This window comes from Micromesistius poutassou (assembly GCF_964030765.1).
Source record: "Micromesistius poutassou genome assembly, chromosome: 23".
NCBI classification, from domain to species: Eukaryota; Metazoa; Chordata; class Actinopteri; order Gadiformes; family Gadidae; genus Micromesistius; species Micromesistius poutassou.
The window spans coordinates 9,311,221-9,526,220 of NC_140293.1; the positions used below are offsets into that span (position 1 = coordinate 9,311,221).

A 215,000-nucleotide genomic window follows, 5' to 3' on the forward strand; every position below is an offset into this window, starting at 1 on the left:
CCACCGTGTCTGAATCCACCGTCTCTCTCTCTCTCTCTCTCTCTCTCTCTCTCTCTCTCTCTCTCTCTCTCTCTCTCTCTCTCTCTCTCTCTCTCTCTCTCTCTCTCTCTCTCTCTCTCTCTCTCTCTCTCTCTCTCTCTCTCTCTCTCTCTCTCAGTATCTCATGGACTTGTCCCCTGGCTCGGACGCCCCGCGGCTGCTCACCCCTGACTCGGAGTCTGAGCTGACCTGTGATAGGCTCAGCGTCTGTCCCCAGGTGGTTCCTCTGGAGGTCCACCTGCCTGCGCTGGCCACAGCGCCCCCTTCAGGCCTGGAGCCAGACCCACGGTCAGTTTGTATATATTGATCTGCTGTGTCGTCAGTGAAATGGATTCACGGGGGAATAGTTAACATGTAGTGGTCAGCAAGGGCGTTGATACACAGACCTCCAGCCCTCCTACTGAGTACAGAGGAGGGCCGGACACCATGTGGGGGTAGACCCCATGTCTGCAGCCTCAGGCTCCATGTTGATATTGGCCCTCGGCGTCGATAGCGAGTGTAGATCAATGTCTAAAGGCTGTGTATAACCTAGTGTGACCCGACGCGGTGCTTGGGTCACCTATCTCCAGGCTGTTTCCGTGGGAACGGGTGCAGCCAGCCATTGGTCCACTGAGCTGCCCGTCCACACCAGAGCTAACGAGCTAACGAGCCATTTGACGCTCTTAGTGAGGGCGTTCTCTGTGGGAGTGAAACCCCCCCCCCCCTGGCTCTGACTCAGATTGTTCTAGTTGAGCAGACGTTAAACATGTGTACATACGTCATACAACATGAAGCAAAGTATGATGTCACCCCTTTAATGTGATGATGTTGCACATCTGGAAACAGACACAATCGGCAGGACAGCGGTGGCAGCGGAGACTCTGGGGTCTACTCCACGGAGGGGGGCTCGGGCCCCCCGCACCACTGCATCCACGGCCCCCCCTCGCTGGGCACCCAGGGGCCCTGGGGGGGGGCGTCCACTGCTCTCCTGGAGCGGGTCGGCCTGGAGCGGGTCGGCCTGGAGCAGGTCGGCCTGGAGCACATGGGCCTGAAGGCGGGCGTGGCGGCGGCGGCGGCCCACTGGGGCGTGAGGGACGAGGGCATCATGGACATGGGCGTCTGAGAAGGACAGACAGAGGACATGGAGCAGACGTCAGTGATGCAGAGAAGATGTCCTTCCAGCGTTGAAACACTGAATGGGAGTTAAAGAGGAAGCGAGGGGAAATGGGTCCCTTTGGCCCCCTGCTGACAGACAGCAGGCCCTGTCCGCTGTGTTTTAGGTCCTTTTGAACCATCTACCCGTTTCATGAAATTTGGCAAAGTACTTTCTGTGAATGGTGCGATTACCATCACAGCGTCCAGAGCAGAGAAACTCAAACTGCGATGAGCCGAAGTGACCGTTAAAAGATTGAAGCACCATCATGAGCAGCACATAGATGGGTTGATGTTAATTCTGCCTTCTCTGTTGAGCTCTAAACTTAACCCAAAAGCACTTAATTCAGGGGAACAAAGTTCCTTATTACTGTGTTAAGGGAAAAAAATGGAGAAAGTAGTTAAGTTGTGGAAATTCTCTTTAAAATATAATAAGTGTTACTCTGGGCTAAGAGTTATTTTCTAGAGTGGTCGTTTCCTGTGGACTGCTCAGCCCTCACCGCCGCTGTCATGGAATCCCATCCGGCCCTTTTCTAAAACCTTGACAACTGTCGTTGGAGGCCCTGCTGAAAGCTCCATTTAAGTTCCCATTTAAATCTGAATCTCCATGAAATGTTCCTGCCAGGGTTTTTCTAATTTATGTGACATTACCACATCATTAAGTATCTCATTTGTCAAAAGAAAAAAAGATAGTGTCAAATTTGTAGTGACAGAAAACGAAAGGGACTGAAACGACTATCTTGTCTTGTAGTAGTGAAATCGCTGTCCCCCAAACAATGTCATCAAATCTACGCCACATGCACATCCCCTACCCCCTCCTGCCCAAAAGACAACAATTGTGTATGAGCGCATCATTCGATTAGCTCAATAGGAAACATGGAGGTGCAGAATGGATGATGGCTGTTGACTTGACCATTATTTATTAAGTATGTGAATTAATTGATTAAAGAGAACAACCGCTGGCCGCAGCCCAGTCATGTGGGAGAGAGGCTGAGGCAGAAGACCCTTCTTCTTACTTCATAACTAAATGTGTCAATTGTTTTAGTTTGAATCGGAAATGTCAAACTTTGAGTTGATGTTGAATGTACATTGTGTGTTTATACACAACTGTGTTTGAAGAGAGAACGTTAAACTGATTGTGAATACATTTCTACTCCTTGTCGATTCTTATAGAATCTTAAATATATATAAACGTATGTTTATCGTTTCCCATCTTGGACGTTTTTTTCACCTTAGATTTGTCTTGATTTTGTCTTTACTTTACTCATCAAAATGAAATAACATTCAGATATGAAGATAGATTTTGTTCTGAAACCTAGAAGCCATCCATTGTTTTTGTCATCCTATCATTTGTATTTATTACAATAACATTCTCTTAACCTGCTTAACGATGAATTATCATATTGGGTATGCAACTTTTGTAAATCTATTTTCTAGAGGTAAATTCTCAAATGTTCACGGTATGCATCGATTACGAACAGGGATTCGAACGGGGCATTTCAGTGGAAACCAAATTATGTCTTTGAGACTTTAGTCAAACAATTGAAGCAGGAACATGCAGAACTTAAACCTTAATAATAATACAATATATCCATATGTCTTGCTCCAGTTCATCTTAAATAACCGAAGGGCATTGTGTTGTTCAACAACCTGCAGCCTGTGAAGAGCTCTCTGTGTGCCCAGCCAGTGAAACATTTGTATTGCGAAGCTGTTGTGAAGTGTGTACAGAGAAGCCTGCTGCTAAAATGTGAATTGTACGTGGTGGTAGTGCTGTGGGCTGCTGCCAGGCTCTCTGCGGTGAGGGACATATTAAAGACCTTTAGACATTCTGATTGGCCCGTCTTGTCTTTGCCTGGACAGCCTTGGACTCCGTGGGGACGAAGAGAAACCTGAAGACCGACTCGTGGTTTGGTTTAGCTACAGGTTTAATAATACCTGGATTTGTATACGGTTATTGATGGTTAACTGTAGGTAGCCCCGCCTTGGTTAGAGATGGTTAGTTTAGGTATTAGGTTAGAGATGGTTAGTTTAGGTATTAGGTTAGAGATGGTTAGTTCAGGTATTAGTTAGAGATTGTTAGTTCAGGTATTAGTTAGAGATTGTTAGTTTAGGTATTGGGTTAGAGATGGTTAGTTCAGGTATTAGGTTAGAGATGGTTAGTTCAGGTATTGGGTTAGAGATGGTTAGTTCAGGTATTAGGTTAGAGATGGTTAGTTTAGGTATTGGGTTAGAGATGGTTAGTTTAGGTATTAGGTTAGAGATGGTTAGTTCAGGTATTGGGTTAGAGATGGTTAGTTTAGGTATTGGGTTAGAGATGGTTAGTTTAGGTATTGGGTTAGAGATGGTTAGTTTAGGTATTAGGTTAGAGATGGTTAGTTTAGGTATTGGGTTAGTTGTGGTTATGTATCGGTTATAGTTAGTTAAGAAGACATTATTCTTGGATGGTCTGATGGGAGATGTCACAAGACATCAAAACAATCACAAGAGCAGAACGACGTGGTTCAACTCCTAATGGAGGCTCCACTTTGAGAGCTCAAAACAGCCCCTTGTTCTGCGGTAGATCTGCGCGTATATACGAGGCATTACGGTATGAGCGTGTATGAATTGATTTATTTAAGTATCGCCTGCTAACTGTTTCAGAAAAAAATGGCTTTGAAAATCAAGGCTTTGTATTTTCAATTGTGAAAATAATTAGTCAAACACAATTATAGAGTATACATCTCCAGTCATTGAGAAACTTCCTGTTTCCACACAACAGTTTAACTTCCGGATAATGTTTTAACCTCACAGTATCAGCAGAGCTATTCAGAGACACAGCTCACTATTCAGAGACACACAGCTCACTATTCAGAGACACAGCTCACTATTCAGAGACACATAGCTCACTATTCAGAGACACACAGCTCACTATTCAGAGACACAGCTCACTATTCAGAGAGACACAGCTCACTATTCAGAGACACAGCTCACTATTCAGAGAGACACAGCTCACTATTCAGAGAGACACAGCTCACTATTCAGAGAGACACAGCTCACTATTCAGAGACACAGCTCACTATTCAGAGAGACACAGCTCACTATTCAGAGAGACACAGCTCACTATTCAGAGAGACACAGCTCACTATTCAGAGACACAGTTCACTATTCAGAGACACAGCTCACTATTCAGAGACACAGCTCACTATTGAGAGAGACACAGCTCACTATTCAGAGAGATACATAGCTCACTATTAGAGTGACACACAGCTCACTATTTGAGTGACACACAGCTCACTATTCAGTGACACATAGAGGGCCACTCTGAGGGCCACTCTGAGGGCCACTCTGAGGGCCACTCTGAGGGCCACTCTGAGGGCCACTCTGAGGGCCACTGAGGGTCACTGAGGGCCACTCTGAGGGCCACTGAGGGCCACTCTGAGGGCCACTCTGAGGGACCTTCTGGAGGTCTTTCATTGAGCGTCTCGACATCAGAAGGCCCTGGTGCTGTTTGAGGGACATGCTGACATGTTCTCCATCACTCTTAAGGGACATTGGTTTGTGGAAACGGGGATTTTCTCAATGACACTCGTCTTCATGTAGGTGGACTAGTTAGTCACACAATTGAAAAGACAAATCTTTGATTTATCTTTGATGAACCTAAGTATTGTAATGACCCCGCGTGACATAGGAAGGTCCAGTCATAAGTACTGTACGGACATTTATTAGTGCAAGCCTGGTCACTGTAGCGCCATAACGAACGCCAAAAGACACACACAACAACTGATTCACCGGCACACACACACACACACACACACACACACACACACACACACACACACACACACACACACTGCAGAGAACGCAGACCCCTTCAACGCGCCTGCCCCCACCCTCCTGTTCTCCCAAGCCCCTCCCCCAGCTGACCTGGCGATTGGCCCCCCACACTGATTGACAGGTAGAACACTCCAACGCATGCACATGGAACAACACCGGACAACGAAATACATTAAGAGAGTCCCAGGGTCGCTACAGTATAGTATAGTAAGTATTTTTCTTTGAAATAATGTTTGCATCGGTAATTATTTTATATTATTCATGTATTTTTTTTTTATCAGTTTGAATTTACTTTATTGGCAGAATGATTTATTGAATTAATGTGAAAGGACGTTCACGATCACGTCCACCGGAAAGTGGCTTTTATTTTGAAATCAGTTCTTATGCGCTCTTAAGCCTGGTATGGCGGAAGGGCGCACGCGCACACACACACACACACACACACACACACACACACACACACACACACACACACACACACAGCGGCGGCAGCGGTTCCTCTTGGTCCCGCGGATGGCCGGGTGTTAGTGGTCGTTGGTCAGTGGTGGGGCGGGAGACATGCCCATAAAGCTCTTGGGATTGCTGGGATTGATCGTGTTATCAGGTAAGGCGCAAAGTATTTCTGTGCTCGACAAACTGAGTCAAGCGTTTGGTTGTGATATGCGAGCTGCTGCATGTCGGAGTATTATTAAGTATTAATAGAAGTATTAAGTATTAGTGTAGTCATATCATTGACGTCATTTATTTCTGGACAACGTTCTTTGTCCTTCCTCTTAATTCTTGGACCAGAGGTAGGACTAACAACATAACAGCCTCACAACACGCATACGGTAGGTCTCGTCATCACCATGTCTGCGGGTTAAGGGGCTTATTGGTCCGTAGAGAGACGGATATTGGGATATATTTTTATATATATGTGTATATATACGAAATTGATACAAAAACAACGGCTGGACCAAACCATCTGGTGAGCTGGACAGACGCTGCACAGGAATGAACAGCTGAGAGGAGAACAGGGCAAAGAGAAGACTCTGGACAAAGTGGAGTCTGACTTCAGACAGGAACCCCACGGAGAGCCCCCCGCAGTGAGCGGAGACGCCCTCTGTCTGCTTTTGAACGACTTCTATGAGCGACTTGATGCGGAGCGCACCCTCAGGAAGCACGCACACACGGGGGCGCGCACGCCCACGGGTTTCGACCGCGTGTCAACCGGGGTCTTTCCAAGTGGGTGCCGCGGAATGGTCCAAGGCTTGATAATTTAATGACATAATTTTTTTTTGTTGTTTTTTTGTTTTCTATAACTGCTAGCCGAAGAATCATACAATATACTGTCAAACTCTTAACATGAAAAATTCAGGGCTCTCAAGTCTCACGTATTCGGCGTGAGACACATGCAATTCAACCCATTCACACGCTCACACGCCACACTTATTTCTCACGCAGAGAAATTACCAGGATAGCGCCCACCAATTTGCGCCGCTATTTAACAGTGGAACAGGCAGGAATCAAATCCCGTCCGCCCGCGATGTAAGCATTATAAGATTCTACAGAGCCTCACTCCGGCCAAAAAACAAAAGTTGGCAACCCTGCAAAATCTCACTCCTCAGTTCAAAACTTGAGAGCACTGAAAATTATATTAAAAATTCACAGACAACATATGTTGACATTCATGGCACAATTCAAACGGGACCAGGAAATAATTATTTTCTCACATTCACTTACATTAACGATTTTTCAACCTAGGAATAAACTGAGGCAAAGGCTGTCAGTTGAACAGGACCTCCGTGTTGCACTGTCCACAATCCCTCCTCGCATTAACAAACTGCAGTCAGAGACAGGCACATGTGTCCCATTAAATTGATAAATTGTCTGTGGAGACAACGAGTATAACTATATTTTTGTGAACTTTATGTTGAAGGTTTGTTTCTGATATTTTTTGTTACTGCCAGCCAATTGCTCAATTATTACCATTGTGGGAGGCCTAAATACGTATTTTGGCTGTGATACACTTGTGAGAGGGACAGATGTTTTATGCACTTTAGTTGAAGGCCTATTCCTGATGTTTCTGTTCATATTCTGTTCACTATTTTCTCAAAAGTTTTATTAAATTAGTTGAATTAAAGAGAGTGGTTCATTTGAATAAAACAAAAATGAGATAAACCTCACCTTCTCATAGTAGTGCCTATAATAAAAGCAGTTATGGCCTGTCCATCATATCACAAAGGTTAAATTAAATGGCATGAAGTACAAATATGGCACAAAGGAGGTTGAGAGTAAAAATAAAAAAAATAGGGGTGCCGTGGATGGAGAGAAATATGTTTGGGGGTGCCGTGAGCCAGAAAGGTTTGGGAACCACCGACCTAGGGGACTTCTATTGGGCTCCTCCAGAGCAAGGACGCGGGTGGTGCTGCGGCCCCAGATGTTGGGCTGCTGCAAACTTCTTATTGTCTACTCACAGTCCAAGCAGCAGGCAAAGTAAGCATTTCACGGCTAGTAGAAGTTGAACTATAGGGCATAATACGAGCTTCACATTCTGAGGAGATGCAGGGGGAAACGCTCTTCACTTCAGTTTTCTGTTGCGGTGACTTCCTGCTCTGTCAGGACCGATACTGCTCCTGTGGTTCAGATTCAAGATTCACCGGGCGCACCGAGCCACGCATGATAGAATGAACAGACAGACAGACAGGCAGGCAGGCAGGCAGGCCAACTGAGAGACAGACAGGCCAACTGAGAGACAGACCGACAGGCAGGCAGACAGACAGGCAGATGGAGCCACAGACAGATAAAGAGGTGGTTGAACGATGACGTGATGTCTCTTAGCGCCAGCGGCCGCTGATCTGCCCGAGCCGGAGGAGCTGAGGATGAAGGCGGTCAACACCCGCTACGTCCTCCGGTGGCGCTACGGCTCCATGGCCAACTTCACAGCTCAGGCGGCTTTGTAAGTACTGCACGTTCTTATCGTAGTTCTATTATCCTTATCGTAGTTGTTTTTTTTGTTTTTTTACTGTTTTTCTCCATCTCTTTCTGTCTCTGTCTGTGTCTCTCTCTCTCTCTCTCTCTCTCTCTCTCTCTCTCTCAGCTCTAACTCCCACTCCCACAGAGACATCTGTTTGGGTGTGGAGACGTACTGCGATTACTCGGCCCACCTGGACTACAGCGGGGAGTACGTCCTGAGGGTCAGAGCGGAGGCCAGGGGTCAGAGGTCAGCCTGGGCCATGTTGAAGTTCTGTCCGGATGCTGATGGTGAGACGGGAGGGGGGACAGACAGACAGACAGACAGACAGACAGACAGACAGACAGACCTCTGGTATAGGATTGGTCTCAACAAAGTAGAATCACAATAGAAAAGTGGAGTGGAAATCAGTTTACATTGAGGGGATTCTGCTGACGCTTTTATCCAAAGCGATGTACACCCATTCATCACACATTCACACACCGACAGCGGAGTTGACCCCTCAGGGCGACAGCCAGCGGGTCAGGAGCAGTCAGGGTGAGGGCGTCTCGCTCAGGGACACCTCCACACTCCGCTAGGAGGAGCCGGGGATCGATCCAGCAACCTTCAGGTTACCAGCCGACCCGCTCTACCTCCTGAGCCACTGCTGCCCTGTGTGTCTAATATCACGTTAGGAGGAACCATGGAGAGATTATCACGGCTCAGTTTGCTCTTCCCCACCTGATGACCTCGGTGTGAGCATCGAATGAAAAATCGATTTATTAGAAACTTTTTGGAAGGATGTAGTTGATCGTATCAGACATCCCATGATAGCTACAATGTATGTTACCTCCGGTTACAGCGGACCTCGGGGCTCCGTCTGAGTTGGTTGTGGAGGCGGGCGACGCCATGGTAACCGTGAGCTTCAAGGAGCCGATGGCGGAGAGCGGCGAGCCAATGAGCTCGCTGCTCAGCCAGAACAGCCTGGAGGCGGCCATGTTCTTCAGACTCCGCTTCTGGACGGAGGACGCACCCAGTCAGGTGTGTGTGTGTGTGTGTGTGTGTGTGTGTGTGTGTGTGTGTGTGTGTGTGTGTGTGTGTGTGTGTGTGTGTGTGTGTGTGTGTGTGTTAAACGGTGTGTTTCCTGTCTGCAGCGCCAGGAGAAGACGCTCAACACCACACTCCACACGCTGTCTCTGCCCGCACACACGCGCTACTGCCTGCAGGTCCAGGCCTTCAGCGACGCCTTCGGGAAGCACAGCCCCTACACCCCCCCCCGCTGCACCACCACCCTGGGTAACTGTGTGTGTGTGTGTGTGTCAAATCCAACATGTGTATATTGGGTTTGGTTCTACATGTAGGACATTCAGCAGACGCTTTTATCCAAAGCGACGCACAATAAGTAACTAATAAGTACATTAGTCAGAAGAAAGAGAAGCAACCATTTATCGCTGTCGGTACGGTAAGGACCACACCGTACTGTACCACACCGTACCACACCGTACCGTACTGTACCACACCGTACCGTACCACACCGTACCACACCGTACAGTACTGTACCACACCGTACCGTACCACACCGTACCGTACCACACCGTACCGTACCACCGTACAGTACTGTACCACACCGTACCGTACCACACCGTACAGTACTGTACCACACCGTACCGTACCACACCGTACCGTACCACACCGTACAGTACTGTACCACACCGTACCGTACCACACCGTACCGTACCACACCGTACCACACCGTACAGTACTGTACCACACCGTACCGTACCACACCGTACCGTACTGTACCACACCGTACTGTACCACACCGTACCGTACCACACCGTACCGTACTGTACCACACCGTACCGTACCACACCGTACCACACCGTACCGTACTGTACCACACCGTACCGTACCACACCGTACCACACCGTACCGTACTGTACCACACCGTACCGTACCACACCGTACCACACCGTACCGTACTGTACCACACCGTACTGTACCACACCGTACCGTACCACACCGTACTGTACCACACCGTACCGTACCACACCGTACTGTACCACACCGTACCGTACTGTACCACACCGTACCGTACCACACCGTACCACACTGTACCGTACCACACCGTACCGTACCGTACCCCACCGTACCGACCGTACTGTACCACACGTACCGTACTGTACCACACCGTACCGTACCACACCGTACCACACCGTACAGTACTGTACCACACCGTACCGTACCACACCGTACCGTACCACACCGTACCGTACCACCGTACAGTACTGTACCACACCGTACCGTACCACACCGTACAGTACTGTACCACACCGTACCGTACCACACCGTACCGTACCACACCGTACAGTACTGTACCACACCGTACCGTACCACACCGTACCACACCGTACCGTACCACACCGTACCACACCGTACAGTACTGTACCACACCGTACCGTACCACACCGTACCGTACTGTACCACACCGTACTGTACCACACCGTACCGTACCACACCGTACCGTACTGTACCACACCGTACCGTACCACACCGTACCACACCGTACCGTACTGTACCACACCGTACCGTACCACACCGTACCACACCGTACCGTACTGTACCACACCGTACTGTACCACACCGTACCGTACCACACCGTACCGTACTGTACCACACCGTACCGTACCACACCGTACCACACCGTACCGTACTGTACCACACCGTACCGTACCACACCGTACCACACCGTACCGTACTGTACCACACCGTACTGTACCACACCGTACCGTACCACACCGTACCGTACTGTACCACACCGTACCGTACCACACCGTACCACACCGTACCGTACCACACCGTACCGTACTGTACCACACCGTACCGTACCACACCGTACCACACCGTACCGTACTGTACCACACCGTACCGTACCACACCGTACCACACCGTACCGTACTGTACCACACCGTACCGTACCACACCGTACCGTACCACACCGTACTGTACCACACCGTACCGTACTGTACCACACCGTACCGTACCACACCGTACCACACTGTACCGTACCACACCGTACCGTACCGTACCACACCGTACCGTACCGTACCACACCGTACCGACCGTACTGTACCACACCGTACCGTACTGTACCACACCGTACCGTACCGTACCACACCGTACCACACCGTACCGTACTGTACCACACCGTACCGTACCACACCGTACCGTACCACACCGTACCGTACCGTACCGTACTGTACCGTACCACACCGTACCGTACCACACCGTACCGTACCGTACCATACCGTACTGTACCGTACCACACCGTACCGTACCACACCGTACCGTACCGTACCACACCGTACTGTACCGTACCATACCGTACTGTACCGTACCACACCGTACCGTACCACACCGTACCGTACCGTACCGTACCGTACTGTACCGTACCACACCGTACCGTACCACACCGTACCGTACCGTACTGTACCACACCGTACCGTACCACACCGTACCGTACCGTACCGCTGGGTGGAAACGCGCCATAACAATCGCTAGGTTAACCCATTCCCTGTATACAACAAAGATAGCTAGGATAAGACGCTACACAATGCTAAGTACTGTTTGTATGTGCCAGTGTGATGACACCTCCCCCTGTGTCTCTCCAGGCCCCACTCTGCTCTGGCATATTCTGCTGCCCCTGGTGGTTCTGTTGGTGGTTCTGGGGGTCCTGGGCTTCTTGTGGACCAGGAGGCGTTGGAGGATGTTGCAGCCCTACGCGCTGCCCAGCAGCATGGTGGTGAGGTTCCCCATGCTGGCCTGTATCAGGGTCTCTGTGCAGCTCCCCGGTTAGAAGCAGAAACAGAGAGGGTCCAGTGGGGGAAGAGGAAGACTAATGTTAAATAGCATTAAACTACATTTTAATGAATTATCATTATTAGAAGTTGATAACACTAAATACCACGTTGTTGGCATTAAAGGTGAGGTGAGGAGACTTTAGTGCCCTCTAGTGGACATGTCAGAAATGGAATAGTGTATAGTCAGAAATGCACCACGCACCGTGGCGTTGTACTCCAAGTGTGCTACTTAGAAGCTTCACCCTCTCTCTGACGTCCACATCAACCACAGGCCAGACAGAGCATCAAAGACATCGTGGCCTTCTGCTGTAAGGTCACAAGCAGCTTAGCCTCTCTGCCTCATAAAGCCTAGTGCAGACCAGCCTCCTATGGCCTAGTGCAGACCAGCCTCCTATGGCCTAGTGCAGACCAGTCTCCTATGGCCTAGTGCAGACCAGTCTCCTATGGCCTAGTGCAGATGAGCCTCCTATGGCCTAGTGCAGACCAGTCTCCTATGGCCTAGTGCAGACCAGTCTCCTATGGCCTAGTGCAGACCAGTCTCCTATGGCCTAGTGGAGACGAGCCTCCTATGGCCTAGTGCAGACCAGTCTCCTATGGCCTAGTGCAGATGAGCCTCCTATGGCCTAGTGCAGACCAGTCTCCTATGGCCTAGGAGACGAGCACGCTCCTTCCTCAAAGATCCAGTATTAAGAACATGCGTTTAACAGATTTTTTAAGTGTAAAAGACCGTAGTGAGTGGCAGTTTGCGGATGAGGGGGATTGGGATAATTGGGAGTGCATTCTTTAATATATCCATGTTTTGGAGGCGTTTTTCCTGGTCAATAACTCAAAGTAGACTTTTCTTATCACTCTTTTGGGGAAATTTGGTATCCAAAAATGTAAAACTGAACACCTCTAGGTTATCAAAAGCAACCAGTGCGGTACCTATTCAAGTACCTATTCAGGTACCTATTCAGGTACCTATTCAAGTTGTTACGAACTTAACACCTCAGGGTAGTTCTAACCTTGAGTCTTACATAAGAGAGGTAAGAGAGCCACAGGAGAGAGTACAGGAGCCTGAACTATGGGCTCTGGGTTCCACAGTGAGCTGTATTCTCATGGGGGGGGGGTTCTCTTACCCATGGGCCGTTGTAGAACTCCTGGGGCCAGCGCGGTCTGTCTCCGTGAGCGGTGTATCCTCTCAGAGTTGGTTAGTTCAGGTTTTGATTAAGGTCATCCCATTAACAGAAAGAGGTAATGACTGGGTTGGGGTGTAGCGGGTTTCTAGGGTTATCTAGTTACAGGAGGTGTCAAACGGGGTCCGTCGCGTCGACAGTCGCTCTCTCGTGACGACATGCGCCCCCCGGGGTCCATGGCATCCCATAATCCTTTTAGAGCCACAGACCACTCATACGGCAGCATATACATGCACACACCCTCCAGTAACCCTCCCATATACTCACATGGAACCCAGACCCAAACATAATATAACTAAAGTAAGGGGAATTAGACAGAAAGCTATACATTTCTTCCATAACCTAACAAAGTACCTATTCAGGTACCTATTCAGGTATCTATTCAGGTACCTATTCAGGTACCGCAGTGCAGGTAAACATCGGCTTGTGGCGCCTGCTGCTATCAAGATCAATGATCAATACATAACGATAATTAAAGGTCTATAAATGTGTTTTACTACTACGGATGCAATTAGAGGACAGTGTGTTGAGAAACGTAACTGGCCTGTTACCTCCGCCCTGTCCTACAAAGAAACCGGCTGAAGCCACCAGACATTGACCGTGGCACCATTACAGTTGATGTCACTTTGGTAAAACGAATATCCCCATGACTCGACATGACAGTTCGCAACTCGATACACTTCCTTTTGGAAGCACCTTACACAATACAGGCCAGTACAGGCCACCGCAGTCGTAGTGGCCATACACTCCCGTGACCTCCACCCCCATGAAGACGACCTCCTCTCTCCCTCTGTGCTCACAGCTGGGCTCCAAGGCCCATCAGCCCCTGCTGGTTGCCAGGGAGACCACCTGCGCCGTCACCGCCGTGGTCGCCGTGCCTACAGCAGAGCAGGCTGTCTCGGACGGGCCCGCATCGGCCCCCGCCGCGGGGCCGGGGACCGGCGGCGGTCACCGCCCCTCACACACCCTCGGCTAGGAGGTCAGAGGTCAGAGAGGGGAGGGGTCAGAGGTCAGAGAGGAGAGGGGAGGGGTCAGAGAGGGGAGGGGCCAGAGGTCAGAGAGGAGGGGTCAGAGGTCAGAGAGGAGAGGGGAGGGGTCAGAGAGGGGAGGGGCCAGAGGTCAGCGAGGGGAGGGGCCAGAGAGAGGAGGGGCCAGAGGTCAGCGAGGGGAGGGGTCAGAGAGGCGTCAGTACTGTAGTGGTATGGAGAGCCGGGGTAGGGGAGGATGCTGCCCCCCAGACCCCCAGAGGTCCAGGCCACGGTGTGAACACCTGCATGTCATCAACACAGGTTTATAGTCACTGTCAGTAGGGGTAGGGGCTCAGCTCTACTGACTCACTGTCAGTAGGGCTGAGCAGCTATCACAGGTTACACCACTCATCACAGTGACTGTAGCCATCGAGGGTTCAATGCCTGAGGGGTTAAGCCCCTCGCTGAAGGACAATGAGCTTTGAACCCAACAGGTTCCAGCTGAAACAGCGGGGCCCCCAGGGGCCCCGGGCGGCCGGACATGGCTGAGTTCCTGAGGAGAACAATGCAGTGCGTCTGCCCAGAGGAGTCCGACCACTAGACACATCCTTCCACCAGAAGCAGGGTTCTATAGCATTATGAAGTTCCATCACCCCCAATCTTTTTTAAATAAACTATATTTTGTTAAACTTGAGTGGTATTGTTTTTTCTGAGACATTGATGGATATTGTTAAAAGGTTTTTTGTAAATTAAAGTAATGTTGCAATAAATACAATGAATTACATTACACTGTAATGTATTGCGATATATAAATGGATGTATCAATGGATATCAATTGCATTGCATTTAATTGATCAAAGTGACCTTGTGGGATGTGAACATGACTAAATCACTTTAAATTGGCAATAATCAAACTGGTTGCAATTTTACTTCAAATGCGAGTGTCTCCGATGTGGAGACTACTCCACATGTCCAGGTGGACATTAAGGACCTGCAATAAACAATGAACCCTGGCCAGGGAGACTGGACTCCTACCGGACTCCTACTGGACCTCCAGGTGGACCTGTTCACCTCCAGGAGGACTACCTGTTCACCTCCAGGAGGACCACCTGTTCACCTCCAGGTGGAGGACCACCTGTTCACCTCCAGGTGGAAGACCACCTGTTCACCTCCAGGTGGAAGACCTGTTCACCTCCAGGAGGAGGACCACCTGTTCAACACAATGTGCGACAGCTGGTTGCAACACTGAAGACGAAGAGCTACAAGTCAAGATGGGTTTATTTTATAACAATAAGACGGTTTCGCAAAGCAGTTTATTTAAACAAGAATATTGAAAGAGTCTCGTCTAACCCAGGAACTTCTCATTGAAGGGGGTGGGGGGGTCGGACCGAATGGGGTTCCTAGAATGTGGACCCGCCCACAACCGGGATCACAAACCACCTGTTTTGAAGCTATATCAGAGACACAATAGAAGGCTATATGGCCCTTGAATAGTATCGGTCAAAACATGATCTCAACGGATTTTGATTCAATTAAAAAAGAATAGAGGAATTATTAATAGGCCTACAAGAAGAATTATTATTGCATATACAAACACACACACATGCAGAATCCCATTTACAAATACGTACAGCAAGTTGAAACAATACTGTGCCACACTTTTCTTGTTGAAGTTATTTATTTAGTTTAAGTGATCATTTATGCTTTTTCTTCTTTTTTTTATTTACAGACATTGCACCTAGTGTAGGCCTACCCCTGAAATCTCCAATAAAGACGTTATAATACCGTTTCAAATGATGCTCCCCATATTTTTTTACAGGGGGTGAGTAGTGGTGTCAAATAACATGATTCTATAGAGGGGTTATCGTGGTTTGATAGAGGCAATTGGTCTACATATCAAAACCAAACACATAAGCATGTGTTCATTGTGTTGATAGGGTAGCGGATCGATAGACTGCTATCGATCCGTACTACGGTAGAAACATCTGACCAGGGAGCATATGTCGCTTTTCCACCGACAGTATCAGCTCGACTCTCGACTCGCCTCGCTCTAAAAAAGGCTTGGTTGGCACAACAGCGGGCAGGGGCGCTGCACGTCCGATCGGTCCGTGACGGTCCTCCTTTAAAAGGCGTTCCAGGAAGACACACAGCTTCCTGGAGCAGGGGAGCAGGGCGACACAGACTCTTCACAGCGAACCTTTAACACTATAGTGTGACGATCCAGACGACATGGACAACTATATTGGAAATAAAGAGATGTGACATGGCGGCCAGCTGTCGTTCCGCGGCCGTCCTGCGGCCCCCCGCGTGGCCCCCCGTGTGGCCCCCCGTGTGGTCCCTTCTGCTGCTGCTCCCGCTCCTCAGGCCCGGTAAGTTACTTTCGTTTTGTTTCTCTGTGTACTCTTACGGTATTCATGTAACATTGCCGCATACACATATATAAAATCAACTAGACCTATGGTATATAGTGTTGGGAAAAACAGTCTGCCTAGTTACTTGACCAGATAAAATGAGACGGAGAGGTAATAAAGTCTATCAGCACGAGGGCCTCGGATTTATTGAGTAAAGTAGCAAAGGTAATACAGATTCATAAAGCGTGAGAGATCGAATATTCTACGTCCCCTAACAGCGCTGAGGTCGTCCGGAGCTTCGCCTCCGAAGAGGTTCTGCCTCAGAAGAGCTCCCGTGATTTGGTGCATGAGAAACTTATAGTATCTTTCATGGCCAGGTGTGTGTGCTAGCCTTTGTGTGGGTTATCGAGGGTTCTCTTGTCCCTGAGCCTCCGGGTTGTGTTGTCTTTCTGTGTGATATGTGTGTCCTCGCCGTCCGGCTGTGGCAGAGTGTTCTCCGCAGACTGATAGGGGGGCTCGAGGGTCATCTTCACCCTCTTGAATGTGTGGTATGTTGTGTTTATTAGATTTGGGCCCAGAGTTGACTATATTCATAATGTAATGTCCATTTAGGTTATTTTTCCCCATCATATCCCCCTCAAGTCGTCGTCAGACGACTTTCACTTAAAAATAACGACAAACTCAACCATACAAAATAAAAAATAAAAAATAAAAACAGCTGTCCCCCTCAACCCGTCGCTAGACGGCTTCACTTACTAGGGACACGAGGGGTTGGACCTCAGCGCTTGACGTATCATTGTAGCATCATCAATAACATCAGAAAGACGACAAACTTGACCATAAAAATAAGCAACCATGAGCATGGGATCCTAATATCTCGCTTGGCCGGGTGTATGGGGAACCACGTGGGAGAAACGCTACTCATGCTTCGGACATGAGTATGCCATACACACCCCTCCTAGGGGGTGGCATCCACCCCGGCCTTACATTGCAGTATCCCTTTGCACAATGACACGGAAGGCAAGGTAAAAACAGAACATGTGATTAAGCAAGAAATTGAGATTATGGAATTAAACCAAAACAATTAAGGAAATCAAAATACAAATCTTTTTTTTTTTTTTTTTTTTTTTAAGTCTAAAGTTAAAGTTATTAAAAAGATAAATCGAGTCAAAGTCACTAAAATCGAAAGATAAATCAAATCAATCCCTCCTAGCGGCCCGGTGGGGCACACAAACAAACCAACAGCAGAATACGAGGCTATATATCATCACGTATTCTCCTTTCAGCACCTTCAGCTATAGAAAAATAAGATAAAAGCAAGCGGGAACATCCTTCATTAGCCCCTGCCAGGGATGCACATGGGAGTATGGGCGGTAGCACCCCCATACTAATTAAAAAGACCCGTTTATTCAATGGCCCTGGCAGGGCGTTATCCTGGTGAGCATGAGCAATACAGCGGGGAATATTATTGCAAAAAATGGCATTCTACCTTAACCGGGTTATAGGCTATACAGCAATTGAAGCAAATACAGCCAGGGGTGCCCTCAAGCCCTAAAGGAACGGGCCGCAGCCCCTGGTACCGGAACGCAGATCCCTGGTCCGAGTGGCGTGGCTGCATCAGGTGGGAGGAGGGGGCGGTACTGTAGCCGGGGACGGGAAGTGGGGCCACCCTCCTGGAGAGGTTACTAGCACTTCACAGGTAGGGGGAGGGGGTGGGGCGGGGACTGGGAATGGGGAATGCCCACCTGGAGAGGTTACTAGCACTTCACAGGTAGGGGGAGGGGCGGGGACGTGAAGCTGTGGGTAGGGGAGGTCGTACCCATAGCCAAGGGTCGCGGTTCCCAGGTGTCCTTCTTGACCAACCTGGTCAAACTGGTCAGGGAAATCCATCAGGGGCATGAGGGGCACCGCTTCGGAGTAGGGAGGGGGTCGGTGTCTCTCCTTCTCGAGGGCCTGTAACCCTGCCAGTGCTCTGGACACCGACCAATCTGGAGTTTGGTTTCATCCTTGCTCTGGATTCATCCTTGGGCCAGTGGGATCTGCCAAAACATTCTCAAATTCTCGTGCATACATTTTATCTAGTACATTTCTTTAACCTTCAACTTCTCTACTTGTCTCTGCTCCTTCAAACAACTTTTCCTAATAACTTTCAAACCTTTCAGATATACTTTACGAAACTTCCACACAATCTATACACAGTCCTAGTTACACATTAGATCTCAACTCTTGTGATATGCATGGATTCTGTGTCTAGTGTGATATTTTCCGTAGACTGCTCTTCTCTCTATCCGGGGCTGTGTTATCTGCCAAAACCCATAGAGGGTCAGGAGGAGGCTCGCCAGCTTCAGCATTATTATGTGGCTGTTGCTCTTGTTGGGGACCACAATGGAAATAAGACTGGGACTTTTGTGTTCCAATCCTCAATTGTATTCTTTTGTCTTTTCATGGGTGTCTGTAAGTGTGTGTCAATACAACAAAACAAATCAAATCAAAATCAAATCCTAGCTCGGCTGGTCGGCTCCGGGCGTCTCTGCATGTGGCTCCTCCTCACGCTCTGGAACTTGTGTTTCTATTGTTGGAATATAAACTCATGTACAGCAGTTAGTGGTCAAACATATTTTCTCAATTATATTTCTTATTGCTCTAATGGAGGTCCCTTATGGGGCCTTGAATAATAGGTGAAGGCATGGGTCGACCCGTAAGCATTTCATGCGGGGTTAGATGCATCATTCTATTAGCATGCATGTGATACCTCATTAGTGCTAGTGCATCTACACAAGTCAATTAAGTCAAAAGTTTGATTACAGTATCCACACTTTTCTCTAATTTCTCACAAATTCCCTCCTTGCTTATTCAATGATAAGCAAACCCAAAAATGTCATCAACTTTGAAGTCCCTAACCTTAACAACCTTTAAATGAAACCAATCTAGTGGGAAGGGAAATCAAAGCCAGTATATCCAAAACCAAAGGCCAATATTAGTGGGGTTTACCATCAGCCGCCCGAAACCAAACTGTTCCCGAAATTAACAAAGTTATGCACTAAACCGAAAACGTAACTTGAGTTAGTATATACCATTTTATAAACGAAAACGCAACATGTCTCATTCTAAGTCCACCACTTCCGCTGCCTGAGCCAACATATCTGACTCCTGTTCCTCCTCCACCCTTCACCCCACCCGGCTCTTCCTATGATGGTTGCAGCTCGTCACTTCCCGATCGAATGAGTCAATGCTCACAGTGACTCTGCCAAGTAATCGTGACTGTGCCTGCCTTAGGTTGTCCCTGGTTTCAAGGTGGGATCTTACCCGTCGTTGGCTAACCAGCCTTCCATACTGGCTTACTGCAGGATGCCGTGCCTGGGATACAATAAATTTCCACCCATTAGGTGGAATAGATTGCGAAGTGGAGGGATGGAGACAGAGTCCTCAGCCCCAGCTACTCATGCAGCCAAGTGTGTGTATAATGGAGACACATCAGGGCGGTTACCCTGTGTGTGTAAGTGGGCGGATGATGGAGCCAATCAGAAAGTAACTTTCTGTTGGAGTAAGAAGTAAAATGTTATCAAATGTTAACATGTTATGAAAGCGTAACAGCAGTAGTAGTGGCATTTGAAAGGTAAACCCATTACTTCCGAATGTAAATTGAGAACCTAGCTTGTACATTAGATCCCTTCCCAGCAGATGTAGTGCTAATCCGTCCAATCCATAATCCATCTAATTGTCCTACTTGTACAGGTTTTTAAGATTAAGTTTTATTTTATGTATTTTTATTCATTCTTATCCTTATAATATCCATATTTTTTCAATTATCCTTTCCAGTGTAAATAATAACATTAACTTTCAAGTTGCATGACACCTATTGTTTATCCGTATTATTTTAGGTTAAATCACTTGGTTAATAACAACACTCTTAACTTCAATTGCAGTAACATTATTATTTTGTATGACTGATATGTATTCCCCTTTAGCCATAATGTGAATATCAGAACATCTTTTACAATTTAGTTGACACAAATGTAATTGTGATTAGTTATAGTAAAGACCATTTCCTTCTTAACTCTATTGTTTCATCTGAAATATGCTTTCAGAACCACCTTGTGTGTTCCAACCCTCTGCGCAGGGGAGTAACCTCCCTTATCTCAGTGGCCCTGATGAGGCCTACTACCCGGCCTTTCTCTGTCTAGATTATGATCAATTTTAATATAATGTCTATTATTACCGTAATCCCTCAGGAATTTTAAATTTTTCTATTTGTGCTGTCTTTTTTGTACTTAAACCTTGTCAGGTCTGTTGAACTGTGCATTGACTCCGCCGTCCCCGAGTCCTTTTAGGGCGGGTCCTTCTGCTCAGATTGGTGAGAGAGGATTTTCCCTGAACTCTTAAAAAGAGTCCCCAGCGCTGGTTGACCCCTGGACTTCTGTGGACACGCGGTGTGCATGCTATGGACAACTTTAAATGCTAATTGTTCATGTTATGGAGTATAGATGATAACCTCTGAATCTCTCTGTCTGTGTCCCTGTGACTCCCTCACAGGCTGCATTCCCCTCTTATCTCTACTGTCTCGCTACCTTCTACAAATGGGGGACTACAAATATGGCGGACGGGGAAACTACAAATATGGCGGACGGGGAAAGACGGGGGGAGGGGGGGGGGGGGACTACAAATATGGCGGACGGGGAATGACGGGGGGAGGGAGGGGGGGGGGGGGAGACTACAAATATGGCGGACGGGGAACTACAAATATGGCGGACGGGGGATGACGGGGGAGGGAGGGGGGGGGGGAGACTACAAATATGGCGGACGGGGAATGACGGGGGAGGGAGGAGGGGGGGGGGGGAGACTACAAATATGGCGGACGGGGAAACTACAAATATGGCGGACGGGGAAAGACGGGGGGGGGGCGTAAGCGAGCAAGCGTTGCGCACAGAGCAGGGGGTTATTCGCACAAGAAATTTTCCTTTGCAAACCAGGCCGCACAATATGATTAACAGTTTTGACACGTAGGACTCAAAGCAACGTCTTATCCCGACCAATAGTATCTTTTCTGGTAGTGCCCTTTCTTATGCACCACCCAGACGCTATCACCTACGTTCTTGATCATACCCACAGTTCCCAACTGTGTCTCGGGTCCCTGTCCCCCAGTCCAACACACCCACACAGGCCCTCCATGGCCCTCACACACAGTCACACACACCTCATACCACACACACACGCTCATACCACACACACACACACACACTCATACCACACACACACACTCATACCACACACACACACACTCATACCACACACACACACACACTCATACCACACACACACACACACACACACACCACACACACACTCGCACGCACGCACACACACACACGCTCGCTCTCAGTCTCTCCTGTGCACGCTCCCATATTCTCACGCCTCTCGCCTCTCGCTCTCTCGCCTCCTTCTCTAGCGCACACGTGGACACTGTCGGCGGCCATTCCTATTTACCATGCGGCGAGCCTTATCTAATAGATCTCATCTTGGCCATCGAGAGTATTGTATCACCATGCTCGATTATTACAGGCCCTACTGAGTCATCTCCTCCGGGTCCCTTATAATGCCCGGGTATTTCCTCTAGGTCTCCCCGAGCCTAGGCATCTTTTCCTCTGGGTCTCTCTCATAGCCCAGGTATTTCCTCCGGGTCCCTTATAATGCCCGGGTATTTCCTCTAGGTCTCCCCGAGCCTAGGCATCTTTTCCTCTGGGTCTCTCCCAGAGCCCAGGCATCCTTATCTTCTCATCTTGGCCATCGAGAGTATTGTATCACCATGCTCGATTACTATAGACCCTAATCCGACCATCGAGAGTATTGTATCACTATGCTCGATCATTATAGGTCCTAGGCCTCGAGGGTATTATTTCACCATGCAGCGAGCCAGTATTCGTGCGTCACGCGTCTAGGGTCAATCGGGTTTTTACAGGTTAACTCTACGTTGCACTCAGCCTTATCCCCGCGGGATGCCCCCCGTAGAAAACCGTCCCGTCAGTCTCATCTCCTAATGTGGTTCCTATATAACTATGCAGAATTCAGATTTTATCAACGGGTTCTGCCTACCTTTTGCTTGGGCGCCCGAGGTGAGACTGCTGGAATCGGTGGTGCTCCGGGGTCCCGGGGCGTGCCCCTCTCCGTCCTCAGTCGTTTTCCCAGTAGTAGTAAAATCACGTCGGGGTCACCAATTTGTTGGGAAAAACAGTCTGCCTAGTTACTTGACCAGATAAAATGAGACGGAGAGGTAATAAAGTCTATCAGCACGAGGGCCTCGGATTTATTGAGTAAAGTAGCAAAGGTAATACAGATTCATAAAGCGTGAGAGATCGAATATTCTACGTCCCCTAACAGCGCTGAGGTCGTCCGGAGCTTCGCCTCCGAAGAGGTTCTGCCTCAGAAGAGCTCCCGTGATTTGGTGCATGAGAAACTTATAGTATCTTTCATGGCCAGGTGTGTGTGCTAGCCTTTGTGTGGGTTATCGAGGGTTCTCTTGTCCCTGAGCCTCCGGGTTGTGTTGTCTTTCTGTGTGATATGTGTGTCCTCGCCGTCCGGCTGTGGCAGAGTGTTCTCCGCAGACTGATAGGGGGGCTCGAGGGTCATCTTCACCCTCTTGAATGTGTGGTATGTTGTGTTTATTAGATTTGGGCCCAGAGTTGACTATATTCATAATGTAATGTCCATTTAGGTTATTTTTCCCCATCAATAGGCTAAGTATAAATATTTTTTGAGCCGTGTATTATTTCCAACAAGGTTCAAGCCAGAGATACTTACTGGGAAACGCGAAAAACAGTGATCCATTAGAGCCCTAATTTATCGATCTGATATTTCAATATCGATCGCACTACGATGTGATGGTGTTCCCCCCACACACACACTTTACTGGGACAGATCCTTCTTTATTTAGGTTTGTGTATCCATCGGACTGAACGACAGTTCAGGCTTTACAGTCTGTTAAGTCAGTTAACCTGTATTATATACAGTCTATGTTAGTCAGTTAACCTGTGTTATATACAGTCTGTTAGGTCAGTTAACCTGTATTATATACAGTCTATGTTAGGTCAGTTAACCTGTATTATATACAGTCTATGTTAGGTCAGTTAACCTGTATTATAGACAGTCTGTTAGGTCAGTTAACCTGTATTATAGTCTATGTTAGGTCAGTTAACCTGTATTATATACAGTCTATGACATATTATACCTATAACACGAATGTTGAATATTCAGTGACAGCTAAACCTCTCAGCCACCAGTGACGCTCTGTTGTCTGTCTTCTTCTGTGTTGTCAGCGTGGTCAGAGCATCTCCCCCCGCCCGGTCTGGTCCAGGCGGACCCCCTCCTCCGGTGGGCCGCCCCGCCCGCCCACGCCAACCTGTCCTACACCGTTCAGGTCCTACGGTGAGCGCTCTGAAACCACCGCCGGCCACACAGCAGCACTCCTGCCCATAGGCTACGGGAAACATATCCCGCAGTATGAGAAATCATATTGATGTAAACGGGGCTTTGGTTTTGGAGAAAAGCAGTGAAAATAAGGAAAGATGTTCCGAGTTCTGTTCCTCTATAGATTTATTACATTATGCATGTGAAATGAGCACTTGAATGTTGGTCTGGTGTTAACCAGGACGTCAATGCTAGGTCATCCATCTGTGCTCTTATTATCAAGTATCTTTATATCAGCTAAATTAAACGTGTGTGTGTGTGTGTGTGTGTGTGTGTGTGTGTGTGTGTGTGTGTGTGTGTGTGTGTGTGTGTGTGTGTGTGTGTGTGTGTGTGTGTGTGTGTGTGTGTGTGTGTGTGTGTGTGTGTGTGTGTGTGTGTGTGTGTGTGTCCACAGCTACGAGGCTGACCATTGGAACAACTTCCTGCCTTGCGTCCGGTCCCAGAAGACTTCCTGTAATGTCACGGCCAACATGAAGGAGGAGATGCTTGGCTGTGTCCGTCTTCGTGTTGTTGCACGTGGACACAACTTGGCCTCTGACCCTAAGGAGGCCTGCAGCCCAGGAGGTAGAGAGAGACGATAGGATTGGCTTAGGTTCATAGGAAACCTCTTGGTTAGGTTTGAGTTAGGTCTGGGCGATATGGCTAAAAGACATATCACGATATAACTTGATCATATTGATCGATATCAATAACTATTGATAGTTTTAATGACCTAAAAAGACTAGGAATTACCATGCTGGATTTAAACACTTCTGTTAAACACTTAATATGACCTTCCACTGTTCTTCATTGATAAATGCTCCAATGTCGACACAACAATGAAAAACACTCAAATATAATAATAAGAAGTATGGAACCGTGTTTGTGTAACAAACCCAGCTGCTAGATTCGGTGGTGCAGTCTCTTATCGATACATATTGAACATGTTTTATATTGCTATTGATCAAAAGTCTATCACGATACGATAATTTATTGTTTTATTGCCCAGGCCTAGTTTGAGTGTCATTAAAGTAAAGCGTATCCTGGCCTCTATTGGCGTTTTACCACTGTACGGCCCGGCTGGGTTTATTCATATATTATTATAGATTATATATTATTAATACATCGGGGCTTCCCGCTTGAAGGTGTGTCTTTAACTGATGACGCGCTCGTCTTGAGTGATGACACAACATTCACACTTTTATTGACTATCTAGTTTTATATCATAGCCTACCATAAAACCAGATTGATTTGTTCAAGAGAAGTTTAATATTTGGGTTGTTTCAGACGGACACACACGATGATGAATTCAGTTTGACGTTCAATATTCCACATTTTCTGCTTCCTCATCTCAACAGCTCATTTGGAGATGATTTATTTCATACTAGTCCTGTTTATTCATTGCACAATGTTTCACACATTTCCCAGAGGGCCACACGATGTCCTATTAGGGCGAAAACGGGTTGAATATCGATTTTCAGCGATCAAATAGTGTGAAATATTGTAGTAGTAAGTAAGTAATCGGTCCTATTTTACTGAGCTATTTTGTTTTGGAAGAGAATATAATCAAATTATCACCACCACGGTACGCTTCGATTAAACCTTTATTACCTTTTAATGAGGCTTATATAGTTTTAGGAAGGAACGAATAATGAAGAATCCCGGCCATACTCCTGGTGCGTGGGGATACGTCTCATACAACGATACAGGAACGCACAGATTAGTGTGTTTTTATAGGTCTACAACCTCTCGCTCCGAACAGCCACCAGGGCCGAGGTACGGCCGCCCGCTGGCAGGCGCTACGGCTTGGCACGCGTCAACTAGTGGTGGAAACGCTAATCAGCACGACCGCTACGGTCAAGGGAAAAGGCCAAAAAGGCCATATCAATTGCGTCATTTCAACCGTTTCTATTTGCTGAGGTATGCTGCATGGTTATCCGACTCTATTCAGGGTTAGGGTTAGGGTTAGGGTTAGGGTTAGGGTTAACCCTAACCCTAACCCTAACCCTAACCCTGGTTATTGATTGATTGATTGACACTGTGTAGACTCCATATGGTTTGGAAGCGTTCAGAGACGGCTATCAGCTCTGAGCTCAATGGGCTGAGATAGAAGTGATGCAAAACATGAGCAGCCTCTAGACACGCCCCTTAAGCTCCTCCACACACAGTCTAACCATATATGGTCACACATTGGATGGGAAGGACCCACTCTGGTGCGGCCTTGGTCCAGGACCTGACGTCTGCCCCCCCCCCCCCCCCCCCCCCCTCCAGGTGACGCCTGCAGCCCTGAGGTCCAGCTGAGCTCCCAGCCCGGCGTGCTGACGGTGAACCTCCGCGGGGACCACCCGCTGGTCTACCAGTACGGAACCAGCGTACAACACCTCGTCTACCTGGGCCGCGAGGGGGGGCCCCTGGAGGTGAGGAGGGGCAGGGGTCACCATCAGGGAGGGGTCAGGGGTCACCATCAGGGAGGGGTCAGGGGTCACCATCAGGAGGGGGGGAGGGGTCAGGGGTCATCATCAGGAGGGGGGGAGGGGTCACCATCAGGAGGGAGGGAGGGGTTACCATCAGGAGGTGGGGAGGGGTCACCATCAGGGGGGAGGGGTCAGGGGTCACCATCAGGAGGGGGGGAGGGGTCAGTGGCGGTTCTACATTGAATTACACCCCGGGGGGGAACAGCCATGTTTTATCATAACAATATGAGTGAAAGATAAACTTATATTTCTCAATTGCAAGACATTCGAGCAAAAGGTCTTCCTTTTGCTCTCAACGAAGGCGGTCACATTTTCTGTCCCTCTCCTCCCCCTGACCTTCCCGGCTTTGCTCTTGTCTCTCTCTCTCGTCTCGTCTCGTCTACTGTCTATACTTTGAGAGACTCTCTCCGCACTGCTATCCAAACTACAAATCATGGAATTGATCACAAAAAAAATCTGGATGTATCAATCCGTTGCGTAAGCACGATTTCACGCAGATTCTCTTTGTACATCCCAATTAACGTGAAATTGAGCGCACATGCACGAGCCCGTCTCTCCACCCAGTCTCCTCCCTCATTTAATATGCTAATTTGTATAAATAGGCCTGCAGTAGTGCGCTCGTTAGGAGAAAGGAGAAAATGGAGAAAGGAAGAAAAAATAACTTTAGTGAATGCGAGGTGGAGGTGCTGATTTCGGAGGTAGAGGCCAGAAATAAGATCTTGTTTGGCTCTCTTTCCTCTGGAATCAGCACCAAAACCAAAAAACTGGTGTGGGAAAACGTTGCCAAGTCGGTCAATGAGGTTGGGGCGGAAAGCCGAACTGTGGCTGACATTAAAAAAAAGTGGTCGGACATCAAGGTAGATGTAAAAAGAAAGGTCTCTGCCCACCGGAGAAGCAGGGTCAGACGGGCAGCGGGGCGGAGTCGGGGAGCCCGCCCTATTTGAGCAAAGGGTGGCAGCTGTGATTTGGGATCGGCTCCTTTTCGGCCAAAAAATCATGATAGTCGCGGAACACCCGTTCATTTCAAATGCGACCATCTTCTAAGAAGGCCAACACTGCCATTGTCAACCTATCGATTATTGCCACATTTTGCGCATGCTTTTATATTCTCATTTATTTGGATGCATGCTGACGATAGGTTGTTCCCATACACCCAAGGTGTAAATAATATGTACATGATTCGAAATCGACCGACTGGTTCATTGATGGATTGATTTTAAGTAACAATGGCTTGTTCTTACTCCATGCAACATCAAATAATAATATTGCAGTCAAGAATCTGACGACAAATGCGTGAAGAGAGATCCATTAGCCCAGATGTCATGTGTGGTCCTGAAATATGTAATGTTTAATAAACAAGTCATCACTGAAAATAATATTGCTGGGGCTTCCTTTTAATTTCTAACTCCAATAGTGACAATATATTTTTATGGGTCCATTTATGTTTAGCTTAATATCAACAACAGTGTCACATTATGCGTCTCGACAACAATAACGCATGATTGAAGTGCATTTAAGATCACGCATCCTGACGTTCAAATCCACTTTGAACTCGCCTCATATTGCAATATTAGTTCATGACTCGTGATCGCGTAGGCCTAATGTTGTTGCGCTGCATTGCCTCTATGTGCCACCAACTGACAACATGCAGAAATGTGCGTAAGCCAGGCATTTAGTTTGCGTGGAGAACCGCACTTTCTCACGTCAAGGCAGTCTTTGTACATCCGAACGTTTGCGTGAGAAGTGGCTCACGCAGCTTTTTTGTGCGTAAGCCAGCTTTGTACATGAGGCCCCAGGTCTGTCAACGCAACTGACACCATCTCCCCGACGAGACGCTCGGGTTCAGGGGAACCAGCCTGTCCTGCCGGAACGCGTGGGAGAGGAGGTGGGTCGTGTGCCCGGCGGCTCTTTCTGTGGAGGACGTGGAAGACATCGACATATTCAGAATCGTGTTCGTTTTGTGCCGATTGGAGTAGGCATGGTCCTGGTTCGTCGGGAAATGAAGGATACGAGGTCAGCTGTTCAAAGCCCCACAGGGCTGCCCGTCCTGATTGAAGCGGTGGGCAGAGGAATAGGAATAGGTCTCTATTTGTCATTGTCACATGTACAACGAAATTCAAAGTGCTCTCTAGTCAGTGCAACATTTAAGAGTCTATAAAAATATATATAATTTAAAATACTAGTGTTACTAGTTTAAATAAACATATAGCAGCATACATAAACACACCCAGTTATACATACCCAGTCACACATAAGAAAACAGTATGAACACACAGTCAGAACAAACAACAGTCTGCACATGTCTCAGGTGTATTGGTGTATATTATCGGGTTTTTTCAGTATTGAGGGTGGTCATTGCAGTTGGATAAGAGCTGTCAGCACTCAAAACTGCAAAGGGGCAAGTGGATCGTTCTGGAGACCGGAATGGACACGGAGAGTAGTCGTGTAAATTGGAATGCGGCTACTCGGCCCAAAACCAAACAGTCCCATTCTTATCTGCTTTCCTCCGCCCAATCAGCACCGGCCTCGGCCAAGGCCACTGCTGGAACAACAACCCCCCCGGTAGAGCGCTGCGGTGAGACGCTCTCTCTGCATTCCTTCCCCCATGCCCCCATGCTGATTGTTGTCTGGGACCTGATCAAGGTTGTCTCCATGGAAACTTGCTGTGTTATCGCGATGACGTCCTGCGGCTGAGACACCGCGGTTGTGACGCCAGGCGAAGCGACTCTCCAGGCCGACGCATACACAAACTCTTACACAGATACAGATACGCATCCACCGCCCCCCCCATACCCCCATCCCACGCCTTCGCCGCTTTGTACCCCCCCCCCAGTCTGACCAGACGGTCTGTGTCCAGCGCCTACAGTGGCTACGGGACCGGTTGGCTGCTTGCCTGCACTGGGTTACCCCCTCCCCTGTTGCAGGTGGTGTGTGTTCATGTTCTAAGTGTGCTGTCTATGTGCTTATGTGCTGAGGTGTTGTTTCTCCTGTCCCACACTGTAACTCCCCTCAGGAGCACAGTCTGGGCGTTGTCTCATTCCTCCTCACGTCGTGTTCTGTGTTCTCCGTCCATGGCTGCTCTAGCGCTCCTCTGTGTTGTGGTTTGACTTCTTGTTTGCTGAAACACACTCACTGGTAACGCTGAGACAAATGCCTACTATGTTCATCATCATCAATCATTGCTCCAAGTCTATTTTTAATAATGTGATTGTCACATTAAGTATCTATAGTTTCTGAAGGCTTTCTGACTATTTTTGGTCTGTTGACATCACATTTTGATGATTTCGTTTTTTCGTGTGTGCTCGTGCCGCCCCCCCCCGTGTGTCATGAAATAATGGCGCCCCGGGCTGCCCGCTTCGCCCGTGCCTAAAACCACCACTGGTCAGGGGTCCCCATCAGGGGGAGGGGGTCTAAAGGGTCTGGTCTAAAGCGGAGGTAGAGGCCCAGCTGGGGGTTGTTTGTAGACCAGCGTTACAGCAGCGGCCTGTTCCTCATGGGGGGGGGCTGGGGGTTGTTTGTAGACCAGCGTTACAGCAGCGGCCTGTTCCTCATGGGGGGGGGCTGGGGGTTGTTTGTAGACCAGCGTTACAGCAGCGGCCTGTTCCTCATGGGGGGGGGGGGCTGGGGGTTGTTTGCAGCGGTCTGTTCCTCATGGGGGGGGCTGTGTTTCCATGTTGAAGTTTGACATCTTGTAAAGTGTGACCTTTGACCTTTCCCTCCAGGAGTACGGCCAGTCTCCGTCCTCAATGGTGATCAAGCAGCTGGAGGAGGGGGCCCGGTACTGCGTCAGCGTGGTCCTTGTCTTGTACGGGGTCCCAGTGGGGCCCCCCAGCTGTGTCAAGTGTCTAGACATCGCCCAATCGGGTAGGCTCTGCTCCTGCAGCTTTCTGCCTCAATAACGAGGGATTTATAGAAACACTAATCGCATGAATTACGATAAACATAATATATTATGTTTATCGTATAATATATGTTACATAATACCATAATACATAATAGTATGTTTATCGTAATTCATGCTATTACCATTTTTGAATAAAACCATAAAATAATGTGGTGTGTGTGTGTGTGTGTGTGTGTGTGTGTGTGTGTGTGTGTGTGTGTGTGTGTGTGTGTGTGTGTGTGTGTGTGTGTGTGTGTGTGTGTGTGTGTGTGTGTGTGTGTGTGTGTGTGTGTGTGTGTGTGTCAGGGGAGCGGGCCCGGCGGCTGGCGGTCGCCCTGGCCGTGGGGTCCTTCGTGGCGGCGGCGGCGGCGGTCCTGGCGCTGCTCTACGTCCTTCTCTTCCAGAGGCAGCGGATCAAGGAGTGGATGAGGCCGCCCTATGTGGAGCCAAACGTATGAGCACACACACACTATCACACACTATCACACACTATCACACAGCTAGACACACTATCACACACTATCACACAGCCACACACACACTATCACACACTATCACACAGCCAGACACACACTATCACACACTATCACACAGCCACACACACACTATCACACACTATCACACACAGCTACAGACACACACTATCACACACACACACACACTATTACACAGCCAGACACACACTATCACACAGCCAGACACACACTATCACACAGCCAGACACACACTATCACACAGCCAGACACACACTATCACACAGCCAGACACACACTATCACACACTATCACACACTATTACACAGCCAGATCACACACTATCACACACTATCACACAGCCAGACACACACTATCACACAGCCAGACACACACTATCACACAGCCAGACACACACTATCACACACTATCACACAGCCAGACACACACTATCACACACAGCCACACACTATCACACTCACACTATCACACACAGCCACACACTATCACACTCACACTATCACACACAGCCACAGACACACACTATCACACACTATCACACTCAGCCAGACACACACTATCACACACAGCCAGACACACACTATCACACTCACACTATCACACACACACTATCACACTCAGCCAGACACACACTATCACACTCAGCCAGACACACACTATCACACACACACACACACACACACACACTATCACACACACACACTATCACACAGCCAGACACACACTATCACACACACACACACACACACTATCACACAGCCAGACACACACTATCACACACACACACACTATCACACACTATCACACAGCCAGACACACACTATCACACACAGCCACACACTATCACACTCACACTATCACACACACACTATCACACACAGCTACAGACACACACTATCACACACAGCCAGACACACTATCACACACACTATCACACTCACACTATCTCACACACACACTAACACTATCACACACAGCCACAGACACACACTATCACACACAGCCACACACACACACACACACACACACACACACATTATCACAGACACATTATCACACACAGCCAGACACACACTATCACACACACACTATCACACACATGGCCATAAACCACATCATTCAAGTTTAGCCTATTCTGCGCGCATATTATTTTTTTTCACTCTACTGTTGTGACACTCACATGGTGTCCAGGTTTTACCGTTATAATTATAGCATAATAAGAAACTATTTAAAAACATGCACGATTTCCTATTTCAAGATAACTTCAGCAAAAAATAAATCCTGCCCACCAAAGCGAGGCACGCACAAAAAGAGGAGGCCAACATTTTGAACCACTCAGTACGTTTACATGCACAGCTTAATCCCATTAAAGCCATAGTTCAACTATGCTCCGCAATTGGACAACTGCAATTGTCCGGTTATAGGCTACATGGTGGTCGATTCATTGGCCGAAGCGCGTCATGCCCCGGTACGATAAGTGGCGCTGTACCCATTTCAACTAGTGGTAATAGAGCCACCGGCTGACCTCTTTACGTCACCAGCAACAACAAACTCGGCATTCGAGAAAGATGTCTTCAGCAGACAGCTGTCAGCTCACTTCGGGTCCATATCATTTCTCCGACGCTCCATTGTTCCGACCTCTCGGTCGTATGCCGACTCCTCCGGCTGCTCTGCCGGCGGAGGAGTCCGCATACGACCGAGAGGTCGGAACAATGGAGCTTCGCCCCGGACACCGCGCGAAGCGAAGGTGTCTTGCCCTGAAGGGGCTTGTTCTAGATCAGGGGTGTCAAACTCAAACTGTACAGTGGGCCAAAATTGAAGTCTTGGACCAAGTCGCGGGCCGGAGTTGTTCACCGGGGGGGGCGGGGGGGGTGGTACGGGCTTACGGAGTTCACGTGCCAGAGTTACCGCGCCGAGATGCGCGTTAACGCTGAAATGCGATATGCCGGCGGGCCAGTTGCATTACATTAATTGGGGACATTACATTATAACAGGGTCCGCGGGCGGAATTGTTGACGGGGGGGGGGGGGGAAGGCTACGGGATTACGGGGTTATTCTTACACGGCTACTTGCCAAAACGAAAAAATAACTTTTTACAATTCATTTGTTACCAGCATTCGTAGTGTTGATCAGCAGAGAAATAGTCCGCCATAGACGTTGACGTTGCTTAGCAACCAAATACGCTGGGGTTGATAAGATAAGATTGATAAGTTGATAAGACTACTTGCGGAGTGATACGAGAGACGTGAATCAGAGCCACTTTCCTTGACAGCGGTCATTATATGCAACGGTCAATTATCTAAAAATAATTCACCGCTGGAAGTCGGGAAGGACCATGCAAGGCCACAGCGCATTCCACAGCATTGAGAAGAGCCGTGTAATAATCCATAATAATTAAACTCAAGTTTTTTGTCTTTTTAAGTGGTGGGTACTAAATGAATCTTGACGAAACCTGGTGGGTACTCGTCCCCAGCGTAACTGACGCCTATGGGCACGACACCGGCTTCCTCCATCTTCTGCGCCAGCTTTTTAAATAAATCGCCGACCCGAAGTGAGTTGACACTCGGCTGTCTACCGGAGCAGCCCCTCCGCCGCCCGTCCGTATACATTCCCCGCCGCGGCGCAATGAATGATTTAAGATCATAAACACGTCGGGAGAAAAAAACATTTATTTTGACATATGTGCCCGAAGTTACTTTACAACCTCGTTGATGACCCACATTCAGAAAAACATGTACTTTTAATTCAGCCTTGGGTGAAATCGAAGCACCTTTAATGAATCCATGCCATGCGCGCTCCCGCGGCCGGGACACAATTCTCATAGGGGGTAACTACATTCACCGGCTTCCTCCATCTTCTGCGCCACCTTTTTAAATAAATCGCCATTTCTCGTTTTCCGACAGCGACAACAACAACACAACTATCGTCTCTGCACCATAACACGTAACCATGGGCACCTCTTTCCTCAAACGTTTGAACTCTGAATCAGGGGCTCCGCAGCTCTTCAGTGATTGGTTAGCAGAGGGGCGTCGTGCTGCTACTGTGTGTTGACATGTCACTCTGTTGTGATCAGTGCATCAGAGGGATTCTTCCCGTGGAGCCACAGCAAGCTCTCACCTACAACCCCAGCCAAGAGCTCTGTGACCACATCTCCCTCCTCCTCCCCCTGAGAGACCCCTCCACCTGAGCCCCCGGCCTGGGCCCCCAGTCGGGGCCCCCCAGCCTGGGCCCCCGGCCGTCCTGCCACAGCCGGCTGCTACAGAACACTAACGAGACGGAGCTTCTTGCAGTCATTTTTCTAGGATGATCATTATCAACTATGTTTTTATTTACTTTTTCTACACAACAACAGTCAAGTCATTGAATTGAATCCATGAGACATAACCGTGGCCACTAGGAGATGCAGTGACAGCACCAGCAGTGGTCATTTACTAGACTACATGTAGCCTAGTGCCGACCACTAGGTGGTGCTGTTGTAATTTATAAAATAAAACTTGTTGGTACTTAAAAACGGACTCCAGCATATTTTTTTTTTATTTGCAGTGGTTTAAAAGTATTCAACAGAAGTCATTTGGTTTGGATACAGAATGAGTTCATGACGTTAAGCAGCCAATGCGTCGTTGCGCTGGTCAAACCGGCCTGTGGCCGTCCCTTAATGTCCATACGGTATGTCTGTGGCCATCCCTTAATGTTCGCTGCACCTCTCTGAGCTTCTACACCCCTACGTACCCGCACGCTCTTTCAGGTCAGCTGCTCCTGAATGTGCCCAGAACTACACGAAAGCTCAGAGGGGATTGTGCTTTTGCGGTTTTATCTTAAACTTAATCTTTTCTTATTTTCTTGTATTTCACCTTACTAATTATGTTGTCCTCTTGAGCTGTTTTTATTGTCTTGTATTTGTGGTGCTTTCACTTATTTTCTGTAAAGCACTTTGGTCGACAGTGGTTGTTTTAAAGGGCTTAACAAATAAAGTTGGATTGGATTAATGATCAGATTGCAAATAAATACAAGAAACTTCAACTGGATTGATAATTGTTCAACACACCCTTGATACAAAAGGTCCAGGTTTAGAGGGTAGCAGGAGTGTGAACTCCAGAACCTCACCTCCACCTGGTTCAGCGTCTGGTGGGGACTACTACATGAATCCCTGTTGCTTATTTTCCCTTTTATCATACGTATTCTTCAGCACTGATAATAGATATTTGTAATTCCCATCACAAGCTGTGGGATGAATTCAAGGGAGCGGAGAACAGACATACCCCTACAGCCCCACCCCTACAGCCCCTACAGCCACACCCCTACAGCCCCTACAGACACACCTCCACACCCCCTACAGACATACCCCTCCATGCCCAGCTGCAGAGGACCGAGGCCTGATTTCCCCAGAGAGGAAGGGGGGGGGGGCGGGGGGGGGTACAGGTGATAGCCGTCATGGAAACAAGCGTGATTGGAAGTGCAGAGCGGGACAGTGAAAGACTACATCCAGTTTGGCAGCGGATCCGGGAAAAAAATAAGTGTTAAAATGGTGGAGACGGGTTTAAAAGAAGCTAGGATAGACCCTCGCCCTGTACGGACCCCACTGGGATCCTCAGACAGGACGTCTACTGGAGAGGACTCCATGTCCTACATGGCAACTGTCTTCCTCTGGCCAATCAGGACGATTTGTGATGGCACCGTCCCTGATGGTTTTAGCATTTCACAGAATCGCTCTTTCAGGTCAAAAAAAACCTTTTCATCACCGCCTTGCACTGAACCAGTGGCAATCTGCTGAACCCTACATCTAATGACACATTAATAGATGAGTTCACCATTAACAACTCCATTAAAGGAACCTCTTGCACAAAATAATCTACACACTTGGTCCAAGATTAATACAGCGTTTGATGACCCTCGCAGTGGGCTTGACTCAAAGTAGATAAAACACAATTGATCCCTGAATAAATAACCCCTACATGTGATAAGCTTGTGGACTAAATACAGATCTAGGAAATACGATTACCGTACAAAGGAGCCTAACCAAGATGGACCACGCCGCTCCTCTCAATGTAAGAAGCAAACAGCTCCGTTTGACGCAGCGACGTCACCCTAAAGGCTCAGTTATGGTTCCACGCCGACGCAACGACCACGCAGACGCTTCCACGCAGTCCTGACCCGTTTTGGTTCTGCGTCGGGTTTTAGTGAACGGTCCAATCACAGACCTTGCTGCTGCGTCGCCTCGATGCAAGGTTACAATTTTTAGGAGCAGCACGTCAGGCCCTCGCGGTGGACGTGAGGGTCCCTGGACCCCCTTGCGTTGCGTCAACGCCGAATCATAACTAAGCCTTAAGCGTCGCCAGGCCATAGCAAAAATGAGTTCATTGTTCAGATAAATGCTTATTAGTGCATTAACTAAGACGACTCAATGGTTCCTGATTGTACCCTTGATGTTGTTGGACCCTGAAGGTGAAGGATGACATCAGGATGTGGTATGTGTTCAACACTGTACAGCTCACACTGATAGACTAAATGTAATCTACTAAGACTAAATGTAAAAAAATTACTAAGACTAAATGTAAAAACATATTTAAAACGCTTATGAAACAATATGTATTGTATACTTTTTCCATACCAAAAATAACAAATTACCCAAATTAGCTTTTTCTGAAAAAATACATTTGAAATTAAAGTTTGAAACAAACAAAAAATGTAGATGTAGACGGGGGGCGGGGGGCTAACCCCACAGATCTTCAGTCCGGCCAAACTTGAAGGTGAGAGTGCTGTAGGGAGAGAGAGACAGTTAGTCATACACACACAGTGGCCTCACCACAGGCCTCTACTGTCTAATGGTTCTAGAGGGAGGACACCTTTATGTCCTCCCCTAGTCTGGACCAGGTGAGAGGCTCCTCCCCTAGTCTGGACCAGGTGAGAGGCTCCTCCCCTAGGGGGACCAGGTGAGAGGCTCCTCCCCTAGTCTGGACCAGGTGAGAGGCTCCTCCCCTAGTCTGGACCAGGTGAGAGGCTCCTCCCCTAGTCTGGACCAGGTGAGAGGCTCCTCCCCTAGGGGGACCAGGTGAGAGGCTCCTCCCCTAGGGGGACCAGGTGAGAGGCTCCTCCCCTAGTCTGGACCAGGTGAGAGGCTCCTCCCCTAGTCTGGACCAGGTGAGAGGCTCCTCCCCTAGGGGGACCAGGTGAGAGGCTCCTCCCCTAGTCTGGACCAGGTGAGAGGCTCCTCCCCTAGGGAGACCAGGTGAGAGGCTCCTCCCCTAGGGAGACCAGGTGAGAGGCTCCTCCCCTAGGGGGACCAGGTGAGAGGCTCCTCCCCTAGGGGGACCAGGTGAGAGGCTCCTCCCCTAGGGGGACCAGGTGAGAGGCTCCTCCTCCTCCAAAAAATATGCTTTAAAACACACAAAGATGTTTTCAATGTTTTAAAAAGATGTTTGTAACGTGTAAAAGAATAAAAAGATCTTTAAAAACGCACAAAGATGTTTAAAAAAGATGTTAAAATGTGTAAAAGAACCGGGAGATCTTTAAAAACACAGAGGTGTTTGAAATGTTTCAAAAAGATGTGTAAAAGAATTTAAAGATCTTTCAAAACACACAAAGGTTTTGAAAGTGTTTGGATTTGCTGTATATTGGTTATCTGAGGGGGGCTCACTCTCTCTCTGACTATGATGGTGTGTACACTATAGAGTCACACTAGACCACCTGTGGATATAATGTTTCTAGAGACTCTAGAACCAGGCTATTTAATCTGTGGACAGGCCCTTGGGCCAAACTTGGCAAACTCCTCCTTTAATATATGACAGTACATGATATCATAGTATAATATTATGTTACATGATACATGCGGTGTTACATATAGATCTCTGATATGAACTAAAGCCAGGAGCGCTCCGATTCCTGACCTGAAGAAGATGAAAGCATTCTGGAAGAACACCGCCAGGCCCGGAGCCACTTCCTTCCCTACAAAATAAAAGCGCAATATAAACATCACTTACATCCTTGTGTTGATGAAGAACAAAGAGGAAACGTGTAAAACGTGAAAAAAGCAAATACAAAAAAAACTTTAAAAAATGTTTAAATATATAATACTAAAACTATTGATAAGCTGGTTCATTTGGTTGAGGTAGTCTCACATGTTTCTGGTTGAAGGAAGGACCAAAAACATTCACAGCCATCGTCAGGTTTAAGGACGGGGATACTTTCAAGTAGTAAAAATGACTCCTGAAGACAACTCGATAGAGGTCATTTGAACAAGAATCGTTACGAGTTGAAATCCCTTCATTGAATGGGAGATAGTGATGCCATTGTTCCTTTCAGGCACTTCTTGAAGGCAAAGTATTCAGTTTCAAGGAGCATTTAGGACACACTGGCAGCCTTTACCAAGCATCTTCCAGGAACAACCACTGTTCATATATATAGTTTCATTGTAGGAACACATCAAACGATGCAAAGAAACAAAGACCAAAAGTGTGAGCGAGGAAGGGAGCGACCTCAAGGAGAATTTACACAAAGCGTATTTCATTAACTAGCAACAGCTATTCATTTGTGATATTATTGTTAGGATAGACTTCCTGTTCAAAACCTCCTGGAAGACGACAACGGACAAAACTAAATCATGATCACATGGTATCCTGGACATGCACTGAAACCAGACCTACTAAAGTCAGCTCTGCCAGAAACATAATGTTCAATAGAGAGGAGCCAAGTCACCCTGAACTCAATAACAGGGAGAGACCGGGAGGCAGAGGCTGAAGGGCGAGAGACAAGAGAGGCAAGAGAGGCAAGAGATCAGAGAGACAAGAGAGACAAGAGATCAGAGAGACAAGAGAGACAAGAGATCAGAGAGACAAGAGATCAGAGAGACAAGAGATCAGAGAGACAAGAGAGACAAGAGATCAGAGAGACAAGAGAGACAAGAGATCAGAGAGACAAGAGAGACAAGAGATCAGAGAGACAAGAGAGACAAGAGATCAGAGAGACAAGAGAGGCAAGAGATCAGAGAGACAAGAGATCAGAGAACGATAGACATAGAGACCGAGTGGCAAAGACAGAGGGACCTAGAGACCGAGTGGCAAAGGGCCGAGACCAAGAGTTCCCTACAGACACCTACACTAACCAGCTCCCTAAAGACACCTACACTAACCAGCTCCCTAAAGACACCTACACTAACCAGCTCCCTAAAGACACCTACACTAACCAGCTTCCTAAAGACACCTACACTAACCAGCTTCCTAAAGACACCTACACTAACCAGCTCCCTAAAGACACCTACACTAACCAGCTCCCTACAGACACTAACCAGCTCCCTACAGACACTAACCAGCTCCCTACAGACATCTACACTAACCAGCTCCCTAAAGACACCTACACTAACCAGCTTCCTAAAGACACCTACACTAACCAGCTCCCTAAAGACACCTACACTAACCAGCTCCCTACAGACACTAACCAGCTCCCTAAAGACACCTACACTAACCAGCTTCCTAAAGACACCTACACTAACCAGCTCCCTAAAGACACCTACACTAACCAGCTCCCTACAGACACTAACCAGCTCCCTACAGACACTAACCAGCTCCCTAAAGACACCTACACTAACCAGCTCCCTACAGACACTAACCAGCTCCCTAAAGACACTAACCAGCTCCCTAAAGACACCTACACTAACCAGCTCCCTAAAGACACCTACACTAACCAGCTCCCTAAAGACACCTACACTAACCAGCTCCCTTAAGACACCTACACTAACCAGCTCCCTAAAGACACCTACACTAACCAGCTCCCTACAGACACTAACCAGCTCCCTAAAGACACCTACACTAACCAGCTCCCTACAGACACTAACCAGCTCCCTAAAGACACTAACCAGCTCCCTAAAGACACCTACACTAACCTAAACCTAAAGACACCTACACTAACCAGCTCCCTACAGACACCTACACTAACCAGCTCCCTACAGACACCTACACTAACCAGCTCCCTACAGACACCTACACTAACCAGCTCCCTAAAGACACCTACACTAACCAGCTCCCTACAGACACCTACACTAACCAGCTCCCTAAAGACACCTACACTAACCAGCTCCCTAAAGACACCTACACTAACCAGCTCCCTAAAGACACCTACACTAACCAGCTCCCTACAGACACTAACCAGCTCCCTAAAGACACCTACACTAACCAGCTCCCTAAAGACACTAACCAGCTCCCTAAAGACACCTACACTAACCAGCTCCCTAAAGACACTAACCAGCTCCCTAAAGACACCTACACTAACCAGCTCCCTAAAGACACCTACACTAACCAGCTCCCTAAAGACACCTACACTAACCAGCTCCCTACAGACACCTACACTAACCAGCTCCCTAAAGACACTAACCAGCTCCCTACAGACACTAACCAGCTCCCTACAGACACCTACACTAACCAGCTCCCTAAAGACACCTACACTAACCAGCTCCCTAAAGACACCTACACTAACCAGCTCCCTACAGACACCTACACTAACCAGCTCCCTAAAGACACCTACACTAACCAGCTCCCTAAAGACACCTACACTAACCAGCTCCCTAAAGACACCTACACTAACCAGCTCCCTTAAGACACCTACACTAACCAGCTCCCTACAGACACTAACCAGCTCCCTACAGACACTAACCAGCTTCCTAAAGACACCTACACTAACCAGCTCCCTAAAGACACCTACACTAACCAGCTCCCTACAGACACTAACCAGCTCCCTAAAGACACCTACACTAACCAGCTCCCTAAAGACACCTACACTAACCAGCTCCCTAAAGACACCTACACTAACCAGCTCCCTAAAGACACCTACACTAACCAGCTCCCTAAAGACACCTACACTAACCAGCTCCCTACAGACACCTACACTAACCAGCTCCCTAAAGACACCTACACTAACCAGCTCCCTTAAGACACCTACACTAACCAGCTCCCTACAGACACTAACCAGCTCCCTAAAGACACCTACACTAACCAGCTCCCTACAGACACTAACCAGCTCCCTACAGACACCTACACTAACCAGCTCCCTAAAGACACCTACACTAACCAGCTCCCTAAAGACACCTACACTAACCAGCTCCCTACAGACACTAACCAGCTCCCTACAGACACTAACCAGCTTCCTAAAGACACCTACACTAACCAGCTCCCTAAAGACACCTACACTAACCAGCTCCCTAAAGACACCTACACTAACCAGCTCCCTACAGACACTAACCAGCTCCCTAAAGACACTAACCAGCTCCCTACAGACACTAACCAGCTCCCTAAAGACACCTACACTAACCAGCTCCCTAAAGACACCTACACTAACCAGCTCCCTAAAGACACCTACACTAACCAGCTCCCTAAAGACACCTACACTAACCAGCTCCCTAAAGACACCTACACTAACCAGCTCCCTAAAGACACCTACACTAACCAGCTCCCTACAGACACTAACCAGCTCCCTAAAGACACCTACACTAACCTAAACCTAAAGACACCTACACTAACCAGCTCCCTACAGACACTAACCAGCTCCCTACAGACACCTACACTAACCAGCTCCCTAAAGACACTAACCAGCTCCCTAAAGACACCTACACTAACCTAAACCTAAAGACACCTACACTAACCAGCTCCCTACAGACACCTACACTAACCAGCTCCCTAAAGACACCTACACTAACCAGCTCCCTAAAGACACCTACACTAACCAGCTCCCTAAAGACACCTACACTAACCAGCTCCCTAAAGACACCTACACTAACCAGCTCCCTACAGACACTAACCAGCTTCCTAAAGACATCTACACTAACCAGCTCCCTAAAGACACCTACACTAACCAGCTCCCTAAAGACACCTACACTAACCAGCTCCCTACAGACACTAACCAGCTTCCTAAAGACACCTACACTAACCAGCTCCCTAAAGACACCTACACTAACCAGCTTCCTAAAGACACCTACACTAACCAGCTCCCTACAGACACTAACCAGCTTCCTAAAGACACCTACACTAACCAGCTCCCTAAAGACACCTACACTAACCAGCTCCCTACAGACACTAACCAGCTCCCTACAGACACTAACCAGCTCCCTAAAGACACCTTCACTAACCAGCTTCCTAAAGACACCTACACTAACCAGCTCCCTACAGACACTAACCAGCTCCCTACAGACACTAACCAGCTCCCTAAAGACACCTACACTAACCAGCTCCCTACAGACACCTACACTAACCAGCTCCCTAAAGACATCTACACTAACCAGCTCCCTAAAGACACCTACACTAACCAGCTCCCTAAAGACACCTACACTAACCAGCTCCCTAAAGACACCTACACTAACCAGCTCCCTAAAGACATCTACACTAACCAGCTCCCTAAAGACACCTACACTAACCAGCTCCCTACAGACACTAACCAGCTTCCTAAAGACACCTACACTAACCAGCTCCCTAAAGACACCTACACTAACCAGCTCCCTAAAGACACCTACACTAACCAGCTCCCTACAGACACTAACCAGCTCCCTAAAGACACCTACACTAACCAGCTCCCTAAAGACACCTACACTAACCAGCTCCCTAAAGACACCTACACTAACCAGCTCCCTACAGACACTAACCAGCTCCCTAAAGACACCTACACTAACCAGCTCCCTAAAGACACCTACACTAACCAGCTCCCTAAAGACATCTACACTAACCAGCTCCCTAAAGACACCTACACTAACCAGCTCCCTACAGACACTAACCAGCTCCCTACAGACACCTACACTAACCAGCTCCCTACAGACACCTACACTAACCAGCTCCCTAAAGACACCTACACTAACCAGCTCCCTAAAGACACCTACACTAACCAGCTCCCTAAAGACACCTACACTAACCAGCTCCCTAAAGACACCTACACTAACCAGCTCCCTACAGACACTAACCAGCTCCCTACAGACACTAACCAGCTCCCTACAGACACCTACACTAACCAGCTCCCTAAAGACACCTACACTAACCAGCTCCCTAAAGACACCTACACTAACCAGCTCCCTACAGACACTAACCAGCTCCCTAAAGACACCTACACTAACCAGCTCCCTAAAGACACTAACCAGCTCCCTAAAGACACCTACACTAACCAGCTCCCTACAGACACCTACACTAACCAGCTCCCTACAGACACTAACCAGCTCCCTAAAGACACCTACACTAACCAGCTCCCTAAAGACACCTACACTAACCAGCTCCCTAAAGACACCTACACTAACCAGCTCCCTACAGACACTAACCAGCTCCCTACAGACACTAACCAGCTCCCTAAAGACACCTACACTAACCAGCTCCCTAAAGACACCTACACTAACCAGCTCCCTACAGACACTAACCAGCTTCCTAAAGACACCTACACTAACCAGCTCCCTAAAGACACCTACACTAACCAGCTCCCTAAAGACACTAACCAGCTCCCTACAGACACTAACCAGCTCCCTAAAGACACCTACACTAACCAGCTCCCTACAGACACTAACCAGCTTCCTAAAGACACCTACACTAACCAGCTCCCTAAAGACACCTACACTAACCAGCTCCCTAAAGACACTAACCAGCTCCCTACAGACACTAACCAGCTCCCTAAAGACACCTACACTAACCAGCTCCCTAAAGACACCTACACTAACCAGCTCCCTACAGACACTAACCAGCTCCCTAAAGACACCTACACTAACCAGCTCCCTAAAGACACCTACACTAACCAGCTCCCTAAAGACACTAACCAGCTCCCTAAAGACACCTACACTAACCAGCTCCCTAAAGACACCTACACTAACCAGCTCCCTAAAGACACCTACACTAACCAGCTCCCTAAAGACACCTACACTAACCAGCTCCCTACAGACACTAACCAGCTCCCTAAAGACACCTACACTAACCAGCTCCCTACAGACACCTACACTAACCAGCTCCCTAAAGACACCTACACTAACCAGCTCCCTAAAGACACCTACACTAACCAGCTCCCTACAGACACTAACCAGCTCCCTAAAGACACCTACACTAACCAGCTCCCTAAAGACACCTACACTAACCAGCTCCCTAAAGACACTAACCAGCTCCCTAAAGACACCTACACTAACCAGCTCCCTAAAGACACCTACACTAACCAGCTCCCTAAAGACACCTACACTAACCAGCTCCCTAAAGACACCTACACTAACCAGCTCCCTAAAGACACCTACACTAACCAGCTCCCTAAAGACACCTACACTAACCAGCTCCCTACAGACACTAACCAGCTCCCTAAAGACACCTACACTAACCAGCTCCCTAAAGACATCTACACTAACCAGCTCCCTAAAGACATCTACACTAACCAGCTCCCTAAAGACACTAACCAGCTTCCTAAAGACACCTACACTAACCAGCTTCCTAAAGACACCTACACTAACCAGCTCCCTAAAGACACCTACACTAACCAGCTCCCTAAAGACACCTACACTAACCAGCTCCCTAAAGACACCTACACTAACCAGCTCCCTAAAGACACTAACCAGCTCCCTACAGACACTAACCAGCTTCCTAAAGACATCTACACTAACCAGCTCCCTAAAGACATCTACACTAACCAGCTCCCTAAATACATCCATTTACACATTCACAGCTTTGGATAAAAGCATGTGGGAAATGAAATAGCCTAATGAGAGTTAAATTACATAACTGCACAACAGACCTCAAAATCACTATTCTTGCACATCTTAAAATAGCAGATTGGTTTTTGAGAGTGTCCATAATCCTCTCCACCACCAACATTCAAATAAAAAAAATCCTTCTCCAAGGATGAGGAACAATGGATTTTAATTAACCAATCATGTTCACATTTCCATAACATACACTTGGTTTGCAATGCTTTCACAAACACGCACGTGTGCGTGTGTGTGTGTGTGATATAGAACATTGAAAATGATAGCGTTATGGCTTGTTATTAGGGGTGTGAACCTTATCATGATTACATTTGTAATTATGTAATTACTATATTTGAAAAAGTTATGTTAAATTATTGCAATAATGTAAACACACAGCCATTTAATTGTAATAATATTTTTAGTCGATGTTTGGAAGTTGGGAATCGATTCAGAATAATAGAAGAATGGAAATGATTATGTTTACTATTACCCCCCACCACTACCTGGTACTTCAAAGTAGTGTGGCTTTGTGCCTTCCATCATGGTTCCTATTGTACTGTTTTCCATCAATTCTTGTTTGCTAAATGACCGCCTGGGACCAGAAGCAGCTTGCCAGCGTTTCCACTCCACAGTGTTTCCACTCCAGTGGCCTTCTCCCACTGGGAACTGCCTGAAGGGGGCGCTGCCACTCTGCTCGACCACTGCAGTGTTTATTTCAGTCTGTACATTCTCCCCCATTGGCATAAGGTGGTCGGAACAAAGGTCTTGATGACATCTGCGTGGTACGGCTACAGTCAAAGCTGGGGACCAGCGCTCTAAACTGATTCATTATATATATATATATATATATATATATATATATATATATATATATATATATATATATATATATATATATATATAGATAAGAGAGAGAGAGAGAGAGAGAGAGAGAGAGAGAGAGAGAGAGAGAGAGAGAGAGATTGACTCACCCTGTGACACGTACGCTCCGAACAGGATCCAAATGGCCCCGATGAGGGAGCCGAACATCATCATGAAGCCCGTGAAGAGCCAGAGACGGGCGCCTGCGGAGACAGGAGCACGCTCATTACCCCGCCATTAGCACGCCTCCCGGAGCACTCATCCCTGTGCGCACACGACCGCACGGAGACTCTGACGTACCGATCCTCCCGAAGCAGCCCTCTCCGTAGGTGTCGCCCCTCACCTGGCCGTTGGACACAGCGTTGATCCTGGGGATTCAGATACGCCACTTAGCAATCTACATTTTTCATTCAGGGCATTTAGCAGACGCCTTCATCCAAAGCCAATTACACTTAGAAGACGCTTTCATTCAAGGCCACTTACAATTAGTACATTTGTCAGAAGAAAGAGAAAGTCGGTTCAGTAAAGCAAGGGCGTCATCAGGTTTTTGAGAGTGGGGGGGGACATATTTCGAGGGGGGGTCTGGGGGTCCTCCCCCAGAAAAAAATTGAAAGAAGTAGATGCAATTTCCCGCATTCTGGTGCATTTTACCATGTTTTTAGATTTAAAATGATCTCCCTCTTTCATTGATTTTCCTTGGAGCTGGCATGGTCTGCAATTACTGACTACTACTATGTTATATATATATATTTTTTTTATTTTTTTATTTTTTTTATTTTAACAGCCATTGAAAACGTTTACATGTCTTGATGATATATAGGCTAGGTTTTTTATACAACAAAGTAGGCTATTAGGCACGAATATTTGATCTTTGTGATTTTGAATATTGCTAATGCCAGAGAATGTCTCATAAGGGTACTAACATTCTTATCAGAAAAGCTGGCTGTGTTTGGCCATGGAAGAACGCAATTTAGCTGTTTGGCCACTCAATGGAAAACTTGGGCAACTACTTTACTTTCCTCTTCTTCTAAAAAAAAAAGTCCTTGTCCATCTTGTGACGCTGTCGTTGATCCGACTCTCAACATAGGCTTGCTTCGGTCGGCTTCGGTGCGTGTTTTGAATGCGTGCGTGATGCTGTTTTGTGTGTTGAAAAAAACAGGAAAACGCAGAGTGGATTTCTATTTATATGGGTATTCACCCTACTGACAAAGTGGAACGGATTTGAATGTGAAGCGATGGAAAGAACACTGGACTAGTAGACCAGTCATGCACTAATATCTTTGATGGCAAATGTGGGGGGGTCGAAATGACTTTTTTTCAAGGGTGGGGGGGACGTGTCCCCCCCCAATTATATTATGGTGACGCCCACGCAGTAAAGATATTCATAGAAACTAGTGCCAGGCACTTACAATCGCTAGGTTAACCCGTTCCCCGGATACAATAAAGATATCTAGGATAAGACGCTACACAATGCCAAGTACTATTTTTAAGTGCCAAGACGTACACATATACAATAAGTGCGTACATTAAGTGCCAGGATGAACACATGCAATTAGTGCGTAAGAGGGGTGATTAGACGGCATGGCGGTTCCAGGGGCGGGACTCGGGTCGAGGGGTTGCTGACACAGGGACATCAACAGGATGTCTAACTGGAGAGACGTTGTACTTCTAACTGGAGAGACGTTGTACTTCTAACTGGAGAGACGTTGTACTTCTAACTGGAGAGACGTTGTACTTCTAACTGGAGAGACGTTGTACTTCTAACTGGAGAGATGTTCTACTTCTAACTGGAGAGATGTTCTACTTCTAACTGGAGAGACGTTGTACTTCTAACTGGAGAGACGTTGTACTTCTAACTGGAGAGACGTTGTACTTCTAACTGGAGAGACGTTGTACTTCTAACTGGAGAGACGTTGTACTTCTAACTGGTCTACTTAGCCCCGCCTACTCCAGTGAACCAAGAAGCCGGCTCCTCGACGCAGGCGCAATATAGCCCTCGGTTTCACACAGGCAAGACAGTCAAATTGCGGGGTGTGTCAAGCTGCGACCATACCGGGTTGGCAGTGTAAAAATGCCTTCTGATTATCATCATACTGTAGTATGATGATACTGTTGTATGATTATCATCATACTGCAGTATGATGATACTGTAGTATGATACCAGCCACTAGCTGAGCCACAGAGAGGATGGAGATAAATGCACACTGGTATCATACTACAGTATGATGATCATCATACTGTAGTATGATGATCATCATACTGTAGTATGATACCAGTGTGCATCTGTATGATATATGATGTATGATGATAATCATACTACAGTATCATCATACTACATCATACTACAGTATGATGATCATCATACTACAGTATGATGATACTGTAGTATGATTATCATCGTACTGTAGTATGATACCAGTGTGCATCTATCTCCATCCTCTCTGTGGCTCAGCTTGTGTGCTCACCACCACAACGAACCCTAGAGACCGGGTTCAGTGGTCTGCTGGGAATAATGTAAAGCTTTTGATTTGGTAGACTTGATTTTAAAGCTTTTATTTTGTACCTACCTGTATATGTGAATAACCTTTCTCTATTATTCGAATGCAATGTGCAGGCTATTACAGAACTGAATATAGTCCAGCGCTAACTGCTGCCAAATTTGCACGGCTTGTTTTCCACCCAACAAGAACATTGACGTCAGACAGAGAAAGAGAGAGACCAGTACTGGATCAGCGACGGGACGAGAGCAGCAGGGGGACACACCCCATTGGCTGCTGCCGCTGGCGCCTTGCTGACATTTTAAAGGTGCAAATGGTTGAAATAAACCTCTGACAACAAGAGTGACCTTTTGGACGCAATGACGACGTTGAATCAGAAAGCTTTTGTTACACGATGACTTAAGCTTAGCGTGGATGGATGAAGGGAAGTCTAGCAGGCTCACATGAAGAAAGCGATGGTGGAGAAGACGCCACACGTGTGGAAGGCGTGGTTCATCTGCTCCTGAGTTGTGTAGATGGTCGCCGCGTCAATCATCACCCACCAACCGGTGAAGAACTGGGAACAGACAGACAGACAGACAGACAGGGCTCATATTGACACTCATAGGGACTTCACGCTGACCATCACGGTGCTCTTTTTATGAGGGGGACATCTTTTGCTGAGAAAGAGCGAGCTAGTTAGATAGAGAGCAGGAGAGAGAGGGATGTAGAGACAGACGGACAGGGCTCATATTGACACTCATTGATAGGGACTTCCAACTGACGGTCCTGTCAGTTGAGACAGCTTTCGCTGAGAAAGAGAAATATGAACACAGAGACAGACAGGGTTTATATTTACACTCCTATAAATAGTGCAAATAATCCATGATAATGGCTTGAGCAACGTTCAAAATAAAAAATATTCTCATAATAATGAAGAGTGAAGCTGCAAGGCATCTCTTCGCGTTCCAAAGCAAACCAAAGAATCATGGCGCTGTACGCCAGCTACATATCACAGTATCAACAGTGGACGGACATCGGCAGGTACAACAAAGGAGGGAAACGTGCCAACATGTCAAAAGTAAAATGGATTTAGTGCAGTACATTCAATCATTTAATAATCAACCTTCTTTATGCTGTATAAACTCATTCAGATATTATATGCAAATCAATTGAATAATCAATAGATTTTTCAAAAATCACTTATTTTCCTATACGGCTCCAACAGCTGAGTAAAGTGACCACAGCGCAGCAATCTGACTCCAGAACAACATAAAAACGCAGCTAACCTAAGCATACCAATAATACAAAGGCAACAGAATGTATTTATTTAAGGGGCGGCATGTAGCTCAGGTAGGGGTAGAACGGGTTGGCTGGTAACCGGAGGGTTGCTGGTTCGATCCCCGGCTCCTCCTAGCTGAGTGTGGAGGTGTCCCTGAGCGAGACGCCCTCACCCTGACTGCTCCGGACCCGCTGGCTGTCGCCCTGCAGGGCTGACTCCGCCATCGGTGTGTGAATGTGTGAATGAATGGGTGAATGTTAGGTAATATTGTAAAGCGCTTTTGGTGGCCTCTGGTTACAAAAAAGTGCTCTATAAATGCAGACCATTTATTTTCTTTGTTGAACTTGAACTTGATATTCTTCAAGCCATCGAGAATTTAGAAGACGTCAAACATTTTATTTGTGCAAGTTTATCATAAATGTTACTCTTTGTATTTTATGTTTGCGTTGTGCATTTACAATATTGCAAACAACTTCATCAACATCAACGGTTTTAGAAAACAAGGCCACATTTTTGATAAGCTGGGGGAATGGCATAATGCGGTTGCATGTTTCAAAATACCACAAATAGGCATCTCTGTAGGATAAGCATCTTAATACGCATCTTTGCCCAAGACCCAAATACTGACATGTACCGCCCAATGCTGGCGTGGAGCCGTGACGAACTGGTTTAGATAGTACCACGTTGCCTGGGCCCGCCACGCCGGCCCCCTGAGGGAGAGTCAGTAATTGGAGATAATGCAGTTTCAACCTTTAGTAAAACACTTTTTGACAGGTTTAGACAACAAGGCATCTTGTATTTTTTAAAGCAATTAATTTAGACGCAGAGGCTTTGGATCATCGTTCACGGACGAGAGCACATTGTGGGAAACGCTCTTCCTTGTTTTAAATGAAGTCATGCAGTGATGCCAACTTTATTTCTTTACGAGGTGATTTGACTCACAAGCCTCTAATGTAAATGAGCATATGGGCTTTACATCGGGCAGTCATTAGGAACGGCGGAACGGGCCGCATTTTTCTGTCCGAGCCCGGCCCGCGTCCGACGGAGAAGTAACGGAGCCCGACCCGAACCCGACAGGCATCGAGATATATATATGTCCGAGCCCGACCCGAGCCGACACACTTAGGGTCTATTTTTTCTCATACTAATGACACATTTACGTTTGTGTGTATGAAAGCAACAAGTGCGCGTTAACAGCGAGCACAAGACTACTCGCTGTTAACGCGCGCTTGTTGCGCAGAATCAGAACCAATTTAAATTCAAATCGGCCCACAGAAAAGGCCACGATAACGATCAATTACACAAAATGACACAAGAGGTTCTGAGGTTCTGTAGGACAGGTAGCCTATGAATTCAAATTAACGTGTCCCCATTAAAGTGTCCCCAGCAAAGATAAATGAACGTTAACACAAAAGCATCGCCCACACCCACTCCTTATCGCGCAGATGTGACGAGCCCGGCCTGAACCCGAGCATCATTTCTAAATATTTGTCGGAACCCGACCAGCCCTCTAATGAGCAAGACAAGCATGTAGCTGTGAGGTCACCGCGGTCCGGACCTCATTCTCCTACAGATAAAAATACAATTATTAAATACAACTATTTACAAAATCAGTGGTTGAGAACTTCTCAGAGATGAGAAATGCTTAATAAGAAATGCTGAAGACAAGGAATACTTTGTGAGGATAAATGAAAGGAGGAGGATGACATAGAACATGAGTATGAGTCAATAAAAGGATTTACATTTACACTTTATATTTTTTTTTTTACCCTGCCATGTCGTCTCCTCCTCCCTCCTGGGAGAGCTCACGTGGGCCGTCCCTCTGCTGAGGTTCCACCTGTGGAGCCGTGACCTGGCTGGACAGGGGCATTGAAGCTCTGTGCGCTGCCTTTGTTTAACCTTTATCCTCATTTCACGCAGAGGAACTCGTGAGACGCACATTATTTGACAATCAAACATGAAGAGGACCACTGTGTGTGTGTCTGTCAGACCGTTTTTGTGTTGATAAAACCCAAAAGCAGACGATGAGGAGGTTAAAAAGCGTGCCACAAAAGAGCAGGGGAGGTGGAGCGTATGCATGCTTCTTCTAACGCTCTTCCAATTATTTAGGTAGCACCTAAATAACCCATTTCCTCTTCATATCAAAAAGTCTTGCGAAAGGCCTTTGATCTACTGACCATCCCGCCATCTGACAGCCTATTGAAACCAAACAAATGGACACACACCATCAGCGTCTTAAACTGGGCATGCATGAAAGCAGCAGGAGCCAATGGATTCTCCTGGTCTCGATGGTCACTCTCCAGTCAGCTGTAGAGTGATTCCTTTCTGGATGACCACACACAGACATTCAGGCACTGCACTGCCAAATGGTTTGAAAAGCGACTATTAAATGGCATTGGACTGTCTGTAAGGCTCAGCCTCTCAGCCTCGACCTGAGAGCGTCAGAGGTCGTGAAGACAACGGGACTGGGGAGCAGCGGACCAGGATTCCACAATAGAAAATAGATTGAAAGCTTGATGGCAGCAGTGATGATAGTGCTGCTGCCATCATCACCTCTGCCTTTAATGGGAAATGGAAGTGGCAACAGTTCTTTTACAAAGCCTGTCTGCTTGTTCTGCTGTTAAGAACTATCTTCTATTTTAGCAAAGCGGTAGTAACTTCCTTTTTAGTATCGGTCACACCGGCCCAATTTTGTCAATATTAAGCAACAAATCGATCAATCCCCCCCCCCCCCCCCCCACACACACACACACACTTTTGACAAGTATAAATTACGGATGTTTAACATTTTGTTTTCCGTCTGAGCTTGCTGATAATATAGTTACCTTAAAGGGGTAGTTCAGGATTTTGGACATCGGGTCTCATTTCCAAGTGAGCCAGTGTGTTATTTATCATTGGAGAACGTTTTCAACTACCCACTCCAAAGTACACCCGATGCAAACCAATTATAATGCCCGACTATCGATGTAAATGTCTGTGTTGATAGAATAATATTAGAAATAAAACTATCCTTGTATCGCAATGATCACATTACATTTTGGGGGACTACTTTCTCAGCAGCAGTGGAATTTCACTTTGCTCCGGTGTAGCAACCAATTCACTACAGCAGAAGGTAAACAGAGAAGCGCACTCCAGGTAATATCAGTCCGCCGCTGCCGTAGCCTGCTTCCAACTACAGGGATTATGAACTAAATGCAATGCGATGCAAGGGTAAGTTTATTTCTAACACTATTCTATCAACACAGACATTTATATCGATAGTCGGGCATTATAATTGCTTTGCCTCGGGAGTGGGTAAAATAGTTTTTATTGGCAGGCTAGCAGTTCCCCTCGAGTTGCGCTAGCCTAGCACCAGCGATTTCTGCAACTAGAAGGACTGAATGAAAAGTGTTGAAAACGCTCTCCAATGATATATAACACACTGGCTCACTTGGAAATGAGACCCGATGTCCAAAATCCTGAACTACCCCTTTAAGTTAAACAATCTGTCCTTTCCCCAAAAATCTAATAATTGATCTAAGGGTGGTCCGATCAGGAGATTTCCTCTGCCCAGGGGCCTCTACGGATTCTCTTTTTTGCATTGGAAATTTCCTTTCCTAACGAGATGACCCGGAAGTACTTGGAGGAAAGGTGGTTTGAATTCTGAAAATGCTTAGGAAAGGAGCCTTGATGCATCCTTTAACCCTCTTTTAGCATAGGTTACTCCACGGTAACGGAGATATTGGTATCCCATAAACCTTTACGGCGGCAATATTTAAAGAAACAGTTTACCGACTCTACGCGAAGACGCATGAGAGACGCGGTAAAGCAAAAGAAGAGAAGAGAAGAAAAGGGTTTGTTGGTTCTCGTAGCCTAGAGACTTCAGGGGATAAACCCTCCCTCCAGGCTGCTCCACAGCCAAGACTTCTTATTGGTTCATAGCGCAGCGAGGGCTCCTGCTTATTGGTTCATAGCGCAGCGAAGACTCCTGCTTATTGGTTCATAGTGCAGCCAGGGATCCAGCCTATTCGTGAATAGACGTTGACGCGATTCAGATCCCTTAGCTAGTCCCACCCACTCAGAGGAGGACTTTCCTCCTCTCTCCCATTGACCCCCATGTAACTCACTGGCCGCCAGTAGTTCCCGAGAAATGAATGGGAGTCAATGGAGGCTGAGGGAGAAACGTCCTCCCCGAAGTAATATTCAATAGGCGATAGGGGGTGCTAATGTCCCTTTACCCATGAAACAAACATTACACGTACAAAGGCATTAAAGTAGTCATATTTAAGGGCATTAATTCATTACAGTAGTCTGGGCAATCTACATTTTTTATCCTCAACAATGTTAAGGAGGATCTTCCTCCCTCTCCTCACTGGAGAAGCCTCCACTGCATCATATACACCATAAGAAAATAAAATACCAACTTCACATTTAAAAAAAGGCTACTGGGGGCAGTTATTTCAACATCAACATAAGTTGAGCCTCTTTTCCACATGTGAATTGGGATTCAAGTGGCCTCAAATATTCCTGTTGGCCAAGTCCGACCTAAGTGATTCTCACTGTTGGCAACAACATGATTAAATCAATACGACAAGAACCCATGGATCAAAGAGCGCTTGTTGTAGTCCATCCTCGGAAAATTGTAGTTTCACGCTAGAGACGCTAGAGATGGCTAGAGATATGGACGCAGAGCCACTTTGGTGTCATACCGCCGGCTCCGATGCAGTTGGTATACGTACTACAAGCCGGCCCCCGTAGTAACGGCCCCAGCGTTAGTCCATCAGGAGCGTCTCAGGCTCCATGGTTCCATCAGTAGAGGGTTGCAGGAGTTAAGAAAAAGGGCTTTTTCAAAATTGTCAAAGGTTGTAAAGCTATGGGCTGGACAGTATGAAACGCTAGGGAGCCATTCTCTCAAAGATAACCGCAGGAATTGACAATTGTCCAGCATATATATCAATATATATATATATATATATATATATATATATATATATATATATATATATATATATATATATATTTATTTATTTATATATATAGATAGATAGATATATCCCAGCTACTCTACTAGATCCACTTTTTAAGAGCTTGCAAAAACAATCTTTTTCTTCTACTACTACGGACATGTGGTCAAGTTGCACATGTTTACATATTACATGTTTATTACAACCGACCGAGTTATCTAAATATCTTTAGAGTGGTATAGTCACGGATTTGTTCTTTTTTATATTTCTGCACTTTGGTTTGTGGCCTGGCCTGCAGGAAAGAGCAGTTTATATGTTGACTGCTTCAATGTTGTGTTGGTCATACTATAAAAAGATTAATTTCTTGGGTTTAGTGAGTACTAGTACAGAAGATAAGGAACTATAAAAAGTGCCAAATGCTTCAGCCCTAGTGAGCAAGATGCAGAGCTCACTTCTCCCTGACAACGTGTACAGATACTGTTACTTAAACAAAATATATGAAGGCTCAAATCTGAGTTCAGAAATGTCAGGTGAGTGAGGTAAGCCAAGAGCCTAGTATAAAACGCACCTGTGTTCAATCTGTTAGTAGTATAGGACAATTTAGTATTTGTTACTGATTGTGTCCAATTTTAAATGGTTTTCCTTTGCATTCATTCATTCATTGACCTAAGAAAATGTTTTAAGTTGTCCATGTTGACGCTACCTCTTGGTAGGTGAATATGTTTATAGTCGCTGACATTTCTCTGTGTTTCATTTCGCTGTATATTTATTCATTTGTTTCTTTATAGAGTTAAGCTAAGTTTTCATTCAAAGTAGAGGTCTCAGTTTGCTGTTTATTAATACCATTTTTATGTATTTCTTTTTATTTGTACATTTATAAAAACAGCATTTCTTTATTTAACATTTAGTTTTCTAAAGTTATTGTGTTAGTTTTGATTCAAATCAATCAACAAGGTGTTGAGTCTCCTTGTGAGATGACACATTCGGAATCATTACACTTCTGCAGAGGTCATTGCAGAGGTCCTTGCAGAGGTCGTTGGCAGCCCGCTTGGTGCATGCACTCATAAAACATTTTTAAAAGGCTCATTATTACATTATTTCTCTAACGTAGCACAGTGTCTACAATGTTACTAACAACTTTCTTTCTCAGCCACCTTTGACACCGCTTCTTTCAAAATCACAGTATTATTTTAGTAACAGTGACAAAATGGCAAATACTACCATGTTCAAGATCATAGACCTACTAACACGATTAAGGTAGGAAGCCCTGATGTTGAAAATGTTTGTTCAAAAGATATGTTAGTGATTCTGTGGATAGCCAACATTATATGGCATGCAGAACACATCCCAGCCTCCTTTAGTGGTTAAGCACCAGCTGTGCTGTGGCCTCATGGAGCTACTATTTGTCTGGAATCACCTGCAGACCGGACCTGAGGGGCATGCTTTGCACACACACACGCACACGCACACGCACACACACACACACACACACACACACACACACACTTACCAGAACTCCTGCGACCACGGAGGCCACGGTGTTGCGCCTCTCCCCCCAGTCGATGCACTCGCACTCCGGCCAGCGGAAGTTATCGAGGAACCCAGCCATGCCCCCTGTTCTCTCCTCTCTCCTCTCTCCTCTCTCCTCCGACGTCCGGGCTGGTTTGTAGCCTGCCTTGTCACACGGAGAATGCTTCTCTCCTTGTGATCTTGTAAAACACAAAGCAACTATAGTGCTGTAAAACCATTGGTTGACGGCAGATTCCAAAACGGCCTGACAGAAGTCATATCTCCCTCGATGGCCAATGTGACTCTTCTAAAGCGTCCTTCCTCCAATACCTAAGGTTACATCCTCATACCTAACACACCCTGACACTACAGGACTAAACACTGGATTTGAGATGGGCAGATAGATAGTGTGGGTCGGCTGATAACACGTTTTTATTTACAGCTGTGTTCTCTGACTAACCAAAGTGTATATCTGAATTAAAAATGCCCTCAAAAACGCTTTTATTTATTATTACATTTGACAGAAAAACAAATCTTGCTTCCTTGATGAATATTTGCCCTATACAGTGATGTTGCCACGTGTATTTGTCTTAAATTATTCCTATTTTCCTCATTTAAACAAAGCAAACAGTGTAGATGTGAGCCAGGTGGTGGACTGAAGCAGCCAGCTAGCAGCTAGCTGTCAGCTCGTGTGTCTACAGCCTCAGCTCGAGCTGTGCGCCTCGCCTTCACCTTATCCGCGCTGGGACTGTTCAGTCGGCGTACATGACGTGTTATATTATAGGTATATCATATGAAGTTATTGGGTCAAAGCACCGCACATACCTTGAGTTGTTAGCAGGTAATCAAAGACAGCTTCCAGGATCCATACGAAGCTCTGTGTGTGTTTCGCTTTGACTTGTTGTGATGACGATGGGGCGTGAGGACCAATCACAACACCCCGATCTCTGTGAGGACCAATCCCAACACCCCGATCTCTGTGAGGACCAATCCCAACACGACCACAACCTCCTATAGACCTCTGAAGAAGTCCCGCCTCCGGTGTCTCCGGTGTAGTTAGTAGGTGAACGAACTAACTACTGGTGAACGAATGATTCAAACTGGTGTCCCCCTATTACTTTGGCTAGGAAAGAGGAAACATGTTTATATTCTCAATAGTTATTATTAATGATCTGAAGTATGTGTAAAATAAAGCACTTGATGGTAGGACAGAGCGTGCTCATTTTAAGTTGGGGATACATATTTGGCAGGTTGAAAGTATGCAGCCTGACAAAATGTGTGTGTCCCTATAACATAATCTAGGAAAGAAGAATCATGTATATTCTTCCTTCAGTGTGCATTATAGAGAAGGGATACTTATTTCTGCTATTTTTCGTATTTATTTGTGTAGGGTGTAGGGAAGTGCACTATAATTGTGATACCATGATCAATGTTATAGTTATTATTTATCCACAGATTTTGCAACTTATATGTGGATTAGCCTATAGGAATAAGATACGATCAGCTGGTTCCAGTAGACAGCTGTCAGTTCGGCCGCGGTGCAATGAATGAATAACAGATCGTAAACACGTAGGAAGAATAAAAACATTAATTTTGACAGCTGTGCTATAAATGACTTCTTTACAACCTTGTTGATAACAAACAGCTAACAATAATAAAATAACAAACTGGGTTTTTGGATTGTCGGTGCTGTTAAAGTAGTAAATGAGTAAAACACGCCTACATATCCCGCCCACAGGAACATGATTGGTCGAAACTAATTGAAAGCAAAATAATCTGAAGCACCCTTGGGTGTACTACGAACCTCGATTAGTGGGTTATAATCTGAAGCACCCTTGGGTGTACTACGAACCTCGATTAGTGGGTTATAATCTGAAGCACCCTTGGGTGTACTACGAACCTCGATTAGTGGGTTAGCGAGGTATGTTGCACTCAAAACCTGGGTTAGCTGGGACACGAAAGTCGCTCTCTTTTAGCGTCGCTGTATCACCATGGTGACTTATGCTGTCAACCAAACCTGGTCGGGAGGAGGTTATCAGCTAAGACTTTCGGGTTAGATCGGCTACCTGAAGCTTCCTCGCCGCTCCTTTGACAATGTCGTCACCATTTGTGGGTGTTCCCGTGGACCTCGGAGCCCGTATCGTACAGGGGTCAGAGGAGACAGAGGGTCTTTCGGGACAGATCCGATCCCTTGGCATTGCCTGAGAATATTCTTTATGAGAGATACTGGTTCTCATCAGAGGGTATTCACTATTTGATCGTCCTCGTTGGACCTTATGTAGGCAATGCTACACAAAGAAGCCGTGCACTTACTGTTGCGCAGTGTGTCTGCATACCTACCTCTCTCATCTTACGCACAGAAAACACACAGGAAAATACTCCTTCAAAGGTTATGCAAGTAAGAGAGGACGAGAGAATTAAGTCTTATGTTGTGTGTCTGATTCATGGCTGTTTCATTTAAGCTAAAAACAGCTCCCTTTCTGCCGGTCCAGTATCAGGCACCATCATGTTTGTTGTTGCATTTCCTTCTGTATCAGTTAAATGAGTGCAATAAACATAGTTGTTAAAAACAAATCTTGAGAGAATCCTGATCATAAGCAAAGTAAATGTAAATCGTTTCTTCTATGCCTTGTTCCATCAGGTGGCAGGGGGAAATTATATTTGACCACTTTCCTTGTAATGATTGCTACCCTTTGGCATTGCTGGTGCCAAATGATATTACCTGGAATCTGATCGAAACCAAACGAAACCCCCACCCCTGCTAGTGGATTTTCTTAAACTCCTCAACAAATGGTTTTCAAGTCATCCGCATAGTCTGTCAAATATTGCATTCAAATTGTCAAATAATGAAGGTTTACAAAGGCAAAGGAGGGCACACACACACACACACACACACACACACACACACACACACACACACACACACACACACACACACACACACACACACGTGTAAACACAAATACGCAGTTCACACCCACACAAAATATATATATTTTTTATTTTATTACATGCATCCCATGCTGTGGAACTCCCAAATGTATACACTGTTATAATGGCCTCTATGTAACAGAGCTGAGAATAAAAAGGACATAATGAATGGAGAACATTGGTTCAGAGCATGGTAAATAACATTGCGGCCATTATACATTACAGCTTGTACGGAAAACCATCGCCATCTTTAGGTATCTGTAGGCTTACAGGGTTAGGATTAGCCAAACAGGATAACAGGTAGCAGGTTAGCCAGGCCCCTCCTGACTACCCTCAGGTGACCAGAGGTCACCAGGCCCCCAGCTGACTACCCTCAGGTGACCAGAGGTCACCAGGCCCCAGCTGACTACCCTCAGGTGACCAGAGGTCACCAGGCCCCCAGCTGACTACCCTCAGGTGACCAGAGGTCACCAGGCCCCAGCTGACTACCCTCAGGTGACCAGAGGTCGCCGGCTGGAGCTGTCCCCGGTAATGTCCCCATTTTTCAAAAAGGATAAAAAAAAGGAAAATACATTTTTAAATGGCAAAGGTTCTAGCTTGCTCATGTACAGTATGGTAATTAGGCAGTTGGTAATTAGCCTGGAGTCTATCTGATGTGACGGGACCTCGCTAAACGGGGGGGCTATCTTTCCACCTTATAGCATAAGAAGGCATGGCCGATTGTAAACAATAGACTATCAATACAATCTAGGACAATTCCCTGTTCGAGCAGCTACTTTGTATAGTTTTTGGATGGTTTACCAAAGCTTAAAATACATCAAAGTGAATTCATTGGGCATGGTGCTCATTTATACACCGCTATTATCCAAAGCTCTTCACAGTGTTGACTGACATTCGCCGATTCATGCACACATTCACACACCAAATTCGACAGCCAGCTCGTCAGGAGCAATTCGAGTGAGGCGTCTTGCTCAGGGACACCTCCACACTCAGTTAGGAGAAGCCGGGGATCGAACCAGCAACCTGGTTCTAATTATCTAATCTAATTATTTTTCGCTTTTAGCAAGATAAATGCCAAGTACCAAATGATTCATTGAGCTGAGCTGTACAAGTATTACATAATCACTGCTTGACTGCGGCTACTTGACAGTGATTCTGTTTACAATGCACAGCAGGCTTGTGAACCATGGGAGGTGTGTGGACGAAGTATGATAAGAAGGGGAATATGTCTCCCAGGGCCAAGGCATTATTAGGTCCCACCCCCTGCTCTCTCCTTCCCCGTACAAGGGCTGTGCCAGAGGTTTGGGGAGGAGCTGTGTGTGTTATTGAGGAAGAGAGGCAGCTGAAGTTGACAGTCGAGTGTGACAGAAGAAACACTTACACTCTTGCTTTCTACGCTCCTGTAACTTTAAAAGGGTTTGACCCGTGCTGAAGACCCACCAGGAGGTTTGGAATGGTGTGACTTATCATCAATGGTGAGTTTGTTTGTTGATTTATTTGTATGGTATGTCTGGTATAGTTTAATCCTGTGATTTGTTACTCTGATACATGACCAGTTCAACTCTGAAGCTGGGTGTGTTCTAACTGATTCTATCGCAGTACAGCTCATGGAAAAGATTAAATGATATTGAGTAACACTAATGATTTGTCCCCACTATCTTGATAGCCCTGTGGCAGTAATACATATGAATGATTAGCCCATATCGTTTCATGTTTTAGAAGTAGAAACCTGGGAAGTACGATGAAATGCCGCCTTTTTAGGAATTACCAGTTCACAGTTGAAGCACAACTTGTTATAATAATATAAAACCAACATAATCAGTTTACCAACCAAAAGATAACAAAGTATACCCAAGGATGACTCAGCATTTTGGACCCACTCAAATCAAAGGTCCTGCATGACAATCCCCAAGGTGTGATTCTTTTGTATTTCTGCTTTTTTTTTTTGTTTGTCTTCAAAGTTGTAATCTCAAACATTTCCGTCTCTGGCTGAATGAGGTCCCTCAATGCAGATCGAGCCTGAGCCCTTGCAGTTGCCAAAGAGAAAGATACGGAAATCTCTTAACAATATTGGAGGAGAAATATCAAGACAAGTGTCTTTCAAAATGTGTAGCAGGGCAGAAGAACATCTATTTCATAAACTCCTCCTGCTACTACTGCTGTTCTTGTAGATGATGTATACCTACCGTCCAATGGTAAGAGTGTATCCATAAAGCAGCACCTTGCCCCCCCCCCCCCCCCAGCCTGCAGGTACGCCCTGAAGAAGATCCGGGCTGCCGTCCGCAGGGAGGAGCAGCCCGAGGACTCCGGCGGCGCAGGATGTAGCGAGGTCAAAGGTGAGCCTGGAGCCGCCAGACCAACGCTCCCACAAACACCGACACCGGAACACACAACGTTGTGTTGACGTGGAGCTCTGGTCAAGGCAGCCTCAGTGCACCGGGTGTCCTGGGGAGCCTTCAGTGGTGCAGTGGAGTTTGAATGAGCCCCGCTGTGTCGTGTGGTTCATGAAAGGTCGGACACCGAACCACTTTGACAAATTAGAACAGATAGCAACACGTTACACTGAACACAGTGGTAGTGTTCTTCTAGGTTGGCTCAATAATAATAAATAAAGAACACAGAGCCATGTAAGCGGATCACGTGTTGCCCAAGATCACGCCGGTAATGGGCAGTGCAACAATAGTTATTCTGTGACAACAACCACCCATACGGCCGCGGCTCCTTACGGGTAGCTTCTCCTATGGCGTTGGACCGGGAGGGGTGTGGAGAGGCGGGTTGGAGGGGATTCAGTTGGTTGCAATCTGCAACCTCACCACTAGATGCCACTAAATCATTCACCCTGCACCTTTTGAAATAAAAACGTTAAGGGCTTGCTACTGCCGATCCATACGGGCATCCAACAGAAAGTATCATACAGGCAAGAAATCAAATCACTCGGTCATAACATGACCACTGCTACAACGCTGACTCACGCTGAACAACAGCTGGGCTTGGAAAGTGGAAAAGAAAGCTGCATAAGTTGCTTTGCATATACGCACAATGTGATCAGGGTTTAGAGCCATGCTATACACCCACTTTAAACGTGTGCGTGTGTGTGTGTGGGTATGTGGGTGAGTCATTGGGAGTGTGTGTGCCTTTTGATTGGGTCTGTGTGCTTTGGGTGTGTTGGTGATGTGTTCAGGAGGGGGTGTTTTGACTGTGTGTGTGTGTGTGTGTGTGTGTGTGTGTGTGTGTTTGTGTGTGTTTAGGTGTGTGTGTGTGTGTTTAGGTGTGTGTGTGTGTGTGTGTGTGTGTGTGTGTGTGTTTAGGTGTGTGTGTGTGTGTGTGTGTTTAGGTGTGTGTGTGTGTGTGTGTGTGTTCTTAAAGTTAAGGGCTCATTTGTTTATATGGCTGAAGCTAGAATGTGTTTCCAGTAGATTCGTCCATGGTGGTGTTCAGATAATCAATAAGCACATCATTGTGATGCAAACCATGGAGGACCCCTCTAGCTCAATTATGATAATTAGCTGCAATCAATCTCCATCCACTCAATACCAATTAGAACTAATTTCCTGAGTAATTCATCATTTACATTCTATGTAAAAGTCAAAATATAGGACCACTTATAATTCAGACCATTAACAATGCATAAATGTCATCATTGTATCCTAGGTAACAGTACGGTATGTGGTTCACATAAAGGTGACATTGAGACACACACACACACACACACACACACACACACACACACACACACACACACACACACACACACACACACACACACACACACACACACACACACACACACACCCCAACAACAAGAACAAACAAGTCTAACTTCAACAATCCAAAGCCCGCCTCCCCCCCCCCGGCCTTTATGTCCTCCTGTCTGTCTTCATGTCTGTTCTGTCTGTCTGTCTCCAGGGAGGAAGGGGGGCGGGGCCGACGGGGGAGAGGGGCGGGGCTTCACGCCGCTGCCGTCAGTAGAGGTGGCGGAGCGGGACCAGACGATGCAGTGCGGCTCCTGAGGTTAAAGGTTGGGGAGGCCAATCAGTGAGAAGACACACACACACACACACACACACACACACACACACACACACACACACACACACACACACACACACACTCAAATCAAAGGAACACACTGATACATTAAGTCTTCCATTTTAAGCCATCTGATGCTCTCGGCCTCTTCGGAGACGGACTGCACTCCCCCACCACCACCAGCTCCTCCCCCACCACCACCAGCTCCTCCCCCACCACCACCAGCTCCTCCGCCACCACCACCAGCTCCTCCCCCACCACCACCAGCTCCTCCCCCACCACCACCAGCTCCTCCCCCACCACCAGCTCCTCCCCCACCACCACCAGCTCCTCCCCCACCACCAGCTCCTCCCCCACCACCAGCTCCTCCCCCACCACCATCCACCTTGAGCCAGCAGTGACAGAATTCATGAAAGCCCGATTGCAAAGCCCGCACAGCGGGGGGGGTCGGGCTGGATGGCAGCGTCTGCCACAGGGCTCACCCCGTGGTCTTATCCACCAGGAGGACCCATGGGAGTCAATTATTAATGGATGGATATACACCCATGTATACGTATTTAATGAAATTAATGAATAAAAGGGAAAATCTTTGATTCATGTTTTTCCGTCATTGTCAATGAACATATACACTTCTGTACTTGATGCATCCATTTAAAAGAGTCAACGATAAACAATTACATTGTTGAACATTGTGTTTTTTTTATTTTCTGTTATGTTGTAAAGACGTCGGTGAAACGACCCCATGTGCCATCATGGTACCCTCTCTATTTTTACCACACGGCTCTTCTCAATGCTGTGGAACGCTCCGTTCACTTGCATGGGCCTTCCCGACTTCCGGTGGTGAATTATTTTTCAATAATGACCGTTGTTAAGCATATAATGACTGTCAAGGAAAGTGGAGTGATTCACATCTTTTGTATCACTCTGCAAGCAGTCCGGTAACTTAACCCCAGCGTACTCGGTTGCTAAGCGACGTCAACGTCTTTGACTATTTCTCTGCTGATCAACACTACGAATGGTAACAAATAAATTGTAAAAAGACACACCATGTGTCACCAAGTTATTTTTTAGTTTTGGCAAGTAACCGTGTAATAAGCGGGATAATGTATAGAACGTTGCCGGTCATTACCGAAAATATGCCCCTTCATTATCGAAAATAAGGACACCTCCACTTTGTGTCGGTGTCCGGTTCGCCCTGTCGGAGCTTATTTCCCGTTAATGACCGGCGTTCTATACATTATCCCTTACATATACACCTTTTATTGACAGATACCAAGAGCTCCCTTCTTTACTCATGCGCTGCCCTCAGTAATCCCTTTTACTATTTACTCTCTGTACCCTTGTCTCTGTGAATGTATACAATGTTTAGTTTGTTAGTTAATGCAACGTTTTTTGCCTTGGTGATACGTATGGACACTGCTGTTCCTGAAACCACTCAGCTTGCATGTTGGTTGAGTCAATGTGTTTGAGTTGCGTAATCACCTGAGCTGTTCAGAGCTGTTCTATGAAACAGTGTGACTCGGGCTTTACACTCCTTTAGACGGACTAGGACAACATGTAATGCAATCAAAGTAAAGGCCTTCTAAAAGGCCACTCCAATTATCCACATGGGGGTCAGCCCCGTACAATCAGTGACGCCACTGATTGTCCACTGCATGTGGGCGCACAATGACTTGGGAGGGAGATGGAGACGGTTTCTGTTATATGAATCACGACATTAAGCTTTACTGAAATAAGTAGATCATATACCTTAAATCTATCCCTTCATGAAGAGATGTAATGAGGAGGTGACCTAGGGGTCAAGGACACGTGGGAGGGAGAGAGGGAGATCTGGGTTCTGTTTATATGAAAGAGGATTCAATAACACGCAAATTTAAGCAAGCACTCCGATTGGTCAATTCCCATTCTCGAGCGTGTTTAAATGCCTGGTGAAAGAACGGACAAAAAGATCGTGCCTAATTACAGAAAGTATCACTACGCTAACTAGCCAAAACTACTTTCATGAGCCTAGTTTCTATAACAACGTTCAACTGACCAAGAGTTGGCTATCGTTACTATAGGAACTATTTTCGCTCCTCGCCTCGTTCCTACGGCTGTGCTTCGCGACATTCAAGAATGCCATCGAGTGTAAGATTGCTTAATTGAAGAATTATCAAAACCCATTTTAACGCTGAACCTTTCTTAAACATGTTCCACTGAGAATAAAACCATCCATGTGGTTATGGCAGACAGACCTTTGACATACGTGACGTACTGTCGACAGGGGGCTAAAACGTTGATAGTTCATATTTAGCCATACTTATTGATAGTGGTTGGATACAGACTACATGGGGTATCTTCAGCAATAAAAACAATACAACAAAAACAACAACAACAGGTTATTCTGCTGAAGAATGAAAATGATATTGTAACCTCTGAGTCTTCTCCTGATCCAGCGCCAGTCCCAGCAGTGAACAGAGGCGTTACACCGGAGCAACAACATCATAGCCTCTTCATTCAGCCGCTTCATGTTGCTTTGTGCTGTGGAGGCAACAAAGGATTATTTAGTCATTACTTGCTTTCTTTCCTTCTTTCTGTGTCTGTGTATGTGTGTGTTTGTGTGTGTTTAATAATAATAATAATAATTAATTGAATTTATATAGCGCTTTTCTAGACACTCAAAGCGCTTTTACAGTGAAGGGGGGACCTCACTAACCACCACCGATGTGTAGCACCCACTTGGGTGATGCACGGCAGCCAATCGGTGCCAGAACGCTCACCACACACCAGCTTGAGGTGGAGAGTGAGGGAATTAATGAATGAGCCAATTATACAGGGGGATGATTAGGGGGCCAGATTGAATGAGCCTGGTTGTTGTGTGTGTGTGTGTGTGTGTGTGTGTGTGTGTGTGTGTGTGTGTGTGTTTTTTTGTTGTTTGTGTGTGTGTCTTTATTTCTGTGTGTGTGTGTGTGCGTGTGTGTGTGTGTGTATGTTTTCTTTGTGTTTGTGTGGTCATGAATGTGTGTGTGTGTGTGTGTGTGTGTGTGTGTGTGTGTGTGTGTGTGTGTGTATGTTTTCTTTGTGTTTGTGTGGTCATGAATGTGTGTGTGTGTGTGTGTGTGTGTGTGTGTGTGTGTGTGTGTGTGTGTGTGTATGTTTTCTTTGTGTTTGTGTGGTCATGAATGTGTGTGTGTGTGTGTGTGTGTGTGTGTGTGCGTGTGTGTGTGTGTATGTTTTCTTTGTGTTTGTGTTTGTGTGGTCATGAATGTGTGTGTGTGTGTGTGTGTGTGTGTGTGTGTGTGTGTGTGTGTGTCCATTCGCAGCAGCACAATTACTGGGTGAACCTGCGCCTCCAAGGTAAAATCACATGCCTACAGTGCGCGGACCGGACCGTTTCACATTCGGCGCTACATAACCCATCTGTTACCGCAGGCATTCAACAATGTGTGATTAAAGCTAGGCTGCAAGCACTCCCCACTCAGTATAACCTCTCTCTGTGGTGTCCACAACGTCACGAACCATTTTGTCTACTACACAACGATAGCAATAGAATCGACCGCGCACATAATGAACGGTTGCCCAACATATAAAGCACCTCTACATTGCCCGACACGATCGCATTGTCGATATTACAGCCAACGAACTACGCACAATATATAGACAAAGTGTAATACACACAAACAAAAAAATACAATTGAACTGGTTCACACACTTATGTATGACACTTACGCATGACAACTAGCTAGAAAGTGTTCTCAAATGGTAAATGGTCTGCATTTATATAGCGCATTTATTGTAACCGGTGGCCACCCAAAGTGCTTTACAATATTGCCTGACATTCACCCATTCATTCACACAGTCACACACCGACGGCAGCGCCAACCATGCTAGGCGACAGCCAGCTCGTTGAGAGCAGTTATTGTGAGGTGCCTTGCTCAGGGACACCTCGACACTCAGCTAGGAGATGCCGGGGATCGAACCAGCAACCTTGCAGTTACCAGCCAACCCGCTCTACCCCCTGAGCTAACACTCCTGACATTGTTGTTGTTGATGATCTTTTAAAAGATATTGTGATTCTGGAAGTGGGTACATGGACCTGTGTTTCTCAGACAAAATGTTAAAATACCAGCCATTAACTCATGCTCTTTCAGTAGGTGGTTATAGCACAAAACTGGTTGTACTTATTTATGGGACACGTTCATAGACTCTGTGTTAGAGGATTGCAAATCGCTGGACTGAATAAGAAGAAATCTAAGCAAATAGCCAAATACTGCTCGGTGTCAGCAAGCACAGGCAGTCTGCATGTATGGAGAAGGCGGTGCCATCTCTAACCTGATAACGATGTATTTACTTACTGATCTGCTAGGCTGTAAGTACTTGCACAGTGTTTGTGTTGCTGTGTGAGACATAAATGGGCTCTTTATTAATATTTGGAATGCTGTGTCGTTGTAAGTATTGGTCATTCCAAATAAATGAATTAAATGTGTGTGTGTGTGTGTGTGTGTGTGTGTGTGTGTGTTTGTGTGAAGTCACATTTGCTCACACACACACACACACACACACACACACACACACACACACACACACACACACACACACATACACACACACACACACACACACACACACACACACACACACACACACACACACACACACACTGACTCACAAAAGTAACCACATTGCAGCAAATTAGCAATTTCCCTGAAGGAGTTCTTGACAGAAACATAGACCATTCGACACTAAATCAAAGGCCTTGTTTGTTTTGAATCTAGGATTCTGTAGCAAAAGTTTTCTTTCCAAATAAACACACAGAGGCCTATTGTCACATGCACAGATACTCAGAGAGAGCCAGGGAACAGATGCATCATGGGAGATAAAGAGAGGAGAGAGAGAAGCATCCAGACGGCAAGGGAACAGAAAGGATGTTCTCTCAGCGGTACACACATACCTACATCCCTCCCCTCATCCCTCCCCTCATCCCTCCCCTCACTGGATTGTGGCAATTTCCAACCAATCACATCAAATCTATCGTTGTCAAGTGTATCTATTGTCCTCTGTCACATTCACAGTCTGTTCACAGTCTGACTCCGCCTGAGAGTCTCTGGGGTCTGAAGAGAACATGAACATGTATGACTGGCCCTACTGTTAGCCACTAACACAGTTTGTGTTGTGTATATGTGTTTATACATAAACACATTGGGACACCATGGGGATAGCTCACAAAGCAGTGTGTGTGTGTGTGTGTGTGTGTGTGTGTGTGTGCATCTGCGTGTGTGTTTGTGTCTTTGTGCATTTGCGCATGCGCGCATTTGTGCATGTGCACACATTTGAGCGTGTGTGTTTGCCTATACAGACTTTGTGCATCATAATTCAACCATACTTTTGCCGCCATCTTCATGGCGCTAATGATATGTAATTAGAAAGATGAAAGACACATGAATACACACCCAGGAACATACACACACACACACACACACACACACACACACACACAATCAGGGCTCAAAGTAGAGTAAAGCAAGGCAGAGTAATTACATATAGCTGTGCTAATGCGCTACAGCTGCGCCTCAATGCTGAGGAGGTCTCCTACAGCCTTGATGTCTATGAAGGAAGCCTCCTTGCTAGGGGGCTCCTCAGTGAAGTCCTGAAGGAGACCAACCAGCTGGTGTTGTGGGGCTGCATCAGAGTCTATTTACTAGGGGGAGCACATTCTCTTTTACTTGAAAACAATTTCATAAAACAACCAGGTGAAAGCAGCACGCAGCGGCCCCTCTGTGGCTCTCAGTGAAACGTGTTTTTCTCCTGCTTTTGAATTTGAGAGACGACTCCCTGGGCTCGTTACCTCAGGATATGACGAGGTTGTGGGAAATGATAAAAGCATCAATCCCAGCTGTTAACATCCAACACGGCATGAGCAGGGGGACGAAACAGGGATGAAATGTGCGTACGCATCTTTCACCGCCAACGTCGTGATTTATAGAAAGATTCCTTGCGGAAAAGAGTGCGCAGTTCTACGCATCCTTTCACCCTGGAGTAAAGGTCCCGCAAAGTTTTTCAAACAGTGATCTCCGGAGACGACAACAGGAAGTTGGTGGCGGTAATGCACCATATCGGTTTGCAATCCGCCAATAACGCCAAAAGAAGAACACGCTACCTCCCGACAGACATCTGATATAAGATGTCTATAGCCGTTTCTCAATACCAAGTACGCGGACTACGTTCTCGCGGACTTGGAAGTACGTACTTGGCAAGTCCGGACTTTCAAGTACAGACTTCCGAGAACGCGAGTACGCACCTGCAATTGGAACAGCAGCGGACTCGATGATGCATTCTGGGATATTTAACGGTCCCAAGTCCACACGAGTCACCTCCGATGCATCCTCGGTAGAACGGCCTCATCGAGAACACATCGAGAACACTTCCGGGTTTTACGACAGTACTCGCGTACTTGGAATTGGAACAGTGCTTGGGCTACCACTGATGACATTTATCGAGAACGAGAACACGAGTACAACAAGTACACGAGAACACACGAGAACGCAAATTGAGAAACGGCTTATGCCTCCCGATACCCAACGCACATTGCGCACCACATACTATGACTTCGGATTTATTTATTCATTTTATAAAAAGCACCCATTATGAAATATGAATTAAGGCAATATTATGTTCAACACACTACAACCCATTCAAATCACAATCCTCGGCCAGACCAACTGTATCACTTAAGTTGTATTAATTTTCCTGATACATATATGTAGGCCTACATTAAATTAGCCTAGGACATAGTAATTAATTATCATATTGGCACAAGGCCAATAAATAATGCTCCTGTTGGCCTCTGTATTCTAACGGGCTAAAATATGGCAGCTTTGGAATTACTTGAGAATTTAGCGAGGGGTATGAGATGCGAGCGTGTGTAATGCATGCGTGTGTTCCCGTGTAATGATAGGTCAGCAAAGGCTCCTTATATACTAGGAATATTCATTGATTAATTAGCATTGACCTTTTAAGGACTATTATGGGACGATCTTGGGAGGAGCATGACGCTCCTGCACGCACGCCAAATTCAACGCAAGTTGGTATTTATAACGAGAAGATTGCGTAGAGGTGTGCGGGGGCAGGGAACAGCAGGGAACCCAACTAACCCCCAGATCAACCTGTTCAGTCATTACTGGGTACAAAAAGACTATCGTTTATCTCTGGTAAAGACTAACATGTTCTTTAAATTCCCTTTTAAGTCTTCATACATACTAGTGATCCAATGAATCAGACAAAGCATCGAGTCTCTACTCTACTCTACTCTACTGTCTACGTTGTTCTGCTCTACTTTACTCTACTCCACTCCGCTCTACTCTCTAGTACTATACTTTACTCTACTCTACTTGTTCTACTCTACTGTGTTCTACTCTACTCTACTGTGTTCTACTCTACTCTACTGTGTTCTACTCTACTCTCTACTGTGTTCTACTCTACTCTACTGTGTTCTACTCTACTCTCTACTCTACTGTGTTCTACTCTACTCTCTACTGTGTTCTACTCTACTCTCTACTCTACTGTGTTCTACTCTACTCTCTACTCTACTGTGTTCTACTCTACTCTCTACTCTACTGTGTTCTACTCTACTCTCTACTGTGTTCTACTCTACTCTCTACTGTGTTCTACTCTACTCTCTACTGTGTTCTACTCTACTCTCTACTGTGTTCTACTCTACTCTCTACTGTGTTCTACTCTACTCTCTACTCTACGTTGTTCTACTCTACTCTCTACTGTGTTCTACTCTACTCTCTACTGTGTTCTACTCTACTCTCTACTCTACGTTGTTCTACTCTACTCTCTACTGTGTTCTACTCTACTCTCTACTGTGTTCTACTCTCTACTCTACTGTGTTCCACTCTACTCTCTACTGTGTTCTACTCTACTCTCTACTCTACTGTGTTCTACTCTACTCTCTACTCTACGTTGTTCTACTCTACTCTCTACTGTGTTCTACTCTACTCTCTACTCTACTGTGTTCTACTCTACTCTCTACTGTGTTCTACTCTACTCTCTACTCTACTGTGTTCTACTCTACTCTCTACTCTACTTTAGGCTGTGCTTTGTTCCACTCTACTGTCGAGTCGAGGCTGGTGGGTTAATTATTCACGTATGATTTGTGCTGCAGGGGAACAAAGGAGGACTGACTCAGTGGATTAAAGGAGAACATCAGGACTCAAGAGGCTTTATTGTCACACAACGATTATTATTATTATTATTATTATTATTATTATTATTATTATTATTTATTGTCACACAACAATCACAGCAGCAGTCGCTGGCAATTCTATTCTGGAGTCTCAGGCTCCGTCAAAAATGCAATATAAAAATAAAAAGTATAAGAGAAACACAAACTGGACATGAAATAATTAGGATAAAATACAATTATATTGTCCTAGTTTAGCACCGCACACACACACACACACACACACACACACACACACACACACCCCCGCACACACACACACACACACACACACACACACACACACACACACACACACACACACACACACACACACACCAGCCCATTCCAATGTTTATAAAGCAGGTTATAAACTGGGTTGGTAACAGCATACAGGAGTTATATACTCATTACATTAAAGAGCAAACAGACAAGACAAATCAAGTGTTTTAGATTAGATAAATACACAGAGAACAATGACACCTCTGCAACATAGAGACAGCACTGTCCTTCACAATATGGCAGGATACTCTCTCACACACACACACACACACACACACACACAGAGACACACACACACACACACACACACACACACACACACACACACACACACACACAGAGACACACACACACACACACACACACACACACACAATTCACTTTGTGTGGGGTGTGTGACCACTAGGACTGGCAGGAGTCAGCCATGCTGTCTCCATTGTGCTGGAGGATCCACCATGTGGGTCAGAACATCAGGCTGCAATCACTGCGTTTACATGACACTCAAGAACGTCTAATCATTGGCTTAGTCCAACTATGATTGGATTATTAAGATGCATGTTAGTCGAGCTAAAATCAAATCGAATTGGGTTACTCATAGTCGAATTAAGACCCCTAGATTATTCGACTGTTAGTCGCATTAAGCGTGCATGTACGCATTGGGATTGGATCATGCGTTCTGCGCATGATCCAGATCTTTTCCGGGGGCCGTGAGCCGGAAGTAGAAGGAGACGATAGTCGTGTTGTTGTTGTCGCCGTCGGAAAACGAGAAACGGCGATTTATTTAAAAAGGTGGCGCAGAAGATGGAGGAAGCCGGTGAATGTAGTTACCCCCTATAAGAATTGTGTCCCGGCCGCGGGAGCGCGCATGGCATGCATTCATTAAAGGTGGAAGCACACGGACACTACGCTTCCATTTCACCCAAGGCTGAATTAAAAGTAGATGTTTTTCTAAATCTGGGTCATCAATGAGGTTGTAAAGTAGTAACTTCGGGCACATCTGTCAAAATAAATGTTTTTTTTCTCCCAACGTGTTTACGATCTTTAATCATTCATTGCGCCGCGGCGGGGAACGCCGTATAGGGACTGGCGGCGGAGGGGCTGCTCCGGCGGGAGAAAGATGTTTTCAGCAGACAGCTGTCAACTCACTTCAGGTCGGCGATTTATTTTAAAATCTGGCGCAGAAGATGGAGGAAGCCGGTGTCGTGCCAATGTAGTTACCCCCTATGAAGTGTATCATCATCAACATGCATTCACTACGCTTCGATTTAACCCAAGGCTGAATTAAAAGTACATGTTTTTCTAAATGTTGCTCATCAACGAGGTTGTAAAATAACTACGATCTTTATTCATTCATTGCGCCGCGGCCAAACTGACAGGGGTATTCTCTGATATTATTAATCTTACAGACTGCGTCGGGTTCTCCGACTCTCTGGTACTTCCACAACAAGTAAAGACTCCTAGTCGGGTTTATCTCGCCCATGGGGAAAAGGAATTGGGGGAAATTAACTTTGGCTTTGACTCTCTGAAGTCCAGATTGAAACGAACATGGAGGAGAAAGCGATGTTTCAGCAGACAGCTGAAGTTCACTCAGTCAGTTCACTTCGGCCAGCTCCTCCAGCCGAAGGAGCTGGCCGAGAGGTCGGAACAATGGAGCGTCGGAGAAATGATATGGACCCGAAGTGAGCTGACAGCTGTCTACTGAAAACATCTTTCTCGAATGCCGCCTGAGTTTGTTGTTGCTGGTGACATAAAGAGGTCAGCCGGTGGCTCTATTACCACTAGTTGAAATGGGTACAGCGCCACCTATCGTACCGGGGCATGACGCGCTTCGGCCAATGAATCGATTTACTCACCGCCATGTATACCCGGACAATTGCAGTTGTCCAATTGAGGAGCATAGTTGAACTATGGCTTTAATGGGATTAAGCTGTGCATGTAAACGAGCTTTCTCTCTGGTCCGTTCCTGCTCCTCACGTCCACCGGGGGGACCGTGTGGTCCTCACACGTGCTAATGCTGCTTTGCTCATTGCTCGTTTGATGCAGTCTCTGTTTCTCCCTTCCCCCTCGTTTGTCCTCAGTCTCGTCGGCGTGCTTCTCCCTCCGCCCAGAGTCACACCTGCTCCTCCACCTTGTTGGGGTCAGAGGTGAGGGTGGGGGCCACCTGCGTGGGCTTGCAGCAGCCGGTGCAGACGTACTTGAGGAAGCAGAGGTAGGCGCTGCCCGACACCACCACCGTGATGATGATGATGATGGTGGCGCCGAAGGCCGGTGAAACGGCGTCCTCCAGCACCGACCTGAGCCCCCCCATGCTGACCCCCCTGGACCCCCCCGGCCCCCCGCTGGCCTCTCCTCCGCTGGGCCTGCTGGTGGCCTGACCTGGAAACACATACAGAGGAAGAGGAGGAAGAGGAGGAAGAGGAGGAAAGGTGATTATCCCTGAGGCTAAAATTAAAACAAATACAACTTGATATTTGTTTGAGGATGATGATGATGATAGCCCTGAAGACAGCCCCACACACACCCTTAAACACACACCAAGCACACACCAACTACATACCAAACACACACCAAACACACACCTGACCATACACACACCCTACACACACCACGCATACACCAAACACACACTCACACTGAACAAAGACACAGCAAACACACACCACCAACCACAATGAATGAAAGCAGGTAGTGCAGACATTTTTCCTTCAAACCCAGTTTTCTATTGGCTGTCGGATGTGTGACCGAACGTGCCGAGGAGATGCACATCCTTTACTCTATTCCATGTTTGATTGCTCTGTGCACCACTGGCACTCAAACACACACAGGTTGTGTGTATGTGTCACACATACACACAGGTTGTGTGTATGTGTGACATTTGAGGTACATGAACCTCAAATGTCACATCAGTGTCTCCAGGCGACTGCAGTCATTTCCAGTGAGCCATTGTAGTTCAGGCAGTTTCAGACCGTACTTTAGAAGATTCAGAGAGCTGCCTTCTGCCGTACCACCCAGAGGTTTGACATCTTTGTCATTTATCAGCTTTAAAAATGAAATGATTTCAATTTCACTCCCGTATTTCATCTATTTGCAGTCTCCAATTTAGATTTATTAATATTTCAATATTTCAAAGTAGCTGATGATGTGGTGTATTACTCATCAGAATAACAGAGAGACCGATTAAGGTTTAAATATTCCTCTTTCTGGAACAGACCTTGTTTCATTACCAAAGGATTATATTCTAGATTATATTCTACCACACAGTTGTACAGGTAGGAGCAGGGCCCAAAAATACCCACCTTGGCTCTGGGCAGAGAGGAAAATAGAAAGTCTTAACTCCACTCAGGAAAAGGGAACATCATTCCTAATGAAGCCAGCGTTGACACTAACAGGAAGAATAGTGGGCGTATGATGCAGTCTCACCTCAAAGGGCTTCTGCCCAGACTACTGCAGCGCTGGACGTTGACACTATAGAGGCTTTGAGCCTCTTCTATTCATAGTTCCCTCATGTGCAGGCTGAGGCCTCTGCAGCCAATGATGATCCCGCCACAATTATACACGTTATCATTTTCAGAAATATGAACTTTTTTTCCCGCCTGCACACAGAAACTCAACTTTCATGTCATCCATCCTTCATCAAGTTTTCACAAAGGTTGAAGTGTGTGTACGCAGTGGCGGTTCTAGTCTCTTGGGGCCCTACACAAAAAAATTCCAGGGGGACCCTCCAGTGTTCATCACCAGTATGTTATAAATAATGTGACACCAACAAAACATGCACAGAATCGAAACAGTTTTTTTTTTTTTTTCAAATGTAGGTTGCCACGCCAACCTCCTCACCCCAAACTCATTCAACCTTTTGTTTGGAACTGGTCTGTGTCTGTGACTTGTGCTGAGATCTACACATGCTGCTGCAGACATTGGAACATTGCACTGAAATAAAAGCCAGACCTGGAAGTCTCTCCTGGGACATGGTTGGCCGGAGATAGGTTTTGATGAGCTTTAAAGCTTCTCTCTCCAGAGGCAACAGTGACCAAAAGAGTGAATAGCAGATGAAAGGCAATGCTGAGGGATCATAGACATCCAGTAGTTGTTCCTTGTAAATGTAATCAAGCGTCTCTCTTGGGGAGGAAGATGGATGATCAGGAAAGGCCCGGACAGCAGCCCAGACCTCAAAACCAAGTCCTCAGAATATGTGTTGAGTGTACTTAAGCTCATCGCACACTACAAGAGAAATGTCCTGATATCGTGCCCAATTTGCCCCTTACGAGAATCGGGGTGGCGTTCCCATGGCAGCCGAATCGGGACGAAAATCGGCCAAGATTATCCTGTCTGCCGTAGTGTTCTAAGATAGAATCTCATCAACTCCAGGAGCACCCGATCGCAAAATCTGGGTTATCCAACATGATAGATATTTTCGGAATGTTGAGTGAAGGGCAATTTCCACCAGAACCGTCACAGAAGCGGCATGGCAATGAAAACGTTCGCCGAAGACATTAGAAACCATTATAGTCAATGTAGGCTATTCCACTGGATACGGCAGCACGGCACGAAACCATCACCAAACCAGCACTACTTTTTTTGAAAGTTGCCGGTTCGCAGCCGTGTCTCACAACACTTGTACAGCCATTCAGTTTGCATTTGCTCATGAATATTCATGAGCTCACATCGACCCCTATGCAATTCACTAATGGTAATATTATACAGTCTATCTATGGTATCAATAGCAAATCAGTGTCACCTTGCTAATGGTTGAATACTACAACAATAACGATGTAGGATTTGCTACAGACTCACAGACAGCATTACTTATTTTAATCTAAAAGCCTACCCGTTTTGAAAACAGTCCAACACACTACGCTTCAAATTCACCCAAGGCTGAATTAAAAGTAGGCCTACATGTTTTTCTAAATGTTGGTCATCAACAAGGTTGTAAAGTAGTAACTTCGGGCACATCTGTCAAAATAAATGTTTTTTTCTTCCGATGTGTTTATGATCTTTATTCATTAATTGTGCCACGGCCGAACTGACGCGGCTATTCTCTGATATTATGTAAGCATAAGCACCACGGAAACAACTGCTGTCAAAAGACGCTGATCCATTTTCACTGTTGACGCGAGTTGCTCTAGTTCTACCTCCACGGCCCTGCAGCGGGCAATTATCGGATAAGATTGTCCTATAGTGTGTGGTGTTCAGTCTTGTGTTCGAATCTTATGTATTTGTATTTACGATCGGAGAGAAACAAATCGGCTGAGATTCTCTTTATGTGTGTGGTGTACATCCGACTCAAAAATCGCATAAGATTAAAAAATCTTGTAGTGTGGGGCAGCCTTAAGCACACTTTTCTAACTATCTTGTCAATTATTTTGTCTCCAAGTAGCGCAATGATTTGATTTTGAATTTGACTGCTGAGGTCATGCACCTTTCTGTCTATGTTTTGAATCCTCCTCAAATGTTTCTTCATGACACCTGATCGAAAATCTCTGTTATGTGGGTCGAATAGGACATGTGTACACCCTCTCAGAGCTGGTTCCTTTCAGCTCGATGACCGTATATGACACGTCTCCAGTGCTGCACCTCAGAGTGCATCAGAACCTGGTGGAACTGACCAGTGTTTAGAGATTCTTCTGGAGTTAATACCAACTCCTCCTATTGGTGGCAATGTGTGTCTTTGAATACTGGAAATGACTAGCTAGGTTCTTCCAATTTCTAGATCCCCTTTTAGTAAGTGCATTGTCCAGTTTTCCAAAAGGTTTGCATGCTTAGGTAACAGAGGACTGAGTCTGTGCTAACTGAATACTGAAGCCACGTTCGCTGCATCTTCTCCCTATTTTTCATCACCATTTTCCTTTATGAATCTACGTGGATTGTTCTTATAATTCTGGGGGAAAACTAAATATTTGACCTGTATAGCTCCTCTTGTTACAACTCTACGCTGGTCAATATGGCCTAGGCACTTGACCATTGTGCAGGGTCTTCTGATGGTCAAACATCTTGCAGTGGTGGTGTTGGGCTGCTTGAGATAAAGAGTGTCATCTTCATGATGGGCAGGTGTTGCTGTCTCGCTGGAGGTGGACGTTGAAGGAAGTGATATGACAAACATGATTCTTTATTGTCATAAAGAATCTTGAGAGGGCATGGCATATGTTACCAATCAAAGTTCATGCATCACCCTGTTGAGCGTTGCACTCTTTGCTTAGGCTGAAGTACACGTTGAACCTGTTTAATGTTGTCAGAACTGTGGACCAACCAAACCTTGCCCCAAGTCTAACAAGCACTAGTGATGTGATAAACACCCTCTGCACTCTCTCTCACTCTAAGCCAACGCGTGTAAAGCTTGTTTGTAAAAAGTATTACAAGGATAATCAAAAAATCCCCAATACCAATATTGGAAGAAGAAGGTCATGGTAAACAAACATCCTCTTTTTTCCTTTTTTCTGATGAGTCGATTACACAAACATCTGTAGACAACGTTACATAGAGAGGGTAACGTTCGCTTAACATTAAGAGAATCAATACTCACCTGTTCAGAGTTCACCTGGATCACTCTGCATAGCCTCCCCCCTTACCCCCCAGCGCCCCTCCTCCCCCCTTACTCTCCTAAAAAAACACTCTTACGCACTTATTGTATGTTGTACGTCCTGGCACTTAAAGATAGTTCTTAGCATTGTGTAGCATCTTATCCTAGCTTTCTCTGTTGTATACGGGAATGGGTTAACTGAGTGATTGTTAGTGCTTGGCACTTGGTTCTATGAACATCCCTACTGTACTGTTTATTGTTGTTTTTCTTTCTTCAGACAAATGTACTTTTTGTAAATCTCTTTGGATAAAAGCGTCTGCTAAATGCCTAAACTGTAAATGTAGTCTGATGTATCAATGTCAACTGTTGATGAGACCTAGAGTCCCCCCTATAGCAGGGACCAGACCCCCCTATAGCAGGGGGCCAGACCCCCCTATAGCAGGGGCCAGACCCCCCCTATAGCAGGGGGCCAGACCCCCCTATAGCAGGGGCCAGACCCCCCCTATAGCAGGGGGCCAGACCCCCCTATAGCAGGGACCAGACCCCCCTATAGCAGGGGGCCAGACCCCCCTATAGCAGGGGGCCAGACCCCCCTATAGCAGGGGCCAGACCCCCCCTATAGCAGGGGGCCAGACCCCCTATAGCAGGGGGCCAGACCCCCCTATAGCAGGGGGCCAGACCCCCCTATAGCAGGGGCCCCCCTATAGCAGGGGCCAGACCCCCCCTATAGCAGGGACCAGACCCCCCTATAGCAGGGACCCCCCCTATAGCAGGGACCCCCCTATAGCAGGGACCAGACCCCCCCTATAGCAGGGGCCCCCCTATAGCAGGGGGCCCCCTATAGCAGGGGCCAGACCCCCCTATAGCAGGGGCCCCCCTATAGCAGGGACCCCCCTATAGCAGGGACCAGACCCCCCTATAGCAGGGACCAGACCCCCCTATAGCAGGGACCCCCACTATAGCAGGGACCCCCACTATAGCAGGGACCCCCCTATAGCAGGGCCCAGGGGGTCGGTGGGTGGAGGACGGCCTCAGCGCGGCAGCAGAGAGCAGGATGTGAGACCAGGACCCAGACCCAAAGGGCAGCACTGGTAGACGCAATGTTAGCAACATCACTCCTGTTATCTTCTTTAGAGCTATCCTCCTTATTATAGTGAATGCTTCATATTTTTTAACCTTTATTTTTCATTAACAATATTTGTTAATTTATAATTGTTGTTATAATGTATTAAATGTTTCCATAGTGCGGTACGGTAGCGAGGTTGTAGTTTACGTTCAGCTCTGCTGCACTGAGCAGACACAACAATAACAATAAGAATGAAGAGAGAGAGAGAGAGAGAGAGAGGAGAGAGAGAGAGAGAGAGAGAGAGAGAGAGAGAGAGAGAGAGAGAGAGAGAGAGAGAGAGGGGACAGGAGAGAGAGAGGGGACAGGAGAGGAGAAGAAGGAAGGGTAGAGAAGAGTAGAAAAGGAATGAGCGTAAGAGAAGATGGAGAGAAGGAATAAGAGTAAGAGTGGATCCAGATAGTATCTGGAGCCTCGCTGATCAATGAAACAGATTCTTAGACGCTTAACGCTTCATCAGCCGCTCATCATCCTGGGGGACCAAGGGAGCCCTCCCTCTGGAGAGGCCCAGAGGCCCTCAGGTCCAGGGTTCACCTCCTGGCCCAGAGGCCCTCAGGTCGATTGCGAATAATAGAATATGAATAGAATAGAATAGTCATGTTAAATAAGCCGGGCGTCCCCGTGTGCTCTGTCTCCACCCTGAGTGGACGCCCATGGGGCTCCACAGACCTTCACCCCGGACCCTCAGAGACCCTGGGGGCCGTGGAGGGGCCTCACCGTCAGGGGGTCCAAGCAGCTATGTACACGTCAACAAGACGGGCGGACCACAAATAGTGCATAGACTAATTCATATATATTTTAATTTAGCAAACTAGGAACATTTCGCGAAAAAGTAGAAAACACCTGTACCTGTCTTCTTGTACCCATTTCGTAAAATAACAACTATTTCCATGATACAGTTCAAAGTGAACCTAATGAATATGGCTTGGTTATTTAACCCGGTGCTGAGTGCGACCTGCTCTACTGGATGTAGGAGACATAGAATAAACAACTAGGAGTGCTCTGCTATGTATGGTTTTCCATCACTAGTGGATTGTGCATACAGAAGCTACATACAAGAGTACCCTTGCATGGTAATTATCATAATTTTGCAATAAACCAGATTTTCAAAACCCCCACCCTGCGTCCTTTATCTAGAGGAGCCCAAAATAAGTCCCGTAGGTGGAGAGTGTTAATGGACTTTGCTACGTACATATTCTCAGTAACTACGGTGAAGCATTTCCATGTATTGGTTGCAACAGTAAAATAAGGAAAAAATCTCTTCCCTGTTCAACGATGATGAACCTACGCAGTATGGTTTGGCCTTAATAACTGATGGAAGGATTCTCCATGGGGGAATCAGTGGAACACAGCTCAGGGCTGTTTCAACAGGTCCACGGGTACAAATCGGTGGCATAATTAATACTATCTGAAGCAAAGCAAAGCCGGGGGGAAAGAAGAAATATGAAAATGTGTAAAACAATATTTTACCGCTGGCGGTTTTTGACTACTTCTACTTTTGTATTTGAATGTAATACAGGCCTATTTTACATACTGCGTATTCCAGCAGTCATAAATAATCAAGTCGCTATGAAATAGAATTCTGAGCGGTTCCAATTTGAAAAGCACCCAGCGAGATGCTTCTCAGAAGCTTCTCAGGCGCAGGGTTCATTCCAGGGATTAATTTGGGGAATAAAGTTGGTAAATACAATATTCCTCCAGACCTGCGCCACACTAATTGAATGCAGCTCTGCTTCCAGCAGGGCAGATGGTCCTGGTGTCTGCCAGCTCTGGGCTCTCTGCTGAGGACTGAGCTCAGAGAACGCAAGATGAGGTGCAACATGGCAGTCACAAGATGAGGTGCAACATGGCAGTCACAAGATGGCATTGAGTATAGATTCATAGGGACCTGGGAAGTGTGTGTGTGTGTGTGTGTGCGTGCGTGCGTGCGTGCGTGCGTGCGTGCGTGCGTGCGTGTGTGTAGAGGGGATGGAGGTGAAAAGCGGGAGAGAGAGAGAAGGCTTGATAACTACCAATCTCTCTCTCTCTCTCTCTCTCTCTGTAAATATATAAGGGAAATGGACAGCATATCTTCCTTCTGAATTTGAGTTTGTTTTGCTACGTGCTGCTCACTGCCAGTTATCCAGGCCCCACCTCATTATAATTGGCTGCAATGTCATCCCGGTGTGCCTGGCACCCTGGTTGGTGTTTTGTTGGGCTGGTAATGAGCTACAGTATCATGTTTCCATCAAAATGTAACACATTTTACTGCAAAGAAAATGCTTATTAATGTATATTTGGATCCACTACCGTAATGAGATTATTAGTGCCTTTACCCAGCTGCAGAAGAGACAGACAAAGAGCACCAGTCAAACAAAGGATAGGAAAGCTTTACGTTGGACAGCACACTGGACAATGGAGCATTTTAAACATCTTACACACTACGTGCTCTTGGAATAGACCTGGCAGCCTGTCCTCCAACATTCTGGAGGACAGGACAACATTCAACTTTCTGGTCCCGTGCACCTTCTCAAAGTGTGTGGAGGAAGCTCTGGAGCCACTCAAAAGATTGATATTCTATTTCAATGATCTACTGATTCTGAGCCACTCAGAGGAAGCTGCGAGAAGAGCCACCATGGCGGTGATGAATCATCTCTCCTTCTTGGGCTTTGACATGAACTGGGAAAAGAGCCCCCTGCTCCCCAAGGTGTCCAGAACAACACACTAAAAGTCCTAAGAAATCCTAAATCCTAAATATGTTAAATTCTCATCAATCCAAGATGTGTGCCAATAAGGCCAGGCAACAATACACCCCAATCTGGCTATTTTTTTCCTTTACTCCTATCAAAATAAAACTTTACACAATGAAAGTACCCATGAAAAGTAATATTTTTTGTATTACAAGTTTCGTTTAAAATTAATTTTAATATTCAAATGAGCTATACACTAATCTAATATGCCCAAAAGTAAAGAAAAAAAAGTATTACAAGTTTATTTTGAAATTAATTTGAATACGCACATGAGCTCCACACTTATTAAATATGTCCTAATTTGCATAGGCAGAAACACCATTCATATGTATTACAAATACATCGGCCCGATCTTCATCCAATCATCCTACTGCCAATGGGTGATGGCAATGCTGCTTTTAGGCTGGCCTCTAACCTGAAAACTGCCTAGCTTGGTAGTACAGGGGGTACCAGGGGTATAACCCCTGCTGGTATAGTCTTCAGGGTCACAGAGGAACACACGCCTCCCCACCAAGACAAGGTAGCAACAACAGGGGAGGGTTTTTTTTGGCTATTGCAAAGCTACTGGTGGAAGTCTGTGTGTGATGCCTGGTCTGAAATACTTGCTAACTACAAAAAGAGAAGAAGTTTTGGTGTCTGGCAAAATAATTTTAAAGAGCTGGAATGTCTGGAAAGTGTGTCTAACTGGTTTTTCATCTGTCTTCTGTGTGAGAGTGAATCGTTTAGTTAGTAAGAATGACTTCTGCCTGTAATCTCGTAATCTTACCAACAATACCAATCATTTGTAAATCTACCAGCCCAAAATGTAATCTCACCACATTACTAATGACTAAGATGGCTATTCTGACTTTATTTTGATGTTATCTGTGGGGGAATGGTATTAGGTAAGACTTGTTCTCAAATAAAAAAATAAAAAATTTGCCACAAAAAAAAAAAATCTTTTTGTGGCAAGTGACCAAGGTAAGTGTGGCAAGTGACTTCAAATTTATTGTGTTCATGCATAGGTTAACTTACTGAATGGACATGAATGTGTTAGTTATTTGGCCCCAGTTTTTTCTACTTTTTGGTTTTTTCTGACTTCATGGTTTCTTGGTCATAAGTCAATTAGGCCTAGTGTTGAGCTCATTTGCATGTTTAAAATAGATTTTTCCAAGAAACTTGTAAAACAAAAATGTTATTTTTCATTTCATTTCACTGTGTGAGGTTTGATTGTGATAGGAGTAAAGGATAAAATAAGCCCATTAGGGTCTATTGGGCATATCAGATTAGTATATTGCTAATTTGCATATTCAAATTCATTTTCAAAGAAACTTGTAACACAAAAAATGTTACTTTCCATGGATACTTTCATTGTATAAAGTTTTATTTTGAAAGGAGTGAAGGAAAATAATATCCCCATTGGGGTGTATTGTTGTCTGGCCTTACTTGCACACATCTTTGATTGATGAGAATTTAACATATTTCCTCAACTAGGATTTCTTAGGACTTTTAGTGTGTTGTTCTGGACACCCCATAGAAATGATCTATGCTGAATTTTTATTTTTTACAATTAGTTATATTTTTGGCTCCTAAATGAGTTACTTTGCCTGGACTACTGGGGATGATGGCAGCTGTCTGTCCGGTAGGACCCCTGGGTCCGCGCAGACAACAGCGGTGTCTGCCTTGGATCCAAGGCAACACAAGCTCAGGGTGCTCTCCATACCACCAGGCTCAGGGTGCTCTCTGTACCACCAGGGTGCTCTCCATACCACCAGGGTGCTCTCCATACCACCAGGCTCAGGGTGCTCTCTGTACCACCAGGGTGCTCTCCATACCACCAGGGTGCTCTCCATACCACCAGGCTCAGGGTGCTCTCTGTACCACCAGGCTCAGGGTGCTCTCTGTACCACCAGGGTGCTCTCCATACCACCAGGCTCAGGGTGCTCTCCATACCACCAGGCTCAGGGTGCTCTCTGTACCACCAGGCTCAGGGTGCTCTCTGTACCACCAGGGTGCTCTCTGTACCACCAGGCTCAGGGTGCTCTCCGTACCACCAGGCTCAGGGTGCTCTCCGTACCACCAGGGTGCTCTCCGTACCACCAGGGTGCTCTCCATACCACCAGGCTCAGGGTGCTCTCCGTACCACCAGGGTGCTCTCCGTACCACCAGGGTGCTCTCCGTACCACCAGGGTGCTCTCCGTACCACCAGGGTGCTCTCCGTACCACCAGGGTGCTCTCCGTACCACCAGGGTGCTCTCTGTACCACCAGGCTCAGGGTGCTCTCTGTACCACCAGGGTCACCAGACCTGGAACACTGGGGAAGCCCCCCTGGCGCTTCTCGAGGGAGTTCCCCTGCCAGAGGGACGTCCTACGTGGTGGTCTTCACAGACTTTGGGGTTGGGGGGTAACATGCCTCCCCCACTCGGTCAGAGGCCGACGACCCCCACAGCAAACATAAATCTGTTAGAGCTCTCCACGCTGACGGAAGTGCTTTGAGGTTTCTCTTACCTGGTGTGCAGCCGCCGTGTGCTGAACAGACAGCGTGGCAGCGGCGGCTCCTCTGCCCTCCTTCGGGCAGCGATCCAGCTCTGGCTTTGGGCTCATGAGAACCTGCTCAGCATAGCGCCCTGAAGGTCCAGACCTTCGCCCTGAAGGTCCAGACCTTCAGGGCGGACCTCTGGCGGTCCTCGCTGAGACGAGTGGCAGTTACATCCCCAAGTTGTCCGACTGATCTGGCGGAGGTTCGGGGCGGCTCGGGTGGACCTGTTCGCGTCCAAAGAGAACCCCCACTGCGTGATGCGGTTCTCGCCACACACGATGGCTCACTCCCTGTGGCCACAGGCTCTCTCGTATGCGTCATGTGTCTCTTGTACCGCTTCAGGTGGAGAAGCTGTCCGTCGTTCTGGTGGCCATCTGAGAGCCTTCCAGCCCTGTGGTTCCCAGAGCTAGCGGCGCTCTCGGCACGTTGCCCTGGCCGGTGGCAGTCACATCGAGTGCTTTCACAAGCGCCGGGGACACTGCACCACCCACACCTTTTGTTTCTTGTTCTTCTTCTGGTTTTTGTTTTTTTTAACAAAGCCTTTTTAACAAAGTGCTTAAAAAACCACACTGGGATCTTCCCACGGTGTTGCGTGGATTATCCAGGTACACTTTCGAGCCTCTGTCTCTGAAGCCCCTATGCTCTATCTTTTACGACACCACTTTTATTGGCTTTGGTCTGTCAGCCTGAACTGCCTGTTGCCTAGTTGCGCACCACAGTTGGTAACTTCGGTTTCCTAGCTCCGCCCTGGTCGGAGCTTAGCCGTCTAGTTTTGATTGTAGGCGTAGCCGTCTAGTTTCCCACCTGCTGTTCCCTCAAATTTCTAAAAGAATAGCATGGAGGACAAGTGCGCCCCTTTATATACACGGAAAAGTAGGCGGGCCCACGTTGATTGTGTAACGGGGGTACGCTTCCTGGTACTGTATATTGGACAGAACGTATGGTAACTAGGGGTAACGGTTGTGCACGAGGAAACAGAGTTGGCAGTATCAGTTTCAAGTTCAACAGTGTGTTGCCGAGTTAAAAAAACCGACACAAACTCCACCCGACCGAAGAGGTGTTTATAGAATAGCACTAACTAGTTCCAACAATATGTTTGATGAGTTGTGAGCATCTATTTAAAGTAGATATCTCTGTGAAACCGTCAGAGAAACCGTCTACTCAGCGAGAAGAAGCGGTAGCTTGCGGTTTCCCTGGCAATGGACACATAGCAGCCAGCCCTGGGTTTACCCTCCCTGCAGACTGACGCTCTTTGCCTTGCCATCCACGGACATTTCGGTGACCCATCTCGCCGGACCATCCCGGTACTGGGTTCCAGTTTTATTACATTGCCATCACATCACATAAAAAAGGAGCTCAGCCGCACAGCCGCTTGAGGAACGGGATTGAACTCTTGCGGGACAATAACGTCATCATACATGTTCTATCCTGGAAAGAAACAAAGGACTGTACAACTAGAATCCTGATTATATTGTTGCATTGCTATTTCTATGGTTGAGTTGTTTTGTAATTGTATATTTATGGCAGAGATTATAGTAAGCGTGAGTGAGAGTGTGATTGGGCATTAGGCCACCAATATTGAATGGGTATACTGTAATAGTTATTGAAGTAAATATTTAAAGTAAGTATACTGAATTGTTTTTATCTATTTATTATATTTAATATAAGTCAATATCTTATTCAATACATACTGGGCAGAATAATAAATGTTCTCTGCATTTTGCATTGGCGACCTCAGATACTGGCCCTAGTGAGTCTTCATTGATTAGGTTACACAGGTAACATACAGGGAAGTGGGGTCCCAGTAACACACAGTTTTAGTAGCGGATTAACACTCCCGCTACAATTGGTACATTGTTGAAATGTTCAGTGCACGCGAGTGTGCCCACGGGACAAGCCCATAAGGTGAAGCCTATACAGCTACAATCAAAAAACTAGAGTTATAATAACATAACTATAGTTTCAGGGGTAGCAGAGTCCATATCAATTAGCATGGCAATGATAGAAAACATTGCAATAACTAGTACTAAATACTATTTCAGGGCTCTCAAGTGTTGAACTGAGTTCAGAGTTAGATTTTGTCGGAGGCTGTGACGGCAGGGGTGGGGGTTTGGTTGGGGTGGGGACGGGGGTCTTGGTCTGGGTGACCAGATTTAAGTTTGTAAAAAAAGAACCTCTTTATAAAGTAACTGAATTCATGAAAATCAATTATTTTCTTAGCACCCCCACTGATCGGCCAAGCTCCCCATTAGCACCGGGAGAGAAAAAATCCTGGCGCCGTGCCTGGCGGGGGCAATTATGTAACGTCACATGTTACATGTATGATATGTGATATGATATGATATGTATGATAATGAGCTTTATTGTCCCTTAACAACACTAATATGCAGAAACAACACTGCCTCAAAAGGCTATTGGCCTAAGCAACACCAGTAGAGGAACAACTTTTCCCTGAACTTTTAATGTGCAAAAAACATAATTATATATTTATGTGGCATTCAGTCCAATGCTTAAAACATATCTGTGGCATTCAGTAGGCTAATGCTGTGGTAATTTTTCAGAGGACTGAATTGACCAATTAAATGTTTCAAGAGAGAAGGCTGTCGACCAATGACGGTAACTCTACAGTCAGACCGTGCAATCCGAAGGCTCTACTTCACCACTCGCCCTACTCACTTCCACCAATGCAAAGTGAACAGAACTGAGTAGGGGAGGGTGTAGCATAACTAGTTTGTGAACGACCCAGAGAAACGCAACGCAAATTCAATGTGAACAGGTTTGAGGCGTTAATAAAATCCCAGACAATACTGAAATTCCGCCCTGGACACATTTTTAGGTCTTTCTGTTCAGGAAAACAAATATATAAATGTTATAAAAAATAGCGGCGCAAATTTGTGGGCGTTATCCAGGTAATTTCTCTGCGTGAGAAATACAAAGTGTGGCGTGTGAACGGGTTGAAGTGTGTGTGTGTCTCACGGCCAATGCGTGAGAGCTTTAAAATTTAATCAAAACGTATTTCATTGCGGAGATCATACTTAAATGTTTAATTTTCCACTGAGAATGAAAATAATATCCTGCATGTAGTTGTGGCAGACAGAACTGTGATGTATTGTTGTTTCTTCTACTAGTCGGTAGGGGGCGCTGTACCACTAAACACTAATATGGTTTTGGGTCGCATTGACAAACAACCTATTCGGTTGTTTAGCGAGATCATGTTGCTGTGTGCATATAAGCGGATGTTTGAATGACATTTAAGTCACATGAATTCTGTACATCTTTTTTTTTTTTCCAGACTAACTAATTTAAAATGTGAATAAAAAGGTGGATGGAAACACAGCGACTGTGTTTAGTGACATGTTGTCTTCTCCTAGATGACGTGTAGCACTGTGACAGAGTAAAGCCTGTTATCATCCACACAGAGCAGGGAGGCTCTCATTAGGGCCACAGCTGTCTGAGTGAAGACAGATGAGGGCAGTGGCATCACAACGTTTAGCAGAAATCCCGGTCTGCTAAAATAGTAGCATCCTGGGAAAAGTTCAAACACAACGCAACCCTTACTCACGTTGTAAAACAGGATGGAATATGGCGGGAAATCCCGTGAAATCTCAGTACCGGGATAACATTCATTAAACTCTAGCATTATGTGCAATATCTAAATCTGTCTCTTTACTAAGATGAGAATTGATTCTATGGACTGGAAACATAATTGGAATCACTGGATTCTAACCCCCCCATGAGTCAGCCGTCTGCATATATTTAGCTTTATAATTACGTTCATGAGTTACGTATTAATATGTTATGGGTTTACTAATGCATTTTTAGCGTCTCATTCAAGGAATAAAGTATCCATGTGTGCTTATACATTCCAGGTGACAGCTCAAATTGTCTGGCATTTATGGTGTAAAGAAGTTATGCCATAAAACAACAACAGACAGATGTGTTGGCTGTTTTTAGCAGTTTGCTGATAGGCAGCCATCTTGGCACTGCCTGTTAATATTGCGAGTGCATGAATATAGAACAAGGTGAGAGAGGCTTTGAATGCAACATGAAAACAATACCTTCATTTACATGTCAAGTGTGGACCCTGTTTAGCTCTAATTTGAAAACTGAGATAAGAAGTGTTTTAGGCTGAGTTCTAGGAAGGAGGGTGTCTGTGTTATCCCCATGGTTACGACCCACACCAACCCTGGGTTAGGATTTTAGCACGGTCTTTGTGTGTTATAATAAACAATGTTATCTATATAATGCTGGTGTCCCTATGGGTTCACTACCTCTTTAATAAACTCAAAATTGCTTTTGTTCACCCTTTAAAAGGGAACTTCCTGTTTTGGCAGGAATCCTGGGAAAATATTTAGACCTAAACAACAGGGGTTTATGACTCATAACAAATGAGTGCCACATTCATTATTTTCGATAAGATATTTCGAAAAGCTTCAGTGTTAAAATCTTTATTATTGATTATTGGACATCAAGGAAAGCAGCGTCTAACACACGAGACAATAAGAGACTAATGCATTAGCATGAATGATGCTGAAGTGAATTTAGAATTGACTTGCTTGCTGGATACATATTGAATAAATAATAGGAGTGGATTACATGATGAAAATGCATTTTCCTTGTAATAAGAAACATCTATATTAGAGCTTTCTGTGTGCAATTTCAATTAATTATTAAGTTATTATAATTTAATTTAAACTAGGCAGAGTGTAAACTTTGATTGTGTTTGGATAATGTTCACTTTCTTTTCTCCTCAACCTATAAACAGGGTCTGAGCTACCGTCAGCCGCAACAAGGACATGGGATTTACACCTTGGTCTGTGGGAGTGAATCACAGAAGAGCGGGCCCCCAGAGCGGGCCCCCAGAGCGGGCCCCCAGAGCGGGCCCCCAAAGTGGGCCCCCAACGTGGGCCCCTGCTTCAGGCTGTCACTCCATTCTGAGTGCTGCTAGCAGTGCTCCGGTTCACCGGGCCCACACACACACACGCTGCTCTGCTGTAGATCAGAGGCTGGAGGTGGGGGGACTGCCCCCCCGCCTCTATCCAATAGAGGATTGTGTTTGTGCACACGTGTGTAATTGTGTGTGCGCGCTTGTTTGGTGTATTTGTGTGTGTATGCCTATGTGTGTGAGCAAGTCTGAAATTTGTCTTGCATCCCACACGTGTGTGTATGTACATGTGTGTGTGTGTGCGTGTATGTGTTTGTGTATACATGTGTGTGTGCATATGTCTGCATGTGTGTATTTGAGTGTGCTGTGAGCAGAGAGGCTGTAACAGAGAGGCTGTGAGGGTAACACACACACACACACACACGCTCACACGCACACACACACACACACACCTAAACACATGCACACCCACACGCACACTTAAACACATGCACACACACACACACACACACGCTCTGACACGCACGCACACACACACACACACACACACACACACACACACACACACACACACACACACACACACCTAAACACATGCACACACACACACACACACCTAAACACATGCACACACTCACACACACACATGCTCTCACACACACCTAAACACATGCACACGCACATGCTCACACACGCACACACACACACACATGCTCTCACACGCACGCACACACACACACACACACACACACACACACACACACACACACACACACACACACACACACACACACACACACACACACACACACACACACACACACACACAGCTCTCTCGGCGTGAGGTAATACCATAATAGCTTGTGCTGCGACTAGTGATATCAGCATCAGGGCATTGATTGGCTGCTTCTGACATCTCTCTTGCTAAACCCCTATATAAAATATATCAAGCCTTCTTGTATTTATTTTTATGGTCTGGAATTTCTCGCCCCCTTCAAGAATGAGTTCAACCTTTAAACTTGCAGCTATGAAAGTCCCAATGCTTGGACTATTGAAGTAATAAACACATAACCCTTTGTTTCACAGCGGTCGTTCATCATAGCTGCTGTGATTGACAGGTGACATCATGATCTGACGACGATGTTTCTAAAGAGCAAATGGCTCTTTCAACTTGCGGTGATGCTACAGCGCCACCAGGTGGTGAAATTACACAACATCTCATGTGACAGAAGACCACCAACTTCGGATGCAATAGTGAAATGCGTTCTGTTTTTATAATGACCAGACTATTTACAAAGGTCATATAGCAGAACGATGTGGAGATGGGAAGGGGGGCTTCCATGGCAAATGAACATGTATATTTATTATGTTTAAATATATTTATTTGCATTGGATGGAGGTTTCAAAATAACGGAGATTGTGCTTTTTAAGGATCGATTCAGATACATTGAGCCCAGGGATCACTCCAAAATGTCAATAAATGGAAATGATAGACCAAGCAAAAGTGTAACGGTGAAAAAAGTGAATGTTTCTTGAAGGACTTACTCCAAACAGTCGGTAGTAATCCCAGACAGATGAGGAGGAGCGCCGGGATGGAGGAGAGAGTATCCTGCAACACACACGGGACTGTCCTGGAAGACGTGATAAGGACATTAAATTGGAATTGTGTTATCGTAGAGGATGAAATATGTGAATAAGTGAAATCGTAATATGTAAAGGCCATTTTGTAATGGACAATATATGCATCGGCTATACTCGGAAGACGCGCCGTGTAGAAATATCTTCAGGCAAACTTGGACTGACATTAGCTGATTTTGCCTCAATCATTATTAATAATTAATTAGGAGACCATTTAGTATCAAGGTAACCTCGAGCATGTCACCTACCTCCAACCCGTGCGTCCAAGGGGGCTTGCATCGGTCTCAGGTAATCTCCCTGTCCAATCGGACGTCTCCTTGACTTGTGATGGATTCATAACTCAGAACACCGTGGTGGACATCGCAACAGCAGCCTATCAAGCTCTGAGGACTAGTCCAGAAGAAACGCGGTCCGGTCCATCACAGAGAGCGGAGAGGAGGATGGGTTGTGGCGTCGATGTGGCATGATGATGGGGAGAGAGAGAGAGAGAGAGGAGAGAGGAGAGAGAGAGAGGAGAGAGGAGAGAGTGTGTGTGTGTGTGTGTGTGTGTGTGTGTGTGTGTGTGCAGCGGTTCTACATTGAATTGCGCTCCGGGCGAGACCCCCTCCGTGCGCCCCCCCACCCCCCCGAAAGTTGTTGACTGGGGGGAGGGGCGCGCGCGATCGCGGTCTGACGGAATTGTTGAGGGGGGGTGGGGGGGAGAGTATGATCGATAATTGAAAATGCGCGGAAATTTTTTTTTCGTGTGCTCGTGCCGCCCCCCCCGTAATGCCGCCCCGGGCGGCTGCCCGTATCTGTATCGTAGCTAAAACCGCCACTGTGTGTGTGTGTGTGTGTGTGTGTGTGTGTGTGTGTGTGTGTGCGTCAAAAACAGGATATATTTGCGGATCGTGACATATTCGTGTGGATTTATTTTTACAAAGGACAAGTAGGCTAAACATGATGGATCGTGAATTGTCTTCAGTGAGTTACGACTCCCTTCCTCTGAGCATCCGGGTTCTGCACACATTTATATCATTCGGATCAGTTGCGGTAAACGACAAAACCCGACCAGATCCACGGATGCGTACAGACGAGTTCGCGATCTGTTCTGAAGTGAGTGTGGAAACAATTATAAGAGACAGAAGTTAATTATGTAAGGGATAATGTATAGGCCGGTCATAATCAGGAAATAAACCCGACAGGGCGAACCGGACACGACGTGAAGCGGAGGGGTCTTGCTTATATTATAATATAATAATAATAATAATAATATAATAATAATAATAATAATTTAGATAATGACCGGCGACGTTCTATACATTATCCCGCTTATTACACGGCTACTTGCCAAAACGATAAAATAACTTCACACGGTGTGTCTTTTTACAATTTATTTGTTAGCAGCATTAGCATTATTAGCAGCGTTGATCAGCAGTCCGCCATAGACTGAAGTCGCATAGCAACCGAGGACGCCGGGGTTGCTAAGTTACCGGACAACATGCGGAGCGATACGAAAGACGGCAGAAGATCCTCTTTGGTCGACAGCGGCCATTATGTTCTGAGCTACGGTCGTTATTGAAAGATAATGGAGATAGATAAGTGAAGATAATTGAAGGCCCGTGTTAGCGAAGGGACGACCCACAGCGTCTCGTTTGGACTAAACTTGGACTCTAACCACTTTGGACACGGACTAAGCTCCGGTCTGGGACTCGACAAACTACGGACAGCTCTGCAAGAAGGTAAGACCTACCAATGTACGACGACGTTTAGAGGACATGGACACCGAGCCCAGAGGGGTCTCCGTCCACCAAGCTGAAGGCAAAGCCGGGCTTATTTCGCTTAGCCTCGCTACTTTCAGCTAGAGTTGCGGGAAAGTAACCATGGCAACGTATCCGACCAAACGGACCTGGTCGGTAGCTGGCTATGGAAAGACAAGACGGCCACAATCCGGCCCTAGATCCTGCCGCGTAATAAAGGCTAAACCGCACGGCATCCGTAGGATCCGGGCGGCTTAATTATTATTATTAAGCTAGCCACGGCTGTTAATATGCAAAATGAGCCCCTACGTTTGACGGCTTTGTAACCACTCAGTGAAGAGAAATGCCAAACCAAAGTAATGCAATGACGAGGGCTGCAGTGCCTTACGCAGTAACCTATAGCTGTGTTGTCTCTACTAGTTCCACTACAATTTAATGACCACCACTAGCTAGTGGGAAATACACTTGTGTCTAGTACAGTGTTATATTTATATATGTTAGGCTATATATTGAGATGGCAATGTGCGAAATACCCGTCAATATTCAGGGGTGCTCATCACCCCGATTGTTGCGCAATATCGATCTAAATTGTCAATATGCAGTAGGCCTATAACATTACAATTTTTCATGGATGCAAGACAAGACAATCAGTCTATATCTATAGCCTACATGACAACACACACACACACACACACACACACACACACACACACACACACACACACACACACACACACACACACACACACACACACACACTTATTGATAATCAGATATATAGTATTCGTAAAGCAACACTGACATTGGAGGCTGCACTGCGGTCAAGCCAGCTGACCCAGTTTTTTTTTTTGCTGTACGCGTGTATAAGTTATCTCTCATAAAATAACGGGCAATGTTGCTTCTTCTTGACGCTCTTTATTTCTCCATGCGTGTCACACATCAGCAGTAACTTACAACCCACCGGAACTACTTTCGCTGCCGTTATCAGTACACATGAACTTCGATCACTGCGGCTGCGCGTATACACAAAACAGTCCCCTGAATACCACCTAATATGACAACGCGTATATATTAGCCATTACGATAATAGCGTCTCAGAACTGGTTTAAAAAAAACATTAATCGGTTATACCAATTGACAGTCAAAATAAGCTGTTATCAATTTAAAAGGAAACGCCCTGTTATCATGGACTAATTCCACTTCAGGGTTATAGTACACGACCCCATAGTGTGACCCAGTAAGTTTTAAGACTTTCTGATGTGCAGTTTCAAATTAAAAGTCCACCAAATATGTACATATGAGACATGTTACATGATTTGGGATTGAAATTAAAATAAAACTCCATGTTATCACAGACTAATTCCACATCAGGGTTATAGTACACAACCCCATAGTGTGACCCAGTACGTTTCAAGACATTCTGATGTGTAGTTTTGAATTAAAAGTCCACCAAAATCATATGTAATATGTCTCATATGTTAATTTTTGGTGGACTTTTAATTCAAAACTACACATCAGAATGTCTTGAAACTTACTGGGTCACACTATGGGGTCATGTACTATAACCCTGAAATGGAATTAGCCTATGATAATAGGGCGTTTACTTTTAAATTGATAACAGCTTTTATTGACTGTCTTTTGGTGTGTACCGAATACCTTTTTCTTTTTTTTGAAACCAGTTCTGCGACGCCATTACCGTCATGGCTAGTATATACGTGTATAGCAAAAAACTGGGTTGGCTGGCTTGACTGTTGTTCTCGAAGTGTCGGCTGGCTTGACCGCAGTGAGGCAGCGTTGGCTAAAGTTGTTTGGATGCACGTTGTTTTATAACAAGGAGAGGCAAAGTTGTGCATTACAATGCAAACACGACAATACTTGCACCAATGCACCAATCTGGCGCACTTAGAAGAGCAATCAACTGAATAAAAATGTCAGGTATATAGCCTATCGGAGACCGGCACGCAAATGAGAGCCTGCAGTATGACCGATCGTGTGACATTATTTAACCATCCATCTACAGCAAATACGATCAGATAGATACATCATTGAACACACATACACAAGCATATTCGTCCGACCACGGCGGATGCTGACAGACATCCCACAACAAGCCCAACATCACCACGGCAGGTGCGCTCGCTCTCTCTCTCTCTCTCTCTTGCACAATCACACAATCACTCCAACTTCTCCAACTCCAAGGCTAGGCTCAAGGCTGTTTCACTAAGACCACAACCAACCACAACTAACCATGCAGTATGGACAACAATGCAGAATCAGTTGTATACATTGCGTCTTTCTTCTGTTTGGCAAAAAAATAGAACTTATTTGTGGATGAAATGTTTTGAATTCTGAATACTGGACATAATGAGCTTAAAAACATGTAAGTGACCATTAGTGAGATGGCCTAAAACAGAATACAAATAAATTATTCTAGGAAATAGGCTTTTAGGATCAATTCAGATGTTCAACTGTTCGGGTTTAATTTTGCTTAGCCAGTGAAAGTGATCAGCTGTAGATTCCACACTGTTAAAAATACTTCACTACAAGTAGCCATATAAGTCCTAAAAATAATTCAGCATAATTGCATTACTGTCACAAGCATAGGCAACAGTAGTCATTATGCACTAAAATGGTCCCTGCCAGACAGTGTTTTTCTGTTCTGATGTTTGTGGATGAATCTTTCAGCTACATTAATGTTCGTTACATTTCCCTGCTATAGTTGGCTAGTTTAATTTACAGCAATACATCAAATTACGTAAGATCACTATATGCAGTGTTGGGGTGTAACGGAATACATGTACCGGCATTACGTATTCAGAATACAAATTATAAGTAACTGTAATCTGTTAAGTTACAATTTAAATAGTTGGTATTTAGAATACAGTTACATTGTTTAAATCAATGGATTACATGTTGATAGGCACCCGCTCAGCCGCAAGCATTATTGGAATTATTGTTTGATTAGCGGTAACTCCAAGATGAGCAGCACATTGTCGAACCGTCGGGTGAAAATGAGTCGTGCCTCAACATGGAGCAAAGAGGAGACGGAATGTCTATTGGATATTTGGGCAGACGCCCACATAAAACGTATGCTGGAAAACACAGCACCAGGATGAGGGAGAAGGAGTTCGACCGGTCCGCAGATCAACGGATATCACGCTGGTCTGGATATCCATGATTGTTTACTTTCACCGGCGCTTTCACCCCCTTTTTTTATTTAACGCTTTACCCCGCTCCAGACCTTTTTGTCCAATGATTTAACGATCTTTGCACACACATGTGGGTTTGTTGTCAAATTCTGGGACTATTGTGAAAATTGCAATGTGATAAGGGATCAAAGAGAGTGAACTAAGGACTTTCCTGTTGTGAATACTCTCTCTCTCTCTCTCTGCATTCAAATTAATTGCACTTCTTTCATAGAGACCAAATCTAGAAAATATCGGTATCGGTACTCTGTATCGGCAAGTACACAAATAAAAGTATCTGTATCGTATCGGTTTGTAAAAAAGTGGTATCGGTGCATCCCTATTATATAATCTAGTGCATTTTCAGGGAGACTTGGGCCCAACACATTCAGCAAGTTGGAACAGAAGAGCACACCAGAATAGGCCTGTTTAGTAAGCAGGATTTGATGCCGCATTCCTATCTTTCCTATCCTCACCTATGGTCATGAGGGTTGGGTGATGACAGAAAGGACGAGATCGCGGATACAAGCGGCCGAGATGAGTTTTCTCAGGAGGGTGGCTGGCTTCTCCCTTAGGGATAGGGTGAGAAGTTCAGTCATCCGGGAGGAACTCGGATTAGAGCCGCTGCTCCTTTGCTTAGAAAGGAGTCAGTTGAGGTGGTTCGGGCATCTGGTAAGGATGCCCACTGGACGCCTCCCTTGGGAGGTGTTCCAGGCACGACCGGTGGGGAGGAGACCCCGGGGAAGACCCAGGACTAGGTGGAGAGATTATATCTCAACACTGGCCTGGGAACGCCTCGGGATCCCCCCGTCAGAACTGGTCAATGTGGCCCGGGAAAGGGAAGTCTGGGGCCCCCTGCTTGAGGTGCTGCCCCCGCGACCCGACCCCGGATAAGCGGATGACAATGAGAGATGAGATGAGAGAGAATGTAGTATTCAGAATACAATACTCTTTGAGGATTGAGTGAGGTGATGGAATACGTTACATATAAAATTTTTGGGCATGTATTCTGTAACTGGATACATTTTAAAAGTATCCTTCCCAACACTGACTCTATGTCTGTTGCGTGGCTGTCCTGTGAGAACCATACGCATTTTAAAAACATGTAATCAGTGTGACTTTGACTTTCCCAACCGATCCAGGGGGGCTCTTTTCTACCATCATCCTCCAGTTTATCACAAACATCTGGAGATAAGTCGGTTTAAGTAAATACTCAATTGAAATACAAGTACCCCTCCAAATTGTACTTATTGTACAGTACTTCAGTAAGGGAAGTTACAATCCATCACAAATGATTTCATAGAGTATTCTGATTCAGCGGATTTAATATTTATTTGTATAGTCTTCACAACTCACAGCAATGAAATGTTAATTTATCATCATGAGAAATATCAGCATTGATTTAGCCAGAATTGGAAACGGATGGAAACGTATTGAATACAATTGCATACAAACTAGCTTCATAAAAATTCTGTTCTAAGCAGTAGGCCTACTATTTCTAAATGGTAAACATAATGACCATAGGCTATGGCAAAGTTTTCCCACAGCTTTCACACAGTAGTTTCACAAAGGAGTTTCACACAATTAAAAATATTTTATTTTATTGTCACTAATGGTCACTTACATGTTTTTAAGCTCACCATGTCCAGTATTCAGAATTCAAAGCATTTTATCCACAAATATGTTCAATTTTTTTGCCAAGCGGCGCCAGCCAGTCCTGTGTGCGTATGCAAATTAGCCATGTGCCGGCGTGGTTGGACAAATTTGCTTTGTATGTGTGTTCAATGATGTATCTGTCTGATCGTATTTGCTGTAGATGGATGGTTAAATAATGTCACACGATCGGTCATACAGGCTCTCATTTGCACGTGCACTGATTGTGTGCCTGTCTCCGATAGGCTATATACCTGGCATTTATTCAGTTAATTGCTCTTCTAAGTGCGCCAGATTGGTGCCAATTATTGTTGTGTTTGCATTGTAATGCAAAACTTTGCCTGTCCTTTTTGTAAAACCACGTGCATCCAAACAACTTTAGCCTCCTATGTCAGTGTTGCTTTACGAATACTATATATCGGATTATCAATAATTGTTAAGTGTGTGTGTGTGTGTGTGTGTGTGTGTGTGTTGTCATGTAGGCTATCAACAGTGTTGGGCAAGTTACTTCAAAAGCGTAATGCATTATTTATTACTTGTTACTGTCATTTCAAAGTCATATTTTACATTACAATATTACTGTCTTTGAATTGTAAGGCATTACACTACTTACTTTACTTTTGCATTACTTTCACCAAAATAACAGGAAATATGGATTTGGTGTTCTCAATAGATTTTCTTATGTTCAATGCAGCTCATTACACAGCAGGAGGTGATGTGGTATGGCATAATGACTGAGCTAGGCTTAAGGCCAACAAAAGTACAATATAATGGTCGCAGTTATGGCTCATGGTGCAATACATTTTATAATAGAAATACTGTAACTTTAGGTATTCATATTGAAATCAATAGAGCTAGAGCCTACTACTGTAGATTAAAAAAAAGTCATGACAAGATACACAACCCTTTTTACATTTCCATCCCTTTATTCTCTTTTATTCACAGAGAATTCATAGCATAATGACACTTTACTTGTGCTATTTCGTGAGGTAGAGAGAACTTTTGGTTTCGCACACAAAGTGCACTTAACTTTAATGTTCTTCGTATCCTTGTCTCTGACGAACTGAAAATAATGAGCATATGTCCATCTCGCGAATGTAGAGTCAGACTCTGCTGCTGCCGTCATCTTCTCCTCAATCAATAGTTCGCTAGCAGTAAGAGGAAGTAAACATTTGCGCAGATTTTTTTTCTCCTCTGCGAATCTCGTGGTGTTGGTGAATTTGTATAAAAACAACACACCAATTCATTTTGGGTTAAAAATGCATTGTAACACGCGTTACTGAGATTTGTACCGAGTAAAATATTACCAATTTTTTTTTTGTAATGCCTTACATTACCGCGTTACAGCAAAAAGTAATGCATTACAGTAATCGCATTACATTTTGTAACATGTTACTCCCAACACTGGCTATAGATATAAACTGATTGTCTTGGCTTGCATCCATGAAATATTGTAATGTTATAGGCCAACATTTAGATCGATATTGCGCAACAATCAGGGTGATGAGCACCCCCGAATATTGACAGGTATTTCGCACACTGCCATCTTAATATATAGCCTAACATATATAAATACATCTATAACACTGTACTAGACACAAATGTATTTCCCACTAGCTAGTGGTGGTCATTACATAGTGGCACTAGTAAATACAACACAGCTATAGGTTACGGCGTAACATGGCAGGCACTGCAGCCCTCGTCATTGCATTAATTTGGTCTGGCATTTCTCTTCACTGATTGGTTACAAAGCCTTCAAACTTAGTGGTCAAGCTAAAAAGAGGGAGGGGCTTATTTTGCATATTAACAGCTGTGGCTAAAACAGCCGGAGCTTAGCCGCGGCTCAGCCGGAGCATATCCACGGCTCAGCCACGGCTTAGAGCGTTTAAACCGCCTGAATTCCATACGGATTCCGTTCGGTTTAGCCCTGAAGCCAGCCACACACCAGCACCGAAGCGTCGAGCTGCAGCACCATTGTGGTTATGTTTTGAAAGCAACATAGTTGGTATAGGCTACCATAACGTTATACCAGTTGTTTTATGACTATGTGGCCCTGATACCCATGATCCTCTGTTTGTGCGTACTATGATCATCACATGAATTCATAGTTACTTATGTACTGTCGGGCACTTTGTTTACGGTTTAGTCACTTTATTTACTGTCATTGCTCATTCTTTTTGCATTGTGGAATTATTCATCTACTGCATCAACAATCTCCACATGTACAGGACCTTGAATCAAGCCGGGATGTACAGCTTTAAAAAAGTGCTTTTTCACGTACGACAACGCTAGGGAATAGGACAGTGGCGTGAAGGATAGGGGGCGTCACGCCAACGAGCGCTGGCGTGTGTCTAGCCGTCGCCGGTGTGGGGCAGTACGCCGGAAATAATGCTTCGGAGCCGGTGTATGTTGGGCTTCATACCGCGGCAATCTAGGGCCGGATTGTGGCACTCTTGGCTTTCCATATTCATTGGCATTCCATGCCGTTTATTGCGTGTTTAAGTTTGTGCGTGTCATGGGGTCCAGACTCTCAGTAGTAGGTCTGGTTGGAACAGTAGGCTGTTTTTTAAGTTAGTTTCAACCTTGCTTAATTTTCCCTCGTCTTTTGTCGCATTTATTTTCTTTCTCCGTTTAAGTTACTCTGGCACTCAGGTCGCTTGGAATTTTTAAACACACACAAGCAGTGAACAAGACCACAGCCAATCAGAGGCAAAGAGCCGACCGAGCTCTTTCTCTTATTGGTTTAGACCACGATATGATCCTACCACGAGTGTGAGTTCGGTCACAGGAGAACACATAGAGATGATGCAAAGGAAATTTATGTTTTCACCCGGGCAGCGTCAGGTGCACCAGTGCGACCTAGAAAAATTATTAGTCGCACCCTTAAATATTTTGGTCGCATTTGGGACCAAATTAGTCGCACTCTGGAGCCCTGGTGAGTGTTGATGCTTTAAGGATCAATACTCAATACAATAAAAAAATGTCCCCCTTTTTGAAGTTATCCCATCAGTATATCCTCTGGATGCCATGATTGGTTAAAATCCTGCTGGTGTTGATCTTCTAAGCCTGAAGTTTATTTTTATTCCCCACTTTTTAAGTTTTTCTGTTTGAATGTGGTTGGTTTGCTAAGAAAAATGCTGACATAGCTCAGTTGGGAGTGCTTTTGTGTCCAAAAATCTCAGTTGGACTGAAGATCTGAATGTCCCTGGTTCGATCACTGGTTTCGGCAGTGTATGCTCTGGATTCCGTGATTTGTTTAAATCCTGTTAGTGTTGATCTTCTAAGCCGGTTGTGATTTTGGCATTCCCTCTAGATGCCATCATTGGTTAAATGAGTGTTGAACCTCTAAGCATGTTGTTAAAGTTTATTTTTATTCCCCACATTTGAAGTTATTCTGCTTGAATGTGGTTGGTTGGGTTGTAACAGTGCCGAAATACCTCAGTTGGGAGAGTGTTGGACTGAAGATCTGAATGTCCCTGGTTCGATCCCTGGTTTCGGCAGTTGAACATCAGGCTCACCTGTTGGTTTTTAATCCATGTGTGTTGATCTGCTAAGGCTTGTGTAAAACTTGATTTATTTTTACCCCCCACTTTTTAAGGTATTCTTTTTGAATGCTGTTGTTTGTGCATTTTTTTAAACCGAAATAGGTCAATTTCGATAGCGTTAGACTGAAGATCTAAATATCCCTGGTTCGATCCCTGTTTTCGGCAGTATATGCTCTGTATGCCATGATTTGCCTTCTTTTTTTAATTTCCTGTGAGTGTTGAACTTCTAATGTTATTGTTAAAGTTTATTTTCATTCCCCACAGTGTAAGTTATTCTGATTGAATGTGGTTGGATGTAGAAAGATAGTGCCGAAATAGCTCAGTTGGGAGAGCGTTAGACTGAAGATCTAAATGTCCCTGGTTCGATCCCTGGTTTCGGCAGTTGAACATCAGGCTCACCTGTTGGTTTTCAATCCATGGTTGTTGATCTGCTAAGGCTTGTGTAAAACTTGATTTATTTTTACCCCCCACTTTTTAAGGTATTCTTTTTGAAAGCTGTTGTTTGTGCATTTTTTTAAACCGAAATAGGTCAATTTCAATAGCGTTAGACTGAAGATCTAAATGTCCCTGGTTCGATCCCTGGTTTCGGCAGTTGAACATCAGGCTCACCTGTTGGTTTTCAATCCATGTGTGTTGATCTGCTAAGGCTTGTGTAAAAGTTAGTTTATTTTTACCCCCCACTTTTTAAGGTATTCTTTTTGAATGCTGTTGTTTGTGCAATTTTTTAAACCGAAATAGGTCAATTTCGATAGCGTTAGACTGAAGATCTAAATGTCCCTGGTTCGATTCCTGGTTTCGGCAGTATATCCTCTGGATGCCATGATTTGCCATCTTTTTTTAATTTCCTGTGAGTGTTGAACTTCTAATGTTATTGTTAAAGTTTATTTTTATTCCCCACAGTGTAAGTTATTCTGATTGAATGTGGTTGGTTGTAGTAAGGTAGTGCCGAAATAGCTCAGTTGGGAGAGCGTTAGACTGAAGATCTAAATGTCCCTGGTTTGATCTCTGGTTTCGGCAGTTGAACATCAGGCTCACCTGTTGGTTTTTAATCCATGTGTGTTGATCTGCTAAGGCTTGTGTAAAAGTTAGTTTATTTTTACCCCCCACTTTTTAAGGTATTCTTTTTGAATGCTGTTGTTTGTGCATTTTTTTAAACCGAAATAGGTCAATTTCGATAGCGTTAGACTGAAGATCTAAATGTCCCTGGTTCGATCCCTGGTTTCGGCAGTATATCCTCTGGATGCCTTGATTTGCCATCTTTTTTTAATTTCCTGTGAGTGTTGAACTTCTAATGTTATTGTTAAAGTTTATTTTTATTCCCCACAGTGTAAGTTATTCTGATTGAATGTGGTTTTTTGTTTTAAAATAGTGCCGAAATAGCTCAGTTGGGAGAGCGTTAGACTGAAGATCTAAATGTCCCTGGTTCGATCCCTGGTTTCGGCAGTTGAACATCAGGCTCACCTGTTGGTTTTTAATCCATGTGTGTTGATCTGCTAAGGCTTGTGTAAAACTTGATTTATTTTTACCCCCCACTTTTTAAGGTATTCTTTTTGAAAGCTGTTGTTTGTGCATTTTTTTAAACCCAAATAGGTCAATTTCGATAGCGTTAGACTGAAGATCTAAATGTCCCTGGTTCGATCCCTGGTTTCGGCAGTTGAACATCAGGCTCACCTGTTGGTTTTCAATCCATGTGTGTTGATCTGCTAAGGCTTGTGTAAAAGTTAGTTTATTTTTACCCCCCACTTTTTAAGGTATTCTTTTTGAATGCTGTTGTTTGTGCAATTTTTTAAACCGAAATAGGTCAATTTCGATAGCGTTAGACTGAAGATCTAAATGTCCCTGGTTCGATCCCTGGTTTCGGCAGTATATCCTCTGGATGCCATGATTTGCCATCTTTTTTTAATTTCCTGTGAGTGTTGAACTTCTAATGTTATTGTTAAAGTTTATTTTTATTCCCCACAGTGTAAGTTATTCTGATTGAATGTGGTTGGTTGTAGTAAGGTAGTGCCGAAATAGCTCAGTTGGGAGAGCGTTAGACTGAAGATCTAAATGTCCCTGGTTCGATCCCTGGTTTCGGCAGTTGAACATCAGGCTCACCTGTTGGTTTTTAATCCATGTGTGTTGATCTGCTAAGGCTTGTGTAAAAGTTAGTTTATTTTTACCCCCCACTTTTTAAGGTATTCTTTTTGAATGCTGTTGTTTGTGCATTTTTTTAAACCGAAATAGGTCAATTTCGATAGCGTTAGACTGAAGATCTAAATGTCCCTGGTTCGATCCCTGGTTTCGGCAGTATATCCTCTGGATGCCTTGATTTGCCATCTTTTTTTAATTTCCTGTGAGTGTTGAACTTCTAATGTTATTGTTAAAGTTTATTTTTATTCCCCACAGTGTAAGTTATTCTGATTGAATGTGGTTTTTTGTTTTAAAATAGTGCCGAAATAGCTCAGTTGGGAAAGCGTTAGACTGAAGATCTAAATGTCCCTGGTTCGATCACTGGTTTCGGCAGTTGAACATCAGGCTCACCTGTTGGTTTTTAATCCATGTGTGTTGATCTGCTAAGGCTTGTGTAAAACTTGATTTATTTTTACCCCCCACTTTTTAAGGTATTCTTTTTGAATGCTGTTGTTTGTGCATTTTTTTAAACCGAAATAGGTCAATTTCGATAGCGTTAGACTGAAGATCTAAATGTCCCTGGTTCGATCCCTGGTTTCGGCAGTATATCCTCTCGATGCCTTGATTTGCCATCTTATTTTAATTTCCTGTGAGTGTTGGACTTCTAATGTTATTGTTAAAGTTTATTTTTATTCCCCACAGTGTAAGTTATTCTGATTGAATGTGGTTGGTTGTAGATAGCTAGTGCCGAAATAGCTCAGTTGGGAGAGGGTTAGACTGAAGATCTAAATGTCCCTGGTTCGATACCTGGTTTTGGAAGTTGAACATCAGGCTCACCTGTTGGTTTTTAATCCATGTGTGTTGATCTGCTAAGGCTTGTGTAAAACTTGATTTATTTTTACCCCCCACTTTTTAAGGTATTCTTTTTGAATGCTGTTGTTTGTGCATTTTTTTAAACCGAAATAGGTCAATTTCGATAGCGTTAGACTGAAGATCTAAATATCCCTGGTTCGATCCCTGTTTTCGGCAGTATATGCTCTGTATGCCATGATTTGCCTTCTTTTTTTAATTTCCTGTGAGTGTTGAACTTCTAATGTTATTGTTAAAGTTTATTTTCATTCCCCACAGTGTAAGTTATTCTGATTGAATGTGGTTGGATGTAGAAAGATAGTGCCGAAATAGCTCAGTTGGGAGAGCGTTAGACTGAAGATCTAAATGTCCCTGGTTCGATCACTGGTTTCGGCAGTTGAACATCAGGCTCACCTGTTGGTTTTCAATCCATGGTTGTTGATCTGCTAAGGCTTGTGTAAAACTTGATTTATTTTTACCCCCCACTTTTTAAGGTATTCTTTTTGAAAGCTGTTGTTTGTGCATTTTTTTAAACCGAAATAGGTCAATTTCGATAGCGTTAGACTGAAGATCTAAATGTCCCTGGTTCGATCCCTGGTTTCGGCAGTTGAACATCAGGCTCACCTGTTGGTTTTCAATCCATGTGTGTTGATCTGCTAAGGCTTGTGTAAAAGTTAGTTTATTTTTACCCCCCACTTTTTAAGGTATTCTTTTTGAATGCTGTTGTTTGTGCAATTTTTTATACCGAAATAGGTCAATTTCGATAGCGTTAGACTGAAGATCTAAATGTCCCTGGTTCGATTCCTGGTTTCGGCAGTATATCCTCTGGATGCCATGATTTGCCATCTTTTTTTAATTTCCTGTGAGTGTTGAACTTCTAATGTTATTGTTAAAGTTTATTTTTATTCCCCACAGTGTAAGTTATTCTGATTGAATGTGGTTGGTTGTAGTAAGGTAGTGCCGAAATAGCTCAGTTGGGAGAGCGTTAGACTGAAGATCTAAATGTCCCTGGTTTGATCCCTGGTTTCGGCAGTTGAACATCAGGCTCACCTGTTGGTTTTTAATCCATGTGTGTTGATCTGCTAAGGCTTGTGTAAAAGTTAGTTTATTTTTACCCCCCACTTTTTAAGGTATTCTTTTTGAATGCTGTTGTTTGTGCATTTTTTTAAACCGAAATAGGTCAATTTCGATAGCGTTAGACTGAAGATCTAAATGTCCCTGGTTCGATCCCTGGTTTCGGCAGTATATCCTCTGGATGCCTTGATTTGCCATCTTTTTTTAATTTCCTGTGAGTGTTGAACTTCTAATGTTATTGTTAAAGTTTATTTTTATTCCCCACAGTGTAAGTTATTCTGATTGAATGTGGTTTTTTGTTTTAAAATAGTGCCGAAATAGCTCAGTTGGGAGAGCGTTAGACTGAAGATCTAAATGTCCCTGGTTCGATCCCTGGTTTCGGCAGTTGAACATCAGGCTCACCTGTTGGTTTTTAATCCATGTGTGTTGATCTGCTAAGGCTTGTGTAAAACTTGATTTATTTTTACCCCCCACTTTTTAAGGTATTCTTTTTGAAAGCTGTTGTTTGTGCATTTTTTTAAACCCAAATAGGTCAATTTCGATAGCGTTAGACTGAAGATCTAAATGTCCCTGGTTCGATCCCTGGTTTCGGCAGTTGAACATCAGGCTCACCTGTTGGTTTTCAATCCATGTGTGTTGATCTGCTAAGGCTTGTGTAAAAGTTAGTTTATTTTTACCCCCCACTTTTTAAGGTATTCTTTTTGAATGCTGTTGTTTGTGCAATTTTTTAAACCGAAATAGGTCAATTTCGATAGCGTTAGACTGAAGATCTAAATGTCCCTGGTTCGATCCCTGGTTTCGGCAGTATATCCTCTGGATGCCATGATTTGCCATCTTTTTTTAATTTCCTGTGAGTGTTGAACTTCTAATGTTATTGTTAAAGTTTATTTTTATTCCCCACAGTGTAAGTTATTCTGATTGAATGTGGTTGGTTGTAGTAAGGTAGTGCCGAAATAGCTCAGTTGGGAGAGCGTTAGACTGAAGATCTAAATGTCCCTGGTTCGATCCCTGGTTTCGGCAGTTGAACATCAGGCTCACCTGTTGGTTTTTAATCCATGTGTGTTGATCTGCTAAGGCTTGTGTAAAAGTTAGTTTATTTTTACCCCCCACTTTTTAAGGTATTCTTTTTGAATGCTGTTGTTTGTGCATTTTTTTAAACCGAAATAGGTCAATTTCGATAGCGTTAGACTGAAGATCTAAATGTCCCTGGTTCGATCCCTGGTTTCGGCAGTATATCCTCTGGATGCCTTGATTTGCCATCTTTTTTTAATTTCCTGTGAGTGTTGAACTTCTAATGTTATTGTTAAAGTTTATTTTTATTCCCCACAGTGTAAGTTATTCTGATTGAATGTGGTTTTTTGTTTTAAAATAGTGCCGAAATAGCTCAGTTGGGAAAGCGTTAGACTGAAGATCTAAATGTCCCTGGTTCGATCACTGGTTTCGGCAGTTGAACATCAGGCTCACCTGTTGGTTTTTAATCCATGTGTGTTGATCTGCTAAGGCTTGTGTAAAACTTGATTTATTTTTACCCCCCACTTTTTAAGGTATTCTTTTTGAATGCTGTTGTTTGTGCATTTTTTTAAACCGAAATAGGTCAATTTCGATAGCGTTAGACTGAAGATCTAAATGTCCCTGGTTCGATCCCTGGTTTCGGCAGTATATCCTCTCGATGCCTTGATTTGCCATCTTATTTTAATTTCCTGTGAGTGTTGGACTTCTAATGTTATTGTTAAAGTTTATTTTTATTCCCCACAGTGTAAGTTATTCTGATTGAATGTGGTTGGTTGTAGATAGCTAGTGCCGAAATAGCTCAGTTGGGAGAGGGTTAGACTGAAGATCTAAATGTCCCTGGTTCGATACCTGGTTTCGGAAGTTGAACATCAGGCTCACCTGTTGGTTTTTAATCCATGTGTGTTGATCTGCTAAGGCTTGTGTAAAACTTGATTTATTTTTACCCCCCACTTTTTAAGGTATTCTTTTTGAATGCTGTTGTTTGTGCATTTTTTTAAACCGAAATAGGTCAATTTCGATAGCGTTAGACTGAAGATCTAAATATCCCTGGTTCGATCCCTGTTTTCGGCAGTATATGCTCTGTATGCCATGATTTGCCTTCTTTTTTTAATTTCCTGTGAGTGTTGAACTTCTAATGTTATTGTTAAAGTTTATTTTCATTCCCCACAGTGTAAGTTATTCTGATTGAATGTGGTTGGATGTAGAAAGATAGTGCCGAAATAGCTCAGTTGGGAGAGCGTTAGACTGAAGATCTAAATGTCCCTGGTTCGATCCCTGGTTTCGGCAGTTGAACATCAGGCTCACCTGTTGGTTTTCAATCCATGGTTGTTGATCTGCTAAGGCTTGTGTAAAACTTGATTTATTTTTACCCCCCACTTTTTAAGGTATTCTTTTTGAAAGCTGTTGTTTGTGCATTTTTTTAAACCGAAATAGGTCAATTTCGATAGCGTTAGACTGAAGATCTAAATGTCCCTGGTTCGATCCCTGGTTTCGGCAGTTGAACATCAGGCTCACCTGTTGGTTTTCAATCCATGTGTGTTGATCTGCTAAGGCTTGTGTAAAAGTTAGTTTATTTTTACCCCCCACTTTTTAAGGTATTCTTTTTGAATGCTGTTGTTTGTGCAATTTTTTATACCGAAATAGGTCAATTTCGATAGCGTTAGACTGAAGATCTAAATGTCCCTGGTTCGATTCCTGGTTTCGGCAGTATATCCTCTGGATGCCATGATTTGCCATCTTTTTTTAATTTCCTGTGAGTGTTGAACTTCTAATGTTATTGTTAAAGTTTATTTTTATTCCCCACAGTGTAAGTTATTCTGATTGAATGTGGTTGGTTGTAGTAAGGTAGTGCCGAAATAGCTCAGTTGGGAGAGCGTTAGACTGAAGATCTAAATGTCCCTGGTTTGATCCCTGGTTTCGGCAGTTGAACATCAGGCTCACCTGTTGGTTTTTAATCCATGTGTGTTGATCTGCTAAGGCTTGTGTAAAAGTTAGTTTATTTTTACCCCCCACTTTTTAAGGTATTCTTTTTGAATGCTGTTGTTTGTGCATTTTTTTAAACCGAAATAGGTCAATTTCGATAGCGTTAGACTGAAGATCTAAATGTCCCTGGTTCGATCCCTGGTTTCGGCAGTATATCCTCTGGATGCCTTGATTTGCCATCTTTTTTTAATTTCCTGTGAGTGTTGAACTTCTAATGTTATTGTTAAAGTTTATTTTTATTCCCCACAGTGTAAGTTATTCTGATTGAATGTGGTTTTTTGTTTTAAAATAGTGCCGAAATAGCTCAGTTGGGAGAGCGTTAGACTGAAGATCTAAATGTCCCTGGTTCGATCCCTGGTTTCGGCAGTTGAACATCAGGCTCACCTGTTGGTTTTTAATCCATGTGTGTTGATCTGCTAAGGCTTGTGTAAAACTTGATTTATTTTTACCCCCCACTTTTTAAGGTATTCTTTTTGAAAGCTGTTGTTTGTGCATTTTTTTAAACCCAAATAGGTCAATTTCGATAGCGTTAGACTGAAGATCTAAATGTCCCTGGTTCGATCCCTGGTTTCGGCAGTTGAACATCAGGCTCACCTGTTGGTTTTCAATCCATGTGTGTTGATCTGCTAAGGCTTGTGTAAAAGTTAGTTTATTTTTACCCCCCACTTTTTAAGGTATTCTTTTTGAATGCTGTTGTTTGTGCAATTTTTTAAACCGAAATAGGTCAATTTCGATAGCGTTAGACTGAAGATCTAAATGTCCCTGGTTCGATCCCTGGTTTCGGCAGTATATCCTCTGGATGCCATGATTTGCCATCTTTTTTTAATTTCCTGTGAGTGTTGAACTTCTAATGTTATTGTTAAAGTTTATTTTTATTCCCCACAGTGTAAGTTATTCTGATTGAATGTGGTTGGTTGTAGTAAGGTAGTGCCGAAATAGCTCAGTTGGGAGAGCGTTAGACTGAAGATCTAAATGTCCCTGGTTCGATCCCTGGTTTCGGCAGTTGAACATCAGGCTCACCTGTTGGTTTTTAATCCATGTGTGTTGATCTGCTAAGGCTTGTGTAAAACTTGATTTATTTTTACCCCCCACTTTTTAAGGTATTCTTTTTGAATGCTGTTGTTTGTGCATTTTTTTAAACCGAAATAGGTCAATTTCGATAGCGTTAGACTGAAGATCTAAATATCCCTGGTTCGATCCCTGTTTTCGGCAGTATATGCTCTGTATGCCATGATTTGCCTTCTTTTTTTAATTTCCTGTGAGTGTTGAACTTCTAATGTTATTGTTAAAGTTTATTTTCATTCCCCACAGTGTAAGTTATTCTGATTGAATGTGGTTGGATGTAGAAAGATAGTGCCGAAATAGCTCAGTTGGGAGAGCGTTAGACTGAAGATCTAAATGTCCCTGGTTCGATCCCTGGTTTCGGCAGTTGAACATCAGGCTCACCTGTTGGTTTTCAATCCATGGTTGTTGATCTGCTAAGGCTTGTGTAAAACTTGATTTATTTTTACCCCCCACTTTTTAAGGTATTCTTTTTGAAAGCTGTTGTTTGTGCATTTTTTTAAACCGAAATAGGTCAATTTCGATAGCGTTAGACTGAAGATCTAAATGTCCCTGGTTCGATCCCTGGTTTCGGCAGTTGAACATCAGGCTCACCTGTTGGTTTTCAATCCATGTGTGTTGATCTGCTAAGGCTTGTGTAAAAGTTAGTTTATTTTTACCCCCCACTTTTTAAGGTATTCTTTTTGAATGCTGTTGTTTGTGCAATTTTTAAAACCGAAATAGGTCAATTTCGATAGCGTTAGACTGAAGATCTAAATGTCCCTGGTTCGATTCCTGGTTTCGGCAGTATATCCTCTGGATGCCATGATTTGCCATCTTTTTTTAATTTCCTGTGAGTGTTGAACTTCTAATGTTATTGTTAAAGTTTATTTTTATTCCCAACAGTGTAAGTTATTCTGATTGAATGTGGTTGGTTTTAGTAACTTAGTGCCGAAATAGCTCAGTTGGGAGAGCGTTAGACTGAAGATCTAAATGTCCCTGGTTTGATCCCTGGTTTCGGCAGTTGAACAGCAGGCTCACCTGTTGGTTTTTAATCCATGTGTGTTGATCTGCTAAGGCTTGTGTAAAAGTTAGTTTATTTTTACCCCCCACTTTTTAAGGTATTCTTTTTGAATGCTGTTGTTTGTGCATTTTTTTAAACCGAAATAGGTCAATTTCGATAGCGTTAGACTGAAGATCTAAATGTCCCTGGTTCGATCCCTGGTTTCGGCAGTATATCCTCTGGATGCCTTGATTTGCCATCTTTTTTTAATTTCCCGTGAGTGTTGAACTTCTAATGTTATTGTTAAAGTTTATTTTTATTCCCCACAGTGTAAGTTATTCTGATTGAATGTGGCTTTTTGTTTTAAAATAGTGCCGAAATAGCTCAGTTGGGAGAGCGTTAGACTGAAGATCTAAATGTCCCTGGTTCGATCCCTGGTTTCGGCAGTTGAACATCAGGCTCACCTGTTGGTTTTTAATCCATGTGTGTTGATCTGCTAAGGCTTGTGTAAAACTTGATTTATTTTTACCCCCCACTTTTTAAGGTATTCTTTTTGAAAGCTGTTGTTTGTGCATTTTTTTAAACCCAAATAGGTCAATTTCGATAGCGTTAGACTGAAGATCTAAATGTCCCTGGTTCGATCCCTGGTTTCGGCAGTTGAACATCAGGCTCACCTGTTGGTTTTCAATCCATGTGTGTTGATCTGCTAAGGCTTGTGTAAAAGTTAGTTTATTTTTACCCCCCACTTTTTAAGGTATTCTTTTTGAATGCTGTTGTTTGTGCAATTTTTTAAACTGAAATAGGTCAATTTCGATAGCGTTAGACTGAAGATCTAAATGTCCCTGGTTCGATCCCTGGTTTCGGCAGTATATCCTCTGGATGCCATGATTTGCCATCTTTTTTTAATTTCCTGTGAGTGTTGAACTTCTAATGTTATTGTTAAAGTTTATTTTTATTCCCCACAGTGTAAGTTATTCTGATTGAATGTGGTTGGTTGTAGTAAGGTAGTGCCGAAATAGCTCAGTTGGGAGAGCGTTAGACTGAAGATCTAAATGTCCCTGGTTCGATCCCTGGTTTCGGCAGTTGAACATCAGGCTCACCTGTTGGTTTTTAATCCATGTGTGTTGATCTGCTAAGGCTTGTGTAAAAGTTAGTTTATTTTTACCCCCCACTTTTTAAGGTATTCTTTTTGAATGCTGTTGTTTGTGCATTTTTTTAAACCGAAATAGGTCAATTTCGATAGCGTTAGACTGAAGATCTAAATGTCCCTGGTTCGATCCCTGGTTTCGGCAGTATATCCTCTGGATGCCTTGATTTGCCATCTTTTTTTAATTTCCTGTGAGTGTTGAACTTCTAATGTTATTGTTAAAGTTTATTTTTATTCCCCACAGTGTAAGTTATTCTGATTGAATGTGGTTTTTTGTTTTAAAATAGTGCCGAAATAGCTCAGTTGGGAAAGCGTTAGACTGAAGATCTAAATGTCCCTGGTTCGATCACTGGTTTCGGCAGTTGAACATCAGGCTCACCTGTTGGTTTTTAATCCATGTGTGTTGATCTGCTAAGGCTTGTGTAAAACTTGATTTATTTTTACCCCCCACTTTTTAAGGTATTCTTTTTGAATGCTGTTGTTTGTGCATTTTTTTAAACCGAAATAGGTCAATTTCGATAGCGTTAGACTGAAGATCTAAATGTCCCTGGTTCGATCCCTGGTTTCGGCAGTATATCCTCTCGATGCCTTGATTTGCCATCTTTTTTTAATTTCCTGTGAGTGTTGAACTTCTAATGTTATTGTTAAAGTTTATTTTTATTCCCCACAGTATAAGTTATTCTGATTGAATGTGGTTGGTTGTAGATAGCTAGTGCCGAAATAGCTCAGTTGGGAGAGGGTTAGACTGAAGATCTAAATGTCCCTGGTTCGATACCTGGTTTCGGAAGTTGAACATCAGGCTCACCTGTTGGTTTTTAATCCATGTGTGTTGATCTGCTAAGGCTTGTGTAAAACTTGATTTATTTTTACCCCCCACTTTTTAAGGTATTCTTTTTGAATGCTGTTGTTTGTGCATTTTTTTAAACCGAAATAGGTCAATTTCGATAGCGTTAGACTGAAGATCTAAATATCCCTGGTTCGATCCCTGGTTTCGGCAGTTGAACATCAGGCTCACCTGTTGGTTTTCAATCCATGTGTGTTGATCTGCTAAGGCTTGTGTAAAAGTTAGTTTATTTTTACCCCCCACTTTTTAAGGTATTCTTTTTGAATGCTGTTGTTTGTGCAATTTTTTAAACCGAAATAGGTCAATTTCGATAGCGTTAGACTGAAGATCTAAATGTCCCTGGTTCGATCCCTGGTTTCGGCAGTATATCCTCTGGATGCCATGATTTGCCATCTTTTTTTAATTTCCTGTGAGTGTTGAACTTCTAATGTTATTGTTAAAGTTTATTTTTATTCCCCACAGTGTAAGTTATTCTGATTGAATGTGGTTGATTTGCCATCTTTTTTTAATTTCCTGTGAGTGTTGAACTTCTAATGTTATTGTTAAAGTTTATTTTTATTCCCCACAGTGTAAGTTATTCTGATTGAATGTGGTTTTTTGTTTTAAAATAGTGCCGAAATAGCTCAGTTGGGAGAGTGTTAGACTGAAGATCTAAATGTCCCTGGTTCGATCCCTGGTTTCGGCAGTTGAACATCAGGCTCACCTGTTGGTTTTTAATCCATGTGTGTTGATCTGCTAAGGCTTGTGTAAAACTTGATTTATTTTTACCCCCCACTTTTTAAGGTATTCTTTTTGAATGCTGTTGTTTGTGCATTTTTTTAAACCGAAATAGGTCAATTTCGATAGCGTTAGACTGAAGATCTAAATGTCCCTGGTTCGATCCCTGGTTTCGGCAGTATATCCTCTCGATGCCTTGATTTGCCATCTTTTTTTAATTTCCTGTGAGTGTTGAACTTCTAATGTTATTGTTAAAGTTTATTTTTATTCCCCACAGTGTAAGTTATTCTGATTGAATGTGGTTGGTTGAAGATAGACAGTGCCGAAATAGCTCAGTTGGGAGAGGGTTAGACTGAAGATCTAAATGTCCCTGGTTCGATACCTGGTTTCGGAAGTTGAACATCAGGCTCACCTGTTGGTTTTTAATCCATGTGTGTTGATCTGCTAAGGCTTGTGTAAAAGTTAGTTTATTTTTACCCCCCACTTTTTAAGGTATTCTTTTTGAATGCTGTTGTTTGTGCATTTTTTTAAACCGAAATAGGTCAATTTCGATAGCGTTAGACTGAAGATCTAAATGTCCCTGGTTCGATCCCTGTTTTTGGCAGTATATGCTCTGTATGCCATGATTTGCCTTCTTTTTTAATTTCCTGTGAGTGTTGAACTTCTAATGTTATTGTTAAAGTTTATTTTTATTCCCCACAGTGTAAGTTATTCTGATTGAATGTGGTTGGTTGTAGTAATGTAGTGCAGAAATAGCTCAGTTGGGAGAGCGTTAGACTGAAGATGTAAATGTCCCTGGTTCGATCCCTGGTTTCGGCAGTTGAACATCAGGCTCACCTGTTGGTTTTCAATCCATGTGTGTTGATCTGCTAAGGCTTGTGTAAAAGTTAGTTTATTTTTACCCCCCACTTTTTAAGGTATTCTTTTTCAATGCTGTTGTTTGTGCAATTTTTTAAACCGAAATAGGTCAATTTCGATAGCGTTAGACTGAAGATCTAAATGTCCCTGGTTCGATTCCTGGTTTCGGCAGTATATCCTCTGGATGCCATGATTTGCCATCTTTTTTTAATTTCCTGTGAGTGTTGAACTTCTAATGTTATTGTTAAAGTTTATTTTTATTCCCCACAGTGTAAGTTATTCTGATTGAATGTGGTTGGTTGTAGTAAGGTAGTGCCGAAATAGCTCAGTTGGGAGAGCGTTAGACTGAAGATCTAAATGTCCCTGGTTTGATCCCTGGTTTCGGCAGTTGAACATCAGGCTCACCTGTTGGTTTTTAATCCATGTGTGTTGATCTGCTAAGGCTTGTGTAAAAGTTAGTTTATTTTTACCCCCCACTTTTTAAGGTATTCTTTTTGAATGCTGTTGTTTGTGCATTTTTTTAAACCGAAATAGGTCAATTTCGATAGCGTTAGACTGAAGATCTAAATGTCCCTGGTTCGATCCCTGGTTTCGGCAGTATATCCTCTGGATGCCTTGATTTGCCATCTTTTTTTTAATTTCCTGTGAGTGTTGAACTTCTAATGTTATTGTTAAAGTTTATTTTTATTCCCCACAGTGTAAGTTATTCTGATTGAATGTGGTTTTTTTTTTTTAAATAGTGCCGAAATAGCTCAGTTGGGAGAGCGTTAGACTGAAGATCTAAATGTCCCCGGTTCGATCCCTGGTTTCGGCAGTTGAACATCAGGCTCACCTGTTGGTTTTTAATCCATGTGTGTTGATCTGCTAAGGCTTGTGTAAAACTTGATTTATTTTTACCCCCCACTTTTTAAGGTATTCTTTTTGAAAGCTGTTGTTTGTGCATTTTTTTAAACCCAAATAGGTCAATTTCGATAGCGTTAGACTGAAGATCTAAATGTCCCTGGTTCGATCCCTGGTTTCGGCAGTTGAACATCAGGCTCACCTGTTGGTTTTCAATCCATGTGTGTTGATCTGCTAAGGCTTGTGTAAAAGTTAGTTTATTTTTACCCCCCACTTTTTAAGGTATTCTTTTTGAATGCTGTTGTTTGTGCAATTTTTTAAACCGAAATAGGTCAATTTCGATAGCGTTAGACTGAAGATCTAAATGTCCCTGGTTCGATCCCTGGTTTCGGCAGTATATCCTCTGGATGCCATGATTTGCCATCTTTTTTTAATTTCCTGTGAGTGTTGAACTTCTAATGTTATTGTTAAAGTTTATTTTTATTCCCAACAGTGTAAGTTATTCTGATTGAATGTGGTTGGCTGTAGTAACTTAGTGACGAAATAGCTCAGTTGGGAGAGCGTTAGACTGAAGATCTAAATGTCCCTGGTTTGATCCCTGGTTTCGGCAGTTGAACAGCAGGCTCACCTCTTGGTTTTTAATCCATGTGTGTTGATCTGCTAAGGCTTGTGTAAAACTTGATTTATTTTTACCCCCCACTTTTTAAGGTATTCTTTTTGAAAGCTGTTGTTTGTGCATTTTTTTAAACCCAAATAGGTCAATTTCGATAGCGTTAGACTGAAGATCTAAATGTCCCTGGTTCGATCCCTGGTTTCGGCAGTATATCCTCTGGATGCCATGATTTGCCATCTTTTTTTAATTTCCTGTGAGTGTTGAACTTCTAATGTTATTGTTAAAGTTTATTTTTATTCCCCACAGTGTAAGTTATTCTGATTGAATGTGGTTGGTTGTAGTAAGGTTGTGCCGAAATAGCTCAGTTGGGAGAGCGTTAGACTGAAGATCTAAATGTCCCTGGTTCGATCCCTGGTTTCGGCAGTTGAACATCAGGCTCACCTGTTGGTTTTTAATCCATGTGTGTTGATCTGCTAAGGCTTGTGTAAAAGTTAGTTTATTTTTACCCCCCACTTTTTAAGGTATTCTTTTTGAATGCTGTTGTTTGTGCATTTTTTTAAACCGAAATAGGTCAATTTCGATAGCGTTAGACTGAAGATCTAAATGTCCCTGGTTCGATCCCTGGTTTCGGCAGTATATCCTCTGGATGCCTTGATTTGCCATCTTTTTTTAATTTCCTGTGAGTGTTGAACTTCTAATGTTATTGTTAAAGTTTATTTTTATTCCCCACAGTGTAAGTTATTCTGATTGAATGTGGTTTTTTGTTTTAAAATAGTGCCAAATTAGCTCAGTTGGGAAAGCGTTAGACTGAAGATCTAAATGTCCCTGGTTTGATCCCTGGTTTCGGCAGTTGAACAGCAGGCTCACCTGTTGGTTTTTAATCCATGTGTGTTGATCTGCTAAGGCTTGTGTAATACTTGATTTATTTTTACCCCCCACTTTTTAAGGTATTCTTTTTGAAAGCTGTTGTTTGTGCATTTTTTTAAACCCAAATAGGTCAATTTCAATAGCGTTAGACTGAAGATCTAAATGTCCCTGGTTCGATCCCTGGTTTCGGCAGTATATCCTCTGGATGCCATGATTTGCCATCTTTTTTTAATTTCCTGTGAGTGTTGAACTTCTAATGTTATTGTTAAAGTTTATTTTTATTCCCCACAGTGTAAGTTATTCTGATTGAATGTGGTTGGTTGTAGTAAGGTTGTGCCGAAATAGCTCAGTTGGGAGAGCGTTAGACTGAAGATCTAAATGTCCCTGGTTCGTTCCCTGGTTTCGGCAGTTGAACATCAGGCTCACCTGTTGGTTTTTAATCCATGTGTGTTGATCTGCTAAGGCTTGTGTAAAAGTTAGTTTATTTTTACCCCCCACTTTTTAAGGTATTCTTTTTGAATGCTGTTGTTTGTGCATTTTTTTAAACCGAAATAGGTCAATTTCGATAGCGTTAGACTGAAGATCTAAATGTCCCTGGTTCGATCCCTGGTTTCGGCAGTATATCCTCTGGATGCCTTGATTTGCCATCTTTTTTTAATTTCCTGTGAGTGTTGAACTTCTAATGTTATTGTTAAAGTTTATTTTTATTCCCCACAGTGTAAGTTATTCTGATTGAATGTGGTTTTTTGTTTTAAAATAGTGCCGAAATAGCTCAGTTGGGAAAGCGTTAGACTGAAGATCTAAATGTCCCTGGTTCGATCACTGGTTTCGGCAGTTGAACATCAGGCTCACCTGTTGGTTTTTAATCCATGTGTGTTGATCTGCTAAGGCTTGTGTAAAACTTGATTTATTTTTACCCCCCACTTTTTAAGGTATTCTTTTTGAATGCTGTTGTTTGTGCATTTTTTTAAACCGAAATAGGTCAATTTCGATAGCGTTAGACTGAAGATCTAAATGTCCCTGGTTCGATCCCTGGTTTCGGCAGTATATCCTCTCGATGCCTTGATTTGCCATCTTTTTTTAATTTCCTGTGAGTGTTGAACTTCTAATGTTATTGTTAAAGTTTATTTTTATTCCCCACAGTGTAAGTTATTCTGATTGAATGTGGTTGGTTTTAGATAGCTAGTGACGAAATAGCTCAGTTGGGAGAGGGTTAGACTGAAGCTCTAAATGTCCCTGGTTCGATACCTGGTTTCGGAAGTTGAACATCAGGCTCACCTGTTGGTTTTTAATCCATGTGTGTTGATCTGCTAAGGCTTGTGTAAAAGTTAGTTTATTTTTACCCCCCACTTTTTAAGGTATTCTTTTTGAATGCTGTTGTTTGTGCATTTTTTTAAACCGAAATAGGTCAATTTCGATAGCGTTAGACTGAAGATCTAAATGTCCCTGGTTCGATCCCTGTTTTTGGCAGTATATGCTCTGTATGCCATGATTTGCCTTCTTTTTAAATTTCCTGTGAGTGTTGAACTTCTAATGTTATTGTTAAAGTTTATTTTTATTCCCCACAGTGTAAGTTATTCTGATTGAATGTGGTTGGTTGTAGTTAGATAGTGCCGAAATAGCTCAGTTGGGAGAGCGTTAGACTGAAGATCTAAATGTCCATGGTTCGATCCCTGGTTTCGGCAGTATATCCTCTGGATGCCTTGATTTGCCATCTTTCTTAAATTTCCTGTGAGTGTTGAACTTCTAATGTTATTGTTAAAGTTTATTTTTATTTCCCACAGTGTAAGTTATTCTGATTGAATGTGTTTTTTTGTTTTAGAGTAGTGCCGAAATAGCTCAGTTGGGAGAGCGTTAGACTGAAGATCTAATTGTCCCTGGTTCGATCCCTGGTTTCGGCAGTTGAACATCAGGCTCTCCTGTTGGTATTTAATCCATGTGTGTTGATCTGCTAAGGCTTGTGTAAAACTTGATTTATTTTTACCCCCCACTTTTTAAGGTATTCTTTTTGAAAGCTGTTGTTTGTGCATTTTTTTAAACCGAAATAGGTCAATTTCGATAGCGTTAGACTGAAGATCTAAATGTCCCTGGTTCGATCCCTGGTTTCGGCAGTATATCCTCTGGATGCCTTGATTTGCCATCTTTTTTTAATTTCCTGTGAGTGTTGAACTTCTAATGTTATTGTTAAAGTTTATTTTTATTCCCCACAGTGTAAGTTATTCTGATTGAATGTGGTTTTTTGTTTTAAAATAGTGCCGAAATAGCTCAGTTGGGAGAGCGTTAGACTGAAGATCTAAATGTCCCTGGTTCGATCCCTGGTTTCGGCAGTTGAACATCAGGCTCACCTGTTGGTTTTTAATCCATGTGTGTTGATCTGCTAAAGCTTGTGTAAAACTTGATTTATTTTTACCCCCCACTTTTTAAGGTATTCTTTTTGAAAGCTGTTGTTTGTGCATTTTTTTTAACCGAAATAGGTCAATTTCGATAGCGTTAGACTGAAGATCTAAATGTCCCTGGTTCGATCCCTGGTTTCGGCAGTTGAACATCAGGCTCACCTGTTGGTTTTCAATCCATGTGTGTTGATCTGCTAAGGCTTGTGTAAAAGTTAGTTTATTTTTACCCCCCACTTTTTAAGGTATTCTTTTTGAATGCTGTTGTTTGTGCAATTTTTTAAACCGAAATAGGTAAATTTCGATAGCGTTAGACTGAAGATCTAAATGTCCCTGGTTCGATCCCTGGTTTCGGCAGTATATCCTCTGGATGCCATGATTTGCCATCTTTTTTTAATTTCCTGTGAATGTTGAACTTCTAATGTTATTGTTAAAGTTTATTTTTATTCCCAACAGTGTAAGTTATTCTGATTGAATGTGGTTGGTTGTAGTAACTTAGTGCCGAAATAGCTCAGTTGGGAGAGCGTTAGACTGAAGATCTAAATGTCCCTGGTTTGATCCCTGGTTTCGGCAGTTGAACATCAGGCTCACCTGTTGGTTTTTAATCCATGTGTGTTGATCTGCTAAGGCTTGTGTAAAAGTTAGTTTATTTTTACCCCCCACTTTTTAAGGTATTCTTTTTGAATGCTGTTGTTTGTGCATTTTTTTAAACCGAAATAGGTCAATTTCGATAGCGTTAGACTGAAGATCTAAATGTCCCTGGTTCGATCCCTGGTTTCGGCAGTTGAACATCAGGCTCTCCTGTTGGTATTTAATCCATGTGTGTTGATCTGCTAAGGCTTGTGTAAAACTTGATTTATTTTTACCCCCCACTTTTTAAGGTATTCTTTTTGAAAGCTGTTGTTTGTGCATTTTTTTAAACCGAAATAGGTCAATTTCGATAGCGTTAGACTGAAGATCTAAATATCCCTGGTTCGATCCCTGTTTTCGGCAGTATATGCTCTGTATGCCATGATTTGCCTTCTTTTTTTAATTTCCTGTGAATGTTGAACTTCTAATGTTATTGTTAAAGTTTATTTTCATTCCCCACAGTGTAAGTTATTCTGATTGAATATGGTTGGTTGTAGAAAGATAGTGACGAAGTAGCTCAGTTGGGAGAGCGTTAGACTGAAGATCTAAATGTCCCTGGTTCGATCCCTGGTTTCGGCAGTTGAACATCAAGCTCACCTGTTGGTTTTCAATCCATGTGTGTTGATCTGCTAAGGCTTGTGTAAAACTTGATTTATTTTTACCCCCCACTTTTTAAGGTATTCTTTTTGAATGCTGTTGTTTGCGCATTTTTTTAAACCGAAATAGGTCAATTTCGATAGCGTTAGACTGAAGATCTAAATATCCCTGGTTCGATCCCTGTTTTCGGCAGTATATGCTCTGTATGCCATGATTTGCCTTCTTTTTTTAATTTCCTGTGAATGTTGAACTTCTAATGTTATTGTTAAAGTTTATTTTCATTCCCCACAGTGTAAGTTATTCTGATTGAATATGGTTGGTTGTAGAAAGATAGTGACGAAGTAGCTCAGTTGGGAGAGCGTTAGACTGAAGATCTAAATGTCCCTGGTTCGATCCCTGGTTTCGGCAGTTGAACATCAAGCTCACCTGTTGGTTTTCAATCCATGTGTGTTGATCTGCTAAGGCTTGTGTAAAACTTGATTTATTTTTACCCCCCACTTTTTAAGGTATTCTTTTTGAATGCTGTTGTTTGCGCATTTTTTTAAACCGAAATAGGTCAATTTCGATAGCGTTAGACTGAAGATCTAAATATCCCTGGTTCGATCCCTGTTTTCGGCAGTATATGCTCTGTATGCCATGATTTGCCTTCTTTTTTTAATTTCCTGTGAGTGTTGAACTTCTAATGTTATTGTTAAAGTTTATTTTCATTCCCCACAGTGTAAGTTATTCTGATTGAATGTGGTTGGTTGAAGAAAGAAAATGCCGAAATAGCTCAGTTGGGAGAGCGTTAGACTGAAGATCTAAATGTCCCTGGTTCGATCCCTGGTTTCGGCAGTTGAACATCAGGCTCACCTGTTGGTTTTCAATCCATGGTTGTTGATCTGCTAAGGCTTGTGTAAAACTTGATTTATTTTTACCCCCCACTTTTTAAGGTATTCTTTTTGAAAGCTGTTGTTTGTGCATTTTTTTAAACCGAAATAGGTCAATTTCGATAGCGTTAGACTGAAGATCTAAATGTCTCTGGGTCGATCCCTGGTTTCGGCAGTTGAACATCAGGCTCACCTGTTGGTTTTCAATCCATGTGTGTTGATCTGCTAAGGCTTGTGTAAAAGTTAGTTTATTTTTACCCCCCACTTTTTAAGGTATTCTTTTTGAATGCTGTTGTTTGTGCAATTTTTTAAACCGAAATAGGTCAATTTCGATAGCGTTAGACTGAAGATCTAAATGTCCCTGGTTCGATCCCTGGTTTCGGCAGTATATCCTCTGGATGCCATGATTTGCCATCTTTTTTTAATTTCCTGTGAGTGTTGAACTTCTAATGTTATTGTTAAAGTTTATTTTTATTCCCCACAGTGTAAGTTATTCTGATTGAATGTGGTTGGTTGTAGTAAGGTAGTGCCGAAATAGCTCAGTTGGGAGAGCGTTAGACTGAAGATCTAAATGTCCCTGGTTTGATCCCTGGTTTCGGCAGTTGAACATCAGGCTCACCTGTTGTTTTTTAATCCATGTGTGTTGATCTGCTAAGGCTTGTGTAAAAGTTAGTTTATTTTTACCCCCCACTTTTTAAGGTATTCTTTTTGAATGCTGTTGTTTGTGCATTTTTTTAAACCGAAATAGGTCAATTTCGATAGCGTTAGACTGAAGATCTAAATGTCCCTGGTTCGATCCCTGGTTTCGGCAGTATATCCTCTGGATGCCTTGATTTGCCATCTTTTTTTAATTTCCTGTGAGTGTTGAACTTCTAATGTTATTGTTAAAGTTTATTTTTATTCCCCACAGTGTAAGTTATTCTGATTGAATGTGGTTTTTTGTTTTAAAATAGTGCCGAAATAGCTCAGTTTGGAGAGCGTTAGACTGAAGATCTAAATGTCCCTGGTTCGATCCCTGGTTTCGGCAGTTGAACATCAGGCTCACCTGTTGGTTTTTAATCCATGTGTGTTGATCTGCTAAGGCTTGTGTAAAACTTGATTTATTTTTACCCCCCACTTTTTAAGGTATTCTTTTTGAAAGCTGTTGTTTGTGCATTTTTTTAAACCGAAATAGGTCAATTTCGATAGCGTTAGACTGAAGATCTAAATGTCCCTGGTTCGATCCCTGGTTTCGGCAGTTGAACATCAGGCTCACCTGTTGGTTTTCAATCCATGTGTGTTGATCTGCTAAGGCTTGTGTAAAAGTTAGTTTATTTTTACCCCCCACTTTTTAAGGTATTCTTTTTGAATGCTGTTGTTTGTGCAATTTTTTAAACCGAAATAGGTCAATTTCGATAGCGTTAGACTGAAGATCTAAATGTCCCTGGTTCGATCCCTGGTTTCGGCAGTATATCCTCTGGATGCCATGATTTGCCATCTTTTTTTAATTTCCTGTGAGTGTTGAACTTCTAATGTTATTGTTAAAGTTTATTTTTATTCCCAACAGTGTAAGTTATTCTGATTGAATGTGGTTGGTTGTAGTAACGTAGTGGCGAAATAGCTCAGTTGGGAGAGCGTTAGACTGAAGATCTAAATGTCCCTGGTTTGATCCCTGGTTTCGGCAGTTGAACATCAGGCTCACCTGTTGGTTTTTAATCCATGTGTGTTGATCTGCTAAGGCTTGTGTAAAAGTTAGTTTATTTTTACCCCCCACTTTTTAAGGTATTCTTTTTGAATGCTGTTGTTTGTGCATTTTTTTAAACCGAAATAGGTCAATTTCGATAGCGTTAGACTGAAGATCTAAATGTCCCTGGTTCGATCCCTGGTTTCGGCAGTATATCCTCTGGATGCCTTGATTTGCCATCTTTTTTTAATTTCCTGTGAGTGTTGAACTTCTAATGTTATTGTTAAAGTTTATTTTTATTCCCCACAGTGTAAGTTATTCTGATTGAATGTGGTTTTTTGTTTTAAAATAGTGGCGAAATAGCTCAGTTGGTAGAGCGTTAGACTGAAGATCTAAATGTCCCTGGTTCGATCCCTGGTTTCGGCAGTTGAACATCAGGCTCACCTGTTGGTTTTTAATCCATGTGTGTTGATCTGCTAAGGCTTGTGTAAAACTTGATTTATTTTTACCCCCCACTTTTTAAGGTATTCTTTTTGAAAGCTGTTGTTTGTGCATTTTTTTAAACCCAAATAGGTCAATTTCGATAGCGTTAGACTGAAGATCTAAATGTCCCTGGTTCGATCCCTGGTTTCGGCAGTTGAACATCAGGCTCACCTGTTGGTTTTCAATCCATGTGTGTTGATCTGCTAAGGCTTGTGTAAAAGTTAGTTTATTTTTACCCCCCACTTTTTAAGGTATTCTTTTTGAATGCTGTTGTTTGTGCAATTTTTTAAACCGAAATAGGTCAATTTCGATAGCGTTAGACTGAAGATCTAAATGTCCCTGGTTCGATCCCTGGTTTCGGCAGTATATCCTCTGGATGCCATGATTTGCCATCTTTTTTTAATTTCCTGTGAGTGTTGAACTTCTAATGTTATTGTTAAAGTTTATTTTTATTCCCCACCATGTAAGTTATTCTGATTGAATGTGGTTGGTTGTAGTTAGGTAGTGCCGAAATAGCTCAGTTGGGAGAGCGTTAGACTGAAGATCTAAATGTCCCTGGTTCGATCCCTGGTTTCGGCAGTTGAACATCAGGCTCACCTGTTGGTTTTTAATCCATGTGTGTTGATCTGCTAAGGCTTGTGTAAAAGTTAGTTTATTTTTACCCCCCACTTTTTAAGGTATTCTTTTTGAATGCTGTTGTTTGTGCATTTTTTTAAACCGAAATAGGTCAATTTCGATAACGTTAGACTGAAGATCTAAATGTCCCTGGTTCGATCCCTGGTTTCGGCAGTATATCCTCTGGATGCCTTGATTTGCCATCTTTTTTTAATTTCCTGTGAGTGTTGAACTTCTAATGTTATTGTTAAAGTTTATTTTTATTCCCCACAGTGTAAGTTATTCTGATTGAATGTGGTTTTTTGTTTTAAAATAGTGCCGAAATAGCTCAGTTGGGAGAGCGTTAGACTGAAGATCTAAATGTCACTGGTTCGATCCCTGGTTTCGGCAGTTGAACATCAGGCTCACCTGTTGGTTTTTAATCCATGTGTGTTGATCTGCTAAGGCTTGTGTAAAACTTGATTTATTTTTACCCCCCACTTTTTAAGGTATTCTTTTTGAATGCTGTTGTTTGTGCATTTTTTTAAACCGAAATAGGTCAATTTCGATAGCGTTAGACTGAAGATCTAAATGTCCCTGGTTCGATCCCTGGTTTCGGCAGTATATCCTCTCGATGCCTTGATTTGCCATCTTTTTTTAATTTCCTGTGAGTGTTGAACTTCTAATGTTATTGTTAAAGTTTATTTTTATTCCCCACAGTGTAAGTTATTCTGATTGAATGTGGTTGGTTGTAGATAGCTAGTGCCGAAATAGCTCAGTTGGGAGAGGGTTAGACTGAAGATCTAAATGTCCCTGGTTCGATACCTGGTTTCGGAAGTTGAACATCAGGCGCACCTGTTGGTTTTTAATCCATGTGTGTTGATCTGCTAAGGCTTGTGTAAAAGTTAGTTTATTTTTACCCCCCACTTTTTAAGGTATTCTTTTTGAATGCTGTTGTTTGTGCATTTTTTTAAACCGAAATAGGTCAATTTCGATAGCGTTAGACTGAAGATCTAAATGTCCCTGGTTCGATCCCTGTTTTTGGCAGTATATGCTCTGTATGCCATGATTTGCCTTCTTTTTAAATTTCCTGTGAGTGTTGAACTTCTAATGTTATTGTTAAAGTTTATTTTTATTCCCCACAGTGTAAGTTATTCTGATTGAATGTGGTTGGTTGTAGTTAGATAGTGCCGAAATAGCTCAGTTGGGAGAGCGTTAGACTGAAGATCTAAATGTCCCTGGTTCGATCCCTGGTTTCGGCAGTTGTACATCAGGCTCACCTGTTGGTTTTTAATCCATGTGTGTTGATCTGCTAAGGCTTGTGTAAAACTTGATTTATTTTTACCCCCCACTTTTTAAGGTATTCTTTTTGAATGCTGTTGTTTGTGCATTTTTTTAAACCGAAATAGGTCAATTTCGATAGCGTTAGACTGAAGATCTAAATGTCCCTGGTTCGATCCCTGGTTTCGGCAGTATATCCTCTGGATGCCTTGATTTGCCATCTTTTTTTAATTTCCTGTGAGTGTTGAACTTCTAATGTTATTGTTAAAGTTTATTTTTATTCCCCACAGTGTAAGTTATTCTGATTGAATGTGGTTTTTTGTTTTAAAATAGTGCCGAAATAGCTCAGTTGGGAGAGCGTTAGACTGAAGATCTAAATGTCCCTGGTTCGATCCCTGTTTTTGGCAGTGTATGCCATGATTTGCCTTCTTTTTTAATTTCCTGTGAGTGTTGAACTTCTAATGTTATTGTTAAAGTTTATTTTTATTCCCCACAGTGTAAATTATTCTGATTGAATGTGGTTGGTTATAGTTTGATAGTGCCAAAATAGCTCAGTTGGGAGAGCGTTAGACTGAAGATCTAAATGTCCCTGGTTCGATCCCTGGTTTCGGCAGTTGAACATCAGGCTCACCTGTTGGTTTTTAATCCATGTGTGTTGATCTGCTAAGGCTTGTGTAAAACTTGATTTATTTTTACCCCCCACTTTTTAAGTTATTCTTTTTGAATGCTGTTGTTTGTGCATTTTTTTAAACCGAAATAGGTCAATTTCGATAGCGTTAGACTGAAGATCTAAATATCCCTGGTTCGATCCCTGGTTTCGGCAGTATATCCTCTGGATGCCATGATTTGCCATCTTTTTTTAAATTCCTGTAAGTGTTGATCTTCTAATCTTGTTGTTGAAGTTTATTTTTATTCCCCACAGTGTAAGTTATTCTGATTGAATGTGGTTTTTTGTTTTAAAATAGTGCCGAAATAGCTCAGTTGGGAGAGCGTTAGACTGAAGATCTAAATGTCCCTTGTTCGATCCCTGGTTTCGGCAGTTGAACATCAGGCTCACCTGTTGGTTTTTAATCCATGTGTGTTGATCTGCTAAGGCTTGTGTAAAACTTGATTTATTTTTACCCCCCACTTTTTAAGGTATTCTTTTTGAAAGCTGTTGTTTGTGCATTTTTTTAAACCCAAATAGGTCAATTTCGATAGCGTTAGACTGAAGATCTAAATGTCCCTGGTTCTATCCCTGGTTTCGGCAGTATATCCTCTGGATGCCATGATTTGCCATCTTTTTTTAATTTCCTGTGAGTGTTGAACTTCTAATGTTATTGTTAAAGTTTATTTTTATTCCCCACAGTGTAAGTTATTCTGATTGAATGTGGTTGGTTGTAGTAAGGTAGTGCCGAAATAGCTCAGTTGGGAGAGCGTTAGACTGAAGATCTAAATGTCCCTGGTTCGATCCCTGGTTTCGGCAGTTGAACATCAGGCTCACCTGTTGATTTTTAATCCATGTGTGTTGATCTGCTAAGGCTTGTGTAAAAGTTAGTTTATTTTTACCCCCCACTTTTTAAGGTATTCTTTTTGAATGCTGTTGTTTGTGCATTTTTTTAAACCGAAATAGGTCAATTTCGATAGCGTTAGACTGAAGATCTAAATGTCCCTGGTTCGATCCCTGGTTTCGGCAGTATATCCTCTGGATGCCTTGATTTGCCATCTTTTTTTAATTTCCTGTGAGTGTTGAACTTCTAATGTTATTGTTAAAGTTTATTTTTATTCCCCACAGTGTAAGTTATTCTGATTGAATGTGGTTTTTTATTTTAAAATAGTGCCGAAATAGCTCAGTTGGGAGAGCGTTAGACTGAAGATCTAAATGTCCCTGGTTCGATCCCTGGTTTCGGCAGTTGAACATCAGGCTCACCTGTTGGTTTTTAATCCATGTGTGTTGATCTGCTAAGGCTTGTGTAAAACTTGATTTATTTTTACCCCCCACTTTTTAAGGTATTCTTTTTGAAAGCTGTTGTTTGTGCATTTTTTTAAACCGAAATAGGTCAATTTCGATAGCGTTAGACTGAAGATCTAAATATCCCTGGTTCGATCCCTGTTTTCGGCAGTATATGCTCTGTATGCCATGATTTGCCTTCTTTTTTTAATTTCCTGTGAGTGTTGAACTTCTAATGTTATTGTTAAAGTTTATTTTCATTCCCCACAGTGTAAGTTATTCTGATTGAATATGGTTGGTTGTAGAAAGATAGTGCCGAAATAGCTCAGTTGGGAGAGCGTTAGACTGAAGATCTAAATGTCCCTGGTTCGATCCCTGGTTTCGGCAGTTGAACATCAGGCTCAACTGTTGGTTTTCAATCCATGTGTGTTGATCTGCTAAGGCTTGTGTAAAAGTTAGTTTATTTTTACCCCCCACTTTTTAAGGTATTCTTTTTGAATGCTGTTGTTTGTGCAATTTTTTAAACCGAAATAGGTCAATTTCGATAGCGTTAGACTGAAGATCTAAATGTCCCTGGTTCGATCCCTGGTTTCGGCAGTATATCCTCTGGATGCCATGATTTGCCATCTTTTTTTAATTTCCTGTGAGTGTTGAACTTCTAATGTTATTGTTAAAGTTTATTTTTATTCCCCACAGTGTAAGTTATTCTGATTGAATGTGGTTGGTTGTAGTAAGATAGTGCCGAAATAGCTCAGTTGGGAGAGCGTTAGACTGAAGATCTAAATGTCCCTGGTTTGATCCCTGGTTTCGGCAGTTGAACATCAGGCTCACCTGTTGGTTTTTAATCCATGTGTGTTGATCTGCTAAGGCTTGTGTAAAAGTTAGTTTATTTTTACCCCCCACTTTTTAAGGTATTCTTTTTGAATGCTGTTGTTTGTGCATTTTTTTAAACCGAAATAGGTCAATTTCGATAGCGTTAGACTGAAGATCTAAATGTCCCTGGTTCGATCCCTGGTTTCGGCAGTATATCCTCTGGATGCCTTGATTTGCCATCTTTTTTTAATTTCCTGTGAGTGTTGAACTTCTAATGTTATTGTTAAAGTTTATTTTTATTCCCCACAGTGTAAGTTATTCTGATTGAATGTGGTTTTTTGTTTTAAAAAAGTGCCGAAATAGCTCAGTTGGGAGAGCGTTAGACTGAAGATCTAAATGTCCCTGGTTCGATCCCTGTTTTTGGCAGTGTATGCCATGATTTGCCTTCTTTTTTAATTTCCTGTGAGTGTTGAACTTCTAATGTTATTGTTAAAGTTTATTTTTATTCCCCACAGTGTAAATTATTCTGATTGAATGTGGTTGGTTGTAGTTTGATAGTGCCGAAATAGCTCAGTTGGGAGAGCGTTAGACTGAAGATCTAAATGTCCCTGGTTCGATCCCTGGTTTCGGCAGTTGAACATCAGGCTCACCTGTTGGTTTTTAATCCATGTGTGTTGATCTGCTAAGGCTTGTGTAAAACTTGATTTATTTTTACCCCCCACTTTTTAAGGTATTCTTTTTGAATGCTGTTGTTTGTGCATTTTTTTAAACCGAAATAGGTCAATTTCGATAGCGTTAGACTGAAGATCTAAATATCCCTGGTTCGATCCCTGGTTTCGGCAGTATATCCTCTGGATGCCATGATTTGCCATCTTTTTTTAAATTCCTGTAAGTGTTGATCTTCTAATCTTGTTGTTGAAGTTTATTTTTATTCCCCACAGTGTAAGTTATTCTGATTGAATGTGGTTTTTTGTTTTAAAATAGTGCCGAAATAGCTCAGTTGGGAGAGCGTTAGACTGAAGATCTAAATGTCCCTTGTTCGATCCCTGGTTTCGGCAGTTGAACATCAGGCTCACCTGTTGGTTTTTAATCCATGTGTGTTGATCTGCTAAGGCTTGTGTAAAACTTGATTTATTTTTACCCCCCACTTTTTAAGGTATTCTTTTTGAAAGCTGTTGTTTGTGCATTTTTTTAAACCCAAATAGGTCAATTTCGATAGCGTTAGACTGAAGATCTAAATGTCCCTGGTTCTATACCTGGTTTCGGCAGTATATCCTCTGGATGCCATGATTTGCCATCTTTTTTTAATTTCCTGTGAGTGTTGAACTTCTAATGTTATTGTTAAAGTTTATTTTTATTCCCCACAGTGTAAGTTATTCTGATTGAATGTGGTTGGTTGTAGTAAGGTAGTGCCGAAATAGCTCAGTTGGGAGAGCGTTAGACTGAAGATCTAAATGTCCCTGGTTCGATCCCTGGTTTCGGCAGTTGAACATCAGGCTCACCTGTTGGTTTTTAATCCGTGTGTGTTGATCTGCTAAGGCTTGTGTAAAAGTTAGCTTATTTTTACCCCCCACTTTTTAAGGTATTCTTTTTGAATGCTGTTGTTTGTGCATTTTTTTAAACCGAAATAGGTCAATTTCGATAGCGTTAGACTGAAGATCTAAATGTCCCTGGTTCGATCCCTGGTTTCGGCAGTATATCCTCTGGATGCCTTGATTTGCCATCTTTTTTTAATTTCCTGTGAGTGTTGAACTTCTAATGTTATTGTTAAAGTTTATTTTTATTCCCCACAGTGTAAGTTATTCTGATTGAATGTGGTTTTTTGTTTTAAAATAGTGCCGAAATAGCTCAGTTGGGAGAGCGTTAGACTGAAGATCTAAATGTCCCTGGTTCGATCCCTGGTTTCGGCAGTTGAACATCAGGCTCACCTGTTGGTTTTTAATCCATGTGTGTTGATCTGCTAAGGCTTGTGTAAAACTTGATTTATTTTTACCCCCCACTTTTTAAGGTATTCTTTTTGAATGCTGTTGTTTGTGCATTTTTTTAAACCGAAATAGGTCAATTTCGATAGCGTTAGACTGAAGATCTAAATATCCCTGGTTCGATCCCTGTTTTCGGCAGTATATGCTCTGTATGCCATGATTTGCCTTCTTTTTTTAATTTCCTGTGAGTGTTGAACTTCTAATGTTATTGTTAAAGTTTATTTTCATTCCCCACAGTGTAAGTTATTCTGATTGAATATGGTTGGTTGTAGAAAGATAGTGCCGAAATAGCTCAGTTGGGAGAGCGTTAGACTGAAGATCTAAATGTCCCTGGTTCGATCCCTGGTTTCGGCAGTTGAACATCAGGCTCAACTGTTGGTTTTCAATCCATGTGTGTTGATCTGCTAAGGCTTGTGTAAAAGTTAGTTTATTTTTACCCCCCACTTTTTAAGGTATTCTTTTTGAATGCTGTTGTTTGTGCAATTTTTTAAACCGAAATAGGTCAATTTCGATAGCGTTAGACTGAAGATCTAAATGTCCCTGGTTCGATCCCTGGTTTCGGCAGTATATCCTCTGGATGCCATGATTTGCCATCTTTTTTTAATTTCCTGTGAGTGTTGAACTTCTAATGTTATTGTTAAAGTTTATTTTTATTCCCCACAGTGTAAGTTATTCTGATTGAATGTGGTTGGTTGTAGTAAGATAGTGCCGAAATAGCTCAGTTGGGAGAGCGTTAGACTGAAGATCTAAATGTCCCTGGTTTGATCCCTGGTTTCGGCAGTTGAACATCAGGCTCACCTGTTGGTTTTTAATCCATGTGTGTTGATCTGCTAAGGCTTGTGTAAAAGTTAGTTTATTTTTACCCCCCACTTTTTAAGGTATTCTTTTTGAATGCTGTTGTTTGTGCATTTTTTTAAACCGAAATAGGTCAATTTCGATAGCGTTAGACTGAAGATCTAAATGTCCCTGGTTCGATCCCTGGTTTCGGCAGTATATCCTCTGGATGCCTTGATTTGCCATCTTTTTTTAATTTCCTGTGAGTGTTGAACTTCTAATGTTATTGTTAAAGTTTATTTTTATTCCCCACAGTGTAAGTTATTCTGATTGAATGTGGTTTTTTGTTTTAAAAAAGTGCCGAAATAGCTCAGTTGGGAGAGCGTTAGACTGAAGATCTAAATGTCCCTGGTTCGATCCCTGTTTTTGGCAGTGTATGCCATGATTTGCCTTCTTTTTTAATTTCCTGTGAGTGTTGAACTTCTAATGTTATTGTTAAAGTTTATTTTTATTCCCCACAGTGTAAATTATTCTGATTGAATGTGGTTGGTTGTAGTTTGATAGTGCCGAAATAGCTCAGTTGGGAGAGCGTTAGACTGAAGATCTAAATGTCCCTGGTTCGATCCCTGGTTTCGGCAGTTGAACATCAGGCTCACCTGTTGATTTTTAATCCATGTGTGTTGATCTGCTAAGGCTTGTGTAAAACTTGATTTATTTTTACCCCCCACTTTTTAAGGTATTCTTTTTGAATGCTGTTGTTTGTGCATTTTTTTAAACCGAAATAGGTCAATTTCGATAGCGTTAGACTGAAGATCTAAATATCCCTGGTTCGATCCCTGGTTTCGGCAGTATATCCTCTGGATGCCATGATTTGCCATCTTTTTTTAAATTCCTGTAAGTGTTGATCTTCTAATCTTGTTGTTGAAGTTTATTTTTATTCCCCACAGTGTAAGTTATTCTGATTGAATGTGGTTTTTTGTTTTAAAATAGTGCCGAAATAGCTCAGTTGGGAGAGCGTTAGACTGAAGATCTAAATGTCCCTTGTTCGATCCCTGGTTTCGGCAGTTGAACATCAGGCTCACCTGTTGGTTTTTAATCCATGTGTGTTGATCTGCTAAGGCTTGTGTAAAACTTGATTTATTTTTACCCCCCACTTTTTAAGGTATTCTTTTTGAAAGCTGTTGTTTGTGCATTTTTTTAAACCCAAATAGGTCAATTTCGATAGCGTTAGACTGAAGATCTAAATGTCCCTGGTTCTATACCTGGTTTCGGCAGTATATCCTCTGGATGCCATGATTTGCCATCTTTTTTTAATTTCCTGTGAGTGTTGAACTTCTAATGTTATTGTTAAAGTTTATTTTTATTCCCCACAGTGTAAGTTATTCTGATTGAATGTGGTTGGTTGTAGTAAGGTAGTGCCGAAATAGCTCAGTTGGGAGAGCGTTAGACTGAAGATCTAAATGTCCCTGGTTCGATCCCTGGTTTCGGAAGTTGAACATCAGGCTCACCTGTTGGTTTTTAATCCGTGTGTGTTGATCTGCTAAGGCTTGTGTAAAAGTTAGCTTATTTTTACCCCCCACTTTTTAAGGTATTCTTTTTGAATGCTGTTGTTTGTGCATTTTTTTAAACCGAAATAGGTCAATTTCGATAGCGTTAGACTGAAGATCTAAATGTCCCTGGTTCGATCCCTGGTTTCGGCAGTATATCCTCTGGATGCCTTGATTTGCCATCTTTTTTTAATTTCCTGTGAGTGTTGAACTTCTAATGTTATTGTTAAAGTTTATTTTTATTCCCCACAGTGTAAGTTATTCTGATTGAATGTGGTTTTTTGTTTTAAAATAGTGCCGAAATAGCTCAGTTGGGAGAGCGTTAGACTGAAGATCTAAATGTCCCTGGTTCGATCCCTGGTTTCGGCAGTTGAACATCAGGCTCACCTGTTGGTTTTTAATCCATGTGTGTTGATCTGCTAAGGCTTGTGTAAAACTTGATTTATTTTTACCCCCCACTTTTTAAGGTATTCTTTTTGAATGCTGTTGTTTGTGCATTTTTTTAAACCGAAATAGGTCAATTTCGATAGCGTTAGACTGAAGATCTAAATATCCCTGGTTCGATCCCTGGTTTCGGCAGTATATCCTCTGGATGCCATGATTTGCCATCTTTTTTTAAATTCCTGTAAGTGTTGATCTTCTAATCTTGTTGTTGAAGTTTATTTTTATTCCCCACAGTGTAAGTTATTCTGATTGAATGTGGTTTTTTGTATTAAAATAGTGCCGAAATAGCTCAGTTGGGAGAGCGTTAGACTGAAGATCTAAATGTCCCTGGTTCGATCCCTGGTTTCGGCAGTTGAACATCAGGCTCACCTGTTGGTTTTTAATCCATGTGTGTTGATCTGCTAAGGCTTGTGTAAAAGTTAGTTTATTTTTACCCCCCACTTTTTAAGGTATTCTTTTTGAATGCTGTTGTTTGTGCATTTTTTTAAACCGAAATAGGTCAATTTCGATAGCGTTAGACTGAAGATCTAAATGTCCCTGGTTCGATCCCTGTTTTTGGCAGTATATGCTCTGTATGCCATGATTTGCCTTCTTTTTTAATTTCCTGTGAGTGTTGAACTTCTAATGTTATTGTTAAAGTTTATTTTTATTCCCCACAGTGTAAGTTATTCTGATTCAATGTGGTTGGTTGTAGCTAGATAGTGCCGAAATAGCTCAGTTGGGAGAGCGTTAGACTGAAGATCTAAATGTCCCTGGTTCGATCCCTGGTTTCGGCAGTTGAACATCAGGCTCACCTGTTGGTTTTTAATCCATGTGTGTTGATCTGCTAAGGCTTGTGTAAAACTTGATTTATTTTTACCCCCCACTTTTTAAGGTATTCTTTTTGAATGCTGTTGTTTGTGCATTTTTTTAAACCGAAATAGGTCAATTTCGATAGCGTTAGACTGAAGATCTAAATGTCCCTGGTTCGATCCCTGGTTTCGGCAGTATATCCTCTGGATGCCTTGATTTGCCATCTTTTTTTAATTTCCTGTGAGTGTTGAACTTCTAATGTTATTGTTAAAGTTTATTTTTATTCCCCACAGTGTAAGTTATTCTGATTGAATGTGGTTTTTTGTTTTAAAATAGTGCCGAAATAGCTCAGTTGGGAGAGCGTTAGACTGAAGATCTAAATGTCCCTGGTTCGATCCCTGGTTTCGGCAGTTGAACATCAGGCTCACCTGTTGGTTTTTAATCCATGTGTGTTGATCTGCTAAGGCTTGTGTAAAACTTGATTTATTTTTACCCCCCACTTTTTAAGGTATTCTTTTTGAAAGCTGTTGTTTGTGCATTTTTTTAAACCGAAATAGGTCAATTTCGATAGCGTTAGACTGAAGATCTAAATGTCCCTGGTTCGATCCCTGGTTTCGGCAGTATATCCTCTGGATGCCATGATTTGCCATCTTTTTTTAATTTCCTGTGAGTGTTGAACTTCTAATGTTATTGTTAAAGTTTATTTTTATTCCCCACAGTGTAAGTTATTCTGATTGAATGTGGTTGGTTGTAGTAAGGTAGTGCCGAAATAGCTCAGTTGGGAGAGCGTTAGACTGAAGATCTAAATGTCCCTGGTTCGATCCCTGGTTTCGGCAGTTGAACATCAGGCTCACCTGTTGGTTTTTAATCCGTGTGTGTTGATCTGCTAAGGCTTGTGTAAAAGTTAGCTTATTTTTACCCCCCACTTTTTAAGGTATTCTTTTTGAATGCTGTTGTTTGTGAATTTTTTTAAACCGAAATAGGTCAATTTCGATAGCGTTAGACTGAAGATCTAAATGTCCCTGGTTCGATCCCTGGTTTCGGCAGTATATCCTCTGGATGCCTTGATTTGCCATCTTTTTTTAATTTCCTGTGAGTGTTGAACTTCTAATGTTATTGTTAAAGTTTATTTTTATTCCCCACAGTGTAAGTTATTCTGATTGAATGTGGTTTTTTGTTTTAAAATAGTGCCGAAATAGCTCAGTTGGGAGAGCGTTAGACTGAAGATCTAAATGTCCCTGGTTCGATCCCTGGTTTCGGCAGTTGAACATCAGGCTCACCTGTTGGTTTTTAATCCATGTGTGTTGATCTGCTAAGGCTTGTGTAAAAGTTAGTTTATTTTTACCCCCCACTTTTTAAGGTATTCTTTTTGAATGCTGTTGTTTGTGCATTTTTTTAAACCGAAATAGGTCAATTTCGATAGCGTTAGACTGAAGATCTAAATGTCCCTGGTTCGATCCCTGTTTTTGGCAGTATATGCTCTGTATGCCATGATTTGCCTTCTTTTTTAATTTCCTGTGAGTGTTGAACTTCTAATGTTATTGTTAAAGTTTATTTTTATTCCCCACAGTGTAAGTTATTCTGATTCAATGTGGTTGGTTGTAGCTAGATAGTGCCGAAATAGCTCAGTTGGGAGAGCGTTAGACTGAAGATCTAAATGTCCCTGGTTCGATCCCTGGTTTCGGCAGTATATCCTCTGGATGCCATGATTTGCCATCTTTTTTTAATTTCCTGTGAGTGTTGAACTTCTAATGTTATTGTTAAAGTTTATTTTTATTCCCCACAGTGTAAGTTATTCTGATTGAATGTGGTTGGTTGTAGTACGGTAGTGCCGAAATAGCTCAGTTGGGAGAGCGTTAGACTGAAGATCTAAATGTCCCTGGTTCGATCCCTGGTTTCGGCAGTTGAACATCAGGCTCACCTGTTGGTTTTTAATCCGTGTGTGTTGATCTGCTAAGGCTTGTGTAAAAGTTAGCTTATTTTTACCCCCCACTTTTTAAGGTATTCTTTTTGAATGCTGTTGTTTGTGCATTTTTTTAAACCGAAATAGGTCAATTTCGATAGCGTTAGACTGAAGATCTAAATGTCCCTGGTTCGATCCCTGGTTTCGGCAGTATATCCTCTGGATGCCTTGATTTGCCATCTTTTTTTAATTTCCTGTGAGTGTTGAACTTCTAATGTTATTGTTAAAGTTTATTTTTATTCCCCACAGTGTAAGTTATTCTGATTGAATGTGGTTTTTTGTTTTAAAATACTGCCGAAATAGCTCAGTTGGGAGAGCGTTAGACTGAAGATCTAAATGTCCCTGGTTCGATCCCTGGTTTCGGCAGTTGAACATCAGGCTCACCTGTTGGTTTTTAATCCATGTGTGTTGATCTGCTAAGGCTTGTGTAAAACTTGATTTATTTTTACCCCCCACTTTTTAAGGTATTCTTTTTGAAAGCTGTTGTTTGTGCATTTTTTTAAACCGAAATAGGTCAATTTCGATAGCGTTAGACTGAAGATCTAAATGTCCCTGGTTCGATCCCTGGTTTCGGCAGTATATCCTCTGGATGCCATGATTTGCCATCTTTTTTTAATTTCCTGTGAGTGTTGAACTTCTAATGTTATTGTTAAAGTTTATTTTTATTCCCCACAGTGTAAGTTATTCTGATTGAATGTGGTTGGTTGTAGTAAGGTAGTGCCGAAATAGCTCAGTTGGGAGAGTGTTAGACTGAAGATCTAAATGTCCCTGGTTCGATCCCTGGTTTCGGCAGTTGAACATCAGGCTCACCTGTTGGTTTTTAATCCGTGTGTGTTGATCTGCTAAGGCTTGTGTAAAAGTTAGCTTATTTTTACCCCCCACTTTTTAAGGTATTCTTTTTGAATGCTGTTGTTTGTGCATTTTTTTAAACCGAAATAGGTCAATTTCGATAGCGTTAGACTGAAGATCTAAATGTCCCTGGTTCGATCCCTGGTTTCGGCAGTATATCCTCTGGATGCCTTGATTTGCCATCTTTTTTTAATTTCCTGTGAGTGTTGAACTTCTAATGTTATTGTTAAAGTTTATTTTTATTCCCCACAGTGTAAGTTATTCTGATTGAATGTGGTTTTTTGTTTTAAAATACTGCCGAAATAGCTCAGTTGGGAGAGCGTTAGACTGAAGATCTAAATGTCCCTGGTTCGATCCCTGGTTTCGGCAGTTGAACATCAGGCTCACCTGTTGGTTTTTAATCCATGTGTGTTGATCTGCTAAGGCTTGTGTAAAACTTGATTTATTTTTACCCCCCACTTTTTAAGGTATTCTTTTTGAAAGCTGTTGTTTGTGCATTTTTTTAAACCGAAATAGGTCAATTTCGATAGCGTTAGACTGAAGATCTAAATATCCCTGGTTCGATCCCTGTTTTCGGCAGTATATGCTCTGTATGCCATGATTTGCCTTCTTTTTTTAATTTCCTGTGAGTGTTGAACTTCTAATGTTATTGTTAAAGTTTATTTTTATTCCCCACAGTGTAAGTTATTCTGATTGAATGTGGTTGGTTGTAGTAAGATAGTGCCGAAATAGCTCAGTTGGGAGAGCGTTAGACTGAAGATCTAAATGTCCCTGGTTTGATCCCTGGTTTCGGCAGTTGAACATCAGGCTCACCTGTTGGTTTTTAATCCATGTGTGTTGATCTGCTAAGGCTTGTGTAAAAGTTAGTTTATTTTTACCCCCCACTTTTTAAGGTATTCTTTTTGAATGCTGTTGTTTGTGCATTTTTTAAAACCGAAATAGGTCAATTTCGATAGCGTTAGACTGAAGATCTAAATGTCCCTGGTTCGATCCCTGTTTTTGGCAGTATATGCTCTGTATGCCATGATTTGCCTTCTTTTTTAATTTCCTGTGAGTGTTGAACTTCTAATGTTATTGTTAAAGTTTATTTTTATTCCCCACAGTGTAAGTTATTCTGATTCAATGTGGTTGGTTGTAGTTAGATAGTGCCGAAATAGCTCAGTTGGGAGAGCGTTAGACTGAAGATCTAAATGTCCCTGGTTCGATCCCTGGTTTCGGCAGTTGAACATCAGGCTCACCTGTTGGTTTTTAATCCATGTGTGTTGATCTGCTAAGGCTTGTGTAAAACTTGATTTATTTTTACCCCCCACTTTTTAAGGTATTCTTTTTGAATGCTGTCGTTTGTGCATTTTTTTAAACCGAAATAGGTCAATTTCGATAGCGTTAGACTGAAGATCTAAATGTCCCTGGTTCGATCCCTGGTTTCGGCAGTATATCCTCTGGATGCCTTGATTTGCCATCTTTTTTTAATTTCCTGTGAGTGTTGAACTTCTAATGTTATTGTTAAAGTTTATTTTTATTCCCCACAGTGTAAGTTATTCTGATTGAATGTGGTTTTTTATTTTAAAATAGTGCCGAAATAGCTCAGTTGGGAGAGCGTTAGACTGAAGATCTAAATGTCCCTGGTTCGATCCCTGGTTTCGGCAGTTGAACATCAGGCTCACCTGTTGGTTTTTAATCCATGTGTGTTGATCTGCTAAGGCTTGTGTAAAACTTGATTTATTTTTACCCCCCACTTTTTAAGGTATTCTTTTTGAATGCTGTTGTTTGTGCATTTTTTTAAACCGAAATAGGTCAATTTCGATAGCGTTAGACTGAAGATCTAAATATCCCTGGTTCGATCCCTGGTTTCGGCAGTATATCCTCTGGATGCCATGATTTGCCATCTTTTTTTAAATTCCTGTAAGTGTTGATCTTCTAATCTTGTTGTTGAAGTTTATTTTTATTCCCCACAGTGTAAGTTATTCTGATTGAATGTGGTTTTTTGTATTAAAATAGTGCCGAAATAGCTCAGTTGGGAGAGCGTTAGACTGAAGATCTAAATGTCCCTGGTTCGATCCCTGGTTTCGGCAGTTGAACATCAGGCTCACCTGTTGGTTTTTAATCCATGTGTGTTGATCTGCTAAGGCTTGTGTAAAAGTTAGTTTATTTTTACCCCCCACTTTTTAAGGTATTCTTTTTGAATGCTGTTGTTTGTGCATTTTTTTAAACCGAAATAGGTCAATTTCGATAGCGTTAGACTGAAGATCTAAATGTCCCTGGTTCGATCCCTGTTTTTGGCAGTATATGCTCTGTATGCCATGATTTGCCTTCTTTTTTAATTTCCTGTGAGTGTTGAACTTCTAATGTTATTGTTAAAGTTTATTTTTATTCCCCACAGTGTAAGTTATTCTGATTCAATGTGGTTGGTTGTAGCTAGATAGTGCCGAAATAGCTCAGTTGGGAGAGCGTTAGACTGAAGATCTAAATGTCCCTGGTTCGATCCCTGGTTTCGGCAGTTGAACATCAGGCTCACCTGTTGGTTTTTAATCCATGTGTGTTGATCTGCTAAGGCTTGTGTAAAACTTGATTTATTTTTACCCCCCACTTTTTAAGGTATTCTTTTTGAATGCTGTTGTTTGTGCATTTTTTTAAACCGAAATAGGTCAATTTCGATAGCGTTAGACTGAAGATCTAAATGTCCCTGGTTCGATCCCTGGTTTCGGCAGTATATCCTCTGGATGCCTTGATTTGCCATCTTTTTTTAATTTCCTGTGAGTGTTGAACTTCTAATGTTATTGTTAAAGTTTATTTTTATTCCCCACAGTGTAAGTTATTCTGATTGAATGTGGTTTTTTGTTTTAAAATAGTGCCGAAATAGCTCAGTTGGGAGAGCGTTAGACTGAAGATCTAAATGTCCCTGGTTCGATCCCTGGTTTCGGCAGTTGAACATCAGGCTCACCTGTTGGTTTTTAATCCATGTGTGTTGATCTGCTAAGGCTTGTGTAAAACTTGATTTATTTTTACCCCCCACTTTTTAAGGTATTCTTTTTGAAAGCTGTTGTTTGTGCATTTTTTTAAACCGAAATAGGTCAATTTCGATAGCGTTAGACTGAAGATCTAAATGTCCCTGGTTCGATCCCTGGTTTCGGCAGTATATCCTCTGGATGCCATGATTTGCCATCTTTTTTTAATTTCCTGTGAGTGTTGAACTTCTAATGTTACTGTTAAAGTTTATTTTTATTCCCCACAGTGTAAGTTATTCTGATTGAATGTGGTTGGTTGTAGTAAGGTAGTGCCGAAATAGCTCAGTTGGGAGAGCGTTAGACTGAAGATCTAAATGTCCCTGGTTCGATCCCTGGTTTCGGCAGTTGAACATCAGGCTCACCTGTTGGTTTTTAATCCGTGTGTGTTGATCTGCTAAGGCTTGTGTAAAAGTTAGCTTATTTTTACCCCCCACTTTTTAAGGTATTCTTTTTGAATGCTGTTGTTTGTGAATTTTTTTAAACCGAAATAGGTCAATTTCGATAGCGTTAGACTGAAGATCTAAATGTCCCTGGTTCGATCCCTGGTTTCGGCAGTATATCCTCTGGATGCCTTGATTTGCCATCTTTTTTTAATTTCCTGTGAGTGTTGAACTTCTAATGTTATTGTTAAAGTTTATTTTTATTCCCCACAGTGTAAGTTATTCTGATTGAATGTGGTTTTTTGTTTTAAATAAGTGCCGAAATAGCTCAGTTGGGAGAGCGTTAGACTGAAGATCTAAATGTCCCTGGTTCGATCCCTGGTTTCGGCAGTTGAACATCAGGCTCACCTGTTGGTTTTTAATCCATGTGTGTTGATCTGCTAAGGCTTGTGTAAAAGTTAGTTTATTTTTACCCCCCACTTTTTAAGGTATTCTTTTTGAATGCTGTTGTTTGTGCATTTTTTTAAACCGAAATAGGTCAATTTCGATAGCGTTAGACTGAAGATCTAAATGTCCCTGGTTCGATCCCTGTTTTTGGCAGTATATGCTCTGTATGCCATGATTTGCCTTCTTTTTTAATTTCCTGTGAGTGTTGAACTTCTAATGTTATTGTTAAAGTTTATTTTTATTCCCCACAGTGTAAGTTATTCTGATTCAATGTGGTTGGTTGTAGCTAGATAGTGCCGAAATAGCTCAGTTGGGAGAGCGTTAGACTGAAGATCTAAATGTCCCTGGTTCGATCCCTGGTTTCGGCAGTATATCCTCTGGATGCCATGATTTGCCATCTTTTTTTAATTTCCTGTGAGTGTTGAACTTCTAATGTTATTGTTAAAGTTTATTTTTATTCCCCACAGTGTAAGTTATTCTGATTGAATGTGGTTGGTTGTAGTACGGTAGTGCCGAAATAGCTCAGTTGGGAGAGCGTTAGACTGAAGATCTAAATGTCCCTGGTTCGATCCCTGGTTTCGGCAGTTGAACATCAGGCTCACCTGTTGGTTTTTAATCCGTGTGTGTTGATCTGCTAAGGCTTGTGTAAAAGTTAGCTTATTTTTACCCCCCACTTTTTAAGGTATTCTTTTTGAATGCTGTTGTTTGTGCATTTTTTTAAACCGAAATAGGTCAATTTCGATAGCGTTAGACTGAAGATCTAAATGTCCCTGGTTCGATCCCTGGTTTCGGCAGTATATCCTCTGGATGCCTTGATTTGCCATCTTTTTTTAATTTCCTGTGAGTGTTGAACTTCTAATGTTATTGTTAAAGTTTATTTTTATTCCCCACAGTGTAAGTTATTCTGATTGAATGTGGTTTTTTGTTTTAAAATACTGCCGAAATAGCTCAGTTGGGAGAGCGTTAGACTGAAGATCTAAATGTCCCTGGTTCGATCCCTGGTTTCGGCAGTTGAACATCAGGCTCACCTGTTGGTTTTTAATCCATGTGTGTTGATCTGCTAAGGCTTGTGTAAAACTTGATTTATTTTTACCCCCCACTTTTTAAGGTATTCTTTTTGAAAGCTGTTGTTTGTGCATTTTTTTAAACCGAAATAGGTCAATTTCGATAGCGTTAGACTGAAGATCTAAATGTCCCTGGTTCGATCCCTGGTTTCGGCAGTATATCCTCTGGATGCCATGATTTGCCATCTTTTTTTAATTTCCTGTGAGTGTTGAACTTCTAATGTTATTGTTAAAGTTTATTTTTATTCCCCACAGTGTAAGTTATTCTGATTGAATGTGGTTGGTTGTAGTAAGGTAGTGCCGAAATAGCTCAGTTGGGAGAGTGTTAGACTGAAGATCTAAATGTCCCTGGTTCGATCCCTGGTTTCGGCAGTTGAACATCAGGCTCACCTGTTGGTTTTTAATCCGTGTGTGTTGATCTGCTAAGGCTTGTGTAAAAGTTAGCTTATTTTTACCCCCCACTTTTTAAGGTATTCTTTTTGAATGCTGTTGTTTGTGCATTTTTTTAAACCGAAATAGGTCAATTTCGATAGCGTTAGACTGAAGATCTAAATGTCCCTGGTTCGATCCCTGGTTTCGGCAGTATATCCTCTGGATGCCTTGATTTGCCATCTTTTTTTAATTTCCTGTGAGTGTTGAACTTCTAATGTTATTGTTAAAGTTTATTTTTATTCCCCACAGTGTAAGTTATTCTGATTGAATGTGGTTTTTTGTTTTAAAATACTGCCGAAATAGCTCAGTTGGGAGAGCGTTAGACTGAAGATCTAAATGTCCCTGGTTCGATCCCTGGTTTCGGCAGTTGAACATCAGGCTCACCTGTTGGTTTTTAATCCATGTGTGTTGATCTGCTAAGGCTTGTGTAAAACTTGATTTATTTTTACCCCCCACTTTTTAAGGTATTCTTTTTGAAAGCTGTTGTTTGTGCATTTTTTTAAACCGAAATAGGTCAATTTCGATAGCGTTAGACTGAAGATCTAAATATCCCTGGTTCGATCCCTGTTTTCGGCAGTATATGCTCTGTATGCCATGATTTGCCTTCTTTTTTTAATTTCCTGTGAGTGTTGAACTTCTAATGTTATTGTTAAAGTTTATTTTTATTCCCCACAGTGTAAGTTATTCTGATTGAATGTGGTTGGTTGTAGTAAGATAGTGCCGAAATAGCTCAGTTGGGAGAGCGTTAGACTGAAGATCTAAATGTCCCTGGTTTGATCCCTGGTTTCGGCAGTTGAACATCAGGCTCACCTGTTGGTTTTTAATCCATGTGTGTTGATCTGCTAAGGCTTGTGTAAAAGTTAGTTTATTTTTACCCCCCACTTTTTAAGGTATTCTTTTTGAATGCTGTTGTTTGTGCATTTTTTTAAACCGAAATAGGTCAATTTCGATAGCGTTAGACTGAAGATCTAAATGTCCCTGGTTCGATCCCTGTTTTTGGCAGTATATGCTCTGTATGCCATGATTTGCCTTCTTTTTTAATTTCCTGTGAGTGTTGAACTTCTAATGTTATTGTTAAAGTTTATTTTTATTCCCCACAGTGTAAGTTATTCTGATTCAATGTGGTTGGTTGTAGTTAGATAGTGCCGAAATAGCTCAGTTGGGAGAGCGTTAGACTGAAGATCTAAATGTCCCTGGTTCGATCCCTGGTTTCGGCAGTTGAACATCAGGCTCACCTGTTGGTTTTTAATCCATGTGTGTTGATCTGCTAAGGCTTGTGTAAAACTTGATTTATTTTTACCCCCCACTTTTTAAGGTATTCTTTTTGAATGCTGTTGTTTGTGCATTTTTTTAAACCGAAATAGGTCAATTTCGATAGCGTTAGACTGAAGATCTAAATGTCCCTGGTTCGATCCCTGGTTTCGGCAGTATATCCTCTGGATGCCTTGATTTGCCATCTTTTTTTAATTTCCTGTGAGTGTTGAACTTCTAATGTTATTGTTAAAGTTTATTTTTATTCCCCACAGTGTAAGTTATTCTGATTGAATGTGGTTTTTTGTTTTAAAATAGTGCCGAAATAGCTCAGTTGGGAGAGCGTTAGACTGAAGATCTAAATGTCCCTGGTTCGATCCCTGGTTTCGGCAGTTGAACATCAGGCTCACCTGTTGGTTTTTAATCCATGTGTGTTGATCTGCTAAGGCTTGTGTAAAACTTGATTTATTTTTACCCCCCACTTTTTAAGGTATTCTTTTTGAATGCTGTTGTTTGTGCATTTTTTTAAACCGAAATAGGTCAATTTCGATAGCGTTAGACTGAAGATCTAAATATCCCTGGTTCGATCCCTGGTTTCGGCAGTATATCCTCTGGATGCCATGATTTGCCATCTTTTTTTAAATTCCTGTAAGTGTTGATCTTCTAATCTTGTTGTTGAAGTTTATTTTTATTCCCCACAGTGTAAGTTATTCTGATTGAATGTGGTTTTTTGTATTAAAATAGTGCCGAAATAGCTCAGTTGGGAGAGCGTTAGACTGAAGATCTAAATGTCCCTGGTTCGATCCCTGGTTTCGGCAGTTGAACATCAGGCTCACCTGTTGGTTTTTAATCCATGTGTGTTGATCTGCTAAGGCTTGTGTAAAAGTTAGTTTATTTTTACCCCCCACTTTTTAAGGTATTCTTTTTGAATGCTGTTGTTTGTGCATTTTTTTAAACCGAAATAGGTCAATTTCGATAGCGTTAGACTGAAGATCTAAATGTCCCTGGTTCGATCCCTGTTTTTGGCAGTATATGCTCTGTATGCCATGATTTGCCTTCTTTTTTAATTTCCTGTGAGTGTTGAACTTCTAATGTTATTGTTAAAGTTTATTTTTATTCCCCACAGTGTAAGTTATTCTGATTCAATGTGGTTGGTTGTAGCTAGATAGTGCCGAAATAGCTCAGTTGGGAGAGCGTTAGACTGAAGATCTAAATGTCCCTGGTTCGATCCCTGGTTTCGGCAGTTGAACATCAGGCTCACCTGTTGGTTTTTAATCCGTGTGTGTTGATCTGCTAAGGCTTGTGTAAAAGTTAGCTTATTTTTACCCCCCACTTTTTAAGGTATTCTTTTTGAATGCTGTTGTTTGTGCATTTTTTTAAACCGAAATAGGTCAATTTCGATAGCGTTAGACTGAAGATCTAAATGTCCCTGGTTCGATCCCTGGTTTCGGCAGTATATCCTCTGGATGCCTTGATTTGCCATCTTTTTTTAATTTCCTGTGAGTGTTGAACTTCTAATGTTATTGTTAAAGTTTATTTTTATTCCCCACAGTGTAAGTTATTCTGATTGAATGTGGTTTTTTGTTTTAAAATACTGCCGAAATAGCTCAGTTGGGAGAGCGTTAGACTGAAGATCTAAATGTCCCTGGTTCGATCCCTGGTTTCGGCAGTTGAACATCAGGCTCACCTGTTGGTTTTTAATCCATGTGTGTTGATCTGCTAAGGCTTGTGTAAAACTTGATTTATTTTTACCCCCCACTTTTTAAGGTATTCTTTTTGAAAGCTGTTGTTTGTGCATTTTTTTAAACCGAAATAGGTCAATTTCGATAGCGTTAGACTGAAGATTTAAATGTCCCTGGTTCGATCCCTGGTTTCGGCAGTATATCCTCTGGATGCCATGATTTGCCATCTTTTTTTAATTTCCTGTGAGTGTTGAACTTCTAATGTTATTGTTAAAGTTTATTTTTATTCCCCACAGTGTAAGTTATTCTGATTGAATGTGGTTGGTTGTAGTAAGGTAGTGCCGAAATAGCTCAGTTGGGAGAGCGTTAGACTGAAGATCTAAATGTCCCTGGTTCGATCCCTGGTTTCGGCAGTTGAACATCAGGCTCACCTGTTGGTTTTTAATCCGTGTGTGTTGATCTGCTAAGGCTTGTGTAAAAGTTAGCTTATTTTTACCCCCCACTTTTTAAGGTATTCTTTTTGAATGCTTTTGTTTGTGCATTTTTTTAAACCGAAATAGGTCAATTTCGATAGCGTTAGACTGAAGATCTAAATGTCCCTGGTTCGATCCCTGGTTTCGGCAGTATATCCTCTGGATGCCTTGATTTGCCATCTTTTTTTAATTTCCTGTGAGTGTTGAACTTCTAATGTTATTGTTAAAGTTTATTTTTATTCCCCACAGTGTAAGTTATTCTGATTGAATGTGGTTTTTTGTTTTAAAATACTGCCGAAATAGCTCAGTTGGGAGAGCGTTAGACTGAAGATCTAAATGTCCCTGGTTCGATCCCTGGTTTCGGCAGTTGAACATCAGGCTCACCTGTTGGTTTTTAATCCATGTGTGTTGATCTGCTAAGGCTTGTGTAAAACTTGATTTATTTTTACCCCCCACTTTTTAAGGTATTCTTTTTGAAAGCTGTTGTTTGTGCATTTTTTTAAACCGAAATAGGTCAATTTCGATAGCGTTAGACTGAAGATCTAAATATCCCTGGTTCGATCCCTGTTTTCGGCAGTATATGCTCTGTATGCCATGATTTGCCTTCTTTTTTTAATTTCCTGTGAGTGTTGAACTTCTAATGTTATTGTTAAAGTTTATTTTTATTCCCCACAGTGTAAGTTATTCTGATTGAATGTGGTTGGTTGTAGTAAGATAGTGCCGAAATAGCTCAGTTGGGAGAGTGTTAGACTGAAGATCTAAATGTCCCTGGTTCGATCCCTGGTTTCGGCAGTTGAACATCAGGCTCACCTGTTGGTTTTTAATCCGTGTGTGTTGATCTGCTAAGGCTTGTGTAAAAGTTAGCTTATTTTTACCCCCCACTTTTTAAGGTATTCTTTTTGAATGCTGTTGTTTGTGCATTTTTTTAAACCGAAATAGGTCAATTTCGATAGCGTTAGACTGAAGATCTAAATGTCCCTGGTTCGATCCCTGGTTTCGGCAGTATATCCTCTGGATGCCTTGATTTGCCATCTTTTTTTAATTTCCTGTGAGTGTTGAACTTCTAATGTTATTGTTAAAGTTTATTTTTATTCCCCACAGTGTAAGTTATTCTGATTGAATGTGGTTTTTTGTTTTAAAATAGTGCCGAAATAGCTCAGTTGGGAGAGCGTTAGACTGAAGATCTAAATGTCCCTGGTTCGATCCCTGGTTTCGGCAGTTGAACATCAGGCTCACCTGTTGGTTTTTAATCCATGTGTGTTGATCTGCTAAGGCTTGTGTAAAAGTTAGTTTATTTTTACCCCCCACTTTTTAAGGTATTCTTTTTGAATGCTGTTGTTTGTGCATTTTTTTAAACCGAAATAGGTCAATTTCGATAGCGTTAGACTGAAGATCTAAATGTCCCTGGTTCGATCCCTGTTTTTGGCAGTATATGCTCTGTATGCCATGATTTGCCTTCTTTTTTAATTTCCTGTGAGTGTTGAACTTCTAATGTTATTGTTAAAGTTTATTTTTATTCCCCACAGTGTAAGTTATTCTGATTCAATGTGGTTGGTTATAGCTAGATAGTGCCGAAATAGCTCAGTTGGGAGAGCGTTAGACTGAAGATCTAAATGTCCCTGGTTCGATCCCTGGTTTCGGCAGTTGAACATCAGGCTCACCTGTTGGTTTTTAATCCATGTGTGTTGATCTGCTAAGGCTTGTGTAAAACTTGATTTATTTTTACCCCCCACTTTTTAAGGTATTCTTTTTGAATGCTGTTGTTTGTGCATTTTTTTAAACCGAAATAGGTCAATTTCGATAGCGTTAGACTGAAGATCTAAATGTCCCTGGTTCGATCCCTGGTTTCGGCAGTATATCCTCTGGATGCCTTGATTTGCCATCTTTTTTTAATTTCCTGTGAGTGTTGAACTTCTAATGTTATTGTTAAAGTTTATTTTTATTCCCCACAGTGTAAGTTATTCTGATTGAATGTGGTTTTTTGTTTTAAAATAGTGCCGAAATAGCTCAGTTGGGAGAGCGTTAGACTGAAGATCTAAATGTCCCTGGTTCGATCCCTGGTTTCGGCAGTTGAACATCAGGCTCACCTGTTGGTTTTTAATCCATGTGTGTTGATCTGCTAAGGCTTGTGTAAAACTTGATTTATTTTTACCCCCCACTTTTTAAGGTATTCTTTTTGAAAGCTGTTGTTTGTGCATTTTTTTAAACCGAAATAGGTCAATTTCGATAGCGTTAGACTGAAGATCTAAATGTCCCTGGTTCGATCCCTGGTTTCGGCAGTATATCCTCTGGATGCCATGATTTGCCATCTTTTTTTAATTTCCTGTGAGTGTTGAACTTCTAATGTTATTGTTAAAGTTTATTTTTATTCCCCACAGTGTAAGTTATTCTGATTGAATGTGGTTGGTTGTAGTAAGGTAGTGCCGAAATAGCTCAGTTGGGAGAGCGTTAGACTGAAGATCTAAATGTCCCTGGTTCGATCCCTGGTTTCGGCAGTTGAACATCAGGCTCACCTGTTGGTTTTTAATCCGTGTGTGTTGATCTGCTAAGGCTTGTGTAAAAGTTAGCTTATTTTTACCCCCCACTTTTTAAGGTATTCTTTTTGAATGCTGTTGTTTGTGCATTTTTTTAAACCGAAATAGGTCAATTTCGATAGCGTTAGACTGAAGATCTAAATGTCCCTGGTTCGATCCCTGGTTTCGGCAGTATATCCTCTGGATGCCTTGATTTGCCATCTTTTTTTAATTTCCTGTGAGTGTTGAACTTCTAATGTTATTGTTAAAGTTTATTTTTATTCCCCACAGTGTAAGTTATTCTGATTGAATGTGGTTTTTTGTTTTAAAATACTGCCGAAATAGCTCAGTTGGGAGAGCGTTAGACTGAAGATCTAAATGTCCCTGGTTCGATCCCTGGTTTCGGCAGTTGAACATCAGGCTCACCTGTTGGTTTTTAATCCATGTGTGTTGATCTGCTAAGGCTTGTGTAAAACTTGATTTATTTTTACCCCCCACTTTTTAAGGTATTCTTTTTGAAAGCTGTTGTTTGTGCATTTTTTTAAACCGAAATAGGTCAATTTCGATAGCGTTAGACTGAAGATCTAAATGTCCCTGGTTCGATCCCTGGTTTCGGCAGTATATCCTCTGGATGCCATGATTTGCCATCTTTTTTTAATTTCCTGTGAGTGTTGAACTTCTAATGTTATTGTTAAAGTTTATTTTTATTCCCCACAGTGTAAGTTATTCTGATTGAATGTGGTTGGTTGTAGTAAGGTAGTGCCGAAATAGCTCAGTTGGGAGAGTGTTAGACTGAAGATCTAAATGTCCCTGGTTCGATCCCTGGTTTCGGCAGTTGAACATCAGGCTCACCTGTTGGTTTTTAATCCGTGTGTGTTGATCTGCTAAGGCTTGTGTAAAAGTTAGCTTATTTTTACCCCCCACTTTTTAAGGTATTCTTTTTGAATGCTGTTGTTTGTGCATTTTTTTAAACCGAAATAGGTCAATTTCGATAGCGTTAGACTGAAGATCTAAATGTCCCTGGTTCGATCCCTGGTTTCGGCAGTATATCCTCTGGATGCCTTGATTTGCCATCTTTTTTTAATTTCCTGTGAGTGTTGAACTTCTAATGTTATTGTTAAAGTTTATTTTTATTCCCCACAGTGTAAGTTATTCTGATTGAATGTGGTTTTTTGTTTTAAAATACTGCCGAAATAGCTCAGTTGGGAGAGCGTTAGACTGAAGATCTAAATGTCCCTGGTTCGATCCCTGGTTTCGGCAGTTGAACATCAGGCTCACCTGTTGGTTTTTAATCCATGTGTGTTGATCTGCTAAGGCTTGTGTAAAAGTTAGTTTATTTTTACCCCCCACTTTTTAAGGTATTCTTTTTGAATGCTGTTGTTTGTGCATTTTTTTAAACCGAAATAGGTCAATTTCGATAGCGTTAGACTGAAGATCTAAATGTCCCTGGTTCGATCCCTGTTTTTGGCAGTATATGCTCTGTATGCCATGATTTGCCTTCTTTTTTAATTTCCTGTGAGTGTTGAACTTCTAATGTTATTGTTAAAGTTTATTTTTATTCCCCACAGTGTAAGTTATTCTGATTCAATGTGGTTGGTTGTAGCTAGATAGTGCCGAAATAGCTCAGTTGGGAGAGCGTTAGACTGAAGATCTAAATGTCCCTGGTTCGATCCCTGGTTTCGGCAGTTGAACATCAGGCTCACCTGTTGGTTTTTAATCCATGTGTGTTGATCTGCTAAGGCTTGTGTAAAACTTGATTTATTTTTACCCCCCACTTTTTAAGGTATTCTTTTTGAAAGCTGTTGTTTGTGCATTTTTTTAAACCGAAATAGGTCAATTTCGATAGCGTTAGACTGAAGATCTAAATGTCCCTGGTTCGATCCCTGGTTTCGGCAGTATATCCTCTGGATGCCATGATTTGCCATCTTTTTTTAATTTCCTGTGAGTGTTGAACTTCTAATGTTATTGTTAAAGTTTATTTTTATTCCCCACAGTGTAAGTTATTCTGATTCAATGTGGTTGGTTGTAGTAAGGTAGTGCCGAAATAGCTCAGTTGGGAGAGCGTTAGACTGAAGATCTAAATGTCCCTGGTTCGATCCCTGGTTTCGGCAGTTGAACATCAGGCTCACCTGTTGGTTTTTAATCCGTGTGTGTTGATCTGCTAAGGCTTGTGTAAAAGTTAGCTTATTTTTACCCCCCACTTTTTAAGGTATTCTTTTTGAATGCTGTTGTTTGTGCATTTTTTTAAACCGAAATAGGTCAATTTCGATAGCGTTAGACTGAAGATCTAAATGTCCCTGGTTCGATCCCTGGTTTCGGCAGTATATCCTCTGGATGCCTTGATTTGCCATCTTTTTTTAATTTCCTGTGAGTGTTGAACTTCTAATGTTATTGTTAAAGTTTATTTTTATTCCCCACAGTGTAAGTTATTCTGATTGAATGTGGTTTTTTGTTTTAAAATAGTGCCGAAATAGCTCAGTTGGGAGAGCGTTAGACTGAAGATCTAAATGTCCCTGGTTCGATCCCTGGTTTCGGCAGTTGAACATCAGGCTCACCTGTTGGTTTTTAATCCATGTGTGTTGATCTGCTAAGGCTTGTGTAAAACTTGATTTATTTTTACCCCCCACTTTTTAAGGTATTCTTTTTGAATGCTGTTGTTTGTGCATTTTTTTAAACCGAAATAGGTCAATTTCGATAGCGTTAGACTGAAGATCTAAATATCCCTGGTTCGATCCCTGGTTTCGGCAGTATATCCTCTGGATGCCATGATTTGCCATCTTTTTTTAAATTCCTGTAAGTGTTGATCTTCTAATCTTGTTGTTGAAGTTTATTTTTATTCCCCACAGTGTAAGTTATTCTGATTGAATGTGGTTTTTTGTATTAAAATAGTGCCGAAATAGCTCAGTTGGGAGAGCGTTAGACTGAAGATCTAAATGTCCCTGGTTCGATCCCTGGTTTCGGCAGTTGAACATCAGGCTCACCTGTTGGTTTTTAATCCATGTGTGTTGATCTGCTAAGGCTTGTGTAAAAGTTAGTTTATTTTTACCCCCCACTTTTTAAGGTATTCTTTTTGAATGCTGTTGTTTGTGCATTTTTTTAAACCGAAATAGGTCAATTTCGATAGCGTTAGACTGAAGATCTAAATGTCCCTGGTTCGATCCCTGTTTTTGGCAGTATATGCTCTGTATGCCATGATTTGCCTTCTTTTTTAATTTCCTGTGAGTGTTGAACTTCTAATGTTATTGTTAAAGTTTATTTTTATTCCCCACAGTGTAAGTTATTCTGATTCAATGTGGTTGGTTGTAGCTAGATAGTGCCGAAATAGCTCAGTTGGGAGAGCGTTAGACTGAGGATCTAAATGTCCATGGTTCGATCCCTGGTTTCGGCAGTTGAACATCAGGCTCACCTGTTGGTTTTTAATCCATGTGTGTTGATCTGCTAAGGCTTGTGTAAAACTTGATTTATTTTTACCCCCCACTTTTTAAGGTATTCTTTTTGAATGCTGTTGTTTGTGCATTTTTTTAAACCGAAATAGGTCAATTTCGATAGCGTTAGACTGAAGATCTAAATGTCCCTGGTTCGATCCCTGGTTTCGGCAGTATATCCTCTGGATGCCTTGATTTGCCATCTTTTTTTAATTTCCTGTGAGTGTTGAACTTCTAATGTTATTGTTAAAGTTTATTTTTATTCCCCACAGTGTAAGTTATTCTGATTGAATGTGGTTTTTTGTTTTAAAATAGTGCCGAAATAGCTCAGTTGGGAGAGCGTTAGACTGAAGATCTAAATGTCCCTGGTTCGATCCCTGGTTTCGGCAGTTGAACATCAGGCTCACCTGTTGGTTTTTAATCCATGTGTGTTGATCTGCTAAGGCTTGTGTAAAACTTGATTTATTTTTACCCCCCACTTTTTAAGGTATTCTTTTTGAAAGCTGTTGTTTGTGCATTTTTTTAAACCGAAATAGGTCAATTTCGATAGCGTTAGACTGAAGATCTAAATGTCCCTGGTTCGATCCCTGGTTTCGGCAGTATATCCTCTGGATGCCATGATTTGCCATCTTTTTTTAATTTCCTGTGAGTGTTGAACTTCTAATGTTATTGTTAAAGTTTATTTTTATTCCCCACAGTGTAAGTTATTCTGATTGAATGTGGTTGGTTGTAGTAAGTTAGTGCCGAAATAGCTCAGTTGGGAGAGCGTTAGACTGAAGATCTAAATGTCCCTGGTTCGATCCCTGGTTTCGGCAGTTGAACATCAGGCTCACCTGTTGGTTTTTAATCCGTGTGTGTTGATCTGCTAAGGCTTGTGTAAAAGTTAGCTTATTTTTACCCCCCACTTTTTAAGGTATTCTTTTTGAATGCTGTTGTTTGTGCATTTTTTTAAACCGAAATAGGTCAATTTCGATAGCGTTAGACTGAAGATCTAAATGTCCCTGGTTCGATCCCTGGTTTCGGCAGTATATCCTCTGGATGCCTTGATTTGCCATCTTTTTTTAATTTCCTGTGAGTGTTGAACTTCTAATGTTATTGTTAAAGTTTATTTTTATTCCCCACAGTGTAAGTTATTCTGATTGAATGTGGTTTTTTGTTTTAAAATACTGCCGAAATAGCTCAGTTGGGAGAGCGTTAGACTGAAGATCTAAATGTCCCTGGTTCAATCCCTGGTTTCGGCAGTTGAACATCAGGCTCACCTGTTGGTTTTTAATCCATGTGTGTTGATCTGCTAAGGCTTGTGTAAAACTTGATTTATTTTTACCCCCCACTTTTTAAGGTATTCTTTTTGAAAGCTGTTGTTTGTGCATTTTTTTAAACCGAAATAGGTCAATTTCGATAGCGTTAGACTGAAGATTTAAATGTCCCTGGTTCGATCCCTGGTTTCGGCAGTATATCCTCTGGATGCCATGATTTGCCATCTTTTTTTAATTTCCTGTGAGTGTTGAACTTCTAATGTTATTGTTAAAGTTTATTTTTATTCCCCACAGTGTAAGTTATTCTGATTGAATGTGGTTGGTTGTAGTAAGGTAGTGCCGAAATAGCTCAGTTGGGAGAGCGTTAGACTGAAGATCTAAATGTCCCTGGTTCGATCCCTGGTTTCGGCAGTTGAACATCAGGCTCACCTGTTGGTTTTTAATCCGTGTGTGTTGATCTGCTAAGGCTTGTGTAAAAGTTAGCTTATTTTTACCCCCCACTTTTTAAGGTATTCTTTTTGAATGCTTTTGTTTGTGCATTTTTTTAAACCGAAATAGGTCAATTTCGATAGCGTTAGACTGAAGATCTAAATGTCCCTGGTTCGATCCCTGGTTTCGGCAGTATATCCTCTGGATGCCTTGATTTGCCATCTTTTTTTAATTTCCTGTGAGTGTTGAACTTCTAATGTTATTGTTAAAGTTTATTTTTATTCCCCACAGTGTAAGTTATTCTGATTGAATGTGGTTTTTTGTTTTAAAATACTGCCGAAATAGCTCAGTTGGGAGAGCGTTAGACTGAAGATCTAAATGTCCCTGGTTCGATCCCTGGTTTCGGCAGTTGAACATCAGGCTCACCTGTTGGTTTTTAATCCATGTGTGTTGATCTGCTAAGGCTTGTGTAAAACTTGATTTATTTTTACCCCCCACTTTTTAAGGTATTCTTTTCGAAAGCTGTTGTTTGTGCATTTTTTTAAACCGAAATAGGTCAATTTCAATAGCGTTAGACTGAAGATCTAAATATCCCTGGTTCGATCCCTGTTTTCGGCAGTATATGCTCTGTATGCCATGATTTGCCTTCTTTTTTTAATTTCCTGTGAGTGTTGAACTTCTAATGTTATTGTTAAAGTTTATTTTTATTCCCCACAGTGTAAGCTATTCTGATTGAATGTGGTTGGTTGTAGTAAGATAGTGCCGAAATAGCTCAGTTGGGAGAGCGTTAGACTGAAGATCTAAATGTCCCTGGTTTGATCCCTGGTTTCGGCAGTTGAACATCAGGCTCACCTGTTGGTTTTTAATCCATGTGTGTTGATCTGCTAAGGCTTGTGTAAAAGTTAGTTTATTTTTACCCCCCACTTTTTAAGGTATTCTTTTTGAATGCTGTTGTTTGTGCATTTTTTTAAACCGAAATAGGTCAATTTCGATAGCGTTAGACTGAAGATCTAAATGTCCCTGGTTCGATCCCTGTTTTTGGCAGTATATGCTCTGTATGCCATGATTTGCCTTCTTTTTTAATTTCCTGTGAGTGTTGAACTTCTAATGTTATTGTTAAAGTATATTTTTATTCCCCACAGTGTAAGTTATTCTGATTCAATGTGGTTGGTTGTAGCTAGATAGTGCCGAAATAGCTCAGTTGGGAGAGCGTTAGACTGAAGATCTAAATGTCCCTGGTTCGATCCCTGGTTTCGGCAGTTGAACATCAGGCTCACCTGTTGGTTTTTAATCCATGTGTGTTGATCTGCTAAGGCTTGTGTAAAACTTGATTTATTTTTACCCCCCACTTTTTAAGGTATTCTTTTTGAATGCTGTTGTTTGTGCATTTTTTTAAACCGAAATAGGTCAATTTCGATAGCGTTAGACTGAAGATCTAAATGTCCCTGGTTCGATCCCTGGTTTCGGCAGTATATCCTCTGGATGCCTTGATTTGCCATCTTTTTTTAATTTCCTGTGAGTGTTGAACTTCTAATGTTATTGTTAAAGTTTATTTTTATTCCCCACAGTGTAAGTTATTCTGATTGAATGTGGTTTTTTGTTTTACAATAGTGCCGAAATAGCTCAGTTGGGAGAGCGTTAGACTGAAGATCTAAATGTCCCTGGTTCGATCCCTGGTTTCGGCAGTTGAACATCAGGCTCACCTGTTGGTTTTTAATCCATGTGTGTTGATCTGCTAAGGCTTGTGTAAAACTTGATTTATTTTTACCCCCCACTTTTTAAGGTATTCTTTTTGAAAGCTGTTGTTTGTGCATTTTTTTAAACCGAAATAGGTCAATTTCGATAGCGTTAGACTGAAGATCTAAATGTCCCTGGTTCGATCCCTGGTTTCGGCAGTATATCCTCTGGATGCCATGATTTGCCATCTTTTTTTAATTTCCTGTGAGTGTTGAACTTCTAATGTTATTGTTAAAGTTTATTTTTATTCCCCACAGTGTAAGTTATTCTGATTGACTGTGGTTGGTTGTAGTAAGGTAGTGCCGAAATAGCTCAGTTGGGAGAGCGTTAGACTGAAGATCTAAATGTCCCTGGTTCGATCCCTGGTTTCGGCAGTTGAACATCAGGCTCACCTGTTGGTTTTTAATCCGTGTGTGTTGATCTGCTAAGGCTTGTGTAAAAGTTAGCTTATTTTTACCCCCCACTTTTTAAGGTATTCTTTTTGAATGCTGTTGTTTGTGCATTTTTTTAAACCGAAATAGGTCAATTTCGATAGCGTTAGACTGAAGATCTAAATGTCCCTGGTTCGATCCCTGGTTTCGGCAGTATATCCTCTGGATGCCTTGATTTGCCATCTTTTTTTAATTTCCTGTGAGTGTTGAACTTCTAATGTTATTGTTAAAGTTTATTTTTATTCCCCACAGTGTAAGTTATTCTGATTGAATGTGGTTTTTTGTTTTAAAATAGTGCCGAAATAGCTCAGTTGGGAGAGCGTTAGACTGAAGATCTAAATGTCCCTGGTTCGATCCCTGGTTTCGGCAGTTGAACATCAGGCTCACCTGTTGGTTTTTAATCCATGTGTGTTGATCTGCTAAGGCTTGTGTAAAACTTGATTTATTTTTACCCCCCACTTTTTAAGGTATTCTTTTTGAAAGCTGTTGTTTGTGCATTTTTTTAAACCGAAATAGGTCAATTTCAATAGCGTTAGACTGAAGATCTAAATATCCCTGGTTCGATCCCTGTTTTCGGCAGTATATGCTCTGTATGCCATGATTTGCCTTCTTTTTTTAATTTCCTGTGAGTGTTGAACTTCTAATGTTATTGTTAAAGTTTATTTTTATTCCCCACAGTGTAAGTTATTCTGATTGAATGTGGTTGGTTGTAGGAAGGTAGTGCAGAAATAGCTCAGTTGGGAGAGCGTTAGACTGAAGATCTAAATGTCCCTGGTTTGATCCCTGGTTTCGGCAGTTGAACATCAGGCTCACCTGTTGGTTTTTAATCCATGTGTGTTGATCTGCTAAGGCTTGTGTAAAAGTTAGTTTATTTTTACCCCCCACTTTTTAAGGTATTCTTTTTGAATGCTGTTGTTTGTGCATTTTTTTAAACCGAAATAGGTCAATTTCGATAGCGTTAGACTGAAGATCTAAATGTCCCTGGTTCGATCCCTGGTTTCGGCAGTATATCCTCTGGATGCCTTGATTTACCATCTTTTTTTAATTTCCTGTGAGTGTTGAACTTCTAATGTTATTGTTAAAGTTTATTTTTATTCCCCACAGTGTAAGTTATTCTGATTGAATGTGGTTTTTTGTTTTAAAACAGTGCCGAAATAGCTCAGTTGGGAGAGCGTTAGACTGAAGATCTAAATGTCCCTGGTTCGATCCCGGTTTTTGGCAGTATATGCTCTGTATGCCATGATTTGCCTTCTTTTTTAATTTCCTGTGAGTGTTGAACTTCTAATGTTATTGTTAAAGTTTATTTTTATTCCCCACAGTGTAAATTATTCTGATTGATTGTGGTTGGTTGTAGTTTGATAGTGCCGAAATAGCTCAGTTGGGAGAGCGTTAGACTGAAGATCTAAATGTCCCTGGTTCGATCCCTGGTTTCGGCAGTTGAACATCAGGCTCACCTGTTGGTTTTTAATCCATGTGTGTTGATCTGCTAAGGCTTGTGTAAAACTTGATTTATTTTTACCCCCCACTTTTTAAGGTATTCTTTTTGAATGCTGTTGTTTGTGCATTTTTTTAAACCGAAATAGGTCAATTTCGATAGCGTTAGACTGAAGATCTAAATATCCCTGGTTCGATCCCTGGTTTCGGCAGTATATCCTCTGGATGCCATGATTTGCCATCTTTTTTTAAATTCCTGTAAGTGTTGATCTTCTAATCTTGTTGTTGAAGTTTATTTTTATTCCCCACAGTGTAAGTTATTCTGATTGAATGTGGTTTTTTGTATTAAACTAGTGCCGAAATAGCTCAGTTGGGAGAGCGTTAGACTGAAGATCTAAATGTCCCTGGTTTGATCCCTGGTTTCGGCAGTTGAACATCAGGCTCACCTGTTGGTTTTTAATCCATGTGTGTTGATCTGCTAAGGCTTGTGTAAAAGTTAGTTTATTTTTACCCCCCACTTTTTAAGGTATTCTTTTTGAATGCTGTTGTTTGTGCATTTTTTTAAACCGAAATAGGTCAATTTCGATAGCGTTAGACTGAAGATTTAAATGTCCCTGGTTCGATCCCTGGTTTCGGCAGTATATCCTCTGGATGCCATGATTTGCCATCTTTTTTTAATTTCCTGTGAGTGTTGAACTTCTAATGTTATTGTTAAAGTTTATTTTTATTCCCCACAGTGTAAGTTATTCTGATTGAATGTGGTTGGTTGTAGTAAGGAAGTGCCGAAATAGCTCAGTTGGGAGAGCGTTAGACTGAAGATCTAAATGTCCCTGGTTCGATCCCTGGTTTCGGCAGTTGAACATCAGGCTCACCTGTTGGTTTTTAATCCGTGTGTGTTGATCTGCTAAGGCTTGTGTAAAAGTTAGCTTATTTTTACCCCCCACTTTTTAAGGTATTCTTTTTGAATGCTTTTGTTTGTGCATTTTTTTAAACCGAAATAGGTCAATTTCGATAGCGTTAGACTGAAGATCTAAATGTCCCTGGTTCGATCCCTGGTTTCGGCAGTATATCCTCTGGATGCCTTGATTTGCCATCTTTTTTTAATTTCCTGTGAGTGTTGAACTTCTAATGTTATTGTTAAAGTTTATTTTTATTCCCCACAGTGTAAGTTATTCTGATTGAATGTGGTTTTTTGTTTTAAAATACTGCCGAAATAGCTCAGTTGGGAGAGCGTTAGACTGAAGATCTAAATGTCCCTGGTTCGATCCCTGGTTTCGGCAGTTGAACATCAGGCTCACCTGTTGGTTTTTAATCCATGTGTGTTGATCTGCTAAGGCTTGTGTAAAACTTGATTTATTTTTACCCCCCACTTTTTAAGGTATTCTTTTTGAAAGCTGTTGTTTGTGCATTTTTTTAAACCGAAATAGGTCAATTTCGATAGCGTTAGACTGAAGATCTAAATATCCCTGGTTCGATCCCTGTTTTCGGCAGTATATGCTCTGTATGCCATGATTTGCCTTCTTTTTTTAATTTCCTGTGAGTGTTGAACTTCTAATGTTATTGTTAAAGTTTATTTTTATTCCCCACAGTGTAAGTTATTCTGATTGAATGTGGTTGGTTGTAGTAAGATAGTGCCGAAATAGCTCAGTTGGGAGAGCGTTAGACTGAAGATCTAAATGTCCCTGGTTTGATCCCTGGTTTCGGCAGTTGAACATCAGGCTCACCTGTTGGTTTTTAATCCATGTGTGTTGATCTGCTAAGGCTTGTGTAAAAGTTAGTTTATTTTTACCCCCCACTTTTTAAGGTATTCTTTTTGAATGCTGTTGTTTGTGCATTTTTTTAAACCGAAATAGGTCAATTTCGATAGCGTTAGACTGAAGATCTAAATGTCCCTGGTTCGATCCCTGTTTTTGGCAGTATATGCTCTGTATGCCATGATTTGCCTTCTTTTTTAATTTCCTGTGAGTGTTGAACTTCTAATGTTATTGTTAAAGTATATTTTTATTCCCCACAGTGTAAGTTATTCTGATTCAATGTGGTTGGTTGTAGCTAGATAGTGCCGAAATAGCTCAGTTGGGAGAGCGTTAGACTGAAGATCTAAATGTCCCTGGTTCGATTCCTGGTTTCGGCAGTTGAACATCAGGCTCACCTGTTGGTTTTTAATCCATGTGTGTTGATCTGCTAAGGCTTGTGTAAAACTTGATTTATTTTTACCCCCCACTTTTTAAGGTATTCTTTTTGAATGCTGTTGTTTGTGCATTTTTTTAAACCGAAATAGGTCAATTTCGATAGAGTTAGACTGAAGATCTAAATGTCCCTGGTTCGATCCCTGGTTTCGGCAGTATATCCTCTGGATGCCTTGATTTGCCATCTTTTTTTAATTTCCTGTGAGTGTTGAACTTCTAATGTTATTGTTAAAGTTTATTTTTATTCCCCACAGTGTAAGTTATTCTGATTGAATGTGGTTTTTTGTTTTACAATAGTGCCGAAATAGCTCAGTTGGGAGAGCGTTAGACTGAAGATCTAAATGTCCCTGGTTCGATCCCTGGTTTCGGCAGTTGAACATCAGGCTCACCTGTTGGTTTTTAATCCATGTGTGTTGATCTGCTAAGGCTTGTGTAAAACTTGATTTATTTTTACCCCCCACTTTTTAAGGTATTCTTTTTGAAAGCTGTTGTTTGTGCATTTTTTTAAACCGAAATAGGTCAATTTCAATAGCGTTAGACTGAAGATCTAAATATCCCTGGTTCGATCCCTGTTTTCGGCAGTATATGCTCTGTATGCCATGATTTGCCTTCTTTTTTTAATTTCCTGTGAGTGTTGAACTTCTAATGTTATTGTTAAAGTTTATTTTTATTCCCCACAGTGTAAGTTATTCTGATTGAATGTGGTTGGTTGTAGGAAGGTAGTGCAGAAATAGCTCAGTTGGGAGAGCGTTAGACTGAAGATCTAAATGTCCCTGGTTTGATCCCTGGTTTCGGCAGTTGAACATCAGGCTCACCTGTTGGTTTTTAATCCATGTGTGTTGATCTGCTAAGGCTTGTGTAAAAGTTAGTTTATTTTTACCCCCCACTTTTTAAGGTATTCTTTTTGAATGCTGTTGTTTGTGCATTTTTTTAAACCGAAATAGGTCAATTTCGATAGCGTTAGACTGAAGATCTAAATGTCCCTGGTTCGATCCCTGGTTTCGGCAGTATATCCTCTGGATGCCTTGATTTACCATCTTTTTTTAATTTCCTGTGAGTGTTGAACTTCTAATGTTATTGTTAAAGTTTATTTTTATTCCCCACAGTGTAAGTTATTCTGATTGAATGTGGTTTTTTGTTTTAAAACAGTGCCGAAATAGCTCAGTTGGGAGAGCGTTAGACTGAAGATCTAAATGTCCCTGGTTCGATCCCGGTTTTTGGCAGTATATGCTCTGTATGCCATGATTTGCCTTCTTTTTTAATTTCCTGTGAGTGTTGAACTTCTAATGTTATTGTTAAAGTTTATTTTTATTCCCCACAGTGTAAATTATTCTGATTGATTGTGGTTGGTTGTAGTTTGATAGTGCCGAAATAGCTCAGTTGGGAGAGCCTTAGACTGAAGATCTAAATGTCCCTGGTTCGATCCCTGGTTTCGGCAGTTGAACATCAGGCTCACCTGTTGGTTTTTAATCCATGTGTGTTGATCTGCTAAGGCTTGTGTAAAACTTGATTTATTTTTACCCCCCACTTTTTAAGGTATTCTTTTTGAATGCTGTTGTTTGTGCATTTTTTTAAACCGAAATAGGTCAATTTCGATAGCGTTAGACTGAAGATCTAAATATCCCTGGTTCGATCCCTGGTTTCGGCAGTATATCCTCTGGATGCCATGATTTGCCATCTTTTTTTAAATTCCTGTAAGTGTTGATCTTCTAATCTTGTTGTTGAAGTTTATTTTTATTCCCCACAGTGTAAGTTATTCTGATTGAATGTGGTTTTTTGTATTAAACTAGTGCCGAAATAGCTCAGTTGGGAGAGCGTTAGACTGAAGATCTAAATGTCCCTGGTTCGATCCCTGGTTTCGGCAGTTGAACATCAGGCTCACCTGTTGGTTTTTAATCCATGTGTGTTGATCTGCTAAGGCTTGTGTAAAAGTTAGTTTATTTTTACCCCCCACTTTTTAAGGTATTCTTTTTGAATGCTGTTGTTTGTGCATTTTTTTAAACCGAAATAGGTCAATTTCGATAGCGTTAGACTGAAGATTTAAATGTCCCTGGTTCGATCCCTGGTTTCGGCAGTATATCCTCTGGATGCCATGATTTGCCATCTTTTTTTAATTTCCTGTGAGTGTTGAACTTCTAATGTTATTGTTAAAGTTTATTTTTATTCCCCACAGTGTAAGTTATTCTGATTGAATGTGGTTGGTTGTAGTAAGGTAGTGCCGAAATAGCTCAGTTGGGAGAGCGTTAGACTGAAGATCTAAATGTCCCTGGTTCGATCCCTGGTTTCGGCAGTTGAACATCAGGCTCACCTGTTGGTTTTTAATCCGTGTGTGTTGATCTGCTAAGGCTTGTGTAAAAGTTAGCTTATTTTTACCCCCCACTTTTTAAGGTATTCTTTTTGAATGCTTTTGTTTGTGCATTTTTTTAAACCGAAATAGGTCAATTTCGATAGCGTTAGACTGAAGATCTAAATGTCCCTGGTTCGATCCCTGGTTTCGGCAGTATATCCTCTGGATGCCTTGATTTGCCATCTTTTTTTAATTTCCTGTGAGTGTTGAACTTCTAATGTTATTGTTAAAGTTTATTTTTATTCCCCACAGTGTAAGTTATTCTGATTGAATGTGGTTTTTTGTTTTAAAATACTGCCGAAATAGCTCAGTTGGGAGAGCGTTAGACTGAAGATCTAAATGTCCCTGGTTCGATCCCTGGTTTCGGCAGTTGAACATCAGGCTCACCTGTTGGTTTTTAATCCATGTGTGTTGATCTGCTAAGGCTTGTGTAAAACTTGATTTATTTTTACCCCCCACTTTTTAAGGTATTCTTTTTGAAAGCTGTTGTTTGTGCATTTTTTTAAACCGAAATAGGTCAATTTCGATAGCGTTAGACTGAAGATCTAAATATCCCTGGTTCGATCCCTGTTTTCGGCAGTATATGCTCTGTATGCCATGATTTGCCTTCTTTTTTTAATTTCCTGTGAGTGTTGAACTTCTAATGTTATTGTTAAAGTTTATTTTTATTCCCCACAGTGTAAGTTATTCTGATTGAATGTGGTTGGTTGTAGTAAGATAGTGCCGAAATAGCTCAGTTGGGAGAGCGTTAGACTGAAGATCTAAATGTCCCTGGTTTGATCCCTGGTTTCGGCAGTTGAACATCAGGCTCACCTGTTGGTTTTTAATCCATGTGTGTTGATCTGCTAAGGCTTGTGTAAAAGTTAGTTTATTTTTACCCCCCACTTTTTAAGGTATTCTTTTTGAATGCTGTTGTTTGTGCATTTTTTTAAACCGAAATAGGTCAATTTCGATAGCGTTAGACTGAAGATCTAAATGTCCCTGGTTCGATCCCTGTTTTTGGCAGTATATGCTCTGTATGCCATGATTTGCCTTCTTTTTTAATTTCCTGTGAGTGTTGAACTTCTAATGTTATTGTTAAAGTATATTTTTATTCCCCACAGTGTAAGTTATTCTGATTCAATGTGGTTGGTTGTAGCTAGATAGTGCCGAAATAGCTCAGTTGGGAGAGCGTTAGACTGAAGATCTAAATGTCCCTGGTTCGATCCCTGGTTTCGGCAGTTGAACATCAGGCTCACCTGTTGGTTTTTAATCCATGTGTGTTGATCTGCTAAGGCTTGTGTAAAACTTGATTTATTTTTACCCCCCACTTTTTAAGGTATTCTTTTTGAATGCTGTTGTTTGTGCATTTTTTTAAACCGAAATAGGTCAATTTCGATAGCGTTAGACTGAAGATCTAAATGTCCCTGGTTCGATCCCTGGTTTCGGCAGTATATCCTCTGGATGCCTTGATTTGCCATCTTTTTTTAATTTCCTGTGAGTGTTGAACTTCTAATGTTATTGTTAAAGTTTATTTTTATTCCCCACAGTGTAAGTTATTCTGATTGAATGTGGTTTTTTGTTTTACAATAGTGCCGAAATAGCTCAGTTGGGAGAGCGTTAGACTGAAGATCTAAATGTCCCTGGTTCGATCCCTGGTTTCGGCAGTTGAACATCAGGCTCACCTGTTGGTTTTTAATCCATGTGTGTTGATCTGCTAAGGCTTGTGTAAAACTTGATTTATTTTTACCCCCCACTTTTTAAGGTATTCTTTTTGAAAGCTGTTGTTTGTGCATTTTTTTAAACCGAAATAGGTCAATTTCGATAGCGTTAGACTGAAGATCTAAATGTCCCTGGTTCGATCCCTGGTTTCGGCAGTATATCCTCTGGATGCCATGATTTGCCATCTTTTTTTAATTTCCTGTGAGTGTTGAACTTCTAATGTTATTGTTAAAGTTTATTTTTATTCCCCACAGTGTAAGTTATTCTGATTGACTGTGGTTGGTTGTAGTAAGGTAGTGCCGAAATAGCTCAGTTGGGAGAGCGTTAGACTGAAGATCTAAATGTCCCTGGTTCGATCCCTGGTTTCGGCAGTTGAACATCAGGCTCACCTGTTGGTTTTTAATCCGTGTGTGTTGATCTGCTAAGGCTTGTGTAAAAGTTAGCTTATTTTTACCCCCCACTTTTTAAGGTATTCTTTTTGAATGCTGTTGTTTGTGCATTTTTTTAAACCGAAATAGGTCAATTTCGATAGCGTTAGACTGAAGATCTAAATGTCCCTGGTTCGATCCCTGGTTTCGGCAGTATATCCTCTGGATGCCTTGATTTGCCATCTTTTTTTAATTTCCTGTGAGTGTTGAACTTCTAATGTTATTGTTAAAGTTTATTTTTATTCCCCACAGTGTAAGTTATTCTGATTGAATGTGGTTTTTTGTTTTAAAATAGTGCCGAAATAGCTCAGTTGGGAGAGCGTTAGACTGAAGATCTAAATGTCCCTGGTTCGATCCCTGGTTTCGGCAGTTGAACATCAGGCTCACCTGTTGGTTTTTAATCCATGTGTGTTGATCTGCTAAGGCTTGTGTAAAACTTGATTTATTTTTACCCCCCACTTTTTAAGGTATTCTTTTCGAAAGCTGTTGTTTGTGCATTTTTTTAAACCGAAATAGGTCAATTTCAATAGCGTTAGACTGAAGATCTAAATATCCCTGGTTCGATCCCTGTTTTCGGCAGTATATGCTCTGTATGCCATGATTTGCCTTCTTTTTTTAATTTCCTGTGAGTGTTGAACTTCTAATGTTATTGTTAAAGTTTATTTTTATTCCCCACAGTGTAAGTTATTCTGATTGAATGTGGTTGGTTGTAGGAAGGTAGTGCAGAAATAGCTCAGTTGGGAGAGCGTTAGACTGAAGATCTAAATGTCCCTGGTTTGATCCCTGGTTTCGGCAGTTGAACATCAGGCTCACCTGTTGGTTTTTAATCCATGTGTGTTGATCTGCTAAGGCTTGTGTAAAAGTTAGTTTATTTTTACCCCCCACTTTTTAAGGTATTCTTTTTGAATGCTGTTGTTTGTGCATTTTTTTAAACCGAAATAGGTCAATTTCGATAGCGTTAGACTGAAGATCTAAATGTCCCTGGTTCGATCCCTGGTTTCGGCAGTATATCCTCTGGATGCCTTGATTTACCATCTTTTTTTAATTTCCTGTGAGTGTTGAACTTCTAATGTTATTGTTAAAGTTTATTTTTATTCCCCACAGTGTAAGTTATTCTGATTGAATGTGGTTTTTTGTTTTAAAACAGTGCCGAAATAGCTCAGTTGGGAGAGCGTTAGACTGAAGATCTAAATGTCCCTGGTTCGATCCCGGTTTTTGGCAGTATATGCTCTGTATGCCATGATTTGCCTTCTTTTTTAATTTCCTGTGAGTGTTGAACTTCTAATGTTATTGTTAAAGTTTATTTTTATTCCCCACAGTGTAAATTATTCTGATTGATTGTGGTTGGTTGTAGTTTGATAGTGCCGAAATAGCTCAGTTGGGAGAGCGTTAGACTGAAGATCTAAATGTCCCTGGTTCGATCCCTGGTTTCGGCAGTTGAACATCAGGCTCACCTGTTGATTTTTATTCCATGTGTGTTGATCTGCTAAGGCTTGTGTAAAACTTGATTTATTTTTACCCCCCACTTTTTAAGGTATTCTTTTTGAATGCTGTTGTTTGTGCATTTTTTTAAACCGAAATAGGTCAATTTCGATAGCGTTAGACTGAAGATCTAAATATCCCTGGTTCGATCCCTGGTTTCGGCAGTATATCCTCTGGATGCCATGATTTGCCATCTTTTTTTAAATTCCTGTAAGTGTTGATCTTCTAATCTTGTTGTTGAAGTTTATTTTTATTCCCCACAGTGTAAGTTATTCTGATTGAATGTGGTTTTTTGTATTAAACTAGTGCCGAAATAGCTCAGTTGGGAGAGCGTTAGACTGAAGATCTAAATGTCCCTGGTTCGATCCCTGGTTTCGGCAGTTGAACATCAGGCTCACCTGTTGGTTTTTAATCCATGTGTGTTGATCTGCTAAGGCTTGTGTAAAAGTTAGTTTATTTTTACCCCCCACTTTTTAAGGTATTCTTTTTGAATGCTGTTGTTTGTGCATTTTTTTAAACCGAAATAGGTCAATTTCGATAGCGTTAGACTGAAGATCTAAATGTCCCTGGTTCGATCCCTGTTTTTGGCAGTATATGCTCTGTATGCCATGATTTGCCTTCTTTTTTAATTTCCTGTGAGTGTTGAACTTCTAATGTTATTGTTAAAGTTTATTTTTATTCCCCACAGTGTAAGTTATTCTGATTCAATGTGGTTGGTTGTAGCTAGATAGTGCCGAAATAGCTCAGTTGGGAGAGCGTTAGACTGAAGATCTAAATGTCCCTGGTTTCGGCAGTTGAACATCAGGCTCACCTGTTGTTTTTTAATCCATGTGTGTTGATCTGCTAAGGCTTGTGTAAAACTTGATTTATTTTTACCCCCCACTTTTTAAGGTATTCTTTTTGAATGCTGTTGTTTGTGCATTTTTTTAAACCGAAATAGGTCAATTTTGATAGCGTTAGACTGAAGATCTAAATGTCCCTGGTTCGATCCCTGGTTTCGGCAGTATATCCTCTGGATGCCTTGATTTGCCATCTTTTTTTAATTTCCTGTGAGTGTTGAACTTCTAATGTTATTGTTAAAGTTTATTTTTATTCCCCACAGTGTAAGTTATTCTGATTGAATGTGGTTTTTTGTTTTAAAATAGTGCCGAAATAGCTCAGTTGGGAGAGCGTTAGACTGAAGATCTAAATGTCCCTGGCTCGATCACTGGTTTCGGCAGTTGAACATCAGGCTCACCTGTTGGTTTTTAATCCATGTGTGTTGATCTGCTAAGGCTTGTGTAAAACTTGATTTATTTTTACCCCCCACTTTTTAAGGTATTCTTTTTGAAAGCTGTTGTTTGTGCATTTTTTTAAACCGAAATAGGTCAATTTCGATAGCGTTAGACTGAAGATCTATATATCCCTGGTTCGATCCCTGTTTTCGGCAGTATATGCTCTGTATGCCATGATTTGCCTTCTTTTTTTAATTTCCTGTGAGTGTTGAACTTCTAATGTTATTGTTAAAGTTTATTTTTATTCCCCACAGTGTAAGTTATTCTGATTGAATGTGGTTGGTTGTTGTAAGGTAGTGCCGAAATAGCTCAGTTGGGAGAGCGTTAGACTGAAGATCTAAATGTCCCTGGTTCGATCCCTGGTTTCGGCAGTTGAACATCAGGCTCACCTGTTGGTTTTTAATCCATGTGTGTTGATCTGCTAAGGCTTGTGTAAAAGTTAGTTTATTTTTACCCCCCACTTTTTAAGGTATTCTTTTTGAATGCTGTTGTTTGTGCATTTTTTTAAACCGAAATAGGTCAATTTCGATAGCGTTAGACTGAAGATCTAAATGTCCCTGGTTCGATCCCTGGTTTCGGCAGTATATCCTCTGGATGCCTTGATTTGCCATCTTTTTTTAATTTCCTGTGAGTGTTGAACTTCTAATGTTATTGTTAAAGTTTATTTTTATTCCCCACAGTGTAAGTTATTCTGATTGAATGTGGTTGGTTGTAGTAAGATAGTGCCGAAATAGCTCAGTTGGGAGAGCGTTAGACTGAAGATCTAAATGTCCCTGGTTCGATCCCTGGTTTCGGCAGTTGAACATCAGGCTCACCTGTTGGTTTTTAATCCATGTGTGTTGATCTGCTAAGGCTTGTGTAAAACTTGATTTATTTTTACCCCCCACTTTTTAAGGTATTCTTTTTGAATGCTGTTGTTTGTGCATTTTTTTAAACCGAAATAGGTCAATTTCGATAGCGTTAGACTGAAGATCTAAATGTCCCTGGTTCGATCCCTGGTTTCGGCAGTATATCCTCTGGATGCCTTGATTTGCCATCTTTTTTTAATTTCCTGTGAGTGTTGAACTTCTAATGTTATTGTTAAAGTTTATTTTTATTCCCCACAGTGTAAGTTATTCTGATTGAATGTGGTTTTTTGTTTTACAATAGTGCCGAAATAGCTCAGTTGGGAGAGCGTTAGACTGAAGATCTAAATGTCCCTGGTTCGATCCCTGGTTTCGGCAGTTGAACATCAGGCTCACCTGTTGGTTTTTAATCCATGTGTGTTGATCTGCTAAGGCTTGTGTAAAACTTGATTTATTTTTACCCCCCACTTTTTAAGGTATTCTTTTTGAAAGCTGTTGTTTGTGCATTTTTTTAAACCGAAATAGGTCAATTTCGATAGCGTTAGACTGAAGATCTAAATGTCCCTGGTTCGATCCCTGGTTTCGGCAGTATATCCTCTGGATGCCATGATTTGCCATCTTTTTTTAATTTCCTGTGAGTGTTGAACTTCTAATGTTATTGTTAAAGTTTATTTTTATTCCCCACAGTGTAAGTTATTCTGATTGACTGTGGTTGGTTGTAGTAAGGTAGTGCCGAAATAGCTCAGTTGGGAGAGCGTTAGACTGAAGATCTAAATGTCCCTGGTTCGATCCCTGGTTTCGGCAGTTGAACATCAGGCTCACCTGTTGGTTTTTAATCCGTGTGTGTTGATCTGCTAAGGCTTGTGTAAAAGTTAGCTTATTTTTACCCCCCACTTTTTAAGGTATTCTTTTTGAATGCTGTTGTTTGTGCATTTTTTTAAACCGAAATAGGTCAATTTCGATAGCGTTAGACTGAAGATCTAAATGTCCCTGGTTCGATCCCTGGTTTCGGCAGTATATCCTCTGGATGCCTTGATTTGCCATCTTTTTTTAATTTCCTGTGAGTGTTGAACTTCTAATGTTATTGTTAAAGTTTATTTTTATTCCCCACAGTGTAAGTTATTCTGATTGAATGTGGTTTTTTGTTTTAAAATAGTGCCGAAATAGCTCAGTTGGGAGAGCGTTAGACTGAAGATCTAAATGTCCCTGGTTCGATCCCTGGTTTCGGCAGTTGAACATCAGGCTCACCTGTTGGTTTTTAATCCATGTGTGTTGATCTGCTAAGGCTTGTGTAAAACTTGATTTATTTTTACCCCCCACTTTTTAAGGTATTCTTTTCGAAAGCTGTTGTTTGTGCATTTTTTTAAACCGAAATAGGTCAATTTCAATAGCGTTAGACTGAAGATCTAAATATCCCTGGTTCGATCCCTGTTTTCGGCAGTTTATGCTCTGTATGCCATGATTTGCCTTCTTTTTTTAATTTCCTGTGAGTGTTGAACTTCTAATGTTATTGTTAAAGTTTATTTTTATTCCCCACAGTGTAAGTTATTCTGATTGAATGTGGTTGGTTGTAGGAAGGTAGTGCAGAAATAGCTCAGTTGGGAGAGCGTTAGACTGAAGATCTAAATGTCCCTGGTTTGATCCCTGGTTTCGGCAGTTGAACATCAGGCTCACCTGTTGGTTTTTAATCCATGTGTGTTGATCTGCTAAGGCTTGTGTAAAAGTTAGTTTATTTTTACCCCCCACTTTTTAAGGTATTCTTTTTGAATGCTGTTGTTTGTGCATTTTTTTAAACCGAAATAGGTCAATTTCGATAGCGTTAGACTGAAGATCTAAATGTCCCTGGTTCGATCCCTGGTTTCGGCAGTATATCCTCTGGATGCCTTGATTTACCATCTTTTTTTAATTTCCTGTGAGTGTTGAACTTCTAATGTTATTGTTAAAGTTTATTTTTATTCCCCACAGTGTAAGTTATTCTGATTGAATGTGGTTTTTTGTTTTAAAACAGTGCCGAAATAGCTCAGTTGGGAGAGCGTTAGACTGAATATCTAAATGTCCCTGGTTCGATCCCGGTTTTTGGCAGTATATGCTCTGTATGCCATGATTTGCCTTCTTTTTTAATTTCCTGTGAGTGTTGAACTTCTAATGTTATTGTTAAAGTTTATTTTTATTCCCCACAGTGTAAATTATTCTGATTGATTGTGGTTGGTTGTAGTTTGATAGTGCCGAAATAGCTCAGTTGGGAGAGCGTTAGACTGAAGATCTAAATGTCCCTGGTTCGATCCCTGGTTTCGGCAGTTGAACATCAGGCTCACCTGTTGGTTTTTAATCCATGTGTGTTGATCTGCTAAGGCTTGTGTAAAACTTGATTTATTTTTACCCCCCACTTTTTAAGGTATTCTTTTTGAATGCTGTTGTTTGTGCATTTTTTTAAACCGAAATAGGTCAATTTCGATAGCGTTAGACTGAAGATCTAAATATCCCTGGTTCGATCCCTGGTTTCGGCAGTATATCCTCTGGATGCCATGATTTGCCATCTTTTTTTAAATTCCTGTAAGTGTTGATCTTCTAATCTTGTTGTTGAAGTTTATTTTTATTCCCCACAGTGTAAGTTATTCTGATTGAATGTGGTTTTTTGTATTAAACTAGTGCCGAAATAGCTCAGTTGGGAGAGCGTTAGACTGAAGATCTAAATGTCCCTGGTTCGATCCCTGGTTTCGGCAGTTGAACATCAGGCTCACCTGTTGGTTTTTAATCCATGTGTGTTGATCTGCTAAGGCTTGTGTAAAAGTTAGTTTATTTTTACCCCCCACTTTTTAAGGTATTCTTTTTGAATGCTGTTGTTTGTGCATTTTTTTAAACCGAAATAGGTCAATTTCGATAGCGTTAGACTGAAGATCTAAATGTCCCTGGTTCGATCCCTGTTTTTGGCAGTATATGCTCTGTATGCCATGATTTGCCTTCTTTTTTAATTTCCTGTGAGTGTTGAACTTCTAATGTTATTGTTAAAGTTTATTTTTATTCCCCACAGTGTAAGTTATTCTGATTCAATGTGGTTGGTTGTAGCTAGATAGTGCCGAAATAGCTCAGTTGGGAGAGCGTTAGACTGAAGATCTAAATGTCCCTGGTTTCGGCAGTTGAACATCAGGCTCACCTGTTGTTTTTTAATCCATGTGTGTTGATCTGCTAAGGCTTGTGTAAAACTTGATTTATTTTTACCCCCCACTTTTTAAGGTATTCTTTTTGAATGCTGTTGTTTGTGCATTTTTTTAAACCGAAATAGGTCAATTTTGATAGCGTTAGACTGAAGATCTAAATGTCCCTGGTTCGATCCCTGGTTTCGGCAGTATATCCTCTGGATGCCTTGATTTGCCATCTTTTTTTAATTTCCTGTGAGTGTTGAACTTCTAATGTTATTGTTAAAGTTTATTTTTATTCCCCACAGTGTAAGTTATTCTGATTGAATTTGGTTTTTTGTTTTAAAATAGTGCCGAAATAGCTCAGTTGGGAGAGCGTTAGACTGAAGATCTAAATGTCCCTGGCTCGATCACTGGTTTCGGCAGTTGAACATCAGGCTCACCTGTTGGTTTTTAATCCATGTGTGTTGATCTGCTAAGGCTTGTGTAAAACTTGATTTATTTTTACCCCCCACTTTTTAAGGTATTCTTTTTGAAAGCTGTTGTTTGTGCATTTTTTTAAACCGAAATAGGTCAATTTCGATAGCGTTAGACTGAAGATCTATATATCCCTGGTTCGATCCCTGTTTTCGGCAGTATATGCTCTGTATGCCATGATTTGCCTTCTTTTTTTAATTTCCTGTGAGTGTTGAACTTCTAATGTTATTGTTAAAGTTTATTTTTATTCCCCACAGTGTAAGTTATTCTGATTGAATGTGGTTGGTTGTTGTAAGGTAGTGCCGAAATAGCTCAGTTGGGAGAGCGTTAGACTGAAGATCTAAATGTCCCTGGTTCGATCCCTGGTTTCGGCAGTTGAACATCAGGCTCACCTGTTGGTTTTTAATCCATGTGTGTTGATCTGCTAAGGCTTGTGTAAAAGTTAGTTTATTTTTACCCCCCACTTTTTAAGGTATTCTTTTTGAATGCTGTTGTTTGTGCATTTTTTTAAACCGAAATAGGTCAATTTCGATAGCGTTAGACTGAAGATCTAAATGTCCCTGGTTCGATCCCTGGTTTCGGCAGTATATCCTCTGGATGCCTTGATTTGCCATCTTTTTTTAATTTCCTGTGAGTGATGAACTTCTAATGTTATTGTTAAAGTTTATTTTTATTCCCCACAGTGTAAGTTATTCTGATTGAATGTGGTTGGTTGTAGTAAGATAGTGCCGAAATAGCTCAGTTGGGAGAGCGTTAGACTGAAGATCTAAATGTCCCTGGTTCGATCCCTGGTTTCGGCAGTTGAACATCAGGCTCACCTGTTGGTTTTTAATCCATGTGTGTTGATCTGCTAAGGCTTGTGTAAAACTTGATTTATTTTTACCCCCCACTTTTTAAGGTATTCTTTTTGAATGCTGTTGTTTGTGCATTTTTTTAAACCGAAATAGGTCAATTTCGATAGCGTTAGACTGAAGATCTAAATGTCCCTGGTTCGATCCCTGGTTTCGGCAGTATATCCTCTGGATGCCTTGATTTGCCATCTTTTTTTAATTTCCTGTGAGTGTTGAACTTCTAATGTTATTGTTAAAGTTTATTTTTATTCCCCACAGTGTAAGTTATTCTGATTGAATGTGGTTTTTTGTTTTAAAATAGTGACGAAATAGCTCAGTTGGGAGAGCGTTAGACTGAAGATCTAAATGTCCCTGGTTCGATCCCTGGTTTCGGCAGTTGAACATCAGGCTCACCTGTTGGTTTTTAATCCATGTGTGTTGATCTGCTAAGGCTTGTGTAAAACTTGATTTATTTTTACCCCCCACTTTTTAAGGTATTCTTTTTGAAAGCTGTTGTTTGTGCATTTTTTTAAACCGAAATAGGTCAATTTCGATAGCGTTAGACTGAAGATCTATATATCCCTGGTTCGATCCCTGTTTTCGGCAGTATATGCTCTGTATGCCATGATTTGCCTTCTTTTTTTAATTTCCTGTGAGTGTTGAACTTCTAATGTTATTGTTAAAGTTTATTTTTATTCCCCACAGTGTAAGTTATTCTGATTGAATGTGGTTGGTTGTTGTAAGGTAGTGCCGAAATAGCTCAGTTGGGAGAGCGTTAGACTGAAGATCTAAATGTCCCTGGTTCGATCCCTGGTTTCGGCAGTTGAACATCAGGCTCACCTGTTGGTTTTTAATCCATGTGTGTTGATCTGCTAAGGCTTGTGTAAAAGTTAGTTTATTTTTACCCCCCACTTTTTAAGGTATTCTTTTTGAATGCTGTTGTTTGTGCATTTTTTTAAACCGAAATAGGTCAATTTCGATAGCGTTAGACTGAAGATCTAAATGTCCCTGGTTCGATCCCTGGTTTCGGCAGTATATCCTCTGGATGCCTTGATTTGCCATCTTTTTTTAATTTCCTGTGAGTGTTGAACTTCTAATGTTATTGTTAAAGTTTATTTTTATTCCCCACAGTGTAAGTTATTCTGATTGAATGTGGTTTTTTGTTTTAAAAAGTGCCGAAATAGCTCAGTTGGGAGAGCGTTAGACTGAAGATCTAAATGTCCCTGGTTCGATCCCTGGTTTCGGCAGTTGAACATCAGGCTCACCTGTTGGTTTTTAATCCATGTGTGTTGATCTGCTAAGGCTTGTGTAAAACTTGATTTATTTTTACCCCCCACTTTTTAAGGTATTCTTTTTGAATGCTGTTGTTTGTGCATTTTTTTAAACCGAAATAGGTCAATTTCGATAGCGTTAGACTGAAGATCTAAATGTCCCTGGTTCGATCCCTGGTTTCGGCAGTATATCCTCTGGATGCCTTGATTTGCCATCTTTTTTTAATTTCCTGTGAGTGTTGAACTTCTAATGTTATTGTTAAAGTTTATTTTTATTCCCCACAGTGTAAGTTATTCTGATTGAATGTGGTTGGTTGTAGTTAGTTAGTGCCGAAATAGCTCAGTTGGGAGAGCGTTAGACTGAAGATCTAAATGTCCCTGGTTCGATCCCTGGTTTCGGCAGTTGAACATCAGGCTCACCTGTTGGTTTTTAATCCATGTGTGTTGATCTGCTAAGGCTTGTGTAAAACTTGATTTATTTTTACCCCCCACTTTTTAAGGTATTCTTTTTGAAAGCTGTTGTTTGTGCATTTTTTTAAACCGAAATAGGTCAATTTCGATAGCGTTAGACTGAAGATCTAAATATCCCTGGTTCGATCCCTGTTTTCGGCAGTATATGCTCTGTATGCCATGATTTGCCTTCTTTTTTTAATTTCCTGTGAGTGTTGAACTTCTAATGTTATTGTTAAAGTTTATTTTTATTCCCCACAGTGTAAGTTATTCTGATTGAATGTGGTTGGTTGTAGTAATATAGTGCCGAAATAGCTCAGTTGGGAGAGCGTTAGACTGAAGATCTAAATGTCCCTGGTTCGATCCCTGGTTTCGGCAGTTGAACATCAGGCTCACCTGTTGGTTTTTAATCCATGTGTGTTGATCTGCTAAGGCTTGTGTAAAACTTGATTTATTTTTACCCCCCACTTTTTAAGGTATTCTTTTTGAATGCTGTTGTTTGTGCATTTTTTTAAACCGAAATAGGTCAATTTCGATAGCGTTAGACTGAAGATCTAAATGTCCCTGGTTCGATCCCTGGTTTCGGCAGTATATCCTCTGGATGCCTTGATTTGCCATCTTTTTTTAATTTCCTGTGAGTGTTGAACTTCTAATGTTATTGTTAAAGTTTATTTTTATTCCCCACAGTGTAAGTTATTCTGATTGAATGTGGTTTTTTGTTTTAAAATAGTGCCGAAATAGCTCAGTTGGGAGAGCGTTAGACTGAAGATCTAAATGTCCCTGGTTCGATCCCTGGTTTCGGCAGTTGAACATCAGGCTCACCTGTTGGTTTTTAATCCATGTGTGTTGATCTGCTAAGGCTTGTGTAAAACTTGATTTATTTTTACCCCCCACTTTTTAAGGTATTCTTTTTGAAAGCTGTTGTTTGTGCATTTTTTTAAACCGAAATAGGTCAATTTCGATAGCGTTAGACTGAAGATCTAAATATCCCTGGTTCGATCCCTGTTTTCGGCAGTATATGCTCTGTATGCCATGATTTGCCTTCTTTTTTTAATTTCCTGTGAGTGTTGAACTTCTAATGTTATTGTTAAAGTTTATTTTTATTCCCCACAGTGTAAGTTATTCTGATTGAATGTGGTTGGTTGTAGTAAGATAGTGCCGAAATAGCACAGTTGGGAGAGCGTTAGACTGAAGATCTAAATGTCCCTGGTTTGATCCCTGGTTTCGGCAGTTGAACATCAGGCTCACCTGTTGGTTTTTAATCCATGTGTGTTGATCTGCTAAGGCTTGTGTAAAACTTGATTTATTTTTACCCCCCACTTTTTAAGGTATTCTTTTTGAATGCTGTTGTTTGTGCATTTTTTTAAACCGAAATAGGTCAATTTCGATAGCGTTAGACTGAAGATCTAAATGTCCCTGGTTCGATCCCTGTTTTTGGCAGTATATGCTCTGTATGCCATGATTTGCCTTCTTTTTTAATTTCCTGTGAGTGTTGAACTTCTAATGTTATTGTTAAAGTTTATTTTTATTCCCCACAGTGTAAGTTATTCTGATTCAATGTGGTTGGTTGTAGCTAGATAGTGCCGAAATAGCTCAGTTGGGAGAGCGTTAGACTGAAGATCTAAATGTCCCTGGTTCGATCCCTGGTTTCGGCAGTTGAACATCAGGCTCACCTGTTGGTTTTTAATCCGTGTGTGTTGATCTGCTAAGGCTTGTGTAAAAGTTAGCTTATTTTTACCCCCCACTTTTTAAGGTATTCTTTTTGAATGCTGTTGTTTGTGCATTTTTTTAAACCGAAATAGGTCAATTTCGATAGCGTTAGACTGAAGATCTAAATGTCCCTGGTTCGATCCCTGGTTTCGGCAGTATATCCTCTGGATGCCTTGATTTGCCATCTTTTTTTAATTTCCTGTGAGTGTTGAACTTCTAATGTTATTGTTAAAGTTTATTTTTATTCCCCACAGTGTAAGTTATTCTGATTGAATGTGGTTTTTTGTTTTAAAAGAGTGCCGAAATAGCTCAGTTGGGAGAGCGTTAGACTGAAGATCTAAATGTCCCTGGTTCGATCCCTGGTTTCGGCAGTTGAACATCAGGCTCACCTGTTGGTTTTTAATCCATGTGTGTTGATCTGCTAAGGCTTGTGTAAAACTTGATTTATTTTTACCCCCCACTTTTTAAGGTATTCTTTTTGAAAGCTGTTGTTTGTGCATTTTTTTAAACCGAAATAGGTCAATTTCGATAGCGTTAGACTGAAGATCTAAATATCCCTGGTTCGATCCCTGTTTTCGGCAGTATATGCTCTGTATGCCATGATTTGCCTTCTTTTTTTAATTTCCTGTGAGTGTTGAACTTCTAATGTTATTGTTAAAGTTTATTTTTATTCCCCACAGTGTAAGTTATTCTGATTGAATGTGGTTGGTTGTAGTAAGTTAGTGCCGAAATAGCTCAGTTGGGAGAGCGTTAGACTGAAGATCTAAATGTCCCTGGTTTGATCCCTGTTTTCGGCAGTTGAACATCAGGCTCACCTGTTGGTTTTTAATCCATGTGTGTTGATCTGCTAAGGCTTGTGTAAAAGTTAGTTTATTTTTACCCCCCACTTTTTAAGGTATTCTTTTTGAATGCTGTTGTTTGTGCATTTTTTTAAACCGAAATAGGTCAATTTCGATAGCGTTAGACTGAAGATCTAAATGTCCCTGGTTCGATCCCTGTTTTTGGCAGTATATGCTCTGTATGCCATGATTTGCCTTCTTTTTTAATTTCCTGTGAGTGTTGAACTTCTAATGTTATTGTTAAAGTTTATTTTTATTCCCCACAGTGTAAGTTATTCTGATTCAATGTGGTTGGTTGTAGCTAGATAGTGCCGAAATAGCTCAGTTGGGAGAGCGTTAGACTGAAGATCTAAATGTCCCTGGTTCGATCCCTGGTTTCGGCAGTTGAACATCAGGCTCACCTGTTGGTTTTTAATCCATGTGTGTTGATCTGCTAAGGCTTGTGTAAAACTTGATTTATTTTTACCCCCCACTTTTTAAGGTATTCTTTTTGAATGCTGTTGTTTGTGCATTTTTTTAAACCGAAATAGGTCAATTTCGATAGCGTTAGACTGAAGATCTAAATGTCCCTGGTTCGATCCCTGGTTTCGGCAGTATATCCTCTGGATGCCTTGATTTGCCATCTTTTTTTAATTTCCTGTGAGTGTTGAACTTCTAATGTTATTGTTAAAGTTTATTTTTATTCCCCACAGTGTAAGTTATTCTGATTGAATGTGGTTTTTTGTTTTAAAATAGTGCCGAAATAGCTCAGTTGGGAGAGCGTTAGACTGAAGATCTAAATGTCCCTGGTTCGATCCCTGGTTTCGGCAGTTGAACATCAGGCTCACCTGTTGGTTTTTAATCCATGTGTGTTGATCTGCTAAGGCTTGTGTAAAACTTGATTTATTTTTACCCCCCACTTTTTAAGGTATTCTTTTTGAATGCTGTTGTTTGTGCATTTTTTTAAACCGAAATAGGTCAATTTCGATAGCGTTAGACTGAAGATCTAAATGTCCCTGGTTCGATCCCTGGTTTCGGCAGTATATCCTCTGGATGCCATGATTTGCCATCTTTTTTTAATTTCCTGTGAGTGTTGAACTTCTAATGTTATTGTTAAAGTTTATTTTTATTCCCCACAGTGTAAGTTATTCTGATTGAATGTGGTTTTTTGTTTTAAAATAGTGCCGAAATAGCTCAGTTGGGAGAGCGTTAGACTGAAGATCTAAATGTCCCTGGTTCGATCCCTGGTTTCGGCAGTTGAACATCAGGCTCACCTGTTGGTTTTTAATCCATGTGTGTTGATCTGCTAAGGCTTGTGTAAAACTTGATTTATTTTTACCCCCCACTTTTTAAGGTATTCTTTTTGAAAGCTGTTGTTTGTGCATTTTTTAAAACCGAAATAGGTCAATTTCGATAGCGTTAGACTGAAGATCTATATATCCCTGGTTCGATCCCTGTTTTCGGCAGTATATGCTCTGTATGCCATGATTTGCCTTCTTTTTTTAATTTCCTGTGAGTGTTGAACTTCTAATGTTATTGTTAAAGTTTATTTTTATTCCCCACAGTGTAAGTTATTCTGATTGAATGTGGTTGGTTGTTGTAAGGTAGTGCCGAAATAGCTCAGTTGGGAGAGCGTTAGACTGAAGATCTAAATGTCCCTGGTTCGATCCCTGGTTTCGGCAGTTGAACATCAGGCTCACCTGTTGGTTTTTAATCCATGTGTGTTGATCTGCTAAGGCTTGTGTAAAAGTTAGTTTATTTTTACCCCCCACTTTTTAAGGTATTCTTTTTGAATGCTGTTGTTTGTGCATTTTTTTAAACCGAAATAGGTCAATTTCGATAGCGTTAGACTGAAGATCTAAATGTCCCTGGTTCGATCCCTGGTTTCGGCAGTATATCCTCTGGATGCCTTGATTTGCCATCTTTTTTTAATTTCCTGTGAGTGTTGAACTTCTAATGTTATTGTTAAAGTTTATTTTTATTCCCCACAGTGTAAGTTATTCTGATTGAATGTGGTTGGTTGTAGTTAGTTAGTGCCGAAATAGCTCAGTTGGGAGAGCGTTAGACTGAAGATCTAAATGTCCCTGGTTCGATCCCTGGTTTCGGCAGTTGAACATCAGGCTCACCTGTTGGTTTTTAATCCATGTGTGTTGATCTGCTAAGGCTTGTGTAAAACTTGATTTATTTTTACCCCCCACTTTTTAAGGTATTCTTTTTGAAAGCTGTTGTTTGTGCATTTTTTTAAACCGAAATAGGTCAATTTCGATAGCGTTAGACTGAAGATCTAAATATCCCTGGTTCGATCCCTGTTTTCGGCAGTATATGCTCTGTATGCCATGATTTGCCTTCTTTTTTTAATTTCCTGTGAGTGTTGAACTTCTAATGTTATTGTTAAAGTTTATTTTTATTCCCCACAGTGTAAGTTATTCTGATTGAATGTGGTTGGTTGTAGTTAGTTAGTGCCGAAATAGCTCAGTTGGGAGAGCGTTAGACTGAAGATCTAAATGTCCCTGGTTCGATCCCTGGTTTCGGCAGTTGAACATCAGGCTCACCTGTTGGTTTTTAATCCATGTGTGTTGATCTGCTAAGGCTTGTGTAAAACTTGATTTATTTTTACCCCCCACTTTTTAAGGTATTCTTTTTGAAAGCTGTTGTTTGTGCATTTTTTTAAACCGAAATAGGTCAATTTCGATAGCGTTAGACTGAAGATCTAAATATCCCTGGTTCGATCCCTGTTTTCGGCAGTATATGCTCTGTATGCCATGATTTGCCTTCTTTTTTTAATTTCCTGTGAGTGTTGAACTTCTAATGTTATTGTTAAAGTTTATTTTTATTCCCCACAGTGTAAGTTATTCTGATTGAATGTGGTTGGTTGTAGTTAGTTAGTGCCGAAATAGCTCAGTTGGGAGAGCGTTAGACTGAAGATCTAAATGTCCCTGGTTCGATCCCTGGTTTCGGCAGTTGAACATCAGGCTCACCTGTTGGTTTTTAATCCATGTGTGTTGATCTGCTAAGGCTTGTGTAAAACTTGATTTATTTTTACCCCCCACTTTTTAAGGTATTCTTTTTGAATGCTGTTGTTTGTGCATTTTTTTAAACCGAAATAGGTCAATTTCGATAGCGTTAGACTGAAGATCTAAATGTCCCTGGTTCGATCCCTGGTTTCGGCAGTATATCCTCTGGATGCCTTGATTTGCCATCTTTTTTTAATTTCCTGTGAGTGTTGAACTTCTAATGTTATTGTTAAAGTTTATTTTTATTCCCCACAGTGTAAGTTATTCTGATTGAATGTGGTTTTTTGTTTTAAAATAGTGCCGAAATAGCTCAGTTGGGAGAGCGTTAGACTGAAGATCTAAATGTCCCTGGTTCGATCCCTGGTTTCGGCAGTTGAACATCAGGCTCACCTGTTGGTTTTTAATCCATGTGTGTTGATCTGCTAAGGCTTGTGTAAAACTTGATTTATTTTTACCCCCCACTTTTTAAGGTATTCTTTTTGAAAGCTGTTGTTTGTGCATTTTTTTAAACCGAAATAGGTCAATTTCGATAGCGTTAGACTGAAGATCTAAATATCCCTGGTTCGATCCCTGTTTTCGGCAGTATATGCTCTGTATGCCATGATTTGCCTTCTTTTTTTAATTTCCTGTGAGTGTTGAACTTCTAATGTTATTGTTAAAGTTTATTTTTATTCCCCACAGTGTAAGTTATTCTGATTGAATGTGGTTGGTTGTAGTTAGTTAGTGCCGAAATAGCTCAGTTGGGAGAGCGTTAGACTGAAGATCTAAATGTCCCTGGTTCGATCCCTGGTTTCGGCAGTTGAACATCAGGCTCACCTGTTGGTTTTTAATCCATGTGTGTTGATCTGCTAAGGCTTGTGTAAAACTTGATTTATTTTTACCCCCCACTTTTTAAGGTATTCTTTTTGAAAGCTGTTGTTTGTGCATTTTTTTAAACCGAAATAGGTCAATTTCGATAGCGTTAGACTGAAGATCTAAATATCCCTGGTTCGATCCCTGTTTTCGGCAGTATATGCTCTGTATGCCATGATTTGCCTTCTTTTTTTAATTTCCTGTGAGTGTTGAACTTCTAATGTTATTGTTAAAGTTTATTTTTATTCCCCACAGTGTAAGTTATTCTGATTGAATGTGGTTGGTTGTAGTTAGTTAGTGCCGAAATAGCTCAGTTGGGAGAGCGTTAGACTGAAGATCTAAATGTCCCTGGTTCGATCCCTGGTTTCGGCAGTTGAACATCAGGCTCACCTGTTGGTTTTTAATCCATGTGTGTTGATCTGCTAAGGCTTGTGTAAAACTTGATTTATTTTTACCCCCCACTTTTTAAGGTATTCTTTTTGAATGCTGTTGTTTGTGCATTTTTTTAAACCGAAATAGGTCAATTTCGATAGCGTTAGACTGAAGATCTAAATGTCCCTGGTTCGATCCCTGGTTTCGGCAGTATATCCTCTGGATGCCTTGATTTGCCATCTTTTTTTAATTTCCTGTGAGTGTTGAACTTCTAATGTTATTGTTAAAGTTTATTTTTATTCCCCACAGTGTAAGTTATTCTGATTGAATGTGGTTTTTTGTTTTAAAATAGTGCCGAAATAGCTCAGTTGGGAGAGCGTTAGACTGAAGATCTAAATGTCCCTGGTTCGATCCCTGGTTTCGGCAGTTGAACATCAGGCTCACCTGTTGGTTTTTAATCCATGTGTGTTGATCTGCTAAGGCTTGTGTAAAACTTGATTTATTTTTACCCCCCACTTTTTAAGGTATTCTTTTTGAAAGCTGTTGTTTGTGCATTTTTTTAAACCGAAATAGGTCAATTTCGATAGCGTTAGACTGAAGATCTATATATCCCTGGTTCGATCCCTGTTTTCGGCAGTATATGCTCTGTATGCCATGATTTGCCTTCTTTTTTTAATTTCCTGTGAGTGTTGAACTTCTAATGTTATTGTTAAAGTTTATTTTTATTCCCCACAGTGTAAGTTATTCTGATTGAATGTGGTTGGTTGTTGTAAGGTAGTGCCGAAATAGCTCAGTTGGGAGAGCGTTAGACTGAAGATCTAAATGTCCCTGGTTCGATCCCTGGTTTCGGCAGTTGAACATCAGGCTCACCTGTTGGTTTTTAATCCATGTGTGTTGATCTGCTAAGGCTTGTGTAAAAGTTAGTTTATTTTTACCCCCCACTTTTTAAGGTATTCTTTTTGAATGCTGTTGTTTGTGCATTTTTTTAAACCGAAATAGGTCAATTTCGATAGCGTTAGACTGAAGATCTAAATGTCCCTGGTTCGATCCCTGGTTTCGGCAGTATATCCTCTGGATGCCTTGATTTGCCATCTTTTTTTAATTTCCTGTGAGTGTTGAACTTCTAATGTTATTGTTAAAGTTTATTTTTATTCCCCACAGTGTAAGTTATTCTGATTCAATGTGGTTTTTTGTTTTAAAAAGTGCCGAAATAGCTCAGTTGGGAGAGCGTTAGACTGAAGATCTAAATGTCCCTGGTTCGATCCCTGGTTTCGGCAGTTGAACATCAGGCTCACCTGTTGGTTTTTAATCCATGTGTGTTGATCTGCTAAGGCTTGTGTAAAACTTGATTTATTTTTACCCCCCACTTTTTAAGGTATTCTTTTTGAATGCTGTTGTTTGTGCATTTTTTTAAACCGAAATAGGTCAATTTCGATAGCGTTAGACTGAAGATCTAAATGTCCCTGGTTCGATCCCTGGTTTCGGCAGTATATCCTCTGGATGCCTTGATTTGCCATCTTTTTTTAATTTCCTGTGAGTGTTGAACTTCTAATGTTATTGTTAAAGTTTATTTTTATTCCCCACAGTGTAAGTTATTCTGATTGAATGTGGTTGGTTGTAGTTAGTTAGTGCCGAAATAGCTCAGTTGGGAGAGCGTTAGACTGAAGATCTAAATGTCCCTGGTTCGATCCCTGGTTTCGGCAGTTGAACATCAGGCTCACCTGTTGGTTTTTAATCCATGTGTGTTGATCTGCTAAGGCTTGTGTAAAACTTGATTTATTTTTACCCCCCACTTTTTAAGGTATTCTTTTTGAAAGCTGTTGTTTGTGCATTTTTTTAAACCGAAATAGGTCAATTTCGATAGCGTTAGACTGAAGATCTAAATATCCCTGGTTCGATCCCTGTTTTCGGCAGTATATGCTCTGTATGCCATGATTTGCCTTCTTTTTTTAATTTCCTGTGAGTGTTGAACTTCTAATGTTATTGTTAAAGTTTATTTTTATTCCCCACAGTGTAAGTTATTCTGATTGAATGTGGTTGGTTGTAGTAAGATAGTGCCGAAATAGCTCAGTTGGGAGAGCGTTAGACTGAAGATCTAAATGTCCCTGGTTCGATCCCTGGTTTCGGCAGTTGAACATCAGGCTCACCTGTTGGTTTTTAATCCATGTGTGTTGATCTGCTAAGGCTTGTGTAAAACTTGATTTATTTTTACCCCCCACTTTTTAAGGTATTCTTTTTGAATGCTGTTGTTTGTGCATTTTTTTAAACCGAAATAGGTCAATTTCGATAGCGTTAGACTGAAGATCTAAATGTCCCTGGTTCGATCCCTGGTTTCGGCAGTATATCCTCTGGATGCCTTGATTTGCCATCTTTTTTTAATTTCCTGTGAGTGTTGAACTTCTAATGTTATTGTTAAAGTTTATTTTTATTCCCCACAGTGTAAGTTATTCTGATTGAATGTGGTTTTTTGTTTTAAAATAGTGCCGAAATAGCTCAGTTGGGAGAGCGTTAGACTGAAGATCTAAATGTCCCTGGTTCGATCCCTGGTTTCGGCAGTTGAACATCAGGCTCACCTGTTGGTTTTTAATCCATGTGTGTTGATCTGCTAAGGCTTGTGTAAAACTTGATTTATTTTTACCCCCCACTTTTTAAGGTATTCTTTTTGAAAGCTGTTGTTTGTGCATTTTTTAAAACCGAAATAGGTCAATTTCGATAGCGTTAGACTGAAGATCTAAATATCCCTGGTTCGATCCCTGTTTTCGGCAGTATATGCTCTGTATGCCATGATTTGCCTTCTTTTTTTAATTTCCTGTGAGTGTTGAACTTCTAATGTTATTGTTAAAGTTTATTTTTATTCCCCACAGTGTAAGTTATTCTGATTGAATGTGGTTGGTTGTAGTAAGATAGTGCCGAAATAGCACAGTTGGGAGAGCGTTAGACTGAAGATCTAAATGTCCCTGGTTTGATCCCTGGTTTCGGCAGTTGAACATCAGGCTCACCTGTTGGTTTTTAATCCATGTGTGTTGATCTGCTAAGGCTTGTGTAAAAGTTAGTTTATTTTTACCCCCCACTTTTTAAGGTATTCTTTTTGAATGCTGTTGTTTGTGCATTTTTTTTAACCGAAATAGGTCAATTTCGATAGCGTTAGACTGAAGATCTAAATGTCCCTGGTTCGATCCCTGTTTTTGGCAGTATATGCTCTGTATGCCATGATTTGCCTTCTTTTTTAATTTCCTGTGAGTGTTGAACTTCTAATGTTATTGTTAAAGTTTATTTTTATTCCCCACAGTGTAAGTTATTCTGATTCAATGTGGTTGGTTGTAGCTAGATAGTGCCGAAATAGCTCAGTTGGGAGAGCGTTAGACTGAAGATCTAAATGTCCCTGGTTCGATCCCTGGTTTCGGCAGTTGAACATCAGGCTCACCTGTTGGTTTTTAATCCGTGTGTGTTGATCTGCTAAGGCTTGTGTAAAAGTTAGCTTATTTTTACCCCCCACTTTTTAAGGTATTCTTTTTGAATGCTGTTGTTTGTGCATTTTTTTAAACCGAAATAGGTCAATTTCGATAGCGTTAGACTGAAGATCTAAATGTCCCTGGTTCGATCCCTGGTTTCGGCAGTATATCCTCTGGATGCCTTGATTTGCCATCTTTTTTTAATTTCCTGTGAGTGTTGAACTTCTAATGTTATTGTTAAAGTTTATTTTTATTCCCCACAGTGTAAGTTATTCTGATTGAATGTGGTTTTTTGTTTTAAAATAGTGCCGAAATAGCTCAGTTGGGAGAGCGTTAGACTGAAGATCTAAATGTCCCTGGTTCGATCCCTGGTTTCGGCAGTTGAACATCAGGCTCACCTGTTGGTTTTTAATCCATGTGTGTTGATCTGCTAAGGCTTGTGTAAAACTTGATTTATTTTTACCCCCCACTTTTTAAGGTATTCTTTTTGAAAGCTGTTGTTTGTGCATTTTTTTAAACCGAAATAGGTCAATTTCGATAGCGTTAGACTGAAGATCTAAATATCCCTGGTTCGATCCCTGTTTTCGGCAGTATATGCTCTGTATGCCATGATTTGCCTTCTTTTTTTAATTTCCTGTGAGTGTTGAACTTCTAATGTTATTGTTAAAGTTTATTTTTATTCCCCACAGTGTAAGTTATTCTGATTGAATGTGGTTGGTTGTAGTAAGATAGTGCCGAAATAGCTCAGTTGGGAGAGCGTTAGACTGAAGATCTAAATGTCCCTGGTTTGATCCCTGTTTTCGGCAGTTGAACATCAGGCTCACCTGTTGGTTTTTAATCCATGTGTGTTGATCTGCTAAGGCTTGTGTAAAAGTTAGTTTATTTTTACCCCCCACTTTTTAAGGTATTCTTTTTGAATGCTGTTGTTTGTGCATTTTTTTAAACCGAAATAGGTCAATTTCGATAGCGTTAGACTGAAGATCTAAATGTCCCTGGTTCGATCCCGGTTTTTGGCAGTATATGCTCTGTATGCCATGATTTGCCTTCTTTTTTAATTTCCTGTGAGTGTTGAACTTCTAATGTTATTGTTAAAGTTTATTTTTATTCCCCACAGTGTAAATTATTCTGATTGATTGTGGTTGGTTGTAGTTTGATAGTGCCGAAATAGCTCAGTTGGGAGAGCGTTAGACTGAAGATCTAAATGTCCATGGTTCGATCCCTGGTTTTGGCAGTTGAACATCAGGCTCACCTGTTGGTTTTTAATCCATGTGTGTTGATCTGCTAAGGCTTGTGTAAAACTTGATTTATTTTTACCCCCCACTTTTTAAGGTATTCTTTTTGAATGCTGTTGTTTGTGCATTTTTTTAAACCGAAATAGGTCAATTTCGATAGCGTTAGACTGAAGATCTAAATATCCCTGGTTCGATCCCTGGTTTCGGCAGTATATCCTCTGGATGCCATGATTTGCCATCTTTTTTTAAATTCCTGTAAGTGTTGATCTTCTAATCTTGTTGTTGAAGTTTATTTTTATTCCCCACAGTGTAAGTTATTCTGATTGAATGTGGTTTTTTGTATTAAACTAGTGCCGAAATAGCTCAGTTGGGAGAGCGTTAGACTGAAGATCTAAATGTCCCTGGTTCGATCCCTGGTTTCGACAGTTGAAAATCAGGCTCACCTGTTGGTTTTTAATCCATGTGTGTTGATCTGCTAAGGCTTGTGTAAAAGTTAGTTTATTTTTACCCCCCACTTTTTAAGGTATTCTTTTTGAATGCTGTTGTTTGTGCATTTTTTTAAACCGAAATAGGTCAATTTCGATAGCGTTAGACTGAAGATCTAAATTTCCCTGGTTCGATCCCTGTTTTTGGCAGTATATGCTCTGTATGCCATGATTTGCCTTCTTTTTTAATTTCCTGTGAGTGTTGAACTTCTAATGTTATTGTTAAAGTTTATTTTTATTCCCCACAGTGTAAGTTATTCTGATTCAATGTGGTTGGTTGTAGCTAGATAGTGCCGAAATAGCTCAGTTGGGAGAGCGTTAGACTGAAGATCTAAATGTCCCTGGTTTCGGCAGTTGAACATCAGGCTCACCTGTTGTTTTTTAATCCATGTGTGTTGATCTGCTAAGGCTTGTGTAAAACTTGATTTATTTTTACCCCCCACTTTTTAAGGTATTCTTTTTGAATGCTGTTGTTTGTGCATTTTTTTAAACCGAAATAGGTCAATTTCGATAGCGTTAGACTGAAGATCTAAATGTCCCTGGTTCGATCCCTGGTTTCGGCAGTATATCCTCTGGATGCCTTGATTTGCCATCTTTTTTTAATTTCCTGTGAGTGTTGAACTTCTAATGTTATTGTTAAAGTTTATTTTTATTCCCCACAGTGTAAGTTATTCTGATTGAATGTGGTTTTTTGTTTTAAAATAGTGCCGAAATAGCTCAGTTGGGAGAGCGTTAGACTGAAGATCTAAATGTCCCTGGTTCGATCCCTGGTTTCGGCAGTTGAACATCAGGCTCACCTGTTGGTTTTTAATCCATGTGTGTTGATCTGCTAAGGCTTGTGTAAAAGTTAGTTTATTTTTACCCCCCACTTTTTAAGGTATTCTTTTTGAATGCTGTTGTTTGTGCATTTTTTTAAACCGAAATAGGTCAATTTCGATAGCGTTAGACTGAAGATCTATATATCCCTGGTTCGATCCCTGTTTTCGGCAGTATATGCTCTGTATGCCATGATTTGCCTTCTTTTTTTAATTTCCTGTGAGTGTTGAACTTCTAATGTTATTGTTAAGGTTTATTTTTATTCCCCACAGTGTAAGTTATTCTGATTGAATGTGGTTGGTTGTTGTAAGGTAGTGCCGAAATAGCTCAGTTGGGAGAGCGTTAGACTGAAGATCTAAATGTCCCTGGTTCGATCCCTGGTTTCGGCAGTTGAACATCAGGCTCACCTGTTGGTTTTTAATCCATGTGTGTTGATCTGCTAAGGCTTGTGTAAAACTTGATTTATTTTTACCCCCCACTTTTTAAGGTATTCTTTTTGAATGCTGTTGTTTGTGCATTTTTTTAAACTGAAATAGGTCAATTTCGATAGCGTTAGACTGAAGATCTAAATATCCCTGGTTCGATCCCTGGTTTCGGCAGTATATCCTCTGGATGCCATGATTTGCCATCTTTTTTTAAATTCCTGTAAGTGTTGATCTTCTAATCTTGTTGTTGAAGTTTATTTTTATTCCCCACAGTGTAAGTTATTCTGATTGAATGTGGTTTTTTGTATTAAAATAGTGCCGAAATAGCTCAGTTGGGAGAGCGTTAGACTGAAGATCTAAATGTCACTGGTTCGATCCCTGGTTTCGGCAGTTGAACATCAGGCTCACCTGTTGTTTTTTAATCCATGTGTGTTGATCTGCTAAGGCTTGTGTAAAACTTGATTTATTTTTACCCCCCACTTTTTAAGGTATTCTTTTTGAATGCTGTTGTTTGTGCATTTTTTTAAACCGAAATAGGTCAATTTCGATAGCGTTAGACTGAAGATCTAAATATCCCTGGTTCGATCCCTGTTTTCGGCAGTATATGCTCTGTATGCCATGATTTGCCTTCTTTTTTTAATTTCCTGTGAGTGTTGAACTTCTAATGTTATTGTTAGTCTATTTTCATTCCCCACAGTGTAAGTTATTCTGATTGAATGTGGTTGGTTGTAGAAAGATAGTGCCGAAATAGCTCAGTTGGGAGAGAGTTAGACTGAAGATCTAAATGTCCCTGGTTTGATCCCTGGTTTCGGCAGTTGAACATCAGGCTCACCTGTTGGTTTTTAATCCATGTGTGTTGATCTGCTAAGGCTTGTGTAAAACTTGATTTATTTTTACCCCCCACTTTTTAAGGTATTCTTTTTGAAAGCTGTTGTTTGTGCATTTTTTTAAACCTAAATAGGTCAATTTCGATAGCGTTAGACTGAAGATCTATATATCCCTGGTTCGATCCCTGTTTTCGGCAGTATATGCTCTGTATGCCATGATTTGCCTTCTTTTTTTAATTTCCTGTGAGTGTTGAACTTCTAATGTTATTGTTAAAGTTTATTTTTATTCCCCACAGTGTAAGTTATTCTGATTGAATGTGGTTGGTTGTTGTAAGGTAGTGCCGAAATAGCTCAGTTGGGAGAGCGTTAGACTGAAGATCTAAATGTCCCTGATTCGATCCCTGGTTTCGGCAGTTGAACATCAGGCTCACCTGTTGGTTTTTAATCCATGTGTGTTGATCTGCTAAGGCTTGTGTAAAAGTTAGTTTATTTTTACCCCCCACTTTTTAAGGTATTCTTTTTGAATGCTGTTGTTTGTGCATTTTTTTAAACCGAAATAGGTCAATTTCGATAGCGTTAGACTGAAGATCTAAATGTCCCTGGTTCGATCCCTGGTTTCGGCAGTATATCCTCTGGATGCCTTGATTTGCCATCTTTTTTTAATTTCCTGTGAGTGTTGAACTTCTAATGTTATTGTTAAAGTTTATTTTTATTCCCCACAGTGTAAGTTATTCTGATTGAATGTGGTTTTTTGTTTTAAAATAGTGCCGAAATAGCTCAGTTGGGAGAGCGTTAGACTGAAGATCTAAATGTCCCTGGTTCGATCCCTGGTTTCGGCAGTTGAACATCAGGCTCACCTGTTGGTTTTTAATCCGTGTGTGTTGATCTGCTAAGGCTTGTGTAAAAGTTAGCTTATTTTTACCCCCCACTTTTTAAGGTATTCTTTTTGAATGCTGTTGTTTGTGCATTTTTTTAAACCGAAATAGGTCAATTTCGATAGCGTTAGACTGAAGATCTAAATGTCCCTGGTTCGATCCCTGGTTTCGGCAGTATATCCTCTGGATGCCTTGATTTGCCATCTTTTTTTAATTTCCTGTGAGTGTTGAACTTCTAATGTTATTGTTAAAGTTTATTTTTATTCCCCACAGTGTAAGTTATTCTGATTGAATGTGGTTTTTTGTTTTAAAATAGTGCCGAAATAGCTCAGTTGGGAGAGCGTTAGACTGAAGATCTAAATGTCCCTGGTTCGATCCCTGGTTTCGGCAGTTGAACATCAGGCTCACCTGTTGGTTTTTAATCCATGTGTGTTGATCTGCTAAGGCTTGTGTAAAACTTGATTTATTTTTACCCCCCACTTTTTAAGGTATTCTTTTTGAAAGCTGTTGTTTGTGCATTTTTTTAAACCGAAATAGGTCAATTTCGATAGCGTTAGACTGAAGATCTAAATATCCCTGGTTCGATCCCTGTTTTCGGCAGTATATGCTCTGTATGCCATGATTTGCCTTCTTTTTTTAATTTCCTGTGAGTGTTGAACTTCTAATGTTATTGTTAAAGTTTATTTTTATTCCCCACAGTGTAAGTTATTCTGATTGAATGTGGTTGGTTGTAGTAAGATAGTGCCGAAATAGCTCAGTTGGGAGAGCGTTAGACTGAAGATCTAAATGTCCCTGGTTTGATCCCTGTTTTCGGCAGTTGAACATCAGGCTCACCTGTTGGTTTTTAATCCATGTGTGTTGATCTGCTAAGGCTTGTGTAAAAGTTAGTTTATTTTTACCCCCCACTTTTTAAGGTATTCTTTTTGAATGCTGTTGTTTGTGCATTTTTTTAAACCGAAATAGGTCAATTTCGATAGCGTTAGACTGAAGATCTAAATGTCCCTGGTTCGATCCCGGTTTTTGGCAGTATATGCTCTGTATGCCATGATTTGCCTTCTTTTTTAATTTCCTGTGAGTGTTGAACTTCTAATGTTATTGTTAAAGTTTATTTTTATTCCCCACAGTGTAAATTATTCTGATTGATTGTGGTTGGTTGTAGTTTGATAGTGCCGAAATAGCTCAGTTGGGAGAGCGTTAGACTGAAGATCTAAATGTCCATGGTTCGATCCCTGGTTTTGGCAGTTGAACATCAGGCTCACCTGTTGGTTTTTAATCCATGTGTGTTGATCTGCTAAGGCTTGTGTAAAACTTGATTTATTTTTACCCCCCACTTTTTAAGGTATTCTTTTTGAATGCTGTTGTTTGTGCATTTTTTTAAACCGAAATAGGTCAATTTCGATAGCGTTAGACTGAAGATCTAAATATCCCTGGTTCGATCCCTGGTTTCGGCAGTATATCCTCTGGATGCCATGATTTGCCATCTTTTTTTAAATTCCTGTAAGTGTTGATCTTCTAATCTTGTTGTTGAAGTTTATTTTTATTCCCCACAGTGTAAGTTATTCTGATTGAATGTGGTTTTTTGTATTAAACTAGTGCCGAAATAGCTCAGTTGGGAGAGCGTTAGACTGAAGATCTAAATGTCCCTGGTTCGATCCCTGGTTTCGGCAGTTGAAAATCAGGCTCACCTGTTGGTTTTTAATCCATGTCTGTTGATCTGCTAAGGCTTGTGTAAAAGTTAGTTTATTTTTACCCCCCACTTTTTAAGGTATTCTTTTTGAATGCTGTTGTTTGTGCATTTTTTTAAACCGAAATAGGTCAATTTCGATAGCGTTAGACTGAAGATCTAAATGTCCCTGGTTCGATCCCTGTTTTTGGCAGTATATGCTCTGTATGCCATGATTTGCCTTCTTTTTTAATTTCCTGTGAGTGTTGAACTTCTAATGTTATTGTTAAAGTTTATTTTTATTCCCCACAGTGTAAGTTATTCTGATTCAATGTGGTTGGTTGTAGCTAGATAGTGCCGAAATAGCTCAGTTGGGAGAGCGTTAGACTGAAGATCTAAATGTCCCTGGTTTCGGCAGTTGAACATCAGGCTCACCTGTTGTTTTTTAATCCATGTGTGTTGATCTGCTAAGGCTTGTGTAAAACTTGATTTATTTTTACCCCCCACTTTTTAAGGTATTCTTTTTGAATGCTGTTGTTTGTGCATTTTTTTAAACCGAAATAGGTCAATTTCGATAGCGTTAGACTGAAGATCTAAATGTCCCTGGTTCGATCCCTGGTTTCGGCAGTATATCCTCTGGATGCCTTGATTTGCCATCTTTTTTTAATTTCCTGTGAGTGTTGAACTTCTAATGTTATTGTTAAAGTTTATTTTTATTCCCCACAGTGTAAGTTATTCTGATTGAATGTGGTTTTTTGTTTTAAAATAGTGCCGAAATAGCTCAGTTGGGAGAGCGTTAGACTGAAGATCTAAATGTCCCTGGTTCGATCCCTGGTTTCGGCAGTTGAACATCAGGCTCACCTGTTGGTTTTTAATCCATGTGTGTTGATCTGCTAAGGCTTGTGTAAAAGTTAGTTTATTTTTACCCCCCACTTTTTAAGGTATTCTTTTTGAATGCTGTTGTTTGTGCATTTTTTTAAACCGAAATAGGTCAATTTCGATAGCGTTAGACTGAAGATCTATATATCCCTGGTTCGATCCCTGTTTTCGGCAGTATATGCTCTGTATGCCATGATTTGCCTTCTTTTTTTAATTTCCTGTGAGTGTTGAACTTCTAATGTTATTGTTAAGGTTTATTTTTATTCCCCACAGTGTAAGTTATTCTGATTGAATGTGGTTGGTTGTTGTAAGGTAGTGCCGAAATAGCTCAGTTGGGAGAGCGTTAGACTGAAGATCTAAATGTCCCTGGTTCGATCCCTGGTTTCGGCAGTTGAACATCAGGCTCACCTGTTGGTTTTTAATCCATGTGTGTTGATCTGCTAAGGCTTGTGTAAAACTTGATTTATTTTTACCCCCCACTTTTTAAGGTATTCTTTTTGAATGCTGTTGTTTGTGCATTTTTTTAAACTGAAATAGGTCAATTTCGATAGCGTTAGACTGAAGATCTAAATATCCCTGGTTCGATCCCTGGTTTCGGCAGTATATCCTCTGGATGCCATGATTTGCCATCTTTTTTTAAATTCCTGTAAGTGTTGATCTTCTAATCTTGTTGTTGAAGTTTATTTTTATTCCCCACAGTGTAAGTTATTCTGATTGAATGTGGTTTTTTGTATTAAAATAGTGCCGAAATAGCTCAGTTGGGAGAGCGTTAGACTGAAGATCTAAATGTCCCTGGTTCGATCCCTGGTTTCGGCAGTTGAACATCAGGCTCACCTGTTGTTTTTTAATCCATGTGTGTTGATCTGCTAAGGCTTGTGTAAAACTTGATTTATTTTTACCCCCCACTTTTTAAGGTATTCTTTTTGAATGCTGTTGTTTGTGCATTTTTTTAAACCGAAATAGGTCAATTTCGATAGCGTTAGACTGAAGATCTAAATATCCCTGGTTCGATCCCTGTTTTCGGCAGTATATGCTCTGTATGCCATGATTTGCCTTCTTTTTTTAATTTCCTGTGAGTGTTGAACTTCTAATGTTATTGTTAGTCTATTTTCATTCCCCACAGTGTAAGTTATTCTGATTGAATGTGGTTGGTTGTAGAAAGATAGTGCCGAAATAGCTCAGTTGGGAGAGAGTTAGACTGAAGATCTAAATGTCCCTGGTTTGATCCCTGGTTTCGGCAGTTGAACATCAGGCTCACCTGTTGGTTTTTAATCCATGTGTGTTGATCTGCTAAGGCTTGTGTAAAACTTGATTTATTTTTACCCCCCACTTTTTAAGGTATTCTTTTTGAAAGCTGTTGTTTGTGCATTTTTTTAAACCTAAATAGGTCAATTTCGATAGCGTTAGACTGAAGATCTATATATCCCTGGTTCGATCCCTGTTTTCGGCAGTATATGCTCTGTATGCCATGATTTGCCTTCTTTTTTTAATTTCCTGTGAGTGTTGAACTTCTAATGTTATTGTTAAAGTTTATTTTTATTCCCCACAGTGTAAGTTATTCTGATTGAATGTGGTTGGTTGTTGTAAGGTAGTGCCGAAATAGCTCAGTTGGGAGAGCGTTAGACTGAAGATCTAAATGTCCCTGATTCGATCCCTGGTTTCGGCAGTTGAACATCAGGCTCACCTGTTGGTTTTTAATCCATGTGTGTTGATCTGCTAAGGCTTGTGTAAAAGTTAGTTTATTTTTACCCCCCACTTTTTAAGGTATTCTTTTTGAATGCTGTTGTTTGTGCATTTTTTTAAACCGAAATAGGTCAATTTCGATAGCGTTAGACTGAAGATCTAAATGTCCCTGGTTCGATCCCTGGTTTCGGCAGTATATCCTCTGGATGCCTTGATTTGCCATCTTTTTTTAATTTCCTGTGAGTGTTGAACTTCTAATGTTATTGTTAAAGTTTATTTTTATTCCCCACAGTGTAAGTTATTCTGATTGAATGTGGTTTTTTGTTTTAAAATAGTGCCGAAATAGCTCAGTTGGGAGAGCGTTAGACTGAAGATCTAAATGTCCCTGGTTCGATCCCTGGTTTCGGCAGTTGAACATCAGGCTCACCTGTTGGTTTTTAATCCATGTGTGTTGATCTGCTAAGGCTTGTGTAAAACTTGATTTATTTTTACCCCCCACTTTTTAAGGTATTCTTTTTGAATGCTGTTGTTTGTGCATTTTTTAAAACCGAAATAGGTCAATTTCGATAGCGTTAGACTGAAGATCTAAATATCCCTGGTTCGATCCCTGGTTTCGGCAGTATATCCTCTGGATGCCATGATTTGCCATCTTTTTTTAAATTCCTGTAAGTGTTGAACTTCTAATCTTGTTGTTGAAGTTTATTTTTATTCCCCACAGTGTAAGTTATTCTGATTGAATGTGGTTGGTTGTAGTTAGATAGTGCCGAAATAGCTCAGTTGGGAGAGCGTTAGACTGAAGATCTAAATGTCCCTGGTTCGATCCCTGGTTTCGGCAGTTGAACTTCAGGCTCACCTGTTGGTTTTTAATCCATGTGTGTTGATCTGCTAAGGCTTGTGTAAAAGTTAGTTTATTTTTACCCCCCACTTTTTAAGGTATTCTTTTTGAATGCTGTTGTTTGTGCATTTTTTTAAACCGAAATAGGTCAATTTAGATAGCGTTAGACTGAAGATCTAAATGTCCCTGGTTCGATCCCTGGTTTCGGCAGTATATCCTCTGGATGCCATGATTTGCCATCTTTTTTTAAATTCCTGTAAGTGTTGAACTTCTAATCTTGTTGTTGAAGTTTATTTTTATTCCCCACAGTGTAAGTTATTCTGATTGAATGTGGTTTTTTGTATTAAAATAGTGCCGAAATAGCTCAGTTGGGAGAGCGTTAGACTGAAGATCTAAATGTCCCTGGTTCGATCCCTGGTTTCGGCAGTAGAACATCAGGCTCACCTGTTGGTTTTTAATCCATGTGTGTTGATCTGCTAAGGCTTGTGTAAAAGTTAGTTTATTTTTACCCCCCACTTTTTAAGGTATTCTTTTTGAATGCTGTTGTTTGTGCATTTTTTTAAACCGAAATAGGTCAATTTCGATAGCGTTAGACTGAAGATCTAAATGTCCCTGGTTCGATCCCTGTTTTTGGCAGTATATGCTCTGTATGCCATGATTTGCCTTCTTTTTTAATTTCCTGTGAGTGTTGAACTTCTAATGTTATTGTTAAAGTTTATTTTTATTCCCCACAGTGTAAGTTATTCTGATTCAATGTGGTTGGTTGTAGCTAGATAGTGCCGAAATAGCTCAGTTGGGAGAGCGTTAGACTGAAGATCTAAATGTCCCTGGTTCGATCCCTGGTTTCGGCAGTTGAACATCAGGCTCACCTGTTGGTTTTTAATCCATGTGTGTTGATCTGCTAAGGCTTGTGTAAAACTTGATTTATTTTTACCCCCCACTTTTTAAGGTATTCTTTTTGAATGCTGTTGTTTGTGCATTTTTTTAAACCGAAATAGGTCAATTTCGATAGCGTTAGACTGAAGATCTAAATATCCCTGGTTCGATCCCTGTTTTCGGCAGTATATGCTCTGTATGCCATGATTTGCCTTCTTTTTTTAATTTCCTGTGAGTGTTGAACTTCTAATGTTATTGTTAGTCTATTTTCATTCCCCACAGTGTAAGTTATTCTGATTGAATGTGGTTGGTTGTAGAAAGATAGTGCCGAAATAGCTCAGTTGGGAGAGCGTTAGACTGAAGATCTAAATGTCCCTGGTTCGATCCCTGGTTTCGGCAGTTGAACATCAGGCTCACCTGTTGGTTTTCAATCCATGGTTGTTGATCTGCTAAGGCTTGTGTAAAACTTGATTTATTTTTACCCCCCACTTTTTAAGGTATTCTTTTTGAAAGCTGTTGTTTGTGCATTTTTTTAAACCGAAATAGGTCAATTTCGATAGCGTTAGACTGAAGATCTAAATGTCCCTGGTTCGATCCCTGGTTTCGGCAGTTGAACATCAGGCTCACCTGTTGGTTTTCAATCCATGTGTGTTGATCTGCTAAGGCTTGTGTAAAACTTGATTTATTTTTACCCCCCACTTTTTAAGGTATTCTTTTTGAATGCTGTTGTTTGTGCATTTTTTTAAACCGAAATAGGTCAATTTCGATAGCGTTAGACTGAAGATCTAAATATCCCTGGTTCGATCCCTGTTTTCGGCAGTATATGCTCTGTATGCCATGATTTGCCTTCTTTTTTTAATTTCCTGTGAGTGTTGAACTTCTAATGTTATTGTTAGTCTATTTTCATTCCCCACAGTGTAAGTTATTCTGATTGAATGTGGTTGGTTGTAGAAAGATAGTGCCGAAATAGCTCAGTTGGGAGAGCGTTAGACTGAAGATCTAAATGTCCCTGGTTCGATCCCTGGTTTCGGCAGTTGAACATCAGGCTCACCTGTTGGTTTTCAATCCATGGTTGTTGATCTGCTAAGGCTTGTGTAAAACTTGATTTATTTTTACCCCCCACTTTTTAAGGTATTCTTTTTGAAAGCTGTTGTTTGTGCATTTTTTTAAACCGAAATAGGTCAATTTCGATAGCGTTAGACTGAAGATCTAAATGTCCCTGGTTCGATCCCTGGTTTCGGCAGTTGAACATCAGGCTCACCTGTTGGTTTTCAATCCATGTGTGTTGATCTGCTAAGGCTTGTGTAAAAGTTAGTTTATTTTTACCCCCCACTTTTTAAGGTATTCTTTTTGAATGCTGTTGTTTGTGCAATTTTTTAAACCGAAATAGGTCAATTTCGATAGCGTTAGACTGAAGATCTAAATGTCCCTGGTTCGATCCCTGGTTTCGGCAGTATATCCTCTGGATGCCATGATTTGCCATCTTTTTTTAATTTCCTGTGAGTGTTGAACTTCTAATGTTATTGTTAAAGTTTATTTTTATTCCCCACAGTGTAAGTTATTCTGATTGAATGTGGTTGGTTGTAGTAAGGTAGTGCCGAAATAGCTCAGTTGGGAGAGCGTTAGACTGAAGATCTAAATGTCCCTGGTTCGATCCCTGGTTTCGGCAGTTGAACATCAGGCTCACCTGTTGGTTTTCAATCCATGTGTGTTGATCTGCTAAGGCTTGTGTAAAAGTTAGTTTATTTTTACCCCCCACTTTTTAAGGTATTCTTTTTGAATGCTGTTGTTTGTGCATTTTTTTAAACCGAAATAGGTCAATTTCGATAGCGTTACACTGAAGATCTAAATATCCCTGGTTCGATCCCTGGTTTCGGCAGGATGCCATGATTTGCCATCTTTTTTTAAATTCCTGTAAGTGTTGAACTTCTAATCTTGTTGTTGAAGTTTATTTTTATTCCCCACAGTGTAAGTTATTCTGATTGAATGTGGTTTGTTGTTTTACAATAGTGCAGAAATAGCTCAGTTGGGAGAGCGTTAGACTGAAGATCTAAATGTCCCTGGTTCGATCCCTGGTTTCGGCAGTTGAACATCAGGTTGACCTGTTGGTAATTAATCCATGTGTGTTGATCTGCTAAGGCTTGTGTAAAAGTTAGTGTATTTTTATCCCCCACTTTTTAAGGTATTCTTTTTGAATGCTGTTGTTTGTGCATTTTTCTGTTGTCTCTCATCAAAGTTACAGAGGATGTGCTCCCTGCAAGTAGCGTGCGTGCGTGCGTGCGTGCGTGCGTGCGTGCGTGCGTGCGTGCGTGCGTGCGTGCGTGCGTGCGTGCGTGCGTGCGTCTTCCTTGCTGATAACAGGTAACCCAGTCACTGAGCCGTGGTCTCAGCTCCCGCTCTGAAGCCTTGTTGCTGTTCGCTCTTAGCATATGAAAATGAGCAGTGAAGATGGGGCGCGAGGAACAGAGCTCCACATCATGATGTCATTGTGGTTAGGGAGTGAGGGAGGGTGTGTGCTACTCTGTAGTGTATTTAAGCTGGTGCCCCGAGCTTCAATCTTCACTCTGCTCCTGAGCTGAGAGAAAACATTGCTCTTCATCATCTCATCATCAACCTCATTATCATCGTCATCGCCATCCTGTCGACAGCTTCAGACTCCTGAACCTCTGCCGCCTGCTAAGTCATCTGCCGACGACTTCACGTCAGCACCGTCAGGTTAGTAGAAAACTGTGTCCATTTCCGTTTTTTTACTTGTAATTTTTAAAATGTTTAACTCAGTTAGGAGGATATTAGCTTTTACACTTTAGTGAGGACAATGCCAAAGTTATGATCTTGGTTTTACATGTCAGTATAATATTTGGAGTATTCTAAGGCTATGTGTACACTGAACGGCTGTGGACATGCGTATTTGAGGTGAATACAGTCTTCGTACAGTTTTTCATTACATTGGACTCTTCTGTCTTAGGCCTCCGTTTTATGTCCCATGAGTCTGTTGACATATTGGTATCGACTCTTTGACATAGAGAGGGAGACAAAGTGGACGGTGCTTTTGTCTTTTCTGACTCTATCCTTTCCCCCTGGTGTCTTTGGTCTGACCTGCAGCTTTATGTCCAGCAGGTATGACTGAGCAGGGAGTGCAAACGATGATGTTTAATATCAGGAAATTGAAGTTATGCCTGATAATGTTCAGTAGAATATAGTGGATGCTCTCTCTACTTACTATATCAAGAACTGAAGCGGGATTTCATTCACAAAATCAACTCAATACCCTTCAAAGTGTACACGAATCATAGCTTTGTTTACTCTTTGAATGTGAATTATTTACACAACACATCTCAACAGTAGAACAGAATGTCCTATGAATTGTCTTGTATATTATAGATTGTGTGTTCCAGTTCTTTGCTAAACTCAAAATTGAAAAGTTTGTTGAGATATTTTCAAGATTCAAGAATGTATTTGTAATAATGTGTGGAACGGAAAAGCAGTGGATTGCATCTGCAACTCCTAGCTGTGCAAAGTATGAGATAAAAATAAAAATAGTTCTTAAAAAATATATTTAATCAATGTCTTTTTTATCTCCAGTGACGCACAGCTTACTTGGGTAGAAACACTTCTTTCGAACAACGGCCATAAGATCACCTTTACCTGAAGTTCTAAAGAATTAACACAACCATGTATACAAGTAAGCAACTGATGCCACATCATATGGAAATGTTTTTCGCTGTTTTCTCTATTTTCACTAATCATCCACTAATGCAAACTTGTTTTGACGAATGACATAATCTGGTATAGCCACCAGTCGTAATCTGTCAATGCAACAGCTCATAAAGCATTATGGACATTGATATGAGGTTTTATGGTTATTTATGCATGACTATAACTATAATTATATGTTGTTTTTGTACGGATTGTATCAATGTATGCATTGAGTTGATTTATCTTTCTGATGATTCACTTTAAGTCAACTCATCCATGGAGATCAGTGCTCTTGGCAGACCCATGAGCCTGGGCGATCTCTACAATGCCAGGAGTGATCGAGTAGAACCAGGTAATATCCTTTTTGGAGGATTTTAAACTCAACTATTCGGTACTGACTGTAAATGTTGAAAGTGTGTAAAATTATTTTATACAGTTTTTCCATATTCATAATCATGAAAGTGGTGTTTTCATCAAGAGTTAAGAGTGTTTTGGTACAGGCTGGGACCAGAAGGGACCCATGATAAAGTTCTAACGGTCTTCAATGTCTCCACAACCGCAAGGACCATACAGTATACATAAACATGATGTCAAATGAATGCTCAAAATATATGTAACGATGAAATTGAGCTTGAACATGTAAAGATCAATATCCGTCGAAGGAAGACAAGCTTTTAAAGTTAATTTCAGCTTGGACACATACTATAGTAGTTGAACATTTTCAGTATGTGCCTGACATGGTTACAGTTTTTTCAATGATTAAAGTGAGGCATGAGTTTTATAACCAGACAGCAACATTTTGCATTGCCTCTGTTAATTTCTTGGCAACCTCTGTAGCGCTCTTTCCATGAGTATATAGAACAGTGTCGTCTGCATACATTATTGCTGACTTCATCACACATGGAGGGCAGGTAGTTTATTTATATGCTAAAAAGTAATGGCCCCAAGATTGACCCTTGCGGTATACCCAGTGTGCATGCAGTGTGCAATCAGGGGTGTCAAACATATGGCCCACGGGCCTAATCCGGCCCGCAGTGTAATTTAATCCGGCCCGCCAGATAATATCTGATGTCTATCAGAACTGGCCCGCCGTCATATCGCATTTCAGCGTTAACGCGTTGACGCGCGTCTTAGTGCGGTAAACCTGGCGCGTCAACTCCGGCAGCCCGTAATCCCGTACACCCCGTCAACAATTCAATTGGCCCGCGACTTTGTCCAAGACTTCAATTTTGGCCCCACTGTATATTTGAGTTTGACACCCCTGCTTTAAATGGAGATAGTGTATTGGTTACACGCACACACTGGTGACGGTCACTAAAATATGATTTAATCCAGTTTTGGGTGTGTGAGGAAAGGTTGTAATTTCCAAGTTTGACAACAGTTTGTTGTGATTGACAGTATCAAAGTCTCTCTAGAAAGACCGCTCCAACCACTCCATCATGGTCCAAGTTGGTTTTAATCTATTCAAGAAAGTAGCAGCATTGTGTGGAACAGTGTGACAGACAGTGTGGTGGAATGTGACAGTGTTCAGGCAGTGTATATTTTTGGTGATCAAGCAGCGAAGCTGCGAGACAACCATTGTTTTAGTAAATTTTCCTAGCATTATTAATATTCCGCCATGGGAGTCTAAGGCAGCCCATAGAACGCCTTGGTAAAAAGTTGTGAAAATTGTCACACTGATTCAGGACAGTCCCATGATAACTCACTCATTCATGTTTGTCAAATTTGACCCGTTGGTAACACTTTAAAATAACGTGTGTGTGCTTATTAGGTATTAACAGTGCCTAATAAGCAGTTAACAATGCATTTCTAACAGTTAACTGTTGTTATCCTTTAATAACATTAACTAACTGTTAACGTGCAGCTTGTAAGTGTTAATAAGCAGCCTTTAAGTTACTTACAAGCATATTTGTTAACAGTTAACGTGCAGCTTGTAAGTGTTAACAAGCAGCTTGTTAATGGTTGACGACTATCAGCGCATAAAATAGTAAGGAAGTAATACCCGCACATAGCCACAAGGGGTCAGGACCGAGTCCATATAATAAAAAGCTGTAATACCTGCACATAGCAACAAGGGGGCAGCAGCTGATCACACATTCAAGGGGGGGGCTCTCAATACCATGATAGAGGCCACGCCTGCCTATCTTTCAAGGACCCTCATAATAACCGCGACACAAATGTAATCATACAGGCTCTTATCTATTTGTTCTGTTAGATGCTTTTGAACTATTTTATGCTTCAAACATTCAGTGCCAAAAGCCATTGATATAACAGACAATATAACACAAATAAAATACTCAATACATTGAGAGGCAATTGTTTTAGTAGGTAAATCATGAATCATCGCTAAAGAGTGTGTGTGTGTGTGTGTGTGTGTGTGTGTGGAGGGGTGGGTGAGCAAGTAAAAATGAACTGCAACAATAGTGCAACATTTGATAAGTATAGTGCTTAAACACAATGAAAATGCACGGATGCAGTAATAGGCAATACACAGAGAGAATCTAACTTTTTGAGAAATACTTCATGTATTACGGAAATATAGGTTTAAAAAAGAGAGTTTGCTACAAAATATGTGAAAAAAAAAAAGAATTTATTTTTTATTTTTTTACATATTTTGTAGCAAACTCTTCACGGACCCCCTGGCAATGCGCCGCGGACCCCCAGGGGACCCCACTTTGAGAACCACTGCCCTAGAGACCAGAACGCTCTAGGCTGGGCACCCACGTGTGTTCTCTCCTTTTTCTTCGTAGATATCATACTAGACCTTTACCAAATAAAGTGAGTTAGAAGCGATCCTGATTCGGCAACCTTTTCGATCTTGTCGCCGTGGCTACTCTGGCCTATTCTGCTTGACCCCCTCATTGCTGCTATATTTAGCCTTGCTATTTCACAAGTACAATAATATTTGATCAACTTCTGTCTTATTTATTGTGTTCAAATACAGGCCTTTCACAAGTAAATGGTTGCAGAGGATGTATTCTCAGAAACATCTGACTAAGTTGTTGCACAGAATTTAGAAAAATTAAATCGAATAGCACAGCACTGAATAGAGCCGTTGATCTTGAGCTGAATACTCTCACATGTGTGTTTGTCCTTCCCAAGTCATTTAGCAATGCTATTCCATAGCTTCTACTGTTACCTTTGGCATCTCTGATAAGATCTAGAAAAAAGTTGCCCTAGCCTTTCTGAGGTGCTGTGTGACTGTTTATTAAACTTTTAAAAATCAGACAATTGGTTCCTAGTTTTTAGAGAAGCATCTCTCTTTCTAATTTTGTCCCATAGATGACTATACAACCGGTTGTGTTTAGTGTTTTGGTTTCTTGGCCCTTGTTTTTATATATTTCAACACAAAATCCTTCCTTGTTCACAGGATTTGTAATGAGAAATGTCAGTCCAACTTGTTGCTTTATTTCGTTTTCAATGAGTCCCAAGTCTTTCTTTGAGATGAAGGATATATTGGAATTGTGTTTTGTTTCATGTGTAGATTCCGATAGCGTGATTTGGCCAGCTTTCTAGCGATCAGTGTAAGATTGTGATCTGACAGACCAATGATTAAATTGTAGGTTTTGGTGATCCTTTCTGGTTTATAGTTGCATTGTGACACATGTTGCCATGCCACGCTTCATCTGGCTTATCTTATGAGATCAAATAATTATTATTCAATCTCAATTTGTTTTTGTATTTTGTATGTTGACTCTCACTTGCTTTGGATAAAAGTGTTTGCCAAAAAGCCATAATCATAACCATCTCTCATTTCAGGGCAATTGTGGACAACTGAGGTAATACAACAATTTACAGACACTGCTCCAAAGCCCCACACCCATTACACTGTGGAATCCTCTGAGTCTCTCAGCCAAAAGATGGATGTGCTGGACGTGGATGCCTCAGTGAAGGCTAGCTTCTGTGGTGGACTGATAGAGGTGGGTGGATCTGCACAATACCTCCTTGATAAGACCTCCTCCGCTCAAGACTCCAGAGTCACACTGAATTACTCTGTGACCACCATACGAAAGGACCTCAACATAAATGCGATACCAACACCAGATCGACAAAATTTTAGCAGGATGGAAGCTACTCATGTTGTGGTCGGAGTGACCTATGGGGCTAATGCAATCATGGAATTCCATGAAAGAGCCACTGAGAATTCACAGAAGCAGGATATCAAGGCAAACATGAATGTCATGATAAAAAAGATCCCCACCGTTACTGTGAGTGGGAGTGCAGGTATAAATATCAGCAGTGACGTAAAGGACAAGGTGAAGAATTACACATGCAAATTCTATGGTGACTTTCAGCTGAGAGAAATCCCCTCTACGTATGAGATGGCTGTGAAGGTGTATCAGGAGCTTCCCAGCCTGCTGGGAGAGAACAATGAGAATGTCATTCCTGTCAAGGTCACGCTGTATCCACTGAGCAAGTATACCACTGAATCCAAGCTGAAGAATATGATTTCGGTGCAAATAGTGAATGATTTGGGGAAGGCATTGGATGACCTCCACCAGGCCAAGGTGAAGGTCAGAGACCTAGAGAAGAGCAGCAAAAAGATGAAGACTGAAGACATCACCAAGAAACTGCAGAAGTTCCAAGGCAGTCTGAATGTCTTCACCACAGAGTTTAAGTCAAAAATGAAACAGCTGATCCCAGACATCAGAGGAGGCAATGGGGACGAATCAGCCCTGAAAGACCTCCTGAAGTCCCAGGATACATCTGGCTTTAGTGGAAGTGAAATGATGAAGTGGCTTACAGGGAAAGAGGATGAGATCACCATTATTACATTGAATACCAAAAACATACAAGAGGAAAATTTTAAAACCAAACATGACCTGGAGAGATCGTATCTCATGGGCTCTGATGTCACTGATGCCTTTGTTCTCTGCTTCACCTCTCTGGGTGATGCGGAGCCGTACCTGCAAAAAATATCATCTCGTGGCACCCAAGGACAGGAAGTCCTTGGACAGGAAGTCCACCCCTGGTATGACAGACCCAATGTCAGGAAAATGCTGAAAGATTCCGTTGAGACTTTCAACAAAGCCCCCATCAAGACCAGAATCGTCAGTTTTATTTCAGACCCAAAGAACCCAGGAGCTTCTGTCCGCTGGTATCATGATGGACAGCTGAAAGATCCAAATGTTAAATGCATTTGGACGCATGTAAGTTTTTCTCTAATAACCCTGTTGTTACACAAATGTTACACTTAATGCAATGTAATTGTCTTACCTACAAATGATTCACTGTTTAATTGTATGAATAGGGCTGCGTAGTTCGAACTACTGTGAGAAATTTCTTGAACTTGTGAAAAGACAGCTTGCAAGAGCGAACATGACACACACACACACACACACCTATACAGAACTGAAATTCAGAATGAGATTTGAGTTAGTTTTAAATTTCAGCAAGGATTTTCATGTATGAAAAAGCATGAAAAAGTAAATGTTTAAATGTTTTCACTGTCCCGTTGTCATGTGTGTGACTGCCATGTGTTCCTGTTTATGGTTTGCAGTTGCCTGCAATCTTACTCTGGACAAGAACACAGCAAACCACTATGTCGTTCTCTCTGAGGATGAGCGGAGAGTGACATACACAGATACGGCACAAGAACGTAGCTTTAACCCAAAGAGATTCGATCACAAAAACTGCCAACAGGTGCTCTGCAAAGAGCCTCTGCCTGCCGGACGCAGCTACTGGGAGTGCGAGTGGAGTGGGGGGGACGTCTACATAGGGGTGGCCCAGGAAACCATGGAGCGTAAGTCCTACTACGCTTGGATCGGGCTAAATGACATGTCCTGGAGCCTGAGGTGCTACGGTGACTGTTACTATTTTTATCACAATTATGGAGACGAAAACTTGCCAGCCCCACCTCCAGGTACCAGAAAATTAGGATTGTTTCTGGACCGCGATGCCAACACCCTGGCCTTCTATGTCATTGATAACGATACACACAAAAGCACCCCTTGGTTCACAAAGGAGGGCAGTTTCAGTGAGGAGGATATCTATGCAGGCTTTTGGGTTGGGCATAATGCTTCAGTGTCCCTGATCTAGATCTCATGACCGGCTGAGTTAGTACCATAGCCTTTACCGGTACCATCACAGTGAGGGGAGACAAGTAGTGTCACACACACACACACACACACACACACACACACACACACACACACACACACTCTGATATATATTGTATGTATATTGAACATCTACTCAATGATTAATCACACACACACACACACACACACACACACACACACACACACACACACACACATTTTGCCTTTGGTTTGCCGCTTGCTATTTTGGATTCTTAACAATAGTTAGGTTTAGTTACCAGCCTGGGTAATGCCAGACTGTGTCTGAAAGGACCCATTGACTTATTATTTCCAGAAGAGTAGCAAAGCAGTGAAATTAAATGTGTGAAACTAAATTTAAATTGGTGCATTAACCCAACTTATTTTGGAAGTGCAGTAAACATATTTGTTGAAAGTGAAGGTTGTCAAATTCCGTTTTATACTCAAGTTTGAAGAAAAAAAAAGCCCAGCGAAGTCATTGGTTGTGTTGAGTGCACTGCTCTCTCTGTTGTCATTAAAAGCCCACCCATTGTGATTGGATCCTGGGTGATTAGGAAATGCTTGTCAATGGGCTCCTTGCCAGATGAGTGAAACCAGTTTCAACAGCTCTTCTGGGTTTACCCAGGCTACATAGTTACTGGAGTGAGACACAAGCAAACTAATTTAAACATGATCGAGAGTAGTCCTGGGAAGTAGAGGGAAGTTTAATCAAATATACAATATAATAATAATAAGGTAACGTTTAGGTTAGGTAAGTTAGACTCTATCCATTCTTAAAGACATAAGATGGCCACAACAGCACCATCCTGCATGTCAACACACACAAAGCCAAATAAAAATAGAAGAAAATGTAGTCACATTCTTTATTCTTTATTTCAAGGATAGCCCCTTGAGATGTACCATCTCATTTTCGAGGGGGTCCTTACAATAATGACAAACAATACAAAGATAGCAAAAAGTAAGTACTAAACATAAATCCAAGTCGACATCATCTGCCACAACAATGCAGCAAGGAGGGGGATGTGTGCTATAGTTTAACTGCCGTAGCATATCAACATGTCTCTGATATTATTTGCAATACATTACGCTCAGAGAATTCTTCCTCCTGAGTCGGCTTTCTTGATTATCCTGTTAGCATCTCTCACTTGTACACCACAATCCCACTACCCATCACATAGAAAAATGTCAGTCGATACAGCCTGGACGTTGAGGGATCTTTGTTATAGTCATAGGAAGAAACCAACTCCATCCATTGTTGTAAAGAAATTAGTATGGGTTGACCATGGAAAGAGAAATTTGAATCAGTCAAGTTCTATTCTGTATGTGTGTTTAGAGTGACCATGTATATTTTGTTGTTGGTGAATCTTTACTTTCTATCAGAATATTTATCTCTTTTAGACTTTAATGTAGGCAATGTGATTTGTAGGACATCTTAGACAAGTGCACTGAGACAAGCTCCATGATGTTAAATGAAACACCTGAAATAAATTGATTTTGAGGTTTGTAACCATGTGGTGTATTTATAAATCATCAAACAATAGCATTACCACCTGTTTTTAGAATCCTTCACCACGGTAGCTCCGGAAATTAACCAGTGCCCATTACTTTGTCTGCTGTTTGATATGTTTTACTGTCTCTTTGGTTGTTCATTTGGTTGTACTAATTACTTTCCATCATTCGGTTGCTTTTAATTTATTTCAAGTCAAGAATATATTTGTGTGTTCGTTTGTTTGAGCTTTCTGTGTGATCCAAATAAAGCATTCAAATGGATTACATGTGACTCTCTCAACCTCCTTTATGATTCAAATAAAGCATTTTAATCAGTGGCGTCACTAGGCTGTTTTATTCGGGGCTAAAGCCCCGGATATAATTTAATTAGCCCTGAATATAATATATAATATAAAATATAATAATATAAAAACAATTCAACTTTCCGACGGTCCCTGAATGCCCCCCGTTTACCGCATGACAACAGAGCAACAGGTGAATGCCCCCCTCCCCCCCCCATCAATAATTCCGTCCGACCGTGATCCCGCACTACCCCCCCCCCCCCCCCCCCTTGTCAACAATCCCGTCCGCCAGCGATCCCGCACTACCCCCGCCTGAGCCCCGCACTACCCCCCCCTGAGAAACATACTCAAGTGAATCACACTGTTTCATAAAACAAACAAATTTCTTTCAGAAACTTTACACCCTTGAAAATCCTTGAAACTTATTGGCTGCCCAAGCGGTAACCAGGCCCTCAGTGAAGCATCTCATTGGCTATTTGGGCATTACCTGGGCTGTCAGTAAACAAGCAACCTTGCGGTTACCATCCACATCCACATTCCTAAAGAATACCTTAAAAAGTGGGGAGTAAAAATAAACTAACACACACAAGCCTTAGAAGATCAACACACAGGATTAAAAACCAACAGGTGACGCTGATGATGAACTGTCGAAACCAGGGATCGAACCAGGGACATTTAAATAACAGGGGCGGTATTAGCTCATGAGGTAGAGCGGGTTGACTGGTAACTGGAAGGTTGCTGGTTCAATCCCTGGCTCCTCCTAGCTAGAGTGTCGTGGTGTCCCTGAGCGAGACGCCTCACCCTGTCGCCCTGTGTGGTTGCGTGGTTGACTCCCCCATCGGTTTGTGAATGTGTGCATGAATTGGTGAATGTCAGTCAACACTGTAAAGCGCTTTGGATAAAAGTGCTTTAAAAATTAGGACCATTTAGATCTTCAGTCTAACGCTCTCCCAACTGAGCTATTTCGGCACTGTTGTAATCCAACCAACCACATTCAAGCAGAATAATTTACAATGTGGGGAATAAAAATAAACTTTAACAACAAGCTTAGAAGTTCAACACAGGAATTTAAAAAAAGATGGCATCCAGAGGGTATGCTGAAAGCACAACCGGCTTAGAAGATCAAAACTAACCAGATTTAATCAAATAATTGCATCCAGAGGATATACTGCTGAAACCAGGGATCGAACCATGAGTCAAATAATGCAGCAATGACCTTGAAATGAAAATGCCTTTCTGCTAATGCATTTTCATTTTCAAATTTGACATTTCAAATTGAATTTTGGTAACTATTTGCCGGGGCATCTTTCGAAAATTAAATCTTAAATGTCCTTTTCATTTGAATTAAGTTACAAAATGAGCAATATTGAAGAAAAAAATGAAAATGGAGTTTGGATGATTTATTATTAATTTTATTTATGTGTCAAAAAATGCAGCTATATTCTCAAAATGAAAAAGCATTTCTGTTAATCCACTTTAATTTGAATTATGGTACAGATTTGCTTCCATACATGTCTACATTTTCACTAACTTATATAAAATATTATATAAAAAATATAAATATATATTTAAACGAAACTTAAGGACAGAATAGCGAGGACATAACGTGTCCTCAATGGCAGCTACGGCCCTGGGTCGATTGTACTACGGACAAGGACTGTAAGAAACCCTGGATCACCAGAGACATAAAGACTTCACCACACAAAGGAGGCCTTCAGGGATGGAGACGGGGAGAGTAAGGAAGGCACAGGAGTTTAGAGCAGGCCAAGATGGAATACTAAAGGAAAGTGGAGAGAAAGCTGCCGCACAACGACTCCAGAGAGGTGTGCAGGGGAACGAGGACCCTCACCGGCTACAAGCAGAGGAACTGCCAGGCAGCAGCGGGTGGTGTGGACAGGGCAGATGAGTCACTTCTACAACACCTGCCAGCACAGCCTCATCCATCTCTTCCTCCACCACGTCACCTGCTGCCCCCCCCCCCCCCCCCCTCCTCCACACGGTGGCAGCCCCATCACTGCAGCTGCCCCTCCTCTCTCCTGCGCCGCCCCTGTCCCTCACAGCAGACTAGGGATCCACCCATACAGATTCTTTTTCATCAGCCTTGGCCGATGACCGATACGCCGATACAGATTTTTTGAACCAATATTTGGAGCCGATGCTGCTTTTGCTCCCTCAGTTTACATCATGAAAACGCCACAGTGATGATAACAAATGTTACAAGTCTCAATAATAATATAATAATATGGTCGAGAATGAGTGAGAAACGAGCTCGGGAGGCTGCGCTCCAGGAAGGCAGCTGGCCCCGATGGTGTGTGAGCCAGACTGCTGCTGTCTGTGCAGCCCCCGCTGGCTGAGCCTCTCCAGAGGATCTTCACTGTGAGCCTGGAGACAGGGCGGGTCCCGGGTCGCTGGACGACATCATGTCATCTCGTTCCGGTGCCGACGGCCGGGCGCCCGGCTGAGCGGCTCCAGAGCGGTGGCGCTCACACGTCATTCCCAAAGACTGGGTCGCAACCATTTTAATTGGGTCGCTAAATAAATGTATATTAAAAATATATATATATCTTTTTTTTTTGGAAGAATTTTTTTTTTTTTTCAGAAATGCTTTTTACAAATAAAAGCAACCCCATTTGGACTCTCACATGCTTCCTGAAATAGGATGTTTGTGATTATTGAATTTGGGCACGTATGTAAGCACGTAAGAACTTAACAGCTTCCACGGGAGAGGTGGGTGGATGAAGAGCGTTTTCTGCCATGGCAAGGCAACAGATGTCCAACCCAGTATTATCACAGGGCTATGGTCTTCTCTGAAGGCCTCCCTCCTGGACCCCTGTATCTTCTGTTGAGCTTCCTCTTTAAGGTACTCCCTAGCACCAAATAGTTGTATAGGGTGTGCATCATAACTGAGTGTAACCCACATGATTACCCTACATATGTAAGTTCCACTAGTAACCTCTAGGAGGCGCACAAGCTGCAGAATTCAAACAAAAACAGACAACCGTCAACTAGTGGTGGATTTCATGATTTGTTTGAATGAATCAGTTTGCGTCGGTCAGTTCGCCAAGAAGAGTCGTTCGAATCGTTCGTTCGTTCGTTCGTTCAGTCGCATTTCCGGTAGAGGTGAATCATGGTTCTCAGTCACTGAGTTGGTCAGACTCGGCTCATCCCTCTTTCTCATTCTCAAACGAATCACGATAGTGCAATGGTGCAAATGGTCATCAATCAACACAACATTAACTTTTAGTTAAAAGTTCCTTTTAGCTGAGGAGCGCTTCATGTTCGGAATCGGGCTGGCTCTCGTGACTTCTCAGTCCTCGAGTCTTCACCGCTAAACACAGTCAGTGAACGAACAGCGACTCGTGAGTCAGCACGACTCAGCGACTAGTGGGTGGAGCTGGGAGTCGAGTCTCGGAGAACGAACAATACGAACTGAAACGGGGAATCAGGTCGGTTCGTTCATGTTAAAGAGTCGTTCGTTCAAACTGATTCGTTCGCGAACGAGCCATCACTACCGTCAACCGTTAAACAAGAGAGTACGTCTGATGAGAGAGATGGGAAGAGAAGAGATTTAAAAGAACAATTCAAATACGGATAAGTTGGAACTACGGACACTTGGACTTCATACTTGCAACATGTCATGAACACGGACATTGATAACGATATTAAGATCCTCTTGCCAACACGAAGCTTCTTTGACAGATGATCGCCTATTGGAAAGAAGAAAGAAGACTCTTGTCCTTTGTCTTTGGTACATGCTACTGGAATCCTGTTTTTTTTAGTATCCCGAACAACCCCCCTTGCTTCACCCCAGGAACCCTTGGATATTCCCTTTTGGATTTCCCCCCATAGCCCTGGATTTGGATTTATCGTCATCACCCTCTACATCAACTTTCCCGTTGCTTTTGGGATCTGGACATTGCACTTTGCACAAATTGGAAGACTGAATAATTCCCCCTTTTCTTTTCTTTATTATTTTATTTGAGTGCACTCAAATTTTATTTTGGGTTGGATTTACTTTGTTTAGTTTCTAACATATAATATGATTGGATAAGTAATATATTAAGATGATAAATTTATAGGATTTTAAGGAAATAAGATTATAAATAGATATTAAATAGAATATAGATATACAATAGTATATAAATATATAAAGACAATAAATAGAATATTAGAAAAGAACATTTAAATAGCATAATAGAATAATACATAGATACAACATAGCACATCTCCTTTAATATTGATATTGAAATAACCACATTTCCGAATTGAATGGCTTTGAACTGTTGAAATTAAGAGTGTGTGTGTTGTCTTTTGGGTGAGTACTAGAATCTGGTCTAGAAAACCTATACCTACCTACACCTATATATCTCCACTGAACTTGGATATTAGACACTAGACTGTGCCTGCACAAGCATAGGCGCATTCCCCATTGGTGCAGGTTACATCCACAGTGAGACACAGCAGTTCTGCATGGGCGAGTGTTCCAGAGATGAACAACATCCTGCAGTTCTCTCAAAATATGAAGAAAAAGAGTGGGAAAGTGAGGCAAATAATTCACACAGTTGCAATCAAATTGCAAAAATAAATGCTTTCGGTCCTTGTACAGTCTTATAATACATAAAATATAGATGCATGTTGAACCCTATTTTAAATAATCATTCCCCAGCTCTCCATATGTGAAAACCTTTGTTATGAGGCCCAACCACGGCAGTCTCTGATGGCCCCCCTCTCACCCACCACCCCCAGATGTCCCACCAAGCACAGAATCCTCCACGCTCAGAGACGCTCATCCTCGGTTTCAGGGGTCTTAATAATTAATATAGTGGGATGTTGCTTCATTTGCTCTATTTGTAGCACTGTAACAACCTGTGCCAAGAATTCGGCATGGGTAGAAAATGCCGTCCCTCTTTTTCTGGGATTGTCCTGGTTGAAGCTGGGAGTCCCGAGGACGTGCTGCCCTACGGGCACAATCAACACCAAATAACATCACAACACTGAGCTGTACATTTTTAAAGCAATACATTTGCCCATTTCTTACCTCTTTAATTTAAAGATGTGAACTGTATCAGACTCTTGTCGAGGAAGTCACCAGAGAACTAGTCAGAATCTTTTAAATCTTGAAATACTTTCATCCAGAACTGTGCATGTTGCCTTCTTAAGAATCCCCACCGGTGCTCTGTCCTTTGGTTACCATGCTTCAGTCATACTGTATGATATTTTCAGAGTCGTCAATATGATCATGGCTCATGAATAACTGCATCTGCTCCACATAACAGTTCTCTGCCCCAAGGTCTGATCGAATTCGGGTAGCAGTCCCATTCCCTGATAACACCTTGTCAATAAACTATCTAGCGATGACCTTGGGATCACTACTTGTATAGTATGCATGTGTCCATATCACCATTCGTGAAAACCCTTCTATTGCACCCTGAGGTTTTTTTACTTTTGTCACCAGCCAGCCTGAATGCATTTTAGATGCATCATCTTCCATGAAGCATGCCCCAACGGTTCAACTAATCCTGGACAAACGCTGAAATGTCAAGCAGATCAGAACGGGCTTTCCATCTGAACAACCTGCCTAGTTTGTGCCTGTGCAATGTCGAGAAACTAATAACAATGCAATTAATATTACTTAAGGACATGAGTATCTCCCAATGTCAACATAAACATAGAACCAAAATAAAACCGGATTTAACTCAACAGGCGGGACTTGTTTGCTTCTATGAAATATACCTCTTAGGTGAATGACAGCTTCTCTTTGGGATTTTGAGGTATCTCGTTGATTCAGAAAAACAGAGCAGAATTTATATTTGCCATGAAAGCTAACTTGTTAGTTCAGAAAAACATAATGTTTTTTCTCAAGGCAATGCATTTCACTTCACTTTAGGTATCTAAGCCAAGTTGTTATAATTACCAAACAACACAACATTTTTCACAGTTCCAGTAAAAAGTATGTATCGGCTGATAAGAGACATAATTTCAACAGTTTGAAATGTGTTAAAAGTGTTGTAAAATAAATATCAGCGTTTGTTGCAGTTGCTCCTTTGGTCCACCAGATGTCAGCCTCAAACCGCCCTATCTTCAGAAGGTCCCCTCTGCCGCTCTGTGCTCCACATTCAGCCAACAACCCCGTGTCTTTGTGTCCACACATTCTGGGGAAATGTTTGGAAAGGTGCCCCCCATATGACAGTTGATACAAAAATATTTGTTATACTATATTTAATGTATTTCTTTTTATCATATTGCTAATAATTAAATTTTATGACACAAATTCATGTTCTATATAGTTTTAACTCCATACCCAATTAAAGGTCTGAAAATATTCATACATTCATACAATATACATACTCAATGAGACCACATAATCAGTGCAATGGGGACTGATGGGAGACCTGGTGATACTTAGCTCAAACGTTAGCCTACTGCTCTGGCAGGAAAGGTTAATTGAACATTCTAAGGCAGATGAACCTTTGTTTGTGCTCAGTTTGGCTCTATACCGGACACCACAGAGAGCCTGACCAGGGCTGGCTCTATACCGGACACCACAGAGAGCCTGACCAGGGCTGGCTCTATACCGGACACCACAGAGAGCCTGACCAGGGCTGGCCCTATACCGGACACCACAGAGAGCCTGACCAGGGCTGGCCCTATACCGGACACCACAGAGAGCCTGACCAGGGCTGGCTCTATACCGGACACCACAGAGAGCCTGACCAGGGCTGGCCCTATACCGGACACCACAGAGAGCCTGACCAGGGCTGGCCCTATACCGGACACCACAGAGAGCCTGACCAGGGCTGGCCCTATACCGGACACCACAGAGAGCCTGACCAGGGCTGGCCCTATACCGGACAGGTCAGGGAGCTCACTAGTTCAAAGTGTTTAAAGTAGTTAGAAGTTAAAACTAGTTTAAAGAGCCCAGAGCTGGGCTTCCCCGACTAGGGGAAAACCCATCGACAAAACGTTCTTCACATGAAAAATAGAAATTGAAATACATTTAAGATAGATGAAGAAATAAAGAGTGAATCTAATGTAGTTGTTTATATACACATAGTGTTGGGGTTCTATGTATTATGTAATGTTATTTTTTCATGTACACAGTCCTCCTAATGGCCTCCTAATGGCCTACAGACCCCAAAATGTCCCAGAGTCCCTCATTAGAAAAGAACCAGCCTAAGGTGAAGTCTGTATTTATGGCCTCCAGCTCATTATGGGTGGCATTAGGAAAGACCCTGGTGCGCACACACACACACACACACATACACACACACACACACACACACACACACACACACACACACACACACACACACACACACACACACACACACATACACACACGTCAACAGCCCAAGGGGGTGTGTGTGTGTGTGTGTGTGTGTGTGATGAGCAGGGGGTGGTCTTCTCTGCCATGGCAGGGGTTCCATGCAACACATACACAGGGGCGTAGCACCAAATTCTGGGCCCTATATACAAGAAGTCCTGATGAAGTTTTACCAGCAGGCAGCTAGGATGACAGACATTTGTAATGCAATGACGTCTGCGGCTAACTAGCCTATATGCCATAGGTTATTATTTATCATGTAGCCTAATAACGGCTTAGTATTAATTTAATATTAGCTTGCTTCAAATCAGTAGCCTGCTGTTGCAATATTAGCCTACCGTACGCTTTACCTTAATAAACAAAGCCTGGTCATTTGAAAGTGTAGCCTATTGTCTGCTCTTGCTTTGGGTTGTCTCTGTTCGTTTTAGCAACGATAACGGAGGTAGTTAAGAATGGGGTTTCATCTTGTGTGTTTAAACGTTTGTGCTCGATCACCTTTCTTAGAAAACAAGTCAGAACCTGACTTCCTCAATTTTGTCTTCTCTCCCTGTCTTTCTTCACCGTTCTCTTCTGAGAGCCAGACTTCAATTGATTTAACTGTGGCTGTGACATATTGCCGCATCCAGGGGCGATTCTAGGTTCTGACTTTTGGGGGGGCTCAGCCCCCAGGAAGCCACAGGGTATATGAAGTAAAGGGGGGGGGGGGGATTTTTAAGATTGTATATGTGATTTCCTGCATTCTGCTGCATTTTAAGGTGACCTGGTGGAGATCCTAAATTTTTTCTGGAGGGGGGTAAATCAATCTATTTATCTATCAATCCAACATATTGTATATTTTTGAACAGTCTGCTGGTTTATTGTCAGAAAAGCACAGACCTTTTGTAACAGTTTAACCTCAGTTAAACTCATAATACATAGTAATAATACGTATATGTAGTTTTATATTATCCATGTTTTTTCTTTTGTCCTGTCCAAGATTCTGTGACCTTTATTTTCATAGTTACTATGCTGTTGCATGTCTAACCCAAAACATGGCAGTAAATAATGCAGTTCTGAACCACTAAAGTGATGAAAGGAAAGAAGACTGTTTGGATGAAGGAATAATCAAATGGATGTGAACTGTAATAACAAATTTGAGGTATATTCAATTTCCTTTGGGTAATTTTCACTCAAAAATGACCATATTTTCCCATTTTTTTGTATTTACACAGTTACTGAAACACATATTTTACCATTAAAAAAGTTTTATAAAAAATCAACAAGTACAACATGTACTAGACTCTAGTACATGTTGTACTTGTTGATTTTTTTGCATCACAAGTGCATTAGCGGTGAAATCAGCTGTTTGGACTGAACCACTTCGCACTTTTTGAAAGGGGTGTTCACAGAGTAGTCACAGCAGTCTTTACTTTTAACAATAATAAACCAATTTATTAAACTAATACTCTAAGCTTGCATTTAGATCAATATTCATCATGACATTTAGTTATGTTATTGAACTATTTGAACAACAAAACATTATTTCCCATGGGCCCCCCTCTGCCTTGGCCTCTGCCTCAAGCCTGTCCCCCTCACACCCGTAGTCCGTCGGCCCTGCACACACACACACACACACACACACACACACACACACACACACACACACACACACACACACACACACACACACACACACACACACACACACACATTGCACTAAAGGGCATGTACTGTTAATGACAAATGAAATGCTTGCAGATGAACCAATGAATGAAGCAGATGATCTGGACGGCTCAGGAGGTGGAGCGGGTCAGCTGGTAACCGCAGGGTTGCTGGTTGGATCCCCAGCTCCACCTAGCTGAGTGTGGAGGTGTCCCTGAGCGAGACGCCTCACCCTGACCGCTCCTGACCCGCTGGCTGTCGCCCTGAGGGGCTGACTCCACCGTCGGTGTGTTTGAGTGGCCACTGGTTAGAACAGCGCTGTATAAATACAGTTCATTTATCATTTATCTCTCACCAGTGAATACGCTTTGTGTCATTTCATTGGTTGTTTAGTACGATGGCAGCTCATTGTATCGCATCAACATCCAACTTTGCAGAGGCAGAATCATTTATATAAATCATAATGTATCAATTCAATCTTTAATGGATGAACTCCACCCTTCTGAATTCTTAATAGGGCGACTGATGGAAAGGTTTAACACACAGTGTGTGTGTTGGTGCGTAGGTGGGGGGTATCATTAGTGGGGCATGGACACACACACACACCCAATGCAGAAACACACACACACTTTGATGGCCTGGCTGGAGGTAAATGTCACAGAAGAGGCTCCAGCGTCGGGGGAAATCGTTCTGCGCTCCCTTCCTTAAGGCCCCTCCCCTCTACATAATTGAAAAGGCCACGCAGCAAGGCCTTCTGGGATATTTTCTCCACGCACAGCCGAGCTGTGAAGCCCTGAAAGAGAGAGTGTGGTGTGTGTGATTGTGTGTATTGGGGCAGGTGAGTGAGTGAGTGAGGTTGTGTGTGTGAGTGTGCATCTATGTTTCCACAGAGATTCAGCACAAACGGGTCGCTGATTAAAAGCAGCGATTCCATTTCATCATTTCATTCTTCATCCCTATTTCATCCTCCACCCCCAATTCATCATGTCATCCTTCTTGTCTTCATCAGGGGATCAGCTAACCCCTGCAGACACCACACCCTCTGTGATGAAATCCATGGAATGGGCCAACCAACTATCTTGTTTCTGAACCCTAGCTGGCTTGGATGAACTGAAATGCTCTTGAATTAGGCGTCCATATCGAATAGAGTGGCGGGTTTTCTGGCAGGGGTGTGTCAGCCAAAACAATGACAAAATATGTCATTTGATGACTTCTGAAGTAGTGTGGGAGTTGTTGTCTTCACCACCATCGCCTGTGAAAATAGATCTGACAGGATCAGCCAGCACCGTGGTCAAAACAATCATACCAAAATAACTTTGAGCGCGTTGAACGTTCTTGTAATGTTATGTTACTGTACACATTAGTGTTCAACAGATATTCCCGCTCTGTTTTACATTGATGTGACGCGGTTCGACTAAAGACTTCATCATCAGTATGAGTCTGTGTGTCCAGTGGCCAGTAGCAATCATCTTTATTTGGTCAATTTCTACACAATAGGAGAATAAAAAAGTGCCCTTTACTAAACAGTAGCCTAACTTAAATGCTTAAAACTTAAATGCTTAAAACGGAAAGGGTTAGTTTTCGGTTTTAATTAGAAACCGTTAAACCGGCAATTAAATCACGTTTCAAAATATTCCCAGTGGATTAAAATGTTGAAATGTTGTTTAGATCCTACTTGCTGTACAACAGTCAAAAGAAAGGGTCAATAACTGTGCTGCCAATTGAGCGCTAGTTTAGGTGTAACACACACAGACTTCTGTAGAAAATGTCAATGTTACACGCTGCCACACTCCCCCTAGGTGACTTATTTTGGGCTCCAGATCAAGGCCACAGGGTGGTGGTATGGAGGGTTTATTGCTAATGAACATGGCCAAGGGGCTCCGTTGCCAGCCAGGGGCCCATTCATCAACCGTACTTACGTACAGATTTGTGCGTAAGTAGTGCTTGCTTTGCCACGCAAAGTATGAACTTGACCAAAATGTACTTATGCCTAGGAATGTGTGTAAATATGAGCACAGCTCTGTCCATGCGTACAAACAGGATCTAGTGGTAGAATAACGATATTACAAGCAAAAAGCAAAGCATTTAAGAGTGCCAACGTATGCATCAAGCAATAAACATCCTCATGTGTCCTGTGTTTCCTTTAATTTGAAAAAAATAAAAATAAGCAGACAAATTTAAGCAGACAAATTGGTGTCAAACCCTATAAAAGACAGCTGTGAGAAATGTTTGAAATGTAGTTCAATGACTGATCTTGAGTTATTGGAAGACGTGGCAAACCGCTCTCCACAGGGAGCGCGTTTTCAAAGATGGCACTGATCTGCTTGGCGAGTTGCTGATGCAAAGATAGATAGTGTTCTCTCTTCAGACCGACTACACTCTCTGACTACAGACCAACTGAATTAACTGCATCAGTCACTTTTTCCCATGCAGCAAGCTTTCTTTTATTTG

General features: G+C 41.9%; 4 protein-coding genes, 1 long non-coding RNA gene and 150 other non-coding genes across 156 annotated transcripts in view; 154 read left to right on the forward strand and 1 right to left on the reverse strand.

The window, feature by feature from the left end:
* Window positions 1-2,377, forward strand: part of LOC311368388 (interferon alpha/beta receptor 1b-like) — a 15,891-nt gene extending 13,514 nt beyond the window's left edge. The window contains exons 7-8 of the mRNA XM_084487190.1: window positions 158-327; window positions 865-2,377. Of these exons, the coding sequence (XP_084343316.1) occupies window positions 158-327; window positions 865-1,141 (447 nt within the window). The 3' untranslated portion in view covers window positions 1,142-2,377. The remainder of the gene's footprint in view (window positions 1-157; window positions 328-864) is intronic.
* A 3,052-nt stretch (window positions 2,378-5,429) lies between these two features.
* Window positions 5,430-13,953, forward strand: LOC311368416 (interferon alpha/beta receptor 1a-like). 2 transcript variants are annotated; one of them, XM_084487222.1, is made up of 7 exons: window positions 5,430-5,587; window positions 7,804-7,921; window positions 8,063-8,226; window positions 8,778-8,956; window positions 9,070-9,211; window positions 11,587-11,717; window positions 13,753-13,953. In XM_084487222.1, exons 1-7 carry the CDS (start codon window positions 5,542-5,544, stop codon window positions 13,924-13,926), a joined length of 954 nt encoding a protein of 317 aa, XP_084343348.1. In that variant the 5' UTR covers window positions 5,430-5,541; the 3' UTR covers window positions 13,927-13,953. The 2 variants fall into 2 exon arrangements, with proteins under 2 accessions (XP_084343348.1, XP_084343349.1); XM_084487223.1 differs by having other exon boundaries at window positions 7,810-7,921.
* A 2,046-nt stretch (window positions 13,954-15,999) lies between these two features.
* LOC311368226 (uncharacterized protein) lies at window positions 16,000-33,775 on the forward strand. Its single transcript, XM_084487013.1, has 7 exons — window positions 16,000-16,287; window positions 23,580-23,688; window positions 24,125-24,294; window positions 25,981-26,126; window positions 29,906-30,047; window positions 30,373-30,518; window positions 33,634-33,775. Exons 1-7 carry the CDS (start codon window positions 16,182-16,184, stop codon window positions 33,745-33,747), a joined length of 933 nt encoding a protein of 310 aa, XP_084343139.1. The 5' UTR covers window positions 16,000-16,181; the 3' UTR covers window positions 33,748-33,775.
* Window positions 33,776-34,959: 1,184 nt separating this feature from the next.
* On the reverse strand, window positions 34,960-56,202 carry LOC311368370 (transmembrane protein 50B-like). Its single transcript, XM_084487171.1, has 7 exons — window positions 56,130-56,202; window positions 55,306-55,504; window positions 48,035-48,147; window positions 45,394-45,461; window positions 45,204-45,296; window positions 37,445-37,502; window positions 34,960-36,316 (listed from the first exon to the last, which is right to left on the reverse strand). The coding sequence occupies exons 2-7, from the start codon at window positions 55,402-55,404 to the stop codon at window positions 36,271-36,273; spliced, it is 477 nt and encodes a 158-aa protein (XP_084343297.1). The 5' UTR covers window positions 55,405-55,504; window positions 56,130-56,202; the 3' UTR covers window positions 34,960-36,270.
* Window positions 56,203-59,572: 3,370 nt separating this feature from the next.
* On the forward strand, window positions 59,573-62,859 carry LOC311368533. The gene is made up of 3 exons (XR_014639958.1): window positions 59,573-59,710; window positions 60,479-60,571; window positions 62,142-62,859. It is a non-coding gene; the product is annotated as an uncharacterized lncRNA (long non-coding RNA).
* Window positions 62,860-100,586: 37,727 nt separating this feature from the next.
* On the forward strand, window positions 100,587-100,659 carry AC3HAE_039072 (transfer RNA phenylalanine (anticodon GAA)). Its single transcript has one exon. It is a non-coding gene; the product is annotated as a tRNA-Phe (tRNA).
* A 989-nt stretch (window positions 100,660-101,648) lies between these two features.
* Window positions 101,649-101,721, forward strand: AC3HAE_039084 (transfer RNA phenylalanine (anticodon GAA)). Its single transcript has one exon. It is a non-coding gene; the product is annotated as a tRNA-Phe (tRNA).
* Window positions 101,722-102,284: 563 nt separating this feature from the next.
* Window positions 102,285-102,357, forward strand: AC3HAE_039097 (transfer RNA phenylalanine (anticodon GAA)). The gene has a single exon. It is a non-coding gene; the product is annotated as a tRNA-Phe (tRNA).
* Window positions 102,358-104,624: 2,267 nt separating this feature from the next.
* On the forward strand, window positions 104,625-104,697 carry AC3HAE_039109 (transfer RNA phenylalanine (anticodon GAA)). Its single transcript has one exon. It is a non-coding gene; the product is annotated as a tRNA-Phe (tRNA).
* Window positions 104,698-105,260: 563 nt separating this feature from the next.
* On the forward strand, window positions 105,261-105,333 carry AC3HAE_039121 (transfer RNA phenylalanine (anticodon GAA)). Its single transcript has one exon. It is a non-coding gene; the product is annotated as a tRNA-Phe (tRNA).
* Window positions 105,334-106,538: 1,205 nt separating this feature from the next.
* AC3HAE_039133 (transfer RNA phenylalanine (anticodon GAA)) lies at window positions 106,539-106,611 on the forward strand. Its single transcript has one exon. It is a non-coding gene; the product is annotated as a tRNA-Phe (tRNA).
* Window positions 106,612-107,600: 989 nt separating this feature from the next.
* Window positions 107,601-107,673, forward strand: AC3HAE_039145 (transfer RNA phenylalanine (anticodon GAA)). Its single transcript has one exon. It is a non-coding gene; the product is annotated as a tRNA-Phe (tRNA).
* A 563-nt stretch (window positions 107,674-108,236) lies between these two features.
* On the forward strand, window positions 108,237-108,309 carry AC3HAE_039158 (transfer RNA phenylalanine (anticodon GAA)). Its single transcript has one exon. It is a non-coding gene; the product is annotated as a tRNA-Phe (tRNA).
* Window positions 108,310-108,662: 353 nt separating this feature from the next.
* Window positions 108,663-108,735, forward strand: AC3HAE_039170 (transfer RNA phenylalanine (anticodon GAA)). The gene has a single exon. It is a non-coding gene; the product is annotated as a tRNA-Phe (tRNA).
* Window positions 108,736-109,724: 989 nt separating this feature from the next.
* On the forward strand, window positions 109,725-109,797 carry AC3HAE_039182 (transfer RNA phenylalanine (anticodon GAA)). The gene has a single exon. It is a non-coding gene; the product is annotated as a tRNA-Phe (tRNA).
* Window positions 109,798-110,360: 563 nt separating this feature from the next.
* AC3HAE_039194 (transfer RNA phenylalanine (anticodon GAA)) lies at window positions 110,361-110,433 on the forward strand. Its single transcript has one exon. It is a non-coding gene; the product is annotated as a tRNA-Phe (tRNA).
* A 1,521-nt stretch (window positions 110,434-111,954) lies between these two features.
* Window positions 111,955-112,027, forward strand: AC3HAE_039207 (transfer RNA phenylalanine (anticodon GAA)). Its single transcript has one exon. It is a non-coding gene; the product is annotated as a tRNA-Phe (tRNA).
* Window positions 112,028-113,658: 1,631 nt separating this feature from the next.
* On the forward strand, window positions 113,659-113,731 carry AC3HAE_039219 (transfer RNA phenylalanine (anticodon GAA)). The gene has a single exon. It is a non-coding gene; the product is annotated as a tRNA-Phe (tRNA).
* Window positions 113,732-114,720: 989 nt separating this feature from the next.
* AC3HAE_039231 (transfer RNA phenylalanine (anticodon GAA)) lies at window positions 114,721-114,793 on the forward strand. The gene has a single exon. It is a non-coding gene; the product is annotated as a tRNA-Phe (tRNA).
* A 2,056-nt stretch (window positions 114,794-116,849) lies between these two features.
* Window positions 116,850-116,922, forward strand: AC3HAE_039243 (transfer RNA phenylalanine (anticodon GAA)). Its single transcript has one exon. It is a non-coding gene; the product is annotated as a tRNA-Phe (tRNA).
* A 143-nt stretch (window positions 116,923-117,065) lies between these two features.
* AC3HAE_039255 (transfer RNA phenylalanine (anticodon GAA)) lies at window positions 117,066-117,138 on the forward strand. Its single transcript has one exon. It is a non-coding gene; the product is annotated as a tRNA-Phe (tRNA).
* Window positions 117,139-117,491: 353 nt separating this feature from the next.
* AC3HAE_039267 (transfer RNA phenylalanine (anticodon GAA)) lies at window positions 117,492-117,564 on the forward strand. The gene has a single exon. It is a non-coding gene; the product is annotated as a tRNA-Phe (tRNA).
* Window positions 117,565-119,615: 2,051 nt separating this feature from the next.
* Window positions 119,616-119,688, forward strand: AC3HAE_039280 (transfer RNA phenylalanine (anticodon GAA)). Its single transcript has one exon. It is a non-coding gene; the product is annotated as a tRNA-Phe (tRNA).
* A 2,051-nt stretch (window positions 119,689-121,739) lies between these two features.
* On the forward strand, window positions 121,740-121,812 carry AC3HAE_039292 (transfer RNA phenylalanine (anticodon GAA)). The gene has a single exon. It is a non-coding gene; the product is annotated as a tRNA-Phe (tRNA).
* A 563-nt stretch (window positions 121,813-122,375) lies between these two features.
* On the forward strand, window positions 122,376-122,448 carry AC3HAE_039304 (transfer RNA phenylalanine (anticodon GAA)). The gene has a single exon. It is a non-coding gene; the product is annotated as a tRNA-Phe (tRNA).
* Window positions 122,449-123,652: 1,204 nt separating this feature from the next.
* Window positions 123,653-123,725, forward strand: AC3HAE_039319 (transfer RNA phenylalanine (anticodon GAA)). Its single transcript has one exon. It is a non-coding gene; the product is annotated as a tRNA-Phe (tRNA).
* Window positions 123,726-124,284: 559 nt separating this feature from the next.
* Window positions 124,285-124,357, forward strand: AC3HAE_039331 (transfer RNA phenylalanine (anticodon GAA)). The gene has a single exon. It is a non-coding gene; the product is annotated as a tRNA-Phe (tRNA).
* Window positions 124,358-125,136: 779 nt separating this feature from the next.
* Window positions 125,137-125,209, forward strand: AC3HAE_038769 (transfer RNA phenylalanine (anticodon GAA)). Its single transcript has one exon. It is a non-coding gene; the product is annotated as a tRNA-Phe (tRNA).
* Window positions 125,210-125,562: 353 nt separating this feature from the next.
* Window positions 125,563-125,635, forward strand: AC3HAE_038781 (transfer RNA phenylalanine (anticodon GAA)). Its single transcript has one exon. It is a non-coding gene; the product is annotated as a tRNA-Phe (tRNA).
* A 353-nt stretch (window positions 125,636-125,988) lies between these two features.
* On the forward strand, window positions 125,989-126,061 carry AC3HAE_038788 (transfer RNA phenylalanine (anticodon GAA)). Its single transcript has one exon. It is a non-coding gene; the product is annotated as a tRNA-Phe (tRNA).
* A 985-nt stretch (window positions 126,062-127,046) lies between these two features.
* Window positions 127,047-127,119, forward strand: AC3HAE_038789 (transfer RNA phenylalanine (anticodon GAA)). Its single transcript has one exon. It is a non-coding gene; the product is annotated as a tRNA-Phe (tRNA).
* A 779-nt stretch (window positions 127,120-127,898) lies between these two features.
* Window positions 127,899-127,971, forward strand: AC3HAE_038790 (transfer RNA phenylalanine (anticodon GAA)). Its single transcript has one exon. It is a non-coding gene; the product is annotated as a tRNA-Phe (tRNA).
* Window positions 127,972-128,324: 353 nt separating this feature from the next.
* AC3HAE_038792 (transfer RNA phenylalanine (anticodon GAA)) lies at window positions 128,325-128,397 on the forward strand. Its single transcript has one exon. It is a non-coding gene; the product is annotated as a tRNA-Phe (tRNA).
* Window positions 128,398-128,750: 353 nt separating this feature from the next.
* AC3HAE_038793 (transfer RNA phenylalanine (anticodon GAA)) lies at window positions 128,751-128,823 on the forward strand. The gene has a single exon. It is a non-coding gene; the product is annotated as a tRNA-Phe (tRNA).
* Window positions 128,824-129,808: 985 nt separating this feature from the next.
* Window positions 129,809-129,881, forward strand: AC3HAE_038794 (transfer RNA phenylalanine (anticodon GAA)). The gene has a single exon. It is a non-coding gene; the product is annotated as a tRNA-Phe (tRNA).
* A 1,205-nt stretch (window positions 129,882-131,086) lies between these two features.
* On the forward strand, window positions 131,087-131,159 carry AC3HAE_038795 (transfer RNA phenylalanine (anticodon GAA)). The gene has a single exon. It is a non-coding gene; the product is annotated as a tRNA-Phe (tRNA).
* Window positions 131,160-131,512: 353 nt separating this feature from the next.
* AC3HAE_038796 (transfer RNA phenylalanine (anticodon GAA)) lies at window positions 131,513-131,585 on the forward strand. The gene has a single exon. It is a non-coding gene; the product is annotated as a tRNA-Phe (tRNA).
* A 352-nt stretch (window positions 131,586-131,937) lies between these two features.
* AC3HAE_038797 (transfer RNA phenylalanine (anticodon GAA)) lies at window positions 131,938-132,010 on the forward strand. The gene has a single exon. It is a non-coding gene; the product is annotated as a tRNA-Phe (tRNA).
* Window positions 132,011-132,363: 353 nt separating this feature from the next.
* AC3HAE_038799 (transfer RNA phenylalanine (anticodon GAA)) lies at window positions 132,364-132,436 on the forward strand. Its single transcript has one exon. It is a non-coding gene; the product is annotated as a tRNA-Phe (tRNA).
* A 353-nt stretch (window positions 132,437-132,789) lies between these two features.
* Window positions 132,790-132,862, forward strand: AC3HAE_038800 (transfer RNA phenylalanine (anticodon GAA)). Its single transcript has one exon. It is a non-coding gene; the product is annotated as a tRNA-Phe (tRNA).
* A 353-nt stretch (window positions 132,863-133,215) lies between these two features.
* AC3HAE_038801 (transfer RNA phenylalanine (anticodon GAA)) lies at window positions 133,216-133,288 on the forward strand. Its single transcript has one exon. It is a non-coding gene; the product is annotated as a tRNA-Phe (tRNA).
* Window positions 133,289-133,640: 352 nt separating this feature from the next.
* On the forward strand, window positions 133,641-133,713 carry AC3HAE_038802 (transfer RNA phenylalanine (anticodon GAA)). Its single transcript has one exon. It is a non-coding gene; the product is annotated as a tRNA-Phe (tRNA).
* Window positions 133,714-133,856: 143 nt separating this feature from the next.
* On the forward strand, window positions 133,857-133,929 carry AC3HAE_038804 (transfer RNA phenylalanine (anticodon GAA)). The gene has a single exon. It is a non-coding gene; the product is annotated as a tRNA-Phe (tRNA).
* A 353-nt stretch (window positions 133,930-134,282) lies between these two features.
* On the forward strand, window positions 134,283-134,355 carry AC3HAE_038805 (transfer RNA phenylalanine (anticodon GAA)). The gene has a single exon. It is a non-coding gene; the product is annotated as a tRNA-Phe (tRNA).
* Window positions 134,356-134,708: 353 nt separating this feature from the next.
* Window positions 134,709-134,781, forward strand: AC3HAE_038806 (transfer RNA phenylalanine (anticodon GAA)). The gene has a single exon. It is a non-coding gene; the product is annotated as a tRNA-Phe (tRNA).
* Window positions 134,782-135,134: 353 nt separating this feature from the next.
* On the forward strand, window positions 135,135-135,207 carry AC3HAE_038807 (transfer RNA phenylalanine (anticodon GAA)). The gene has a single exon. It is a non-coding gene; the product is annotated as a tRNA-Phe (tRNA).
* Window positions 135,208-135,985: 778 nt separating this feature from the next.
* AC3HAE_038808 (transfer RNA phenylalanine (anticodon GAA)) lies at window positions 135,986-136,058 on the forward strand. The gene has a single exon. It is a non-coding gene; the product is annotated as a tRNA-Phe (tRNA).
* A 353-nt stretch (window positions 136,059-136,411) lies between these two features.
* On the forward strand, window positions 136,412-136,484 carry AC3HAE_038810 (transfer RNA phenylalanine (anticodon GAA)). The gene has a single exon. It is a non-coding gene; the product is annotated as a tRNA-Phe (tRNA).
* A 353-nt stretch (window positions 136,485-136,837) lies between these two features.
* On the forward strand, window positions 136,838-136,910 carry AC3HAE_038811 (transfer RNA phenylalanine (anticodon GAA)). Its single transcript has one exon. It is a non-coding gene; the product is annotated as a tRNA-Phe (tRNA).
* A 352-nt stretch (window positions 136,911-137,262) lies between these two features.
* On the forward strand, window positions 137,263-137,335 carry AC3HAE_038812 (transfer RNA phenylalanine (anticodon GAA)). Its single transcript has one exon. It is a non-coding gene; the product is annotated as a tRNA-Phe (tRNA).
* A 353-nt stretch (window positions 137,336-137,688) lies between these two features.
* On the forward strand, window positions 137,689-137,761 carry AC3HAE_038813 (transfer RNA phenylalanine (anticodon GAA)). Its single transcript has one exon. It is a non-coding gene; the product is annotated as a tRNA-Phe (tRNA).
* A 353-nt stretch (window positions 137,762-138,114) lies between these two features.
* Window positions 138,115-138,187, forward strand: AC3HAE_038814 (transfer RNA phenylalanine (anticodon GAA)). Its single transcript has one exon. It is a non-coding gene; the product is annotated as a tRNA-Phe (tRNA).
* Window positions 138,188-138,540: 353 nt separating this feature from the next.
* Window positions 138,541-138,613, forward strand: AC3HAE_038816 (transfer RNA phenylalanine (anticodon GAA)). The gene has a single exon. It is a non-coding gene; the product is annotated as a tRNA-Phe (tRNA).
* A 352-nt stretch (window positions 138,614-138,965) lies between these two features.
* AC3HAE_038817 (transfer RNA phenylalanine (anticodon GAA)) lies at window positions 138,966-139,038 on the forward strand. The gene has a single exon. It is a non-coding gene; the product is annotated as a tRNA-Phe (tRNA).
* A 143-nt stretch (window positions 139,039-139,181) lies between these two features.
* On the forward strand, window positions 139,182-139,254 carry AC3HAE_038818 (transfer RNA phenylalanine (anticodon GAA)). The gene has a single exon. It is a non-coding gene; the product is annotated as a tRNA-Phe (tRNA).
* Window positions 139,255-139,607: 353 nt separating this feature from the next.
* AC3HAE_038819 (transfer RNA phenylalanine (anticodon GAA)) lies at window positions 139,608-139,680 on the forward strand. The gene has a single exon. It is a non-coding gene; the product is annotated as a tRNA-Phe (tRNA).
* Window positions 139,681-140,033: 353 nt separating this feature from the next.
* Window positions 140,034-140,106, forward strand: AC3HAE_038821 (transfer RNA phenylalanine (anticodon GAA)). Its single transcript has one exon. It is a non-coding gene; the product is annotated as a tRNA-Phe (tRNA).
* A 353-nt stretch (window positions 140,107-140,459) lies between these two features.
* AC3HAE_038822 (transfer RNA phenylalanine (anticodon GAA)) lies at window positions 140,460-140,532 on the forward strand. The gene has a single exon. It is a non-coding gene; the product is annotated as a tRNA-Phe (tRNA).
* A 778-nt stretch (window positions 140,533-141,310) lies between these two features.
* On the forward strand, window positions 141,311-141,383 carry AC3HAE_038823 (transfer RNA phenylalanine (anticodon GAA)). Its single transcript has one exon. It is a non-coding gene; the product is annotated as a tRNA-Phe (tRNA).
* Window positions 141,384-141,736: 353 nt separating this feature from the next.
* AC3HAE_038824 (transfer RNA phenylalanine (anticodon GAA)) lies at window positions 141,737-141,809 on the forward strand. Its single transcript has one exon. It is a non-coding gene; the product is annotated as a tRNA-Phe (tRNA).
* Window positions 141,810-142,162: 353 nt separating this feature from the next.
* Window positions 142,163-142,235, forward strand: AC3HAE_038825 (transfer RNA phenylalanine (anticodon GAA)). Its single transcript has one exon. It is a non-coding gene; the product is annotated as a tRNA-Phe (tRNA).
* Window positions 142,236-142,587: 352 nt separating this feature from the next.
* On the forward strand, window positions 142,588-142,660 carry AC3HAE_038826 (transfer RNA phenylalanine (anticodon GAA)). The gene has a single exon. It is a non-coding gene; the product is annotated as a tRNA-Phe (tRNA).
* A 353-nt stretch (window positions 142,661-143,013) lies between these two features.
* AC3HAE_038828 (transfer RNA phenylalanine (anticodon GAA)) lies at window positions 143,014-143,086 on the forward strand. The gene has a single exon. It is a non-coding gene; the product is annotated as a tRNA-Phe (tRNA).
* A 353-nt stretch (window positions 143,087-143,439) lies between these two features.
* AC3HAE_038829 (transfer RNA phenylalanine (anticodon GAA)) lies at window positions 143,440-143,512 on the forward strand. Its single transcript has one exon. It is a non-coding gene; the product is annotated as a tRNA-Phe (tRNA).
* A 353-nt stretch (window positions 143,513-143,865) lies between these two features.
* AC3HAE_038830 (transfer RNA phenylalanine (anticodon GAA)) lies at window positions 143,866-143,938 on the forward strand. The gene has a single exon. It is a non-coding gene; the product is annotated as a tRNA-Phe (tRNA).
* Window positions 143,939-144,291: 353 nt separating this feature from the next.
* AC3HAE_038832 (transfer RNA phenylalanine (anticodon GAA)) lies at window positions 144,292-144,364 on the forward strand. The gene has a single exon. It is a non-coding gene; the product is annotated as a tRNA-Phe (tRNA).
* A 353-nt stretch (window positions 144,365-144,717) lies between these two features.
* On the forward strand, window positions 144,718-144,790 carry AC3HAE_038833 (transfer RNA phenylalanine (anticodon GAA)). The gene has a single exon. It is a non-coding gene; the product is annotated as a tRNA-Phe (tRNA).
* A 352-nt stretch (window positions 144,791-145,142) lies between these two features.
* AC3HAE_038834 (transfer RNA phenylalanine (anticodon GAA)) lies at window positions 145,143-145,215 on the forward strand. The gene has a single exon. It is a non-coding gene; the product is annotated as a tRNA-Phe (tRNA).
* Window positions 145,216-145,568: 353 nt separating this feature from the next.
* On the forward strand, window positions 145,569-145,641 carry AC3HAE_038835 (transfer RNA phenylalanine (anticodon GAA)). The gene has a single exon. It is a non-coding gene; the product is annotated as a tRNA-Phe (tRNA).
* Window positions 145,642-145,994: 353 nt separating this feature from the next.
* Window positions 145,995-146,067, forward strand: AC3HAE_038836 (transfer RNA phenylalanine (anticodon GAA)). Its single transcript has one exon. It is a non-coding gene; the product is annotated as a tRNA-Phe (tRNA).
* Window positions 146,068-146,420: 353 nt separating this feature from the next.
* AC3HAE_038837 (transfer RNA phenylalanine (anticodon GAA)) lies at window positions 146,421-146,493 on the forward strand. The gene has a single exon. It is a non-coding gene; the product is annotated as a tRNA-Phe (tRNA).
* A 353-nt stretch (window positions 146,494-146,846) lies between these two features.
* Window positions 146,847-146,919, forward strand: AC3HAE_038838 (transfer RNA phenylalanine (anticodon GAA)). Its single transcript has one exon. It is a non-coding gene; the product is annotated as a tRNA-Phe (tRNA).
* Window positions 146,920-147,272: 353 nt separating this feature from the next.
* AC3HAE_038840 (transfer RNA phenylalanine (anticodon GAA)) lies at window positions 147,273-147,345 on the forward strand. The gene has a single exon. It is a non-coding gene; the product is annotated as a tRNA-Phe (tRNA).
* A 352-nt stretch (window positions 147,346-147,697) lies between these two features.
* AC3HAE_038841 (transfer RNA phenylalanine (anticodon GAA)) lies at window positions 147,698-147,770 on the forward strand. The gene has a single exon. It is a non-coding gene; the product is annotated as a tRNA-Phe (tRNA).
* Window positions 147,771-148,123: 353 nt separating this feature from the next.
* Window positions 148,124-148,196, forward strand: AC3HAE_038843 (transfer RNA phenylalanine (anticodon GAA)). The gene has a single exon. It is a non-coding gene; the product is annotated as a tRNA-Phe (tRNA).
* Window positions 148,197-148,549: 353 nt separating this feature from the next.
* Window positions 148,550-148,622, forward strand: AC3HAE_038844 (transfer RNA phenylalanine (anticodon GAA)). Its single transcript has one exon. It is a non-coding gene; the product is annotated as a tRNA-Phe (tRNA).
* A 353-nt stretch (window positions 148,623-148,975) lies between these two features.
* AC3HAE_038845 (transfer RNA phenylalanine (anticodon GAA)) lies at window positions 148,976-149,048 on the forward strand. The gene has a single exon. It is a non-coding gene; the product is annotated as a tRNA-Phe (tRNA).
* Window positions 149,049-149,400: 352 nt separating this feature from the next.
* On the forward strand, window positions 149,401-149,473 carry trnal-gag (transfer RNA leucine (anticodon GAG)). The gene has a single exon. It is a non-coding gene; the product is annotated as a tRNA-Leu (tRNA).
* Window positions 149,474-149,826: 353 nt separating this feature from the next.
* AC3HAE_038847 (transfer RNA phenylalanine (anticodon GAA)) lies at window positions 149,827-149,899 on the forward strand. The gene has a single exon. It is a non-coding gene; the product is annotated as a tRNA-Phe (tRNA).
* A 353-nt stretch (window positions 149,900-150,252) lies between these two features.
* AC3HAE_038848 (transfer RNA phenylalanine (anticodon GAA)) lies at window positions 150,253-150,325 on the forward strand. The gene has a single exon. It is a non-coding gene; the product is annotated as a tRNA-Phe (tRNA).
* Window positions 150,326-150,678: 353 nt separating this feature from the next.
* Window positions 150,679-150,751, forward strand: AC3HAE_038849 (transfer RNA phenylalanine (anticodon GAA)). The gene has a single exon. It is a non-coding gene; the product is annotated as a tRNA-Phe (tRNA).
* A 353-nt stretch (window positions 150,752-151,104) lies between these two features.
* Window positions 151,105-151,177, forward strand: AC3HAE_038850 (transfer RNA phenylalanine (anticodon GAA)). The gene has a single exon. It is a non-coding gene; the product is annotated as a tRNA-Phe (tRNA).
* A 353-nt stretch (window positions 151,178-151,530) lies between these two features.
* AC3HAE_038852 (transfer RNA phenylalanine (anticodon GAA)) lies at window positions 151,531-151,603 on the forward strand. The gene has a single exon. It is a non-coding gene; the product is annotated as a tRNA-Phe (tRNA).
* Window positions 151,604-152,381: 778 nt separating this feature from the next.
* Window positions 152,382-152,454, forward strand: AC3HAE_038854 (transfer RNA phenylalanine (anticodon GAA)). The gene has a single exon. It is a non-coding gene; the product is annotated as a tRNA-Phe (tRNA).
* A 353-nt stretch (window positions 152,455-152,807) lies between these two features.
* Window positions 152,808-152,880, forward strand: AC3HAE_038855 (transfer RNA phenylalanine (anticodon GAA)). The gene has a single exon. It is a non-coding gene; the product is annotated as a tRNA-Phe (tRNA).
* A 353-nt stretch (window positions 152,881-153,233) lies between these two features.
* AC3HAE_038856 (transfer RNA phenylalanine (anticodon GAA)) lies at window positions 153,234-153,306 on the forward strand. The gene has a single exon. It is a non-coding gene; the product is annotated as a tRNA-Phe (tRNA).
* Window positions 153,307-153,659: 353 nt separating this feature from the next.
* On the forward strand, window positions 153,660-153,732 carry AC3HAE_038857 (transfer RNA phenylalanine (anticodon GAA)). Its single transcript has one exon. It is a non-coding gene; the product is annotated as a tRNA-Phe (tRNA).
* Window positions 153,733-154,726: 994 nt separating this feature from the next.
* Window positions 154,727-154,799, forward strand: AC3HAE_038858 (transfer RNA phenylalanine (anticodon GAA)). Its single transcript has one exon. It is a non-coding gene; the product is annotated as a tRNA-Phe (tRNA).
* Window positions 154,800-155,152: 353 nt separating this feature from the next.
* Window positions 155,153-155,225, forward strand: AC3HAE_038859 (transfer RNA phenylalanine (anticodon GAA)). The gene has a single exon. It is a non-coding gene; the product is annotated as a tRNA-Phe (tRNA).
* A 353-nt stretch (window positions 155,226-155,578) lies between these two features.
* On the forward strand, window positions 155,579-155,651 carry AC3HAE_038860 (transfer RNA phenylalanine (anticodon GAA)). Its single transcript has one exon. It is a non-coding gene; the product is annotated as a tRNA-Phe (tRNA).
* A 353-nt stretch (window positions 155,652-156,004) lies between these two features.
* AC3HAE_038861 (transfer RNA phenylalanine (anticodon GAA)) lies at window positions 156,005-156,077 on the forward strand. The gene has a single exon. It is a non-coding gene; the product is annotated as a tRNA-Phe (tRNA).
* A 353-nt stretch (window positions 156,078-156,430) lies between these two features.
* On the forward strand, window positions 156,431-156,503 carry AC3HAE_038862 (transfer RNA phenylalanine (anticodon GAA)). Its single transcript has one exon. It is a non-coding gene; the product is annotated as a tRNA-Phe (tRNA).
* A 352-nt stretch (window positions 156,504-156,855) lies between these two features.
* Window positions 156,856-156,928, forward strand: AC3HAE_038865 (transfer RNA phenylalanine (anticodon GAA)). Its single transcript has one exon. It is a non-coding gene; the product is annotated as a tRNA-Phe (tRNA).
* A 353-nt stretch (window positions 156,929-157,281) lies between these two features.
* On the forward strand, window positions 157,282-157,354 carry AC3HAE_038866 (transfer RNA phenylalanine (anticodon GAA)). Its single transcript has one exon. It is a non-coding gene; the product is annotated as a tRNA-Phe (tRNA).
* A 994-nt stretch (window positions 157,355-158,348) lies between these two features.
* AC3HAE_038867 (transfer RNA phenylalanine (anticodon GAA)) lies at window positions 158,349-158,421 on the forward strand. Its single transcript has one exon. It is a non-coding gene; the product is annotated as a tRNA-Phe (tRNA).
* Window positions 158,422-158,774: 353 nt separating this feature from the next.
* AC3HAE_038868 (transfer RNA phenylalanine (anticodon GAA)) lies at window positions 158,775-158,847 on the forward strand. Its single transcript has one exon. It is a non-coding gene; the product is annotated as a tRNA-Phe (tRNA).
* Window positions 158,848-159,200: 353 nt separating this feature from the next.
* Window positions 159,201-159,273, forward strand: AC3HAE_038869 (transfer RNA phenylalanine (anticodon GAA)). Its single transcript has one exon. It is a non-coding gene; the product is annotated as a tRNA-Phe (tRNA).
* A 353-nt stretch (window positions 159,274-159,626) lies between these two features.
* AC3HAE_038870 (transfer RNA phenylalanine (anticodon GAA)) lies at window positions 159,627-159,699 on the forward strand. Its single transcript has one exon. It is a non-coding gene; the product is annotated as a tRNA-Phe (tRNA).
* A 353-nt stretch (window positions 159,700-160,052) lies between these two features.
* AC3HAE_038871 (transfer RNA phenylalanine (anticodon GAA)) lies at window positions 160,053-160,125 on the forward strand. The gene has a single exon. It is a non-coding gene; the product is annotated as a tRNA-Phe (tRNA).
* Window positions 160,126-160,477: 352 nt separating this feature from the next.
* Window positions 160,478-160,550, forward strand: AC3HAE_038872 (transfer RNA phenylalanine (anticodon GAA)). The gene has a single exon. It is a non-coding gene; the product is annotated as a tRNA-Phe (tRNA).
* A 353-nt stretch (window positions 160,551-160,903) lies between these two features.
* Window positions 160,904-160,976, forward strand: AC3HAE_038873 (transfer RNA phenylalanine (anticodon GAA)). The gene has a single exon. It is a non-coding gene; the product is annotated as a tRNA-Phe (tRNA).
* A 353-nt stretch (window positions 160,977-161,329) lies between these two features.
* Window positions 161,330-161,402, forward strand: AC3HAE_038874 (transfer RNA phenylalanine (anticodon GAA)). The gene has a single exon. It is a non-coding gene; the product is annotated as a tRNA-Phe (tRNA).
* A 353-nt stretch (window positions 161,403-161,755) lies between these two features.
* Window positions 161,756-161,828, forward strand: AC3HAE_038877 (transfer RNA phenylalanine (anticodon GAA)). The gene has a single exon. It is a non-coding gene; the product is annotated as a tRNA-Phe (tRNA).
* A 994-nt stretch (window positions 161,829-162,822) lies between these two features.
* Window positions 162,823-162,895, forward strand: AC3HAE_038878 (transfer RNA phenylalanine (anticodon GAA)). The gene has a single exon. It is a non-coding gene; the product is annotated as a tRNA-Phe (tRNA).
* Window positions 162,896-163,248: 353 nt separating this feature from the next.
* On the forward strand, window positions 163,249-163,321 carry AC3HAE_038879 (transfer RNA phenylalanine (anticodon GAA)). Its single transcript has one exon. It is a non-coding gene; the product is annotated as a tRNA-Phe (tRNA).
* A 1,192-nt stretch (window positions 163,322-164,513) lies between these two features.
* Window positions 164,514-164,586, forward strand: AC3HAE_038880 (transfer RNA phenylalanine (anticodon GAA)). Its single transcript has one exon. It is a non-coding gene; the product is annotated as a tRNA-Phe (tRNA).
* Window positions 164,587-164,939: 353 nt separating this feature from the next.
* AC3HAE_038881 (transfer RNA phenylalanine (anticodon GAA)) lies at window positions 164,940-165,012 on the forward strand. Its single transcript has one exon. It is a non-coding gene; the product is annotated as a tRNA-Phe (tRNA).
* A 353-nt stretch (window positions 165,013-165,365) lies between these two features.
* Window positions 165,366-165,438, forward strand: AC3HAE_038882 (transfer RNA phenylalanine (anticodon GAA)). Its single transcript has one exon. It is a non-coding gene; the product is annotated as a tRNA-Phe (tRNA).
* Window positions 165,439-165,791: 353 nt separating this feature from the next.
* Window positions 165,792-165,864, forward strand: AC3HAE_038883 (transfer RNA phenylalanine (anticodon GAA)). Its single transcript has one exon. It is a non-coding gene; the product is annotated as a tRNA-Phe (tRNA).
* Window positions 165,865-166,217: 353 nt separating this feature from the next.
* Window positions 166,218-166,290, forward strand: AC3HAE_038884 (transfer RNA phenylalanine (anticodon GAA)). The gene has a single exon. It is a non-coding gene; the product is annotated as a tRNA-Phe (tRNA).
* A 994-nt stretch (window positions 166,291-167,284) lies between these two features.
* AC3HAE_038885 (transfer RNA phenylalanine (anticodon GAA)) lies at window positions 167,285-167,357 on the forward strand. Its single transcript has one exon. It is a non-coding gene; the product is annotated as a tRNA-Phe (tRNA).
* A 353-nt stretch (window positions 167,358-167,710) lies between these two features.
* On the forward strand, window positions 167,711-167,783 carry AC3HAE_038887 (transfer RNA phenylalanine (anticodon GAA)). Its single transcript has one exon. It is a non-coding gene; the product is annotated as a tRNA-Phe (tRNA).
* Window positions 167,784-168,975: 1,192 nt separating this feature from the next.
* Window positions 168,976-169,048, forward strand: AC3HAE_038889 (transfer RNA phenylalanine (anticodon GAA)). Its single transcript has one exon. It is a non-coding gene; the product is annotated as a tRNA-Phe (tRNA).
* Window positions 169,049-169,401: 353 nt separating this feature from the next.
* On the forward strand, window positions 169,402-169,474 carry AC3HAE_038890 (transfer RNA phenylalanine (anticodon GAA)). The gene has a single exon. It is a non-coding gene; the product is annotated as a tRNA-Phe (tRNA).
* Window positions 169,475-170,253: 779 nt separating this feature from the next.
* On the forward strand, window positions 170,254-170,326 carry AC3HAE_038891 (transfer RNA phenylalanine (anticodon GAA)). The gene has a single exon. It is a non-coding gene; the product is annotated as a tRNA-Phe (tRNA).
* Window positions 170,327-170,678: 352 nt separating this feature from the next.
* On the forward strand, window positions 170,679-170,751 carry AC3HAE_038892 (transfer RNA phenylalanine (anticodon GAA)). Its single transcript has one exon. It is a non-coding gene; the product is annotated as a tRNA-Phe (tRNA).
* A 353-nt stretch (window positions 170,752-171,104) lies between these two features.
* On the forward strand, window positions 171,105-171,177 carry AC3HAE_038893 (transfer RNA phenylalanine (anticodon GAA)). The gene has a single exon. It is a non-coding gene; the product is annotated as a tRNA-Phe (tRNA).
* A 353-nt stretch (window positions 171,178-171,530) lies between these two features.
* AC3HAE_038894 (transfer RNA phenylalanine (anticodon GAA)) lies at window positions 171,531-171,603 on the forward strand. Its single transcript has one exon. It is a non-coding gene; the product is annotated as a tRNA-Phe (tRNA).
* Window positions 171,604-171,956: 353 nt separating this feature from the next.
* AC3HAE_038895 (transfer RNA phenylalanine (anticodon GAA)) lies at window positions 171,957-172,029 on the forward strand. Its single transcript has one exon. It is a non-coding gene; the product is annotated as a tRNA-Phe (tRNA).
* A 778-nt stretch (window positions 172,030-172,807) lies between these two features.
* Window positions 172,808-172,880, forward strand: AC3HAE_038896 (transfer RNA phenylalanine (anticodon GAA)). Its single transcript has one exon. It is a non-coding gene; the product is annotated as a tRNA-Phe (tRNA).
* A 353-nt stretch (window positions 172,881-173,233) lies between these two features.
* Window positions 173,234-173,306, forward strand: AC3HAE_038898 (transfer RNA phenylalanine (anticodon GAA)). Its single transcript has one exon. It is a non-coding gene; the product is annotated as a tRNA-Phe (tRNA).
* A 778-nt stretch (window positions 173,307-174,084) lies between these two features.
* Window positions 174,085-174,157, forward strand: AC3HAE_038899 (transfer RNA phenylalanine (anticodon GAA)). Its single transcript has one exon. It is a non-coding gene; the product is annotated as a tRNA-Phe (tRNA).
* A 353-nt stretch (window positions 174,158-174,510) lies between these two features.
* Window positions 174,511-174,583, forward strand: AC3HAE_038901 (transfer RNA phenylalanine (anticodon GAA)). Its single transcript has one exon. It is a non-coding gene; the product is annotated as a tRNA-Phe (tRNA).
* Window positions 174,584-174,936: 353 nt separating this feature from the next.
* On the forward strand, window positions 174,937-175,009 carry AC3HAE_038902 (transfer RNA phenylalanine (anticodon GAA)). The gene has a single exon. It is a non-coding gene; the product is annotated as a tRNA-Phe (tRNA).
* A 353-nt stretch (window positions 175,010-175,362) lies between these two features.
* AC3HAE_038903 (transfer RNA phenylalanine (anticodon GAA)) lies at window positions 175,363-175,435 on the forward strand. Its single transcript has one exon. It is a non-coding gene; the product is annotated as a tRNA-Phe (tRNA).
* A 353-nt stretch (window positions 175,436-175,788) lies between these two features.
* AC3HAE_038904 (transfer RNA phenylalanine (anticodon GAA)) lies at window positions 175,789-175,861 on the forward strand. Its single transcript has one exon. It is a non-coding gene; the product is annotated as a tRNA-Phe (tRNA).
* A 353-nt stretch (window positions 175,862-176,214) lies between these two features.
* Window positions 176,215-176,287, forward strand: AC3HAE_038905 (transfer RNA phenylalanine (anticodon GAA)). The gene has a single exon. It is a non-coding gene; the product is annotated as a tRNA-Phe (tRNA).
* Window positions 176,288-176,640: 353 nt separating this feature from the next.
* On the forward strand, window positions 176,641-176,713 carry AC3HAE_038907 (transfer RNA phenylalanine (anticodon GAA)). Its single transcript has one exon. It is a non-coding gene; the product is annotated as a tRNA-Phe (tRNA).
* Window positions 176,714-177,066: 353 nt separating this feature from the next.
* On the forward strand, window positions 177,067-177,139 carry AC3HAE_038909 (transfer RNA phenylalanine (anticodon GAA)). Its single transcript has one exon. It is a non-coding gene; the product is annotated as a tRNA-Phe (tRNA).
* A 353-nt stretch (window positions 177,140-177,492) lies between these two features.
* Window positions 177,493-177,565, forward strand: AC3HAE_038910 (transfer RNA phenylalanine (anticodon GAA)). Its single transcript has one exon. It is a non-coding gene; the product is annotated as a tRNA-Phe (tRNA).
* Window positions 177,566-177,918: 353 nt separating this feature from the next.
* On the forward strand, window positions 177,919-177,991 carry AC3HAE_038911 (transfer RNA phenylalanine (anticodon GAA)). Its single transcript has one exon. It is a non-coding gene; the product is annotated as a tRNA-Phe (tRNA).
* A 353-nt stretch (window positions 177,992-178,344) lies between these two features.
* Window positions 178,345-178,417, forward strand: AC3HAE_038912 (transfer RNA phenylalanine (anticodon GAA)). The gene has a single exon. It is a non-coding gene; the product is annotated as a tRNA-Phe (tRNA).
* Window positions 178,418-178,770: 353 nt separating this feature from the next.
* Window positions 178,771-178,843, forward strand: AC3HAE_038914 (transfer RNA phenylalanine (anticodon GAA)). The gene has a single exon. It is a non-coding gene; the product is annotated as a tRNA-Phe (tRNA).
* Window positions 178,844-179,195: 352 nt separating this feature from the next.
* Window positions 179,196-179,268, forward strand: AC3HAE_038915 (transfer RNA phenylalanine (anticodon GAA)). The gene has a single exon. It is a non-coding gene; the product is annotated as a tRNA-Phe (tRNA).
* Window positions 179,269-179,621: 353 nt separating this feature from the next.
* On the forward strand, window positions 179,622-179,694 carry AC3HAE_038916 (transfer RNA phenylalanine (anticodon GAA)). Its single transcript has one exon. It is a non-coding gene; the product is annotated as a tRNA-Phe (tRNA).
* Window positions 179,695-180,047: 353 nt separating this feature from the next.
* Window positions 180,048-180,120, forward strand: AC3HAE_038917 (transfer RNA phenylalanine (anticodon GAA)). Its single transcript has one exon. It is a non-coding gene; the product is annotated as a tRNA-Phe (tRNA).
* A 353-nt stretch (window positions 180,121-180,473) lies between these two features.
* AC3HAE_038918 (transfer RNA phenylalanine (anticodon GAA)) lies at window positions 180,474-180,546 on the forward strand. Its single transcript has one exon. It is a non-coding gene; the product is annotated as a tRNA-Phe (tRNA).
* A 778-nt stretch (window positions 180,547-181,324) lies between these two features.
* Window positions 181,325-181,397, forward strand: AC3HAE_038921 (transfer RNA phenylalanine (anticodon GAA)). The gene has a single exon. It is a non-coding gene; the product is annotated as a tRNA-Phe (tRNA).
* A 353-nt stretch (window positions 181,398-181,750) lies between these two features.
* Window positions 181,751-181,823, forward strand: AC3HAE_038922 (transfer RNA phenylalanine (anticodon GAA)). The gene has a single exon. It is a non-coding gene; the product is annotated as a tRNA-Phe (tRNA).
* Window positions 181,824-183,027: 1,204 nt separating this feature from the next.
* AC3HAE_038923 (transfer RNA phenylalanine (anticodon GAA)) lies at window positions 183,028-183,100 on the forward strand. Its single transcript has one exon. It is a non-coding gene; the product is annotated as a tRNA-Phe (tRNA).
* A 766-nt stretch (window positions 183,101-183,866) lies between these two features.
* Window positions 183,867-183,939, forward strand: AC3HAE_038924 (transfer RNA phenylalanine (anticodon GAA)). Its single transcript has one exon. It is a non-coding gene; the product is annotated as a tRNA-Phe (tRNA).
* Window positions 183,940-184,292: 353 nt separating this feature from the next.
* On the forward strand, window positions 184,293-184,365 carry AC3HAE_038925 (transfer RNA phenylalanine (anticodon GAA)). The gene has a single exon. It is a non-coding gene; the product is annotated as a tRNA-Phe (tRNA).
* Window positions 184,366-185,994: 1,629 nt separating this feature from the next.
* AC3HAE_038927 (transfer RNA phenylalanine (anticodon GAA)) lies at window positions 185,995-186,067 on the forward strand. The gene has a single exon. It is a non-coding gene; the product is annotated as a tRNA-Phe (tRNA).
* A 353-nt stretch (window positions 186,068-186,420) lies between these two features.
* Window positions 186,421-186,493, forward strand: AC3HAE_038928 (transfer RNA phenylalanine (anticodon GAA)). Its single transcript has one exon. It is a non-coding gene; the product is annotated as a tRNA-Phe (tRNA).
* Window positions 186,494-187,697: 1,204 nt separating this feature from the next.
* Window positions 187,698-187,770, forward strand: AC3HAE_038929 (transfer RNA phenylalanine (anticodon GAA)). Its single transcript has one exon. It is a non-coding gene; the product is annotated as a tRNA-Phe (tRNA).
* A 766-nt stretch (window positions 187,771-188,536) lies between these two features.
* On the forward strand, window positions 188,537-188,609 carry AC3HAE_038930 (transfer RNA phenylalanine (anticodon GAA)). Its single transcript has one exon. It is a non-coding gene; the product is annotated as a tRNA-Phe (tRNA).
* A 353-nt stretch (window positions 188,610-188,962) lies between these two features.
* On the forward strand, window positions 188,963-189,035 carry AC3HAE_038932 (transfer RNA phenylalanine (anticodon GAA)). The gene has a single exon. It is a non-coding gene; the product is annotated as a tRNA-Phe (tRNA).
* Window positions 189,036-189,388: 353 nt separating this feature from the next.
* AC3HAE_038933 (transfer RNA phenylalanine (anticodon GAA)) lies at window positions 189,389-189,461 on the forward strand. The gene has a single exon. It is a non-coding gene; the product is annotated as a tRNA-Phe (tRNA).
* Window positions 189,462-190,664: 1,203 nt separating this feature from the next.
* AC3HAE_038934 (transfer RNA phenylalanine (anticodon GAA)) lies at window positions 190,665-190,737 on the forward strand. The gene has a single exon. It is a non-coding gene; the product is annotated as a tRNA-Phe (tRNA).
* Window positions 190,738-191,090: 353 nt separating this feature from the next.
* AC3HAE_038935 (transfer RNA phenylalanine (anticodon GAA)) lies at window positions 191,091-191,163 on the forward strand. The gene has a single exon. It is a non-coding gene; the product is annotated as a tRNA-Phe (tRNA).
* A 353-nt stretch (window positions 191,164-191,516) lies between these two features.
* On the forward strand, window positions 191,517-191,589 carry AC3HAE_038936 (transfer RNA phenylalanine (anticodon GAA)). The gene has a single exon. It is a non-coding gene; the product is annotated as a tRNA-Phe (tRNA).
* A 352-nt stretch (window positions 191,590-191,941) lies between these two features.
* Window positions 191,942-192,014, forward strand: AC3HAE_038937 (transfer RNA phenylalanine (anticodon GAA)). Its single transcript has one exon. It is a non-coding gene; the product is annotated as a tRNA-Phe (tRNA).
* Window positions 192,015-192,365: 351 nt separating this feature from the next.
* Window positions 192,366-192,438, forward strand: AC3HAE_038939 (transfer RNA phenylalanine (anticodon GAA)). Its single transcript has one exon. It is a non-coding gene; the product is annotated as a tRNA-Phe (tRNA).
* A 561-nt stretch (window positions 192,439-192,999) lies between these two features.
* AC3HAE_038940 (transfer RNA phenylalanine (anticodon GAA)) lies at window positions 193,000-193,072 on the forward strand. The gene has a single exon. It is a non-coding gene; the product is annotated as a tRNA-Phe (tRNA).
* Window positions 193,073-193,635: 563 nt separating this feature from the next.
* On the forward strand, window positions 193,636-193,708 carry AC3HAE_038941 (transfer RNA phenylalanine (anticodon GAA)). Its single transcript has one exon. It is a non-coding gene; the product is annotated as a tRNA-Phe (tRNA).
* The last annotated feature ends 21,292 nt before the right edge of the window (window positions 193,709-215,000 follow it).

Coding starts and splice junctions, on each gene's coding strand:
- LOC311368226 (XM_084487013.1), top strand. CDS start 16,182: ATGGCGGCCAGCTGTCGTTCCGCGGCCGTCCTGCGGCCCCCCGCGTGG. Junction 26,127..29,905: donor GCGAGGGGGGGCCCCTGGAG/GTGAGGAGGGGC, acceptor CTTTCCCTCCAG/GAGTACGGCCAGTCTCCGTC. Junction 30,519..33,633: donor CGCCCTATGTGGAGCCAAAC/GTATGAGCACAC, acceptor TGTTGTGATCAG/TGCATCAGAGGGATTCTTCC.
- LOC311368416 (XM_084487222.1), top strand. CDS start 5,542: ATGCCCATAAAGCTCTTGGGATTGCTGGGATTGATCGTGTTATCAG. Junction 8,957..9,069: donor CGGAGGACGCACCCAGTCAG/GTGTGTGTGTGT, acceptor TCCTGTCTGCAG/CGCCAGGAGAAGACGCTCAA. Junction 9,212..11,586: donor CCGCTGCACCACCACCCTGG/GTAACTGTGTGT, acceptor GTGTCTCTCCAG/GCCCCACTCTGCTCTGGCAT.
- LOC311368370 (XM_084487171.1), bottom strand. CDS start 55,404: ATGGCTGGGTTCCTCGATAACTTCCGCTGGCCGGAGTGCGAGTGCATC. Junction 48,148..55,305: donor CCGTGGTCGCAGGAGTTCTG/GTAAGTGTGTGT, acceptor GTCTGTTCCCAG/TTCTTCACCGGTTGGTGGGT. Junction 45,297..45,393: donor GGGCTGCTTCGGGAGGATCG/GTACGTCAGAGT, acceptor CTGTCTCCGCAG/GCGCCCGTCTCTGGCTCTTC.